This window comes from Microchirus variegatus (genome assembly GCF_963457635.1).
Source record: "Microchirus variegatus genome assembly, chromosome: 6".
Lineage (NCBI taxonomy): Eukaryota > Metazoa > Chordata > Actinopteri > Pleuronectiformes > Soleidae > Microchirus > Microchirus variegatus.
This window is the reverse complement of record NC_139807.1, coordinates 10678688-10967045: the sequence shown is the minus strand read 5'-3', so window position 1 is coordinate 10967045 and position 288358 is coordinate 10678688. Positions and strand designations below refer to the sequence as shown.

Here is a 288358-nt window from a genome sequence, read left to right as displayed (position 1 = left end):
TACATGTAATTAATACCCTACTAATGGCTAGCCATTTGTCTTCCATACTGCGCAGTAAAACCCAGAGGAAGGTAGAGCAACATATTGTGATGAAGGCTCCAATCTGACCGTCCTGCGATGTGAAAGATTGTGTTTCCTTTGCAAGATTTTGTTACCTAATGGCTTGTTTGGAAGCCGTGGGGACAATGTAATGGACTATGTAATGGATAAAGGATTGTACTGATGGGCATGTGTTGACTTACCAACATTGATCTGAGGGAATTCATTTTGATAAAAACAAAAGAAAGAAAGAAAGAAAGAAAGAAAGAAAGAAAGAAAGAAAGAAAGAAAGAAAGAAAGAATTGCAGTGAAACAATAATGCATTTTTCTTTTGTAATTTATCTGTCAGTCTGCTTTAATACATGACATTTGACAGCAATAAAGGCTTTATATTCTGCCCTAAGCAACAACAATTACTGCAATGAAAAATACACACAAAGTCATCCTTTTATCCAGTGGTTACATATGTTGGAGAAAAAAAAAAACATGAGAACAACTAACTTGCTATAATAAGCAGCGATGCCCGCTAAGGTTGAGCCAACAAAGAGAAGAAGACATGCAGACTCGATGCGATTTCATAAAATCAGAATCAAAGCAAAAAGAACACAACGAAAACACACTCGATTGAGCAGATATCTCCATGGAATTTGGTTCAGAAACACCGCAACAATAAGAACTAAAGTGCAAAGAGAAACAACAAAAAAGACTTTTGTCTTTAATTTAAGACTCAACAGGAATGGCATGGCTATGTCACTTAAAGTAGACAGCAGTGACAGACAGACAGGAAAACAGATAGCCGAGCACCTAATCAAACGATGTTAGCATAGTGTCATCACATAGACGGGGAGAGAAAGGGAGAGAAAAAAGAAAGAAAAGGGAGAGATCGTGAAGGATGACACAAGATTCAGCATAGCGTCATATCTCTGTGGATTAAATGTCTGAGAGGCTGGCCCTGGAGTGTGCTTGTGCATAACATTAAGCTCCACGAAGACGAGGTGGAGGGAGCATTGGAGCTACTGCCTGACCAAGTGCACAGATAGGCCACATCTCACAGCTGCCAACTGTTTCTAAGAAGGAATGGGTTCCAGAATGTGTATAATTTTTTTCACAGACTATTTGAGGTGATAAACATTTCATCTGGACAGGGGGAGAGGAATCAAAGTAGCCCTGAAGGAACAGCTGGTGAGAGAAAAGGCTTGTTTGTGAGAATGTAAGGTTTAGTACATGCATGCACAGCCGTGTATATACTATCCAGACTGTTTCCTTTCCAACGTGTGTTTACCTGTTTGTGTGTGTGTGTGTGTGTGTGTTTGTGGGTGTGTCATTCTTCCTGGAGGCAGTTTTTAAAACACACTATGTCAGATATTGGATGGCTACTGTATAATTTGATGGGTCTGTACACAGAGGCCGGCTGTGGTATGAGTCATTGATTACACATCAGCTTAGTATGCTGCAGTGCAGACCCTTACACTGGTGGAGAGGCAACCTGAAGCCCCCAGATCAATACTTGCAGGCCTGTGAATCTTTCCGCAAGGTCTGGAGTGAGGGACTCTCTACCTCTCCTGTGGGTCCACGCCTAACCTTTTCCAAAGAGAGGTGATGAAGAAGCTCATCATTTCTAATGAGGAATTAGTGATTGGGCCAGAGGAAATGACTGTCAGCACCTCGCTGAAGAGTCAAAAAGGACTCAAAGACTGGGAGGGGCCAAAGAGTATTCATTAGGGACCATGAGAAATCCTTGATTTGCTTTGATTGGCAGACAGCAGGGTTTAACGGCTGGGCTGGGAATCCTGATGATTAAATAGCTCTGTATTCCTGCATCACGCAAGTGATTTTTTATATTGTGAATGAATAAATGTATCTTTAACATAAGCCAGTTATCAGCTCATCCAGTATGGAGAACAAGGCAATACAAATAATTATTAAAGATCTTCTTTTCAGAGATTCCTACACTCTCGTGAAGTTTTGAGCCAGACGACGAACTCTTGTTCCAAATACAGAACAAACACAGCCTCCCTGAAACCACAAGATTCATTTTGTATGTTAAAGACGTGTTACAGAGATGAATCACTCCGTTTGACAGAAACATATTCACAGCTAATTAAAAACGTAATTGTGTGCACTTTAACCATTTAGAAGAAGACAAATGTGAAATCATTAGGCATCCTCTGAAAACCAGATGTTCATTAAATTATGTCTATACAAATGCCATTGTTCAATAGATTGCCAGAATATATGATTATAGTAAAATGCTGGGTAATTCATTAATTTTCTTAAAGCACTTTAATTTATTTAGACCTGCAAAACAGCCCATCATTGAAGCAACATTAAACTCCAGAAATCCCAAATGGCAGTTATTTTCTACTTTTTCCTTGTGTTGTTCTGTAGCTCATCTATTATTAAGACGCAGTTTAGAATCTGAAATGATTTCTGAATGAATAAGGAGTCTGATTAATCTTAAGAGCGTAATCTAGTTGCCAGGCAATGGTGCATTTTAATAAATAATACCTGTAACCTAGTCATACTTATGAGTGCAATCTGCTTTTGACACACACACACACACACACACAAGGTAATCACAGCAAAGATAAGGTGACATTCCTCTTTGCCTGGTCTCAGACAAAACCATCTCTAGAGAATCCAACAATCATGTCTCAGTCTCTCTCTCTCTCTCTCTCTCAATTAGCTCCTGCTGTGCAATTCATTGGTTCTGCTGTAACAGTCCCTTAACAATACTTACCCAGACTAGTTATTACTCAGTTCTATGAAATGGGGACCATCTGCATATTTGGGAGACACATTATACTGTGATAGAAAAAGAAATCAAAATTTGATGCCTGATGATGAAGAAGAGACATTTAATGATCTACTAACTGAAAAAGGTTTTCTTTCTTGTTCAAGCCACCTACATGTTATTTCTCTCTGACAGTTCTGTCACGTTAAACTCAAACATAATTGGCCAAAAACCACAAAATCTATGTTTGGACTGTGACAGTGACAGGCTGGAAACAAAATGCTCACTCTTGCTGATATTTCGTTGTTGTTTTTTTTTCTTAATTTCAGTTTTTTTGGTGAACAGAAAAAGTTGTCTCAGAATATTCTTGTTTGTACAAGTTTTCTTTTCTGACAGAAGATCAAATATAAGAAACTCCAGTTCAGAGGAGGGATAATATTTGTTTATAGACAAAGGGTCACTGACCTTTCTGGTATTACTCCTCTGTCCCACTCCACTTCATTTCCATCTTTTATGCATACCCACTGAATCCCTCTTTTTTGTATTATGACAATTATTATGAGTCTCTGTCTGACACACCAAGAAGCCAACTCACCAGTCACTTTATGTACCTAATAAAAAGCTATGCTGAGTAATTTCAATTTCACTGAAGGCTTAACCACAGCCACTGCCTCTGCTTTTTACATTAGACAGCTCTGCCACTGGCTGTGGATTGGACTAATGGAAAGTGTGCTTTTGCCTTTTCCTTGCAAGAATGGAGAGAAGAAAAGAGTGAAAAATGGTCGCGAGAAATGGAAATGGCAGATTGCTTGAATGCAGTTGTGACTGATGAGGATACAGCAGCTGCATATTAATTTTGTTTTGACTCCTTAGCATATATATTTTAATTAAAATCTGTAAAATCTTCCACTGTATGTCAAAATAGTGCTTTCATAAATTTGAAAATGATTGTGATTTACACTACAGTCCATTGTGTGACTGCTAATAAGAGTAACACTGCTATTAAAAGGTTCTATGTAAGACGATGCTCTCACACCTTAGTCAAAGCAGCTCCAATCTCACTCAAGCGCTCCTCATGTAGCCTAAATCAGATGAGGACCGCTTTGGAAAGGTCACTAGATGGCAGTAAAGTAACATAAAACCAGTCAGCTGATGCAAGCCTGCATGCATATATAAAGATAAAAAAAGATGAGCTGATAATATGGATTGACGTGATTTCTTTTATTTTTGCAACTGTATCAGAAATGCAATGACATTTTGGCTTTCAAAGTAAACCTGAAAAAGAAGTTTAATACAAGCTGGGGCCAACTTATTGTAATCACTTTTCTGTTCTTGTGTCAGTCAATAGCTGTGTTTGTCTGTGCGACTGTATCCAGTACAGCCTGGTCTCTGGTGGTTCTTTGAGGTGGTCTTTTTATTTTAAAGATCTGTAATTTGTCCACACTGTGTTCTTCACTCTGATACCTACCCACCTGAAACTGCTGTTCCTACACTCCACTGAAGCAATTATAGAGAGGGACTTTGGCAGATCAATAAAATCTCCTTTAAGTGAGAGAGCTATTTGGGCATTTTGATCAATTCCAGATCAATTCCACTGTTTTGGCCAAACCTGGCCAAATAAAAGTGAAACTTCTGCTTGAGGAGCATAGCACTCACCAATAATGACAACGAATCTGTCGATGTGTTCCGGCTTGTGTCGGGCTACAGTATATTCTCTACACTACTAGGCTTAGCACGCACCTGCTGGTCTCCCTCTCCTTCTCTCTGTGTGTCTCCGCATTTACAGTGAATGCGGAAAAGTGGCAGAATGCAATCTGAACTGGCAACTTGCATCAAAGCTCCCAGTGAATTCCAAAGATGAGCTGAACGTTGTCATAAAAGCAACGCTGCATGGCTAAATCTGACAACAAGACAAAGTACTGAATGTAATTGAGAAGGCAGGAAACTGAGGGAGAGAATAGCTGTAATTTCTTCAGAAATTCGCTGTCACTGTACAGTATGTTCATTGTCAAAAATACTGCCACTATCATTTTTATGGATTGCAGTGATGCGTCCCATTGGTCTTGATTTATGGTCACACATCTCCATTTTAAGAAGACAGTCTATGCTGTGATTCCAGCTGTGGCTCTTTCTTGTAACAAGACACACTTGTTAAAATTATAACTTCATTTACAAAAATGTGAGCCGACACCGCAAACCACAAACAAGATATTTACCACTTCACTAGCTTTATTGAAAAAGACAGAAAATAAAAGAAATAAAATATCCTCTGCTGGTGTGTCTATCTCTCTGTGGACAGAGGAATACTTGCAGAGAAATATTCACAACCAGAGTTTCATTTGGGCAATCATAGGCCAAAACATGTTTTTTTTTACAGTTACAGTTAGTCCAGATGGGACTGTCTTATCTAATGCAACCTGACTTTGTGATGAGACTGGGTAGCTTTTTAAACAACAAAAATGCCTCATGCTTCTTAAAAAAACAAACAAACAAAAAAAAAATCAGTTATGCATAACAGTATTTCTTGCCATTTAAAAACAGATTTTAGATTTTAGCTGTTAGCTGAAATCTGAATCAAAGGACGAGCTTCTTTTGCTGCTCCAGTTAAATGTATGTGGGCCCACTTTTCCTGACTTTTAATCCTCTGTTAATAGTTCTGCACTGTTAAGAGTTATTATACAAAAGGAGAATGATGATTTCATACACTTGAAATATAAACTCTTGCTCTTATCACCATGCAGACACACAAGCTTTGCCTCCTTTCCTGCATACACGGGGAGCTTGGGCAATATTTGTAGAGTCAAGCATACTCATCCTGTACTTTGCACCAGAGCACATCGGGAGCTGTTAATACATTTCTGCAGCTACATCTCCCCACAGCTTCATGATAATATATTTCCATCAGCTGAAGACAAGAAAAACACATCTGAGGCCTTTAATAATGTAGACATGAGAGCCACTTTGCCCCACCCGCACAATGGATCAAAAATTAGTGTCAAATGCATGCATCTTCTGAAATAGCTTAGCCACCAAAGCAGACTGAAAAATAAATATGTCAAATGTATTGGCATTTTGTATGAATAATGGATATTTTAATATATCAGTGGGTTGTATTGTATTGCAGAAAAGCCATATGAAATATACATCATCTAATTAGATGTCGTTCTCGGACGTGGCACAGCCTGTTTTTGATCAATATGTAATAAGATCTAGTATCAATTAGTGATGGCTGGGGGTGGAGATTTGAGCCCAGAAAATGGCAACTTTAAAGTAAGTAAAATCACTGCAGCACGAGAAATAAACATATTAAAGATTCAAAAGCACCATTTTGAATGCAAAATATTTAAAACTGTAGAATTACTGCATCGTTGTGTCGTGGCTCACATATAACCACTGTACTGAATTATTGTCTGCTTCATTTTCTTTGCACATCCCCAGTACATGAAGTCTTCCACCCCTGACTCCTGAAATGGTGACACAGGAGTTGTTGCCAGGATAGCAATAAATCCAGTAATTAAAAATGACTATATTTAATCACAGTCATAGGTGCTTTGTATGCACAATGGTTATTCTGTATTTTACAGTACAAGGGCAGCCGAAACCCTCAATTGAGAGACTTTAGAAAACAACGCAGTAACACTGGATGATACATGGAATGATCAGCTTGTCATGTGGAACTTGCACACTTTTATCATATGGGCTATAAACACAATCTGTATATGGAAGTCAATATTCTGCCTTGTTACTCAAACTGGGAGATTAATCCGGAGTTATATGCATCCATCAATTCACTCATAACTTGAAGTCAGCCGGGCACAAGGATCTCAAACGGAGAAGGACACTAAAGGAAGATTGTACTCTGACCTGTTCCGCCAATGGTGGTGGTAAAGGCTGCACATCTGTAACACAGAGGCAGTGTGTACAGTATGGGTGTGTGGATGTGTGTTGAGGGAAGTCACTGAAGCAAAGACATTGCATGCGCTTGAATGATTGAGGTTACCCAGGTGACCTCATAAACCAAAAACCGTGGCAGTCTCCCAAGGTGAACGCTGAATTATGCCGTCATTACAGGACAGGCCCAGTTGCCAAGGTTAGTATGTAAAGTATAATCATCTTCCTCCCCCCTTCTACCAGTCACTCATTAGTCCCCCTCATGGGCCAACAGAGATTATACCTTGAACTTGCTTGACTATAGCTATCTGCCCGCTGGGAATGGTTCTGCTACGGGCCATTTATATCCCCTCCCACTAGTTTCACAAAGCTAGGCCTACAATTCTGCAGGTGTAGAGACTGTATGTGCCTCTGAGAGTCTGAGTGTACTGTGTGTGTATGTGTGCCTCCTAACTCACACTCAGCACACAGATCATCGAGTTTGTCCCATAAAAAAATGAGGGATGCTTTGATGTACCGCTGCATTATGTCCCAATTTATAAAGAACTATTGGGAAGAAGCCCACTGGCACTGCAACAATTTGTTAGAATTAGGACCATTTGTTTTCTTTCCCTGGGCACTGTGTGCTGATTCTGCTTTCTTTCCACAATGGTCTCACAACCAGCACAAATATGCCACCAAACATCAGACATATGTCAAATAAGTAATTTCAACCTTCGTGGAAATCAAAAGGGTTTCAGGACACTTCATCACATTAGTATGCATGCAGGCCAGCACGGTTTAATCAAGCCCTTTAAGGCAACAAAGGGTTTTATTTTTTGAGCAATTAATGTGTTGCTAAATTCAACCTGACCATTAATCACCATATTTCAGTTTTGTTTACCTGACATTGACCACTAAGAAACAAATGGAATTCAAAGTCACAGTAATGGGGGAAATTAATGCTTTGTTTTAAATTATTAAATGCCATTTATTTAGAGGGGTCTTTGTTGAGTATTCAATGTATAGCCACGAAGGGAGCTGTGAACTTGTTCAAAATTACAACAGTAATGGGAACAGACTGTTTATATTTGCATAAAATGACAGATAATGTTTATCCTCATTCTCATTTGCTTGAGCCAATTGCCTGCCTATGCTGTTATTGGACGTGACGAGAGGGTATTCATTTCAAAATTGGCAGCAACACCAAGCACACTTAGCTACGAGTGCTTCTGGATGAATGTACAGCTGCTAAAAAGTAAGCCATTCCGACTCCATTGATGTGTCTCCATTGAGTTAGTCGTGCACTGCCATTTAGTGAGCCTCATTTCTTCAACATAGGTAAGTGTTATATTGTAGATTGTAGAGAGCACAGCTCCGAAAGACTGAGTGTCAAACTTTTTCTGGCATATCCTAACAGAACAAATGTTTACCTACCACCTACAGACACACACAGACAGACACACACACACACACAAGCATGCACAGGTGGCACCATGATATGGGGAGCACAGGAGGTCAGTGAATGCATCTTGACAGTCCTTGATGCTAGAGGTCTGTCAATCATCTGAAGGCTGTGTGATTGACAGGAAACTAAGGCCATATCCACACTGAAATAGAACTTTCCCTATATAGTCTTTTTTTTAAGTTTCCCATACACACAGCATAAGTTCAAGAAATGCCTTCATACAATTTGAATCCCTCAAAATGACTTCTTATGAAAGGTTTTAATGGAGACTACCCTAGACAGCTCCTCACAACAGAGGATCACAGAGGCAGACACTTTGAGTGAAAATTCAAGAATTTGATTTATAACACTCCAGGAAAGTGTTCAAGTGGAGAAAGAAAAAAAAAACTTCAAATTCATTATGATCTCTACAAACAAAGCCTTTGTAATTTTAACTATGTGTTATTCAAGGCTAGCCAGCAACACTTTCCTGAGATTATTAATAAGAACATCAACAATACTTGCACCCTGTTTGCCATGGTTGATAAGCTTGCAAACCCTCCTAATCAGATCGTTCCAGAATTCCTTTTCCACAAAAAAATGCAATGCAAAATCAAATCCATAAGATCGAATATTTACAAAACTCAGCAAAACAATAACATTATACCTAAAACCAACCAGGGATAACCCATACAGGTTAACCAAAAAACTACAGAGGGAAACAATTCAGCAACTTAAACCAATCAACATGTTGATTCAGACTAATTCGCAGCAAATACCATTTTAGCTCATTTCAACCAGGCACGTTTCCTAAACCCTAATAGTAGTTGCCATTAAGCCAGTGTTAAAGTGACAACACTGGATGCTCCCATCGTTAACCAAACAGACCAATCTCTAATCTTCTTTTCGTAGCCAAGATTGTTGAGAAAGTGACAAAAAAGGACACTGGACATTTTAATTTGTATAGTGCCAAATCTCAACATACAATTGAGCAAGCACTTGGTGTCAACAGAGATAAAAGAAAAAACAACAACAAACTGCTCAGTTTTCAAGACTAATCTCACCAATAGCTTCTACAATTGTACATGAGCTGTGGTGAATGTCATGTAGTTTCAATTTAGGCCAAATCAGAAAATATAGTTTCGCTCATGGGGGATATATATGACATATGAACAACAGTCATATGAAAAAAAAAAAGAGTAACAAATATTCTTTATTGGCAGGAAGCCACTCTTCAATTGCAACAAATAAAATAGTTCAGCTATGACTGAATGTATATTTCACAATATATCAAAAAACAGTTATCAACTTTATCAAATTTACCAATAAACAACCTCAGCTCTAAACAACAAAAAACAAAACAAATGTACAATATGAACAAGAAGTAATGCAGTTCAAAGTGCAAATAAAATAGAATAACCAGCCCAACGTAATAAACAGCAAAGTCCAATAATATCCAAAAATAAAGTCAACTGCGTAGATAAGTCAATGTCCACAGTGTGTGTGCATTAGTCCTTCAATGTATGGTTGTGTAATTGTTCATTGGGTAGTGTGATTTTGTTTCTTATCTGTATGATGTGATAGATTGGCTTTCTCCAGATGTTCGATGAAGCTGCTTCCGACGTCACACTCTCCACGCATGTAAGCCGGTGTTCTGCTCCAGATTCCTCGGATCCAGGCTCTGGCTCGCCATCAGAATCGATTCATCGACACAAAAACCAACCTGCATAGAGGAGAATTGTTTTTGTTTTACTTTTAGATCTATTATTTATCTCTTTTTAAACATTTATCTAAATCAGTTGTACGACATGTATCCTCTCTTTTTTAATCTTAAATCAGTGAACGGGAACCATTCACATTGATATACAGCTATAAAATGTTTGTTTAACAGTCCACACACAAAATGGTGTGTATATGAAATAGCAAAGTGCGGAAAAATTATGAATTAAACCACATATCAATTGTGTTTGAGAATGATTAATTGAATTACTGTCTCTCAATGTGTGCGTTTTAGCTCACAAAACCAACTCCATTTGCTTTGTAGCATTAGTTAGCACATAACAATAGCATATATCAGTCAAGTCATATATCAGTAACATGTTGTATAGTAATAGCCTAATTGCTAACAGCACTAGTTCAATTAGCACAATTATCCACACAAAAATACAAATTTAACCACTTTCTCAATGTTAACACACTCTTATACACCGCTGGTTGGTTTTAAACATTTTCTCAGAAGCATAACGGCACATAATAATAGTATATTCATGAAATGAGTGAGTAATTAGCCGTTATCGGCAGCCGCTAGCATGCTATGCTAAACGCTACTGGTACTACTCACTGGAGTTTTCTCTCGATTAAAACGGCGATGTCTGGCCACCCAAATACATTCTCACAGATAGCGGATACCTCAGAACCAATAACTCAAAACAAAATAAAGTCTAGTCCACTCTTCATCTAATTATGAATATTAACTTGCTCTCGCTCTCGGCCATAGCATATCAGTTCTCCTCGGTGTCGGTGCAGGAAATAAACAGCCAAGCCGGGAAAAAAAACAAAGGAACTATGACCGTGAGTAGCGCTTGTGTGTGACTAATGCGCACCCTGCTGGTGAAAATAAGGAACTACAACAATACAAACTTGTTCAGACTGTATAGCTCAACAATGTAAAAATTGGGTATTACACTGTGTATGTAACTAAATTCAATCCAATCCAATCTGACTTTATTTATAAAGCACTTTAAAAACAACAACAGCTGAAACAAAGTTCTGTACATCACAGATAAATAAATAAAACATACAAATGTGTGACCTAACAAACAATAAAACATACAACAAAACAATAAAATACTGCAGAAAATATAAAAACAACTCAAAAAAACAGGTCATACAATAAAACTATAAAAAAGATAAAAACCAACGTCCCATACTGGGTCGAACGCCAAAGAGTAAAAATGGGTTTTAAGATGCGTTTTAAAAGTAAAGGACTTTATATTATCAACCCCTTCAAATTAATTATGGCCTTTGACCTGCCATGCTGAATAAAGTGACCATAAAGTGGTATCAGAAGTAATTTGTTTGTGAGGATAAGTGTACAGGCAAGTGTACATGGTCATCAGGCATGGTGCACTGACAAAATGATGAACTGCTGGAGAAAGCTAAACTGAAAGCAGAGGCTGTGGTATACCACCCAAGGCAGGATTCAAGGTGTAGGCTGTGCTAAGCTGCCCAAAAGACAGTGCAGCAAATCACAACAGGGTGTAAGATGCTGGCTGGGCTGACATGGAATTCAAAGAGGCTGGAACATTGTACAGAAACACCTGTGCCGTGTGTAGGCTGAAGGTCCCAAGGTCAAGACGGAAGACTCCTACAGTGGTTGAGAATTACATAGCTGAGATCCTATGGGACTTGCAACTCCAGACAGACAATCTGGTGGTGGCTAATCAATCTGGCATAGTAGCCGTTAATAAGCAGCAGAAGAGGACAGTGGTGATAGATGTGGCAATCCCAATTGACAGCAACATCAAGAAGATGGAACACAAAAAGCTTGAAAAATACCAAGGGCTGAAAGAGGAGCTGCTGAAGATGTGGGGAGTAAAGACAACTGTGGTCCCAGTGGTGATATGAGTACTAGGGGCTGTGAAGCCCAAATTGGGAGAGTGGCTTCAATAGATTCCAGAAACAACATCTGAAATCTCTGCCCAGAATAGCGCAGTCCTTGGAACAGCTTACGCATACTGTGCAGAACCATCGGGATCCCTAGAGGACCCGAGCATGGGGTTTAGGGGATTGTATACAAGTATGATACCAACACACCCATACTTCATCTGTGTCTGTGTTTAAAGTGATTAGCCTGCATTTCTGTCCTATTTAGGTTATATAAATACACAATTAACATCTTAATAACTCTCCACATACTGGCTAATACATTACAATTCACTTGGAATATATACTACCGGAATTGTTAAATATAAAAACATATATAATATATAATTGATTTGTGCAACATCAAAAATTAGATGGAAATCAACTAACAGCACACACATTTTTGGCTGTACATATAGCAGCTAACAATGTTTAAACAACTCTAAGAAGTAAAAAAAAAACATTCATTTATTTATTTCAAGTCAAGTTTAATTTAGATTAAATTTGTGCCTCGCTAATAAGAAATAGAGCCCTGCATGTCAGGCCGTTTAGTAGCCCCCAGTTTCCTGCTCAGCAGCTTAACTATAAAGGCAAACAAAACAGGGTTTTTGTGCAAGGACACAACACAGTAGAACAATGGAGAGGGAGCACAGAAGGGCAGTTAAAGCATTGTTTATAATTGGGCACAAAAAATTGAAGATATTTGCAACCTTGGACATGTCTTGTATCCAGGAATTTGACTGTCTTAACATCAGTTGGCACTGGCATTCACTGTTCTGCCATATAGCTCAATTTGTATTATGCTTCTTTTCCTCTATTTTGAGACAGTGAATGCTCCCTTGATAAGGTTTGAATGCAAAGACCTAGCTGTTGCATGTGCCAAGAACAGGAAACATGAATAAAGGGCAACGTCAGTTATGCCCATTAACAGGGAGCAGTCCGTATATGTCCCCCCTGACTCACTTTGCCCTCATGAAAATTTAAGCATGTATAGATGAGTGTGTATCTACCAAAGCCTTCTAAGGAGGTGAAGAAGGAGCATATTTTACATTAATTAGGCACCTCACAAAGTCCCAAATGATTTAAAAAGGTTGGCACACCTTACGATAACACTTACTACAAAGCTAAACATGTGTGAAAATGACACAAAGGGGAATAGGTGAAGAAAAGCAAGCTTTCTAATTTTCCAAACATGATAGCTAGATAGTTTGCATGTTCTCCCAGTGCGTTTTCTCCGGGTTCTCGGGCTTCCTCCCACTGTCCAAAAACATGCGATATGGGGATTATGTGAATTGGTCACTCTAAATTGACCGTAGGTGTGAGGGTGTGAGTGAAGAGAAACAACCACCGCCATGGACTGTCGAACTGTCCAGGGTGTACCCCGCCAATCGCCCAATGTCAGCTGAGAAAGGCACAGCACCCCCTGTGACCCTCCGGTGGAGGATAAATCGGTAGATAATGGATGGATGGATGGATGGATGGATGGATAGCTTTGTTCCCATTAGACTAGATTGCACTCAGTTTCCCGAGAAAAAAATGGTTCCAAATAAAAACATCCTGCTTTGTGATTAAGTTTTATGTAGTGACTTTAATCTTATCTTATTTTTATTGATCATTGGCAAATTGCTGATGGATTAAAACATGGAATTGTATCTGTGCATATATTAGTTGGATGAACACAGAGAAGGACACGAGGACAGTTGGTGTAAGAAGAGGACACAAGCTGTGGTGTAGTATACGTAATACACGATACACAGGAATATGCCATATACCAAATACAAAGAGCAAGGATTTCCATATAACCTTAACCATAATAAAAATGCACCTTGATCAAGTATCAACACCACTCTTTGACAGAACTTTGACTCAATGAATTTGTTGTTGCAAATAAAAGTTGAAGACATTAGTCATTTTCATTACAAAAGTAGTTAAATACTGAAAAGAAATAATCATGTGTGCACAATTGCTTGTGGTCTGGCAACCCATGCTGCTTTAAGTGTCTAGCTTTTTGTGACAAGGTTAGAGCGGGCTGATCTTGACATGTTCGAGCACAGCACGCTAGGCATCACAGAACCAGGGTGGACTGAAGCAGAAGAAAACATCTCCTTTGAGTGCATGCAACAGACTGGCCCTGAATCTACGAGTTTAGAGGACAACGAAGATGTGTCCACAGAAAAACAACAACAAAACAACGCCACTACATCTATAAGATGCTAACATTACTCCCACTGTTAAGTGAAGTGGTGGTGCTGCTTGCCAGTATACACACTACAGTGTGTACTGGACACAAGGGATAAGGCAAGATGGAGGCAGACGATATGCTGTGACAACCCATAAAGGAAGAAGTAGACAGAAGAAGATGGATTAGTTGGGATTTTTTTTGTTGTATTTGATTTGCTCATGAAGCCTTTATTGAAAGTAGATTTGTTTATATTTGTCTGTGGCATTGTGCTGCTGTGCTAGTGTTCTTTATCTGGTTGACATGCAATTGAAAACATACTGCAGGAGATCACAGAAAGATTAGTAGTCTTCTATGCCTCTGTTAGACGTTGACAGAATATCATCTTTGATTGTTGCAGTTTTCATTACTTGAGATGCGAGGCATTTGCTTCTGATTATTTAGCATAGAGGGTTATCATAAATCATTTCTTTTTCTAAATGTGTAAATATTGTTTTTGTGTATCATCACATTAGGTAACAGAGTTGACACTTTCTCTCTCAAAACTGCTGTGTGCCAGAGTTCAAGTCCTGACCAGATAAGGTACTAGAATTTAACATTTTTGCCTAGACTGTTGGGTGACTGACGGTATTATTTTATTAATGATTTAGCATTGAACTTTGCATTGTGCTGACACCGGCAATGGGGTAGCTAAGCTGTGAATTAAGCCCTAAATCCCTCCATTCCCCCTGGCTGGCAGTCTGCTCATCACCATTACTTATGGGACTTCCAGTGTGGTAGTGCCCCTCTACATATACTGTATCCTCCAAGTCCTGCCTACCTTATAATCCTGCACAATGGAAAAGTGGAATGTCACCTTGTGTGTGAGACAGCTGATATCTCTCAGCAAGGAGGAAAAAAGCAATTTAGCACAAGTGCAGATCACATTTAATTAGATGAGAGGATTTAAATTGCCAGGCATCAAACATTGCAGATGACCAAAATGGATAGAACTTGGGCCACGGGCCAGATTCCTTGAGCTCTTCCATAACCCATCAAAATCCCTTGAGCTACGGGGGTCAATAAGTGAGAACACATCTGCCTTAATTAACAATGACCATAACTGGGAGGTGTCCAGAATTTCAATGCCTCCCACCAGCATTCCAATTAAACATGGACAAAATTTTACAAATTAACAATTAGGTTCACCATTAAGTTAACCATTAAATTGCAATTGTTGTTTTATATAGTTTGGGGTTTAATTTGTGATGTCTGTCCTGGAATGTGTGAGTGGGAAAGGCCATCAGTAGGTTATGCAACAGTAACTCATTACATGCCCTGAGCTGTCGCAGATAATAATGAGTTTGATGTTACTTGTTCAGTTACGACTGAAGTCTTGGTATGGTGGGATAATTATTTGTGATACATGACAACATGTAACAATATTTTCAACATTAAGCTGCAACCTACTGCTGAGGAGTGACTTCACTTTCATTATGCTGTGCAGAGACATCAGTAATAGCCACACAGCTGTCAGAGTCCATTAAGACACATCTGCATAGGGATGGGAGAAAATATTCATAGACATATCAGTTTCCTGGGAACTGTTTGGTGAGATGGATGGGAATGACACAAAGATGAATCCACCTTTGAATCTATTGTGAGACGGGAACTGCTACACTGACTCATGGTAATATATATCCAATACATATTTTACCACATACGGGTCCACACATAACATGAATATAGCACACAAACATATATTTAAAAAAAAAAAATCATATGGCACCTGTTCTTTAATAGATGTGTAATTGTCTGAGAACCTTTTCTTGAAGTATGCTATTACAAAAAAGGAGCTGAGTAAACTGGATGTAAAAAGATTGTCTGGATAAATGTCCAACAAGGGACTGGGACTGAGTTGCAAATTAGCAACCGATATAAAGTGCCCTTTGTGCAGCACATCAGCTTCCGCTTTGCCTGAGCAGTATCAACTGATACGGACACGGTGCTCTGAAACTACCGATCTCTATCATCCCCAAAGAGTACAAGTGGACCAAATTGAGACTGGGTATGACACTGACTGAATCCCAGGATGCTACAATACGAACAGCTGCTCCTAAACTAGCAAATAGGAGAGAGTGGACCCCACCTGAAGCTGTACAGCAAACAGACTCTGCTGTCTGGCATAGATACATTATGGGACAGGTTCAGCAGGAAGGTGCGATCTTGGACTTGGGACAAGCCAACCAACATGGCCCAACAGCCACCAGTGGACCAACTGGGAAATCTGGAGCCCCGTAAACTTACATGGAGAGACATTTGGAACATGGAAGGAAGCCAGATCAATTTCATCATCAGAACCACCTATGATGCTATTCCCATCTAAGCCAGTGGGCTGGAGAATATCCGTCTTGTTCTCTCTGTCAAACTCCAGGAACACTAAGACAGGCTTCCTCCTCCTATGACTGTCCTCCCAAACACAGTCCTGTTTGTGAGAAAAGGTCAAGATCTGATCCAAACTACAACGACTACAAGCCACTCTCCTGGACATTGGCCTTGACTGGAAGATGAAAGTTAATTTAGATCAGAGACTTGACTTCCTATCAGAGATCCTGAGAATTAATCTCAGGCCACTAATCATGTGGTCACCAGCAAAGCATGTCCTTTACATCACTGAGTTGATTGTACGGTGGGAGGCAGCAGTTGGGGAACCATATGAGGGCAAATGTCTGAAATACATAGACATAGCCACCCACTGAGGTAGAATAACAAAGCTGGCGTACACAAGTGCTCCCTATAGAAGTTGGTTGCAGAAGATGTATAGCCACCTTAACAATCAGGCTCCTCAAGAGCTAAAAGTTCATGATTGGCTTACCAGAGACAGAGAAACAGTTATGGCGCGTTTTCACTAGCTTGACTCGCCACGGCACGGTTTATTTGTGTTTCCACTACAAAGAAAGTACCTACGCAACGTGGGCGTGGTCATCACAATGCGGCTACAATGCACATGCACTGCTGTGACGTCTCATAAGCGAGACACACACAACAAACACAAACACACAAACAATGGAGGACGTGGACGTGGCTTTTGATCATTCGTGGAAAAGAAGATCGCCAGAAAAGGATACATGAGGCACACAGAAAAGAGAGGCAACCAGAACATTGTGTCGTGAAGAGCGTCATAGCTGCTTTCAATCAGCCTACCCATGTCCTGAACTGTCCTGGCAAATTTGGCTAACTTTTTCAAACTTCATATCACATAATTCCACTGCCAGCTCATTTGCTACAAACTTGTTTTGCTTCTGTCATAAATTACAGCAGTAGCTAAATTTATTAGCGGTGCGTTACATACAACAAAAAAATGATCCAACTATTATTTCAGTGCACCTCAAGCAAAGCTTTTTTGTTAGAAACATAATGCTGTATAAAGGAAACCAAACTGAGTAAGCATACACTGACATTATAGCCTCAATACCTAAGTAGCCCCAGCAGTCCCTGCATAATGAGAACAATGTGTGCTTGATAGTCTCATGATTGCTGCATATTGCTTTGCACACATATGGCCTCATTGGTATGTGCTGCCTTCATTGTCTTAACTCAGCAAAACATAAAAAAAAAAAACTAAGAGAGAGAGAGAGAGACAGCGAAAGAGAGAGATGGGTGCTCATGGATTGCACTGGATCAAATCCCAGATGGAGGGGTATCATTACAATGACTGAATAGCTCAGCTCACATCCAGGTGTCTCTGGAAACACTGCTATTGACCATCACATGGAGAACAAGCTTCCCTGTGGGGCCCAGATGAGTAAGGAGCTGTCATGCTAGGCTCCCCTATGTGTTAATAGACCCCCTGCTTGAGACTATCTCCACGTCTGCATCTAGCCTCCAGCTGAGTTTCCCAAAGCTCTACCTGTAGAACACTGTTTCTACATTCACCTTTATCTCGTTCTTTTTCAAAGTTATATCCGTACAAAAGAAGGCCTGAGTTAGCAACCTGGTCCGAACAAGGGCATTTCTGCACAGAGTCTGCATCCCTGTGTGTGTACCTTCCAATAGCACACTTCTTAAATTCAGTGTGAATTATTTTACTCATAATAGATAAATGTCTGGACAGTTTTCTACTCCACCACTACATTTAAGCTATCTTATCTAGCTATACTCTGGAGCATATTACAGACCCGGCTTTTTGATTAATTAATTTAGTTTGTTTGTGTCACCCACCGAAAGTCACCTTCATCAACAATCAGTATTAATCCATTTCTACTTCCTCTCCCAAAATGGCTGCTCTCTTTCTTCTGAAGGTAATTTATCTCGCTGGTACTGATCAAATCCGAAAGCAGGTTATTTTTCCCCAGATCACATTACAAAATCTATTAGTACTCTGAACACCTCCCATTCGTCACCTGTACACCCAACTGTGGAGTCATGGCGCTAGTGAGAGCTATATGAGGTGTGCAAAGTGAATGGGGATGGAGACACCTGATTTAATTCATTCTACACCAGGGAGACAATCCTTCACTATAAAACCAGGCAAACAAGAAATGCTTGGTGGTGTGATGGCAAGTCCATGGCTTAAAGAACCAGAAAGACCCATAGGAGTGTTATTAAAGGTGACTCAGTGGAGCAGGGATTGTCTGGCTGGCACATGTGCCTCAAACTGCATGGATCTACCTTGACGAGTCACTCTAGTTTTCTCAAAAACTGAGTGGTTGTTGCAGTCAGGCAGGGGAGGGGAGCGGGAGCTCAATAAAAAAAAGGGTTTTGTGCCTAAAGAGTTGGCAGGGGTCAACACATTCAGGGAAGTGGATGGCACATGGAGGCTGTGAATCTAGATTAGAGGCCTCTTCAAGTTGTCCATTTGGTGTTCTGCTTCCCGCTTCTTTCTGTACTAGTCCTTGGACTCTTTCAGCGTCACCCTCAAGAAGTGCTAAACCCTTGCCTCTCTGACTGTTACATGCCTGCTTTTGTGGCACCAAACTAACTATAACTTACTGTGGAGGACAGCAGACCTGCTACACATAATGATCTGCATAATCTTTCACACGACATTATAAAGTCACTTGGTTTTAAATGTATGAAATGAGCAATTTACATCATAAAATTGTTTACTCATAATATAAATCAAGTGAGTAACAGGCTAATTCACCCATAGACGTCTATTCAAGCAGAGTTAGCTTTGAAAACAGTGGTAACAATTCAGTTATTTGTAACATCTTGGTTAGACTCACCCTACAAACTGGATGACGACGTCCAATTTTTATTTATCGTTAGCGGTTATATTTTGCAGAGTATAATAGTGATTGGAAAATTACACTACACATTTTCCTATTGGTCATTATTTGGCCACTGGGAAGGAGTTTTCAGGGACAAATCGATCTAATGAAGAGAAGAGAATATCACTCACCCTGGTATCCGTTGCATTTTTTATGCAGGGTTACTTATTATGATACAAAACAACACCAACAAAGGCCTGGGTCCTTAAATGCATCGAGCTACTGCTGCATCTTTATGAAAGTGACAGCACAGAAACCATTAGTGACTCAAATGTTCAATCTCTGAGCTTCATGAAACTCAAATGTGTTATCCTCAAACATCCTTCATTATTTAACTCTTAATCTTAACTCCAACAACACCTTCAATAAATCAAACGTTATTTTCTACTTTCCCTCACCAAACTCAAGGTACTGATTTTAACAAGAGACGGTGTCTCTAATTGGGAGAACAGTGATTGCAGGGGGGCCTAACCTTACAACTCGTTTGACATCCACAAATGAGAGCCCACCAAAGTGACTGATTGTTGAACTTGATCAAGAGGTGACAACAAAAGTTTTATATGGGTCTATGACGGTGACGAAAAACTTCAGAGCAAATTCACGGGTTGTGTGTCTGAGACTTCAACCTTTCAAGCTGTTGCAGGATTCTCACTGGAATCCTCTCAGGCTATCTGTGTATTCTTCTGGTCACTTGTCTCATCTTTGACTCGCTATATTCTTCTTACATTAAATTAAATATATGTTTGGCTTTACTATGACACAGTATATTTTTGAAAGCTCCCACTTCCACTGGAGGGGCTGGGTCTTCGTAGCAGTTGCAGTTCTTTCATTTTGAGTCATTCATTTGATGCAGTGACTTAATTCAGTCTCAACTTTGGAGTGATAGATGTGATTAGTCCAACCACTTTGCAAAAGAATTGAGAAGCAAGTGTGCAGATATTGATGAGATGTTGCAGATCTTTGCCAACTGTGCATTTCAGGATTATTCTGCTGGTCCTCGTTTAATTCATCTCTTAAATTCTACAAGATTGGTGATCACAGTTTGTTGATTTGACAGTTTTTGTACTTGTTTAATTTATGGTCGACAAAACAAGAACCATCCAACTGCCTCAGCAACATGCAAAAAAAGTGTTTTTTGAGACCATTGCCTTGATGGCCAATTTTCAACAAAATATTATCCTAATAATACATGTTACCTTTCCCTAATGTGAGATTAAACGTAAGGTCTTCACATTGTTATATTTACACATGCGCTCGTTTAATTGCTTGGAAAACGATAGATGTACATTTCTGAACATTATTGTAGTCCCTGACTTTCTCATTAAATTTCCCTTTGAGTCAACGTTTAATTCCCAAGGCAAGGTCCCACGATGGCTTATTTGAAATGTGTCTCAGAGTTCAACAGCTCTTAAAACCCTGTTGTAGGTGTCTTATGAATACCATCGGAACTCTGTGTCATTGAGATAGCACAAAAAACACGGTGAAAATAGGATATGTAGTGGGTGAAAAATTTTCCATGGCAACAAAGAGAAAGGCTTTGATACCTCTGGGTATAGAATGATGAAGAAAGAGAAAGACTGCATGGATTTGTGTCACAGTCCTGCACTGTATGAATAGTGCTGCCATTAGAATATATGTAGTCTATGATAAAACCTTCGCACATATTGAATCAAAACTTAAACATTATTTATTTCTGTTACAGAATGGAATGACACTGAGGTATAATCACATTTCACAAGAGTGGCGTACTTACTGTAAAAAAAATCAATGCTATGCAAAGGCCTTCACCATAGGCTTTATCTGTCAAATCTGAAATTCATTACTGGACCCATTGCGATTTAATACCACAGCAAATAACCATGAATTATTCAAATAGCTTCATATTGTGTGATTTGAGTATGTGGCTCCATTTTCTTACATTCTATACACGATATTCTATATATGTCAACACTAAACACAACACCCAACTTAACTGATACGTTTCTATTAAAAATGTCTCCTGCAACTCATGTTAGTTGAAGTTATGTCAACTGAAAAAAATAAAAACTTTGGTGCATCATGTTGAGACATAAGAGTACCTGCCCTCTTTTATAGCCAGGCTGTCAGAGTATATTATTACAAGCCTTATTGGTTCCCTGATTTTCATTTAATCTACCTCCGAGATGCATTTTTTGCTCACCTTTATGATCTCATATTGTTTTATTGAACACGCATTGTGGTTCTCTAGTAATGCTTGCTTTTATGGCAGTGTAGTAAATGCAGTAAATTCCACTCCTTTAAGACAAAATCATGAATTAGTTTGAGGAGTTGGTGCTGAGCTGCAGCAGGAGGAACAGGCTAAATTTGGAAGATGTGCTTTAATGTTGAGTTCACACAATGTTACAGCCAAATCTGGTGGAGTGGAATATATATTTTACTGATATCAGCTCAGGCAAACCAGCTGAGCTTCTCAACAAGATTCAGAAGCTTTCACCATGGTTACTCAATTATGACGCAGATAAAACTCATTGGTCGTCTTCCTTTAGCTTGGACATATAAAATATGTATATATGTCTTTAATGTGCTCTGGGATTTAAATGTCTGATAAAGGCTGGTGGCATTTCATCTGATGTCATTAACAACCCATTCCAAATGGCAGCAGTTAATTGTTATGGGCTGCACCTCATGCCGATAGCATCCTTAAGATACCTTTACTATAAGATTCCCACTATTCCTCTTTCTCGTTACAAATCCTTGTTGAGCTGTGGCCTCTGTGTGTGGAGTTTGATGGTTGTTTATGTCTGTGTGTTGGCCCTGTCCCTGTACGAGCCAGTGTACACCGCCTCTAACCAAATGACAGCCGAGATTGGCTCCAGTTTCCCCAACAATCCTCAAAGGATAAGCCGTATAGACAACGGATGGATGAAGTCTCAGCTCTGATCAGAGGTCACTGATTGTGTGCGCTGCAAAACTGGGTTGTTGACATTGACCAGGATTGTTGTGGGGTTATCTAACAACAGAAACAGCGATTCTGTGGCGTAACTGAACAATTACCATCATATCATTTAAAGCTTGTCCGATTTTTTAAAATAGTTGTATTCTGGTGATATTGCATAGCAGTTAGCTCTAATTGTCCCTGTAGATGCCAGCCAACTAAGTATTGCACATCTAAAATTCATGTTATTATGCAAGGTCCTACAAACTAACAATTGCCTGTTAGGTCCAGATATCAAATTTAACAAGATAGCAGCTTAATCATATGTAGGCAAATTAATTCCTCAATTGTGCACTGGGTCCCCAAAAACCCATGACAATAATTTATACCATAGCCTGCTGTTGTGCAACCATTACTGCTTTATTATAGACATGGTTTTATTGTTGTTGTTTTTACCTCTCTGAATACGCTGTGTATACATTATCTTGCCTAACATGAATAAATGACAGCAAATGTGCATTCAAATGTCATGGACTAGGACACTTGTAATTAAACATATCATCTGTATTCTAATGTACTGGACCACAATAACACAGCTTGAGTTGAAATTCATAGCATCTTATTGAACCTGCTTTTTATATTCCAGTTTGAGAAGGTGCATCTTTTTCACCAATGAGAAATGAGCCATACTGAACCTAATCCCAAATGCTGCCTAAAGCCGGACCATAATGATACATGTTCAGAAAATATTGCCCTTTTCAAATAACACTCTGGTGTTTTTGTATTTGTATGTTTTTACAGCTTTCTACTTCTTATTTTATTGCATACATCCTATTCCTCATCTAGTTGAGTGCCATTGCAATTGTGTTGTGTTGTGTTGTAGTTGTTGCAACACAGTGACATATAAATAATTTTGAATCTTGAAGTCCTTCTTACTGTGTAGGGTTAGAAAGTCATTGCAGACATTTAAACGCCCTGGTTTCCACAAGAACTGGCGCAGCAACCAATAAAGTATGGTTAGTTTGCTTTATGGGAATTATCGGCACATTTAAAGCACATCCCTGACCAAATTGCTTGGCTGAAACTGCACATTATATAACACTGTATTAACCACACACTTTGAGTCAGCAGAATTTGAGATGCATTAATATCCCCTTTATTATTTCGGTGGGGGAAAGTATTGCTTTATTTAAATGAGTGTGCAGTGAAATGAGTAAAGATGTCTTGGTGCAATGAGGTGAGAAAGATATTCACCAGATTTGGAGGAGTAAAACTAAGATTCATATAATCTAAACATCCTGGAGTGCATCCACGTTACACCTACAAACACTTTGTGGTTTTTGAAATTCATTTACAAGAAGCACGGTCTACAATTATGGGCCTATACTCAAATTCTCCACTGACCTTGAAATAGTATCTTGTCTAAATGCAAATCTAAGTAATATGCATATGTTTCCATTTCAGAGCGGCTAAAATACTATTTTGTTTTTCTCAGGATACAATCAACTGTTTCTTAATCACTTGGTGCTATTTACATCTCTTTTTTTGCAGAGACCTCCTGTTGGTATTTGCTGGATTTCAGTACAGACTTCGTTCGTTGCAACACATTCTCACGCTCAGGAGCTGTAGCCCCAGTGCTGCATGTAAGTGAATTCTTCACAGTGAGAAGAATCATATGGACATATTAATCAAAAAGTGCATTCTCACCTGATAAAGAGAAAGATAAATAGGCCAAATCCAATAGTGCCCCTGGAAGGAGCTGTGGGCCTCAGGCTTTCAAAAGCATGCCAACCCCTTCAATAAGCTATGAGGGGATGAATGGACTGGTCTTCCATTTCAGGCTGATTGGTGCTGACAAACTATAGATCACTTGTGAGGGAGCAGCAGATTTTTTTTCGCCAAGTCTTGTCTCACTCTATTCTTCAACCACTGGAATCGGTCCATCCAAGACGAAACAGTATTATGTCTGAATGTTATGACTTCTCTGGACATGTGGTTCCATTTTTCTTTGAAATATAATAATACCATGATTTTGTGTTCAAATGATGTAATTAGCAAAATGTCACTTACACTCAGGATAAAGCTGGACTGCTTCTACCATTTTGATGTTTCCTTGTTGATAGCTAATTAGACTGAAGACTAGTTACAAGTGAGGAATCCTCCATTGATCACAACGATTATATCATCACCTTTTGGCTGCGTGGCTGATGTAAGCCCTCAGATTAAAACAATCACCACATGCAGAGACTGTAGTCAAATTATGCTCTTGCATCTCTACGAATCTTACATGCACCAAATCAGTCGAGAACGCATGATGTGACTTTACTTTGAAAAACAGCTCATTATAGACAGAGAAAAGTGAATATTCCTACCCAGAATGAAGGACGGTTAGTTGTGTACAGTTATTGAAGCCGTTTTTTATTTGTGAATGATGAAAATAGCCCATCATCTACAGGCAATGCTGAACTTATTAATTGAATAAATTACATGATTTTCATCCTGTTAATACATCCTTCAAGCTCATATTATCGTCTCTGTTTCTTTGATCCTTTCCAAGTCTTTGCATAAAGGATCATACGGAATTGTGCCATTATGATCGGGGGAGCGGCTTCTTTTATCAATTGCATCGACGTTTCAGCTGGTGCACGTTAAATTAAAAAAGATGCTTACGCAGGCACACAAACATGCAATACAGAACTATGCACGTGATTTGTTTCACCAGACATTCAAAAGAGTGCTGGTAAAAATAAGGAGCACATTTTTGTACTCTTCTTGATTCAGTGTCTGCATAGCAATCAGCTTGTAAATTTGGGTTGAATCACAAGTCAATCCTCAAAGCATCATGCTTGTTAGACCCCATAGGCTGTAGGCTAGGAGCTTGATAGAATGCCAGGGGCATTTAAAAACAGTCTTCTGTCCAAAGAAGGGATGAAAGCTTACTTTTAACTTTTGCTATGCTGCCAATTTTGAAAGTGCACTGCTAACACTGTTACTGTGTTCTGTGCAAACATGCTGACATGTACATCAACAGTAGGTGATGCTAATGATAATAAGCAGCGGGGGCTATTTTGTTATCAACAAACAGCATTGACACTCTCTTATTAGCAACACAACATGCAGTTAGCGTTTACTGTAAGAAACGCATGACTTCTTAGCATGACAAGATAGAACATATACATGCTGTTTAAAGTAATTACTGCAAAGAAACCCAGTCAATTAACATGGCAAGAAAAAAAAGCACAACATCTATACCCTGGTGTGATGGTAAAATGTTATGATGGAGCCCTATGTGTTGGGTGTTCATTGAATACAATCCCTCATGACTTGTTATATGGAAACTAAGAGGACATGGATCACCCGCTCAAAGCACATGTTGCCGCCACACACAGGGTCCTCTGACAAAACAATGTGATCCTCAAGGACCAACTAAAGCACCCATACACAGACACAAACAAAACACAGACTAACTCGCACTGATCTTAACATATTACATGGGCATACCCCTTGCTTGTAGGCTGTGCAGACGCAGACACATCGACATGAACATACTCCTTTTATGTACTGTTTCAGTGCACAGACACACAGATACAGCCACATATACACAAAGGGAATTCGCTGGCACACAAAATACAGTACACATCACCCAAGCTTTGTTTGTTTGTGCTTTATTCTCAGACCCACTATAGCAGAAAGGACATCACACAGCAAAGAGCTGTCGATAAAACCCACTGTGCGTGCCCTGTAGTGTTTATTTTAGTATTAAAGTTAAGGTCACATCATGGTTCTGAGCGCAAGCTCCCACAGAGGGAAAATCCCAAACACTCATATATCATATCTTACATGAGATTTCCTGAACTTTGATTTGCACGCCACTTGTGTCTGTGGTGTTGTTTTAAAGGTAGATACACCAAGAACATTTGAATCAATCATTCTCAAAAAAAAAAAATCAATCTCAGCGCTTATGCCTATTAAAGGAGCATCCTTGTTTTGTTTTTCTCATGTTCATTTTCACATTAGAAATTCAGAGGCTTACATGTTTTGTAAAGTCACCATTGTCATGGGAATAGAAGTGGGGCACATGCACAAACACACACACACCGCTAAATGTCACCCTACTTCCCCTGGGTAAATGAGTCATATGATGTTTGGAGAGGTGTGTAACAGACCCCATGTTAAGTTAAGTTGGTGCTAGCTGGCCTATTAAAAAAGTCACACCGATAGTAAATACCAAGTGTTTTTAACAAAATATTTCATACATTGCAAAAATCTTGCCAATCGTGTCTTGGTTATAGTGTAGGCTTTTACAATGAGATATGGTAAATGTATTTATATAGCACTTTTTCCAGTCTTGATGACCACTCACAGCTGCTTAACACTTCAGTTTTTGCCATTCACCCATTCACTCACACTTTCATGTGCAGCACATTTTTCTACCACACAGCTTTCATACTAATTCTCACACTGGCGGCACAGCTGTCAGGAGCAACATGATGTTAAGTGTTTTTGCCCAAGGACACATCTACATGTCGACAAGTGGAGCTGGGAATCAACCCACAACCTTCCTGTTGAAAGACAACTCGCACTAAACCGTCAAGATCAAATGGGAAGTGTCCATTCAGTACAACATGAGCACATGTAATACACTTACAGACGTTAATATCGTGCAATCTTGGGTTAAAGTCCAGCTCTCCTTCACGGGAAGGACAGAGTCACATGAGTGCTAACTTACCCATTTGTCTCTTTTGTGTGATCTGTAAATGAGAGACAATTTGCATTATGTGGCGCTGGTAAAGAGATTAGGCTTGATTTATGCTCAAAAGACATTTATCATTCAAAGCAAATTAGTTTCTTTTCTCAGAGGAACAACAGAGGACTGCTCGACTCCGCCCTAAATCTTTGTGAACAAAAAAGGCTCACTAAACTGGAACTGAGTCCATGTAATTCAGACCCTGATATGGCCACTTCTTCTAATTTTACATTAGCCCGGCTTTCTTTTCTCCCAGTTATGAGCATTAATCACAGTCACACAAGCCAATTAGAGGTCAAAACATGGGCTGCTTTTTCGTGGGTTGTTCTTGAGACAGGGGAGCAAAGGTTTAAATCAAAGGTTTTCCCAACCTTTGAAATAGGTAGAACGTTCTGAGAAGCCAAAGTAAAGAGAAATCGCTTTGTTTCTTTTGTTCTATTGTTTTCCTTTTTGTCCAGACAGCCATTTGTGGATGATGAGCTGACGGTGCCTTTCATTTCTCTGAAATAGGCAGTTGCAAAACAACCTCCACTGTTTACTACTGTCCCCTTTTGAAAATGATTTGTTGGAATTGGTCCCTGACACAGCTCCAGGATATTTTGTCGTTAACATCCCAGATCTGAAAGTGCTTTTGACCCCCTCCTCTTCCTCCTCCTCTTCGTCCATCTGTCCCTTCTCCAGCACAGCACACCTGAACCACAGATCTGCAAACACACACTGAAACTCCCGTTTGAACCTCAGTCCAGAAAAAAAAAACTGTACCCCGACAGAGTTTAATGTTGTTTTTCCATACACTGTAGGTATTGTCCAGGGCCACGATAAGCCCAGGAGGACTTCAGAGTCAAAGGAGTCATTCTGACTGGCATGACTTTCAACCTCGGTGGAGGTTTGATGGTTAAGTGTTGAGGGGGTTGGGGGTTATTGGCTGCTAACACATAGCATATAGTACTCAGCCAGGAAGAATAATGGTCCTGACTGCATCAACCCCAAGCCCTGCATCCACATAAATACTGAAACAGGCTATGTCAGTACATATCATCAACTGTCATGTTAAATAATCTCACTATTAAATATATCTCACCACCCCCAATCAGCCATCCAACATGTATCATAGCTGTGTGTGTGTGCTTGTGTGTGAACGCTGCTTGTTTTCTTGTTCTGTCAATAAATAGCATGTGATTAAGGGTATATAAAAGGCAGATTTAAACAATAATAATTATTATAAATGCCATTTTGAACATTGGCACTTTGAAATTGACTACAATTTAAAGTGGCACAAGTTAAACTATACTAGAGTGTTTTGGGGTTCTGTGTTTGTTTGTGGTTCTTACACATCACATCCTCTTTCTGTCCTCCTGCATGTATGTCGTTTTTTTTTTCCTGTACTGTAAAAATAATGCAGAATGCCCTAAGAGTTGAACTGGAAATCCTGAAGAAAATACATATAGATCTATGCTGTTCTTATGTCGACCCATTGGCGATGATCTGATTTTTAAGTGGGACTACAGAATCTTTATCTCACTGGTAGCCAACTTGAAAGAGCTGGTCTTGCTCCTTTGACATTGTCACACTCCCCTAATTTCCCGCAAAGTCCCCACTCTGATCCCAGCTGTAGCACGAGAGAAATCATGTAAATTTATTGGTGACATTGAGATGGTTCTTTGCTATTCAAATGAGGCCTGCCTCGTCAGACGCTAAATGATAGCGCGTATTGGCTTGTAGCGGTAACCTCCCTGCAAACAGCTGTGACCCCATGCAGGAAGTCAGACATCCCACTTCCTGTGGCAAGCTGTGCTGCTAGCTCTTCTGGCCAAGGATGGCTTTCTAATTGGTGTCCTCTCACCTCTCTATTCTGAGATGCTCCTGCCTGACAGGTCTTGGCAGGGAGAGAAGATGCCCTTGGAGAAGGGGGTAGTCTGATCAAGAAAATGCCAGTGTGCAACACTGCACAAAAAAAAACGTCCCTCAAAGAAAGGTAAGTTTTAAAAGAATTCGAAAAACAACAAAGGAACAGTTCCATGGATCCCTTTCATTCCTGCAACAGTCAATCAAAATTAATTTTTTGTAAGTGACAGGCTGAGCAGCTGTGTATGGGCGACACACTTATTGAATATTTGTTTTTCCCAAACTGCATTGTATATTTATAAGAGCTGATTGCAATGAAGGTGGTGATTTTTTTCCCCCATTTTTCTGATTTTATCCAAAATTTTAGCATTCAGTTGTGTTTAACCATGTTGAGTGCTGGAAAAAATGGTGTAATAACAAAGATCAGTTTTTGTGTTGAACAAGTCAAATGAAAATAAGCCCATTTCATTGCTCAGTTATGGCCAACAAGGTGTGGAATGAGGATACAATGACCTTGACCTTTGACCACCATCCTTTATTTTTAAGTGAATGTTCGTGACGCCATGTTGAAATCTCCTCTGGGAAGTCATGATACATTTTTGTTCAAATCAAATCATGTTTTGTTTTAATACAAAGGTCCATATTCAACTTGAAGAAATGACCACCAATCAGTCTGGACAAATCACATTTGAGAGGCATTACATTACCATTATCTAATCGATTCATCTCTGTTAATCTTAAAGTGGAGGATTTTTTTTTTCAACAGTTGAGCTGCATTGGGCTGCTGAAGGGTGTGTCTCTGAGCAGCGGATAAAAGCAAACAGAGTGATTTATGTTGGTAATTAACCGACACATTTCTGCCTATTTTTCCTGGACTTCTACAGTGAGAATTCAGGGTACTGGATGTAGAGGTGGAGGACTTGGCCTGTTTCTCTGCTGGTGGCCACCAGACTCTGTGGAGATGGCTCCTGGCTTCATCTGATTAAAAATAAATATCTATATTCTCTGTATATATCTTGAGGGGGAGCTAATAATAATACATTATAAATATTGAAACTCTGCCGATGTATATTTCTTTCAAATTTGGCACATTTAAATATTTACCACTATCATACACAGGTGGTGCATCTGTGCCGTGCCTCGCCTGTCATTTATGCCTGACCCTGAAGGAGTCACCCTCGGTGCCACCTCAGGTCCGACCATTTTTTCCTCTACCTTCACCGCTATAGAGAACCGCGATCAAGCAATACGCTTTAATATATGATGACTTGTGCAATAGCACAAATGGATCAATTAAATATTAAAAGCTCAGCTGGACTTCTCTCGTCTACACCATTGCAGTAGACTGCAGCAGTGATTTCTCTCCACACTATGTTGACGTCTGACTTCCTTTGATCTCACGATTCATGCTGACAAACAGAATCACCTTGATCTTTTGAAAGTCCAACGTGATGATGCTTATTTTCAGCTTCTGACGCTTCTCTTCTTGGTCATATGCTGCACCTCAGTGTCCAAAACTCATCGGGTGAGGCCTCGAAAACCATGAATATATGGGGGCGTGGCACTCAAGCACCACATTGTCAAAGCCTGATCAGGTCTATGCCGGGATTGGGTGGCATACGTACCTTTTATGAATCACACGTGACTTGGGTGATATTTACACCTGAATCCACACCCGTTTCTGTGCAAGTTTGATACTACTAAACTATACTATAGCTTCACTGACAGTGTTGCTGTGTAATGTGGAGCTACAAAAAACAAACAAACAAACAAACAAACAAAACAGAACAACTACCCACTTAAATACACAAAGGTTACAGGTGCCTTCATGATTTCCTCATTCCACCTCTTGACTTTCAGTTCACTTCTGGTTCATGCACCCTCTAGCAGTTCTTTGATGATTTTGTTATAGTGGGTGTCTGGTGTAGTACCAAGAACCATCTGCAGCTAAATGTCAGCGAGATCAAGGGGCTGATAGAGGATTTTCGTCAGAGCAAGCAGCTACTGACACCTGTCATCATTCAGGGTGAAGAGGTGGAGATGTGCAGACCTACATGAACCTGAGCATCAACAAATCACACCGATCTGACAAACAAAAAGACAATGTACCCTGAGAGGCCTGCATTCATCTGAGATTTAGTTTTATGCAATAGGCTATTTTCAAGTTTAATTTAGCAGCTGAGCCCACAGCATTGGGAATTGTGTCTGGATTTCCCTGTTTGAATACAGGCTGGTCCAATATGGAGTTCAGCTTTCTCTGTGATGTATATTATCCTGTTCTTATTTCTTTGCTGACTATTAGATTAATCACCCTATTAACGGAACAAAATATTTCCAACTCAAATGTCTGTAAGCACAGTCCAATTGTATGGGTAGAGAGTTAATAGAGTAGAGAAATCCAGAGTGTGGACCATATATCATGGTTTTGATATTGAGTGCACTAGCTGCTTTCAGACTTTATCTGATAATGCACAGAGGGAAGGAGCACAATCTGTATTGTTAAATCCAAAGCCTGTGCGCATCAAACATCGAAATGTCAGTTTTGGGCTAAATTTAAATGATAAATTATTCATATAGCCCCAGTAACGGCAGTGCATGAGGTCACTCGCAGGCCTCACAAGCAAAGGAGAACTTGACAGCGAGCAGCACAAGAGTAGTCTTTCGACCCCTGTTAGGAAGGGGTAAGGGGTGGGGGGCATCTCTGAGGCAGCTATTCAAGCAAGCAGGGGAAGTGACCTGCTCAGTAAACCATAAACTAGTGTGAAGACTATGCAAAAAAGGTCTTCTGCACTGTACACCAAGTTGAAATTGGCGAGACAGCATGCTCACCTTGGGGAGGTGATAAAGTGAGATGAGACATGTCAAGTCAAACACACCGATGTCAAAGCAGATTCAAGAAAGTGCTTGATCCGAGTGATGTACTTAACACCGTGACAGGAATCATAGGAATTGCCTCCACCTATGAGATAAAAGGACAACAATCTTGCGTCAAATACAACACGATGCTGTTGATTGGATTGTACTGTGAGCATTAAAGAGCTAAAGAAAACTTCAAGTGTTATTCATTTCTTTCAACATAATTTAGATAGCAAGAAAGCTTTATAGGATTACAGGCACACTGGGACAAAAGACTTAGACAGCTAACAAACATTTGATCCTACCGTCTACTGGGGGATTACTTATTTGCAGGGACAGTTCAGTCTACATTCGAGAACGTTATTCTTCCTCCTATAGAGAGGAGAGAAAAGCTTCCAATCTGTGAAGTCATGGTATGATAGTTTAGTTATTCGGATTTATAATTTTACAAAGATGGCAGTTAAAAAACAAATGCCTCCTTCATAGCAACAGGCATAAGAAAATGCATTTCTATCGTTTCACATTATTCACCCTTTTGTTTTCATCTTAAAAAACATTGTGTTCAGAGTCACAAAAAAATGGAACAAACATTTTGCTATTGACCTTTTTTCTTGATACAAAACAATTTGGTTTTCTCTAAATATGTGCATTATATTTCCGTGGGCGCACCTAGCTCACACTGAAGACGCCGTTGCTTTAAAGAGAAACTTTTTATTGAGCCAATTAATCCCCGTAGACAAAAGTAAGTGTTTCCCATCTTACAAGACCCTTTCTTTCAAAAACACAGAACACTATATTTCGACTGTGAATCTCTGTGGCAGTGACAAGGAAACCAATGCTGACCTTCATTTAGACTATGGAATGACAATACCGGGGGGGATAAGAAAATGTGAGGGTGGGGAGAAAAAAGGGAAATCAATAGCTCATTTTCTGCTTTTTTGTATAGGGATTCTGATGTTTGCCGAGATAAAGGTCGACAAGCCTGAGAGATATCTTGCACCATCTTAACTTGAATAAGCCTGAAATTGCCATTGTGTTCACAGCAATTTAAAACTTAGAAATCCAATTTTGTCCTTTAGTCTAATGTCTCGCAAAAATAAGGTGTGGATTTGTTTGTATTAATGTACCCGTCTTGAATGAAAAAAAAAATACATCAACATTCCAGCCACTTATCATCAAATCACATAGGAGCAACTCAATGCATTTAGGCATGCAGACATGGTCCAGACAACCTGAATTTCAAGACGATGCCAGACAAGCAGGTCTGAGCACTTTAGAAACTGAAGGTTTTCTGGAATTTTTGACATTGAGCAGTAGTTCTCTGGATTAAAACGTCTAGAAGTCAGAGAAGAATAGGCAGACTGGTTTGAAATGATAGAAACCAACGGCAACACAAATAATCACTCATTACAACCACAAAGCAATCTGAATGCACAACATGTGAAACCAGGAACAGCAGAAGACCAAATTGTAGTACCACTAATGCCACTTTATTAGGTGTCCTCAATTATATACCCGATAAAGTGACAGGGATGTATTCTCTTCACATGAGAACAGAGCATTATTCCAAAATTAATCTCAGATTAAAAGAATACCCAGAAGAACTCCAGAGTATAATTTAAACAATATAGGTTGATTTTCTATATAATAATAATTACAATGGGAGGTGCTACCATGATAAAACTGTAATTTGTTCAAGATCCTGGTCACAGTAAAATATCTGGAATCCCAGAAAAGCATTCGCACAGCTGGTAAGGTGTGTTTAAGCTCTACATTAACATACATGATCCAAACTACATAACGTGAAACATAAAAAAGCTGTAAACAGCTTGGATGAAATGACCAACCAGATGTTTATCTCAAATCCTTTGCTCAAGACTTTGCTCATTGACTGAGATGGCAGTTGGCAATGTAATCACATGCAAATGTGGCGTGTGATCAAGATGAAATGACAAACAAAATTGCACAAGAAGAAGTGCATCAGAGCTCTGATTAAAGATGAATAAGAAGCAAAGGATGTTGAATCTAAACACATTTGTTAATACACTAAACTGTTACCTGAATAGAATATTTCAAAACAAAATAAGACTCATTTAAAACAATTTGACCTGCCAATTTCACCTGCCTAATGTCAAACTGGATTCCAGCCACTCTAGGCAGCAGTGCTGTCCATCCCTTGCTGATACTCCCTGGTGTGCGACCTCACAATAATTTGTAGGTTTGTAGGTTTTGGATGTGATGGATGTGAAAGTCTCCTGTGGACATAATCACACCATCTCCACATCCATCATTTCGCCCATTCAAAGAAGTGTCAAGTTCTGGTAATTATGATGTCTTCTCTCAGCAGGGTGGATGTGCCGAGATGGGTCAGAACCCTCCTACTTGTGTCAGGACTACTTTAGAAAGGGAAGAATGTGGACAGCATCTCTCCCAGGATGACACACGAGCAAATAAACTTTTAACAGACACAAAGCGTGACACAAATTTGAAATCTGATGATGTGCTGGAAAACAAATCCCAATGTACTGATGGGAGAGTGCTTGTGTGACCATATTCCTGTGTAATTTCTTAATAAATATAAAATACTATAAAATTCAAGCTTACGCGTGTATTTCCAATTGTAGATATTATTATTTGTTCCTTAATGGTCATGTTTTTAAGGCCATATTATACAGTATTGCTGTACTTCTTTTAAATTACAATGGTGCATTCACACTAGATACAAAAGCAAAGTCTTTCAATGTGTTATTTGTGCAGGTTTGGCAGAAGTCTGTGTGCATGTGTTACTCGTGTGAATAAGGCAAATAAAAACAAAACACAGACACCCAACTGGAGCCAAATGTGTTCATGATAAAGTGCCACCAATACCCTGAATCAGGAAGCAAATGCATATTTCACAATTCATGAGGTAGAGCTACTTCCTCACTTAGTTATTCTAAATTTGTTGTGGGTTGTTATTACTTGCTCAACACATTATATGTTTTAATCTACAAACTTTAGGTCATATATTTATGCCGACAGGAGACAAGACTTTCTGTAAAAACTACATCTATGTAATTTGTGCCCTGAAGATCTATCAAAACTGCCTGTCAATTACAGTTGTAGTTACAAGGCATGGGCATCATGCAACATTTTTAAATAGAACATAAATTAATCTCCAATGCACATAGAAAAAGACTCATTCTTAGAGATATCAAAAAAAAAAAGATATAGATGACAGTGTGTACTGTTACAGGTAATGGGGAAGGTGAATGCTAAGATACCAGTAGCTGTAAAAGCACCTGTTGTATGTAATTATTTGTGACATTGATGGCATAAGGACTGAAACCAGGAAACAGATGCTTGCATCTAACCAGTCTGCTGGGCTACTAATGAATCATGAAGCCCTTGAATGCTAAGTGGCATTTGAGAAGTCCCAGGGTGTGCTTGTTTTTTCTCCTCATCCCCAATGGCTTTCCCAGTGCACCTACACTATGACAGCTATAGATGCCTCACTTCCAGCGGGCAGCCTGTCAAGACTGTGGTGAGGCATTACACTGTGTTATGCCCTAATGGAAAACATTCAACAGGACAATACTACAGCAATCAGATGTTTGCATGGTTATAGTTCAGCAAAATATCAGCACATTTTCTGAGAGAAAACATCCTTGCAGTTTCGATTTCCAGTTGATTGTGAAGCCACGATGTCAATGGAAGAGACTGCTAGCATGCTGGAGGTCTTTTATCTGAATAAGCAGCACCCTTTGATTGACTTGCAGACAAAAGCTGTTGTCTGCTGTGATCAATTATCTCAGATGAAAGTGACAAGGCTACTGCACCTTTACACTGGTGCGTTTCCCTTTGTGAGCCTCAGCCCAGGGAGTGAGGGGATGTCTCTGTCAGCAGATCTATCTCTTGAAATTTGGGCTTCTCAGCTGTGACACTTGCTCAAACAGCAACAGAGATGTGACTACAATATGGAAGAGGTGTCAGTTATTGAATGACCCCTCTCCCCCATCCCCCCCCCCCCACATATTGGTGGAAGAGAATGAGGTGTCAGAACAAAAGCGGTAATAGACTGAATTGGAACAATTCTATCAGTATTTTAAAGCTTAGTTGCCTGAGAATCAACTGTGGAGACCATGTGTGGCTCTGGGAATTTTAAAAATGTTGATTTGACCTGCAACACAGTAAGATATTGTCATAGAATATGAATATGACAGACTTCAGTGTATTTCAACAATACAGTCAAAAACATTTATGTGACCAGCCATGGAAAAAACAGTAACAAGTAGACCGAGGGACATTTTGAGTTATTTACAGATTCTGAGAGTGTGATTTTTTAAATATTTGAAGATGATGCAGGGTTCCCAGAGAAAAATCTCATAATATATGAATATTAATTTCATGAAAATGAAAAACAAGAAAGGCAATATCCTTAAGAGTTAGAAGGATCAAATATTGTTATATATTTCTTATATAAAATTAAAAATAACGCACATTTAAGTGACTCTGTTGGTGTGGATGGTTCAGTTTGTTACTGAATGAGCTGAATGATGATGATGTGATCAGAGAGTTGCTAAATCATTAGCATCACAGTCAATACTTCATACACAAAGCTGTATCATTCACACATTTTTCAAGCACATCAGGTTGGTTTGTTATTCATATTAATAGCAGATGCTCACATGCTCCCATTACAGCTTATAATACTATGATCGAACACAGTTTCGATGTGCTTACAACAACAAAACTGAGCTAGCTAATAGCAATGTACCCACATAACCCTGTGAAACACAGTTGATTATTAAAATAGTGTCCGGCATGAGAAAAAAAAAAATCTCTGTATGTGACTTTGAATAAACACTAATGTAATATATATGAACAATGTTCATAAAAACTCACCCCATATGAAGATAGAAGGTTAATAAGAGGTTCGGGGTGCTTTGTTTTCATCACATCATGTCGTCATCTCTGAAGTATCCACTGTGTCTCTCCTTCGGCCGCTGAATAATCCATCCGTTTGAGTAGAAACTCTGGGGAAAGTTTGCAACTGAAGTCAAACTCTAAATGCTAACGTTAGCATAAAGTCCGCTAGCTTAAATGCTACTGCTAGCATAGCAGAAGTGAGATCGGAGTCAGCGTGACCAGAAGCCTCTGTCTTTGGTAGTAAGTACAGCCAAGGATTTGCTCTGTAACAGCCACGATTTAGTTGTTCTGCGATGCGTTTTTCCTTGTTCATTTTTATTCAACGGTGAACACACACACAACTTCTTGAAGCAGCAGCCGCAGTGAGGTGACGTCACAGCAGCTGCTGCATATCAAGTAGCCATGTGTTTCCTCTGGAATGTGATATCACCGCACCTTAACTCGGGCCCTTTCTCAATACCCAAGTATGCCAGTACGTACTTGCATACTTGGGAAGTACATACTTGAGAAGTACGACTGGAGTACATACTCGCCAAGTATGGAAGTACACGAGTACGATCTCTTCAATTGGAACAGCAGTGTACTTCCTTGTTCTACTGTTTGAATGGCGGATGGTGTCAAGCACTCAAGCCTCATTACCGCCACCTACAGTGTTGATGAATGAACATATAAAATACTTTTAATAAATGCATATATTGTTGTTATTTTCACATTTTAAATATTTAACTTAATGTATTAATTCATGTTTATTAAAATGTACAGTACCATGTGGAAAATAGATAAATTAGTGTAATATATACTCACCTCCGACAGCGCCGCTGTCATACTATACGTCATATTACTCATTACACAAACCACATGTTTGGATTCTAAATGACTAATTTCTCGCCTCAAATGATTTTAAAACTGCGTTCTGGGACTCAAAAAAATATTTATATGTTTATATTAGTATTTTATCCTGCTATGTTCCGCCGAAATGCATTCTAGAATATATGGCTTTCCCAAGTATGCTCAAGTCACCACCCGATGCATACTTGGTAAAATGGGCGGAGAGAGAACACTTCCGGGTATGAGAACCGTACTCGCTGCTCGCGTTCTTGAGAAATGGAACAGAACTTGGACTGAGGCTGATGACGTTTTCACAAGTACGGGAGTACGCAAATACGGACAAGTACGCGCAAGTATGGATATTGAGAAACGGCCTAGGAATCGATTCAAAGTGATCAAACAACCTAATTCAAATACAAAGTTTAAGGTTTTAAGAACCACAACACTGTGATTTGAAACGTCGAAACTTCAACTTGCATAATTATTTACCTTTTGTTTTTATAATTTACAACTTGGGTTTACATCCCTTTTTCTATGCCTTTAAAAGTAAATAAAATTGCCATAGTTTCATTATCTTACACAAGTACATGTTGGCACAAAACATACGCTTGACATTTAAACAGATTTCAAATACACCTATGCCCCCTCCTCTTCTCTGTCTCTCTCTTACTCGCACGCTTCCATTCCTTCCTTTCTCATCTTGTAAATCTCAGGGCATCAGTTGTGAAAGCTGCTGGGATCTGCTATTTTGTTCTCTTTGGGACGGCTGCCTCTTCCCACTTGATCCAAACAGTCAGCTTAGGGAGCTTATGGCACACATGCGCACATGTTGCCAAGGAGCTGTCACAAAGATGCCCGCACAAAGGATTTCTCCTGCACACTAGTGGAGTTTGATATACAGAACAGCACTTTCCCTTGGTATTTGAATGTACATAGCTGTGTGTATGTGTGTGTGTGTGTGTGGGGGGGGGTGTTCTTGCAGCAACCAAGAAAAGCAGAATTGTACACCACAAGCCCACTTTAGTAACACAATATCAGCTTGAAGAATAAAGAGGTGTCAAAGAGGTTGCGATGCAGCTTGACAACAGTGACACTGGGGTTTATTTGTGCGACAACATTCAATACTTGATGCAATGCACAAGAAGATCAAGCAGAACAGGGAAGAGGCAATCGGGGAAGATAATATGATTATGCAGTACTTTTCAGCACAGCATTCTGGACAGGGTGAGAGAAATAAAAAGCAGACGCAGAAAGAGAGGGTTTTATAATACATAGACACGCAATGTCTGAATCATGAACTCTAAGGTTGTGTAATCGCGACTCAAAAGTTAGCCTTTCGCCTCTTTGATTATAATGAAAACACAGCCCTGACAGTTGAGGTTTATATTTTTTTTTTTTTTCGTCAATATACCCTGATGATTACTGGCACACCAATGTCATTCACCCTGGGCAGGTTTGGTTTAAGTGTTTGGAAAAACTCCAGAGTGAATCTTCAGCCGGTGTCCATCTAATGGCATCAGAGACTCGTGTGAGCCCCCCGACCACAGACAGCACTCAATCAGTCTGGGCCCTCAAACTGACCTTGCTCTGCAATCATCTAGCTACAGGGGATTAGGCAATCACTCAAACCACCTGGAAAGGACTGTTTGTTCACATCCAAAAGCCTCCACCATATCAGAGATATACTGTATGTCAAAGAATTTTTTTTTCTATACCTTAAGCCCGGGGATTCATCAATAACTCTCTGATTTGGGAGTAATCCCAGTGTTCCAAACAAACTCATTTACAGGGTCAATTGTTCATTTATCCCTTTGCTTTTCTTTAGCTGGAGGCACGCTCATGCACTCCTAATTGGACATTGTTCCATGATTGTATCTATTATGCAATCAGGATAATGAGGAACTTCGCGAGATAAATTCAGCCTTGTCTGCTTTTAGCAATAACACATACAGAATATCACATTTTGTGATTATAGTACATGTTTTTTTTTTTTGTCTTTTGCTAACCATAATTGTTTGTGTTTGTAATTGCTACAGTCTTCAAAAGCATGTCGTGGTTATTTTACACACCCACCCACCAGAAGGAGGATGTGATGAAAGTGTCCCTTCCAACAGCATCACTCCGCCCCCTTTTGACAGTTATATTTACAAATGCAAATGAGACAATCAAAGACAAATCAGAACTGAACATCAGCGTTCACACATGCACGTGATGTCATGTCTTTTGTTTTATAGCAGTAAAATAACGATCGAATAATTACAAAATGGTACCAGACAAATTAGACATTTCCCTTTCTGCTCATTTGCATAAAAATATACCTGGCAAAAAAAAAAAAAAAAGAGACATTTTCTGAATAGGATCTGATAACATATGCCTCATCTGTGGTTTGTCCTTGAATTATGTTTTAACTAAATATTTGCAATGTAAAAGAACGTCTTACAAATCACCATGGATTCCTATGGAGAAGTCAGTATTTAATATAAAATAGCTGTCATTTAATTAGGTGAGTATTCAATGGAATACGAGTGAAAAAGAATATACAACAACTTTAAGTCATTTATTAGCCTTGATGGATGCATTTGCACTAATGAAACACATTTTTTTTTTTTTTTCGATTGTGAATAGTTTGATTGCACGCTAAGCCGAAGAAGACAACTGCGTTACAACCAAGTGTCCTTGAGAAGCTAAAGTGAACTTACAGTTCCAGTCAAAACACTCAGTGACAAATGTCAGCGCGTGATATCCGTTATGCATATTCATTACAATCTGCACCTAGAGCACCTACTCAACGTGTGTGGCCTAATAAATTCAGCACTTGTGTCTTAATGTGGGTACAAGCAAAGTTAATGTTACGGACACAGCTCCTTCCTGTGGCACAATGTGAGGTAGAAACTCCATAATTTGTCGTCAAACAGCGGAAGGAAAAACGATCAGTGCAGTGCAGTGAAGAACTGACATTTCAACTCACGACACCAAACAGCGACGCCGCTTATACCTGGACCCGCTGCAATATATGTCAGCGTGCTCGTAACAAATGAGAGGGATTTGCCGCTAGGAGTTTCCAATAACGGTGCTGCAATCTCGCTCATCAGCGCGGTAGTGTTTTCTCTAATAAAGTCTGATTTCAAGAGCAGAAAGCCCCCATCGCATTCTTGCTATCTGTAATACTTCCGGCTCCCAATTACGCTCCGCTCATCAGGGTAATTTTCTGACAGTGCTGCATTTGCATTCTGTCTGCGACAGGCGACGGCGATGTCAGTCATTAATCATGGCCCAATGAGGGCTGTCAGAGCATTGTCATGCTTGTCAAAAGTCTGCTCTCTAAACTCCCTCCAGTTATCAAATCCAGATCTCTGACCCACATGTGAAGCCTGACAGGGCTGGAGGTGACCTCTTTTGAGCAGGTAAAAGTGTGTTGGATAACTGTGTGTGTGTGTGTGTGGGTGTGTTTGCGGGTGGGTGGTCGTGGTGTTAAAGATTTCAGTTTTTATACATATATATTTATACATAAACACATAATAGCAAACATAATTTTAACAGAGAGTGGTGACTGCGTGCAAACAAAAGAAAAAGACCAATGATTATAGATGGTACAAACGTACAAACAAAAATCACTGTTGGTTTTCTAGAGCCCAGTGACACTTAATCCATGCCAAAGGCCCCCGATGAGAGACAATGAAATGTTTGCACTATTTGGATCGGCTTTATGTTAGCTTCTTCTTTTTCGGTCACTCCAAATAACACCTTGATGTCCATTATCTGTACACATAATTGCCATATTGATTTTCCCTGTTGCTTCTTTCTTTCTTTCTTTATTTTCATCCCACATGCTTTCACTCGCCATTGTTTGATAAATGTTCTTGAAAGTAAAGGTTGATTGCTTAGAATAATACTTTAGACAGTAGGGCCCATGGTAATTTGGCATATTTGACACACGTTGTTGTTGTTACTCTTTGTTTTTTTGGTTAGTTTTCTGGTTAGATAGATAGATAGATAGATAGATAGATAGATAGATAGATAGATAGATAGATAGATAGATAGATAGATAGATAGATAGATAGATAGATAGATAGATAGATAGATAGATAGATAGATAGATAGATAGATAGATAGAAAAAACAACAACAACAACAAAAAACAACAGCTCACCATGGAACTTGATTTCATATTCAAACAACAAACCCAACAAACTTGGCATCTGCACTGTTGTTTCATTTGATCATCCAGATTTCAAAGAGGAGGGAGCGCCATCCTACCATTGGAGAGACTCTGACAATAAACTACATGGAGGAAGAGCTTTAGGGACTCGCTGCCGTACTGCAGGGAAGCTGTGTGTGTGTGTGTGTGTGTGTGTGTGTGTGTGTGTGTGTGTGTGTGTGTGTGTGTGTGTGTGGTGAACATGAACAGGCTTGTCAGGCACAGTGGCTGCCCTGTGATACTGTCTTTAGATTTGCACAAAGGACTCGCAGTAAAAAAGCAGTGTCTCTGATCTACTTCCTTACTGCGAAAAGGGGCATGATATGAACTGAGTATCTCTTTATTACCTGTTGGGCAAGCGAAGCCTTCTATATATATATATATATATCATCGTACTTTATTTAGACAGGAAAACCCTGAAAAAGTATAAAGTAGAGCAGTAGATAATATTCTGCCGCTTAGCACCACTTTGGTGTATAGCTCAACAACTGTGAACCTGACTCAATGTTACATTTTATGCCGTCGCTCATGGTCCCCAGAATATGAATCCTGTGTGAGTGATCCTGTGACTTTTTGACATTTAAAACCCTCCCATGATGTCAATGTCATTGGTTTTGTGTGAAATATTGCAACGGTAATTAGAATTTTACAGCTATTCAAGGTCCCTAGAGGTTGAGTTTAATGATCTTTCATCAATGGGTCAAAATATCACAGTGTCACTGTGTCAAAGTAAAAGCTCACATAGCTGCTAGATCTGGTAGGAAAATCCACACACACGCACACACACACACACACACACAAACACACACACACACACACACACACACACACACAAACACACACACACACACACACACACACACACACACAAACACACACACACACACACACACACACACACAGTCCAATGATGTTTTTCCTGCACATTATGTGTGTTTCTGGAATAAAACAAAACAAAAACAAAAACCTTAAATGTGAAAAAATAACAAAATCAAACTTTGGTCAAAAGTCTAGATCAGGGGTGTCAACCTCATTTTCACTGAGGGCCACATCAGTATAATGGTTACCCTCAAAGGGCCAGATGTAACTGTCATACAGAATACATGTAACTAAATGTAACCAAATATGATGTAAAATACAGGTAACTACTTCGTAACATATTGCTAAATAACTTTCTGTATTTATTACTTCTTCAATTTCACTCGTCGCATGATGCACATACAATGATACACTCCGATCTAGTGGCGGTGCCGTCACTTTACGGGTAACGCAATCCCCATGCATTGTGGGAAATGTAGTTTATGGTCAATGCACGCCTTAAAGCAGCATGAACCTATTTTAACACAGACCACATCTGGCCCCCCGGGCCTTGAGTTTGACACATGTGGTCTAGATCAAGTTTCCCCGTGTACGTATTGTGACATTTTTTGTGATTCAAGTGCATTATAATACATGAATGAGATTGAACTTTATGGATATTGATCAATACTGACACACAGCTGTGTATGTTTTATCGCTGTGCATGGTCTGCACGCACAGTAAGACTGGAATGATAGGGGGGGGCATTTGACGTGGGTTTGGCCCTCCAATGTCCAGGTTAATTTATAGCAATTACTCCAAATTTTGACAGATCGTTCGGGTCCAGTGGCTGACTGGGGCTGAATCTTTAAAACCTTTCCATGCTGAGATCACACTTAATGTGATTATCTCGAGGGTCTGGCCATATGGTTAACATCTTTGTAAGGACATATAAGGAGATTTAAGTAAGTGTAAGTATGTATAAGTAAGTATAAGTCGTATAAGTAAGTATGTATAAGTAGTTTTAGGTCAGCATAAGTCACTATAAGAAATTATATAAGTCAGTGTAAGTAATTATAGGTCAGAAGGACAATAAGCCCACTTGTTGACTACTTGTACCTCAGCAAAAGAGAACCTTTCAACCTGCGCGTGTGCTTTTTCATGCTTTTCTCTCTGTTTATTTATGTTGTACAGAGATGTGATGAACAGTTTTCTGGAAGGTCCCATGGGTAATTTCTGGATAATGTCTCTAAAGGATGCACAGAGTAGGAGGAAAGAAACTCTTCAGGACCTCTGCTCTTTTGTCCACAGAAACACTAAATACATGAGGGACCACCGAGTGATGTAGGACACAAGAGGACAGACAGATATTGAATTTGTCTTTAGTCTTACTTTGGCTCGTTCTGTGTAACATTTTCTCTTCTCAACAACTTTTCCCAGGTGAAGGAAAACAGAGTTTAAATTGTAAATGATAGACTTTTCAGTGTTTTAACATCTGAATTCATGCCGTGGGTTTACTTCTTGCTCCTAATTTTGGGAACCTGATTTTCTGGGTTTTTATTTAACATCCAGCACAGTTGAGAGGTTCAGAATGCACAGCATGATAATATTGGATCTTAAGCTTAGCCCAGACAGGGTATCTTCACTCTCCAAAGTCCTTTACAACATGAGTCAGTCTGTTTTCTATGTGGCATTATTCGTTTTTGGAGGATTAAAGTGAAGCTTGTCTTTTGGGGTTTATCACAACCATCTACATTTTTTTTCTGACCTTATTTCCATGGCCAGCCTATAATCTATGAGTGGAACTTTCTTTGTTGTGTGTACATTCAGCCGTCCCTTGGATGTCGTTGGCATGTCTCTGAAGCAATTTCCCAACTATGAATAATTCACCAGATATTATTCCAAAGGTCATCTTATAGTAATTAGTACCCTGCTGTTGACTAAACAGCCTCAAGGTACCTGATGGCCAGTTTAATTACAATTTGAAATTAGTGTACTGTTTGACAATCTCGATATGTTCTCCTGACACTTCAACAGATGACACCTTGAGAACTAAGTATGCTAACAATAAGTTGGCTTGTGAGCAGATGGTGTTTGTGTGTGTGTGTTTTTGTGTGTGTGTGTGTGTGTGTGTGTGTTTGGGGTGGAGGTGGGAGGGCACTAAGTGCGCTGTTAAATCACAAAATCCTTACTGCTCAAATATGCAGCAATTACTGGAAATGGAGATTGGTGTGGCTGAGGTTCCGCATGTGTTTTGACAGTGCGGACATCCTTGCCACAGCCATTGTCTCGTTATTATCCAATTACCATCGAAAAAACTAAGGGGACAGGTCACAGCCAGTTCTCTCGAGGAGGCTTGGGGACTGAACATATGCTGAAGATGCAGCACAGTGACACCGTCCAGTTAGACGTTGAGCGTGTCGGAGGAGGTACAGGACACGGCTCTTTGTGTTGCACAAGTTAGGAGTCAGGGCTGAGAGAGCCTGTCATGTCTTGTTGTTGTGAACATCAACCCTTGCACCACAGTGTATGCCTTAGTTGTCCTCACTGAAGGGATTGTATGTATTCATATGAGAACAGGGGGGGAGAGCATTAAGTCAAAAGGGCCTCAGGTAGGATACATAGCTCAGGGGGATTGTTGAAGCTGTGGCATGTTTGCCTTTGAGACATCTCATCCTCTCATGGACGGATGGATAAAGGTACACATTCCAGATTTACAAGCTATTGCTAAGATAAAACAAAATAAAATAAAATAAAAAAAAAGATTTGCTTTACTCTTCATGAGGCCAACAAGCCAAGGGTGTAGTGGACAGCCTCAGGGTATCAATGGAGAGCTGTTTGTGACTGATGATGCAAAGTGAGTCTAAACTCAACCAAAGGCGTCGTTTTGAACAGCACAAAATACATTGATCTGTATTTCTGGAGCAAATCAAAACTGTGGGAGTCGAGTCTGACGCGCTTTGCAGATCTTCAAGAGTGCCCCGTACTCTGTCAACATGCCACGCTCTAAATTTTAAATGCCCAATCAGTAATTTAACTGACTGCATAAACTTCACAGATACCCACACATAAATAGTTTGAGGGTTTGATTTATGAAAAATCGGCATTTATAGCACAGTGTTTAAATTGCGGTATTAAATTTGAGTTAATGCCATGTTCACTAAAATCCAGTGCTTCATTTTAATATCGGCTATATGCTTTATTCCCATTAAGTGAGATGGAGGGCAGAAATGGGAACATATTGTCAATCATGAATCAAAATGACTAATAGCATATGAGTTGACATAGGTGAGCCCACAGGAAATTATCACCTCTGGACTCTCGATTGAATTAATACAAACTAGCTGAGTAGTTATTAGTTTTAGTCCTTTCATATTCATCAGGGATTTAGACGGCATTGTGTTTGGTTTCAGCAGGTGTTTCCTGTGCTCTACAACACTGTTGACAAATTTGCCATCGCTTATGATCATTTAGCATTTGGCAGCTAAATATTCCATTCTCTGCTATTTCTATTAGAGTTTGTGGGAATGAAAAACACGGCTAGACAGATTGTAAATAGTGAAAAATCCGGGACTTGGCAGGGTGTTGTTCCACATGAGCTATAGGTTTTGAAAGTGACTATCAGTTCAAATTCATATATTGATTGTGCAGTCTCTGTGTTGTTTTTGCAGTTCTGCTGGTCACAACTAGCAAATGCATGGTATTGTAGTGTAAACACAGATATTATGTTGCATCGTGTTTGTATGTGCACTGTTAAACTTTTCAAATTATATTTATTAAGTAATTTATTGGCAGCAGAAAAAAAGTATTGCTATCCTGTTATCTCTAACTATATAACAATTTAAAGCATCTTTAATCAAGTTACTTTTGAAGAGACATAGTCCATGTGTCACCATATGTCATACGCTGAACTACTGATGGTTTGCCCTCCTGCGTCTACTACTGGGTAACTAGACTTGCGATTGAACCAAAACTTAAATGAGAAGAACAATCACACTTTGAGGACTCAATATTTAATGACTCAAGTAAAATTCAGTGACAAGAAAAAATATTTTCACGACATGGACGTTATTTTTTCATAGATCCAAATGGAATATCTTACAAAAGGCAATGACAACACAGACAGTATAGCGTTTACTGACTGGCAAGCACTGAAGCCTTCTCAAAGCAAAACTCGACCTGACACACTGATGACTAATGTACAAGCATATACTTAAGTCTTATATCACATTTTGAAATGTTTTTTTTTTTTGTTTTTTTTTCTGTACAAGATACATCTGTGTAGATAAAAGTTTCTGGCAAGGTGCATGCCAGTATACACATATGTGCACACACACACTCACACACCCACACAGTCTTACATGCAAGGAGACACACACTCCCCCTTACACCCACACACACACACACACCAACACCATTTAAACACATTCAAATCCACTCGCATCAATATTATGCATATGTATCATTTACATTACAACAGAGATTGTCATCTCGTCACTTTTTTTTTTTTTATATACGCTTTCCCGTTTTCCAGTTTTATCAGCATAATGATTTCCAATAATTAACCCGTTGCCCTTCATCTTCACTGTATGACTTTTCACCAGTTTTTAAACCATTATTACTCGTGGGGTACAGATACATACAATTTTGAATCCAGTTTACCTGCCAGTATATATACTGTTTTTGTGTGGATGCAAAAGTGGTATGCACATTTCACAAAGATTGATGTTGTGTTTACATCGTGTAACATTTGATTTGTTCCATAAGACAGACAAACAGGTAGAGTAGTAAACATCAATACCGACACTGAATTGAATGATGGATGCATGGGCTACATAGGCAAGTGTCAAAAAAAATGCCTTGTGCTAGTCCAAACAGTTCATGCAGCCATGACATGGGTTAGCATGACACACATCTGAATAGAAAAGTTCAGCAAATAAAAAAAAAACATTTCTTAGTGTTAAGTGTAGTGTGTTTTCTATTCATCATCGGGGGAGAGGGAATTCAGAGGAAATCAGAATCATATCAAGGGAAAAACCAGTGAGCACTGATATAATTTTATCTTTTAAGTTTTGGGAATGATTCAAAATTCTGACACATCATCTCCTCAAAAAAAAACAAACAAACCAAAACTAAACAAAAGGAGAATAATGAACATTTCAAATGTTCATCGTTTAAAACATGTATTTAATAATTTAAACACCACTGCATTTACAATTAAAAGGGCATGTGATAAAACAAGTGCTACTGCAGTCAACGGAATTATCGAAAGACATACATTCATGCAGTTATTTTTCCCTCAATAATTTTCTTTTTCTAATTGATGTTGTAGCCGAGCTGTAACATTACAGTACATTATGGATTATGTAGGCAGAGTACATTAAAACACAGTGAGTTACAGATATGTAATTTGTGCTTATTGTACACGTGATTGGATAAAGTATTTAAATAACCATAATTTAGAGGAGTGTGAGTGTTTTTATCCCCTTCTTATTTCACAGATATTCTCTCTGTGTGTGTGTGTGGTATGAGGAACGACACAATTTCCTGTGTCATATTTACATACACTTCATCAGTATATGATGCATGTGTCTCTCTTGGCAAATTAGTTTGTATAAGATTTTTTTTACTTTCATTAAAACCAGAAATTAAATTGCCCTACTTATTCACTTGACTGTAAATAGACTGAAGCCACTTCAAGGATGTTGGTTTTAGGATAAAAAAAAAATTACCAGTTTTCTGTGACACCGTGATGCATGTTCCCTTTGATATGTGCTTCTTTTGATTAAATATGCATTATTTGTTCCATTCCACAATACATACTGTGTGTGTCCTATAAAATGACATGACAAGCGGGGCACAGAGGAGAACAAAAAATAAATAAAAACATCAGCATATCCGTAAATGAGCTGAAATTGGATTCCCATAACAGAGATATTTTCTTAAATCCATTTATGGAAAGAGCTGTTTAAGTTATTTGCCCCTTTCCTTTGTCCTTGAGACGCTGCTCCTGTGATCATTTTAGAGTCTCAGACAAATTCTCTTCATCAATGACCGGAGTCCTGACCCTACAGTATCAGAGAGAATAGGTGTGGTAGCTGAGAGCATGCAAACACAATTTACCTCGCGCCTTCCCCTTGAGAACGCCACGTTGCATTATAGATTCAGTCCTGTCCTCAATTTGCAGGATGGTACAAGAAAATAAATCACATGAATCATATACCTGATGATGTAGACACCTGGCTTGGATGTTACGGGAGAGACAAATGTATCAGTCACTTATTGCTGTAGCAATAGATTATACTACACCCAATCTGTTACAGCAGTTATTCTGAAGTAGTTATCATCATCAGCACAACTTACGCACACAGACAGAGATGGAGTGTGTATATAAAAACATTGGGTGGGAGCAGCCTGCAGAAGAAAAGTCCTTTCAAATAGTGCCAGTATTGTTTTTATAGCTGCAAGAATAATTTTAACATCAATATTTCAGTTAGAGTTAGGACCTTGACAAAAAAAAAAGAAATCATGCATTTCTATTACACTGGTGTCAACACAGATATAAAAACTGATAATCGAAGTTTTGAGCTGTGTGAAAACACGAAAAATATTAATTAATAGCAAGAGCATAGGTGTTATTATGATGGGAAGAAGGGGGACTGTAATAAGCTGCTATGGAGCCGTGATGAAGTGCTTGTCACCTTTTCATTACCTCTACACATGTTTCTGGCTAGCCAAGAGAATCGTTCCAACACTGCATAACCACAACGAGGGTCGCTACTGAGATCACACATCAAAGTAATTAGACTGAGAATTTCATAATTGGCTCCGCGGCTGTTATTGTGCACGAGTTTCTGAGCATAAAAAAAATCCGAGAAATAGAAACAAAGGGAAGAAAACAAAGGATACATTTCCAAAGCACATCTGCCTGTGCTTAAGGCTAAGCTACTGGGATAACACTAGGAGTGAACATTTTCTTTAAAAAAAAAAAAAAACCAAACCGGCAGAGATGAAGCAACCACCATATGGAAAACATTCTTGCCATGTATGTGTGTGCGAGTATGTTCCTGGGATCTGTGTTTTTTTTTTACTGCTATATTTTGTGTACTTGTCCATGGTGAAAATGTAGAATACAAAAGTCTACCGGTGCTGTTTAACGTTGGCCTAGTTATGCTTTATAGACCTTTTTTTTTTTTTTTTCATCCTTCTGCAGTCCCCTGACCAAAATAGACTTCTGAAACATGTTGAGCGGAGAAAAAAGAAACATCTCTTACCACCAAAGGAGGATTTGCTGTGTCTTTTTTTACAGAGCAATACTTCACTAGAACTTGAACAGAAGCACCATCCATAGCTCATAATTAACATTTAGCTCAGTTTAGCACACTCATCATAAAGTACTTTTTATTTGTTTCTGCGAGAAAAAATTGTTTTTAGGGCACATTTCCACTAAGCTGGGCCCAAGGAATTTAAAGCATACATCTGTCTTTCTTGTCACTATAAGCAAACACAGGCAAACTGAAAGAAAAAAATGATCTGTTATTTTCCGTGACAGAACTACTTTGGTATAGAACTACCTTTTAATCTATTTTACATAGGTCAGCTAAGACTTACATTTCCTGTCAAGTGCTAAAGCTTTCAGACTGATCCCATACAGCATGACATCACGATCAACGCCATTCCCAGATGCCTTCATTAGTGAAACTGAGCAGGTTCTGTACATACTGATCATAAGTCACTGACAAAATGCCTCCCAGAGGGTGGAGTCGTGTAAGACGGGGGCCCAGTGAAGATCTGCTGCTTACAACTGGTGCTCATGTAAGAAAGAGCTGCTGCCCCCAGTGGTCGTCTGCTGACCGGGGCAGGTAAAGCTCGCAAGGGGGATGACCTTGATGGGATCTTCCTTCTTACTGCTGGAGTGTCTGTCCAGGGTGTTGTAGAACTGTGGTCGGTTGATCCCTTTGTCCATTTCATCTTTCCTGGGCACTGACCTGCCCAGGGTATGGCGGCCATCCATGACCCCCATGCTGCCCATGTAAGCTTTGGCTCCCTGGTCACAACTCTGGTGGAAGCCAAACGAGGGGTGGGTGCCTGTGATGGAGGTGGCAGTAGGGATAGAGGTGGGGCTGTTACTGCCAGGACCCTGGAACTGGGCCAAAGCTGGAGGCATCCAGCAGCTGTCTGAGTGGCCCAGTATCAGACACTCCTGGGTGCAGGTCTCAGAGGCCTCAGCCAAGGCTTTCTGCAGGTTCACCTCAATGGCTATAAATAAAAAGTAGAAAAAAGAAGAAAACAACATAGTCAATCCAGCAGGTTAGAACATATGGACCGCAGCTGAAATGATTTTACTGGCGTGTTGTGAATGCACCAAATGAACTCATGAATCATTATTTAGACAGGAGATAGTTGTCGTCTTATTAGTTTTTGACCCACAAAATGTCAGCCTTTTAGAGGAATGAAAGTCAGTGATAAATGTTTCATTTCATCTTGTAATGAGAAAAACACCAGCAGAGCATTTAATTTCCATTGCTATTCCCGTGACTCTGTCTGTTTACCTACAATATGTGATGAACTCCCCGTAGCTTAATTAGAGCTAGAAAAAAAAAAATGTCGTGCTGTTTGTGTCTCAGATTGACTTAAGTGTATTAAATATTTAATGAACATCTTAAGAAAGCATTGTTTATTTTAATCACGGTCAGTGTGGCACACCTTAAATCCCTTTGATCGTCTGCAATCCAGTAAAAGAAAACTTGAATACTGGGAACAGGATCCTGTGAGCATCTTTAGCGTATTTAGAAAATAATGAATATGCATAATTAATTGTGCCAGCATTGAAATTGCATGCATGGAGCAGATGGAAATACTGAAAACTGAACGAAGAGGCGACTGTGCAAGGCAAGGCTAAACACTCAAACTATCTTATCTCATTATCAAGGCACTGACATCACACGTGGAATGACTCTGGGTTGAGGCCTCCGCATTGAGTTTCAGCAATATGCTTGTCAAGCCAGATAATTAGAATGTAAAACGGTACGCACCAAGGCAACCAGGAGCCTGCGGTGTTATGTTTCCTTGGTCATGCAAAGAAAAGAGGGGTGCCTGACTCAAACATCACTCCTCTAGGCCTCAGCTCCAAGCTGTCATGTAGAAATTATTTAGTATATTTGCATAAGTAAGAATGCTATCAATAATTAAGCTGCCATAGACCCAGTACACTGGGATGACTTTCCTTAACACGTTTATTTTTTATTCCACAGACATCACGTCTTCTTGCCATCGAGTTAATTGTTCTCTGGCGTTCTAAAAAATGAAAATGGATACTCTTTTTTTATTTTTACTCCATGTACCAGCGAAGCCTCTCCAAACTTCCCTAGATTGTCGTGTAACGGCCCAAAGCACTCGTTTATTTTTTGGTATTTCTGTGCAGATTGAATACAACATCAGCTTTAATTAGGGGGGAGCAGTGTCTGTAAAGACATTGCCTGGTATAAATTGTAAGGATATATTTGGAGTGCCCACCTTGAGTCAAATCTGTGCTCTCCATATTGAACTGGAGCCTTGGCGCAGGAGTGTATAAATCCCCTGGGTGGTAAATGTGTCACCTTTCAGAGGGTCACTAACTTCATTATGGGAAAAAATTGATGCTACGCTCTCCTCTGAGCTAGCACAATAGGGCTGAACCTCGTCTCAGCTGTTCCCTGACTCAATCTCTCTGTGAGTGTTTTCTGCTCCTGGTGGTGCTTTTCAGACTATTGACGTTAATGCAATGATGCTATTAACGTGAAGATTTTGTTCACCGAGCACGCACAAACCATTCTGCCAGATTCCTTATCTTCTCAACTTTACAAATCATACATCTTACAAAAATGAAACGTCCACGTACACGACGTGAAGTAACAGCAGCGCTCTGTGTCAACAACCTTCAGTTCCTCTCAATTTTGCATGCAATATTTCACATCCCCGAAAAAAAACGATATTCCAGTGGGGTAGTTTGCAAAGGTGGTGTCAGGTTGAGGAGGGTGGATGCACAGCGTGAGTGATGTCGCAGACAGTTCTGGCTGCTTTCGTCAGCTGGAGATATGCTGCAGCCTGCTTGTGATGCCGCTTTTCTTTTGTTTTCAGGGGGAAATAATAGTATCCTGCAGAGCTTTTTTTGGGAGGAATTGCATATAACTGATCTCCAAACATTCTTTTCTACATTCGCTTCTTGACATGACATGAGGGGATAATGGCAAACAATCGGGTGTCGTCTGAAACGATTCATCTCCGCTGAGCGGTGATGACGCGTTTCAGATGGAGCCGTGATACCTGTTTAGTTACTCTGTATGAATGTCGGGGAAATCTAAAACAAGTTCAGCTGGAGTCATCCCAAATGACGGAGTCATGTGGTCTCCAAATATTTGACTGATCTGTCGTAAGGCAACATGTAAATGCGAGGTCTCGGTTGTGTGTTTCTCGACAGCCTGCTACGTCGCATTTCTAAAAATTCTAGTCGAACCCATGGTCAAACACAAGGTCAGTAACGGTATTAGCCTACAGCAGTCCTGTTCTGCAACATCAACACATCCTTTGGCCAGCCACTGATCGAACGCCACAGCATCCACCTACAGCTGACCTTCCTATTTATGCAGTCAAATATTACAGCTTGCATATGTTACACTGAACACCTGAATATGAGAGTATCAGAGAGCTGGACAGCGCGCTCAGTAATCCTTACCAATTTTCCACTTAGATCAAAAGGAGTGGGTTAAACGGAACTTAAATGCTTGTGATATTTTCCAATAACCCTGGCTTTTGTGAGTTTAGACGTCTGAGAGTGTTCAGTTTGTGTTGCTGCAAGCAGGAGCATAAAAAATGTGAGTTGTGTATAGTTGCCCAACTCCTTTTTAAAATATTCCAATGAGGGAGGGTTGCAGCAGTTCATCAATAACGATGTCCTTTTCAGTGCCAACAGAGAAAACTAATTCATGTTCTATTTTAAAACAATCACCCCCGCGTACAATGCACCTGCATTTCCAGAGGTGAATATCGCTTTAGTGTATATGCGGTTATTATATTTTGCCTCTTATTACACTGCTCCGTGCTTGCAAATCCGTATTATTTTCTTTTTCTGATGGGCATGAAATCAGCTAATGCAAATTCAATGTCTGACAGACACACACACACACACACACACACACACACACACACACACACACACACACACACACACACACACACACACACACACACACACACACACACACACACACACACACACACACACACACGGCTATGATCCATGTTAGATGGCCGATCGGGGGTGGGGTTCAGTGCGATCGTGAGATATTTAACATGACAGTTGATGATATTTACTGACAGAGCTAGTTTCATCTTGATGAGCTTCACATTCATTTCAGCACACATATCACGATTCAGCTCATTATTTCGGCATGCACAACTCATTATCGCTAATTAAAAGGATAATTGCATGCATCCAGGACAATAAATTCCTCAAACAGCCACCAGGAAGGTGGACGAGGCTCCGGATTCATTATACAGTGCTAATCGTTACAATATTCAACATTCTTTTTTTTCTTTTTTTGACAGAAACCTACATATGCATCACCTTCACATATGGACGCTGTGGTGAAAGCTTGACATTAATGTTGTCCACAGCTGCCTCCTTACTTAAATGAAATGGTGCGGTTGTACTGAATCTAGCAATTTCCAGCTGAAGGCTATGACAGCAACCTGGCTACCGCTGTTGAAATCCGTTTTTAAACATTTATTTTTACATCGACTCGTATTCACCTGTACGAGAAGCTCAAAATAAAGACTGTCTTTCAACAACCGTCACAAATGAGTAAAATTACTACATCGATGATGCGTTCAAACATATTATTATAATAATACATGATGTTTTTGCATGATAGTAGATAAGAGCAGGCTGAGAGAGGGATAAAAAAAGAGTCATGCATTAACATGTGCCTCTGGGTCTATATATATATATATATAAATATATTTTAAACCAATCAAATCTCATTTGAAATAAATGGGTTGATAATTACCAAGATTTTATGACTTCACTCATACTTTACGTGCACCATGTGTACAATCGGAGTAAGCAAAACAATGGCCATTAATAATAATAGCGCTATTATAGCTGTTGTATCTATAACTGACTTCTCCTTGGTTGTTGCACTGGAAGGAGAAATGCTGTGCTCTCATCCATGATGCATTTCACCGTTCTGCTATCATATCCATGTGACGTGTACTTGGACGGCTTAATGTTCCGTTTGAGACATCGCAACGATGAAGGAAGAGAGAGAAGGTGAAGAGATGGCAATTATACGCCACCATAAGAAGTCCTGCATATACATTCACTTAACAATACAACAAGTAAACGCCGCCTGGAGACGACATCTGTGACCTCTCTCTGAAAAGCAACTTTTCCCTGCCCATCAGACTCAAATGCTGTTTGGTTTTCTTTACTTTTACGAGAGGGAGATACACTCTCCTATAATCCTCGGTGAAGGCAATAAGAGCTGTCACTGTCACTGCGCTGACAGTGGTGCAGAGGATGAAGCAAATATTCAATTTTAGCATTAAAAGTCTTAGCGTGCTTTTCAGAGGTATAAGACACACCGACTATGCCATAGAGGTCAGCTGTGCCATGAAGGAGGTCGACATGTCTTTTGACTTCCCAAGGAGTGCGGAAGTCAAAATTGCGTGTTTTATCTCCTCTTCACGCTTAGAAATAAAAGTGCTAAGTAGAACCATATAAGGTTCCTTGGCTTGTCTTCATAGGAGAACCGTTTTTGGCTCCAGGTGGAACCGTTTTGGAGGGTTCCACCAAGAACAATTTTAAAACCCTTTATTCAGGAAAGTGGTTTTAAAGGGTTCTCTGGATTAAAATGGTTCTTACTGGAACCGTTAACGTTACCAAGAACCCTTGAAAAACCTTTTCTTCGGGGAAGGGTTTTTCAGAAGCAAATGGTTCCAGGTAGAACCTCAGCCCTTGTAGAAGGACCCTTTTGGAACCCTTATTTCTAAGAGCGTACTTAGACTGAGGAGGACCAAAAAAATACGAGTGAGTCATCTTTTTTCACACTTTGGCGACTGGTAGGGACTCCAGAGTCCCAAATATAAGGATTTAAATGATTAAAAAGTTGATTTTGCATAATATGGGACCTTTAAAACCTACAATGAGTTATTAAATTTTTTGATCAGACTTTTAGAACCATATCTATGCAGCTTGAGTTGATCGTGTGAACATTCACGTGAGCGGTCACATCGTCTGAGAACAGTTAGCGAATGGTAATTAATTGCACTAATGACATGTTTGAGTTGAGGTCACCAAACATAAATTTCAAAGCAGTTCTATGCGGCGGCAAATAAAAAGTGAGACGTACGAAACGGCAGCGCCTTTTCTCCTCTTTCTTACTTTTTTAAACAAACAGTGCCAGACGTAATAAATGGCCCTTCTTAAAAGAGACAATGTGATGCAGATAAGAGGGGAGTGAGGTTGTCCATATATACTCTAGACTAATTACTTTTGATGCATTTACAGAGACACTGCTGACAACTGTGAGTCTCCGAGCCACATACGTATTTATCAGCACTTGTGGGACCTATACAGTTCATCGCCTGTAATCCATCTAGCCTTGACTGCTCTCGCCCCCCTTTTGCTTTCCTACTGTTTGACCCATTGTAACTGAAAGTAATTGCAGGCAGAAAACAACATCTAATGATTACTTTATCTGGGAGTCTGAGAGCGAGTGAAAAGTCACAGACAGGTACTTTCAACAAAAGGAGGAGACCTTTTTGTTCTCAACACACAATTTCAGACAACAAAGAATATTATTGACTTGGCTGAGATTAGAACACCAAAACAAATAACAAAGCACAGAGAGAGGACAAAGTGTACAAAGAGAGAAAGGGGTCTCTTGAACAGCCCGGTGCCAAGCGCTTGGCCTCTGTCTTATTGTTGCCATTGATTAAAAGTATGTTGTGGTTTGAAGTACCAATTTCTCCACAGAGAAAGTACAACACCAACATAATGTACCAAGTTAATTTAATGCAAATTCCTTTATTTCCAAGTCACCATTCCTGCCAGGAAAGGAAAGCACCTCAAATTGTATCCTCTGCATAAAACGTTCAAGCCACAACAACGTCAACAACCACAAATATGGGATTTTCTATCCACAGAAGGCAGGTGGGATGAACAGAACACAGAAACAGCTTTCTTTCTCAACACTTGACTTTTTTTTGTGTGTGTGTGTGTGTGTGTGTGTGTGTGTGTGTGAGCGCGCGGCATTGGTTGATTACATCTCCTTCATTATATCTGGACTACTATTGAGCCTCCCCGCCCGAGGACAAGTTGCGGGTGTCACCATCAACACAATCAGGCCCTGGCCAAATACCCAGCATGGGCCACAGAGACGAGTGGTGAAAACACATAACAATCTGCAATCAGTGCTCATCACCATGATGACATACAGAGGAGGAGGCACAGGGTTTCTATGGGGGGTAGAAACACAAGGCACGTTACAGTAGAGGTGCAATCACAACACACACACACACACACACACACACACACACACACAACTACACATTCCCTGCCCCGTGAGAGTGTGCTTGCACCGTATGATACTATAGATGTACTGTAGGTGTGCTGGGACTGACAAAGAAGCACACATCGTGAATGCATATTTATGACTTTTAAAACTCATTGCACATGGACAGATTAAAATGTCCATTTGTGTATAGTGTAAGGGCTTGGAAAGCAAAATACAGAACGTGGAATGAAGTAAAAGTGGAAATACTTTAAAAAAGTGTTTAAAAAGTGGAGAAGACGAGGTTGTACCAGAAAACATTTCATGTCTCATCCAAGAGGCTTCTTCAGTGTGAACTAACGATGCCCTGGATTAATGAGAATCTGCACACGACATGTTCCAGCAATACCATTTGAACATTTTGGGGGAAGTAACTTTGATTTAGCAATGCTAATGACACTCTTAACACTCATAGAGTTACTTTTATAGTGACTTTAAACGCTCGTGTGAAGCATAAGGAAGTCATCGACTCTTTTTAAAAATGCTGCCGTCTGGAGCGGTTGTTGAAAATAGCGAATAAGAAATGAGGCCACATGATGGAGAGAAAAAAAAAAAAACACAGAGACAAACTGTACACCGGGCACCATGTTGTTGCATCATGTGTCATGTAACAAGCAAAATTCATCACATTGACCCATTGCACCCAGTTATAATGGAAAACAAGGATGAATTGCATTAACATTGAAGAAGATCTCAGATCTGGCAGCCTGTCTGTACTGCCGATGGATTGAGCAAGGAGGAGAGGAGGGGGGTAATAAACAAGGTGCCACTGCATATGCTATATATCTTGCAGGCATTGATGATTAGCTCTGTTTTCCCTTAGCCATACATTATGGTTATTGCCTCCACGGCCCGGCAGATAGGAAGTGGATACAAAAGCATCACGGAGCCCATCTTTTAGATAACTGGCAGTCTGAAAACCACTCAGCACCAGCAGCGGTAGAAGCAGCAGCAGCGTAGTTTTAGAGTATGAGTGACCCGGGCATGGTGGAAATGGTACGATCTAATGTGAAGGAGCTGAGAAGAGGACACACTCTACACAGTTTGTTGCGGTACGGCGAGAAGTCACTTTTGACATATCGACAGCTCAAGTCCCACTTGATAGTCCTGAAAAAAAAAAGTTGTTGTCAATGTCAGGACCAAAACATGCATCTTTTTCCTCTTTTCTTTCTTCACTGTCCAAGATTTTGAGGACATGAGCAGATATCATACGGCCATTATTGCCAAGAAATATTATCAAACATCAGCGTGTAGAATAGCACGGTGAGGCTTTTAATATGAGGGACAGCCTCCCCCTGATCCCCCTGTGCATGTGCACTTTAAAGGTTTTCCTTTTCCGAAGCAACACAGACACTCCTCCAGGGACAACTATTAATTTTTTTTCCCTGAAACCTCCCCTGAATAATGAATTCTGTCTCTATTTATATGCCGTGATAAGTCGACTGAATGTCTAAAAAGGGGTTATGATGAAAAGGGTAAGGCTTTCAGAGAAAGAACCTGTTCCTGCTTAACACATTTAATTCATTTCGCGTCGCCGTGTTCTTTAAAGCAAAGGAATAATGGCCGACATAAAGGCGGACACAAATGGCACATTCAATAAATCACGGTTGTACTTTTACTATTCGACGGCTGTCACACTCCTCCACGCAAACACCTGTATCAGTGAAAGTTCAGATGTATCCCTTTTACTCCTCCAGGCCCCTGGTTGACGGATATGTTCTCACTAAAAAAATCACCATGGTACTCAGTGGTTTGTGTTCATGTTTCTGTCACAATGCACTTTATTTGGGGTGTATGTTGAGCGCCAGCATTGTCAGCTAACATTCGCCAGAGAGAGAGAGAGAGCGACAGATAGCTGTACACGGACGGAGTGGCAGAATATGTCTGAAAATAAATAAACTGTGTAAAAATATGTGAAGAAAAACATGGTGTAATATTCCCAACACATGGTTAAATGTGAAGCTGTATTGATTTCAGTTTAGGCCTCATTTCTATACAGTTTTTCTTCTTTTTTTTTTTCAGCACTCCCACTGAATGAAATCAGTCATTACAGTTTCACTATCAAACTAAATATTTTTAAAGCAGACCTAGACCGGAAGTTCCAATAAACGCTGTTTTTTTTTTAGTGTGTATCTGCGTCATTATCTTGTTTAAGAATCCCTGAAGGTTCTAAACAAACAATTCAGCCACAGCTGAGAACGCTGTGTTGTATTGTAATCTCGGGCTCAGCGAGATCTCTGAAAAAACCCAGTCTGGTTATGTAAACAGCGGTTCTCCGGAACGGCAGATCATCCTGCTCCGGGCACTAGTCCGGGCATATCCCGGAAGAAGAATAACGTCCGTCGTGGAGGTGTTTCACGAGCGACAGGGTCTTCTGACTCTGGGTCAAAGTCATAAAAGGGACTTGGCGGGTATTGGCCAATCACAAGACAGTTGGGAAGGCTCTACGCTGGCTGGCCAATTACAACACACTCTGTCTTTCGGCAGTGAGATTTATGTCTGAAATATCGTGGCTCAGGAGAGCGTCAGAAAAGACAGATTACTATCGGCTCGTTTACAGCAACTAGGAGGTTTTTGACCATAAAAACAAGTTAATGTATGTAAGTAGACCTCCATAACTAACATATATGTGCAACAGGACCACTCTATGTGAGCTTTAAGGCTGTTAACTTAGAAAAAGCCGCACTCCAACGTAAACACAATTAATTGATGATATATAGCGTTAAAAGTATGACACGGTGCCACTGACAGAGTTAATTCATACCTTGATGTAATTAACATATTTCATTATCTCTAAAATGATTACATCTCATGCTGTGAATTGTATACTTGTTTAGCTGTTTTTTTTTTTCATCCAAATGCACAAATCACTCCATGATCTGTTTCAGTGTCTGGACCACTGCTTTCATTTCTTGGATGTCAAGTCTAACAGCTCCTCTTTGGCGTCCAAACAGTCTCAATGGGGGGGGAGACAAAAAAAATGAATTATAATAAAATAGAAAGGGTGAAAACAAAACCGTAGGTTCACTGATTGAGCTCCGCCTGTGATGATGAAGAGAATGCTCCAGTGGCTACAACAGTCCACAGAGGACAAGGCAGGGTGAAAATAGCCATGCAACTTTTTTTTTTTTTTTTTGCTCCGGAGACTGCTGGCAACCCATTGACCTCAATGTCTTTTATACTGTTCAGCCCTGGAGCGCCTAACTATCAGATATTAACACCCCGTGTCTTTGATTTTGCTGTGCTTGCCAGGCCCCGCAGACACTTGTGCATGTTTCTTTGTCCTGAGGTACCATCCTCTTAGTGTCAGATGTTTTTGTTCTCCTCTAACATGACTAACACCCTCAAAGAGGCAAGGGTATGTCAGTATGTCCTGGCATGTAGTATTAGCTCTAAAGTTGACGTGTCTCGGTCGAGCCTCAGGGGCGGCGTGGTGAGTCAGGGACGTACCCCGAACATCGCTAACACAATACTCGGGTGTGGGTAGAATTGTGGGAGGCTCATCGTGCATACTGTGATGACATCACTGTTGCAATTTAATTGCTGCAGTTTATTGTGGACAGAGAAACAGACCTGCTCTATGTAGTTCAGTGCCTTCAGATAACGTCCTATTTACCATGAATAGAATATAGAATATTGTTGTTTTTTTTTTTAATTTGTTGATTTTATTAACACTGCATGGTGCTTATTTCAATTTGCCTGGACGTGTTGAGATCAGACAGGGAGTTAATTCAACGTGAGGTGAATAACTTGATGTCGCTAATTTATTTTTTACAATCCATTTATATCGCTTTATTCCCCGACATTGTTCTTTGTAGAAGTCGACTGGCTGCTAACTCCGCGGTAGCTCTTTCGCGTTCCATTTGATTTTCCGTTGGCTTTCAAAGTTGTGATCACTATGACACTACACGGTGTCGTTTTTTGTTCCACGCACAGCAGTTTTGTACCTCAATGTCATTCACTACAGCGCTGCAGCACTAACACGGGAGATTGACAACCCCATACTCCACCACTCACAGCAGTTCTGGCTCATATTATGGACCATTTAAGCTACTTTTTTTGTTTGTTTGTCATGTCTCCAAATAAGGTTGTGCTATGGACTGTAATAACACAATACTTACAGTAGACAATGTGCACACTGCATGCCTCAAATTCCTATCTGTTTTGGCTTAGTCAGTATATAGTATTTTATTTTGTTACACGATACGACTGCTGTTTTTTTTGTAGTTTATTTGTATACATTACTAAGCGGATAGTTTTACTTGCGAATTTACTGACTAATATGTATATTTGTCCATGCATGACCACAAGTAAAGACAGCAGCTTCTTTATTAACTGGTGCAGATATGTTGAGCCTGGCAGAAGTGACTTCTTAAGGCTTTTCAGAGCTGATTAATGGCAGCTTGTTTTATGGGTGGGAGGAGAATGCTAGAGAGTATAGATTGTTTATTTTTTTTTGAAAGTCATGCATTCATAATGGTTCATCTGCCAGCTTACAACATTCTCTGGCCTTATGAGAGTCTTATTTTTTTTGCACTCGTAACAAACAGTACATTCGTTGTTTGAGTTTCATGTGTAACATCCAGTCTCGCCCAGTCAATCACAGTGACGTTGAATTCACAAGAAAAGATGACTTGTCATCAGTCTGCCATTTTTTTTTATTATTTTTTTTTTATCTCAGCACGATGTCCATTTTTTATTCTGCTTCCCCCTGACACTTCCTCGCTCCCTCTTAACTCTGACATATTGCTAATTATTTCAAACTATCAGGAGGATGACAGTTTAAATCTCAATTCAATCTTGTCGTCTGCAGTGACCTTTGGTGAGAACACCGAGCCATCAGCCCTGAAGAGATTCTTTGGCACATACCAGGTGCCATTTAAGAGGAAATTTAAACAAAATTTTAGCCTGATATCAGTGAATACATGCTGAGTTCACTCTTGCTGAAACAAAAGTGGATTTCACACATACAGTATATATATATATATATATATATATATTTTTTTTCTTTTTTTCCCCCCAGTAAAACACTTACTGTGATGATTGAAAACAGCCCAGTTAAAGCTTCAAGGCACAATGGCTTCTCTGGTAGCTGTAGAGGACAGATTTACAGCCATATGCAGCTAATCTAGCTTGTCTAGTATGGGTTGTGAATCTTAATACCCACGGTTTTATGAAGACATATTAGGGATAGTAGTTTATACCGTTATGTCGATGCCAGAATGCATGTTTTAAGCATGATTACTATATAGCCCAGTCCAACAGACCTCAGGTGATGGCACCCATTGGCCGCCGGAGAATTGATAATTTTATACCGTTCAGTGTGACATAGTGCAAGTGTGTCAAGCAATGACAGTAACCAATGGGTGAAACAAAAGAGCTGTACCTCGAGTTCTCTTTGAGTGATTGACAATCTAACCTGTCCTTTTCCTGGAACCCAACATATCATATGCACAATTATTTATTATATATGATAAACCTAGAGCCGTCTCTAGGCCTAGGTCGTAGATATATAATATATATTTGCTTTTATTCTCACATATTATATGAGAATAAAAATCCACCAATGGGTGTCTTACTTCACTGAACAAATAAACATAACTAATAATATGATAATAGCTGAGACAGAAAAAAGAAAAAAAAATACAGTATTTTATGTATTGTACAATTTTCTATAATTATTTTTTATATTTGTCAGCAAATTTTGGTTGCGGTGTCCATACCTCTATTCTAAATTTCACTGTTGAATACCGTGCTATATGATGTTTAATTCCTCATTTATTATTGGCGCCAGAAGGACTGTGTGACAATTTTTTTTATGTTAAAGCTCACATAGAGTGGTCCTGTTGCACATATATGTTAGTTATGGAGGTCTACTTACATACATTAACTTGTTTTTATGGTCAAAAACCTCCTAGCTGCTGTAAACGAGCCGATAGTAATCTGTCTTTTCTGACGCTCTCCTGAGCCACGATATTTCAGACATAAATCTCACTGCCAGAAGACAGTGTGTTGTGATTGGCCAGCCAGCGTAGAGACTTCCCAACTGTCTTGTGATTGGCCAATACCCGCAGTCCCTTTTATGACTTTGACCTGGAGTCAGACCCAGAGTCAGAAGACCCTGTCGCTCGTGAAACACCTCCACGACGGACGTTATTCTTCTTCCGGGATGTGCCCGGACTAGTGCCCGGAGCAGGACGATCTGCTGTTCCGGAGAACCGCTGTTTACATAACCAGACTGGGTTTTTTCAGAGATCTCGCTGAGCCCGAGATTACAATACAACACAGCGTTCTCAGCTGTGGATAAACTGTCTGTTTTGAACCTTCAGGGATTCTTAAACAAGATAATGACGCAGATACACACAAAAAAAAAACAGCGTTTATTGGAACTTCCGGTCTAGGTCCGCTTTAAAATTTTTCATGGAACGCGAGCTTTGTTCGTCTGAGGAGTTACTGAAAAGAAAAATGTGTGTGTGTGTGTGTGTGTGTGTGCTGGGTGGCAGTGGACACAAGAGGGAGGGGGTGTCATTTTGTAGTATGACCCTGGCGTTAGTTTGCTCACACTTGTACAGAAAGGGTTAATGTCACTGTGTTCAGTGGGTACAAAAAAAAACCAGTCCAGTCTTAACAATAGTAGTTGGAAACAAGAATGAGTTGATTGCGATAATAGGTTTTTGCTAAAGAAAGATACAATCATCTGCTACAAAATAGCTAAAAATGTCACACAGGCAAATGAAATGGCAGACCCTGCTGCAACAACAACAGAGTTTCACCATGTATGTAAGAAAAACAATTATGTGATATTGACAGCTAGTGTAATCAAAGGCTCCCCTGCCAGACTCAATGAGGTGCCAATCAACTGAGTGTCTCTGCCTCATGTTGCTGCCGCCTTTCATTTTAGAGTCAGAGGAGATTCTGCCGCGGTGAATCTTCAGTCAATAGCTCAGAGCTGATGGTTAATGCTGATTGATGACATTCAACCTGCTCCCCCACCAAAAAAAATAAATAAATACTCATCATCTGCAACAATCAGTAAAGCTATTTTAGTATTCTACATTACTATCACTGTTTTTGTACTACATATAACATATCTTACTTACTAGCTTTAAAGCTTTGTTTTTCTTTTCCGTCCTTCGTCATTCATGATTGATTCCAGCCATAATTAAAATGATTAGTAAAATAAATGATAAGGGTCCAGATGTTTTCTCTCCATTGTGTCGCTTGTTGAAGAAACAATTTCAATACAAGCTTGTAAACAAAGTGATTCAATCAAATGTGACATTTCTTCCACCAAAAAAATACACTGCTGTGCTCCTCCCACACTTTACCTGCAGTGGCCTGCTCGGGACCAGAAATAAAAAACAGACGAGATAGTTTCGTCGAGAGTCAGAAGGATAATTTCTGCAGAGACATCTTAATGTGAAATGTATTTGAAACATGGCAACCGTCTAACCCAGAAATGTCTAACCTAGAAATGTCAAGCACGAGGAGGAGCACTTCAACAAAACATATGATACTGAACTGCCTAGAAGTGTCACTCCTGGAAATAAAGTGAAAATATTTTCTTTCCCTCTAGTCTTTACGTGAGCTCTATCCTGTTGCTGTTTGCTCTCTTATTAGTGCTGTTGTTTATCTGTTTAGTTTTTCTAGATTTTAGTGTCATCTTAAGGGGGAAAATGACTCATTATAATTCAGAGATTATGTTTCTGTCTTTGTTTTTGAGCAGCATAATTCAAATAATAAGGGAATCGATTTTAATGGAACCTTCCCGGGGATGTAGATTATGGCCAAAGAATGAAATGATTAGATTTTGGTGTTGATAGCTCGGGATTCAGGAATATTATGAAAAACAGGCTCCAACCTTATGAGACAGGGACATGTATTGACACTGTGAAACTGAGCAGTCTCGCATGTGTGCAGCAGTATAAACAGTCCAAATAAAAATTATATTGGATGTCACAACAAAGACTTGAAAACTCTACTGGCAGAAGAAGAAAGGATATTAATTTTTCAACCTGGAAACAGTAAACCGAAAATACCTGTGAAGTGGATAATTCTGTCTATGGGAGACATGTATTTTCCCCTTCCTTGTGTCAACACAACTTTTCTTGAGGTGCTCTGCAATGTCTGTATGGACCTGATAAGTCTCTTATTCTCAGCAAAGAATAATTCGGAGAATGCAGACGGCTGTACACAGACTCTCCGCATTGTTAATTAAATCATACTGCCTTTGATGTTTTCTCAGGTTTTAATGGGAAAAAATAACAAAATTAAATAGGATGCCGTCTCCCATTGTTGTGGGAAGACTGATCCGCGGATGGTGCATCAATTAAAGCGAGCTGAAGAACTGCAAATAAAGTCAATTAAGCCTAAATAAAACCACATGATTTTCCTGCCATAGTAAAGTTAGTCATTTGTTCTGAACTACCAAAACCACTGGCATTTGAAAACTGAAAGGCAACATCTGTTATTCAGAGAAAAGTCCACCTTGTAGTGGTTGCCAAATCATCTTGGTGTGTGACATGAATGAATTTTTTTTTTTTTTTGTCAAATCTAAAAGCTAGTGAACAAAACTGCAATATTTGGACAATCTTTCCGTTATATGCATCTCATCCGAGACACTTTATTCATTTATTTATTTAAAGAGAGGTCACTCTAGTAATTATAGTCTGCAGGAGGCGTCTTTGAGCCTTTTTCCTCATCATTCAATCTGAAGGTTGCGGGTTCAATGCCCAGCTCAGTGAGTCTACAAGCCGATATGTCCTTGAGCAAGACACTTAACCCCGTGCTGCTCCTGACCACTGTGCTGGCAATGTAGGAATGGGTATGAAAGGCGCGTTGGAAAAGATGCACTGTATGAATAGATGAACGGCAACAAATGGTGGTTTAAAGCAATGTTTGATCCTGCACGTGTTATGTTTCCCTGCTGAGTCAATGGGTCATTATCACGTTTTTTTGTAGAACTTGGACGACAAGCAGAACATTGGAGCGGGGGAAACATTTAAAACATGCAGGGGACAGTGGATCCCCAGGACCAGGATTGAGAAACACATCTGCAAGACTGGAAAAGCACCACACACAGACCGTTTATCATTCTCATCATCTACATGATGACATTCACACACAATAACAAAGATTGTCAGTGGTCTAAATAATGGTTACTTACAACACTACAATGCCATCTATTAGTCAAACGTCTCGGACCACAACTACACCCACGATGCGTATAACACGATGACTTTTGCACTAATGAATTCATCTTGACCCTGCTTCTAAAGAGTTAAGTATCCAAATAAGGTCTGCTTTCCGAGTAGGGTCAAGCTGATAACGGAATACAGCCCCAAAGGTGTTAATGGCAAGCTGATTATCTGACTGGTTAGTGTTTTTTACTCCAACCGCTAATTACTTCCAAGGCTAGTCTTTGGAAAAAAGCAATTATGATGAGGCCAAACTGTACATCTCTCACTTGAACGGTTCAGCGCTTTTATAATGCACTTGGTCTAATTTGCAAAATATCAGCAATGAGTAGGAAATAAATACATTCAAAAGTTTAAGTTTCTCTTTCAGGGTGCTTTCACACTTACAGCATTTGGTGCGCACCAAACGTGTTGGTGGTGCACACCAAATGCAGTGGTTCGGTCCGTTTGCGTAGGTGTGAATGCAATCTCTGTACTTTTCCGAGACTTGCCTGAAGGGGTGGTCTCGGACCACTTTATCTGCTCTACTTTGGTACGGTCCATCTGGTGTGAACGCAACCAAACCAAATGGGACGAAACGGTCTAGTTTAATGCATTATGGATACGAGATGAGATACGGGCTTACCGGGCGCGTAAGCGGCGGGGAACGCCGCGGTTTTGCGCCCCCTCCTCTGCCCAGCGTCAATCCCCACCGGGCACATTGCGGCAGCGCAGCGCTGCCATGAGCACTGCCTCGCGAGCCAGCCGTATGCACATAAGAAGCCGCAATTTGATTGGTTAGAGTGGCAGCGATCAGCTCCGGTGACCGTGAGTCCAGTTCCGGTGCCGATGGTCTTCGCGGTCTATTTTGGTTCGTTTATAACTCTGCATATGTGAAAGTGAACCATACCCACGTCCGTTTGCTACATTGTAACATTTTTCTTGACTTGTGTGGACCAAAACAATCGAACTAAAAGGTGTGAAAGTGCCCTTAAATGGACACTATGCCTCTAAATCTGTATTCTCTATATTGTAAACGGCTATTATTCGTTGTAAAATTACCCTTGTACATATTATGAAGCAACTGGATGACCTATGCTCACATTCCAACAAATGAGTGATATTAAGTAATATTATGTCAAGGGAAAACATGAGACAATCTCAACCTTGATGTGTTTTATCCAGCAGCGGACAATACTTTTTTATCTTGTTTTTATCCATCAACACCAATGTCTGTTTGGAAAAATAACCAAATATTAGTAATGCAGCTGCAGCTATGCCCCTTAAAGTCTGAACACCTGACGTGATGCATGCATATATAGGCTTAACGTATTTTGGTACACATTAAGTTGTTTTTTTTTGCATACTGTGTAGTATAGGATAGACATTCAGTGAGCATTCCCCAGTGCAAGAACTAAAAGTTCCGTCTAGTCACAGATGTCCAAAAACAACTTGACAGCATGGCCCCACAGACAGGCCAGAGATTAATGATTTGTGACAGCTTCAACGAGCCAGGATATGAACAGTCATCCTGCGGCCATTACATAAGTAGAAACAGCTGTTGTTTCGGCACAGGCTTCCGTTTCTTATTGTACCCTCTCCTCACAGAAATGTGGCAGGAGATAGGACCTCCCGTCACATTAGATGAAGAAGAATATTGCGGAGGCATCAGGTTTTTGCAGAGAGTGAGCGGGTGGCTACAGCACTGGTTGCAATTTCACTGACATCAGTGGAAATAACAAAAACCCCTATCTGCATGTAGATGATGATTTTGGAAGCTTCTATCAAACCTATTGTGTAATTATGTTTCATAGTGCGAGTTGTGTTTGGTGCTTATTGTTCTGCGAATACGTTTGTCGTTACCATGGGCATGAATGGATCTAGATTAAACCCAGTAGCAAAATACAGTGAAGGAACTGCAATTAGATCCAACATTATTCCCTGTCTGTTTGATTCTGAGAACATTGCACTGTTCCATCACAATAGGATTTAGATAGCCCCGTTGCCTCTTTAGAAAAACTGGTGGATATAGAGAATATGACAAACCACTTTGTTTTAACAAGACAAAAGACAGGCCTGGCATGTGTTTTCTGACAATTGCCTTGGCTTGCTATTTCTAGGTCTTTTCTCTCTAGATCACACCAAAGACCCATTCAGACCGCTGAATAGAAGTTCTGAAAAGGAAAGAAAAGAAAAAAGAGCAGAGATTGTATTGAAAGTACAAATGTCTGAAAGGTTTTGAATCACACTCTTGTACAGTCTTGTTTTTTTCATCACAGCTACCTTCATTCAGTTATTGTCTTCAAAAAATTAAATACATTTATCTTTATTTTTTTTCAATTTAGCAACAAATGAATTAAGAGCTTACACTTATTTACTCATGACAAAAGAATGACAATACACGTGTGTCTAATTTGTGTGATTCCGATGGTAAAATTGCATTTTGCAAATTACAACTCACATTTCTTATCAATTCCCCCTTTGTATAAATCTTGATTTGGCTTCCAATAATTATGTTAAAGTCTGGGTTTGCATGTTTGCATGCACTGTCCTTGTTTAGGATTCAGCAGATGGAACCATGGGATGGTTATCATCCCAACCCATTTCCCCGTGGACTGTAATTCATTGTCGACAATGTGCTTTGGACCCTAAAGGTCTACCATCTGCTTACTTTCGCCCCTTCCAAAGGTGAGACATTTTTGACCACCTGCTCGATGTGTAGCCATGTGTGCCACCCGAAACAACTTCAGCTGTACATATTGTGCAAAACTGGAGTGCTTATGTAGCATGAAAGTACTCTGCAGCCCACACTATTTAATTAGCTGTTTGATTTCCAACAAATTTACATTGGGCCTTAGAAGCAACAGGGTAACTTTTAAGATGCTGATTGTGGAATAAAATTAAACATTTGCAGAAAATATTAAGTCCTGCAAAGATTTCATAAATTGTCAACTATTAAAGGTGCATTATGTAATAAATCTTAAGCCATAAAATCCTCCTAATATGTCACAGAGACTCAGGAATAATGTTCATATAACAAACTGAACTCACCAACAACAACAGTACAGCCAAAATATTCGCACTAAAAAAAACATTTTACGGAATGCAAATCATGTTTATGTTTTGAAATCATGTTTTGGCATGTGGCGCCACCTACCGCCATCTAGCAATCATTGCAGTCAGTAGAGTCTAAGCTACAGAGCAACCACGGCTTGCTAGTTACGTCTGAGTTACAATGGCGGAGAAAACCGAACCTAAAAGACCTAGGTATTTTGAATTTGAGTGTAGTAACCGTTTTTGGCCACAATCTTACATACACATTACAGTGATTCAACAGCTGCATGTGCAGAGTGTAAATTTCTTTTCTAAATTTGACATAATAATATGTCTTCAACTAACCCTGACCCTAACCTGAGCAAAAATTGAGTGACATGACAAACCTCAGATTACAAGCCAAGTTACCTTTCCACTTGGCCACGGGCTGCCCAAATCTCAGCAATGCATTTTGCTCACTCATAATATTGTCTGCTCATTCATAATGTGTCCAGTCATTCACATGGTTGCAGACTTTCTCACAGGAGGGAGGGGGTCATTTTCAGGCCAATTCAAGTTTCTGAATTATTAAAATGTTTTTTATTGTACTCAATTTAATGAAGATTATTACCCAGATAGATTTTCAAAATTAAGCAGCTGGAAACTTTTATTGTGTCATGTTGCCACAGACAAACAACATTTAAAGGCCTTCGAATTACATGCACATCACAGTCACGTATTCAGCCGGTAGACTAAATGACCACATAAAAAAAAAACAGAAGGAGCATTGCTGTGATACCACAGGGATATTGCTGCAGTCTCAGCAGAATGAACTGGATGCAGATATTCCCCGCATTTGCTGCCCAGAATTTTAAGTTAACCAATCTTTTAAAGCACGTGTGAGCATCTCTTTTGAGTTAGGTTATGAAGCAAGGCCCCTGATTCAAGCAGCTAATTCTTTTTTTTTTTTTTTTTTTTTTTTCTTAATGGTTCACGAAAGGAAATGATATATGAGGATGCACGGATTATAAATTTACAGCAGAGTTGGGCCATTTCCCAGTCAAATTACACATTTGTTTTTGCTGGATTAAGCAGATTTAAAGTGTGTACAAAATAGAGGGTTGACTTAACAAATGGACTGTGTCCCATGTGTCTCTTTACACTTAAATATTGAGCTCTTATCTCAGGCTTCCAGTCTAACCCTCTATGCATCATCAAATTGATCCTGTGAGGAGATTTAAGCCTAAGCTTGGAGACAGAAATCTTGCTCCAAGGTCAGGTCAAAGGAGGCAAAGATCATGGGTCACCCGTCTCCTCACACCTGCCCTTGATATATCCCCAGGCCAAGTCTCTGTGGACCCAAATGATTCCTATCCTGCTGATGAGTTAAACCTGCTTGGCCTTGCCTGCTACAGTGTAAGTCAGCAATCGCACTACTAAGCTACATCAATCAATATCTGCGCAACATGGACACAGCATGTAGGGAGGCGATGTGGCCACTGTGTGACGTCCAAAGTTTGTCCAACAAACCAAAAGTTCATCTTAGCAAAGCTTGCGGTAATTAATCATGAGATGGATTATTCCTAGAAACTTTGCTTGGACACATGGATTCCTTAGGAGGCATATTCTCATTACATTAAAACCACTTAGTGCATTTAGGCATAGATTGAGACAGTGGTGAGGTGTGTTGCCACACGGCAAGATTCAGGGTTGCTAAGTATAGTGCATGTAGGCAATACAAACTGTGGACAGCAGGTATCCTCTGGGTGCTCGGGGGAAATGTTACATATTAAATGGAGCGGCAAACCTTCTCTTTTTTGAAATGAAGCATTATGTATGCATGTGGGGTTGTTTGTTAAAAAACCCTTGTCTGCTGTCAGGCTTCACCCTCCTTTTCCCCTAAGCTCGGCGAACGAAACATAAGCTGTTTACAAATACTGTATGACAGGTTGGATTCTGCCAACTTAAGTTTTTCATGTCAAAATCTGTCAGTGACATTTAACAAGAAGAAAGAGCATGTCAGATCTCAAATGCTCCCAGAAAAAAAAAAGAAAAAAAAAGAAGAAGAAGACAAAGAAGAACTGGCTGACATGTGGATGAAAATAGCACTTAACCTAGGAAACACCAAAGCAGCACTGTTCCCAACACACACATTTACATATAATTATGTGTTGCGATCTCATGTATATTTTTATTTCTGTGGTACTTTAATCTTATAATTACCTCCAGGAACAGAGAGATCACCTCATTGCCTGATTTATTTCATGAACAGTACTATTTTCTTTGTGCATAGGTGGCTTGAGAATACTATAGGTGTTCTAGATAATAAATAGAACACTATCCGTTCATGTTTGATGTCCACCTACAGCAGAATGTATAGAAGATAATATTGAGTTCGAAAGGCTGTTTTTAGATCACCTGGGAACAGATTTTTTTTTTTTTTTTTGTTCAAGGGCAGTGGGCAATCATGGAACTGTGTTATTCCCTATAATTGCCAGAACTTTGTCAAAGTGCATAGATGTACACACACACACATACTCTGCATGGAAATGTGACTTCACAACGTCAACAAAATATTCAGAGGGTAACTGTGAAAAGACATCAGACAGCCAAGTCAATACTACTAGTACCCTAGTATCCTCATGTCCAGGCAACATGAAGGACATACTTAAAGGTCCTATATTCAACCCTATTTCTCCAAGTTAACCTAGCAGTAAAACGAAACTTAAGAGACAGGAAATGACATCAGCTACAGAGGCTACTAGGAGCTAACAGCAGTTAGCATTTGGAAAAGTGATAATTTGCAGGCTCTAGCAGGCACATTGCCGTCATATATAACATGTATCCACTGGACAGATAAATCCTCTGAGGCTGGAAGTTTGTGTAGAACTCTGTGCTGCACTGTGGAGCCAAGAATAGAACTTTTTTTCGGACTTGGTGGACTTCCGGTTTTCGGATACTGTTGCCCTCCCCAGCACTCTGGTGCGTTTTACGGACAAAGCAGAGCTCCGCGAGACAACAATTCCAGGAATTTAGCGCATAGTGACGTCCCAATGAGTACGGAAGTCAACATCGCGTGATTTATCTCCTGTACTTAGACTGAGGAGGAACAAAAAGTTGATTTTGCATAATATGGGACCTTTAAAAGAAAAAAAAGAAATAGCTTTTACAGGTTTACGAATGGCATATGGCATACAGTGAGTTTGATTGTTGGGGTTACCGATTGGTTTATATTCATCACGAAATGATTAATAGTAGGAACGATGTTGACAAAATATCCACAATTTGCAGTGTCCATTTTTTTCCATTTGTGTCGTCTTTTTCGACCGACTAACGCATTACTCTCCATTGTGCTCATCAGATTAATGCCTTTCATTAAGTTATCATTTTTCTTATTTTTTAATTTTCCCAGCTTTGTGATATGTGTGCGCGCATACTGTATTCTGATTGTCTCCAGTGCCTTGAAAGCTTCGGTAATGAAAAAGGAAACAACTTCAAAGAGATTAAATCACCAGCTTTGGATAAGGAAACAATGAGATAGCGTGTGTCTTCCTGCCTCAGCCAGTGTACCAGAAATCAGGAACGAATATGTTTAGTACTTTGTTCATATTTTTGCTCTATTTCGCTGTCTTTTTTTATTCATTTATTTATTTTTTCATTAAAAAACGTAACAGGGAAAACCCACACTAACTGAGCCTGAGAGCAGAGGCCATTGCTCTTTCATCACATTTTGCACTGAGAATCAGTGAGCAAGTCAAGGCAGATCATGAACTCAATTGCAGAGAGAAACATTTGTTTTCTCCAGCCATGTTTGTTACCCAGGAACTACCAGAGCAATGCATATTAAGAAAAAAATACAAAATATGCAGCCGGGGTTGTTGGTGTAGTGTGTGTTTGAGCTTGTTAAAAGGGCCCGGTCAAGTTATGTCAGATTTTAACAGCCATTCACACAGATTGGCCTCTTCAGCAGTCTAAAGGCCCATAAAGCCTGATTCATCACCCCTTTCACTAGCAGAGGGCACACAGAAGGCAGGCAAAGAGCAGCACTCAGGTATGCTATGATGGAATCTGTCAACTCTGCAAATGGCTCCCTTTCGCCCTGTTGCCTTGTGCGTTTTATCAGCTGAAGGAGTTGATGACAGAAAGTCTATTGAACTTTGACCGTCTCTCCATACAAATGATTTCATTTCATTGAGCAACATTCCTGTTGTGTCAGGACAAAGCTCAATTATAAGTCAAAAATTTGCTCTGGTTTGACATTAAAAGCAGAGATGATACTTCTCAAGGATCAGCCCCCGATGTTTGTTACATGAGAGCATCTCTGTATACCTCGTCTCAGCTTTTTTTTTTCCACCTTCCTTTTCATAATCAGAATCACATTGTGATTGTATTTGTTGCAAGGCTATAGTCAGCCACTGAGAATAGAAATTAATAATTTTTTGCTGCTGCAGTCACATCTTCAAGAGCAGCATGATTTCGGGGCAGGAAGCCACGGGTGGGCTTTTGCAACATTTTGAATGCTATTGGATCATTTTCTGAGTGACAGATAACAAGCTCAGAGGCCCAATGGAGTTTCCCCCAGACAGATATTAAATTTGTATGCTGCTTTACAGATCTGTTTACTCTTGTCATCAGAAAACAACTCCCGATTGTAAAAATTGGCGACACAACTGATGACTGAACTGAATTGATGAAACTGATTCAGTCACTGGTTTTGGTCAATCTGTGCCTGAGCTCTGTGTACATTATTTCATTATGTATGATTATCTCTTAAAAGATATCCTGTTTCTGTTTCCCTGCAGATGCTCTGCGATATATTGCAAGCATTTACGCTGTTGATATTAAGGAAAAGCCCTCAGAAGGTAGAGAAGTCAGATGATTGCTTTTTTTTCTTCCCCTGTGATTCTATCGTGCAAAACAGAACATTGAATTTGGGCATACAGAGTGCTAAGGCTGCCTCCTTTAATTTCATTGCCCTCTACTAGTCCAAATTCATATTGATGAGTTTCTGCAGCAATTTCAAATTGCATGTCATCTTTAAACATTTAACTAGCAAAGAGAGCAATCACACTCTTTGCTAAAACCCTGCCTCTGCTGAAATATGCAAATACTGTGAAAGGAAAATCTGGAGACGGCGGCGGCCTACATGAAGAAGTCCAGGTTTCCAAGCTAAGAGCAGCAGGCTTGGCATAGAAGAAGCACTGACCTCCATGCAAAAGACTGCAACCACTATACATGATGGATCCTTTGTAGTTAAGCTTTCACAAAGGATCAATGGTGATACTGAATCATAATTTCACCATCTGTTTCAATGTAAACTACAACTTGCACTCAATGATTTATTAACAGCTGCCAACTCCATCAAAAAAAAACAGGTTTCCCTCGTGTAATATTGTCCAAGTACATATTGTTTACTTTCTCGAAAAATGCACAACACAAAACTCATTATCACATCAGTTCTGGATGTATTTTTCCAAGTAGGAGTGAATGATTTCTTTATGTAAACTAATTCCTTTACTCATCATCATTAATAACAACACTAATAATAATAATCTTGGCATTATCCTGACAACACCTCTTCATCTACCCTCATGAAATAGATTTAAAAGAGCAACATTCCCAGGCTGAATGTAGGTAAGAAAAACCGAACTGAACTCATTTCAACCTACAACTTGTACAGGGAACAAAGGGCCAAAAGCTCATCGTGCTTCTGGGACGAATTAAGCAGAACTGTACTCGGATGAGGGTGAGCAGTAAATTTTTGCAAATCATATGAAAGGAAGTAAATTGGTGAAATAACTAAATTGGTAAAAGTCTATTTTCTTCCACACTAGCTTTTTACAGTGCTCGTTGTACAGGCTCCCAAGGTAGCTGCTTAAAAATGATAATCCGGCAGAGGAGGGGAGAATCTCCACAGACCTGCCTCAAGCTTGCTTTCAACCCTATTAAGAAATATTATGCAGCGGTCCAAAGAAACCAGACTCCAGCCTTAAATTCCTCTGTCTGCATCTTGGTCTGATCCTCTTTAAATGAGCAAGTATCAAATGAAAATCGCAGACTAATTGATTATTGGTAGTTTTTTTTTTTTTTTTTTTTTAATCCTGCAACTAAGAAAACTAACATTACTATTTTCAGCTTTTTTGTCTATAACATAATTTGAGATCTTATTTTTCACCATACATCCAACTATTCCTCATCTGAATCCCCAAAGAGTGCCACATAGAAGAGTGCTCTGCTTGTCTGCAAGCTATGAGGCAATTTTTGGGAACCTTTATTACATACAGCAAACACGTCATAGAGAGTGAGAGTGGACTGCAGATCTGGGCTTCCATTTGGTGTGTATGAGTTTTTTTTAAATTTCTTTTTAAAACATGCAGCTGTTCCCTTATTAATTCAGAAGTTATCCACACTCTTATAAACAAGAATGATGAAAGCTAAATTAGATTTCCTCGCTGAACTGAAACACAGGGCATCCGCTATTAAGGCACTAACGGAGTGTGTTTACTGCTCCGACGTAGCACCTAATGTTCATGTAGAGTTCAGTCAGCGATTAATAGATATTATGATATGTACACATACACTGGCCTTGTTTTCTTGGCATGCATCTGAGGGTAAATGCCGGCAGGGAGACGATAAGAATAAAAATCTTCTTCTGCAAAATGAGGACTCGTTAAAACTCTAAAAACGTGAATTAATGCATTAAAAGTTTAATGGATTAATAGCCGATTTCTTGCGAGAACTCCCCAAACAGTAAGAAAGGTTAAAGCACCATCTGGATCCATATGGTCTGTGATATTTTGTGGAATTGCTGGATCAGCGCAGGCTCTTACTTTTTAAAAATCAGTGCTTTGTCAATATCCATCATGGGTAAAATCCTTACGGTGCTCAATGACTCCTTTAAAGATGGTCTCTCTCTTGTGGTGCACACGTCAATTTGTCTGGTGATTTATTTGACGGCTAACTGAGCTGGTATCACCTACCTCGCTCATGTAGACAGAGCGTATACATTTAGGTGAGTTGCAGAGGGGCAGAGTAAGAGAGGCAGACTATGCGATGCAATCATACTTGGCCCGCATCCATTCACACTGTAATGGGAAAAGCAGTGTGCAGGCATAACTCTCGTGAGAAAACAGGGAAAGATGAGAAAATAAGTGGGTCAAGCACGAGGCATGAGGGGCCGGACTGGCGAAGAGGACGCCACTGAAATCAATGTGCTCCTCATGGCTTGCTTTGGGTTTTGATATTGAACACCAGAGAAGTGCAGTGTGGTATATGACAGGCTAAAAGCTGCTTGGTGCCTGATTTGAGTTTGATTATATCTTTATCTGGACATTCTCTGTCATCAGATCTTCTGGGCTAAGTATCATTATAGATGTTTATTTTTGCTTGTACAGTAAATGTTACCAGAACCGTAAAGCCATTATAATACTCGTCCCCAAAGACTGAGGCAATGATACATCACTGGTGGAGCGAACTCTTCCGTCAGTCCCCGACCAAATCCGACCTAGCCTTCAGTGCAATTGTCAAAGAAAATTAATGGTAAAGTACAATGCTTGCAAAAATTCATTTTAATGGTCCCACATTATATCCGATTTCTCCAAGTTAAAGTAAAACTAAACTTAAGGGACAGGCAATGACATCATGACACAGAGGCTACTGGGAGCTAACAGCAGTCAGCATTTGGAAAAGTGCATCATTTGCAGGCTCTAGCAGGCACATAGCTGTTATATATAACATGTTGCCACTGGACAGATAAATCCTCTGAGGCTGGAAGTTTGTGTAGAACTCTGTGCTGCACCGTGGAGCCAAGAATAGAGCTTTTCAAGGACTTCTGGTTTTCGGATGCAGTTGCCCTCGCCAGCACTCTCGCGTGTTTTACGGACAAAGCGGATCGTCGCGAGACAACAATTCCAGGAATTTAGCGCATCGTGACGTCCCAATGAGCGCGGAAGTCAACATCGCGTGTTTCATCTCCTGTTCTTGAGACTGTGGAGGACCACAAAAACCTGAGCAAGTCATCTTTTTTCACACTTTGGCGATTGGTTGGGCCTCACGAGTCCCAAAAATAAAGATTTAAATGATTAAAAAGTTGATTTTGCATAATATGGGACCTTGAACCTAATAAATAAACTGATCACCATTAATGATAATTCTGCTTTAGAGACGTGAAAACACTTTGGCAGAGAAAACCAGGTCTTTATTGGTTATAACTGGATGAGTTTGGAATTACATTACCTGTGATATGCCCATTGCAAACCACCCAACCAGGAAAAGGTAGCACCGAGTCCAAATAATAGTTTTTTTTTTTTTTAAATCAACAACATTGCCAAATTCAATCAATCAAAATGCTGCCAGTTCAGGAAATGAAACCACCCATCTGTTAACATCAAATGAATTGGATAAAGTATCTTAAAAAAACACATAAATTTACTTATCGGGCATACGGAAGGACCTGTTTAACCTACGTGCTGTTTTATCTGACAAATAACACAATACTTTTATCTGATTTAATTCCTACTACCACATATTCCCTCTTAAAGTGGACATTAAAATTGCCAACAAAGCTTTAAATCTGTAGCCCTTCTAACTTTCAAAACAAATGCTCACAACATTAAAACCATTACCAAATGAGTTCATACAATGCTGATTAAGCCTATAAGCTCCACGTCTCTCTGTCACTATTCTCTGGCGACTATTTCTTTTCTCAGGCCCAAATCCACACGGAAACGGAACAAAACATAACATAAACATTACATATTGTTTGTCATTTTGAAGATTTTGCATATTCTAAACATTGTAGTATAATATACTACATATATGCCAGGCCTGTGCGTGGTGCTGTAGCAATTTTTTTTTTTTTTTTTTTTAAATAAAGCCTTATTTGTACGGAGCCCCCGAAGTGACATGAGAAAAAAAATAATTCAAAGTCGAGATCTCGAGTTTCAAAGTCGAGATCTCGACTTTTCATTTTTCATTTTTTTTTCTTTTTTTTTGGAAACTTTCAAAGTCGAGATCTCGAGTTTCCAAAAAATGAAGAAATTTTTTTTTTTAATTATTTTTTCATTTTATTTTTATTTTTTTCACAATTTTTTGGAAACTCGAAATCTCGACTTTGAAAGTTTCTTTTGACTGGCAGCCGTTATCACAAAATTACAATATTGAAAGTTGAAAGCGCGTTTTGTTTGTAGTAGGCAGTGGCTATTACGTTTCTTGAAAATTTATTCTCGGTAATATAGACCACACTGTTTCAGGAATTACTCAGAAATCCACAGGGGGCGATAGAGGTTCTATCACTGGAGCTGAACTGAAGTTGTTCAGGCCCAATTGACAATTTACAGTAAAACATTATTGTCTTTATCACTTTCATCCTCATCCAAATGAACAGTATATAAATGTATGTCAAAGAGGACAACCATCTTTCAATTTACAAATCTCTTAGTCAAAAACTCTATTGTTACTAACCATCATCAATGGGCAAATTAAGGAATAAATGCCCCCAAACATTCACCAAATTGAATAAATCAATGAACGAATCAATGGACATGAATGAATTATACATGACTCAGAGTTCAAAGCCTATGTCTAATGTTAAAATTTTACCCGTGGGAGCTGAATTAAACCTGATTGTTGTAAAATTAAATCAATGCAAAGTTAGATCAATAACTGTTTTGCGATCTAATGCAGGATTCTTCATCGTCGCCTTTATTATCCACAATTGCAGCAAAAGGTTTAAAACTACACTCATCTAAATGTTGAGCTGCTGAGATTCCTTCCTGACATGTTGAAACCTTTTAGGCCTTTCTCCTCAATTACCAGGGGGTGCTGCTGTGGGAAATTGCAAAAATGCTCTTGTCACAAAAAAAAAAAAAAGTCTTTAGATAGAGAGCTTGTTTTTATGGAATCTCTTACAGTCACAACACACCACTGACCATAATTGTAACCACTTTAAATAGAAAACGGAGCTCTGTCTGAATGGCAATCAGCCGTGATGGAATCACAGTTGACCCCCCGACTCTGTCTCTACGGCTCTTTGTCTTTCATTTCTTTCGTTAAACAGTTGCTAACAACGCGATGATATATTTATTAATAATATTCAGTTTGTGTTAAAAAATGCAGTATATGAATGGAGGCATGTGTTGAATCAGACTGTGACTTTCATCAATGTGAGCCATATTCAACAAAAATCTAAAATGTTCTACCACGAGGTACAGAATTAAGGCATCAATAATTAAACAACACGTGTGACATTTTCAGTGAAACATATATTTTCTTACATGGTCATCATTTTATAAAAATCCCTACTGGGTCTAAACTGTTGGAGAAAATATCCCAAATACAAAATTGTGTCCTCGTTTGTTAGTGGCACGGCACCTCAATTACCCAATGAGCAGGTTTTTTATATATTCATGCAGACAAAGTCACGTATTCATGAGGATTAACCCAAAAGTCACTCAAAGACTGGCAGGCACAGATTGCATATTTTACCATAAGAGGGAATAGCTGACGCGTTTTTTACCTTCAGGAGATTGAGAGAAAACAAGACGAGAGGGCGCGAATGGCTGAGTGAGCTTTTGGGTCACTGCGTGGTCAGTTTCACTAACTTTATTCTGATTTGTGTTCTCAAGAATACATATGGTATTATGAATGCAATGTGTGTCGTGAAAAGGCTTCTGAACAACTGAAAGACCATATGGTGCTAGAAGAGAAGATTTGTAGCCTTATTTTGTTTTTTTTTCCCCATGGACGGTGGGGTTTTATAAATAAAACTGCAAGTGCTATTTGAAAGGAAATATGGTCGGGTCAAATCTGGACGCAACATCCACATTCACGCGCAAGCGAAAAAGACAAAACAGACAGTGTATGTTCCCGTAACTACAAAGTCACACGCGGTTACACCGAATGCCAACAAATGCATTGCCTTCCAATTAAATGTGCCCTACCCGGAAAAAATATCAAATCATCCTAATAGCCGAGCTTCTCTTCAGAAATTGTTAGGGAAATCCTCTGTCCCCTGTCATATTACCCGCATTTGTCAGGATGCAGCATAGCCATTACGTCTGGGGGTTTATCAAATTATCTGCTCGCAGAATGGCCGAAAAGGGACACATTACAACCGGCCGACTTTGTCTGAGCTGCTGCGAAGCAATATTCCGGGATGCTGCAGCGACCAAAAAGCAAATTATGGTGAACATAACATAGAGTTCAGCAGAGCGTTAACAGAATGGATGGCCCTACCCTGATTTTCTATCTGCTGGGACAGATGTCCCCAAGTCCCTGTGACTCGTGAGGTGGACGGCCCTGTAAGCGATGGCAGATGGTACAAAGGTAAGACAGATGGATTTTGGGTTCTGTGAAAGCGTGCACATTTTTCACTTTGGGAAAATGAATATTAATCATTTTATATTATAATAATAATGATAATAACAATAATGCAAAGCTAGTAGAAAAAAAGTAATAATAAACAATAATAAATTAAACAACGTTTGACATAGGCTAGCTTACAGTTAAGGTAACATTACAGTAGTTGTAACCTCCCAAAAAAGCAGTTTATGCTTATTCATGAAGAAAATTGTGATTTAATCTTGTTCACTTGCCTTCACTGAACAACGTGCAATAAAGCAGAAAAGAATTGTTTCCGAATGTAATCCTGCTCTGTATATGTTTTAATTTTGAAGAGATGGTCCAGTGAAGGTATATATGCAATGTGAATTTTATTTAGTTAGCCTTCATGAACCAAATGATGCAGCAGTTAAAGAGACGAACGAGGCTGCTTCAGTACAATCGCTTTACTGGAAGAAATGTCTTCTTGCTTGCTTTATATTGTCTACTGTCAAAGAGCCTTTTGGTGTGTCACCATCATTATGTTTTTCGATTCATTTCTCACAAGCAGATAATGCAAAATGTGCTGTTCTCCGAAAACACACGAGCATTATTGCGTATAACGTTATAACTATAAGTCTACACTTCATTTACTGGTGAGAAAAGACACAACACTTCACAAATAGCAGTAAGTGTGCTGTTTGGTTATTGAATCAAGTGATATGACGTAATCACTCATTCACATCTTCTGGTTTGTTTGTTTGCAGTGTAAATGATGCTGTTCTTAAAAGTCCCATATTATATCCTATTTCTCGAAGTTAAACTAGTTCCCTGGTGTCCTAATGAACATGTCTGTGACATACTTTGGTCAAAATACCATAAGACTGAAGCACCACAGCAGTTCAATCACCCTGCCAAAACAGCCCTGTTCAGGACGCTCTATGTAGTAGTATCTCTTTAAAAAAAAATAATGTGTAAAAAGTAAAAGAAGGTAAAACGAAACTTAAGAGACAGGAAATGACATCAGCCACAGAGGCTACTGGGAGCTACCAGCAGTTAGCATTTGGAAAAATGATCATTTGCAGGCTCTAGCAGGCACATTGCCGTCATATATAACATGTATCCACTGGACAGATAAATCCTCTGAGGCTGGAAGTTTGTGTAGAACTCTGTGCTGCACTGTGGAGCCAAGAATAGAACTTTTTCGCGGACTTCTGGTTTTCGGATACCGTTGCCCTCACCAGCACTCTCGCATGTTTTACGGACAAAGCGGAGCTCCGCGAGACAACAATTCCAGGAACTGAGCGTCTTGTGACGTCCCAAGGAGCGCGGAAGACAACATTGCATGTTTTATCTCCTGCACTTAGACTGAGGAGGACCACAAAAACATGAGTGAGTCATCTTTTTTCACAGTTTGCCGACTGGTAAGTTGATTTTGCATACTATGGGACCTTTAAACGTACTAGTATATTGAAATAAACGACATTGCATGATCAGTTTTATATGTTTTACTAATGCATAATGTGACTAATGATCAGTGGACACTCTGCTAATTACCCCCACAGCTGCAGATTGGTTGAGTTCGGGCAAACTGGCACTATTTACAGTGGTGAGACAGGTGTATATCGGTGAGTGCACCACAAGGAAGATGATGCAGAATGAGGCACCGGAGCAGACCTTGGAGAAATGATTCACGGACAATTTCATCATTGCAACCGCTCAGTAGGCCTATCCCTTCTAGAAGTAAAGCTTGAAAACTGCATGACTACTCACTTTTTTTAAAGAACAATTTTTTTTTTGTTTTTAATTTTTTCTCGGCTTTTACTGGAACTTGACATTTTACACTATAAAGATTTTATTGGTCATATTAAACAGATGATTAATTGATAGGTGGCAGCTGCCCTTTAACAGTGGTAAGACATTTTTGTGCTGGTTCAAAGTGCCTTATACACTGTCGTGTGACACATGTCTGTTATTGTCCTGCTGTACTCATAATACTGGCAGCTGCAGCCGAGAAGTCCAAATCCAGTATTTCACAAACATGGCTTCTAATACGCTGCGATATTGAGCTCTCTTTGTTGGTAATTGCCACTGATGGAGGGGAAAAGAACAATGTTCCATTCAACACAATCTGTGATAAACTGAAATCAATGAGGCTGAATAGTGTGATTAAAATTTGATCGGATCACTGACGACCAACAATGACAACAAACGTGGAACAAAGTCCCCTTTTTTGGGCAGACAAAGCTGCTCAGTGGTTTAAATGTTTTTTTCAGTGAGGCCAGCAAAATGGAAGCCTATTGATCCTTTATGGAAATTATTCTGAAAAGTTGTTTTTTTTCACTTTAATTTTGAAAAGAGCCAGTGACACATGACCTGTGGGAGACATTTGATTTGGACTTTTCCACAGTTTGGTCGCGTTATTCATGTTTTCTTGCAGAACCGCACTCGTGAAGGCTTTCAAAGACCCTCAGGGTGTCATTTGTGGTGTTTTGTGCTCGAAATATCTGTTTACTGTAGCTGAACATTCAACATTGGAGTTTTATGTCAGATCAAGGCATTTGCTTATGTATACATGTTTCATTCATACCAAGTATGTGAAGTTTCTCTTCATCACACATTTACCAAACAGCAAATGGGATTAATATACTCTTTTTTTTTTTTTGAACAAGATAAAATGCTTTTCCAAGCACAACTTTGTTGCATCCCCCTTTTGTGAACCTCACCAGATTAATTAAAATGGGTAAATAGGAAACAATTATTTGTGCATTTCCCTTTCCATGTTCAATCACGCACCATGGGACACAACTTCAAGGAAATGTCAAGCAAGAACTGTTTTCTCAAGAAGAACAAATGTACCGAGGTTTCTTCGGGGCTGGTTTTTTAACCACACATTCAACATGTGAAGTTCAGGTGTGAGGGGTGGTTTTCTTTGGTGTGTTATATGCACCTCTACTCTCCCAATCAGCCACATGAAATGGAAACCAAAGTCAGGCCCCTGTGGCACCTCAGTCCTCACCACCATGCGATGCATTAAGGGTGCATTATAGCACAGGCCAGTGGTTCCCAGATGTGACAGCAGGGCTGATCATCAATTATTATACCTCAGTGGATCAAAATGAGCATATCTGCTCATTCCACCGTTCCCAGTGCTGGCCTGTGGCAGCAGAGTGATGGCTTTGTGCACCTCAAATACACCCTCCTTTCCACCCAACATGCCCTCTGCACCGGGTAAGCTCAGTGACACCAGCCGGAGCCCTTGTGGAGGCAGTGGGACATGCCTCGAGACAACATCTGACTGCCCTCGGTGACCTGCCGAGTTAAGCCAACTGCAGAATCAAGGGCATGCTCACAGAGGTCCCGGATTTTATCTTCACAAAGGACTTTGCTGCCGCTGCTGCTGCTGCTGCCTGTAACTGGCTTCAGGAGACATTCCAGTCTATTTTCTGCACTATGTATAACTCTGTATTATGCATTCTGTCTTCCTTCCTTCCGTCACAATTCCACTCTGCGGATGAACACCCAGGGATACTCGAAGTATCCACATCTTTAGCTGAGTAGATATTCTGAGGTACCACCTACGTACAATGTTGTTTTACAGGTTATGTTAACATAATAATATGAAATAAATCCATTATTTAATCCAAAAGGGGGGTGGGGGGTAACCACAAAGATTAATTTGGGAAATATACTTTTCTATTTTGCTCATCCAATGCCTTTTTTTAAAGATTTGGCTCTTATAAGTGTGCTGAATTAGTCAGCATGAAGGAGCCTTTGTGTGACAGATGTTTGACATGTGAAATCCACCGGGACCCTTGGTTGAATGGAATCAGGACAAATCAATGCAATCATGCAGGTGTCTGGGGGAAATGGGGACAAAGGAACAGAGTCTGTCTGCCTGCTTGGCAGAGCTTCTGGCGATGGCTTGAGCTCCAGGTCTGCTTCTGCATGCATGGAATAGCAGACAGCTGACTTGACCTCACGAGTGCTCCCGTCTCCTTGAGGTCCCAACACATGCCTCTCAAAGAGCCCAGGCAACAGTGCCTTGCCAACTTTACCGTGGTGAATATGATGAATGCCTCGGCTCACTTGCTGAGGTGGTACACAACAACCACGTTTATGCGTTTAGTTTCAAGCACCCCTAAAAAAAGCCCCATGTCATTTTCAGTTTGGCCAAACATGTCCTGTAGGTTCTCTCTGAAAATCTACTTCCTCAGCAGGTCCCATCCAAAAACCTCATCCTGTTTATTCTCCTTTTTTTGTCCTGCGCTCATTCAGCACAATTCTGTCCTGCTTTCCTCGCCACACTTTTACTCCATTTATCAGCCTTTGTAGCCCCGTGAGTGGCTTCTCAAGTGATCCATTTATCCGCAAATACCAATTTATCAACCAGTGCATACATTGATCGGGTGGGGATAGGGTCCCGAACAATGCAGTGGGGAGTAATCCTGTTCATGTGTATGCATTCAACACCTGGATTAGACTGCAACAGTCATTCCAAATGCAGATTAAAAGCATCCTGTAAACTGCATGCTGTATTAAAATTTAAACCAATCAAATCGATGGCCTGTAACTTCATCAACATTCAAGAGTGTGTGTGTGTTTGGATGTGTGTGTGTGTATGAACTGTTATGCATGAGATTTATTGCAATTTTATGCCCGTGGTTGAGAAATTAATGATTTCTTGGGAAAATATTGCATTTTCTTGTGAATGACAGATTTTAGCTGAAATGTGCTAATACTTGAAACACAGACAGATGGCATCATAGTGTAGTCATAGCTCTCTGTCATTATAGATGTCACTGCTGCAATGCCACAGCCATCACTGTAAATTGAATCTCATCAAAACTGCAGTTTATCCAACAGTGATTTCTTACAGAAACGTAAGCCAGACAAAAGTCGCAAAATCATTTTTTTTTTGCATTGGTCACAGCACGTTGTTCTCCGAGCAGATTGTATCATCGTCTTTGTTCCTTTCCTTGCCTGTCAGCACACTTTGCTGCATTAATTCTACTGATACATCAATAACTGTGCTCTTCTTCCGACAATGAAGACGGCTTTGCTATACTACATCATAAGGCCACAGCACTGTTTTTTTTTTTTTTTGACTTAGGACTTGAAGTAACATAGATTTTAAATCAGAATCAGCTGATGCTTCAAAGTAAACTATTTCAACACAGGCCAACATAACAGTAAAAACCAGTAACCTGTTTCAGTGTTATGGCTGATTGGTTTATGTTTTCAGCCTGCTACGCCATTCTGCAGCATATCAGGACAAGCCAGGTCAATAACATTAAAGACTGAGTTTGGTGAAAATACAACCCCTGTGGAACTGCGGCCTGCACAGCCTTCAGGAGACATATTGATGCACAGTTATTTTGGTCAATAAGTCCTTCTGAGCAGAGGCCATCCTTATCCTTGAGACCGACTTCATGTGAAAAATGAGAAAGGGATGAGAGCATGCATTTTAATCTGTCTAGGGTGCTATATGTTAACGGGGGGGAAAAGGGAGTGGGAGAAGGAGCTGGTGCGGTAGAGAGAGAGAAAGAAAGAATAAAAAGGGAGAAAGAGAGAGGCACTTCCTCCAACCACGTCTCAGCCTCACTAATGCAGTTGTTCACAATAAACTATGCCATTGGTTATGCTGAAATACAACACCTCCAAGCTTGAGCATAATGGCTTTATGGAAATGTGAAGCAGACCTACCTCTGACCTCATGACAGAGCATATAAAGAGACTGTAAACAAGGAAACATAACTATCCAGATGAGGACTATATTATATTATATTTTATTATATATGGATGTCCCAATTTTCCATTTTTTAAAGGATAAAGATTGTCATGTCATGTCATGTCATGTTTGTTGCCGTAAACAGAGGAAATGAGATACAAAATAATCCATAAATGCCTTGGGTTTCCGGATTGAACTGCAGCAGGTTGCGTGAGTGAGGTGGGGTGAGTGGGTGGGCGGGTGGTACCAGGGGCAAATAAATTCCCCCGGAAACATGTTAATGCCTAAAATAAGCGCTCACACTAAAAAATGAAAAAAGTGTGGGATTTTTGTAAAAACTATCTATAACAAATGGCTTTGAATAAAACATCAGCACATCTATATTTGATAGCTTCCCAGGTTTTTTTTCGTCCTGCTTCTGGAGGGAAAGTCTCTGCTCTTTCAGGCAGGTGTAACCTCAGCTCATCACACTGCAAGGGCAGTGTGGTTCTTGAGAAAAAGTTGGGGAGGTGTGTGGTGCCCTTGCCATATTCCCCGCGGAGGAATATCTTCAAAGTTTAAAGGCTGCTGTTTTTATTTATTTATTTAGTTATTTATTGTAACCCAAAAACTCAAACCTTAGAAAAAACTGAGTTGAAAATATACAGCTTAGAAGTCCATCAGACCACCTGAAGAAATCATCGACTGGTCCAGCAAAGGGCACAGTGAGAGCAACGTGGCCTTAAAGCTATAAATAGAGTGGTCCTGTTGCACATATATGTTAGTTATGGAGGTCTACTTACATACATTAACTTGTTTTTATGGTCAAAAAGTTCAAAGTTGCTGTAAACGAGCCGATAGAAATCCTCTTTTCTGACGGTGTTTCCCAGCCGCGAGATTTGAGACTCAACTCTCTCACCCAGAAGACAGAGTCTTGTGATTGGCCAGTACCCGGAAGTACAACCGCTCTCAGAAGCGCAGCTCCCCCCTCTGGAACGGTGGATGCACTGCTACTCATTATCAAAATATTGTTTTAACAATGTTTAAAAATAGCTTTGTCACGACTCCCCGCCGCAGTCCCTTTTATGACTTTGACCCGGAGTCAGACCCAGAGTCAGAAGACACTGTCGCTCGTGAAAAACTTCCACAACGGACGTTATTCTTCTTCTTTGGTTCAATGTACGCAACCGGATGTGCCCGGACTAGTGCCCGGAGCAGGACGATCTGCTGTTCAGGAGAACCGTTGTTTACGTAACCGGACAGGGTTTTTTCAGAGATCTCGCTGAGCCCGAGATTACGATAAAACACAGCGTTCTCAGCAATGGCTGAACTGAACATCCAAAATCAGTGTGTGGAAGCACTTCTGGTCCAACACAGTAGATGAGGAAGCAATGAACAAATATGCTGACCCAGTAGTTCACTTAGCTAGCAGCTGAAGAAGCATCACAGTCAGGTAGCAAAGCAACCTTGCGTGACTAATAAGTATAATAATAAACAGTCTCCTCACGTTTGTGTGGGGGCGAGTGGGGAATAATATAGCATGTTACGTAATATTTGTTCAAACTACATGGAATTTAAAACTACAAGACATGAGGCTATCATGTGGCTATATTGATTTACAAAAACAGAGTCAGTGCATTGAAACAAAGTTGAATTGCTGGCTTGGGCCTTTGAGCATCCATGTTTGAAGTCTCTAAACCCCCCCAACCCAGTTCAGAATACATAGTCTATAGACATAATCAAACTTAGCAGTTATTGATCCCTTCCCATACCAGACACAGAACTTAGTGAACATGTTAGCAGCTGCAGAATGAGAATTTTAATTGTGCAGGTCTTTGAAAACCCCCACTCACTGCTGCTCAGTGAATTTGAAGTAGCATCTTTTAAGCAACCAAACACGGCGTCTTCAGCCGACAGTCTTGTTTTTTTCTAGCTACACCCTCTGAGCATTCGCATCACATCTCTTGGGCCATAATATGTGAGCTTCAAGAAATGTTGGAATAGAGGCATTTAAGGTGACATAATGTAGGATTTCAACCTTTAAATAATGGCAAGAACATTATTTTGACGGTACATCAATTTACAACAAGGCGAATGGCACCTCTGTCAAGGACTTGATGCCACAAACAACTGTAACATTCTACTTTACGACATACATCACAGTCCACAGTGACGGTCATCTCGTCCTCCTGTCTTTTCTGTTGCTAAATCAAGTGATTTAAAGGTACAATATGTAGTATTTATGGGTTTATATAACCCAAAATTCACTTTTGTATACATATTATGTGCTCCTGCATTGTCTAGTCGCTGTATAATAGTTTTTGTTTCATTTTCGTAGGGTTTCAAAAAGTCATGTTAAATAACATGACCGCGGACCGCGGTTGCATAGCCACTGTTAGCAGCGAGACGCCATGTTTCTACCGGAGCCTGTAAGGACAAATGCGAGAGAACAAAACAAGCGTCTCTTTACTTGTAGCGGAAGTCCCGCCTCCTCTCTCTCCGCTTCGTCTGCTACGGCCGCGGTAGCTCCGCCCTCTCCCTCACCTCACGAACCTCATCTGCTGACACGGAGAAAGACGACGAGGACGACATTTGACCAGCTGAGGATACCGTAGCGCTCAGGGAAGGGAGGGGGTGAGCAGAGCAGCAGGTCTTTGTTGTAAATTTCAGCCTCTCCTCTAGATGGTACTATAAACTACTTATTTCCCCTTTAAACAATGCGTATATGTAAGCTACGCAAACTAAAGGGGTTAGTTTTTGTTTATTGAAAAATAAAATAATGATATGTGTACAAAATGCTATAGCATAGACTACTGTACCTGCTTCAGTTTGCCAGTATTGTTGGATTGTCACGTTACCTCAATATATATTTTTTATTTTTTTTATTTTTAAACAATACCATTTTACCAACTGTGTTTTTTTTGGTTTCAAAATGTCACTAAATCCCTTGAAATACAGAGAAAGATGTGTGGCCGTACGCTCTGGTTCCTAAGATGACACCGCTCACTTGTTTGAAGGAGGGTGGAGAGAGATTTCGGCGAGTTGAGTCGGCTCCTTCAGATCAATAGCTCGTCTTGCTCTCTGAGACAACTGGCGTGGCATTTGAACTAGATAAAACGAGGGGTTTTTCCCTCCACCACACCTCCGAGTGCTGAGCAGCACCACCAAATCCCAATTGGTTGAAAAGGATACAGATGAGTCCATCTAAACCCCCTCTCCTGACTCAGCTGTAGACTCTGGCGGTCAAAAAAAATCTTAAATCATCTTAAAAGGAAAGGACCAATCTATGTAGGTTAATACTCACTGTTGCTTCGTTTAGCTCTCTCGCTGGCCCACTGGGACGGCTGTAAAAAGTTGCGGGACCCAGAAGGCACAAAGCCCTTTATTTATTTATATGATGGGGGGAATATGGAGCAGGAAGCAAACTAGTGCAAACGATGTGAAATAAGGAGTCTGAAAAAAGTTATCTTGTAGATTGTGAGATAAATGCAAAAGAAGAAGAAATACACTGCATTACAATTTTATGCAGAGAAGGAAGACACACTCCATAGCCAGAATATCTCACATTACATGGCAGTAAAGCTCATGTTGTGAGATGAATGAGACGAGCTCCTTCGTGTCTTTCAATAACTACCAGAGATGTACCCTTAAGCAAGGCATTTCATTCTTAATTACCTCGATGAACCTGCTCATTTGTCAGCAGTCAGTGGCAGAACATGCTGGCAGAAGTAAAAGGTTGCACTGGCAGCTCTTAAGTATGTAAATGTGGAGGAGGCCATCGCTATCAAAGAGCCTGCTCAGCCAACTTAATATGAATACAATTTTGGGGGGGAAAAAAAAAGAACGCAACATGTCTTCCAGCAGTCCTTCATCTTTCTGACCTGTGGTCAGCCAATTATCTGGATCTCGCTACTGTGCTGGACTTTTACCACTGCGAACAAGTGTTTTTTTTTTCTCTTTGTGGCATGTCAGCTTTGTCTTTCCTCCTGGTCGCCGATGACATTGTAACACTAATTACGGCTAATTGTCCTATGCTGAATGGATTTAGTCACATTGCAAATGATATGCCATTGGTCAGTGTCACAATGTTTCCACAGAAAATTTCGACGGGGAATGGACATTCGCACAAATTAATGTAATTAAGAAGCACATTCATTACTTCTAATTGCATACGAGAATGCTCAAAAATGAAACCGAGATTGGACTTGTATGAATAATGAATGTGGCTAACTGTACTGAAGACTTTGGCGTCATCACAAAAGAATGTGTCAAACTCAAACAAAATGTCGTGTTACAGATTTGTAGTGAAGCTGGCCTGACTTAGTGCTACGAGTTGTCTCAATCATACAATTTTTTTTTTTTTCTAACTGCTTCCTTGTGAAAGCCCTTTATTAAGACTGTGTACTATAGACAGTTGAATCCCTATTTTAGCACAATCTTGCCATTGGCAGCCAGACATATGGAGTTTGACGATGTGTTTGACACACTAGATCAATTCAAGAGGCCTCTTGAAAAAACGGCAGTTGTTAATCATTCAGCTGGAAAGTTTCTGTCTTACGTCCGAGTGCTATTATCAAAAAAAATTTGGTGTTGAGGATGTAACGCCCCACAAAAAAAAGAACCCACCAAGCCTTTAATCTGATTATTTGTCACAGATTAATATACGGCACCATAATGTGACAGTTTTCATGTTCCCAGACCATCCCACTACTGTAAACCGCCTTTAGTGAGCCGCTGGAGAGTGGGCAAAAGCACAAGCTCTTAAATTCCCCAACTCCGACAACAGGACAAAGAAATAAGTACATTTTCCAGGGGGGAAAAAAAAGTGTATTGTTGGAAAAACAACATTTGCCATTACTTTGGTGCTCTTTGTCTGAGGGCTTACCGCTGTTTGCTATTTGTGACATGATGTCCGCCGTCATTCAGCAGAAACCTTTTAGGGCATCATTAGGTTAACATCATGTTACAGTATTAATGAATGCATTCAAAAACACTCTTGGTATCAACAAACCTGAATTGGTCAGAGGGGCACAAGCTCATCAACTCAGAGCAAGGACTATTGTCAGGATCACAAGAAAAAAACAAGAATAATACATAAAGTATCTGCCCAAATGGGTCATGGCTAACATTTGCACCGGATGCTTTTAGTCTTCTGTGTAACACAAACAGTTTCAGTCAGTAACTTCTGACCTGAAAACTGCAGTAGTTTATTTGAAACATGCATTATGTATACATATATATATACATATATATATCTGTATATGTATATATGTGCATCTATATGTGTATATGTATATATACAGTCATACATACACACATATATATATATATATATACATATATACACACATATATATACATATACATATATACACACATATATATACATACACATATATACATATACACATATAGATACATATATATGTATTTATATATATACACATATATACATACATACATATATACATACATACACATATATTTACATATATACATGCACACATACACATATATACATATATACATGCACACATACACATATATATACATATATACATACACACATACACATATATATGTACATATATACATACATACACATATATATATGCATATATACACACATATGTACACATATACACATATAGATACATATATACATATACACATATATATGTGTATATATATATACACACATATATACATACATACATACACATATATATACATATATACATACATACACATATATATACATATATACATACATACACATATATATATGCATATATACACACATATCTATACATATACACATATAGATACATATATACATATACACAAATAGATACATATACATATATATAATGAAATAAGCAGCAACAAAGAAACATAATGAAAAAGTGAATCATCAATGTCAACCTGAGATAGCACAATGATTTCATTTTCATAGCTGAAAACTGCAGATGACACAGTGCAGTGTCACAATGGGGAAGAATGCCACTTGAAATAGCAGTGAATACCCTACTTATCCAAGGAAAGAGACGCGTTGCATATCATTATGCTTTTCTGCTTTTGATGTTTTGATGAAGTGTTGTAATTTTGTCCAAAAGGGACAGGTAAAATTCATCATGCCTAATTGCTCCGGATGTACAGTTGTGTAAAAAGCCTGCAGTCAGACGCATGGGGGTTGGACCTAAAATCACGCATGCTGATGATATTAATGTGCAGCGTTTATCTATTTGTTGAGACTGAGAAAAGGGAAATATCCAAAACCTTTGCAACGATGTGTGACAAAAGAGGTGACAGAATAAGACTGATGGCGGAGCGGTGAAATAAGCCTGGAGGGGGAGGCAAGAGCCCATAAAATGAACAGCCACCTAACTCATAAATAATAGAAACATAAAATGTCATATGAACTTTATTTCAAGAGTGGGTCGTCTAATAAAGATGCAGGTTTAAAGAGGAGTTAGAGGAGTTGAGAAAGTCAGTGTCATAAGAAGGCCACATGGCATGCCTTTGGCACAGACCATTTTTTTCAGATGAGAGCTGACATTCAGGTCCAAGCTACACCTTTACAAAACAATACTGCTTTTGACTTCCTGAATTGACGTATTTTTTTTTTGAACCATTGTTTGAGACTTTCACTCTGTCAGCTCCATTTCTCCCTTTCTCCTTGGAGCTGTGCCATCACTTCTCCCTCTTTTCCACTTTTTCTCGCTCTCTCTTTTTTTTTTTGCTTTACATATCGAGACAGCACAATAAGAGATTACCACAGCTGTGCCAGCCTGGTGCTCAATGATAAAATCATATTGAATTCATCTTTAGCCCCCATCTGCTACCACCACACTAATCTCCGAGACAGCCAACATACAGGATCCATCTCTCTTTCTGAGCAGAGCACTGCAGAGTCTAAGTTTATCTGACGTTACTTCTAGATGGAGGAAATGCAGTCAGTTTTTTTTGTGTGTTTGCACTTGTATTTATTACTATTATTCAGATAAATTGGTTAAGTTTAGGGATAAGATTTTAATTTTGGTTAGATTAAAGATTCAGGTTAGACATTAAACTGGTTCAGGTCTTTGAAACAAATGACTCTCATTACGTGTGGTAATGCCACAGAACATCTTATGACTCTTATGATATTACATTTTAATTCAATTTTTATTTTTAGCATGCATTCTGCCCACTTGCTACATATAAGACAGCCCTTTATGTATTAACTATGATACGCACATGTCACTGGCTATTAATGAGATGGTGAGATATTGCCTCCCCACACGTGAATCACGTTTGAATCACGTTTCACTCGCGTGAAAACATTAAAGAGAACAGCTGGGAATGGTGAGGCTCGATCATTAGATGTATGTGTTTGTGACTGTGTTACACAAGTGCCTGTGTGTGTGTATACAGGTGCGTATCTGTGAAGGAAAAGGAAGGTCAGTTGGTTGCGTATATATAAAAAAAATAATAATAATAATTTGGCAGCATATCCTCTAGTCAAAAATAGAAGAAAAAAAAAAGAAATGACAAATGGCATGGACTTTTGCATGTAAATGAACAGGACACAGCGTTGCCTGCATGTCAGCTATCTTGTCTACAGTCTAACAAATGTATTCATAATCACACTCACAGTGACACCCCAGCCCTGGACCTGTCAGCACAGCTGCTGGGGAGGCACATGCATCTAAGGGCTGGTGTCTCACTTACAGGTATGACACAATGGTTGGATGGATAATAGGTGAAAACAGTGTTTGAAAACTGCATTAATTAAAATGGTAAAATAGTTGAAGCATTACTTTTTTTTTTTCTTCTCCTTCTCCTTCAAAGGATTGTTAAGTATCGCTCATGAAGTATTTCTGCTTGAAAGGGCTGTTTTTGTGTGAAGGATCTATAATGTTTTTAGGGGAAAATACAAATACATTCATTCCACTGTCACTGTAAATCAATGGTAAATACAATGACTGATGTAGAGTTTTGTTGTTTTTTTTCCTCCCTTCTTTACTGCACACTGGACGTTTTGAGTGCTAGTTCAAAGCGATCATCCTCATACGTCTTCGGCCAGGAAAAAATTATAGAGCTGGTTTCTCTATCTGTAAAAGTCAACATGCGCCACAGCTCTATAAAGAGCCTAAAGCGTTACTGGCAATTATACACAGAGGCAGTGAAGGTCTGCTCCGATCTGAGCCTTGATTCAGTGTGTAATATAAATATGATGCAGGTTCACCCCAAGATGCTGGGTACAGAATAGCCTTGTTCGTGTAAGGTGGCGCAAAATCATTTTCTCTACATCATCTACATCATCTACATCATTGGTTCTCAAAGTGCGGCCCGGGGGCCAATGGCGGCCCGCAGAAACATTTCTGGCGGCCCGCAATGAATTACAGTTGATGGTTTTAATCCAGGAGCTACCAAGCTTGATAAATGTTTATTGGACATTACTGGATACAGACCAATAAGTGTAAACAAAAATACTGGGTATTTACCTGGTTTCTATATGGTGAATTTTAGTGTATTATTGGGTTATAAGCTGGTAATAAGCAGGTAGCTACAGCCCCCAATTACTAGCTATTTACCCAGTAAATATATGGTAACCGAAATGTGTTACTTGGTATTAACCTGTAATTAGAAGGTAAGAACAATGACCAAAATACTGGGTAATTACCCAGTAAATTATAAAGCGTTATTATATTAATGCTTAAATTACATTATATTAACGCTTATATTACTTAACGCTAAACTGTAGAACTGCAATCTGGTCATTAAAATTATTACAAATGGGATTTCTTTCTGTTTGTTTTCCTTTGGCGGCCCTCGGTCCAATGTTGGGTTCCTAAATTGGCCCTCAGGTATCAAAACTTTGAGAACCCCTGATCTACATGATGGTTCATGATGGCAAAAAATAAAAAATAAAAAGCTAAGGGTCCTCAGTTGTTTGTCCTAAGCACTCGCCTATTTCTTCTCAGCCAGATATTTGTGCAATTACTTTTTTAAATAAAAAAAAATCTGTTGTATGTATTTTGGGACGGATTTGTGCTCACTTGCATTTTAACGGGCTTTTATGGCCAGCGTCATTGGGCAGTAAGCCATGCAGCGACAGCTGTCTTGTGATTCGTTTGAATAAATTCACCGACGCCGTTTCAACTTCAGATGTATAATTCTCCCCTTCTACTGCACGGCTTAGCACTGGACCACACGTACAACATTCATGCTGACAAAATTAATTGTCAATAATAAATGCGCCAATGTGCGAGCTACACCCTTAATGTGCTTCTGTTTCATTTAAAACCAATTTATTTGCATGTGTAATGTGACTCAGATGGTTTTCTGCTTTCATCGAAACGGCTCTTTATTTTCTTTCTTAGCAATGCAACCTTCAGTGCATTGCTAAACTCTCCACTTGTATAAAGAATTACCTCGCACAACACCTCAATGGGTAACAGGCTATTTACTTGTTAAATGACAGTAAGTGGTTACTTTTTTAAGTGAATAAAACGCTGTCCTTTACCCATTGAAAAACACAGGTGAGGACAGGTGGCCACTGTTCGATGTTGCTATTGATATTATTTGCCCGAAAATATGAAATAAATAACGACAAATAATGAACATGCAAGACATACTGGATTCAGGGTCTGAGTTCCCATCTCCCTCAGTGCGGCTGTTCGGTGATGTTTGCTCGTAGTATTCCTCCTGGGGGAAGCTGAGGGGAAGAGGCTGGGTGGTGCTGGCCGTGCTGCTCGGCTCTGGATCTCCCAGCCCGCTGTCACTGCAGCTCTCCTGGGAACCATCGGGAAGATGGAACGTCACGCGACGCTGGGTCTGGAGCACAACAACAACAAACAATAAATCTTCTGTTTTTTTTTGAAAAAAGTCCAGCTGAAAAAAACATGTCGAAGTGAAAATGCCTTGAATCTTTTGAACACAACTGATCACGCACACAAAAAAAACAAAAAAACTGATGAATTCAGTTAATATCCAATTTTTTTTTTGTTGTTTTGTCCTCACAGCATTGAAAAACACAACAACAGTTTTCCTAAGGACTATGAAAACCACTCACAGTCAAGTATGTCTGGAGGAACAAGGACATTCGTGCTGTCCCAGTGTTGTTGAATTTTTTTGAAACGCAACGCTTCACTGCTTTCAGCACCACAATTTAAATTCTTTTCACCGCTGAATTTAGGTGAGGGCACAAATGCTGATGGTTACCTTGCATCCTGCAAACTAAAAACAACGAGTTTGACTAACAGAGGAAATCAGTGATTAAATAGGATGTTTATGTGATAATCATTATCTGTTCCCTGACCACTGTTACTCATATTGCATGCTTTTATGTAACCCAGGGAGAAACATCCTCTAACTCAGGGGTTCTCAAAGTTTTGATACCTGAGGGCCAATTTAGGAACCCAACATTGGACTGAGGGCCGCCAAAGGAAAAGAAAAGGGAAAAAAACAGAAAGAAATCCCATTTGTACTAATTTTATTGACCAGATTGCAGTTCTACATTTTAGCATTAAGTAAAATAAGCGTTAATATAATAACGCTTTATAATTTACTAATTTACTTTACAAAATACTGGGTAATTACCCAGTATTTTGGCCATTGTTCTTACCTTCTTATTACAGGTTAATACCAAGTAACACATTTCTGTTACCATATATTTACTGGGTAAATAGCTAATAATTGGGGGCTGTAGCAACCTGCTTATTACCAGCTTATAACCCATTAATACACTAAAATTCACCATATAGAAACCAGGTAAATACCCAGTATTTTTCTTTACACTTGTTGGTCTGTATCCAGTAATGTCCAATAAACATTTAACAAGCTTAGTAGCTCCTGGATTAAAACTATCAACTGTAATTCATTGCGGGCCGCCAGAAATGTTTCTGCGGGCCGCCATTGGCCCCCGGACCACACTTTGAGAACCAATGCTCTAACTCCCTATCATTCCAAGCATGCGTGCAGTTTGGTATTAAAGTATGCGTCCTTCTTCTTCTTCTTCTTCTTCTTGCTGCACCACCGACAAACAAAGATTAATAATGTCATCAGTGAGCGGTGACAACAAGTGCTTGTTCGTGGGTGAGTGAGTACTGAGAGGAAGCATTTATGAGGGAAATCCTTGCCTAATCATATCAAGTGATGTTATTACCTGTTCAGTACCGCATCAATCACCTTTACCTGATTTTATTTGGAAAATATGCCAACATCGAATCCCGTCACCGGTGGGACTAATTGAATTAGTGACCTCATAACCCTGAGTCTAGTGGATTACTTTTCCAGATATTAAACCAACGATGGGAGATTTACAACTCGATAATAGACGGAACGCGTATTAGCAGCTCATGTCCTAGTTTTCCTTCTCACCCTTTTTGAGACACAAAAGAAGTGGGAGTGCAGTGCATGTGGACACTTTGATTTCTTAAGTCTGCGGGATCGCTGGCGTGTGCGCGCATCGCTTTCGAAAAAGGTTCAAGTCTCTTTGATTTCTCCCCGGGAACACGGAAGTTCATGTTGTGACCTTTCCGTTTTGTATACGTTGATGTCGGCCAATATGGTAGCAATTCCTCTCAATAAAGCTCAGCGTTGCAGTCATTCACACTGTGATGGACGGCGGGTATTTTGTAGACACTGCTGATTTCAATCTTTATTTTTTTTTTTGGCCTTTTATATCTTTCAACAAAAAGGGAAAAATGAAAAAATGAAGGGGTCTAATGTTGAGGTGAACATATAGTAAAACAGCTCTGTCGCAGAAATATACACTGTGGCTGGAATTTATGTCTTTATGATTCTTTTTTTTGTACGATCACACTGCATCATAGTGTATAGGAGCGTAAAAGACATAACAATAATTACGCCCTCAGCTTTGGTTATTGCATTGCATTTTATTCCCCTCATTATTCAAATTGATAAGATTTTCTTTCTTTCTCTCTTTTTTTTCCTCCAAGAGCAACTAAAACTGGTGCCAAAATTACTATCTTGATTTTGCTCTTCACAGCAACAAAACCAATATGCACGTCCTGAATTAAAAACATCATTAACACATGCTCTTCAAGCTCAGGAGGAGGTAATGTGTATCTGCAAACATATTTTTCTTTATCCACTATATTGCACAGATAAAGGACTTATTGTTGCTTGATAAGATTAGATAAGGGCAGGAAAATAGAGCAGGGAGAGAGAGAGGGAGAGTGAAATAAAGTCTGGCACTAATGAAGGAGAAACTGCCAAAAACCAAGTGCACAAAAGCTTCATTTAAAAACTATCAGAGAGGGTAGACTAACCTAAATCCACACAATTAGCACCCCAAAAGCACAACTGAGTGGTTTTTCAATGCGGTGATTGTGAAATAAGCTCGCAACATATTCTATTTACTTGATTCATCAAGATCCTGAGGGCACAAATCACTCTGTTTGTGTGTATGAACACACACACGCACGCACACCAGCAAGAAAAGGAGAAGACAAAGTAGTAAGAAAAAGACATGCGAAATGAGGCAAGGAGCCAAAGAAACCTTCAGCTGCTGGGAAAAATAACTCGGAGATGGAAGCTTTTCTTTGCCCTTGTTTCTATTAGCAAAAGCAAATAGTGCGGCGCATGTTCACACGCTGAACCACATACATAAATACTGCAGATTAAAATTAATTTGGCCTTTACTGCATGCTGTTCTGCTCCCAGACAATGAGGTGTATTTCTTAAGTTCTGCGAACATTCATTTTTTAAATATTTTTCCCACTTTGCACATGATTTTATTCATTTGCTAAGCCATCGGAGAGACGGAACCTCATTGGCACAATCATATTGTTCTATCTGCCACGTTTGCCCACGCTTGTATAGAGTAAATATCTACTTGTTCTCAAACAGCGTTGGCAGCTGTTTCTTAAATTACAGCAGGATGCACGCAAAAAAGCGAGGTCCAGGTTCCAGCAAAAGAGAAAGCCCACTTACAGAGGGGTTGGCAGCTCTACAACAAAGCATGCTTCCTCTCCACATGATTCTAATTATTGGAAACTTGCTCCAACAATGGCATCCAGAATCTATTAGAACAAACAGCTGTCCGTGACAATTAGAACACAATCATTTTGCATAAGGGAGTGTCTTAATTTTAGGCTTTCCGTTTATTCAAGCCCATTCAAGTCGGTGCCAGATGTTAAGAAAGCCATAATTTGATTTCACGATACACTCAACGCTAAGTTGTTTAGCTACAATACTAATTACTATTAAATGCCAATAATGTGCATTTGGACAAATACAGGTGGAAATGACACGTGAATAAAACATTAATGCTGGAAAAACAAACATGACAAACATAAAAAACAAACACAGAGGAGTCAAGGTGAGTGCTTTGCTAAGCTTTATCGCATATTTAAAGAAGCTGCCAGAAATCCATAAAGCAAAGACAAGCTGCAGTAAGAGATATCAAGACCAAACAAAGCCCGTTCAGCCAGATAAAACACTGCCTTGAGAAGTATTTACACAGAGATAAAATGAGCAGGAGAGATGCATGCCAAGTTCTACCGTACAACAGGCCAACCAGTCCAACCCCCCCAACCCAGTTTGGTAACCACCCAGAAAATAGGCAGATGGGGTTGGATTCAGTGGTTACCAGATTAGAGGTCTCTTATATTTAGAAAATATGAGGAAAAGATGAGCAACCCGTCCCCATCCCGACTCATAACGCCGCTCTGTCACGTCCCTCGGCGTCGGCAAAAGGTACGCTTCCGTATCTGAATGAGATGCACCGGGCTTTCAATTGAGTCCACTGCAGACCCACGGGCGGCACATTTAGATGCTCAGAGCAGAGCAGCAGTGAATAAAAGTAAGAGTTTTGGGAGGTTTGGGTTAAGGCCACGGAAAGGACTGGATAAATTAAGATAACTATCCAGGTTAGGCTTAGTGGAATTATAAATAAAAGTATATGGGTCAATGACATGAAGTGCATATTTTTGTGTCCAAGTCCATTATATATATAAAAAAAAAAAACATAATTTAATCTTTTCATGACATCTATCACTTTATTCTATAAAACCTATTCATTGTCATACATTTTTTAGTAATTTCAATTTGGCTTCTCAAACCCCTAAGATATCAGGTGATGCAGCTGTCCGAGCAAGTGAGCAGACTAAGAAAACTTAATGTCAAAATAAAATACTTGGGCATAATTTTATGTTTGAAGTCTTTTGAATGATGTTTTTTTCCCTAATATCAATAGTTTTAAAGCTGCTAAAATAACTGCAAAACTTTTGTCCAGCAATTTACATTTCCTAAATGTCAGGGTGGTGCAACCATAAACATTGGACTTTATTTTGAAGTCCAGAGACAATAGCTGTAAACTGAATGTTGCATCAGCCAGAGGAACCCCAGAGAACCTTGGGACTAAGCAAAAAGGTTTGTAGATCTCTGTCAAATACTGATAAAAAATAACTACTTTCAACTATATGTAGGTTGGTACACTTTCCATGTCAGTGTGGTCCAACCAATGTAAAGCTAGAAAAAAAACATTTTATAATAAAACTCTTTATTTTAAAAAAAAAACTGTTCTGTGTGAACTTCATTACAAGGGTAGAAAATAATGCTGGCATCCGAACAGAAGCTGTTTAATTTGAGTTTAGTTGCAATTGTCAGGTGGCACAACTGTTAATCAGGTGGCACAACTGCACGGAATGTCACTTTTTTATGCTAATCAAAGCTCTAAGGTTATCCATGACACTTTTCTAGAATGTTTATTAGTTTTGAATGTAACTTGTTCTTATCAGTGACTGCTTAGGACCAGTGTGGATGGACACTTTAGGGCAGCTGCTCTGAGCATCTAAATGTGGGGCCCAGTGCTTCTCATTCAGACTCGGAAGGATACCCTGTGCGTCTGTAAGGCGATGCCGAGGGACATGGCGGCGCGGCAGTATGTGACACTCTTGGAATGATAACAGGCTGAAATGAGGGGAGGCTTAAGTAGCTTCCCTCTTTGTCCTTTGGAATACCTTGGCAATTTTTTTTTATTTTATTTTATAATTGTATACGTTTTATCCAACAACCACTCTCGAGGAATAGCTAAAAAAAAAAAAAACAGAAGTAAGGCCAAGTGAGAAGGACTGAGCTGACAACTGCCTCACTTTGAGTTATAAACAGAGACCACTTAGGAGTGAATCAGGGGAGAGTCTGCCATTTCAGATGAACCCGTGAGCAAATCTAGACCTGCACGAATCTCTTCAGAGGTGATGCTGATTTGTGCAAAAAAAATGAGCAAAAAATAAAATAAAAAAAAAAGCTAAGACAGACGTTGTGCAACAGTCACACAAATCATTGTTACATTGTGCGTGGTTCCTGTCTTTGTGGACTTTCTGTTCTGGAGCAGCCTTTTTATGTGCGAGGTGAATTATGCCACTGTGTGTGAGCTGGAGCGTTAGCAGGAACATGCTAGAGAGGGAGGTGATAATGGCAAGTGGGTTGAGAGATTAGTGGGTGATCTAATGAAACTTTATCAAATTCATATGTTATTGAGTCATTAGGTGACGCGCTGCAACAACAGCTATGATAGTGTGAGCCTACGCACGGTAAATGTTACTAGTGCAACAGCTTAAATACTTAAATACGTAACATACATACAATTTCATACAACTGTTTTAGGACAAAACAAACAGCTGATTTCCTGGATTTCATAGCAGATTGCATTATTTGAGATATGAGTCAAGATACAACGTGAACAATCTCAAGCATCTTAAAACCACTCTCACAATTTGTCAGTGATATTTGTAAAAGTGCAACATTATTTATGTATTGTAGCTCCACATTCTGCTAGCAGGCTACAGGCAGTAGCATATTGTTATTGGAGTAAGCCTGCATGGTATAGAATGTTCATATTCTATGAGTATAGCCCTTTAAGTGTGAGCAATAGCCTGACAGGATAAGTTCTGTATATTGAATAGAAAACAGTAAATTCTATCAGTCATGGAGTTTTGCTGAGCCACGCTGGACATGGGGCTCTTATTTCATTTAATTTTCACTTTAATGTTCTTTTTTTTTTTTTTCAAAGTGTATGTGTGCGACTGATGACATGGCATAAAATGAAAAATATCCAACACAGTAAAACAGTGAATGAAGGGAACAGCCATGCTATAGTATTTACATTCTGAATCAAGGTTTTTCTTTTCTTATTCTTTGTCTTACACACAATGAGCCTTTATAAAGCAAGCACTCAATCTCATTGCAACTCACAGTAATGCGAATAGTAAGGATGCTGAAAAGATTTGCCTCACTTGTGTGCCATTTGTTTGGGTTAATGTTTGAATGTCTTATCTGGTTGGATCTCGCTAGGTTTTCCATATCCTTATGGTTGCATAATTCCAACAACTTAAACGCAATTTGTTCCACAGAATGGAACACGTTCAAGTGACATGAGGTTTCACAGTGTGGCGGCGTGCAGGTATGGTGTATGTGTCTGATGTAACACTGTTGCAAAAATCCTAAACACCTGAAATGATGATGAGTATGATTGTTCACATGCATGCAAGAGCAAGCAAAGAGCTGAGTAAGACTTACATTGATGGAAGTTATCTTGCCATGTGGACAGGCCTCCTGCAAGGACAGAACAACAGTCATTTCACATCCCCAAGTCAAAGCCAGAGTTCACTATTGACAGGTTTGTGGATTTTTGGAGTTTAAAGATGCCATATTATACCCTATTTCTCCAAGTTAACCTAGTTCCCATGGTGTCCTAATGAACATGTCTGTGACATGCTTTGGTCAAAATACCATAAGGATGAAGCACCACAGCAGTTCAATCACCCTGCCAAAACAGCCCTGTTCAGAACACTCGGTTTAGTAGTATCTCTTTATGTCCACCTTAAAAAAAAGTAAAACAGAACTTAAGGGACAGGAAATTAGATCAGCCACAGAGGCTACTGGGAGCTAACAGCAGTTAGCATTTGGAAAAGTGATAATTTGCAGGCTCTAGCAGGCACATTGTCGTCATATATAACATGTATCCACTGGAAGTTTGTGTAGAACTCTGTGCTGCACTGTGGAGCCAAGAATAGAACTTTTCGCGGACTTTGCAGACTTCCGGTTTTCAGATACCGTTGCTCTCGCCAGCACTCTCGCGTGTTTTACGGACAAACAGAGCTCTGCGAGACAACAATTCCAGGGATTTAGCGCATCCCCCTTACTTGGACTAAGGAGGACCACAAAAACATGAGTGAGTCATCTTTTTTCACACTTTGCCGACCATTAGGGCCTCCAGAGTCCCAAATATAAGGATTTAAATGATTAAAAAGTTGATTTTGCATAATATGTCCCCTTTTTCAGTTGCATTTAAGATTTAAGAGCATGTATTTTTTTTTGTTTTTTTTTACTCAGTTTGTACAGCACAGTTCCGCGGCTCAGCTGGCACACCATCAACCCAGGCTGCAGAGTATACACACCCTCTCCACAGAAATGTAAATAATAGGGCAAACTTGACACCCTGACAACACAAGCCATACAACTGACACTTTGATAAAGAGGTTTTTCTCTGCATGTCAGAGAAGAAACTGAACAGAATATCAAATGATGCATCAAAAATTAACAATAAACAGTGACAAGCTTCTAAATTGGGAACAAAAGACACCCGTAAGCCTGCAAAACAGCATCCTCTCTCTGGGGACTGAGATAACTCTCAGAGAGATAAGAGTATTTAATTTTTAATCACCGATTTTGTTTTCTTTGTTCTGTGTATAATAATCTTAGTACATGACTTGATTTGCAAAGAAAATGGAAGAATTCTGGCAGTGAGGAGCCACTTAGAGGAGCAGCAGAGAGGACTACCAGGGTGGAACAGTAAAACAATGAACGGGAAACAAGTTCAAGTCAACAGATTATCCCGCCATAATTGCTCACCCGGGGACACTGAATTAGCAAGAGCAAAGTATTCATCTAAAACAGAGGAAGTCTTTACGGCGGACAACTACGTGAATCAAATAGAAAGAAGTTTCCCAATATGACAAATTCTAAGATCGATCGATCGATCGATCGATCTATCGATCTATCTATCGATCTATCGATCGATCTATCGATCTATCGATCTATCGATCTATCTATCTATCTATCTATCGATCTATCTATCTATCTATCTATCTATCTATCGATCTATCTATCTATCTATCTATCTATCTATCTATCGATCGATCGATCTATCTATCTATCTATCTATCTATCTATCTATCTATCTATCTATCTATCTATCTATCTATCTATCTATCTATCTATCTATCTGAGTCAGCAAGTTAGATATAATATAATGTATATGTTACTTTAACTTATACTGTTCTACAACTGTATACTTCACCATGTCAGACTGATACAGCTGCTGTAGCACTAACCTATTTCTTTTTCTCCCTTTTTGCATTTTTTGAGCACACCGACATAAGTCAGGCGTAGTTTGAGCGGCAACTAATTTGCATCCACTGACTGGTCATTTAAAGCGGGATTTAACTTGTGGCTGCCATAAGGCAGTTGTTTCTTCTCCATGTAATGTTTTATTCAACGTCTCGTGACACAAACCTCAAATTAGGATACCTTGACAACCAATTAAATATATGATAATGCATATGAGGGATGTGAGCAAGGTGACCTATGTTGTCTCACACTTAAGATGATATCCGACAGAGCAGTTGTACGTCTGATTGCAGTAGACGACGAACGAGTGGGTTTTTTTTTTTTTTTTTTCTGTGCTCAGTATGGATTGGTCAGTGACCTTCTTTCTGCGCGCATGCCTCTCAAACTAGCTGTTTCAAAGCGCCCACATTCAAACACAGGAGAGAGAGAGTTATGCTTAAGATAAGTGCATTTGTTGGTGAACCACATCAAAGTACAGAAGGATGTCTTAGCGAGCAAAGGCAGCAGAGCTCGAACCACCAAAGCCTTTGATCACCCCAGGCACTCTAATCATTAAAATATCGGATTAATAATTGATTAAAAATGCCAGCCATTATTATGCTCCGTTTCTGTATCCAAATGTATCCCGATGATTCGACATGGTGGCTGCAATAAACCATACATGTAGTTAGGTGAAACGGGAAGAACTAGTGTATTACATTATTGTAGCACAGCGTATGAAGCGACGCGTGCAAATAATTACACGTGACGCTCTCGTGAAAACCACAGAACAATATTTTCGATTTCAAATAGGGCTTTCATATAGCTCCTGTCTGAACTGGAGGCAGGTTGAAGCGCTGCAGTAACCTCTCCCTCCAAGCAGTGTCGTGGCAGGTTGGCACAGAGATAGAAGGGGCTGGGTTGTAATCCAAAGGCATATTCAGAGGGTAAGAGTTCTTTCTCACTGTGCGTAGGTGACTGGAGGGTAGCTAAAATTACATCCTCCGTTAAAAACGAACGCCTGTAGTGTGCAGGAGGAAGGAAGAAAGAAATCTCACTGTGGACATAATCGTGGATATTAATAAGCTAGTTTTCCATCATCTTTTGTACACAGGCTAGTTAATCTAACTCCCTTTGTACATATACATTTACATTTAGAGTATAAAGGTGAATCTTAACTACTATTCCAGCTGCATCTACGAGAGAACTAGATATTTAATCACTACTGTAACTGCCTTGCTCTTAGGGGATTATTAACCTCGCATCTATAACAAAGTTCCCCTTACTATCTTTTTTTTTTTTCTTGAACAAGCAAAGACTTTTCAGAAGTATGTATCATAGAAAATGTATTATTACTCCTTATTGATTATTTACAACCAAGATACAACTTCTGAATAAATGAAAACTACCATTGTATCTGGACAACCCATTTATAATAATAACTAATAATAATACATTACAATTGATTTGACACTTTTCTGTGAACTTGATGACACTGAAGTCAGCTTGCAAGGAACAGAATAGACATTTAATTACTGGGAGCTACAATATTCCACTATGTTTATATTTAGAACATCCGAACACTGAGCGTTGAACTCGACATCTCCTGGGACCTTGTGTTCCTAATAGTTTAACTCTGATAAGATCTGCTGCTCCTGTCTCTGCAGCCTCTTATATAGTTATATATTTTGCAATGTAAATACCTTTTTGAATGTGGCGAGGGACAGCCAATGGGGCAAAGATACAGGAAGCATGATGCCAGCTATAGCCACAGTCTCTCGAGCTGCCAAAGCTCACGCTTGCGTATTTCACATTTTGTTATGACTCGGACTCTGGGTTCATTGGTGAGGCTCACCAAAGTGCTCCTTTTCAATTTAACTAGTCTCTGTGGAAGAAGTTGGTGAAAATAATGGTCGAGATGGACTTTGTCTTGTGTTGCTCTGTATTCCGTAAGTGTCAGCGCAGCATCGCGGTCTGCGGATTAACTTGTTTTTGAGAGGCTAGGAAAGTAAGAAAAGCATGTGGCCTGCTACCAAGTGGCCATCCACATGAGATAAATGCACCCTCATTCATCAACAGCAAAGCAATGAATGCACTGTCGGGAGGTTGTGTCACAATTGCACAAATGCAGGCATTTTGTGCATGTGTAATACAAACATCCACAGTAGAAAACTTGGAAGTGAAACAAGTCCGCTCGTGTGTGCGGGTGCAAGAGACGCAAGTGTCTCAACCCAGAATCAGTGGGCAGAGCTCACGTACTATGTGTGTAGTAGTATACATGCCTTATACTTCTGGCAAACCAGTTCTGTCTTAGACAGTGTGATAAAACTGTTGCAAACAAAACACCTCCTCATCAAAAGGGGCTAATAAAGTCTTCAATATACTTAAGTGAAGCTATAGATAAATAGAATTCCCATTTCCCCGTGCACCGGTGTTCAGTTGTCCAAAGCGCATTGATGAATTTATTGACATTCAATAAAGGGGAAACCCTCTTTGCAAACCACACATTGGTGTAAATCCTGCACACTTCTCGAGTGTGCACGAGGAGCAACTTTCCACTAACACAATTACTAGACAGCAATAATGTCACCGTTTGTTCGAACCCAGTTTGATTTACAAGCGGACAACATGTTGCCTTTTCATCAGCTTATTATTATTAAGTGGTCTGTGTATATAAATGTGTTCTCCCTGGACAAACCCCCCCCCTCCCCTCCACACCTTGCTTCACTCTTAGTGAGGTATTGATTATACCAGTGTAGTGGCCCCACCTGATTTCATTAGGCTAGCTGCTGTTAATTACTCCACACTATAACCTTTTGCTGTTTCATTTGGCCTGATACATTGGGTGGATTGGGGGGGAAAAGAAGGAAAAAAAAAAAAGAGAAAAAGGGAAGGCAGCTGTAGCGTGGACCCCCCCCTCCCTCTCTGTGTCAATTCTGTCAGAATCCCCAAGTGGCATAATAATTAAAAAACTTCACCACTGTTCTCTTTGCTCATCAAATTATACAGTAGGAGGCCACTCCAGTAATTGTAGCAGAAGATTTACTTATGAAAACCATAGAGTAGATCTCCTATCATCTGAGAAGTCGGGAGAAATTTGCCATTTCTCATTTACTTATGCGTTTGTCAAATGTTTTCCCATTTTCAAGCAGTCTGATGATTAAAAGTAGTTGAATTAATTTCTACATATCTGGTCACAAGGATCATGTGGCAGTCATAACTACCCTCTGAATTTTTCATGGAACTTGGAATTAAAATGCAGTGCCCGTCTTGACTGACACACCAATTTGTATTCCTGGTAAAGGTATTAAATGAGTACGACATGACACATAGCTGCAAAAGTTATAATTAGACTTAATTTAACACCTTATTTCTTGAGATTACATGCACAGTGTCAGCTAAAGCATACTTAAATCTCAGGGGTGTAATTGATTAAGCGTACGAGACTTGGAACCACATGATGAGGATGGTGCTCTGAATCCATGTTAAATCAATATAGCCACATCCTACACATCGAGGGATTATTGACAGAAATGACTACCATCTGTAATTGGTGACTTATATCACAACAGACACTTTCTGGCTTGGTGTGCTTATGCATGCAAGGGAGTCACTGCTATGAAATGCTCCAAGTAATCACCTCAGTTAAAGTGGGACAATGTTTCAACCTGGATGCATTTCCAACTGAGCAAGTGACATTTATCGGATCTTGTGGATCCTTAATATGAGAGATGTCCTTTCCTCAAGGTTGAGCAAATTCCAGTCAAACACATTCGAGATGATGCAGAAGGAGCTTCATAGTGCTATTCCCTTTGGCTGGGATAATAACTTCATCATAATTAGCTGGTGGTGCTCAGGAGTGTTGAATTGTCAGTTGCAGTGGGATCTGGGCTGATTTATTGCTTGATTTAATTACGTATCAAAATTCAATTAGACATGCTTTCAACCAAATTCAAAGTGAGTTTTGTCAAGCTGTCCCTTGAAAGCAGACGCGAGTTGAAGGACATCCTTCACAATGCTGTGACATATAACTCAATAATTATCACTTACAGCTGATCATTCATATGCTAAAAGATGAGGATAGATATAAGGGAGGTGAGGTGGGGGGGGTGGTTGGGTGCAACGCCAGTTTAAGAGAAGACATGGTTTCTCGCCCCTCCATTACTTGTTTCACGTCTTAGCCGACATCAAACGGCATCAAACGGCTCGAAACAGATCTCGATTCAGAAGAGATGTTAAGGAGGGTTACATATACTTTACTAAGTGAAGATACATGACAAACTCGGGAAGAGTGGGGCTCTCTTTACCCACATCGCTCATCGCCTGCTCACCCCCTCTTGCGCCAGACTGCACCAAGGGAAGCTGTTTTGAAAGTGTCACACCAGCCTCTAAGAGCTACATTAATCTTTACTGCTATGCAAAATCAGGATGTCATGGTATCTATACTAAGACGCCAGGAAGGATATTTGAACCGGAGGTATCAGACTAAAGTGCAGTTCTTTAGCCGTGCTGTAAATATACTCTTTGACAATGTATTATGGAGCACGCCGTTATACTGTGCAGGCCCATATTCGACCCTCAGAAACAACCTTTGTGTGAGGCATCGATTCAACAAGGTGGCAGAAATATTACATTACATTTTGATCTACACTCACTTGACAGCATAGTTTTTGCAGTTTTGCAGTGGTGTGCGAATGCTGTGAACATCCCACTGTCCCCAATGTCCCTCATCGCAGAAGTGTTGTATTAGGCTGTGGTCTGGGGGGAGTGTGCAGCTCATTGGTGTAATTTCCAGGAACAATCTTGAGGTAATGATACATTATTGTGCTAAAAATAAAAAAGTATAGGGAAAGTAGTTGAAAATCAGTCCTCTGTCAAAATAAAGGGCGCCAATGGTCAGCAACAATGCTGGTTTTATTTATAGAGGCAAACATATCATGAAGACTCAAAGGTCTGGCAGTCATTGGGCTGTTTCCTGCAAAACAATCTGTATCATCCACATGAGGGTCACAGGGGAGATGGAGCCAATCCCAACTCACATAGGGTGAAAAGGCAGGGTACACAAGAGTACCCAGGAAGAAAAAAAAAACAGCAACATACTTACAAGAATGCAAAATCCATACAGAAACGGACAATATTACCCTTCTTGCTGGGAGGTAACAGTGCTAGCCACTACTCCGCCGTGTAGCCAGGCTTTAGCACACAATTGTCTTTATTTTCTTTGTGAACAGTCATGGCTTGGGCAACTTTAAATGATGGTTAATTTCTTTGAAAAGTTCATACTGGGTTCATTATCTAAAGGTTAGAGGGCTTTCTGTTTCATGGTTACAATGATAAATGTGCAAAACGGTCATAAAGACACGAACTAAGAATGACAATTGGTTTCAAATGGGGGGGGGGGGAAGTATCCTCTGTCAACCCCCCTTGTGTTTTGTCGACCAATCTTTCAAAACCAACTAAAGACCTTGTTGCTCTTTATAATAAATCTCTTCACTTCCTCCTTTTCCCCATAACTATGACCACTAGAGGTCGACTGATAATAAAACATGAGTCATCGTGAGGAAAAAGTCTTGTTGGGTAATAGAACATCTGGTGCAGCTGTCACACGTGATGACGATGATAACATTATTAATGCATAACAATATCCAGACCTATAAAGAGAACACATTACAAACACACAATGTGTTGTCCTGTTTGGCCCCAGCCAGACAAAGCAGAGATATTATTCGACGGGACAGAAAAAAAGTCCCAGCTGCAGCAGCCAATATCAGCCGCCTTTGTATATCATGTTATAGTCCATATGTTTTTGGTGCGATTTGGTTCTGTTAAAGTGCAGCTACAAGCAATGGAGATTGGCTGCACTGATTAGATGTTGCTGCTGGCTCAAGGATAAACCTCAAGGATACATGAAGAGAGTACGTGATTCAGAAACAGTACGTTTGCTACACAACATTAAAAAAAACATTTGAATTTGTCTAATGTGTACTGTTATAGTTAAGCTGCAGAAGAGAAAAGACCAAAAAAACATTGGCTTTACCCATCATGGGGAAGAAGGGTGCAATAATGTAGTTTCAATGCCACTGTGTATTATGATTAAACTTGGTTTACATCCATGTATCGATCATTTCAACTAGGGTTGGAAAAAAAAGCACTGGAGGAATCTTTAAAGTAGGCTTTAGCTTTTAGAATACAACCCCCTTTGCTGCTGATGTTCACGTACAATTTTGATCATCTGCATCATTTATGAGAGTTGATATGTTGTTGTTGCTCGGAGTTCTAGTTTTTTAATGGTGGATTAAATGTCTACCAAATCTTCTGCAATATTTTAAATCAACATTTTGTCTCCATCTGTCATAGCATGCTGGTTTTACTGATTAGGACACCTTGGATCAAAATCAGTCAAGTAAAAAAAAAGGGGGAAGTGATTGATAGGACGACGACAGATGCCAGAAGCTGCCAGGTTTAACTGGACAGCTCTTTGGTTGTCTTCTTCTCTGCTGGTGAAAAGACTCACAATGGATTTAGTCATTGTCTTGAAGGCAGAGGCTGCTGCGTTACCAAGAAGGTGCGAATAATGAAGTGACCATTAAGTGTACTGTCAAAGAGAAAAACATGGCGGAGAAAAGAATGGGCAGCCCCTTGATGTGTCAAAACTTCAATTTATCACGATTTCCTAATAGTGTGCATGGATCTTCTCCCACTGGAAAAGCCTGACAGTTCTTTCATTGAGACTGGCAGAGGCATTGTCCATAGATCGTGATGTGCAATGACATACTGCACCACAGGCTCGTGTTTGAAAGCAACGAGCCCAGATCATTGTCATTCACCGACGAACACAAAAGCACTGTGATGATGCAGATTAATGATTCTCACATCATTCATGGAAATGAGCGCCTTGGAAAGGAATTGCTTCTGACTTAAATTTAAAACACGCAGCCGAGAGCCAAGTGGTTCGCTGTTATGTCATTCAGCCGATTTCACCTCAGTCTTAAAGTGCATTCACAAGCATGAGGATTTCTCAAAGGTGATTGTGAAACTTTATTTTTAAAAAAAACCAACAACAACAACAACAAAAAACTGTGCCGTGCCGCGACGACATTTTTATATTGTTTACGTGATATTAATATTTAGGTATTAAAACATTATACTGCAATGTTGATAGCTCCAACACCTCGATAACACTGCATGTGTAGGGCTATATGTAATCTGACCGCAACGCATAAATCAATGTATGCATTAAGAGATCATATTTATGAGAGATAACTGGAATGTGTGTACAACATTTAATGTTGGTTGTAAATCAAACAGTCGTGTCATCGCTTCTGCCTGTCTCACAAATATGACTGTATCTCATAATAATAATAATAATAATAATAATACATAAACCATCCTCCTTTAGAAAAATCAATATACAGTTTTTTGTATTTGATTTTCCTTAAAGAGTATAGTTTAAAGCTGTAGTGTGCAGCATTTGTGAACTGTTGAACTGAATGGCCGGGCTACATAGCGTTAATGTGAGATTATCAGTAGAACTACGAATTAAAATGAACTGAAATAGTTTAAGTTGACAAGTTGTTTAGTATTCACTAATTTTATCATTAACAACATGACATTAATCTATAGAACATTCAACAAGTAAATCCTAATAAATAACATTTATCTTTATTTTTCTTTGTCATGTGTTGACTTTTCTAAGTCGTAGAAGCTGAAGAAAACAATGTGATATAGGACAGCAGATATGTATTTACATATATATATATATATATGTATGTATATATTTATATAAATATATTTATATTTATATAAAGTTGGCCACTGCGTATGCAGAGACAGGAATGGTTAATGCCAGTAGCATCCAATGCACACAGGGCAAAATAAGTACTTTGAACACTGCTGGGACCAATGAAATATTAACAGTAAACACAGTCAATATTCAGGAAGAGACATTACTTTTACCACTTTCTCCAGTGAGACCAATGTCAACGCCATGAATATTTTCTCAGGTAATACATATGGATGTGAAAGCTGAGCAAGAAGGTTATTCACCCTCTTGGTTCGCAGAAAATAATATTATATAATATTGTATATATATATACTGTATATACACAAGATGCAGGTCCAATCTTAAAAAAATCTTTACTATGTATGAACAATTTTAACTAACGTGTATAACATACACAGCCCAGAGTATTCCAAACGTTAAACTATTGAGGACTTGTTTCTCTTACTGCCAGCTCTCAAGTAAGAACAAGGCAATATCGCTTGCAAAGACAGTCAAAGAAAAAGTCTCGGTAAAACATTGATAAAGCGCAGAGACGCGAGGCTCACAGTCACATCCCCCGTTTGCTTCGTGCATGTCCTCCTCAAATATGTTGATGTCAGTTTTTCTGGCAGCACAGTCTGTTAAAAGTGTGTCAGTGATGTGATTCAAATGCCACACCGAGCACAGAGCTGTCTCTCTTTCACAGTCTGCCTCAACCAACTGGGGTCCATCACCATCACCAAACCCAACCTTCTCCTCACTGCCAGGGTAATTTCTCCTCCTGTTCCACCGCTGAGCAGCAGTCATAATAATATCTTTGTAGAGGACAAATATGTGCTGCAGGAGGCCAGTCCCCATTTGCCTTTTCCCCCCCAAACCTCTTGCTGTTTCTCTGGCCACAGTCAAGAGCAATAACATATGTTCTCACTACACATAGTGCTACTCTGCATTGGTAAATGGCTTATTACAACAGGACCTGCTCAGTGCTCTTCCACTGAATATCCATAAGTAGTCAAATACAGACATATTCACCCACTCAGAGGGGTAGAGATGTTTCTCACATGATGGGGGGGGTCTATAACATTTTGTCAGAGGTCCTCCTTGTGGAATTGATATTCCTCCCCCTCTCACAGTAATGGCGGGTGGCAATAATGACAAACAAAGGCAATATTGCTACTGGATGGTACAAACTGAGTATAATAAGGTCATCTGCTGGTTATGTTTCCCCCCCCCACACACACACACATATTTATGCCCTTTTATCACTATGAGTCAAATTCGCTCAGTATGACTTGCGTCTCCAAAGACTACACTGGTGTGAAATATGCAAAGGAAGAGGGTGAGAAAGAAAACATATCCTGAGTAATGCAGCATGCTCTTGCCTGAAGAGTTTGCATGCTTGTAATCATTTCTAAACTGCGTCTTTCTTCTGTTATTATTAAATATGTGTGTTTGTGCCTAAAGTGATATAAGGCATTTCACAGATATTCAAATCGGTGTCATGGAATCGTGTCTTTTCTTAGTGTCAATCCTGAGTAAAATTACAAGATGGCATTGACTTTAGTGTGAACAGTGTTTTGGCAATGATGCACAACATACAGAGTATTTTATAAAGCAGAGCGACAGTGCATTGAGACGCCTCTCACAAGACATTCTCATTCCAGAGTTTACCTTGCACACGGCAAATGCAGTGGGAGTGTCTCGGGGGTCAGACGCATTCACAGGAGAACTTTTGAAACATGCAGGTGAGGGGAGGTGAGGGGAGGTGCCGGGCTGCAGTATGCAGGAGGCAGGACATGATGTATACATTCTACTGCAGGGAAGCACTGTGTTTGTGTTTGCTGCACATTAAATATGGAAGGAGAAGCTGCCGCCTGATCCATAATGTTAATATTTATTCTAAAGTTTCCATCCTCGTTACTGGCTTTTTTAAGATTTGAATTTTCCCAGTTCTGCATCCATCACATTAGAAACACTAGAAAAGCACTGGGAGAGCACGGACCTCCGCCAAGAGCAGCTCAGTGCCTACAAAATACATCCTATGGATCACGCCCAAAATTGAACCACTTGTTCTTGGTTCCATTGCGGCCATTTTCGTGAATTTCATCCAAGTCCGTCTCTGACATTTTGAGACAGTCAGACACAAAAAAACAAACAAACTTTAGCGAAAACATGTACCTCCTTGGAGGAGGTCAATAATTGACATGCTCACTCTGTTGCAATGAATTATCCAGAATACAGTACATACAGCAACTCTGGACAATTTATCAGGAGTAAAATACTCAATAAAACAGTAAGGAAAACCAATAAACCAATACAATACGAATGAATACAATTAGAAACTGTACAATTAAGAACAGAGGGAAAGTGTCACCATGCTACTGGATTTTAAAAGATATTCTATGCAAATATGTTTTGAATGTTCTCCTAAAATCACCCCACCACTTGGCCTGGGGACAGCCAGTATAGCCGCTGACCTGATGAGCTGATGAAAACTCATTATCACGTATCGTTAAAATCTCTGCTAAATAATGTGGAGGGAGGCCCGTTAATGGCTTTAACATCAAAGAGTACAATCTTAACATCGACTCTAAAAGGAGCAAACGACTAAATTGGAGCTCACCTTTCACAGTATATGAACCGAGCGGCAACACGATTATATATATATTAAAAAAAACTACTAAAATTTGTGTAAGGTATCATGCAAAAATAATAAACACTGCACAGTGAGAATAAAATATTGCATGTTAGTTATAGAAACTTTGCACATTAATTAACTGCCTTTGTGCCTCGGTAATTGCACAGGAAGACGTGGGTGGCAGCACCACTGTTCTTTTGACCTTTTATTTTTCTCCTTGAAGTCCGAGTTGAAAGCAGCTCGAAAAATCACAATATATTCTTGACAAGACACGTTTGCGGTAAACACAACCGACGTGTGCATGCATGGGGTTAAAATAACACATTCTCTTCCTAAAACAATGGTGTGGTGACATTCAAGAAAACCTGTATCGTGAATTAAAACAACGCAGTTCGAGAAGCGTTCAGCTTATACGATATGGCTATAAATATGGAGAACAAGGAGAACAGATGAGTGCAGCTTTCTGATGAATATGTTGATTGCTTCAAAACGGGGCTTTAGGTGTGTTTGCAGATATCTACTGTCCCCTCAGGTTGTTTGAGTTACTTTGCTTGCAGTCACTGATTCCTTGGGAGGTTGTTTTTTTTTGTCTCATTTCTAATTCGGGCACCTTTTTATTTTTTTGAGTTTTGCCACACTGATCTGAAAACAGATTCTAAAATAATGTATATCAAACACCACAGACAACTTACGCAGAGAACTGAGAGGGCTGGTATTCAGTCGTCCCACAGCACTGCATTGATTTATAATATTTTGGAAGGGGGGGGGGGAATAAAATAAGAGCCCAGGACGCAGCATTGAAATATGAAGGCACTGTATAATATTTTACTCATGAATAAAATCATTAAAAGAAGCTCTTTCATAACTAAGGCGTAACCATGAATCCCACACGTTTTATGATTAATGCTCTATAAATTGAAGCTTTGGTGTTTTGGAACCCAAACCATATATATATATATATATGCATATTTTTTGTATTGTATTCTGGTTTTGACAGGCCAGATCACCTGAGGACACAAGTTCTGTTCGCCCTTAACTTTGGAGATCTTTTTTTCCAAAGACAATCTCTTTCGGGCTGCATCATTGTGCAAACTAATGATGCCTCAGAGGCTTTGTTTAAGTCATTAAACATGGAAATCTAACGGCACAGTTTTCTTCTAATGGCAAACAATTACATGTCAACAGCATGGCCAGGAAAATCAATGGCAGTGAAAATAATTTACTTATTGTCCAAGTGTTAGAAATGCTTGACTGGTGAAATCACGGCGGGAAAAGGAAAAAGGAAAAAAAAAAAACTCTGATGCCACCAGTCCCTGCACCTTCACCTGTGAATTTCGCGTCAAATACCTGTTGACTACATCAATTATTTTTTGCCACCTATGCTGAAAGATGTTAAATGGCTGTGTCTCATTCTGCATTAGAATAAGCAAAATGAACATATGTTAAGTTTCAAATAGGGTCACATGAATTGAAAGCAAAGTTTTCTCGAAAATGTGTGGTTTAAAGTTTGTAAACCTCATTCTCAATGAATAGTTTAACATAAAGAAAATCAAATTAAGATAATACACACTACTGGTTACCTACTGTATTGAATGCACTTGAGTGCACACTGTATGTGAGCTAACTCTAGCTAAAGCTTAAAGCTTTACTGCTGACTGCCCTTCATTTAGACAAAACCAAAACAAATAAGCCAAGTACTCTTTTGTAATGTCAGTATCGCAGCAGCAGTCTCTGTCTCTGCTTTTGGCATCTTTCAGCGAATCAATAATGATCAGCAAACGAATCCCGCACCGCTATTGTGCACCTTTTAGCCAGAGCAGCAGAGGCCGAGCAAATTAAATAAATGAATTCAATAAATAAAATAAAGAAATAATATAAATATAACAGACCTTGACCTGAAAAAGTAAGGTTGGATTTGGTAATTGCTGTGAAATGGAACCGACTCTCGAGTATATTGGCTGCATCAAATAAGAAATAAATAAAAAAATCCACACGAGAAAGCCTAATGAATTGCAGTGCGAGGACTATATTTCATAAATTCACAGTACTGACATGCAAGCAATACACTTTTCTCTCTTTAATTTGGATCAAATAGTTTGGTTGTTTGCCAGACTTAAGGTATAACATATCCAACACCAGCTCAGCAGCAGGAAACAGTTTTTCCTCCTAAGCCTGGAAAATGAATCTAAGACAAATATTGTCACTATATTCACAGTGTTATCATGCACGCGGAACAGGGAAGAATTGTTATTGGTGACATTTCGACAACGCACTGTACATTGTGATACAGTAGATGTCAACATGTAGAACATACTGCTCCAAATATAGCTGCAACATTTAACTATTGCGTGCAGTTCATTTACACCATTGGTTCTCAAAGTGCGGCCCCTGGGGCCAATGGTGGCCCGCAGAAACATTTCTGGCGGCCCCACAATGAATTACAGTTGATAGTTTTAATCCAGGAGCTACTAAGCTTGTTAAATGTTTATTGGACATTACTGGATACAGACCAATAAGTGTAAACAAAAATACTGGGTATTATAACACTAATACTAGTGTATTATTAGGTTATAAGCTGGTAATAAGCAGGTAGCTACAGCCCCCAATTACTAGCTATTTACCCAGTAAATATATGGTAACAGAAATGTGTTACTTGGTATTAACCTGTAATTAGAAGATAAGAACAATGGCAAAAAATACTGGATAATTACCCAGTAAATTATAAAGCGTTATTATATTAATGCTTATATCACTTAACGCTAAAATGTAGAACTGCAATCTGGTCAATAAAATGATCACAAATCGGATTTCTTTCTGTTTTTTTTTCCGTTTTTTTCCTTTGGCGGCCCTCAGTCCAATGTTGGGTTCCTAAATTGGCCCTCAGGTATCAAAACTTTGAGAACCCCTGATTTACACGGAACAGCGCCCAAGGTAAACATTTTTAGAAATGTACTCTGAAGAAATAATAATTACTTTTATGTTGTTTCTTTCATCTCAGAATACTTTTCTTTACACGGTACTTGTTGACAGCATCATTTACATTATATCTGTCACTCTGTCATCTTCATTTGCACTTTAATTTGCATGTAATATACAATATATAATATTAGAATGTAGGAAAAAAAACTATTCACACACAATTAGCACCCGCGTATGTACCTCAGGTCCTATTATCAGACTTGCAACTGTGATACCCACTCCTTATATTGTTCCTACTGTATTTTTTCTTTCACACGAGTCTGTTTTTGATGGCACAATCTGCATTCCTAATGGGTACGTCTGGGTTTTCTGCTTCAGAGGACGAACAACAGGATATGTTTTTGTTGCTGTTGCAGCAGGTAATTCGCTATGCACTGGTATTGCATTTTGAAAGTGCACGTTTTGTGCAAACAGCTCAAGTAAGAACAACTAAAGTCTGTAAGAAAGAAAAAAAAAAGTTTGGATCATTATTTTTACATGATAATATTCACTGGTCAGGTTAAGATGCTTATACATTAGCGATCTATGGGCCCAGGCAGCTGGACTGCAGTCCTGGAGCGCAAAATGACTTTCCATTAATAGGTTAGGGGAACAGGCGGGGAGCCGACCTCAAGCAGAGATTTCCACGTGGATGTGGCCCATGGCACAGGGGTACCTGCCCCCAGCCATCTGCACTGATTTGACAAATGATTCTATATCAAAGGCCTCTGCTCTGATTTGGGTGGTAATTGATTGAAAGTGAGGCCCTCAAATCCCTGATTGGTTTAGCTGGGTGTAGTGGAATGATAGGCTGTGGCAAGTGAGAGGAAAGGACAGCAAGTGTGAAAGAGAGAGAGAGAGAGAGGGAGGGAGGGAGGGAGAAAATGTGGTGTAGGAGACATGGGAAATACTACAGATTTCCACTTTGAGAGAATTCTGAATTAAAGTTTATTCAGATATGCAATTTTCTGCAATCTATTTTTCTTTTTTTTTACGGAAACACCCCATGTCATATCTCATCATAACACGTTTGTTTGTTTTTTTTTGGTTTTGCTAATGCAGCTGTCAGGATATCCAATTTGTTAGGGTGTCCATGAAGATTAGATTTCACCATTCAGAAAAGGAGAAGTTGGTTAGAAATGGAATATTATCGATTTGTTCCACGTGGAGGTGTGCGCTCTGATGCAGACATATGAGCACGGGGGAGCCGGCTGAAAAAAATCCTTCATCAATTTTCCCTGAATTTCTCAGGCCATTAACCCTTGTTGTGGGAGTTGTGTGACAAGGGGTGTGTTGTATCAAATATTGGGGCCATTTATTGTAGAGATTCCTGTGAGGATTATAAAATATTATAGGAAGAGCATTGCACAGTGAAATCACTGAATGACATGCTTAAAATATAATCTCTCATCCCTATGTTTTGGATAAATCTGATTGTTCCCATATGTTATCTGAAAGGATAAGACATACTCTTGTTTGCATTGGATAAAGATTCCAATTCCCTGTCAAATGACATTCACACGTGGCCTTAAAAAGTACTGGAATCGTATTAAAAATATACTGTGACCAGCTCTTGAAGTTATTAAACCATATATAAACCTCATACACAACACGGCATGTGGGTTATTCTGTATATAAACCAGGAGACTGTGTTTGTGCAAATGTGACAGTGATGCTACCTATGTGGATGTCAGCCTGTTGCCTTTATATCGCTGTGCATACCTTTTGCTATTTGACACAGACATGTGGTGCTTGGTAGTGACAGATGCTGCACACCACTGGTCCCAGAGGTCACAAATGACCTTTTGGGTTGTCTTTTTTTTTTTTTTTTTTTTTTTTCAGTCACAAAGGATTACTTGTTTGATGATGGCCATCACTTCAACCCGGGGCAACCTGATGGAGCCGTCGGTTGTTGCTGCTTGTCTTCTTTGATCACATTTACCTCAAACACAACGCGTGTATACGTATGTGAGAAGGGCCGAGTGAGTGAACGTGTGTGTGTGTGTGTGTGTCTGTGCTCTTGCATATGCAACCATGTGCATGTGAAAGCACATTTTTCCAGGAAGATGCCTGGCCAAACAGCCATTCTCTGCTCAACGCCTTTAACTAAACTTAATTGCTGCATGACCAGCCTCTTGTTTGGATGCCGGAGGGGGTTTTTTCTTTTGTTATACAGAATGAATCATCATTAAGATTTGCTTATTCCGTAGCGTTCCTTAGTTTATTAAATGAACAAAATAAATAATTCTGCTTGATCTCGTTGGGATTGTACCTGTGGCAATTTGTTTACAATTGTGTTCTCGTTGAACTTTAGAAAGTAAAAATGTGCTACAAGAAGCATTGTGCCTGACTAGCAATTCTATTGTATATATTATATAGTTATGTGACATGGACTATAAGACTGTGAAATGGCAACCTGGAGTTGAATAGTTTAGGGTTTATCTGAGCAATTTCAGAGCTGGCAGAAAAGAAAAAAAAAACCTACAGTGCAGGCCTCATATGATCAGAGGTCCTTGATCCCCACCCCCACCCATTGCCTTCTCCATCTGTCACCTAACTAGGTTGCATTGTACACATACATGCACTTAGGCACGCATGCACATGTACACATGGAGAGCACACAATATTAAAGAGCCCATAACCAAATGTTGAATAATGTAAAATAAAATAAAATAATATGTGTTTTACACAAATATATTAAAAGTTTTGATTTGCCACCTGTGGTACACATTTCTACATAATGTTCTGAGCATAAATATGCATGTGTACACACACTACTCACATCTTTGTTCACATTAATTCCTGTCTTGTAGCGCAATAATGAACTGCTCTTATTCATGAGGTACAGTCTGAAAAAAAAAAAAAAAAACCTTGTGAAAAACACACAAATTTTCTACCACCTAAAGCTAAGTGTCAGAAATATGATCCTGCCCTCACCTCTTACCCTGACTGCTGTACTGTAATCACGCTCTGAGGTGAGCCCACTCATCAATTATTCACAGAACACACGATTTTCACCCTTTGTCTCCTTGCCAGCGAAAAAAGGGGACAATTTAAGAGAAATAGAGGAAAAATAAAGGGAAAAGGAGAGAAAAGCTGCTTGGTGGGTGAGTAAGAGAGTTTGCGGTGGACAGACAATGCTCTCACCATGTGAGTAATAATTGTGGTTTAACAATGTGTGGACCTTTGGGATTTCCAGTATGCAATATATGGCCTTAAGAGCAGGATTACTATGGAAACCAAAGGCCCTAAACAACCTGCAGTGCCCACCCACTCGGACAGCCGTTAATCATCTTCGCTCAGATCCTGGCACTGCAGAATTTGGCCAATGTGTCAAGAAGCAATTATATATACTTAGTGCCTGGGCACCCAATCTCCTCCCTCCCCTCTCTTTCCTCGCTCTCACACTCTTAATATAATCACAGAGCAGTCAGTTTAAAAGCCCTCTGTTCATTGCACTATCTGTCTGGGGGATGTGCACAATGCAGATGAAGAGAAGTGTAAAAAGACAGAGGATATTCTATTCTAAGAGCCATTATAATCAGAATATTCTTTTCATATAAATCACATTCAGCCATTTACTCATTTTACCAGCCTCCTGAGCTGACTGACATACTAAATTACCCCAGCTGGCCCAATGCATTCGCTGCACATATTGGGGTGGTGCGGATCATGAAAACTAATGTGAGCTGACTAGAGGGAGATTATGTTCCGCTGCTAACAGCTAAAACGTGAATAACATGATCTGCAAACCCATGGTGTTCCCCATTACATCAGCACTGATCAGCTGTGTGAAAGTGTAGTGAATCAGAGACTCGGAGAATAAGACGGAAAATGTGGCAGTCGTAAATTACATGATTTAAAGGTCCCATATTATACCCTATTTCTCCAAGTTAAACACCGATGGTGTCCTGATGAACATGTCTGAGACATGATTTGGTCAAAATACCATAAGGATAAAGCACCACAGCAGTTCAATCACACTGCCAAAACAGCCCTGTTCACAACGCTCGGTTTAGTAGTATCTCTTTAGGTCCACCTTAAAAAAGAATACGATAAAATAAAACAAAACTTAAGGGACAGGAAATGACATTAGCCACAGAGGCTACTGGGAGCTAACAGCAGTTAGCATTTGGAAAAGTGATCATTTGCAGGCTCTAGCAGGCACATTGCCGTCATATATAACATGTATCCACTGGACAGATAAATCCTCTGAGGCTGGAAGTTTGTGTAGAACTCTGTGCTGCACTGTGGAGCCAAGAATAGAACTTTTTTTGCGGACTTCCGGTTTCCGGATGTCGTTGCCGTCGCAAGCACTCTCGCTTGTTTTACGGACAAAGCGGAGCTCCATGAGAAAACAATTCCAGGAATTTAGTGCATTGTGGCGTCCCAGTGAGCGCGGAAGTCAACATCGCATGTTTTATCTCCTGTACTCAGACTGAAGAGGACCACAAAAAATATGAGTGAGTCATCTTTTTTCACACTTTGGCGACTGGTAGGGCCAAAGAGTCCCAACTATAAGGATTTAAATGATTAAAAAGTTGATATTGAATAATATGGGACGCAGATACTGTGCGTTCCACAACATCCTATTGGTAACTAATCTATGACTAAGGGTATCTAAGGGTTCAGGTCAAAGTCACTCAGTGCACTTTTACATCGACAGTCTAACGAACAAAGGCTGATTGGCTTTGACGTGAGAGTTGGGGGTGGAGCGTGATATTTTATTATTAATTACTGTCCCGGCGACCGTCGACAGCTTTCAGTGCCACCAAAGTCATTGTAGATAACTTGCGTTGCATTAGACATGTAGAGTGGTGTTGGGCTTGGAACAGTTTATGACAGGCTGTCTGACAGCTTCCTTCCACTGCACTCCTTTCACCAAGGTTCACTTTTTGCAATAAGGCACTCTCCATCACACCATCAGCCATTCATCCAGAAAAGGACACGGGCATTTTTGACACGTTTGGTGCTAAGTGAACTGAAATTGTGTGAATTTCACTCCCTAACACATTATCACATTTGCAGAAGGCATGCAGGGGTTAGAGGGGAGAGTTACTTCAGAATATGGAGATGACTTGAGAGCATCAGAGAAACGGATGGATCTTTTTACTGTGCATGTACAGGACTAATTAGCATTGAATAAATCTGCCCTTCTCACCTCATGTCAAATGAATATTGAATCATAACAGAACAGTGTGAGGCAGAGAGAGCAGGGACACAAAGAAAACAATTAAAAGAAACTTATTTCAGAGATTTAGATATTTCCATTTTGGATTCCTTGATGCATTGATTTGCATATTCTCTGACTCTTTAAAAAAAAAAAAAAAAAACATGGTGAATTGAAAAGTGGATTGTAAGAAAAACGAGACAGGGCTTGACATTATACAGAGCTAATTTACAAATATGCATTTTCTAAGCAAAACAAAAACAACCTTGAGAAGACCATGAAAGGCTTAAATTATATCAATTATTCCACATAATGTTGTTTGTCCACATGATGAAAATAAACTTATGAGCTTACCTTATGGGGACAAATGGGGGGCGCTGGGTTAAAAGACGTCTCCGCTGTCTGGCTCAGATTCTACAAGAAAAACACATTATCAGCGACATGTTTTTTTTCAGGAAAGGACGTCTTCCAGCAAAATGTTCTGTGGCAGAAGTTGCAGCTTATTTTCCTGGTCTATGCCATTAGCAATTTTGTAATAAGGGGGTTAAGTGCCGCACTCAGCCTACCACCATCTTTGCTGACCACTAATCCGAAAACCACAGCTTCGGTGTTTAGTCGTATTTTTAAATCTTCCTCGTGACAATATCTAACAACATGGGAGAGGGAATGCACTCATGTGTTTTTTTATTTTATTTTTTACGACTGCGTCTACAAAGATTATAAATCCCTCTTTGTCAGAAGATTTCACTGACCATATGTTGGGACTTTTGTGTGCATGTCTGAGCGTGTAGGTTTTCTTTTGTAGTTAAATGATTATCCCATTGTTAATACACCAATACATCACTCAGGAAACAAGAAAACACCATTAAAAAGGACACACAAGGTATGTCAACAAGCCAACAACAGATGGTTGCACCGCTTGTGATTATGCAAAGATCCAAAGCATTTGCATACTCGCAATTCTTTCATTAAAAAAAAAAACAGGAATCGAGACACCATCTTGAGTTGACCTTAGTGACAAATCAGAACAGCCATGGGTGAGGCAAACACAGCAGGGAGGTAGATAGGCTCTGAAAACTTCTTGGACAACTATGATGGGGCTCCCTCCTGGGAAGGCCATGTTCATTTTCCAAGCAGGTGCCTTCAGTTATGTCCTCACATCCAATTATGCGCCTGTGGTAAGTCTGATGCTCCCTGACACAATTAATGGCTGCCGTATGGTATCACCAGGACAGATGAGACACTGAACTCTCCCGACTCCTAACATCTATATTTCATGGCAGAAGGAGAACACCTCGCCAAGAAAAAAAAAAAAAAAGAAAGAGGCCCAGCATTCACTGTAGCATAAACGCTATGACATGAAATATAGATGAATAAATGGGTCTTGATGAGATGATGGAATTTGTAGATACAATTTTCCCTACAGGTTGAGTATATAATCATCATATCTTAATTGATGTGACCAATATGTATGAAATACTTTCTTTGGGGACAGGGATATAATGTGCTGCTGTCATGTGTGTTTTGCGCGCGAGGACGCAAAACCGTGCGTTCATGTTGATGGCATCATTTCCATAGGGGAGAAAAAAAACACACGGCCATGGTTCTAGACGGTGCCGTCGCAACTCTGTGACTTATGATTTATGATGCAATTATAATCATAATATTTACTTTTATTCCCGCCGTATACAAAACACAACAAAGGACAAGTCTCGGTCTGGTTAATTATAACATGAGCTACGCTACGAAGACGATTTTTGCTCAAGCCAAGAACTGAGACTTGTGAAGAGAAAACTGACACTAATTTTATAACTTATCAATCCCTCTAAACAGCTTGAAATACAAATGTAGATACATGTCTATATCCACAGATTTACCAAGGAAATTTGATGTTTTCTTATGATAATAAAGACATAAATGTTTACATATATAATATGTATAATGTTCAAGCTTGATACCCACCATAGATAATTTAAATCCTGCTCCGTCTGTGGGACACACAACCACAATACAAAGATATCCCCCGGCTATAATTACTGGTGCTTTATTTTATTTATTACAGCTGTTTTTTTTATGTATTTATTTATTATTATTATTGTTGCTGCTATGCTGTGTCTTTGAGTGGAACAAATCATTGAATTCATTTACATGCATGTTGTGTCCCTTTGTCACACGATACAGAGTAATTCACAAATGTAAACGGTGATGCCGATCATTTATGTTTAATGAGCACGAGAAATAAAAAAGTGCCTTCATGAGCATTCATAACTCTTATATTTGTGATTATGCAGAACACAAATGTGATGATGATGATGATAGGAAAGGAACGATTGATGGAAAAACAAATAAAAGAGGGGAGAAAAGAAAGGGAACCTGTCATTTTTCAATTCACCTTTGGTCTGGGACATTTTACATCCGATAGGGAAACAATATTGACAAGGCTTGTGACAGAGGTCCTTGGATTACACCGCATATTGACGTTTTTGTCTTTTGGGGAGGTTACCGAAACTTGATGAGGCCCAGAGAACGCTGCGGTATGCTATGTAACAAAATGTGTTTTCTGATAACTGAAACATGATGTTTCTTCGTCTGATTTTGTTGGAGACATACCGATTTGGCAACGATTGTGTCTGCTGTGGCTTTACCCCTTCAGTCCGAGGCTTGCCTCTACCCAGACATTGATATGGTCTGTGAAGTGTAGAGTTCTAATTGCAAGGTGTAATTAATATTTAGGGTAAGAAATATCAGTCAACTCGGAGTCTGTTTCATGTATCAGATGCGTAAGGGTATTTTTACACTGGTGTTTGTTTTACTATTAACATCATATAATATGTAAATAAATTATACCGAAGATCCCCCTCTGAGGCTCAATAAAGACACAGTCAGACACAAGTCTATGAAGGGCTGGAGCTGTACCCCTATGTAGTGAGTATAAAAAAAACCCTGGGCATTAGGTATATTAAGTCCAAACGTTTTAGAAGAAAACAAGTGAAATACATATAATGAGGCCCCGGAGAGGATGAATCAAGTTGAACAGTAACAACTTAAAAGACGTCAAAGTAAATGGACTCATGAGGCAGTGATTTCATTGGTCATTTTCATACCTGGGGGAAAATATTTGTGCTTACACAGGGGCTATTTGAGAGAGAGAGAGAGAGAGAGAGAGAGAGAGTACAGGGGAAGCATTGCAAAAAAAACTTGACCCGGGAAATGAAAAAAAATAATTTCAAAGTGAAAGGCAACGCTCTTTAATAATGATAGGACAGAAACCCCATGGATGTACTATATAGCAGTCTGGTCACATTCAACAAGCCAACTTCCCCAACAAGCGCCATGAAAAGAACAAGAGAGCGATTCAGTGCTGAGTGGACAGGGACTTGTGGCACATTCTAGCCCCCCATCAGCTCAGCCTCCATTCTACACACACACATAAGGAGGCTTTATGCTGTCGTCTTTTTAGGATCCCTCAAAATTGCCACGCTATACTCTAAGTGAACTGCATTCCATGCAGCTATATACTGCTTTTCTAGCCCTGTTTGCCACTCTGACACTGGTGCACCCAATAAAATATATTTCTCTCACTAGAGGATTAAAAGAGAAATGTAGTTCAAGGATTATCAAATGCCTTTGATCATGTGACTGCCATGTTTTTGATCTGCAGCACATAGCACCGAATATATTCTCTTTTTACTTCCTTCTGTCTCTATTCCTCTCCATGGATTTCCCCCTCGCTTGATGGTTCTCTGCAGCGCGAGAAGATCTCTTGACGGGGAATGAAAAAGGAGAACGTAACGAGCATAAAACACATATATTTGTAATGCGGCGATGACGGAGATCGCGATCGCGCTGCCTTTCAGAGGCGACACACATAAGTGCCGCTGATCAACACGTTTAATGACATGAATAATACGAGTATTTATCAGATGTGGAAATTACACTCATGTGCATTTTTCTCATAGTTTTGAACTCATGCAAATGTTTTGAGTATATAACAACAATGACTACATGGGCTATATGTGCACTCTGCTGTTGTTCATTATCATATTTTGAGCCTTGGGCTATTTTTTTCCAATCACTGCATAATTGCCGTTTAGTGGCCTGGACTTGGACATGCAATCAAAGGGACACACAATGCGTGCCTTACTTGAATCACAGAGCTATGCATTTTTCATAATGTCCAGACTAAGAATTGCGTCAGTTCGTGCCAGGATATCTGCGGCTCAAATCCTTTCGAACAAACCTTGGAAAAACCGTCATCCTCATTGTGCCATCGCCCCCTATTAATGTCACTGCAAAGACGAAAAATCCAGGCAAATCAAGACAATTATTTTGATGCGACTTCAACCAAGAAAACATTTCAGTGTGAATGACACTCAAACCTTGCATCATAAAAGGCGTGGTTTCGGGCAAAGAAAGCCCATCACGAAATGATTGAATATCATTCTAATAGATGAAAACCTACAAGGCGTTCCGACTGTCTACCTGTCATGTTGTTTGATCGAGCGTGTCAGTCAAGCTGAGGACCACAGCAACAACATAGCGAGGCAGACAAAACATAAGCACGCCGCCTTCCATCCTTTGCCTTGTTTGGTATGTTTATCTCGTCTTCCATGAGAGCTTAGTGCACGACTGTGCATATGCATACAGAGTGATGAAGGTTCAGAAACTAATGCCTGGAGGAAGCTGCACATATAGCACAAACTCTTTGAAATTGTGCCAGGATGGGCCTCATTTGCAAAGCAATTTGACAACAAAAGTAAAAAATACTCAACAACTTCAAAACAAATTCTGGAGATGCCAAGTGGTGGTGCTGCTCTGCAGCGTGCTGAGGGAGTAAAATTCAACAGAGGTTACATCCGGTGTCTTTTGTGTGTGGTTCTGACACGGCTTATTTGCAGACCTAGCATTGAACCAGTGCAATGTCATGATTGCTTTGGCAAGGGAAGGGGGCCTAATTTACATGAGAGGGAGTGCTGGAGGCACACAGGAGCTTGCCTTTGACCAAGGTGCCAACATGCCTGCAGAAAAACATTGTAATTACAACTTACAAAGCTTTTGTGTTGCGAACAAACTCGGTCTTAATACAGCAGGGCCGCGTAGGTCTAGTTCCTAATGAGAATGGCAAAAAAAAAAAAAAAAACATTTATATTTTGTCTTCTAATATTCTCTCTTTACTTGAATCAAACATATATATGTCTGTCTCTTTTGGATTCATCGTATCCATGATTTTATAGATATATTTTCTGCAAAATGTCACAGGGCCAGTGGGGGGCACACAATCTATAGGTGGTTCAATACATCATTTCTTGCTCTGGCTGACTGCATTTCAGACAGTATGGTTTTCATTTTATGTGCTTTCATTTTCAACTGCACTGATGGTACAGATCGTTTTAACCAGTGCAATATCACTGTTGATTTACCAGAAGAGTTTACTGCCACACATGTGGCTTATGGTAATCGGAAATTTATCAAGGAAGCTTTATATTGTTTTTCATTGCCCGCAACTGCAATGAATTTGCATTCAAAGCTTTATGTTTTCAGAAAACTGATACCTACAGAGAAGGGAGACAAGAACATTTCACAGACTGATGCTATTTCGAATTGAGAGCTGCTGTGTACCGCAGTTCATGCGTCGCATATTTAGTGGTTGCATCAGTGATGCTCATCGTGTCTTCAAACAGTGCAAGTCACACACAGGACAACCCATGACCTTCTGGACTTGATGTGTTTTTGTTGTTGTTAGTTGTTTTTTTCTGTTCATATGTGGCCTCTGAGAAACACGATGTCATGTCTACAAACTGAAGTTCAAGATCCGTAAAGAAACACAATGTAGTTTATTTATTAATCCGATACATTACATATGGTGATTTGGATATTTTCAGTTTATATACCTTATTAGTGAACAAGACTGTTGTTGGCCGTTTCTCACTTTTCTGTGTCACGGAACACAGTTTTAAGATAATTTGACATGTGGTTTGTGTATTAAGATATGACGTATTTATAGTTTGGCAGCGACGTTGTCGGCGATGATCAGCTCCGCCTCTGTGGACGCTCGGTGCGCACTGTGAGCCGGCACAGAGCAGCTTAGCTTGGCTTGTCCTGAGGACCAATCGCAGCTCTTGCCATCTCCGTTGTCCCTTGACGGAGTGACGGACACTTAAAAAATATTTTGTGCAGTCGGAGACGACGCAGAGGATCTTCGACGTAGGGCACTTTACGCAGGAGTATAAATTGGGCTTAAGTACTGTTTATCAAGTTGTGCACAGTTTCTAAAACATGCACTTGAAAGAAGCTGTGTTGCTGACACAGTCCGGAGAGGACGGGCAGTTTGATACAAATTGAGGTCTTGAGATAAGACAGTGTGTGCTGAGTTCGGGCGCCTTTATAAGATTAATATTTTGGCATCGTCTTGTGGAGCGCTCCTTACTTCGTTTAAGTGTCTTTGGGATCTGCATCAATCTGCATGGCGGGAGTCCGACTTGTACTCTTGACCATATAATGTGGCACGCTTGTCACAACCCCGGAAAACATTTCTTTCTTCAAATTATATTTCTTGGCCTGCTCTCATCACTCACTCCCTCTAACCAATTTGTCATTCTAAGCCTCGCTGTGCCGCTGCCAGCGCCGTGATGATAGCAGAGGGCCTCTCTGATCCAGGCAGTGGCAAGGGAGCAGGCCAAGTGTTACGCGAGCCTCCCTGGGACACCAAACATGGGCTTCTGCCGGCTGATGCACGCCTCCACGGCTGAGAGGAACTGGCTTTGCAGATGCTTTCAATTGGACACAGAAGGGAGCTCATCTACTTTGTAGGGATATTTTGTTTTGTGTTTGTGCATTGCATTTGTGCCCGTTTGTGTATTCTGTGTGTAAACTTATCATGCATGAGCATGCCCATGTGTGTGTTAGAAAGATTTCAGAGAGGTCTCTCTCTGTCTGTGTGTATACACATGAGTGTTTGTGCATGGTTGAATACATCAGTGTGTGCATGAATGAGAGAGAGTGTGCAAAGCTGCTTTCTATACAAAGACACAATTAGACTGAAATGAGGCTAAGCATTTTTCTTTCTTTTTTTAAGTCTACAGAACTTGTTCTCAGTTGATATCCTTTAAAAGTCAATTCAGCCACCATTAATGCCCTCAGTTCCATCATTGGATGCCACTTAGCAGACAAGTTCATCAAAAACACTCACTCATCTTCTACCGTTTTATCCTCAACAAGAGTCTTGGTGCCAATCCCAGCTGACATAAGGCGAAATGCAGGGTACAGCCTGGACAATGTTGCCAGTCCATCACAGAGCCACATAGAGACAAACAACCATTTAGACTCACACACGGTCCAATTTTCCTAATCCCCAAATCTGCATGTTTTTGGACTGTGGGAGGAAACCCTAGGCCCTTTTTCCGGCTGGGTCATGAACCTTCAAGCTGCAAAGGCAAGAGTGCTAACCACTACACCAATGGTGTGGCCCCGAATCAGAAACTGTCAACTAATTTACTTTTATTTTTTAGCGAGCAAAGGCTTTAATATACTCAATACTAGATATAACTGATTTGCTTATGGGGCAGGCAATTTTTTTCTATTTTTGATCAAATCAAATAGATCATGGTGATTTCATTTGGTTTTTGACACATTTATAATGCCTGACATTAGGGTAGTGTTGCTTTTGTTGCCGCTATGGCATTTGAGGAAAAAGATAGAGGGTAACGTAATCTGGTCGATGTGTAATCAAGTTCTGTTTGTCAAATTACAGCTGCTCTGCTTTGATTAGGAGTCTCATCTCCTTTTAGCAGAGGTACTCAATGATGTCTTTGGTTTAAGATCAAGGTATAGTTAATGCATTACGACAAGACAAGATGTATACAATTTGCCTCCGCCGCATTGTATGCAAAAATAAGCTCTTTGAAAATAAAACATTAATTTGTCATTTTAATGGACAGTTGACGTATCGCGTTGCGCGTCTAGCTTAAGATTTTCTTGTTAGATGTTGATAACAATCTCACGAAAACAACACCAGCCTTTCATCTGTCTGAGCGGGGTTCAGTGTTTGATTGGGAATGAATATGGAAGGCTCCAATCAGTTTCCCTTGTATGAGCACAGTCAACATGTGTGCGACTGCTCCTTGAGCGCTGATGGCAGAGACACGGGCGATTAAAGCCAGAGCCCAATCAAACCAGCTGTGTGCCATTCTCCCCATGGTATTAGCGGTGCCAGGCATGTGTTCCAAACTACTAGCAGGCATAGAGGCCGCAACCAGATCCCCAGTCTGGGGACTTACGGCCACACATGAACTAGGATGTGTCGGCAGGTTGGGGTTTTAGCAATACAAACTGCTTTCAAAGACTGCTATGCTATGCAAGCAGAATTAATCGCATTGGTTGCGTTGAACCTCAGTGGAGAGTTTTTCTGGCCAAGCAGTGTTGGCTGCTGAAGCCTGGTGTAAAATGCAGGAGCAAGGCAGGAGGTAAGGAACATCATGATACTTATTTGATGACGGAATAACATTATTGGATACACGGGTATTCAATTAAACATAAACACCGTCACAGCAAATGGAACGTAAATGAAATATGACGAACAGAAAATGATCCAGAAATGTAGAATTAATCATAAACTGACATTATACCATTCATGGTGATCTGTGGATTCATTGGTTGGTGATGCAAAAAAAAACAAAAACACAATGATATTCCTATATGCTAAATTTAAACTTGCGTATTAAATTTCCGTCACTGTCATTCACATGTATACAGCTTTCAGCACACCAAACACCCATTATATACGTATTCATAATTCATGGCAAGGATCTCATAACGATGCTATATGTACGTTTACATCTTCCATTGAACATGGTTCCTTGCTGAGAGCGGGTGGTGGAGATGGTCGCTTGCCAAGAGCTTCAGTCATAGTTGTGTTTACAACTCGAGAGGTTATAATACACCCTCTGAGCAGTGCTACTTAACTTTGCTGGTGCTTTTCACTGCTGGAGTCAGCTCTTGGCAAGAAAAGGAATGAGGTTTGATGCTGAACTTGCAAGCGTTTGTGCTAGATTGATAAGTAAACAACTCTTACGGCAACTGCAAAAAATATGCATATATAGCTCTTTTAAAAAAAGAAAATCACACTTATGCTGTAATGCAGTGCAAAAATAATTAAGTAACCCACCATATATTACGCTACAGTTTATATTTCAGCATCTGTAGCATAAACTGAACTTACCTTTAGGAGGACATTTAAGTTTTTTAAACTATTTTTTTAATGAACAAAAATTGCTACTCATAAGCCACATGAATAACAAACAACCCCCCCCACTCCCCTACATAGCATCTCATAGATATTTTAGAATTATGGAAATATAGTGCTAAATGGTTTAGCATCAACTAGCTTTAGCCATATTCCCTAAACAGAGAGAAGACATAGAGGAACTTCAAATCACCTATTAGAGCTAATGATAGCAGAGGCAGAAGTTATGACCATTGAATGGATGGAGGATATTTGTGTCCCACACTCCACATTACCCGCATCTTTGGAAAAAGCTTTATAGATTTGGACGGCGGCAAGAAAAAAAAGGTTTTTATCAGCACCAACACAGAGAAACACATTAAGAGATCAGAACGCCGAAGGTCAACCGTGGCTGTGGGCAGTGCTTTGTTGGTGTCCTCTCTGTTTGTGCTGCACTAAAGCCAAGTGGCACATGTGAAAACAAGGATGGACGCCACCAAGTGTCATTGTTAGTCTACAGTGTTTTAATATAGTATATTCCTTTGAAATTAGAATAGGTCATGGGATAATATATATATATAATGCCAAAAAGCTTTTTTGTAGCTATGCTTGCATCTGTGGATTTATGTATTTTTGATATAAGATTGATTTATGTGACCTATATATACATATACATATATATATATATATACATATATATATATATATATATATGTATATATATATGTATATGTATACATATACATATATATATATATAAAAACTACTTCTAATGAAATGTTATGACTCTTATGATACTTTATTTTGAAATCTGTGACAGCAATTGCAATCTAATTATAAGCATTTAATCCATATTCCAGGTTTTTGGCCCCATGAAGGCTCTATTCAAGAAGAGCAATGGAAAGCCATTTAAATTACACAATTAAAGTAAGACACATGCTGCTCAATCCACCTCGCTAATCCTGTCAGCGATTGTAGTGCAAAACACCTTCCCCATTTGTGTGCATCTATTGTGTGTCTGTGCGTGATGCTGCACACCACACCGTACATTATCCCTCATGTATTTCTTCATAGAATGAAAAATTTATTATTTTCTGTATATAGGTGCAACTGCTGATCCAAGCAGCTAAACATTTAAGTTTACAAGATTCAAGAGAGAGAGAGAAAAAGACAAAAAGGGATATGTCTGCAACAGCTGCTGCAGTGCTGCAATAGAATAAAGCATTAAAGACCAAAGAATCGACCGATTTTTACATAATAATTAAGCAACGTTCACACGTGCATAAAAGACAGATATGTAAAATACATAAAAACAGGCATGTTCCCTCATGTTTTCCCTTTCCAATGCAAAAGAGAAACAGATGGACTCATCCCTAACCATGGCATTTGTTCAGTTAATGACGGTGAATAATCCTAATGAATGCTACACCATGCTTCTGATCTCTATCTTTCTATCTGTATAAGAGCTCATGGAAAATATTAATTGTTATGCTAATCTTTTAAAGAGTGAAAAATGTAAATGAGGAAACGATCATGTATGAATGTATGAGACATTTCCAGCTTACACTATGGATGCTTCCTTTCTTTCTTTCTTTCTTTCTTCATTTTTGTTCTGCATTTTTATTTATTTTTTTTGTCTTTCATTCTATTGCTTTCTCCGACCCTTTTTTCTTTTTTTGAAAGGCAGTCTTTCTAAATCCAATACAGTTTCTCGCAGCATGAGGCAGCTTCAAAGCCCTGCTCTGTGGTCAGGCCTGTCGATCCTCTCAGCCACCTCCTGGTTGTTTAAGAGAGCAAAAGCACAGCAGTGCAGTTTCTTAAACACACAGATCCACACTAGCACCAATGGAGAGATCGCTGTTTGGCAAAAGAGCCTCTCTCTCTCTCTCTCCTTACCTTGGACTCTGGTCCCTTGGACCCTCCCCTCATTACCCACCTTCCTGCACAGACCTTGTTATACCCCCTCTCTCTCTCTCTCTCTCTCTCTACACACTCTCTATCTATCCCTCTCAACCTCTCTCTCTCTTTCACCAACCCCCCAAACTCTGCAGCTCTCTCATTTATCTTTTACTCCTTCTCCCACACTCACTCTGTCTGTCAGTTACCTCACCCTCTCCATCCTTCAACCATCATTTACTTTTTTTTTTTTTTTTTCCTACCTCCATCTACTTCATCTGCCCTCGCTCTTCACCGAGCACACACACCATCCTGTTGTCCTGTGCCTCCTCTCTATCTCCAACCCTATTGCCACCTCTGCCTTTGGCCTTACTTTCAATGCAAAGTGATTGATACCAAGCTGTGTGCTGTGGGCCACCCCTCCCACCACCACACACGAATGTGGGGGGGACGTCACGGTGAGCCCAAAGCGGATATTATTTCCTCAAAAGGGGGAGTTCAAGTGGCGGAGTGCCTATGGAAAGGACTGGCCAATAAGTTGTGCCCACCCATGTCTGAGGAGAAGCCGAACTTGAGGGACCACTTGGTGTGGAGCATGAGTTGGTACACTGGAATGCTCATTATATCTCTGTAGGGACTGTCCTGCAGGGCATTCCCTATATGGCTGTGGAGCTCATTACGCCAGGCAGCCGTGGAGCTCAAGGCACCCAGAGGCAGCGGGACTCGTTGGAGAGAAAATAAAGGGGAGGACTGCTCAGATTACCCTTAATCAGAGGCACCTGTAGATAGCCGGCACCTCCTTCCTCGTTTCCTTCTGTTAAGCCCCCCAACCCTTCCGACAGTCTTTCTTGCTGCTGAAATAATTGCAATTGCTTCACTTGACTTTTCGTTTCTGACGCACAGAGTTTCCCCAGCTTGCATTTTAATGAGGAGCCCGAGCTGTGATCCGGGGGAGTTATTTATTTATTTAATCATGTATTCAACGCAGCACGTATCATGTCAATTATTTAAATTAGTGTGATTTTAGCATGGCGTGCGCGCGCGCCAGCAGAGCTCTACCTGCAGCGCGGATTCGACGCATGTCACACCTCTCATCGCGGCGGATTGAGCGTTAATTAAGTTTTAATGTGACATACAATAAACATGATGAATATTACTCACGTGAACACGCTTACGAGACGGGGTGACATATGGTTTGAATTGCGTACAAAATCCCCTGCACGATATCTGATATGATAAAAAGATAATAGTCTCAGACAGGTCCCTTCACTTCATATATACACAATGTGGTGCAAAAGTATAGAAAACTTCTATACAGAAAGGTCTGATTTAGTGATCATTTCTGATGGCGGTAATGCAGTCAGATTCAATGTGAAACCACCAAGACCCGTCGCTGGGATCAATGCAAACCAACGTTTGATGGTTCTGCGTAATTAGAAGTGTATTTATTTATATAGACAGTTTGTCTATTTCTTATTTTGTGGAAACAGTCAAGTGCTGACTTTGATGTGAATTAAAGGGTGCTAGCTGGAGTCTGTTTCAAGTGGTGCAGAGATGTACAGTAGGGATTAACAAATACGGAAAGAACAAATGTGATGTGCATGACTGAACCACTTTTGTGATTCTCTCCTTCCTTGCACACCTCCCTTCAGGTGCTGAGATGTTCTTTGAAACCAACTGTCAAGCTGTTGCCTGTGCAGTCAGCATACAAAGAGTTCATCCAAAAATCGGCACTTCGTGTTTTGAAGTGCTTGAATGGCTATGTGGCTCAGTTTATTTTTAAATGACACTGTATGATATATATTTCAGATAACACTTATTAAAATTGTGTCCAGGCAACTTGTCCCCAATATGATACATGATTATTTTTTAGGCTGTGAATTAGGATGCTCTATTAGTTGTTGGGTTTTTTTGCACTAAAAAGGTCAGTGCATCTGTCAGAATGCAGTAATTAAGGAGGTGGAGTACGTCTTCTTTAGCTGGTAGTCCAGCGTAATTTACTTTCTGCTCAGGAGTGACAACTGTCTAACAACACAACATCGCCATTACGCTTAGAATGTATCAGGCAAAATATCCCTTCTCAGACATCAATACCCTCAAATATCAACAGATACTACAGCAATATAGCAATATAACATCAGCATCAGTGATTTAGAACATCATTTCCACTTTATCCTCCATTTGAGGGTCACAGGGGCTGCTGGTGCCAATCCCCGTTGACATAGACCCTGGACACATTGTCAATCTATTGCAGGGCCAACATACACAGATACATATCCATTCATTCTCTCTCTCTCTCACACCTACGATAAATTTAGAGTTTCTAATTAATCGTGGGAGGAAACCGGAGAGTGCCCGGAGAAAACCCATGCACACACGAGGAGAGAACATAGAAAGGCCCTTGTTTAGACCAGTCTCTTTGCTGCCGAGCATAATAAATGCAATATGTCCAATCATTATACAATGCAATGGCAGTGTCACACATGCATTTCAAAAATTATGCCCAATGTGAACCACATAATACTTGTGATTTCACGGTCCAAACAGCACAACATCATCACCAAGCATCAATCAGGGCAAGGATGGACACTTACACTCTCGTCAAATACGCTCACACTGTGCATTGAAACTGGACACCAGAAAGGAATAAATACATCTTCTAACAAACTGTATAACTAAATGAAACATCAAAGTCAAACTTAAAGGGGCATTAGGGACACTTAGCATATATATATATATATATATATTAGTTGCCACAGGCTCCATACTAAATGTTTCTTAACCTTTTCCACAATTATTGTGGTATTGTGATGAATATCCACCCTGTTCACTGCAGGGGGAAAACAGGATATTCAATACTTAAATTGTTATTCTTCTGTCAAATTACATTTCATGTCACTTAATGGGAATTAGGGATTCTACAGCCCAAAAAAGCTTAAACATCATTAGCAGCTAAACCTCCCTGCCCACATCCCTCTGTCATGTAAGCCAGCAGATTCAGCCCCAATTAAATTCACACGCCCACTTATAAACTGGTTTTCGGAAATTCACGGCTTCAACCTGTGCGGCATGCATAAACCATTCCTGTGACTGCATTTGGTTTTTTGTTGTTGTTTTTGAAAGGTTCCCCCGTGAAATAGTAACATAACACATCTTTTTTTTTTTTTTTTTTTTGACATAATTAACAATTATCATCACATAAATATCTGACGCGTTGTGTCACTAATCACGGAACACGGCCTCATTTCATGTTGACGAGCTGCCACACCTGACAAAAATGTATGGCATGCAAAAGGAAAAACAACAACAACAAAAAAAAAAAAGATTTGTGTTGAAAAGCTGATCAGCTCATTCCCTCGGTGCGCTGTGAGCAAACTTGTTTCTTGGGCAACACAGTCGCTACACCATGGGGGGGTTAGGCGTGGTGGTGAGGAGGCTCAAGTTCAAAGAAGTCGTCTCACAAACTGGAATAAAGTGGTTTTATATGCGTTTCATCTCTGGGCTTAGTCGATGAAATGGAACTACCGCACATTTTGTTTTGCCTGAAGTGGAAAGGCAAAAGGTGAAACAAAGAAACAAAAACCAGGGAATAGGAGGGGGAAAAAGGCATTTTCTGCATAGAGGGACAATGTTTTTTTTCAACATCTGTCATGGTCACAAATCAAAATCCCCCAAGTTTCATGAGACATGTTCCCCCCCGCGAGCCTTCATCCCTATTTCTTTATTCCCTTTGTTGTTATGGAACTCTGAAAAATAAAAGCTAAAGGCTTATGACAGTCGCTAAATCTAAATTGTCATAAATTTCCACTGCTTACAAGATGATGGATTACGTTCATCAGCATGAGGCCTCTAATCTAATCTGGAGCCGTGTTCATCAAACTCCTCTCAGAGGAGGTGTGCTGATTTGGGGATCACTAAATATGTCCTTGTTTGTCTTCAAATTTTTTGGCACAATCCAAAGCTAAAAGTGGTGTCGGATCAGCGTGAGCACTTTGAAAATAATTGTCCTGATCTCATTTGAGTGAAAAGGTATAAAAATGAACACCGAAAGCAGATTTTGAGAAACGTTAATGCTTTCTCAGACAAACAGACAAACCGGCGAAGAGATAGATGGATAAATAGATTGTTTTTTTTTATTTATTCTTTACTGTATGTGGCTATGAAATCACTACTGGAAATGTTGGCTTGCCCTTTTCCCTGCCCGTACATAATGACACACTTAAACTGTTAAGCCTGCCTCTCTGCATAAACCAGCCACACTCACACAATCATACCAAATGACATGGGAGCGTGAACTGCAGTGTAGTGTATTTCTTTTCTTCAGCCTGTCAGTACATTTGTTTTCATTAGATGGGATTGGTCAGCAGTCTGGGCCCTTTGCGTCCCGTAATGGAGCATACATTGCAAGGCCATGGACGGCAGTGAAATAAATGATACACACAGAAACCGTGCCGCGCGCCTTCTTTTGGGAATATTCTATACTGCATGCATCTCATTCATTTGTCGCAAGTGAACTCTGCTTGTGCACGAGATGTACTTTACGTTACATACATTTCCGAGGATATTAAACAATAAGGCAGTGGACTCGGCTGTGGACTCATCTCTGGTTTGCGCAATGAAACGGGACAGGAACGCAAGTGATACATGCAAGTCACAATCATAATGCTATTTCATTAAGGAGCGGCAGCCATTGGCAGGCATTCTCTGATATTCTTTTGTGGAGGCTGATGCAGCAGTCGAGAGGTGGGTGGGGGGGGGGGGGTGTAAGGGTAAGTCTGAAGACTAAAGTGGTGTGGGGTGGGCGGTGAGGAAACATGCTTTAATTTGAGTCATCTCCCCAGTCTGCCCGGGGTTGGCTGACAGCGCCTTCCTCTGCGTGTGATCTAAAAACACATACATTGTACTGGGTATCCACCTGAACTAATTGCCCTAATTATTCCTGATACAGAAAGGAGGGGGAGGTGGAGAAAGGAAAAAAAAAAAAAAAAAAAACATACATGAATAAGTATGGCATTTTAGTCATAATACAAATACTGCTTGTAGTGACACGAGCACATTTTGGGGGAGAAGAAGGCTACCTGTCAAGATGACTGGGCAGCCCTCGGTTGGCTTTAAAAGGCGGGTACATGGAGGTGCTTTATGCTGAAGTGTGGAGAGTGTGGTTGTTGGGGGTCAGCGGGGTCATCTTTGTTAACACAGACATGCACCCACCCCCACTCCTACCCACACACACACACACACACACGCACTTGAAGCAGAGCGCTGCTATGAATGGAGGAGTTGCCTTGTAGTCCACACTGCACTGTGTTAAACAGTTAAAATGTGTCTCGCATAGCAATTTTCTCCTGCTAATGGTTTAAACAACAATTTCTACTGATACAGAACAAAATAAAAAAAGGATGGGAGTGAGTTTGGTATGACTGGAAAACATGGTCATTATAAGATATGTATTTAATGGATTGAGGGTGTAGTATATATTTTAAAGAAAAATGTTTATTGTGGTAAAAAAAAAAAAAAAAAAATGTTTAAAATGCCTGTAGAAATACAACAAAAGCTAGGCGATGTTTAATTGAACAAATAGCTGGAATTATAGTTCATTACCATTTATTTCTAAATTACCTTCAGTTAGCCTGACCACTTCAACCATCACATAACCGTGGCTGATGGTGGCTAATTTCTGCAGGTGTTATACTGCACTTATTCATCTCACTTTATGTGTAACTGGTTATGTTAATAGGATTTCAACCCAATTTATTCAAGTGCTGATCAATGACATGCAATCTCGGCACTTCATGCATTATGTATTTTAATGGAACTCACTTGCTTTATAGCTGAATGGCTAAAGGTTAACAGTCCCAATAGGTGGGACTCCCTGAAGACTAATGTGAACATCAAACACACAGTTTTTTTTTTTCTTCTCACCTTTTTTTTCACACTTCACGAGACAAAAGTGCACAACAACGGAAAAGTTGTTTTTATCACCGCTTCTTATGGCTCATTGGGAGAACGAAAGAAAGCGATTTATTACCTCACATCCTTTGCTCATATTAATGTGACTATAAATGCCCACAGACACTCACTTTCACTCTCCACAGGAAGTGAGGCAGAAAGAAAGGAGTTAGAGGTTGGGGAATTAGTAAGAAGGATATTGGTACAAGGGAGGGGTAAAGGGAAATGAGGAATGTGTGGGTGGCGTAGCAGTGCAACGAAGAGGAAGGGGGTGGACAAGATATAAAAAAAATAAAGAATAAAAACAACAGGGATACATGTCTATTTTCCATGATTATACTGTACAATACTAATGTTACAAAATGAGTATCACCAGTATCTTTCTCTCTGCAGTTTACTATGGAAAACACTGAGGTGTCTTGGAGGAGCTCTGCCACTTCTTGCTCAATAAAACTGCCATGCAATTCCCAAGCTGGGAGTCTCACTTGAGTATGTGGGGACTGTGAGGTGAAAATCCCTCCAGTGTCTACTAAATCAAGAAGTGGGAGACAGGAAATCATAGACACATATCCTATAAGGTAGTTTTCACCTTATTGTCTTCTCAGTCGCTGAGATTTGCCCGTGGCTTTAGGAAAAATGATGTTGAACTGCCCATGAGGTTTAATTTTTATGGACTCTGTAAATTTTAAAATGTAATTTTTTTTTTTTTCGTAACCCTGAGCATAAAGACAACCTTTGTATTGGATTGGTGAAAGACCATGAAAAACCGACCATGAAAAACCGACCTATTCTATTTGGATATGTTAAAATAAAAAGACGACAAAAAAAAAGAGAAATAATGAATGAATAAAGTGCTGGCTAGCCTGGTTTCACGAGGCGGGAACATTTTACACTATAAACAAACGCGAACTGCATGAATCAATTCAGAGCGAGTTAAATGGGATCAAATTTGACCCGTGCAATCAAAATGCGCTGCATTAGCTGCCACTATCATCCTGTCATTGTTTTTAGTTTCATATGGACGAAAGTGGATTAATGAAAATATGTACGACGGCTTGGGGAATAGGGGGTATTTGTTGAGGGCGAGGGAAGCTTAAAGCTGTCAGAAAATCACTTAGTCGACAAAAGATTCCAGTCAGAAACATGACGTATGACCCGTAAAGAAGCACTTGCCTTCAACACGGTCTGAACTGGGGCCAGCCGTTTTTAACTGGCGCCATCAGTCTCCTCCAGGTAATGCAATTAGATGCCACTAATATCTTGGGATGCTTTTCGAACTGCAAATGCACTTTTGCTAAATAGCACACGCTGTAATAACTAGTGACAGCACTCAAGGAGACACACTGGAAAACCATTTGCATGCGATTGGTCCAAGTAATTGCGCATGCAGAATGCTCCCACTGATAGAATTCATAAAACAAAACCAGATGCTGTCCAAGTAGGCTGGAGTGTTTGCTTTGTTGCCAGGCAACACACCTCACCTTGAGTTGAAATGACGTATTGTAAAAATGCAAGAAGGGCTTCTGTATTTTTATTTATTAGAGTTCTGCGTATACATCAAGTCACCAGGTTCATGACCCGAACCACAGTAAAATAAATCCACTCACGGTTTGCTGGATGTTGTTTGGCCTGAATCTGCAATTAGTGCCAATCATCTAAATGTGTTGGCATTCATTGTTTCTCATTGATGCACGGTTTGTTTTTGCAGTTTAAAACAGCATTAAGAAAAAAAAAAATTATGCTCTTTGAGACGGTGCCATTCATACTTAGGAAACAAACCGCCTTCAGTCACTCCTGAGCATAGCTCGAGGGAAGCTGTGGGGCTGTCAGACCATCGGTGGCAACGCTCACTGTGTTGTAACAGTCAAAGTCGCCCACACACAAGATGAAGACAACCACCTTCCTCTACACACAAACACACACACACGTACAGTACAAGTGTGTATACTGTAAAGTGCATCAAGAAAAATGCCTCAGGGCTACCGACATGTTTAGTGTATCATAACAAAAAAGTTCACTGAATCACAGCAATCTCGAGCTAAATCTCTTCAATTGACGGATTAACGGGAATTTCAAAGTACACACGAGAATGTAGCTAAACAGGACTGATCAGGATCTATGATAGTAACTTACATCCTGAAAAAAGATAGAGAGACAGAGAGGGAGGGAATGAGATGAGCGTCTTGCTCCCACGATTCCCCTCAAGGCAACGTCAGGATAAATCTTCTACGGGATTATCCCAGCTACACAATGCTCTCTGTTCTGCCTATTGTACATCTCGTTTAGCGCAATTGATAAACGACTTATTTTGTTATTGTGAACGGATATAAGTCAGTCACAGGATTTTCCTGCGATTCATTTGGTATGAGGAGCATTACAAACAATTGGCTGTGTGTGTGTGTGTGTTCTTCATGAGACAAAGCCTTGGTGAATCTGTACCAGAGTGACCACCTGTCCCGCTTTACGTTGTACTGTGCAGTAATTTTAGCCTTTGTCCCGCGTCACGCAAATTGAGCGTCTGTCCCGCTTTTTCATTCGACCCTGCCTAATTGAAAATAAAAACACGGATAGTAGGGCTGGACGATTATTAAAATTTTAATCATTATTTCAATTTTGGCTTCTCACGATCATAAAAACATTATAATTGAAGAAAAACGATTAATGTGCCGTATGTAAATTCCTATGCTAGAAAAACACCTTGAATGCACCCGTGTTACTTGCAGCTGCAGCAAGCGTATGACGTGTGTGGATCAATAATATGAGGAGTGAGCGACTGAAGGACATGTAAGCATCAGTACAGTAAGCTACCCAGGATTCAAGACACTTGTTAAGACTTTGGACAAGCGTTACGTGTTGCCGTCACGTAAACATTTCCAGCCCTGGATGATAAATGTTGTTCAAAAGTTGCAAAAGATGGGTTGAGGCAGTATAGCACTGTTTTGTTTTAGTTTTTTTGAAAAAGAAGAGTATTTTGTTTTGATTTTGCCTGTGTTAGTGATTTTTTGCATGTTTTTGCAAGTTGTGCAGCAGTACAAGTAGATTTTTATTGCTATCATTATTTTACTATTATTACTTTTACTTACTTATTACTGTTCTTAATGTATTTCTGACTGTTCTGTATTCAAAGTTGAGTTTTGGTGATTCAATAAATTTGTTTATACATTTTGAAATCAATTAATACATCGTGTTTATTAATCATGATTTCATTATCAATCAAAAATAATTGTGATTATTATGTTTGCCCTAATCGTCCAGCCCTACAATATTATCTTAAGTTTAAAGTTATTACGTCCGTCCCACATTGTCCCACTTTACCAAGCTACTTGTCCCACAATTTGTCTGTCTGGAGATGGTCACCCTAATCTGTACAAGATTACAAATTGAAGTTAAGAATTGTTCAACCTGCAAAAGTTAGTGTAATTGTACATTGTGGAAATGTTTTTTTTCCCCAAGTACAGAAACCTTTAGTAGCCTCTTCTTCCAGGATGCCCCCTGTACCGCTGCCAGCATCGCAAGCAGCGACAAACACATAATAATAATAATGTCTACTTATGTTTAATAACCACAGACATGCTGTGCACCCACAGAAAGCCCAGAGACTCGACTAAAAGTTCATAAAAACCCTTCTTATGTTCACCAAACACAGTTAAAACATCAATCTATCAAACCAACAGGAGCAGAAAACACCATAACAGCGTAATGAATGAAAAGCGGCACCGGAGAATCAGCGTGATTATGTAAACAAACAAAAAACAGCGCAGGCTCCAGCACAGATTCCAACGGTACCATGTGTGTCACTCTACGACCAAAATTCACTGATCCAAGCGCAAAACAAGAGCAAAACAACAACTCAACTTTCAAATACAACCAGAAATGTTGTCTTACCTTTGCTGTTTATCAAAATAACTTTTTTGTTTCCACCGGAACACAACCGCTTCGAATGAAGAAATACACTTCCCAGCATGCTTTGGGGACTGTTCCCGGTCTGATTGGTCATTCCAGCGCGACATTAGATCGTTGTGATTGGCGAATCTCCGTCAAATTGCGTCATCCGCATTTGCGTCTCTTTGACACGCTAATGGGGCGATTCACACGCATTTGGAGAGCGGAGCCTGATTCTATTGGTTTAGAGGATTAAAACGAGCTGTCAATCACTCAAATTGACCAATGTAAGCCAGAGCTATGGCGCTGCGTAACTGAACAAGCTGCAGAGACGGAGAGTTGTCACTACACTCCACACAGGGAGCATCGATTTACAGCAAGCCTTCTTACTTAAAGAAAAATAATAATAATAAAAAAAAATGTTTCAATTATTTTATTAGCTCAATAGTGAGCTGTAAATAAAATTAAATGGGTTTTAATAGTTTGGTACCTAAGAAATCTCAAATGGCACAGATGGTGCCAAACTGTTCCAAACTGTGCCAAACTAGAGAACGCTTAGACATCTCTTTACTAAAACCTATGTAATTTTACTCAGTGTCACTTCAGCAGCATCAGACTTTGCACAGCTGATATCCACATGACCTCCATTATTTAAGCTCATTTTGCATATTTTTAAAGGTGATATTTACTTTTTTTTAGGCGAGGTGAAAAAAAAAAATCCTGGGCGCTGGGTTCCATCTGCATTTACTCTGACACAGTGGTATCTACATCTTCTGGTGGAATCTCACAATTGTTATCTTTATTTTGATACCAAGATAATTCATATAGCGCTTGTAAATACAGAGATATACACTAGTTTGGGCATGTCATTTTCAAGCAGGGACCCCAAAAAGAAGGTCAAGGAAGAAGAGGCTCGTCTAAGTGTAGTTTGCCTGACAGCTCAACGATTAACATCATTAAATTAGTTACAACTGTTTTCAACTTAAGGTAAACTAATATCTTGTAATTTAAAATATATAAAACTACACTTTCCACTGGTAGCGAACTCCTCTCAATATAACAAAATTTTAATTTTATTTTGGTGGCGAGCCCAATCCAACCAGTTGTATACGGCGGCAAAGTTAGACTAATTGAATTATATGTTCTCTGTGTTTCACTGGTTTTGCCCCCAAACGTACCAGTTTCACTCCACCTTCCCCATCTCTTGTTGACCTTGCTAAGATCCAGTCTCCCTGTATCTGCAAATTAACATTTTCAAGGTCAAGTGATGTATCAAATATATTAGATATAATGTTTTTACAATAAATGATGGGAATATACATCAGCAACAGAGCCTCATGTGCTGTGGTACAGACAGCAGCGATTTCGAGTGCCTCATGAACAAAGGAATAAGATTTGCTGTTAAAGGTACAGGGATAATAATATTTACATTAAGACTCTTGGATTATACCTTAAGAGGTATAGATTTGTCATGTGATACCCTTTAAAAAAAATCTGTTCTTAACTTCTGGTGTGGAGCACTGTGTCCTTCTCTGACCTGGTTAATCAGCAGTAAACCTATTAGTAAGAGAACACCAGATGACAAATACCCCAGGATCATGCTGAGTATTCATCTGCCACGTTGGTCTGACTGACAACGCACCTCCCGCTGGCAGGAGGAGGGTCATTTTACAGGGTAACCGTGCATGTGGGCCATCAGGTAACACACACTGTACCCATAATTCAAAATCATCTCTCTTGGTCCTATTTGTGATGTCCTTCTATCTATCATGAACATCCATGAACACATGAGCATCCACAGAATCCCACAGAGGCTTAAGTGACATTGTCTTGAGGGACAAAAAAAAAAAAAAAAACTGGCCTCCATTTCATCCCAGCATGTGTCTAAACCATGAGACAAACACTTGTACCTTGACAAGTGGATACAACTCCATAACTTAACCGGGGAGACTGGACACCCCTGGCACTTTCTTTGTTGTGTCTAAAAATAGTGGGTCCCAACGGCCTCTCTCGGAAAAAAAAAAAAAAAAGCAGAAGCACACCTCGTTATTTCATTATATATCCCTTCACTCTGATTTACATGCACACCAGAGGAGGAGTAATTTTTATCTGAGCATCATGGCTGTGGCAAGGAGACGTGTGCTGATCCCCAGCAGAATACCAAGACGAAAACAAGCCAGATATCCGCTCATTGCATCCCACCCTCGAGAGGCAGACATGATCTCATGTAATCCTTGTTTTCCTTCAAGCATTAAGGCATGTAGAGTATGCCTCATGTCAGTGAAACCTGCACTAGGAAACAGCCAACTCAGTCACTATGTTAAATAATGTATCAAGCCAGGACCCGAACGGAGTTTAATCTGAGACAGATCCTGTATTCACTGTTACGTCATCCATCTTGATGTACTCACTCACTCTATCCTTTATTTTCTTTATACACGATGCATACTTAAGCGACGCATTTGCATATTCCCAAAGAACCAGTGTATGCATAATTCTTTATTCATCTTATTGCACTGAGCTGCTGCCTTTGCAGTGCATTACTGTGCACTTTCATTGATAGTTGTTGAACTGAACTGTGACCACAGAGACTCTCCTTTTGTGCGTTCAGCACCGTCGGCAAGTGCACAGCAATATGGACCACATGCATTGCAAGTGCGCCATTTATTGATTGTCTTGCCTACTTGGCCATTGTAATAAGGAAGTGAAAAGTGACTGAAGTGTAAAAATACAATCTCGGAGCATATATTAGCGAAAGCTGGTTGCAACCAGTAATTGGTTGCCGTGGAACTTTCATTGGCGAAAAAGGAATCTTACAGAGAGAATGTATGTCCGATAAAGAAGGGAACGTGTTCTTGCACCTCCCGGGACAATAGGGTACCAACGAAATCACAGCCTGTGCACATAGGTGCATTTAATCATCCCGACACTCTTCTCAAACAGTTATCAATGGCTAATGTTTGCACTGAGGAGGAATCCCACAAAAGACTCCCAAAGGATTTGGACATATTCGATGTGAGTCGCTGGGAGGGGGGCAGTGGGCCGGAGGGGCCCGGGTGGTGGGGGGGGTGGTGACCTTAATCACTTCCAGGTTCATCCAGGCTCGTGCGCCTTATTTCAGGTCACTGCCTCAAAGTCAAAGTAGGGCACAGTCATTATCTAGGGGAGCATAACACAATCATCCACACAATAGCATAAGGTCGGCACAATTCACTGAAGTATTGTCCATTACCTCTGGGCCTCGAGCACGTGTGCTCCATCACAAGCAGTATACGTGCGGCGCACAGGTTGTGCCGCTAAAAAATGTAGAGCAAAAATCTTTGTAATACATGAACAATTCACCTACTTGCTTGGCCATTTCTCTTTCCGCTGTAAACAGAGACCCCCAATCACCACAAACCAGAGGCAGAGGGAAAAACTGATTCGGAAAGAAAATTGTGGAAATTTCATCATATCGTCCGTTTGCATGGGTCTCTCATACATCGAATGAAAAAGTAATTGTGAAAGCAGTTCAATACTTGTCTTGGTGATTTTATTTGGAAAAAAAATGCTAGAGAAAGTAATATTCTTCAGGGGAAATTGCAAATGAAGACAGTACTTTTTTCTTTTTTTTAAGTCACTAATATAACCGAGTCACAGCGGCAAAAGGTTATAAAAGAGGCATCAGGGGTATGAGAAGCACGGGTTTCTCGCTAAATTCATGGCATGAAGCTGTATCTCTTCATAATGACGGTCTGAGCAGTCAAGCAACACAGAAAAAATGACATATAACAATCTGCTTGACTGATCGTGGGAGGAGTTACTGTTCTTTTTGAACACTGTAAGCACATACATTCTTAATGGCCATCGGCAAATATCACACATTATTTACGAAGACTCCTCCCAGTTACCCCTCACACCATTATACTTCCGTGTTTCAAGCTCAACCTAACCTTCCAATGTGTTACTGACAATACAGCAAAAGCTTAAAGGGGAAATAAGTAGTTTATAGTGCCATCTAGAGGAGAGGCTGAAATTTACAACAAAGACCTGCTGCTCTGCTCACCCCCTCCCTTCCCTGAGCGCTACGGTATCCGCAGCTGGTCAAATGTCATCCTCGTCGTCTTTCTCCGTGTCAGCAGATGAGGTTCGTGAGGCGAGGGAGAGGGCGGAGCTACCGCGGCCGTAGCAGACGAAGCGGAGAGAATGGAGGCGGGACTTCCGCTACAAGTAAAGAGACGCTTGTTTTGTTCTCTCGCGTTTGTCCTTACAGGCTCCGGTAGAAACATGCCGTCTCGCTGATAACAGTGGCTATGCAACCGCGGTCCGCGGTCATGTTATTTAACATGATTTTTTGAAACACTACGAAAATGAAACAACAACTATTATACAGCGACTAGACAATGCAGGAGCACATAATATGTATGAAATAGTGGATTTTGGGTTATATAACCTTTAATTCACATCAATACCTGCTGTATATTAAAGAAGAGGTTGATTAGGTCAAAACCTTAGAGGTCTGCGTTTGTTATCGTGGAAGTTAATGTGGTTTTGACTCAAAGAGATAACAGAACCCTAATACGGGTTAAGATCTGAGCCACTCTCGAGCATCAGCTTTTTGTGGTTGGCCATTTGTTATTCCCTGCTAATGGCTTGATGCATACCTCTCACTGATGTGGATCCAGAGTTGATGCACATTTCAAGCACATCGTGCGGTGCTTTAATACTAAATAGGAGCACTTGAAAAGCTCAGCACAAACGCCGAGCAATGTACTGTAAATACTGCGTTAATGACACGAATATATCACGCCGCTAATGCGGTGGAAGTTTTTAATGTATTGTATATGGTGTCTGGGTTTCCGTACAATAAATGCTTTGACTGTAATCCGATATTTGCATTTTTTTTTTTTCCCTCAAATGTGTGTTTTCAAAGTTTTTTGTTTTCCAAACATTCACTTTCATCTCCTTTTTTTTTCTTGTCACTGGAGTGAGTTCGCAGAAAGGAAATCAATATGTTGTTGTGTATGTGTGGATTAACTTTTCACTGTGTGCATGTTTGAGCGAGATGCATTTGGGGCCTCGGTCTGCTTGTCTTTTGTGTTTCTGCCCCAGATTGAGCCTGACAGCTATGCACAATATCTTGTTACAGAACACAAAGCTGCACAGAGAAAGATGAAGAAGCACCACACACGCTTTGGTTTAAAAGTGCTCCGATACATGCTAGACTTTTTCACAGTAATCCCACTTAGGCCAAGCAAAACTGTCTTTAGCCAATGGTCTAATCTCATTATTAAAATGCTTTGGTTGCAGGTGTCCAGTCCAAGCTGAGAAGATTGCCAGCGGCCTATAATGTTAGAAGGGTGGGCTTAGGTAACGAATATAAACGACTTAATGGCTTATATATGCTGTTCAGCTTACACCTTGCACACACACACAGTGATGTTGCATTGCTATGGTCAGTAAAAAGACAAAATACAGCATTTTTCTCCTCTTCTACGTACTTAATCAATATTTCTTTTTTCTTTGTTGTCTCACTTCACATGAGGAGGCGGGGCTTGCCTCTCTATCTGCATAGTCAGAAGAGGTTAGCTAACTGAAACAAGAGCTGAAACAAGCGCTGAAGTGCTGCAGTTACCCTGGAGTAGATTTTTGGGTTCAAAGAGTGTGTGTGTGTGTGTGTGTGTGTATCATCACATTAAGTAACAGGGAGCTTCAAACACAAGTACTTACAAGCACGGAGTTATCACTCATGGGATGTCCTCTCAGAGCTGGATGTGGTTTGTCCACTGTGGCCAGAACACGGGGCGTTTGAAATGCAGTGATTAGTGCAGTGTCCAGTTCATTTTAACAGGATATTCAATGGGACTAATCGGGAATTAAGGGTCGGCATCTACTTTAAATTGCTTTCTTTTACACGTTGGTAAGGGAATACTGTCAGGGTGGAAAAAGGCAATTGTCTGCGCTCGCCCGATTACCCGCTGCAAAAGACTGTAATCTGGCTGAAAGTACTTAAAGAGTCAAGCAGCAAAATATACAACATTGATTATCATCCCACTGTTCTTTTTTGGACCCTGCAGTGAGGGAGGGGGGATGCCATGTAGCCATCTGCTTAGGCAAATGTTAAGGCTGGCTAAATACCGCCTGAGTCCTCTGTTCAAACCAGATTATCAGCTATTCTAAGGAGGCGAGCATGTATCTTATCAGCTCCCAATCTCTTTTACAAAAGCAAATCAAGGATTCTGCGCGAGGATTACCGGGATTACGGGGGACACAGACATGACTGTCCTTGGACAATGTCTTAAGTTGTTGCCTTTCAGTCTGGCCACCTTCTGCTTGCAGACATGCAACAACTGTGCTCTTTAATGAGACTCTCATTATCACTTTGTTTTTCGTTTTTATAAAACATCACTTCCAGAAACAGTCTAGGAACATTTAATACAGCTCAATAGTTCAAATACATTAAACCGTGACCAGTGGAAACTGAACTTGTTGAGGTCTACAACTGTGTTTGACCTCAAGAAAAACAACAACATCAGCTTCACACAACATTGACAACATCCCATAGTGTTGAACACTGACCCACAGTGGGACATGGCTAGGTTGGAAAACTGCATTTATTAGCCAGAGCAGCATGGTAGACGGATATCTGGTTAGGTTTCCCACTGTAGGCTTGAAAGAGGGTAAAATAAGAGGCACATTTGAACTGCTACATGACTGCACCTCGATGTCCACAGAATGTATATGCCACCACTGACCTACTAGCTCTCTCTCTCACACACACACACACACACACACAAAACTTTCACACAAAAAATATATATTTTGCCTTATCCAATGGATTAGTGATAAATCGACATGGGCAAAACTAAGGTCACAACCATGTGATTATTTAAAAGAGGAGGGGGGGGGGGGGGTGGCAGTGTTTCCTAAAGAATACTTGTAAAGCTGAATTATCCTCTTGTAACACTGAGCAGAACAATCAAGCAGCGCTCACAAAACCATGCCAAAGTATTAGCAACCTCATATCAAAAGCTTTCCGTGTGACTGAGGGTATTATTAATCCACCACTGTGAACTTCTCTACCTGAGTTATTTTAAGGAAGACAGAGGAACAGTGACTGTCTTGCGCGCACACCGGCAAACCATGTGCTCCTTGCGCACTGCTTTAGATCACACTTTTAACAAGGAACAAACAATTGTACAAGCAATCGATGTTCCTCAGATCCCCGCTCCACAGTCACACCTCGTTTAATCAACAGAATTGTTTTCAATGAAAACAATCTCCGGGCTGTAGAGCTACTCAGTGTCTCAGAAAGAACCACTCGGCAGGCTTGCACACTGATTTGATTGTTGCACACACAAAGGTAGCTAGACCACCGCAGCTATGGGGGGGGGGGATGATTGAATTATTCAGTTTGGCAGAGATTTGGCAGCAATTGTGTGGAGTGTTGCCTTGAGTGGAGTGCAACAGAAAGACAGCATCTTCTTGTTTCCTGCACCACTGCACAGCACAAGCTTAAATAGCCGCTGCAAAAACAGCGTACAGAGTACTGCTTCGGGACAACTTTCGCACCGTACTGTGAACATGCCTAGAGGTCGGCTAATTGACCTGCACCTCACACACACACACGCCCCCGTGGACTCACTTAATATTAATGGTCTTAAATTCATGCATTTGTAATATTAATGTTTTAAAAGCAGAGGGAAGTTTGTTTGACGTATCAAAAAAAACATCGAATAGGCACCGTGTTTAAGACACCTTTATATATCACCATTAAAATAATACAGCTGTGGCGAAAAAAAACAAAATGGTATGAGCTGCTGCCAAAATAATCCTTCCCAAATTTGCAACTCATAAAAACCAGGGAGAAACAAATCCAAATGGACTTTCAAGTGACATTATAGAAATGAAATAGTGCTCTGATTACTTAATGCGTGGAGCTTTGTAAAAGTGCAACTACAGCAATTATTTAGTACAAACGGTCTCTCTTCATGCGTTGTCATTCCATACTATCTGCCAGCAGATTGTCTAAAATCACGTCAATCAAAATAAATCAGGCTTTTTCTATCTCACACGATAATTTGCTCTGCTATTCTGATAAATAAAGACGACACTCTGGTCTTATGTTACACATATCAGAGGGAACCAACTGATGACATGGGAGAGGCAGGACTGATTGCTTTCTCAAGGTTATGGAAAATCACTGGACCAGCCGTGCCCACTTTTTTTTTATTTCAGAACGGAAAACTTTATATGGCGGTTTCTAATTGATCTCGGGGTTTTGAAACTGATAACCAAGTGTACTCGATAATAATTGCAGTGCATCCAAAGGTTTCATGTTACAGGAAACTGCAAGCGTTTCTGAAAAAAAAAAAAAAAAAAAAAAAGAAGAAGAAGAAAAGCCTCAGGCAAACCAAGAGAGATAGGATGAAAAAAGAATTGGAAAAAAAAGAAGAAGAAAATATAATTAATGAATGCCATATGGATAGCCTCACGCCACAGCAATCCATTTTGCTGTACAGTAAATAAGCTGTTGTGTGAGGCTCTGTATGTTCTTCCATCTGCAGACATATCATTGCATGATCTGACTTACTTCGTGTTACTAGCTTTCTGGAACTGTTCAATTAAACCGATGCTGCATCCGCATAAATCACGAATCAACATGTTGGCAAAGAAAGTGTGTTGTCCTTGGTGATGGACATACTGTAATACAACATTTAAAAGTCATTTTATGAATGATACAAAATCTGAGGGAAGGCATTCCATGTGCGCTGACCAAAATCACCCATAACAAGTGCACAGTTCTATGAGAAGAAAAAAAAGAACTCTTGCTTCCCCTACATCCATTTTCCTTCCTCTTGTCCAGTTTTTATTCACATCTTTATCTTTGCAATGCAAAGCTGTGAAAAAAAATTAAATAAATATATCAATTTATTGCCTACTCTATCTTCATGCGCAGATGTTAAGACTCATTAAAGGTATGTTTTTTTATTTATATATGGCTCATTTAAAACCGTTCAATTTCCTAATTATGCATAACATGAAAAATGTAACCATAATGTATCTAGCTCAAAGACATACACGAGCCTTATGATCTACCCTGAGCTCTGTTTTCAAGTGGGAAGGAGGCATTTAGTTGGTTTACATTTATCTATTAATAGAAAACTGACATTTATGCACTCACTGTATGTGTATGCTCTCCTTGACTTTGTGCACCACTTCCCCTCAAATCATCAAGGACACTTTCCCCAAGGGAACGGATTAGCTCTCTCGCTCAGTTTTTAAGAAATCTAAAGTAACTTTGATAAGCAATTAAACATTTCCTGTGTTCCTCTCATTTGGCTTTTGTTTTCGATTGCTTTCAAGTTTATATTTTTGGATCAAATCCACATAAACGCGGGATAACATGTTAGAGCAGCAGTTATTGTGCCTTCTAGATCAATCTCCCTCTCAGATGTGTGTTTTTTTGCACTACTGTTCATCATAATAGCAGGGTTATTGTTATCAAATGATCATTATCAGCTCAGCAGAGTACAAAAAAGAAGAAAATTGTGTTGCTTGAGAGAAAAAAAAAATGCTGTTTTATGTCTGCACACTTCAAAGGATGTTCTCGCACCAAATTTCCATAACTTTTTTATCGGTAATCTGTTCCTAATGAGCAATGTATATATAAACCATTATCTCAATTCTTTCTCCTATTCACGTGTTACACCGTTGTCAAATGGTAGATGCAACACAGGAACAAGCTGTTTTGTGTGGCTGAAATGAGCCAATTAATGGTGTCCAACCCTACACAGCCACACATTATGTCTGTGGGCCACAGCTTGTTTGACCTATCGCATACACTGCTAGTTAGTTATATGTGTCTAAGAATCGTGCAACATGTGTTGAAACAATGTTTTAGCTTCGTTTCCGTCTCACTTGCCTGGCAGATATATGTGTGCGGTACCGCTGCACCCCCCGAAAATAATATTGTACCGGAAAACAGAAGTGGCCCTGAGTGATGCAGACTAACTTGGGTGGTAGATAATGAATAAGAGTCATCGACATATTCAATACAATGCAAAAGACTTTAATAAATTTCAGAAGCGCACACATACATAAACAAAACATTTACAGTTTTCTCCACACTGGCAAATCAAAGTCAATTACAAAGATCATGTAAGGTGCATATTGTAATTCACATTTAATAAAAGTGAGGTTGTTCGTATCTTGTACAAGGACAAAAGCCCTCCCAAAAGTATTTTTTTGTTTTTTTCCCTTTTCCCAAAGATCAGGCAAATCTAATCATTACACAGTGCTAGGATGCTATGTATATTTAATACTGTGGCTCCTACTCAGTATTGAATACATTTGATACCATAATTACATTGATATACCTCCTTTAATAATCACAACCTGTCTCACAAGGAGGCAACACACATGGAATTAAAAGCTTTAAAATGGACATAGCCCGTTGATCTGCGACCATGGACATTTAAAAATGTTGTCTGTTTCCTGGTCTGTGCAGAAAATGTGATTAAATGCAGTCTTGGTCCAGTCCTTCTGTACATTTCAAATTGACAACACAGGATATGTCCATTTCAATGACTCTGATTCCATGTTATATGTACTGCAGATGTCTTTTATGCTTTACCTATCAAAGCAGTCTTTAGCTCACCAATTAACAGTACAGTCGGACAACAACGCTGCTAACCCATCAAGCCAATTTACTGGTGTATACTGTAGAAATGACTCTATTGTAACTGAAAAAACCATGATGATTCTATCATTATAGAAAAAGTAGAGAAAAATGATGCTCTGAACAAAAGACATAAGAAGTAGTCATTTCTGTCAAACTTATTGCTGTTTTTTTTTAAACTGGAGCCTGGATTACCTTTTTCAATTTGGCGTTCAATGTTCTTCTGCTCAAAAAAAAAAAAAAAAAAAAGCATAAATAAGTGCACAAAATCAAGTCATTTTTTTCTGTAGCCAACCAGCCCATATTAAAGACTGCCTGAGGATTATTGGTGCTCTTTTTTTTTACCATCTGGAGTCATTTTAATATGGATCTTAGAGGTTAAATCACTTCCGACTTAGGAATTGAAGGCGATGGCACAAAAGGTTAGGCTTAGTGCTCTTCAAATCTGCCCTACATAATCAGCTTTTGATTATAACCCCAGGAGTTAGTCCCTTGTGATTGTGGCTAAGCTCAAAGTATTAAACTTGTCCTATCGTTCCTCCCAGTAATAACGGCACGGCAATCAGTAGCACTACGAACGTGGTCACATTGTGGGGCCATGCATGTTTCTTTACAGAAGCCACACTGTTCACTAACAATGCTATAGGTGACTTCAAAAGTGTGACAGAGAAAGAGGTGAAAGTTGACATAAAAGATACACTGTACTAATGTGAGCCCACACGCTTGTAGACCTTGCAGCATAAATACATTAGAAGTCATTAGTTCCGTGAGCAAAGCCCAGAAGGAGCGACGTCGAATGATACAAAAGTCAAACTAAGAAAATAAAATGGCCACCAGGCAGTTTTTGAAAACAAAGGCAAAGAAAGAGAATCAATAAATATAAACACCATCAACTCTGTGATAGATATACATACATACATATAAACATACTTTACAGATCTACTGACTGTATTTGACACCTATTTTACAGAGAGGGGGCGCTGGAGTGTTCAGGGCAAATAGCATCATCCTCATTACCAACACAGGTAAGTAGCATAACACTCAAAGGATTTCAAACTTCCAAAAAAAGATTCACAGGAGGAACTTTGTCAAATTTCACGCAGGCAACATGAAGTGTCTGTCTTTTTTCTGAGATCCCCTCTTCCCCCCCCCACAAGTTCATCTTTGTTCTCGATTGTATGAAGAGGTCGGGTTTGAGGCTGTAGAGACAGTAAAGTACTTGTTTCGCCTCTTCAGTAATCGCCTTTCTCCTTTTTCCTCCCTCTGCCCTTTCTCTCCCCTTTCTCTTTTTCTCTCTTAAGGTAGTGGGAGCTAGAGATTGATTTTAATCCTGTGGGAGCGAGTTGTACCTGTGCCACAGAGTGTGCCATAGTGTGGTGTTTTCAGTGCCATCTCCTGAAATATAGAGAGACAGACAGATATAGGGAGATTGTCGTTACAATATCATTGAGCCCTGAGCAGTCTAAGCTGTAGCCTTATCCTTGGGAGGCTACCTGGAACACTAAATAAAAAATAAAAAAATATCTAAAGAGAATGTAGAAGATTACAAAAGCATTCTTCAAGGCACGGCTGGCAATCAAGTCATTATCTTGTCAGGTTTCCTTGAAGAATGCTACAGGTGTCACAAGTTTGTGCATTTTTTTTTTGTCCTGTACTTATCAGAGCATGCAATCTTACCCAAATATAATTTCAAATTTTTTTGGTTTTTTTTTTTTTCCGTGTCTCCCACCACACTAGTGCAGCACTCTTGGTTTTCCCCCTCAAAAAGCCATTTTGTTCCAATTTTAGGCCCACTCTTTATTTCGGACCCTTGCCAGTGGGTCCTCTGATATGTACAGAATATCACATTTTGGAAAGGTTTATCAGGGTCTGCCAGCATCGGAATCAAGGATCTGACCATACAGAGCTTACATTAGCAAGGCACATGATGATTACAGATGCAGTGATTTAAAAAAAAAAAAAACATAGAAAGAGAAAAAAAAAAAACATAACAAAAGAAAGATGAAACAATGATATTTAAGTTGCTAGGATTTCATTCTGCCATTGTGTTTGCTTAACAAATCTCGGTAGCCTTTTAAAATCATGGCTTTTATCCCATGTCTGTGCAGCCATTATGAGTCAGCACAGACAATTTGTCATCAGACCATGGGTGGCTAGTAAACAAGCCCCATGTCATCACCCATCCAGTGCTTTTATATTATATATATATATATATATATTTTTCAAAATGACAGCGCCGTAAATGCATCATAAATCAGGAAAAGAAACACCAGCGTTTAATCATATATAACCGTTTGGGTATGTGATACGACACCGAGAATGTACTAGCCTTTTTTTTTTTTTTTTTTAAATCCCTGCATATTCATAGCCTTGTCTGAGATCAGTCGCGCAGGTTGATACTCATTTGATCGTCCTCAGCCAAAACACATTCTCACAAGAGTGCCTCATCACTGGGGACGGATTGACCTCTAATGTCATGGGCTATGGGTTTAAAGAAAATGATGTGATGCCTACACACTGAGAAGGGAGGGATTGGGAGGAGGTTTTCATTTGCAAATATGGCTCTTGTTGTATAATGAAGCCATATGGTGGCACAAATCTATAGTGTCTGATGTATTTTTCTTTTACAAGCTTTACTCTTTAACAGCTACATCTGTAAGGTCCCTGAGAATATATTTCCTGTGACCTTCAGCCAGGATCATCTTCTCTTGTGCACACCTCCACATTAATATTCCATGGGCGGGCTTTTTGTTTGTTTATTATTTTTTGTTTCAGTTACTTTACTCATGTGGGAGGGTGTGGGGCAATGAGAATTCACGGTGGAGGCACTAAAGCGCAGTGGCTGTCACTGTGAAGAACAAAAAGGAAAAAAAAAAACCACAGCAACCTGCCTATGATCTTTGCTTTTGGACGTCTCGTATTAGGTTGGGCTCAAGAAAGAGAGACTCAAACAGCCCGGGATTGACGGGCTAAATGCGGCTTTTATTTTAACAGCCACACTTGAAATGATCTGCACAAATTCAAGAGTTCTCAAAATGTTCTCTTCTCTACCTCCTCAGGAAAGAACGCAACTACAAAGTGCTCTTCTTTTGACTTTGTAAAATCGTGTTTTCTTTTAAAGAGACATAAAGATGAATCGAGCACGTGAGATTATAAATGGGCCTCAAAAAAAAAACTATTGTCACATCGCCCCCGATCCTGAGAATGTGATTCACCCAACGATTGTACCTGACATCACTGATCATCTTAAAGGACGGCTGCCTTTTTTTCTTCTCTCTTATTGCCCTCATTCCAAACCTAATTACAGTGATTTTACTCATACGGTATTATGAGTGATTAACCCTTTAGTGCATTTAATTAACCTTTGCAGCCACCAACTCTCATCAGGCAAAGCTTCATGCTATTTTTTTTTTTCAAAGACACATGCTTTAAATAAGCACATATAAAACTAGAGGGAAATCTAATGTCTAAAGTGGGAGGCATCACTTGTCAGTTGCTCAAGGGGAAATCATTTTTTTTTTTTTGATGTACTATCAGCTTTCCATCAGTGAAGAGATGGTTGATGAGTAGATCCAATTATTAATTATATATGGCACTAAAATATGAAAATGTAACCCCTAACCCCTTGAACAGCGATGGATAAATATACAGCGCAAAACTGTCAGATCCAGAAATTGCCTGATTTTGTAAAACTTACGAGTGGAAATGATGTTTACTAATCTATATTCATTGATTTTGAATTCCTCGTTCAAAAACACTCCACTCTAATTGGCAATATAAGTGAAAATCAATTGAAATACTCAATGCATAAAATATATGACATATATTATTTCGGAATTTGTAGCTCCCAGACTGAGCAGACTTTGTATTTCTGCATATTCTCGGGCAATTACTAACAGTGAGAGGGGAAATCATTGTGACAACTCGTCAGTGTGTCGTACAAACACATTATGAATTAAATCTTCTGTAGCAAAGACATCTACTAGGCTTATGCATAACATACCATGGCGGAGCACAGCTTTAAACCAGGGTTTTAAATAAAAGGTGGATTAAGGGAATGAATGTCATCTCTGTGTGGGTGTCTTCATAAATTATCCACGAGCACAATACTTTAGATCAAGAGTCATTTACCAAAATTGCTCTGAGGAAATTGGACATTTGCTAGCTGTCGCGCAGACAGGTACTGAGGCAAGGAGGCAGAAATGAAGCAAAGATCTGAAAACTGTGTGCAATATGAGGCTATAGACGCAAACAAAAGGAAGGACCTGATCAAACAAAATCAATTATTGACGCAATATCATGAAATTGACCCAGAACCAGATGAATGACAGTTGTGATAAGTATGATCAAAAGAGTAACACAAATGAAAGCCACTGCAACCAAGCCCCACAAACAGAATGACTAAGTGAAAGAATTTGTTGCAAAAAGCCAGCGAAATCAACTGGATGTTTGACACTGAGTGAAAAGAACACATTTCTGTGTAAATAAATTACTATTGTGTGCGCTGACTAGTCAGCCATGATTTAATCAGTTGTGCTGGTGAAAGCGGATCAAACAACAACATGTACTGTATGCGCTCTGTCATTTGCACTTTAGGATGCAATTATTACATTATTCTATGTCTTTTCTCGTACGAACTGCAACACGTAACAGATGCAAACCTTTTGTTGTGATGTCGCCGCGTCCTCTCATGTGCGCTAATTCAAAGAATGTTAAGAATGTGTATCTGTGTACGTCGTTTATAAAAAATAATTGGGGTCATTAAAGTGGAGCGTTTACGGGCTAAATGCAACGTCACCCTAGCCAGCTTTTTTTATGGACTGCTGCTCCCTTGGTGTTTAAGTATATTGGTCTCAAGGCTTTGCATCACCTTGATCCCTGTGACCCCCTCCCCCGCCCAAAGCAGCACTCTGTCTTCCCCATAGCGCTCTGCTCTAGCTGTCAGCAATGAGCAAGGCCACCTCTCCTTACCTCTGATTTACATTTATTTCCCTCACCAGCTTTTATTTATTGGGGCACTTCGCATTTGGCACATATCTCGTAGGGAATCATGAGCCCTTTGCTGTACCTTGGCATTCACACAAGCTTCTCTCCCACAAAGCCTCACTGGCACACGGCAGCCAGTTAATATTGTGAGGACAGAAGCAACAGAAATTGAGATGGTTTATTAACATGTTTTAACACTTCTGCTTTTTGTTGTTTTTTTTTTCTTCCCCCTGAACACCTTTACTGCCGAAATATATACCTGATAAGTTGAGTAGCCCTTGTCACCCTGGCTGTCATATTTACTTTGTATTTTTTCCAAGGCTAGTTTTAAATGTGTCAGTGAAATATATTAGCACACGGCGTAATTCACCTTTGACCTCAAATGTATCAGGATGGAGTACAAACATTGCTGCCTACCCCAGGCTTTTTAGGTCACCAACCACTCATACTGAAGGTTAAAATATCTAGCCATCAAAATTCCACTGATAGCGTTACCAAGTATTTGAATGTGAAAATACATTTGTAAATTATGCTGCAATCAAGGTTGTTTGTAAAAAATGAATGTATGACTATAAATAACGGTAGAGTGGTTTTGCCTTTACTAATTGTGAGAAATCACTTCATCTCATTCCTTCATTTTGCATGTGTTGCTAGTCTTCAATACACTTTCAATTACAAATGGCATTCATGTAGACATGGTTGTGGTCAGTGAGGGAAAATCCCCTGGGCTTGAGGCTGCCACCCTCCCCCTTCACATCATATACTATGGGACAGCAAGGGAAGTGTGAGTGGGGACTAGTGTGGGTGGGTTTAAAAAGGAAGTCATGAATTACCTGTCGGGTGGTGATTTGCCCCGCAGTCTTGAATCCCCCCTGACAGCTGCACTCTGAGACACTGTATGGGTCGGAGCTAGTCGATGAGCACTTGGAGAGTGAGTCACACCCCACCACAAATGTGTTGTCCAAGGGGAGCTCCTGGATCACATGGTGTTTCTTTGGGGCCACTGGCGTCTCTGGCTTGATTTGAAATGTGGGTTGAGGGGACGCTGACTTGTAATGCTTGGCTAAATCTGGGCTGTCAGGTTTGAAGGTGGTGGGCGTGGTGGCCCAGTTGTACTTCCCCATGGTTTGCTCCTCGAGTTCCACAGGGAGATCCAGTGTGCCATTAACATGGTCATGGGTAGGGTTATCAGGCTTGGATTCGTCAATGGTCACAAAGTTCAGGAGGAGGTTCTTGGGGGATCGCTTCTTTCTCCTCTTCTTCTTCTTGATCTGACGGTTCTCTTGGTTGGGTGACACCCACTCACCACTCTGCTTGCCCTTCTGCACCACCTTGTGTCTGGGTGTCTGCCGGCAGCGCACCAGGGCAGTCACAAATACCACTAAGATGACAGTCATGGTCCCTGCTATGATAGCTATGACAACAATCACATATCCATTGGCTTGAGGCGTCACCTCGCTGTCCCCTATGTTACGGTCCAAGGGGGTCTCCATGCTTTTTCGCAGCTGCTCTTGAATAAAGGTAGCATTTGACACAGTGTCATTGACAAACAAGTGAATAAGTGCTATTGCATGTAACGACTCAGGCTGGCCTAGGTCTTTCACCTTGACGACAAGCCTATGAAGCCCGTGATCAGCTGCCACTATTTTCTCCTGCAGTGTTATGTTACCGCTTGATCTGTCGATGGCAAAGAGACCTCGAGGGGAGACCCTAGATGTGATGATGATGCTGCTAATAATACTGTACTGCAGCTCAGCATTCATACCAGTGTCATTGTCAATGGCAAACACTCTGGTGACCACAGCACCAGGGACGGTGGTGGTTCGCACTAGGTCATATGAGTAATTGGAGGATGGGATGACAAACACTGGACGATTGTCATTTACATCGACTACGTTGATCGTGACCTTGGCATATGAGGAGCTTGGAGGGTGTCCTCCGTCAATTGCCTTGACCATAAATGTGTAGGAGCTCTGCTGCTCCCTATCGAAGGTAATATTGGGTTTGATCACACCAGTTTGAGGGTCAATGATGAAATTATCTTTCCCATTCAAAATGGACAAGGTTATAACAGCATTATCTCCTGCATCTGAATCCGTAACTGTGATTAACCCCACAGTTCCAAAGAGAGGCAGGTTCTCGGGCACATAGAAGTTGTACTCGGGGTGTGTGAAAGCTGGGCTGTTGTCATTAAGGTCCTGGACGATTAGCCTGACTGTGACATTGCTCTGTAGGGATGTGGAGCCGTTGTCCCTAGCTATGACAGTGAACGAGTACCTCTCCTGCTTCTCTCTGTCCAGTCGCTTGCCAACAGAGAGTATTCCTGACCGTCTGTCTATGTTAAACCCATCAGGTGCGTCAGGGCCAAGACTATAAATAATCTCAGCATTATGTCCACTGTCTGCATCTGTGGCACTTATTTTTATTAACTGTGTAGAAGGGTCATTGTTCTCCGGTATGGAAAGTTGGATTTCTGGCTGGGGGAAAATGGGTGCATTGTCATTCTCATCCTTGATTTTAATTAAAACCATAGCTGAAGTGTTCAAAGGAGGCGTCCCCCTATCCGAGGCCACTATCTTAATTGCATATTCTCGAGTCGTCTCGTAATCTAGAGGGGCAGCTGTCTCTAATAAGAACTGATCATTAAAGACAGGCTTCAACCGAAATGGAACATCATGGTCGGTGTAGCAAGCTACTTTGCCATAGAGATCTGCATCCTTGTCAGTAACGGTAATTAGGGCTATTTTGGTGTTAAGAGGTGCATTCTCAGACAGCAGAACAGTCCCATTAACCAGGTTGATAATGTAGCGAGTGTCTATAGAGGGAACATTGTCATTAACATCTGTTACATTAACAGTCACTGTGGCTCTGGAAGGGGTGGAGCTTCCATCGCTGGCCAGGACGATGAGTTTATGAACAGGAGTCACCTCCCTGTCCAGGGGCTGCTTCACAGTGATCAGTCCTGTGGAACTGTCAATGGCAAAGTGGCGCTTGATGGCGGCAGAGATCTGGTTGCTGAACGCGAAGTGAATCTGTGCATTGGAACCCAGGTCTGCATCCGTGGCATGAAGCTGAGCAACCGATGTCCCAGTGGGTGCATTCTCTGGCACCGTAACCTCCAGCTCGCTGTCCTTAAAGATGGGGCGATTGTCGTTGACGTCCGAAATGGTGACTTGGAGAATGGCAGTGCTGGACTTGGGAGGGTTGCCACCGTCTTCCACCTTTATTTTCATCACAAAAGTGTCCTTCTGCTCACGATCCAGGTTCTGCTGAACAATGAGCTGTGGCCACTTGTCTCCTTCAGGAGTCTCAATGATGTCTAAGCCAAACTCACTGACACTCTGCAAAGACAAAACACATTTTTGTTTAGTCTGGATCTGTTTATATTTCACAAAGACACTCATATACTCTCATATAAACACCTTGTTACATTTTCCCTTTTGTTGTTTTTGCTTTCCCAGTAACCTGTTTTTCCCCCCACACTCTAAAAAGCCCTTCTCAATATAAACACAATCCAAATCAGTTGAATATGTAAAGTAGCGGGTAACAAAAAAAAAGATGTTTTAATAAATTCTGTGTCCTTTATATTTTGTTCTTGGCTGTAGCCTTTTAGTAGTTTTAGAGAGCAAAACTGTGTGTCTAGATTTTTCCCTAAGGGTACCCAGGTTCATTTGCAGTCGTTCTTTGGACCAGGCCTTTAGTCAGTGATGAATGTCAAGAGCAAATTAAACAGCTCAGGACATTCTTAAACAGGGCAGGTGGTTCTTGGCTTTGCTCTGCTCATCTCAGCTCGGTCATAAATCAAAAGCAGATGTGCTGAACAACACCTTATTACAGAGTTTTAATTTCTTAGATGCAATTCACAATAGCTCTACATGAACAGAAAAATGCAATGCAATTTAAATTAGTCCTTTTAAAATGTGCACATATTCTGCATATGCTGTATACCGCATTCATACTGGAATTAAGATTAATTTGCTTCAAGTTTTCCCTACAACAAAACAAAACAGCACTCTTTTTTAATGCTTGATTTCCAAACAAGGCAGGCAACATTGCAGCAATTCAATTTCATTATCGGGGAAAGAGACAGTTGTAGGCAGAGACACCCCAAAATGCTCCCATCTATATACACTGGAAGACTAGATCACCACAGATTAAGAGGAGAGTGAAAAGTCCTGCATATTAAAAAGGCTTTTTTCCTCAAAACAGGCTAAATCTAGCCAAAAGTAAAGCTGAAGGAAAATGAAAACAAATGCTTAAGTAATCCTCAATATAAACAAGAGGAACTGGCAGTGGCTGTTATGAACAATTGCCTCCCATGCAACAAAAAACTACCACTAATATTTACAATTTCAGAAAGAATATGGCATGGATGTGTGCACGTTTTTACATCAGAAGAGAAGGGAAGTAAATGAAGGAAGAGAAAGGGAGACATGCAGCACAAACATAGAGACAGAGAGAGTAGGGGGAGGAAATAAGAAGATCAAGCCCATGAATGAGCTGCATGCACATTATGAAACAAAGACACCCTTTGAAGCTCTTTCAGTCAGAAGCAGTTTCATGGTAAAACAAGAAAAAGCATCCTATTTAAGGCGATAAGCTTCATGCTGCACATGATGTTGAAAAAGATTACTCTGTCTAGGCACAGCTATCAAATGAGATTAAGATATATACATTTACCTCGTTCAAGGGGAGGAACATTTTAACAAAAAAATGTGAGCGCGAGAGTCTTCAATGGGCTTCAGAATCTAGAACTCTCCTTGTGCCAACATAGTGTTGTAAACGACAGAGGGAAACGTGCAACTGCAGCATGTAAATTATTGTGTACTCTGAAAAATTGCTTGCAGAGGGAATGTTGTCAACATGTCAGTGATTGACAGAACTACTTAAAACAGCCAACACCACAGCAGTGGTGTCTGAGACCTTATTTTGTGATCCCTGTTGCAAGCAAAAATCATATAGGGATAAAAAGACATGTCATTTAAAACGACGCGAGGACATGTTGAGAAAATGCCTTTTGGATGCACTGTGCACAATCTCTGAGCACAAACTTTGACGATGTCTGCCATAAGCGAAAGGTCCAATAAAGCATTCTGGGGGATCTTCTATTAAGCACTACTCCATCAGCGCAGAGCTCGTCAATCCTCAGTTGTTTGCAGATTCCGCACAGTTTTCTGAGCATATGCACAGTGATATTTGGCAAAGCCTGATGTTAATGGCGGGATGTGGAGTAAGGATGCGTCAAAGAGAATGCTGCACGATGATTTATGAGCCAGCATTCTCTATATGCCTTTTTCTGGGTTTCACACAATTTTTACAACCGACAAGACAGTGCTCAGTGCATTTCAATAAGTTTAAGAGAGCTATCTCTCAGGGCCGTGCATCCTCCTGAATACAGAATTAGCGGATTGTGATCAAATCTAGGACAGGCTAAGAAAAGGCCAACTACTAGCATGAATCACTCACTGGAGACCCTAAGGCTGAGAGAGGATGACTAAGTTCTCTAAGCAGCGCATGCACTCTTTAACCACAAATATAGTACAGGTATGTGTCTTTCTGAACTTTGATGACACCGCCATCCATTTCACATTACACAGTCAAAGGTTTCCTCAGTGTTTATTGTGCGTGGGGTGTGTGTGGTATACGATCTAATCAAAGTCGGATAATTGAAATCGAAATGACTGAGGGACACTGTCAGAAGCAGAGGTGGCTGTTGATGACAGAATGATGACTCTGAACCCCATTTTGAAGACACTGCCTCAGATTATCAGTGGATGCATCTTTCAGTCAAGTTGATGACCTTATTAAAACTCAGAGGAGACTGAGATTGGGCTGTGAATATATCGGGAAGAAAGTAGTCACGGCGATGCCCATAGAAGAGGCTAACCGGGGACAGCTATTCATCACAAGCTATAGCAGCTCTTTATAATGCTGATAGAAACTCTCTCTCTCTCTCTCTCTATTCGTTTTTTCCTCCATAATTTTTTTCCCTCCATCTCTCTCATTCACACTTTTGCCCCCGGCCATGATCTCATGCATATAATTAAGACAAAAGAAGCTGGCAATTGTTTGTGTTTTTTTTTTTGTCACACCTAGAAGTGGATAATATGTCAAAGTAGAATGCTAATGAAAACTGGAAATTCTTGACAGTGAGCGTTCTGCCCCAAAATCCTATTCTCTGCCTATAGGCATCATGCAATGCATTAATCATATTTTTCTAGCTTGTTGAGAAAAGAACTGGAATAAATTTTGCATACATAGATAAAAAAAAAAAAAGAGGTTAGATCCAGTTTATAAATAAAACTATTCCGGCTCAAACTTTGAGTTCCGACAGAACACCCCATCCAATCATAAACTGGAGTTACGTTGATTGCTAAATATTGGGAGTGAAAACCTGGGTATAGTGACAAAAATGGTCAGTCCAAAATACAGAAGGTGAACAAGATGTTGAAGACGAGATGTTGACTTAATTTGGATTATTGTAACGTGTCACTAATGTGAACAGACACAGTCTGAAACAAAAAAACCAGCCACACACTCTCCTCACTCTTCCAGCCATGTTTCCATGTTGGACTTTGAGATATCCTGTGAATATGTAAAGTGATCAGATCTGCTTTCAGGGGAGATCCTCCTCCATCCATGCATGTGATTGCTTTCTCTGACCTTGGCCATTTCTTTGACTGCTTCTCTGCAGTTCAGATGACGTAACACATCACTGCACAGCATTGATGGCAGAGTTTCTCTCAAAGTGTAATTACCAACCATTACATGTGGTGGTGGAGCACTGTGTGAAACGGTGGGGAAATTACCTGTTCTCCCTCTTTAGTGTTAGAAAAGGGACAGAATTGTCCAAAGTAAGGCCACCAGGTTTCTTTTATTTGTCCTGTATGTTGACAACTCAGCCAATCTCAGGTAGCCCATTGAATATGGTTCACCATGCTACGCAATTTCAGCACAATGTTCTCTGCAAAACACGAGACAACTGGGCAAAACTATCATGATCAGAGAGCTGCGAGAAATCTCTCAGGACCGTACAAAGTCTAAAGGTGGCTTAACAGCCAAAAGTTATTCTAGGAAATGCTCGCAAATTCCCTCCCCACTAAACCCTTGGCTTAATTTCCACTGTGCTTCCGAAATAAGAAATATACCAAAGGTTGAACATTTGACTGGTTCCTTTAATGCCTCTCCTTGTGTTTTGCTCATGTTTTAACCTGGAACACAAGGAAAATTAATCTTGGGTACAATGAGAATATAATGCGGAAAAGTGAGTCAGAGACACTGTGCCAAGGACGGCCTAAGCAAGCATTTTTAGGAAGCTGCATATTGTGAAAAGGGCAAGAAAAATGATTGCAGATGATCATCATAATGAGCAGAACATTTGGTTGGTGATTTTCCAGGCATGAACAATTCACAACATTGCGCTGGTGAGGCCTTGACGGGGGGACTCGTCAAGGCAATGCAAATCATTATTCAAGGCAGACACACAGACAAGCAGTGGTTCTGTTCATTACAAGCCCATGTTAAAGTGCGTGTAAATATCTCTTCTGACTTTGTCACCCCACAGGAAAATGCATTACTAACCACCTTTCGCCGAATTTGAATGATTAACTGTTTAAAAATGTGTTTTCAAATCATGTAAAATTCAGCAACCTTCTCTGCTCTGAAAGCTGGGGGGGTGTATCCACTGGGGGAGTCAAACACATACATGTGTATACGCTTTAGTGGGAACCAAAGCAGCTCAACATTTGCTGTTTGTCAGTGTTTGGGCAGAATATGAATGCAACCGCACCAGTACCAAACATAATGTGGTTATAGCGTATTAGCTATATGTAGCCTTGCTGTAGGTTTTTTTTATTTTTTTTATATAACAATAAGACAAGCCAGTCCTTATGTTTGCACCATGGTTGCTGATGTTGTTTTTCTCGAACTTTTTAACACTTACAGCCAGTTAGTAACAGAGAGAAACTGTGCTGCAAGTGGACCTACAAGTGATTCATTTTAATACTGTACTATATGTGATAGTACAGGACATGTTTGGAATTCATAAGAATCATCGATGCAGTGTTACTGACAGACTTTTGATCTCTGACATGTGGAGAGGTGAGGTTCGCCTGCTTTGATCCCCACTAAATCATATGGGTTAGGGTTTATAAGTGTGTATACCCTGGAGAAGCCGTGCCACACACACACACACACACACTGTAGTGGGGACCAAAGCAGCTGAATGTCACTGTTCGCCAGTAGTTGAACAGAATATAAAAGTAAACGCTTTGGTATCAAACCACTTGTTTAACTAAAATGTATACCAATTTGGTCACATTTTTCATACACTGGCCAGCCACTATTTTCTAACATACGTGTGAAGAAGAGCAAGTGTGATTTTATTTCTCTACAACGCCACGGTAGACTTGTCTTTTGCGCCACACTTTCAAATCTAATATCTTCTCTTTAAATATTTACTATTTGCATTTCTCACTTTAATTACGCACCGTTTGAAAGGCCTCTATTAATCTGTCCACAAAGCTCGGGGTTTTGTCTCGACTATTAATGACCAACGCATGACATTATCCTACGTTTCCGAGTTTATGGACGAATTCATTAGGCATCACAATATAGTGCACATCGGTTTAATGGTGCATCAGCCCAAGTTCTACAATTAGCGTGATATGGAGAAGCGTATTCATTCACATTACTGTGTTCAGCACATATAACCTGTTGCTGCAAATGGACATTCAACACGATGCTGCGTCTGCACTTTTCACTGGTATTTCCTGTAGCTAGTGTGAAAACTTTCCCTTTTCACACCCTTTTTTTTTTTCGTAATGAAATGGAAGACAGGGAAATATTAATAGCCGGCCTATAACAATGTAACTTTAAGTAATATTCCACTTTAACAAAAAAAAAAGTAGGCCATATTTCCAGTGCAGAGTCAAAATTAACAGCACCATCGCAAGACAGCATGAAGTAATTATCCAGAAAACCTAAAAACCACGAAGATCCTAAAAAAAAATGACTATTCATACCTGATGAAACAGGTTACACGCTGCACCCACAGCAATGTGCTTGAAATACAAATATACTGATTAAATATAGGCGTGTAATAGTTAGCTGTGCTCAAGATGCTACCAATAGGAGGCTTGTTCCATTATTACAAGACTTCAGGTCCATAGCTTTTAAATCAATATCATCTACTCACTCACTCACTCACTCACTCACTCACCATTGGGCTAAATTAATTTGCACAAGATGGGTTTTTATTTAGATGTGATATTGTAGACATACAGTAATAGCCTCTTATTAACTTCACTTTTAGTGGAGTGAGTGTTTAAGAGGCGTTGCATGGGAAGCTTTGGATACATGGGTGCTTTTAACTATTTATTATACAATGACAGCTACCACTTTAGCAGATCAAATAAAAAAAATTGGGGTTGTTTTAAACGATGAATTTTGCTCTTGAGAGAAAGAAAACCTCTGTCTTGAAAGAAGAAGACATTGTAGTATACGTATATTATATTTAAACTGCAGTTGCTGTATTTGGGTTGTGTAGTGTGTTTTAAATAGAGATAAACAAATAAATACATAAAAAAAGCTCCACTTGAATAATCAGACAACTGACTCCAATTTGAACAATACGTCCAGTCCTGTAGCCTAAACCAGATCCCCTCACAATCGTGATAGTAAATGTTCTTAATCTGTTGAAAAATAACAAAAAGTACATTCCCTTGTCATTTTCATACACAAAGTAGATGCAAGCGATGTCTCACCTTCACCAGTTCATAATGTTGGATCCCATTGATCCCCACATCAGGGTCAAACGCCGAGGGCACCGGGTATCGAGTGTTGATCGCCGTGTTCTCCGGGATTGAGATGTTTATTACGGTGGACTGGAAAAGGGGTGCATTGTCATTCACATCCTCGATCAGGAAGCGGATCTTGACCAGCCGGAATATCTCGTCGGGCAGCACGGCCACCTCGATCTCATAATAGCAGCGCTTCTCGCCGAAGACCCCCGAGCACAGCTTCTCCCGGTCGATCCTGTGATTGGTGGTAAAGATCTCGCCCGTGTTGGCCTCGACTCTCACCAAAGGCACATCGCCCGTCTTGTACACAGGCTTGAACTGCAGTGGTGAGGACAGCCTAATGTTGGGGTCCAGATTGAGGTCCAGGTCCTTCCGCAGGTTGCCGATGCGGACGTTCTCCGGCTGCTCCTCCTTAACCGTGTAGTCCCTCTCCTGGGCCCGGCATAGCAAGACCACACAGGTGAGTAAGACCACCAGCGCGTGAGCCTGACTTGCTAAATCCATACTCAAGAGTCGGATGGGAGCTTCACTTTTACTGCAGCAATTCTGTCACAGGGGCGAGATGCAAGGCAGAAAAAGAGAGAAAAAGAGAACACACAGTGTCAGTGCACAAAATTACATGGCATTCCAGGTCTGCTGTAATTAGTACTACCTTTCCTCGTGGAGAATTTTTCAACTTGACCTATTCCTCCTAACTAGCGATGAGCCAAGATTCCCCCCAATGTCTTCGAGAGCAAATTAACATTGGGTTTACACAATTAACCTTGTACGACATCCACTGAACAAGCAGACACATAAAGGTTAGCGGTTAACGTATTCCATCAATCCATTTCCACGGCAGTAACGAACCGTTTCGTATATTTTTATCGAGAAATATGAAAGCAGTTGATTCCAGTGTTAATAATAGCCATATAATAGTCAGCTATGCAAGCTTGTTCAAAAACTACTGTGGATGAGGCTGAAAAACATGGGACAGAGAATTTTTTTTAATTTATTTTATCGTCAATACTTTGTGACGGTGTCCTCATAAACTGCACCTCACATCCAGACTTCAGCTGACTTGGAAGCAGCACGACTGAGCCTTAAGCACCAGTGCCTTCACGCGCGAACACACTCATGCAGTTGGAACGCTTGACAGCCACTGTTAATGGAGAGCCTCATTTGCTCTGAACGTAAACAATTGAGATCGCAAAACATCGTACGAACGCCCGCGTGTATAAACATACACAGAATGTAGTGAATGTAATGAAGGGCGCTGTTGAAAGTAACTGTGGCGGGAAGCGCAGAACAATCGCGCGACTATTTATCACGAGAGCTGCCATCAATCAAATTAGTGAAATTTAATCATAACTTCATTACGTCCTGATTAATGTGCTTTTCTCCCACAACAAATTTGAACAGCGTCCACCTTAGTTCGTACTGAACGATGCCCGCGATAAACACTTATAAAATATCACTAAAGATGAATGAGCCATCACTGGACATAATTAATTTACAAGTTTGCGTGTGTTAACCGTCAGTCTATTAAACGCTGCCGTTCCGCAAAATCGTTCAAATTTGCTGAAGGGTAAGAACGCCGATTGCCAAAACCAGAGTAGGCCATTTAAAGACAATGAGAGAGTTCTACTCTGCAATGCCTTCATTTCCAGTATATGTTGTCATGAAATATTGACTGTCTTCCACTAATCGATTGGTACTTACTAATTTATTACAAGAGTTACTTGCTGTTTCGCTCTAATTTTTGAATTATTTGTTTATTTAATCCATTCGTGGAACTCTTTAATAAATGGATTTCCATTATTTCAAGTACAATCACGCTGCTCTCTATCAAGGCCAGACCACACTGGTTTTAATTTACTTTCCCCCACCCTTTACATCACAGTGCTAAAGCAGTGTAATTATAAAAGTATATATTTGTTGGGTAGATTTATCGCTGTAAAACATTGCCGGTCTTATCATTTATTTTAGCGTGCAATGGCGTAATCTGGACGAAAACCACCATACAGCTATGCTTGCTTCTCATAATATTACCGGCTCCCAAAGTGTATTCGCGAGCAATATATTTAACAACTAATATAATTTCATAGCTCATACCCCACTGTGTGTTTAGGTCTACCAGCCCCACGAGTGTTTATTAACCTCATATGATTTTCCTCAAGATATTGGTTCGTATTCATAAGGCAGCTGCCTTCATATCAAACGTCCATTTCCTTTCAAGTATGACAAAATTGTGCGACAGTGATCGTACAAGCCGGTGCTGGAAATGCATCCATACCTGCAGTCACAAGGGTCCATGAATATCTCTTTGGGAATTATGATATTTTCCTACTTTATGACACAGTATGTCCATCCATATATATATCTTCAATATTTTCCTGCGGAAAAGTGTATGTGTCGACCTAAACAGCACTACAGGGGTCTTCTAAATTGGCAATGGCAACCCCATTCATAGCCACTAGAGCTTCTGGGCCTCCTGACAAAGGGGGAATTGATTAAAAATAAGGATTTAATTAGGCCAGTTTTGAATAAGCAACAATTGCAAGGCATTCATGCAGCATATAAAGAAAGATTACATTTCACACATTTCGTAAAGTAGTCGCATGAGACTCATTAAAGACAGCTGGGCGGAGGAGAAAATGTAGCTGACATTGATCATTTTGCAGGTTATTAAATCTGTACATAGCACAAGGCAGCATTGTCCCGTCATGTCAAAATAATGATGCGCGATATCCTATTGGTGACTGTGTGACATACTTTACACTTTGAAGTGAGCGTCTTTCTGAGGGTAGAGAGAGTGAGAGAGCAGCGACCGCCTTACTGTGATGATTGCCGGGCCACTCCACAGCTGAGCTCACACGACGCATAATGAAGTTTAAATTACATCCTTAAATGGGGATGCGATTCGCCGAAGTGAAAAAAAAAAATAGAAAACAGATCAAAGCGTATATTCTAGATTTTCTTTCCGCTGTAAGTGACAATAATGCTACACCGGATCAAGGGGGTATATAGCATGATTTTTCGAATTGGAAGCACATCCAGGAGTAAGCTACAAGTGACGCAGAATGGGAACTTCTGTCAACACTGCTATGAAATCGTGTATAGGACACACACACGCAGTGTGTGGGTATAAAGTGAATACATATTAACACATTTTTCATTCTACGTAAAATTAGAACGCTAATAAAATGGATGTTACACATTTTTTATAAGGAACAAAAACGTACTGATATACAACACAAACTTGTTTACTTTTTTTTAGTGTGGCTCCTCTCTTTTTAATGATGAATTTGGCATATATTTGATCGAGTCAAAGCTCCTTATAAATCTGTCTATGGGAGACAGACAAGGTGATAGAGGGAGTTGTGCTGGAGATGGTGGGGGAAAAAAAAAATAGTAAGAGGGAGGGAGACTGAAATCCAAGGTGTCAGTCAGAGTGTCTCCTTTGCTTACATTTCACTAGTCTCCTGAAATGCTATTTTGAGCCCCAGACAGCAGGTTGAATCCAGTAGGCAAACTCAAGCCTCCCCTCTTGAGAGACGTAGAGTGAAGAGGAACAGCAGCGGCCCTGGATCACTTTACACGACAACGTGATGGACATGCTTTCCTTGCATCTGCTGAAGGGGAGTCGTGAGAGGAGCGTCACACACCATTCGTCACCACTAAACCTTACTCCAGAAATCTCTAGAGAAACTCTGGACTCAAGATATTAGGAGTCCTTTTTTTTTGGGGATATTAAGAGTTCAAAAATCTACCACATTTTTAAAGAGGGCATCGTCGGATTGAATACAGTCGATTGTCTTGGGCTTTCTCTCTTTTAACAGCTTTAAGGATCACTGACAGCCTGACAGACCAGGATTCTGTCAAGATCAATCAGTTCCTTTTCAGTCAACACAGCCAGAACAATTTTTCCTCACACAGTGGGAAAAATAAAACTTGTTTTCTCAAGGGAATCTTCAACAGCAACAACAACAACTACACAACCTCAATGAGAACGTGTGAAAGAATGATGCTCGACATGAACGTCTGCAATGACAATGTTAATAATAGATTTAATAAAGAGGTATATTCAAGATCAAATCCTGCAGGGACTTGAACATCACTCTGTGGTCTTTGGTTATAATAAGTGTGTACATTATTTCCATTACCATCGTTTTCTTAAATGATTTGAGAGACTTGAGTGGGGAAATGGTAGCTGGGTGACTGGATGTCTTACTCCCTGTATAAAGAAATGTATGTACAATGTTGTAACCATCGACCTCAAGAGGGCAGTCCATATATAAAAATGCATTCCTACTATTAAATAGACTTATTATGATTCCCGTGCCTCATGCCATGTTGAATTTGAATTCTGAATTTACCATGACATGATTCAAACAGGTGAATATATTTTCAGGGAAACTGCAATTAATAAAAAATAAATAATAATGAATAACAATGAACTGTAGCCTGAATGTATAAATATTAAGAAAAAATGAACAAGAAGTCTATATATATATATATATATATATTACAGGGGGAAATAATTATATATCTACTAAAGTAGCCACGGTTCAAGTGACAATTGTGCTGTGTATTTTTGAAATTTCACAGTGGTTTGTCATAATTCTCCTACTACAGCACAGCACTGGAGCGAAGCAGATGTTTATGCCATGGAGGCAGATGTTTATGTCACCTTAAGATAATAGGCAAAGCAAAGAGCCAACACTGCTGACACTTGGGCTACAGGTTACACCTCTAACTATTCCACACGCGCACAAAACTGTGGAAAAAGTCTAAAGGCCACCATTAGATTTGTTGTTTTAACAACGCTGTACAAACACAGCCACACATGTTCAGCAAATACGTGAAAAAAAAATGGCATGCTTTTTTAAAAATATGTGCATTTGAGGGGAGGAAAAAGCTGCTTCTACATGTTTATGTGACCTACGCTGAACAATAACACAACCCTAAGTCGTTCATTTATTATCGGCAAAACCTGTGTTTGTCTAACTATTTCATGGCGAGAAATATCGGCTGTGAAAAAAGGTCTGTCAGGTTGTTCATGACATGCTTGATGACGATGATGATGATGATGTTGTACGAGTTAAACTCTTTGACAACTTGTTAATATACAACACCACATTTTGAGTCACATAATATCATCTAAATGGCAATGATCCCAGCTTTTGACAGACAAGACTTTTGAACAAATGGTGTATCTGAAAAACCCCATCACTCTGCAAATAGTATTCTGAAATCTACAGAGAGGCAAAGGGACATTTTAAGATATTGGTGCAGCGTGAATAAATATTTCAGAATTGTTCATCATGTAAACTGGTGAGTTCAGAATGTGTGCGATGAGATGATTGTATTGCTGTTGTCAAATTAAACAAATACTCAGGCTGCACCTTTTTAATCACTGCTTCATCATGTGTCTCAGTCCTCAGCCAAAATACAGCTCGCCTTGGGGAGCCTCACGTTACCATTTGATTGAATTCTCTATCAAATATTGAGATGATTAGCTTGGCCTTGAGGGACTCCTTAAAAATGGGTCCAACAGTTATTGCATATTGAGCAAGTGCTACAACAGGAGCCAAAAGCAACGGATCCTCTGATCAACTACGTCTTTGAATCGTGACTTTTTTGAAGCGTTTTTTTTCCCTCCCCCCAATAGCAAAGAAATCAGTTGTTGATAAGGGTGATCACGCTCATGGCCCCTGAGGTTACGCGGTGTGGAGCAGCAGCAGTAGCAGACCCTTGGAGCCAGGAGCGCACTGATGCCGCGCACACTGGCACCGAGCTCAGCGACCAGGCTGCTGAGAAAAAGAACCATGCGCTTTAAAGTCCCCGCGGGTAGATTCTCTTTGAAAGGGGGCCCCATCCATCTAAAGATCAGTGTTTAGTTAGAGCGATTAATGCCCGGAGTCGGGAACCAACCGCGCGGTGCATTCAGCGTCAATTCATAATGCGACAACCGCGGCTTCTCCACGACGCACCGTGTCCGCGGATAATTTGTATTTAAATCAGGTTCGCGGCGCCGCCGCCACTTACATCTTTACGGAACACAAATATAAATCCACGATCGAAACGCACACATTAAGACAAGTACCACGTAGGCCATCTCTCTACATTTGTCGCCCCCCAGCTTAGCGTTGTCCTCACTCCTCAGTGATGGGAGAAATAGCTCAGCTCCTCGCCGGTTTCTGGGTTTGATTTTACGCGACGCACATAAATAAGGATTGTTCGGCTGTGTTTTCCGTGTGCACTCGGGAGAAGTCATGTGCACACACGCTCCGAGAAACCTCTAAAGTAAACAACCATTTTGATATAAACAGTGAAGTGATGGATAAGACCAAAGCTTACCTTTTTTCCGCTCGAACAGGAGGATAAATCAGCCGCATGTACCGTCGCGTAGAAGCATCACTGATTTTCAAAAAAGAAGTGCCATGAATTAAACTGAAGTAGGGGAGAAAAGGAGAGATGATCCTCGTTAGGAGCAGCAACAACGGTATCCACTATAAAAACTTATCCATGCGCTAAAAAATCGGCATCCTCGTGAGAAAAAGAGAAAAAAAATCATATACAGCGATCAACTTTGAAAGGGAGACGCTGTAATTCCTCCTCGGATGTCTTGGGCTCGCAATCCCACGGGGCAAGAAACGCATCGATCCAAGCTTGTTTTTTTTTTTTTGATAAACTTTGTATCCCTAACCCCTTCAGTCTAACCTCAAATGTGCTACTTTATTTCGCCAGGAGAGAAAAAGAAAAATCGCTGGCACCCACGCGACACATGTGGTTTGAACGCGCCTTCAAACCCGTGCGTAAAACTTCCATCCAAGAAGAACGCAAAAAATTGTGATCTGCTGGAGCAAAAAAAAGAAGCTGAAACCTACATTATTTTTCAAATAACTTGTTTAGAGTGATTCGAGGTTGGTGCACGCTCCCCCCAAAAAACACTAATGGAGGGATGCAGAGCGCATCGCCCCCCCCCCCCAGTGGAGTTAGATCAAAGTGTGCCTCAGTGCAGCATCACTTACAGGAGCTGGGAAAGGCGGATCACCGTATCTGTCTGCTAAGCTGTAGATGTCTCAGTAGTATTGTATGAACTCCGTTCCTGAATACTGCCCACCTCTCTCCCTCTCGCTCTTCCCTCCGACTGACATCATGGTGGAAGGAGGAGCCAAGCCACAGATTTAAGAGCCCCGGTCCTCTTAAAGCCGCACTGCGTTGAAGAGATGCTTTTTCTCTGAGACGTAGGTGAATGGCTGGGTATGTGTGGACCACTGCTGTTTACATTAGCCAGACAGCTCCAGAAATCCGCCTGAAAACAACAGGGGGGGCACTGTTCACTTTTATGCCGAGCCTTGTTTCAGTGTTGAGGTTTTACTGCATCAGCAGTAACTCATACAATTGATGATGATGCTCAAATTTCTTCTTTTTTTTTTTTTTTCCCAGAGATTCCAGAGAGTGTCAACAGGCCAGGGCAAAGCTAATCTCAGGCGTGATGAAATAAATTAACCCGATAATGGGTTTGTTCACAGTTTCCATAGCACCCATGTATAAAAATGGTATTAATATTTCTTGTGGCAAAGCGTCGTTCCACGTATTATTATGAACACTTGGAACAGAAATGGTAACACGTGATTCCTAGGAAACGTATTAAACATCGGAATAACTAAAATCGCTCATACAAAGATGTATGATATATGAATAAGATGTTCAGTAAAGCAGCATCAGTGTGACATATTGATTTCCCGATCGCAAATCACCCAAGTTGTCACTTTTCTGCTCCGGCGTCTCCCTCCAAATGCCATAAAGTAGATTCTAACAGGTTCTTTTTATTGGGGTCATAAAGGGTTATGGTCGCACGCAAAGGTCAAACCATCAACTCGATCATGTTACAGTTAATTACCCCTATCCACTCGCCACCACCTCATACAACAAATAGCTGCGACTTTGCATTTTAACAAGCTTAGCCTCTGGCAAGGTTTCATAAACAACAGTCTTCACCTGTACACCATGTCCCTCCACATTATTTCATGTCAGACTGCTCATCCCCGAAGAAAAAGGGAAAGTAGCAGGGGTGAGAACCTTTAGCCTTCAAGCCATATGCAGCCCAAGGGACAATTCATAAACACAAAAAGGAAACTCGGAAAGAAATACAAAAAAAAGGACTCATGACAGATTTGGTTTCTTATAACAAAAAAAGAGAAAATAACATAAAACAGAATACTTACATGTTCTCTGGGGTGGTCTCTTCTGGGTGTTTGTGTCAGGTCACAGCCAGGGTGAACAAAAACACAGAGCAGGTTACTTGTCAGCACTGTCAAGCATTGTGACGACTGTCAGGAAAAGAAAAAGTAAAAAGTTACGCTTTTAAGGAGTGCGTGCCTAGGTTGCGTTTAGAGTGATGAAAAGGGGGCCGGTGTCAAGTGCCTTTACAGCGGAAAACATGCAGCATAACTGGATACAATACACTGGAATATAAAGTGAAATATCTTCCACAGGGTGAGGGTGTCCAAACGAGCCTCTTTCAGAAGACGACAATGTACAGAGACAAAGTAGGCATGTTTTGTGGTGAGTCGGTGAGAATCTGCATTATTGTTCAGAAGGAGATTTGTTTGAAGGAGCTGCAAAGCTGGCTGAACCAAAACAGGTTAAAGTGTCAATTTATCTCAAACAAATTTCGTGGAACAGATTAATATTGCAAGAGACATAAAGAAAGAAATATAACACCACAGGACACCCCGTGGAATTTCTAATTTTTGTCATTATCACCTTCATCTGACATCAAACCCCTTGCCAGAGAGCAGCAGCTGCAGTCATTGCATTAAAGAGGTTTGTGTGACATGTGTTCAGTAATTTAATATGGCCCCCGAAGGATGGTATAAAAAATTGAATATGGCTTCTCGCGCGATGAGATTGCATACGATATCAACGCCGAAATCGTGAATTTCCGTTTCGTTTCTTCTCGTTGAAATATTTGAGTTGGAGCAGGACCATTTGCGTGACATGAAAGCCAGTCAGCGGTGACAATCTTCCAACATCCTGAAGTTATGTCATAAAAGGAGCAAAACTGTTGTATGTGTGCAACCAGAGTGAGTGAGAGAGCGTTGACGTGCAGACAAAGAGGACGAAGGATTGGCTTAAAGGGGACATATTTTACAAAATCAACTTTTTAGTCATTTAAATCCTTATATTTGGGACTCTGGATGTCCTATCAGTCGGCAAAGTGTGAAAAAAGATTACTCTTTTTTTTCTCGTTTTTGTGGTCCTCCTCAGCCTAAATACAGGAGATAAAACACACAATGTTGACTTCCGCACTAAATTCCTGGAATTGTTGTCTCGCAGAGCTCCGCTTTGTCCGTAAAACACGCGAGAGTGCTGGCGATGGCAACAGTATCCGAAAACCGGAAGTCCGCAAAAAGTTCTATTCTTGGCTCCACAGTGCAGCACAGAGTTCTACACAAACTTCCATCCTCAGAGGATTTACCTGTCCATTGGATACATGTTATATATGACAGCAATGTGCCTGCTAGAGCCTGCAAATGATCACTTTTCCAAATGCTAACTGCTGTTAGCTCCCAGTAGCCTCTGTGGCTGATGTCATTTCCTGTCCCTTAAGTTTTGTTTTACTTTTTTTAAGGTGGACCTAAAGAGATACTACTAATCAGAGCGTTCTGAACAGGGCTGCTTTGGCAGGGTGATTGAACTGCTGTGGTGCTTCATCCTTATGGTATTTTGACCAAAGCATGTCACAGACATGTTCATTAGGACACCAGGGAACTAGTTTGATTTGGAAAAATAGGGGATAATATGACTCCTTTAAGCTAGGAAAGGAGGTTTCACTGCTTAAATGTATCTTTTACTTCATTCTCGCTGTTGGTCACACTTTCAGGGCCGGCCCAAAGTAACATTTGATTTTGGGGCCCTTTATCCGCACCAATAATAGAGAAGTTAATTACCTGATGCTTCTGTGGAAATTCTGCACATTTGTAGCTGTGTTGCTTGCATCATCCTAATGTCAGCCTGACATGTTCCTACCCTTAAATTGGCTTTAATCATAGCAATCTCAGCAGAATGTGAGTCTTCACTTAGTATTCAAAATGGCTCAGTACTAAGAGGTAAATATGGTCTCAATAAAAATAGGATAGAAACAGGATCGTCTTAATTCACATATTAGTATGAACACATATGCTAGTTACATGCATGTTACATAGTGTGAAAACTATGTAACATGTGAAAAAGACTCACTGTCATCACCGTACACAAACAATAAACAAATAATAAAATAATAATAATAATATAATTAAATGCTCTAGGGGGCACCCTTGTGGTCATGGGGCCCTAGGCAGGCTCAGTTGGCTGATGCCTTGGATCCAGAGAAGGAGTCACTGAATTTGTTTGTTCACATTGCTTGCATGAGTAACATGTATCCAAGTATACATCACTTATGGCCTGAAACATTGTTTAGAATATGAAACATTAGCATTACAAGCTAACCTTTACACCATTGGTTCTCAAAGTGCGGCCCGGGGGGCCAATGGCGGCCCGCAGAAACATTTCTGGCGGCCCAGAAATTTTCATTTCAATATCTTAAGATATGACAAAATAGATGTTTGATCCTTGTTGCCTTCTTTAATCAACCTTGATGTTTCTCTGTGAATCCACAACTTATTCTTCACACATGTAAGAGAAATAATTGGTAGCAAGAGAACATTCACATGATCTACCTTATCAGCCAGGGACAGCCCTGCGAGCGCATGGAAAGGAAAGGGACGCAGAGCTAAACTCCTCCAAGGTCCCTGTGTATTAACATTCAGATTATTTTACGGATCATTTCAGTTTCAATGCCACACTGAGGTTTCTGTATGATGTTTTCAGCTTAAACAACATAACTTGTCCAAAGAGACCACAACAGTAGCTGCTCTCCCATCGTATTTGTACACCTGTATTAAGCGTTGAGGCTGAATTGTTGTGTGAAAGAAAAAAAAATATCAGAGTTGAACACATCTTGACAATTTTTTCTTTCTTTTCCATCCAGTTATACAGGTTGAGCTTGTATCCATGGAAACTTTCCAAAACCGCTGAGATTTACCACAGCGAGTTCTGTTTTGCCTCCATCTTCTCTTTCTGTTTCACGCTCTCACACTTTGTCAAGGATCTCTGGAGAAAGGGAAGGAAAAAAACTTGAGAAAAGATGGTGTGGACAGAGCGAAGACAATTCAATATTTGCCTTTACCTTATTGGCAACAGAGGTGGAATTTCACAGAAAGGGTGTAGAGACCCAAGAGAAACAAGTGCAAGTACACCCTCAGTGGAAAAATACTTTAAATTTTCCTCACATTATGAATATTCAGCATCCATGGCTACAATTTCTTGGAGCACAATGGGTAGTAAGAAGAAAAAAGCCTTTGCATAAGCTAATTACAGTCTGTCATGTGTGGCGCAAAAATAAAGGCACCAGAGGGTCATTGGTAGCAAACTATTGCTTTGAATAGTATCACTTATGAGCAATATTTTTTTATATGCTTTACATTTGTGCTCAGAAGAACCAACAGTATTTTAGCTTCACCCTTAAAAAAAAATACTTTATCTTTCTACTTTGTATTCATGCATTCTTTGGGCTTTTCAAAAAGCAAAAGGGCTTATTTGAACTGACATTAAAGGGGGAAAGCATTGGAGGTTTGTTACCAATTAAGTATTAAGACCTACAAGAACTCATAATGTCAGTAAGTTGTTGCCGGACACGGACTTTCTAAAATATTTATATAAATTTAACTTTCTTCATCATTTGTTGAGGAAACGACCGTCAAATAATTTTCTGCATGGCTTTAGCAGGATGAGACAAGATTCATCACAAAACACAGAGCTCTTGAGACTAATGAATGTTCTAACATTGAGTGACATGCATCTGCAACACACGTTTAGACTACAGCCAATACTGCCTTGTTTTTGTAAGTTGACATGTTCCCATCAAATGTTCCATGGGAAATGTGTGTGTGTGTGTGTTCTTGTATGGGTGTCTTTTTGAGGACCAACAACTTATCAATTAGGAGTAAGGACATTTTGCCTCACATTCTGTCACCCCCTCAGACCCTTTTTGAGGGTTAAGATTTGGTTTTAGGGTTAGGGTTAAAGTAAAGTTTAGGTTAGACATTAAGTTGTGATATTTAACGTATGTCTTTTTGTAAACTTATGATTTGACTACTTCTCTGTTTTTTATTGTATTTTGAGAGCTAAAAAAATACAAAGTCTACTCTAAAGTGTACTAATAGATAGATAGATAGATAGATAGATAGATAGATAGATAGATAGATAGATAGATAGATAGATAGATAGATAGATAGACTGACCCATTTACAGCACTGAAATAATCGGTTGTACTTGCTGACTTGTCTGTGGCTTTGTTATAAACTATGTTTTTTTGTTTTTTTTAAAGGTGAATATTGTGAAACAGCAGGCGTGTGTTGCAGTTTTGCTCTGCATCGTGCACATCACACACCTGCTTTCTGTAACCCAGTGGGGGAAGATGGATTTGTAGTGCAAAAGAAGAAGAGACGTGTCACTTTGCTCACTTTTATCTGTCACTTTTTTTGCTCAAAATAAACCCAAATAATACAAATGCGCACAACACAAGCGGAAACAATCGCCAGATATCAATATGACAGTTTGTACTCTTCAAGATGTATATTTGAGCCAATTCGATTCTCCTTTCTTAGATGGTTCTCTTTCTTTCTCAAGAAGCAACTGCTTAATAACTCCTTTGTGTGTTGTTTGATGAAGGCAATTGTACACACTGTGGTGACGTTCCCCTCCATCTGTCTACTGTGAAATGGAGCCTGGGGCAACTCTGTGAGACAAGAACAGTTTGCCTGGCTGTTACACTGTACATTCTGTTGAATAAAGTCCTACCCTGCATTCTTGTGCAGTTGTGCATTCACCCATTCTCACAATATTAAAAAAAAACCCTTTAATCAGAATCCCCCCTTGCATAGGGTAGTATGTGTCTTTAAAAGTGAAATAAAAGAACACGATGAAGCTTTAACATCTTTAATATGACGTGCAGAGGCCTGATGAATAAAGATATGCAACACTTGTTTAACACAGTGCCTCCAATTGCAAGGGGCTTGAAAATGTGTTTGCCTTTACACAGTGAAGGTCACTGAATTGATTTCAAATAAAAATTTATGTGGTGAAGATTTCAATCTTAATGACGACCCCTTTGTGAGGTCAAGAACTAGACCGGCCCTGGTGGCAACAAAAGCAAGTGGAAAATAAATTGCATCGAAGTGAGTTAAGAGTGGGAGGAGATTTTTTTTTAAATCAATCAACATCTTTGGACTGGCAGCTCCCCCCCCCTACAGGTTACAATTTGTATGTCACCGTTTCTGTTTCGCTCACAGGAAAAGAGGATCTGACCAAAGCTGCAGAAGCACATGGTAAGATCAACGCTCACACCTATTTTCCATTATTTTTGGTGGTGTGACAGGAGAGAAAAAAAAAGAATAGTGCTTCCATAATCACTGAGGAGTCGTTATTTGGCATTCTTCCTTCCCAGATGGCCGAATGCTTGATGTTCTTGTCACGTTGTGTTGTATTTTTTCCTGCCTTGAATGGGCTGTGCACACAACCATTGTTTGATGAGTAAAATTGAAGGCAAGGCTTGTAAACTATGGATGCCCCTTGTCAAAGACATGGCATAGCAAAGGCGGCGTGCAGGCATCTCTTTTGCACTCTTGAGATTCTCCATGCTCCTACCTTGAGGTTTGAGAAAGGACAGCCTGGTGTGATCAAATAGCATATTAATGACCGAACTGTAAGTAATTCCATGTGCCTTCACGATTAATTTTCACATCTTATTTTATGGCATATAATTACTTAATTTTACCCTAACCCATATTTAAATTGTGACATTACACAAGGGACTAAACTGTGTGAAATGTACTTTTTTTTTAAAAAACCAAACAAACAAATAAACAACGGATTTATATTGAACTACTGTAATAAGTATTGGATTAGGTGGCATTGTAGTTAATCCATAAAAACTGACAGTGAACAGTACACAAGGTAATCCTACCTTGGACATTTCCACATAGATAGAAAATATTTTACCCGTTTGGATATTTTTCTACAATTTTGTCTTTGTGCCTGCTTGTACATGGTGTGTCTTGAGTAAGGACATTCCACTTCCACTAATCTGTGGTTGTTTTCATTCAATCATAATTGTGAGGACTTCAGACATGACATTGGTGGACTCGAATGCACGACTCAAATAACAATGACAAGTTTTAACAAAAAAGGCGCTCACAGGGAGGATCAAACAAAATCTCAAAATCAATAAACCAAAACCTGGAAACATGAAGATCTGGCTAGTCGACATTAACACATGGACCGGACAAGACAAACTGGCAACAAGACACAGGGAGACAAGGACTATTTATTAAGGCTGTCAAACGATTAAAATATTTAATCGCAATTAATCGCACATTTTTATCTATTCTAAATGTCCCTTTGTTTTCTTTTTGTACCATTATTTTTCCTCATTTTAACCCTCTTATCAAAATAGAAAAGTGGACAAAGTTCCGTGGTTTAATGTGTTGCTGTCGTAACGAGCTAATCCGAGCTGAAGGAGCTAGCGGAGAAAAAAAAAAACTACAAAGTTTACTCGGCCAAAAAGAGCGTTAATCGTTCGATAAAAAAAAAATCACGCCGTTAAAATGGGTTGACGTTAACGCGTTTAACGGACAGCACTACTATTTATATATGGGGTAACTGAAAACAAGTGAAACCGATCAGGGGCAGGTTAGACAATCTCAATGGCGGGAAATCACAAAGGGAGGAAGTCAGGGTCTGAAACGAGAGGGAAAATGAATACAAAATAAAACAGGAAGTGCACAATAAGACTAGACATGAGTGACTAAACTTAACAAACTTGACGTGACATAACAATAATAGGTTTTGCTTTAGGTTAGGTTTAGGTTTAGGTTTTAGCTTTGTGTGTGGAAAACTTGCATAAAAACAGACATTATTGACCTTAAACTATTAAAGTAAAACTAGGCTAATTTTAAATAAAGTACTTTAAGTCTTTAAAAAGCTGTAAAAACACATGCACGCGTGTGCGATATGTAATTCTAGCAATGCTATAAAGACCATATATAATCATATTATTTCTCAATGTCTTTATTACAATACCTCGAAAATACAGCTAATATGTATGCAGTAATTAAACTGTTTATTTAGTGCCAAGTATTTATTGTGACCTCCCCTTACATTTGCACAATAGCAGGCATCTGCCTCACATAAAAGTAACTGGAATGGGAGCCTAATGTCATAGGCAATGATTTCATGTAAAAAAAAAATAAAAAAAAATAAACAGATCTTATACTCTCACCTTCACATGTTGTAACACGTTTAACTCATTTGAAGCTTACTTTTTTTTTTTTTTGATATTGCATCAGCAAGGTCACCCACAAAGTAAAATCAAACAAACAAACTTGATCATCAAGATGTGATATTCAAAAACAGTTTAACATAGTTTTCTGCGATTCCTGGAAAGCATCTTATTGGGTATGTTCTATTTTTCAGCATATCAACATTCCCCAGAAGGTAAATCGTATTCGACAAAAAAAAAGAAAAAAAAAAAAAAAAACTGCTAAAAAAACTGACAGTGGCCTGGTCCACAGAGACCAACTCTTGAATATTATGCAGGGCGTATGGGATCACTTGGACAGAGGAAAAATATAAGACTGTCTAAATCTCAAGAGGAACTCTGTGAAGTCATGTATAATATATCAAAAGATAACTAAAGACAACACCAAGACTGTTGCCTGAAATTAGTTCAGTAAGTACCAAGGAAAGTCCGCCTAAATACTAATATTTGCTCGTAATAGCCATTTTGAAGCCTCTACCTGCAGCAACCTGTTATTCTAGCTCTTTCTCTTGAAAACTGTCTAAAGCTTTCAAATTGTTCACCTATTCTTTTGGTCCAGTCATGACAGTGATACCACAGCTGTATCTTAGGCCATAACAATCCCTCTCCTATTGAGAATTGTAACAGTTTGCATATACTTCACACATCACATCCACACGGCCAGTGGTGGAGCAGAAAAGTCAAAGTAACGGCAAAGCGGTGCCGAGAAAGCGGTTAAGAGAAAATCACCATGATTAATCATCAGTCTCAGCCATTTTTACAATGTTTGTTTAGGTGGAGTATAAAAGGACTCATTTTACCTTAATACGTTAACATTGTATCACTCAATGGAGCAAAATCACTCACGCAAGGAAGAAGAAAAGCCGAAGTGAGCAGAATGATGATCCATCGTTAACGTTAAATTTGAGGTGGAGTGAAATGATGGGGGGAAATATAACCTAAGTGCTTGCATTTTGATGTAATACATGAGTAATCTGTGTTTTACGGGAACGGAGATTGTTAAATGATTCAAACTGTGCATAACATTTTCAAGAATAAAGCAACCTTTTAATAGGCATCATTAAATTTACTTAGGCATCCATTAAGCTCAGGAGTGCATTTATTTACCCCCTGTTTATGAAAGTCATAGACACTTGGCTTAGTAAATAAAAACTGCAAGGTGAAATGTAAAAGTAAAGCTTTGCGGTGGTCTTGTTTATTTCCTCCTGCAATTACACACAGTTACACAGTGTTCTAGGAGTGCAGATGCCACATTTAAACCATACCACAAGCCTTGTTTCCACCAACTGGTACACTGCGGTTCAACTTGCCATGGTGCAGTTTGGAACGGTACACCCCGATCTGGCTTAGGTTTCTACCGCCGGGGTGTGAGGGCTGTATTTGTAAATGACGTACCTATTTACGCAGCTGCATCCCCATGTAACTATAGCCGCCCATCGTGCCAGCGCGGCACAGTGTTGCTCGCCAATAAATTCCACAAAGACAAAAAACCACCACACAAAGGGCAATCATGGAGGACATCCAGCATTACGTGGTCTTTTTCCTTGGCGTGTTTTTTTTTTTTTTTGTATCACAAGAAGAAGAGAAGCTTTGTTTGAGAGATGGCTGTAAGCTGCAAGGAAAAAAAAACATTGCCATGTTTCTCTACCATCGCACGTAAATGATGAGTCTGTCGACCAGTCAGTGAACTGTTGTGTGTTGTAATCCACCCTTTAGGACCAGGACCACTGTGCATGGTACTCCAAGGATGCTGGTATAGTATGATTGGGTTATTTTGCTACCCTTCTCAATATTTGACTGTGGAAATGAAAGTAATTGTGACATGCATTGAACTGAATGAAACTGCACAGCTATAGGTATAATCAGGACTTTAGAATTTGCCCTCTATTCTCTCATGACCCCAGTGTTCTGTGCTCCCCTTGGTTTTTGTTTACAGTAAAATCCAATGGGCAAGATTGACATTTGGCACTTTGAGCCGTGATATCAACATGACATACAAGTTGGATAATAGCTTGTATGACATGTGGGTGTAGAAGCCACTTGGTCTCAATGCTGCGAACAGAAGAAAACACAATTCTGCAACGATCAACCTTGACCAGTCCAACTCGTAAAGAAGAAAATGGTCTTGCCCATGTTTATCGACCTGTGTGCACCCTTTGAAGCACTGACAATCATGTTGTTAATGTTCATGGACAGTTCCCATGAGTTTTAGAGAACACATAAGCACCCGTTTGCTGTTGCAGATGCATCTCTGTCACCTCACGAGATTTTAATGTGTACATTCAGTGTAGATTATCAACTCTCCATAAGAAAATAAAGAAAATACACAGCAGAAGTAGTCAGTTTGATGTTCATCTCTTCAACGACAATAAGGTCAGTTTCCATCGCTATTTCATGACGTGTCATTACATTACATTTTCGGGGAATGGACAGGGAGCAAGAGGCTCTACACAATGTTACAATTCTATAGAGTGCGCAAGACACAGGTTTATTGGCAAAATCAAATTTATTAAAGACACAACTGAGGAACTTGGCTGACGCACAGGACGTACAAGAGAGGGTTGCTCGACAGACAGCCCAGTATTTACTGCAGGGAAATGAAGGTACTCACCACCATTACTCCAACTCTATCTTCCCAAGGATGAGAGTGACAAAACCAGCAAAAGCAGTCAAAATAAGTTGAAGCCTATTAAAGAGGGGGGGGGGGGGGGGGGGTCACATGCGTTGGCATGCTATTCGTCTTAAAGGTGAAGTAAGTAGTTTATAGTGTCATCTAGAGGAGAGGCTGAAATTTACAACAAAGACCTGCTGCTCTGCTCACCCCCTCCCTTCCCTGAGCGCTACGGTATCCGCAACCGGTCAAATGTCGTCCTCGTCGTCTTTCTCCGTGTCAGCAGATGAGGTTCGTGAGGTGAGGGAGAGGGCGAGCTACCGCGGCCGTAGCAGACGAAGTGGAGAGAGTGGATGCGGGACTTCCGCTACAAGTAAAGAGACGCTTGATTTGTTCTCTCACGTTTGTCCTTACAGGCTCCGGTAGAAACATGGCGTCTCGCTGCTAACAGTGGCTATGCAACCGCGGCCCGCGACCGTGTTATATTACATGACTTTTTGAAACACTACGAAAATGAAACAAAAACTATTATACATCGACTAGACAATGCAGGAGCACATAATATGTATGAAAAAGTGGATTTTGGGTTATATAAACCCATAAATACTACATAGTGTCCCTTTAATACTAATGGCTGCAAATGGGTTTGGATGTCTTTGCTTCAAATAATCACTGAAACCCAGTCGACTACCAGTGAGGGACAGCCAGTAGGGTGTCACTTTGCACCTTAGAGATTCTCCTGGTAGGTGCATTCTCCTACTTTGACTGATAATATCACAGAGTGGAGACAACTGTGACTTGACTGCAACAATTGGATCATAGTACAAATTAAAAAACAAAAGAAAAAAAACATATTACTGTTTTCCCTGCCCTAATGTGTTTCACCTGCGCCCAATATCTCTGCCTCCCTTTGTGCAATTAGTCTGTGCTCCTCACTCTGTGTCTGCTCACCCGTAGTTTCCTGTCCATGCCTGAGTTTCGCCTCTTTCTACTGCCTGAGGTTTGAGTTTTAGATCTCCCAAGATTCTCCGTACCTTCTGTGAACCATATATAAAGATGGATGACATGACAGGTTCCCAAAAGTCCAAAAGCCAGATGGTCAGCCCCCTGGTGGCAGGCTGCTGTACAGGTCATAAACTTTGCCTTCTCCTTTTCTGGTACATGTGCCAAACAAAAAAGTAAAATCCCTTTTTCCTTTGCCCATTCACAGCTTATGTCATTTTCAATGATCTTTGCTCATATTTAAATTTTCCACTAAAGTTTTAGATTAGTTTTTCATGTCATTGACAGCTGAGACTAGCTCAAACCTAGCACAATCAAGACCATAACACTCCACAATCACTATTCACTTATTACAACATAATATGACATTATTAAAGATATTTGTGTGCATCTGTGTGGTCTAAAAATGGTAGATTACACACCTTTGCTGTGCACTTTTAGAGCAGCAGCAGCAGCTGAGGCAGATGTCAGAGATAAGCTGAAAATTGCCTGTCAATATCATACCTGGACAAGAGGGGCAGCTTCAAACAACACAAGGGCGAGACAAGGTTATCCTTGACCGGAGGTAAGTTAGGAAAGTTTGAGTGTGCACATAGATGACTGATAGATGACAATTGTTGTTCTCACTGTTCTCATCGCAGTGTTAATCTTCACTTTGACACCTTTGTGTCTTTATTATACATTTTCTGTGTGTTTCATAGCAGATAAACGAACGAGTGAAAGACAAACATGGCAACAATGCAAAGGCAACAAATAAAACGGTCGTATAAAAGTTAGCAAATGGATTGTTTTTCCCCGAAGTCTGAAACAAATGTGACATCAAATTGTTGTACCAGTGAAAATTGTACAAAGTGTACAAAGATGCAAAATTAGTGTCCCACAATATTGTATTTTTTCCCCAACAAATTATCGTGACTCCAGCAAATACTCACAAAGTCTTTTCAAAGACATTTGAAAGTGGTGTGGAAACAACTTTAAGACATGCTTATCGCAATCGTGGCCTCATCCCACACTGCCAGATGCTTTGGTTAATATCTCAAACTAATTGTTTGTGAATACAATCTTTGTTATTGTTTTTCTAATGAATACCAGTGCTGTTAAAAAACTTATTGTGTCCACTTATTCATTGTCGAGCTCAAGTTACCAAAGGTACAACGTTAAAATGATGTGCACCTCTGAAAAGAACGGCAGCACAAAAGCATAAGGGCGCTTAACAGTGGAAGACAATGGCACACTTTTGTTCAAATGCACCTCCTTGCTGTCAGGGAAAAGATTGTCACAGAGATCACACACTAACTTCCTGCAGAGCTGTCTGTGTCAGTCCATCAGTCACATTAGCAATCTAAGTGGGCCTCAATCAAGTGCAGTCTTGGTAAAGGGGAATCTGTCTGTCCCCAGTATGTGTCCATCAGGAGGAAAATGGCGAGTATTGATTTCACGTCTGGAGAGCCTGCAGTTGGAAGTGACAGTCAGTGAGTCAGCTGTGTTCTGGTGACAGACAAAAGCAGAAAGAGAAACAGCCTCGCGTGTGCACTGAGAAAATTATCAAGCAGATGGTTATCGTAAAGACGGGGCGGATAATTCCTTGTTGACAGTGTCATGCAAACATCGAGTGCCAACGACAGAGTCGGCTTAACTCCCGACTATCTCGGAGCTGACTTTTTTTGGTAAAAAAAAAGAACGATAATATTATTATTATGCCAGGTTTGTGGCAGTCTGCCAACTGTGGACACCAAAAGAACAGCTCTGTGTTAATTCTGCATGCATTTCCTCACCAAGAGAAACGAGGAAACTAAAAAAAAGAATAATAATAATAAAAAAAACAAACAATGGTGTCACTTAAGTCGCCGATCATGTGTGGCATGCTGCCATCCCTGTTGTGCATTAATGTTTACTGTTTATATTGTATGTGATGGAAAGGCAGACCGTCAGAGGCAAAAAGAGAAGCCTGAATATTTAAAAAAACACAGCCACATTTGAGTCGCAGCAGCCTTATAGTCTAAATATCAAGGCTGCCAAAAAGAAAAGATTAATTACGTTTATTGCGATACGTTGAATTCATTTGAACCAGTGTGCTGGGATTTGTCTCTATTGCATGAACAATTGACATCGTAACACACATAAAACAGCTTCTATTAAAAAAAACACAAATATGTGCGTAAAACAAAATGTAGCACATTAGTTTTTTTTAAACATCGGCAGAAGTGCTGCATTGTTGACTAAGTTCATCAGTTTCCCTGAAGAGCTGCGTGGACGAGATAAACACATTTCTCTCTTGTTGGCTCGTTTCCTTTATCATCGTGAAGCAGTTTCCTCGACAACTATCAATTTCTCACTCACCCACTGTGAGAGATTTTTGTTTTCGGGGATATCAAAGTGTCTGAAACAAAAGTAAAGAATACTATAAGAGCACATGAAAAAAAAACAAAAAAAAACACGCGCTTCATTCTCATGACTCTTCAAACATAGCTTAAACATGTTTATAAAATATATTTGTACTCGGGCAGAAAAGGGTTCTGTTCAATGTTTATTAACAAGCTCTTGAGGTCCCTCGTTCATTTTGTCAAAGCAACAACAAAAAAAAAAACCCTTCAATTCCGTCGTTGTGAGACTTAAACAATTTTGTTTGAAGTGTCTCTCTCTCTCTCTCCCTCTTTTTCTGTTTTTTTTTCTGTTTTTTTTTTTTTTTTAAGATGTGGATTTGACTTGCAACCATGACTTCACGTTTATGTGCCACGAGATTTACATAAAAAGCCTGCAGTCTGGAAAGTTTCAAACACATTCTGGTAAAAAAAAAAAAAAAGTAGACTGAGGATGAGGGACAAAATGAAAGCCTCAAGGACTGGTGGGTTAGGGATATAAGCATGGGGTGTATTGTGCGGTATATGGGGGTGTTTGTGTCAAGGGCGGGGGGGGGAGAGAGAGGGGGCTGCTGGGTAGCTCAGCTTCACCCTGGCTGCGTTTGAGTGCAGCAAATCCGACTTGCTTAGTAAACAGAGGCTCCAGGGACACTTCTTTTGCATGCAGGCTGCTGCGGACTAGATGGAAACCCTCTGTGATTCTAATAGAGTAAGCTCTTGGAAATCACCATAGAAAATGCCAACGAGGCTGTCAGCCACCGCTATGTTCCAACACAGACTCTCGCTCAAACACGCCATTGTTGAAAATTATACAACACGCAGTCATGCACGAGCAGATAAATGTGCATTTTCTCTGTGTACATATGAATCCCTTTTATTAAAGAATAAACTCACTCTGAGCTTGTCGTATCATTTGAGTATCACCTGTTTTTTAGTTTAACCCTTGTTGGCCTGGAATGGATCGGTTTAAAGGTTTTAAAAAACAATCTTCTCAACAGTGTGCACAACAGCTAACAAACTAATTTTATGCTTGTGATTTTCAAAGTGGAATTCCACAAACTGTGTTATTATGTTGCCCTTGGACAGTAAAGTTAAAAGTCTTCTTTTGAATGCGATGCTGACTTTGTACATGCGGTTTTGCTCCCATATGAGGTTTACATTCTTCTCCACAGTGTACACATTTTAATCTACAGCCTTGCAGACCAGAAAAAAAAAAAAAAAAACCTCTCTTAAATATGTCCATTATCATTTGCAGCAGTCATTTATTAGATAGTCCAAACCATGCCTACATCAACCTCGAGTCCTAAATTGCTTCAACTTACATTTGCCCTTTAGGGCTGCATCTGGATATACTCGCAAATCAGCAGCCCTTGCTTTTGCATGGCAGTGACATCACAAATTCAAGGTTTCTGCCTCTGATGTCTAGCTTTAGGAAAGACTGATGCAAGTTCAGACATTGCCCGAACTGTCTCGGGACCATGAAATAATCTATGAATACTTAAAATATCTGGTATTACCTTTTAACAACCTTTCTTTTTTTTTTACACTATTCAGTGTTAATGCACTAATTCTCTGTGGGCAATATGGAGAGTGTTCTCTGAATGTATGAGGATGAGCGAGACCTCTCCAGAGAACTGTTTTCTCTTTCCCTTTCTTTTTCCTTTAGAGGGAAGCATCAGTAATTTGTCTTCATCAACTATTATAGACGTCCTCAGGAACAAAACCTGCACCCGCAAAGTATCAAATCAACAGCACATTTTTCAGAAAATGGCAGATCCAATTTTATACATGTCCCTGAGGCTTCCCTCAAACTGTCGGTGCGCTGACCCTTCACTCATTTGATGCTGCTTCTTGCAGCCTAAGAGGAGCTTTTTAAGATTGTTTTCTGTCTCTTGCATCCAGTGAGGTGGGCCTCAATTGGACAAATCCTAACAAGATGCCCCAATGATGTTCAGTTTAGCATCTTGAAGACGCGCAAAAAAACCTGCCTGTCAGATTGTAAACAATTTTGCATGAGAGCTGAACAACAGAGATGGAGTTTCATCTGAAGTTGACACCTGGTGGTGAAAGTGTTGACTTGTTTGTCACTTCGTGTGTTGTGTGGTGGAAGACGAACACAATAGATAGTAAATTTGAATCTCAAAAAGAATGCATTCTATTTGCAAGCTCATGATAACAACTGCCCTGACTGCTAGAGCTCTGTCATGTTATGTGCAGATAATTCGAATGGATTATAACCCCATGACATACCTGACTCACTGACCTTATTACATTTTAAGAGTGATTTCCTGTGTGTTTCAGCCTGGCTCATATGTTTATGTGGGTAGATGACATGTGATGTCAGTCAGCAGTGGCTAAAATGTAATCTTAATGGGCAACTGTGATCTATAAAAAGGCTCAAATTCCTCTGTGTCCATATATAGAGCCAGAGCACCCACTGGGACACCACTGGTTTCTAGGGCTCCACAACAACCATGCATCACTTCTCCCTCCTCTGATTTTCCCTGCACTCTCTCTTCATTTGCTCTCCAAGTTTCTATGAGCGTTTCTTCACTTCTTGTTTAACAAGGCATTTGCATTTGTGTCATTATGAGTCTTTTATTGCGAAAGAAAAAAACAAACAAACAAGTAGCAGGTTTAATAGATACTTTGTGAGCTGTGACTGACCCAAGCCACAAGTTCCAAATCACATTTGTGAAAACCATTCATTTACGCCATCCCATTCATAAACACAGAACCCAGGTTGAGGGGGAAAATAAGAAGTTTGTTTTATGTAAAACTACATTGTTTTTTACGCTCAACCACTGCAGCAGCTTTTATTTGCTGCTGATCTTCTTATTGTATCCCTCAAAATTAATTCAAATGCCCATTGCAGCATTAGCAGTATGAAACTGGGATTGTTTTCATTCTGAAACTTACTCTACAATGTTTTTACAGTAAACGTGACATTTTCAGTTCTTTAACGCAAAAATTTGACAAACAAAACTGTGAACAATTTGGTTATGTGGTAGCTGAATGCTCTGCAAACCCTAACCAATTGAGTATAATGGATGCATAGAAGGGAATAATGATCGTGGGCTTTTACATAATCTAGTACAAACATTAATCTTACCTGCAAAAATTAAATGATTTACCAGAGTATTTATAGTTTGGTGTCATTTTCTTCAACACTAGTTATTGTGACACAAGAGAAGCTTAGTAATAAGGCACGAAGAAAAGCACAAAAGGGAATTAGAGAAGTGCTACATCCACGTGTGAAAAGTAAAATCAAACAGATTAGATGCTTGAAAAAGCTCTAGCACGGATATAGTCACTATAAAAAAAAATAATAAATCACGCTCATTTTTCATGCTCATGTCTTCTTTGCAACGATCCGTCTTTATTTAATCAAATAATAAACATTAAGGATGTAATCATATTTCCTGTCATTATTTTTGAGCGCCGTAACATTTTTTATGTTGGTAGAAATTGATTAGTACTTGGTCAATTGCATCCCACATTGATATTTTATGTAGAAGTCTTACAAGCGCATAAACAAACGATGGTTTCCTGTGACATTATAATCACATTCCAGCAATTTTGATCGGAATACTTTATGGGCGTGGGCCAAGTGTGGTATCAAACAGTATGGATTGGGTCCAGCCAAGATACCACAAAGTGTCAGGTTCAAATGATAAAACCAGACTGAAATTGGCCTGCGTGCGAAGAATTGCTGAGGGCAAGGATTATAAAGGTTTTTTCACCCACCATCTTGCCCCTTGTATTGATTTAAGCATAACTGGGAGATTTATCAACACACAATGTCTGACAAGGAGTTCAGTAACACTTAGAATTAAGTTGCAGCTACCAGAGTGGAATAAATATGCCACCACAGCAGAGATTTAGGTAAAGGACAGGTGGATCTTGTGGCCTTTGCCCATGTGTATACAAAGTGTCTAAGCACAGCCTGTTTGTGTCTGTTTGTTGCAGCAGAGATTAACTTTCTAAAGCTGTGGATTACAGTACAGGAATAAGGAAGTTTATGGATGTTGAAATGCAAAACAAAACTTCTTATGATACAAAAAATGTTATGTACACATTATCCCATTTTTGCTCAACTTATTCCAATGAATGCAATTAATTAAATAAAATTTAGTCTACTCTGATTGACAGTATATACATATATATATATATATATACACATATATATATATATATATACACATATATATATATATATACATACATAAATATGTATATATATATACATACATAAATATGTATATATATGTGGCCTTATATATATGTATATATATGTAGCCACCCAACCTTTATTAGGTTGGGTGGCTTTTGCCACAGGGGTAAGTGAAGTGAAGTGTAGTGTAGTGAACTATAGTGTTGTGGCTTAGTTGTAGTTGGCTTTTTCCAGCATAAACCAACTCTGCCACAACCACTCTGTCACAACCTTGCCACTGAAAACCTCTCCTTACCCAAGACTCCTACATGGCCTCCTCGTGGCCAACCTGGTAACTTGGGATTGATGACCCAAGGCAAACTATGTAGGGGATCTCGGAGCAACGAGCGGCCCCAGAGGTGTGGTAAGCACGACCCACCGGCGTGTGGACATGCTCTGCTACCCGCCAACGCTCGTCCCAGCTATGGGTTAATAGTCGAGGTGGATCACCCCCTCGGGCGCACAGGAGTGCAACTCTGGTTTGCGGCAAAAGGGGCGCCTGATGAGTGACACAGAAGCGGCCAGTGATCAGAAGCAGGGAGTCCATGGGACCTGTGTGACTTGTCATCTCTGGTCGAAGACAGGGATGACGAAGGCGAAGGGCGGAGGTAGGGCACCTGTACTATGGTAACCCTACAACGGCCACTGGACTACGAGAAGGAAAACTCTTATGACAAACCATACTGCAGGAGTTGCGCCCGCAGATATTATATAGCAATAGAAAAACCACAATGACAGCCAAAAGAAGCAACACTAGGGTTGGAGTCCCTAACACAACTCCCACTACAGACCACGATCCAGGAGGATCCCATGACGGCTTGGCCCCAAACCCGCAAGGAAGGAACAAGCCTGATGGAGGTACCTGTAAAGGGAGAAGACTTGTCAACTGCAGGACAGTTACAATGATATCAACACTTAATGTCAGGACCATAAGGGAAGCAAGAAGTAGAGAGGAGTTGGCAGCCAACCTGAGCTTGTACGGGGTTGATGTTTTGGGGATCCAAGAACACCGAATAGTGCACGAGGAGGAAGTGAGGTATGAGGACATAAATGGCAGCATGCTCATTACAACAACTGCAAGTAGAAACCAAGCTGGAGCCGCTGTAGGTGGGGTTGGTATTCTGCTCAGCTCCAAGGCAAGAGGTTCACTAGCGAAAGTTACACCAAACACGGCAAGGATACTTACAGCAAGCTTCCAAGGGAACCCAGCAACAACAGTAATAGTCACATACTGTCCAACCAACACAGCAGAGGAGGACATAGTAACATCACACTACGAGGATCTGGCAAGGACCATTGATTCCATCCCAGCTCACCACTTACTACTTGTTGTGGGGGACTTCAATGCAAGAATTGGGTCGGAGGACGCAAAATTTCCATTCCACGAGGAAATAAATAGAAACGGTAGACAGCTGCTGGACCTGGTAAGCAAGAAGGATCTAGTCATATCCAGCACCTACTTTCGCAAGAAGGCAGGAAAGCTCTGGACCTTCATCAGCCCGGGAGGTACCAAGTACCAGCTGGACCATGTGCTGATTAGAAGGAAGTGGCATAACAGCATGCTGAATGTAGAGGCATACAACTCCTTTGCAAGTGTCGGCTCGGACCACAGGATTGTATCTGCCAGAGTGAGACTCAGCTTGCGGAAAAAGAAAGCAGAGCCAAGAAAGAAGCAGTACGACTGGAAACTATTCAGGAGCAGAAGGGACATTCAGGAGCAGTATACGGTAGAGGTACTAAACAGGTTCCAGCCATCACAAGAACAAGAACCAGATGAATCTGCAACAGACCGGTATGGAAGGTTCATCAAAGCCACTGAGGAGGCAGCAGAGAGTGTGGTCCCTATTAAGAAGAGGAGAAGAAAGACAAGGCACTCTGAGGACTCCAGGGTGACTGAGGCAAGAGACGAGCTGAACAGGGCGTATGGGATATACAGAAAAGACACAACAGAAGAGAACAGGCAAGTCCACAGTCTGGCAAAGAAGAAACTGAAAGAAACCTACATAGCAGTGGAAGAAGAGGATCTCAACAGCAAGATCAGAGAGGTTGAGAAGGCACATGTGAACTGTAAGCATGGACAGAGCTGGAAACTCATAAATGACATTACTGACAGAAAGACAACAAGGAAGGGTCAACTAGAAGGAAACACGCAGGAAGAAAGAATTGAGAACTGGTACAACCACTTCAAAACTCTTCTTGGAGACCCCCCTAGCATCACAGAGGAGGACGAGGAAATTACCACTGTGTTTGAGGACCTCGGTATAAGGGACGGACCTTTCGACCAGGAGGAGTATGAAAAGGCAAGGAAGTCCCTGGTTGAAGGAAAGGCTTGTGGGGAAGATGGGATACCACCAGAGGTATTGAAGAGATGCAAGGGGTTAGACACAATCATCCTTGACTTCTGCAACAGGGCTTTGATAGAGGGTGAGAAACCTGAGCAGTGGTCCCTGCTTAACATCATTCCTATACCCAAATCTGGAGATCTTAGACTGGGGAGCAACTACAGAGGTATCAGTCTCAGTTCACTTGTCGCAAAGACCTTCAATAGGATGCTGCTTAACAGAATAAGGCCAGCTCTGGATGAGCACCTGAGATACAACCAGAATGGATTCAGGGAGGGAAGATCGACCGTTGGACACATACTCGCTCTGCGTAGATTGATTGAGGGTATTAGGAGTCACAGCTTACCTGCAATCATCACCTTCATCGATTTTAAGAAGGCGTTTGATACGATCCATCGAGGCAAGATGTTGAAGATCCTGCTGGCCTACGGTATCCCGGAGCGGATTGTTAGTGCCATAGGCAGGCTCTACGAGAACACCAGGGCGAAGGTGACAACACCAGATGGCGATACCAAACCCTTCAGGATACAGGCAGGGGTGTTACAAGGCGACACCTTGGCACCATACCTATTCGTCATCGTCCTGGATTATGCCCTCAGAGTTGCCATACAGGGAAAGGAAGAAGAGCTGGGCTTCCAGTTGATGCGCAGGAGGAGTAGAAGAGTCGGACCAAGAGTGGTCGTTGACCTGGACTTTGCTGATGATATAGCACTTCTCTCCGAGGAAATCCAGCAGGGCCAGGAGCTACTCCAGGATGTTGAGACCTCAACTGCAAAGGTGGGCCTGACGATGAACGCCGGTAAAACAAAGTATATGGCATTCAACCAGAAGATTCCTGTCTGCTTGAAGACCAAAGATGGAACAGATCTAGGAGAAGTACGGGACTTCAAGTACTTGGGATCACACATGGAGAGCACTGCCAAGGATATCACTGCCCGGAAGGCGGCAGCGTGGAGGGCCTGCCACAAGCTTGACAACATCTGGAAATCAGACCTCACAGCTAGGCTTAAAGTGCGCCTCTTCACCTCAACCGTGGAGTCAGTGTTGCTATATGGATGTGAGACATGGACCGTCACTCCCAAGTTGGAGAAACAACTAGACGGATGTTACACAAGAATGCTACGGCGGGTCCAAAACATCAAATGGGATAGGCATTGTACGAACAAAGAGCTTTATGCCGGACTCCCGAGGATATCCCAAAAAGTGAGAAACAGGCGACTCAGGTTTGCTGGGCACTGCTTCAGGAACAGCAAGGAAGTGGTGTCCAGTCTGGTGCTCTGGGTACCCCTGCACGGGAAGAGAAAGCCAGGAAGGCAGCCTCTCACCTACATGGATGTACTACAGAAGGACACAGGCATACCCTCTGAGTCTCTGGAGAGGGCAATGGAAGACAGGCGTTTCTGGGCTGGCAGTGTGGTTCGAGTGGCGGAGGATGACTGGCACTAGACCAAATAGAAATAGATAGATATATATACATACATATATACGTATATATACATACATACATATATACACATATACATACATATACATATATACACATATACATACATATATATATATACACATATACATACATATATATATATACACATATACATACATATATATATACATATATGTATGTACAATTGTTTTCTGAATACCAAAATCCCATCAGCGAAACATCCATCCATTCATTATCTTCCGCTGCTGTGCCAATTTAAGCTGACATAGGGCAATTCTGCATTTTTGTTCTCTCAGCCTGCACATCAGACATATTCTTTACTTCAATCTGTATTCACTTTAAGAAAGTCCACTCAATCTGATACGGAAATTTCATGCAGCTTTACAAATGCACTTAAATCACAACAGTGACACATACATGCATTTCAAAAGAACATGTTGTATTCTTATTTGGACAATACTGTACATGCTTTGTGCACATGTCCAATACTGAAGATTCTGGTTTTTTTTTTTTGTGAAACTAAAATTACGTGACAAATTTCTTTCCAATCTTTTAGTGTATCCTGGTAAATATGAGCCGACGAGAGAACATATATTCTTCATCTGTTTAAACGCGCAGTGTTATCTTTATGGAAAGCAGGCTGTGAGCCTTTGTGGTGCCTGAAAGCACATGTGGTATGAGATAGGAGATGGATACAAGAAGATGGGAGACAACACAGTGCATAGCGCATTGAAGCAAAAACGCAACAAGGGAATATGTCAAGAAATCAAAGCCCAGACAAGTTGAAGGGAAGAGGATTCAGATGCACAAACACTGTTTTTTCTCAGACAAAGAGGTGGAAGAGTGCAGCTCAAATCAAAATCCACTTAGCTATTTTCAAACTTGGGTATGTTTTCAGTTTTTGTACAGTCTTTTTTTTTTATTTCTTTACAACTCAGACACAGAGAACAGACCCACACCAAGAGTAAACCCAAGTTATCTGTTTGGTGGTCCTTAGATATACTGTAGATGTGATTTTAAAACCAAAATGTGTCACAGACTGAGTGAAAAGAAAAGTTTTCATCAAGGGACTTATTTTCTTTTCAAAGACATCCATTTTTTTTTTCTTATTTTATTATTTCTTAGATAAGATATGATAAGATGAGATACGATAAGATAGTATTTTTTTTAAAGTCCCACAATGGAGGATTTTAGAGCATTACAGCAACAAAAACAGTATAGGTAATACATGATTAACATGCATTTTAACGCTATGAATGCACAATAAAGAAAAATACTAATACTAATATATTCAGCATAGGCAGCGAGAAACCAGAGTATATGTACAGCATGAGCTTTGTATTTAGGTTTGCATATGTGAGATATTGCAGTTAGATGAATAACAGCAGTGGTATTGTGCAACATTGGATCAACATAGAATGAGTTTCAGGTGACGGAGAGAGCAGTGCTTGTTGTACGGTCTAACTGCAGCAGGGAGAAACCACCTGTGATACAGATTCCCGTCTGCTGTCAAGATGCCACTGCCTCAGTAGACCACTCCGAAAAAAAGATGGCTGTTACCACCAAAAGAGTCGTAGAAAGACTTGAAGAGTGCCCTCTGCTTTCCAAATGACCTCAGTCTTCTTAACAGAGAGAGAGAGAGTCTGCTCTGACCCTTCCTGTAGACGGCATCGACATGGTTAGTCCAGTCCAATTTATTGTTCAGGAGAACGTATAAGATGTCACCATGTCGATGTCACTGATGTTGGGGGGAGTGTCAACTCCTGCACAGCCACTAAGAGTTCCTTAGTTTTCTCGAGCATTGATGTGGAGGCAACACATGTCCTGTCCACAGAGTCCTGTATTAGTAATCTGTACTCCCAGTACTCATCTTCGTCTCTGTGATGAGTCCAACAATTGCAGAGCTGCCAGGGAACTTCTGCTGGCGAAAGGAGACAGGGAGCTGAGAGAGAAGTCTGCAGTGTACGGGGTGAAGAGGAACGGAGCCCGGAACTGTTCCACGTGGGGCCTCCGTACTGCAGACAGCCATGTCTGACCATCCTCAATGCAACAATCGGTCGGTCAGATAATCCACAATCCAGGATGTGAGGTTGGAGATCCACCCTGACATACTTCAAGATTGTCCTTCAGCATTGGCGTCTGTATGGTGTTGAAAAAAGCGATCCTCATAGTGCTCCCAGGCTTCTGCAGAAGAAGGAGTTCTTGGCTGCAGTTAGATGACAGCATCATCCATCCCATTGCCAGGCTGTGTAGGTGAACAGCAGCGGGTCCATTGCTGGACTCACCAAGAGGTGAAGATGAACCAAGACCAGCTGCTCCAGGGTCTTCATTAGGTGAGATGTTAGTGCCACTGGCCTGTAGTCCTGTAACTGCTAAGGTCCTTACGGTGCAGTGTCTCTGGCATTGGTACAAAACAGGAGGTCTTCCGGAGTAGTTTAAATAGATAGATAGATAGATAGATAGATAGATAGATAGATAGATAGATAGATAGATAGATAGATAAGATACTGCTTTGAAAACATTAAACACAAAGACAGTTACTGTAGAACCACACTGATAAAATATCTAATAACCATAAAATTCTCCGAATAATCAGTCATCGAGCTTATTAACACAGTTGGAGAAAAAAGGTGGATTGTTCGCCGCAGCAGTGAAGTCTGTGTTTCCTCTCGCAGAAAGTAATTAGTGCGCGTGACTCCCAAGTCAATCATTTGTCGCTGCGTCTTGCAGATATTGTCAAACAATCATTTCGATTGGTTTTGCTGATACACGATATGGAACACGAAGGTCACGGCATCCTGCAGAGAGCATCCACAATTAAGCGCTACAGGACTGGAGCTTCCCTAAAGGAAAAGTTAGCTTTTTGCAATCACGCTAGCGCTTGCTTATCTCTGAAGATATTGGCACACGGTATAGCACTGAATAACGATGAGACGAGAGGACTTTTAGCTCTCCTTGTTGTGTCCTTCCCCCCCGTTCAATAAAAATGTAAACAAAGTTTACACTTTGTCCTTAAAGGTGCAAAACTCATGACACAACAGGATCATAATATGCATAGACGGATGGGTGGGCGACAGCATGCCACATTTGATTATCTAATTGTGTCACTGACATCACAGTCCCATTCACATTATTATTGCCAAAATGTGCTCCTCCTTTTATACATTCTCCACCCATAGCAATACATGAGGTGTATTCTAAAAACTGAATGCAAAGAGTCACAGTGTTGCACAAGGAACACCAGTCCAAAGGCTTAGAAGCAAACAATCATCTATCATGGGACTGCAGAGCACCTGCTGGGATCCAGATGTGTGCTGGCACTTTTCTACAGGGTGGCTAGTGGAGCAGTCCCTCAGGGACTCCGCCCACAGCTGTGACAGTGACTACAGTGCGTCTGCCTGATATACACATCCGAGCCCTTCCCTGCTGATTTGCATACAGATGTGCAAAAAGGCAGCCTGGAGCGCTCGTGCATGTGTGCGTCAGCTTTATGAACATAATATGCATGTAGGAGGATGGAAATCCGAGGAGCACAGCAGATAGAGAGGGCACACGTCATCCACACTGCAAAGGCTGGAGTGTGTGAGACACTGTGAACCTGATAGAATTGGACTCAACAGGATATACGGCTATGATGGTGTAGACATTAATGCATCGATTAATCTCACTAATCACTCCTGTCTGGCACTCATCAACCAATATGTTGCTATAGAGATGAGGCTGTTTTCAAAACTTGCCTACACTTTTAATATGTCTCATGTTAAACCCCAGGAGGCTGGTAAATGTCGAATTATAAAATATCCATAAAAAAAAAATAAAAATCAAGAATGGAGATATACAATACACAGTTTGTTTGTTTTCACAATACACAAGCTCGTGAATATGCCAGAGCCTTTAATCATCGTATATGTGCAATTCTTTTTTTTTTATGATTACAGCCAATTAGTACAAATCATATACACTACTATGCCGTTGCAAATACTACCATGCTACAAGATGTTGTTTATCGCGTTTATTGCGGACAGCATGGGTCTAAGTAAGTCACTGGAGAGCGGGTATTTGCAGAACCCTTGCCAGGTCATAAAATCTAGTGTTTGTCCACAGAAACACAGAAGCAGAGGAGCAGAGAAGCACAGAGAGAGAATGTCTCTGAGGAAAAATACCTCACTGATTCCATTTTTTTTGTGTGTGGCGGATAGTCACTGTTGCTGCCTCCACATTCCATATAAGAGCTTCTGTTGTTTTTATTTTTCTTACACTTGGCTTGGTTTTTGCACGCCGTCTGATGCATCATTTGTGATTCTTCATGACACCATATGTGTTGTCTTTTTATGCTGGATTTTGTGGTGTTTAAGAAACCAACTAAAACATGATGGTGATGGCCTCGCATGGGCATCTGTTCCTCGGTTGGTGATGAAAATATGCCTCAGGGGTGCGTTTGTCAAAAGCAAATGAATTGTTCCCGTTGGAGTGTTAGATTTATAATTCAGCATTTTTTCAGTTACAAACCTTTAGCAGATGGGGAGGTTGAGTGTCGCGTCTCTTTATTAGCACAGCAATTTGATCCTTGTAAAGTGAATGCATTAAGTATTACCTGTGGTGTTAAAACGTTGAAAATCTCTCAGCAAACTTTAAACGGAATATGAAGCAAATGGATTTTATAGTTAAACTATTTTTGAGAACATGTAGAGGGATACGCGCCTGTCAGATGAAGGCAAACTGCCTCAAAGTCTTAAAACAACCAACCAAGTACTGTCATTTATCGAGAATCTTGCCAGCAGCGACTCAGAGGCTCAGTCTGTGTAAAACACACATTTGCCCAGAGGGTTTTTTCTTTCTTTTTTTCTTTCTTTTTTTTGTGACATTTTTTTTTTGTGTATGTGATGCTCTACCACAATCCACCACTGCCTCCACACCTGCTATCTTTCTGCAGATTCGAAAAGGCTTATTTTTTTTTCCAGTAGAAACCAGGCCACGAGATGAGTTAAATGAAGGATGACCTCAAGCTCTATGATGCATATGGGTACGATATTTCTGACATATGTACAACGTTCTGCAACGGTTTCACTGCTACAGCCACTGCACACCATCCCATTACATTACATGAAATGAAAAAGTGTTCTTTTTTTAGATTTGTAAGAAGTTTGAGAACTGTATGTTACATATATAAAAGAGAAACGTATGGCATAATTACCCAATTGGGAATTGGGAAAAGGAAAATATTAAACATGAATAATACTAAATAATAATGGATATGGTATGAGAAACGGCTGTGTCCACTGCTCAAGAGCCCAAACACTTATTTATACAGTTCTTAATTCAAGCACTAATAGACACCATCATGTCCCATATGTCCTAACACATTCATTCTAATTCAGGGTCTGGCTGGTGGAAGGGTAGAGAAGCATTAACTCAGCAGAGGGAGAGTGTATACATCTAATATATGAACAGACGTATGGGCAATTAGGAGTGAATCTGATTATTATTATTATGGAGAAACTCAAATTACAACAAAAGAACTGTATCTCAGTCCTGTTTCTATTGTCTTGAAATAAAACGATTAAAATACGGAATTTATTTTATTATTGCATCTCTACCATAAATAATAATGTTCTCATGTTCCCGAGTGTCGTTACAATAAGCTCATGAATAATTGTGCTTTCCATGTAGATGCAAATTTTAAGTACCATTTCCTGTCATATGCTGTATATATGTCCCACAGTTTTGGTTAAACACACACAGATTGTAAGTTTGTCATTGCGAGCTTCACCGCTCACGGCTTGTTCAGGAAGGAAGAAAGAGTCGGCATGTGGGGAAATTCTCTGTTTATTCAGGGCACAGGTAAAAAAACGTGGCTCAAACAAAACAAAGTTCCAAAAAAAAAGCACTGACAGCAGCAGAGGGTCTGATCGTCTGTGTCGCTGCTACCCTGTCTCCGCTCCTGTCCTCTCTCTGGACCCAGCCTACCGCGAGAGACCAGAACCAGGTTCCAAGCGTGCTTATATAGCTGACTGATTACCTGATTCTGTCCAGCTGTCTGATCACAGGCTGAGCCTCTCCTCCCTCTCCTCCAGCAGCTGCCACTCTAACCACACCCCGCTGCCACAGTCATCTATTTGAAGCAACCAAAATACCAACAAACAAAAAATATTTCAATTTAGCACATGTGTAGGTCTCAAAACACACAAGCCATTATAGAAGGAAAATGGCATCAAATTATCTTTTCAAGCTCATATCCACTACTGACTTTTGGCTCAACCTGCCAAGGCCTGCAAAAATAACAGTTATACAAGGAGTACTCCAGATTCTGCGTGAATTACCTCTGCCAAGGAGATGATGTTTTTTGCAGGATATTTTTTTTTCTGACAAAGCAGTAATACACTGATACACAACAGAGCCGGTGGAGGGATGTGTTTCATTAGCCCAACCAGGAATCTTTTATTCACTTGCTTTACCATTTCAACTGCAGCCACTTTCTCAGGAAACACCACCTGGATCATAATATAAAAACTCTAACAGGATGTTTACGTCAAAAAAAAAAAGAGTATCTACTGTTCATTCATTTATTTTCATTTATATTACCATTTTGTGTTTCAAAGAAATTGCCTCTCCTTTGCATACTTTAATCCAGCAGTGGCTCTCGTGAATGTCACTGCATGGCATAACTGCTGTTTAAAAGCCACAGGTGGCCACGTTTGCTGCATAGATAACGATTTATATATATATTTTTTTGGTTTGGAAAATGAAAAATAAAAACTAAGCTCTGCTATTTGCTCTTATTGGTCAATATGTTATGATACTACTTTCATGGCGGCACTGTGACATTATTTTTCTTTTCAAACTTTAATTAGATGCTAAAGAAAGAAGTGTTAATCGGGAGAAGATTTAACCACATTTTTAGTTGGCTGTTATAAAAGTACTGACATCACTCTTTGTTTAAATGTCATTGATCAATTGTGTAGCAGAGGCAATTTGCAGGGATGCCCATATCAACTAATATGTGCAAATATATATAAAAGAAATGCAATTTAAAGAATTTTGTGTGTTGGGAGTAACGTGCAATAAACAAACATCATCTCCCATTCCCTTTAAAAGCCAGGGGCTCTTGGCAAATTGGTATAATAAGAGTGTATTTAACCACTGGTTCTACAAAAGTCTTCTCCGTGAAGAAAATGCATTTGTGTAAAGTGTTGTATAGAATGCAGAATATTACTTTATTGATAATATTCCCCCTAAAATAACAGTATAATATTGTGCCACTGATATTCAACAAGGATTTAAGAAAAAAAAAACTCAAAATCACAATCGATTTCCAGTGCCTCAAGATAGCACTGTGCTTCACCTCATTTTAAAACCCCAACGCCCAAGGGCACTCAGCTGGACCAAAGTGTGTGTTTGCTATTTACAACATTGTGGCTTCTACTCAGGAAAATGACAATTGCATCTGTCTGAAACTGGCAAAGGTGCTTGATGCTGCTTTGCACCAGATGTAAAACAGAGCACAGTGAGTCATTAGAGTGTAAGGCTTTTAGTTTAGTTTGGATGTGCCTCAAAAACAGCATGGAAACAGTACACCTAGACACATTATTACAGGTCATGGTATGCCATCATATCAGCATGTCATATACCAAGAGATCAACGATACATTTAAAGCAGACCTAGACCGGAAGTTCCAATTAACGCTGTTTTCTCGGGCTCAGCAAGATCTCTGAAAAAACCCGATCCGGTTACGTAATCACCGGTTCTCCGGAACAGCAGATCGTCCTGCTCCGGGCACTAGTCCGGGCACATCCGGTTGCGTACATTGAACCGCAGAAGAAGAATGACGTCCGTTGTGGGAGGTGTTTCACGAGCGACAGTGTCTTCTGACTCTGGGTCTGACTCTGGGTCAAAGTCATAAAATGGACTACGGTGGGGAGTCGTGACAAAGCTATTTTTAAACATTGTTAAAACAATGTTTTGATAATGAGTAGCAGTGCATCCACCGTTCCAGAGGGGGGAGCTGTGCTTCTGGGAGCGGGTGTGCTTCCGGGTACTGGCCAATCACAAGACTCTGTCTTCTGTGTGAGAGAGTTGAGTCTCAAATCTCGCAGCTGGGCAACACCGTCAGAAAAGAGGATTTCTATCGGCTCGTTTACAGCAACTAGGAGGTTTTTGACCATAAAAACAAGTTAATGTATGTATGTAGACCTCCATAACTAACATATATGTGCAACAGGACCACTCTATGTGAGCTTTAACATGTTTAGCATTTACGTCATCATGACATTATGTAGTTCGATCACCACAAATGTTGCCTTGGATGATTAAATTGTGTAAAAATGGTTGGATAATAAAATCAGGAGGAGACTTTTAAATTTATGAATAAACAACATTCTGAAAAAAAAACAAAAAACGGTATCATTTATCTTTGAGAGACAGGACTGCACTTAAAAGGGCTACAATTCCGGCCATTAGACACTAACTGGATTTCTTTTCCGAAGGATTCAGAGACTAAACAACTTCAGTTCATGCCATTTTAATGGCAATTTTACTTTCAATATTACCAACAACAAAAATGAAAGATTTAATAAAGGACATAAAAGTAAAGACCACTTTTTTTTCAGGCTGCTGCTTTTGTGGTTTTTCTGAGAAGGTTTCTGCTTTTCTGTTTGTTGGAAAATTCTATGTGGGCTTCCATAATTAGAGCTTACATGTGGATATATATATGTATATACACATATACTTATGTGTGTGTGTGTGTGTGTCAATATGCATATGTGGTTACCAGGTGAACAGAGAATACGTAATAAAAACACACTTCAAATCATTTTTATAATTTTAATAATATTTCCTGGACAATAACCCCAGCACATTTTGTTATCAATATTTCAAGGCGGTAAGAGAACTATGACACGACTGGTGAAAGGATATTGTTAGAAATTATTAATCCCTTTTCCCTTCCACATACACCATAAATCCATTGTCGCTTGCCTCAGAATAAACATTGGTGCCACACCTGACCTTAAGACTAACTTTTCACTTTTCAAATTGAATTGAAATCTATCAGACAGTGGCATCAGAGGCCACAAGAAATATGATCACTGGATTTAGTTATTCTTATAATGCTCGGGATAAAATGTCAGTGGGCATTAGCTAATTTCATCAGTGATTTTATTAAATTCTTTTAAAAGCCATTCTGGTTTCCTTGCCAAAGATGTCATATTAATTTTAGGCTGGGGACCTTGAAAGAAGGATAACCCAATTTGTACATTAATATGGTAAGGCTACAGTACATTTTGAAGGAATTAAAAGCACACACAGCATAACATAGCCTCTGATACCAATATAGTCATTCGTATGTATGTATTGTAATCTCTTTGTTCGGTAATGAAACAATGAGTTCCCTACAGGAAGCTGACTATTGACAAACTATAGGATATAATGGGCTACAGAACACGACAGGAGCACCTATGTGTTCTTTTGAGCACGAATCTCGTATCGAGTGCACTCTGCTGACGTGGCTCATCCACATTATGGTTTAGCTTCTGACAAATGCCCTGTAACCTCGAGAAGCAGCTGATGCTGTATTGAATATGCACATCCTTTTTACATTGCCATAAATTGAATTGAAATGAAATGAAAGACTTTTCTTTCCTGGCACATCCTCTGCGCCTCTCTATTTGTGCGGTTTCCACAGCAACAAGTGCCCATCCTGACTCCGCTGCCTGAACTGATGGAAACTATTGATGGAACTACTTTATCTGAGAATTTATCGGATAATTCTAATGTAATGACCCATGCCGCAACATTGCATCGGTGCTGGGCTTAAGCGAGCGGGGAATATATTGTGAGAACACAGTGCCAAAATAAAGTATTGCATATTTTAAACAGCTAAAAAAAAGCTAAATGTTATACTTCATGTTCGAATGTGGCTGGGTTTCTTGGCTGAGTCTCCTTTTACGTTACTAAAGACATGTTTTTATTTCATTTTATTTTATTTTAATTCCAACTCAGGGCCCTAGACAATTGCCTAGTTTCCCCCACCCATGGCAACAGCTCAGTGTTTGTTTTCCGTATCATCATTTAAGTTCTCACTACCATCCAATGACAAAAGATCCCAAAGAAATAAAGTGAAACCTTTACCTAGCAAATAACTGTATTTGGAGACACCCAAAACTGCGTTACCATGAAATTTGACCAATCATTGGAGACCTGCGAAATTTCAATTCTAGTTCCAGAAGGCAAAAAGTATACAGTCATACGGGCTCGGTTTTCTCCTGCATCTACAGTAATATCTCAAAAATGACAGAATGTGGGTCAGTCAGGTGCGTTACAGAAGGAAAATGTCCCCGAGGACCAGGATTGGGTATCACTGTCCTAGAAATTTCTAAAATAACGTTCTTTTGACTTCATTTGTGTTTTTCTTGTACATTCTTGTACATATATGCATGGGCAAGGAACCATACATGGTATACTTTCATTGACGGGGAAAAAAAGGTCTCATTTTTAATTTCCAAGGATTTCAATGAGTGCCCTGTAAAGGGTTAACCCTAACTGTCAAGTATAGAAACAGCGCCACGGCATCACTTTGCATCCCTTTCTGGGCTTTCAGTTGTCACCACTGTTCAAACGCAGCACAGATGTTCACTCTGGTCTTGATCACTGTGCATGAGCCTTTTTCCTGGCAGTAGCTTTCCCCAAAAAACTTTTTTTCTTTTGTTTTGCTGCAACTGTCTCATGTCTAGTTGTATTTTTAGCAAACTAGCATAAGCTCTGGTGTTGTTTTCTGAGCATGCACGATTAGTGCACGAACATTTTTTTTTTTTTTTTTTTTTTGGACTGTGGGAGGAAGTCAGAGAACCCCGGAGGACCCGGAGAGAATCTACGTGAGCATGGAGAGGAACATGGAAACTCCACACCAGTCGAACCAGGATTTGAACCAGTGACCTTCTTGCTGTGAGGCAACAATGCTGGGGCCACTATCGCCATTGAGCCCACGCACAGTGCGTTTTCTATTAAAATACAGTGATGCTATGACTCCTCTGTGGACCTGTTTTCCTGCTGTGAGACACCAGCCTTGTGTGGACAGATAAAGGCTTAAAGGGCACAGACAGCTCACTGACCGAGCCTGTGATCTGAAACCCTACTTGCAGTCCAACACGCTTGTGTTAGACAGTGCAGTAGTGACACTTGAGAGCTGCGGGAAACAAACATGTTTGTGTCTGAGAATGTCCGAGGATTTATGTATGTTTCAAATTCGCCAAATTGTCTAATTAATGCAAAGTGATATTGGCAGGCAAATTGCCATTTAAATGCATAAAGTGCCCAAGAGGAAAGAGCTGGTATCTTCACTTAAAATAGTTCAGGTCTTTAATGCCACGAGGCAGAAACAATTGCTTAATAGCAGGATTGTAACTTTTAATTTAAAATAACTGCCAGTAAACATAGAAGGCTGTGTTAGACACAATTGAAATAACGGACCTTGCCGGAGCTGCAGGGTACGAAGACGGCGACAGAATAGAAACAGATTAAAGATGAATAAAAGAAAATGTCACTTCTTTGCATTGAGAAAATAACTCAAGGAAGGCAATAAGGAAAATGGTTCCAACAGAAAATGCCCAAAGATTTTATTTCTTTAAGTTTTAATTTCTCCCAACAATGAATGATAGTGACTGTATGAATGATATTTTATTTTATTATCTTGTTATAACTAATTATAGAGCATAATATATACTTTGCGGTAGAATGGACAACAATTTTGGATTTAACTGCGAACAAACTTCCTAAATATCTTCGAAAAAAAGCATTTGTTTATGAATCTGTATGAATAACTAATATTTCATTAAACTGTGTTGATATCTCAATTTTCCACGTTGCAGCACTGAATCAAAGATGTCCTGCGTGATGGCATTGGTTTCACACACTGGATATTGTCTAAAAGTCATACCTTGCATGCTTAATTAACATTGATCAGTCCGAAAACATTCACATTCTTATTGAATGTGGATTAACAAATTGAGCATCAAAACTATTATGTTATACATTCCAATATAAATAGTCCGTCTTGATTCTGATGCAATTATCCACGACACCTAGTTGAGGAGTGTTGTTCCTGTCAATCACGACAACGTGATTGAAGCTCTGCCTCACAAAGGCTTCACACTACAGGCAGGTTCGTCTGTAAAGCTTGTGTCTAGACTGCAGGGTGGGTTAGTTGCAAATTCATCAGCTGCAGCGGTGGAAATAAAAAGGACAACGACTATCTTATATGGCACAAAGATGAGGACTTAGAGTTCGGTACATCTCCATAAGCCATGCTAATACACCTGGCTCTCCACATTCTCCCACCTTCCCCCGGGTAAACATGTTCACAGAGGCAGACGACGTTCACCCTCACAACGCCCAGCACAGAGATCTTTACCCATGTTTGTGGGTTCATGTAAAATGTGTCTGTTTCATGCTCAATTCTACAGTTTCCATTTCTTTCTTTTAGTTCTCCTAGTGGGTACATTACTAGGTTTTAGTCCCAACTGACTCTTGGAAGCAGATAGCACTCTTGTTTAATTGACATTGTCGTCCCTACATGTCAAACTGAGAATGTCACCTGTGGATTTTGTTATCTCGAAATGGGCATTCGCGACCACTTCCAGTCTTTGTTGGAAGGGCCATCCTGACTAACCAGACGCATTATGCGCATGGAAAGAAAAGGAAGTGATTTGGTCCACAGGAGTCACAAGGTGATCTTGCTAGAGGGCTTTGACTTTGCTAGGGTAACAAACTTCCCAATCCTGAAGTCTCATTTATTCAAACGGCAGTTCACAGTGAGAAATATCTGATGTTTGAGAGGCCACAAAAAGCATGTATTATGTTTCAGCTTGTTTTCTCTCCCCTGCTGTGCTTTCATTATCTGTCAATCTGAACTAACTCCATTGAAGTGGAAGTAGTCGATATCACCCCGCTCTGTGCCACGTGAAGGGTGAACTTTAATTGTAGACAACACTGGGTGCATTGGTCCTCCAAGGGATAGCTCGTTTTCCAAGCACAACGTGTTGAAGCAGAAAGAGCAGGAGCCACTGATTGCTTTAAAACAATCGGGGAGCTCTTCTATCTCCATGTTTATGCTCTGAGGCACGAGGCAATTGATTGTGATTTCAGTTTTATTTGTGATTTTGGCAAATAATGTTTTCATCAGACCCATCATATTTCTTTTTTTTTCTTTTTACATTGCTGTATAACAGTATCTCCTGTTGACTACCAGGTTGTAATTGATGGTAACACACACTAGCAATAGGCTACATTAGTATTTATGCCATTTCCTTAATATAATATTTAATGTATGATTACGTTTAGTGTTCAACGCAGAGGAACAGCGTTGTCCCGAGTTGCATACCACAGTAAAGCAACATGCTGTAGTACAGCTACAATGGCAAACCCATTAGGCTATATTGAATGTAATAACCAAATGATGGTTGCTGCTGGTGGTAATAGTGCCTTAAGGTTATGGCTGTCAGTGATCATCTCCAGCAATGAGCATTACAGGCAAAGCCCTCCCCATACCCCTCCTCCAGGACCCATAAAGGCCACCCTGCGCTTTTGTTCAGGCAATCAGTATCAGCACGGACATTAGTTTCGAAAGCCAAATGGTGCAATTCAACCCTGACCTGCCTTCAGCACGGAATGAATTGAGACCAAATTATTCTCCCCCAGTTACTTTTCTATGCAGCACTATCATAAAGAGCAGTGGCTCTAATTTCCTTTGACAAATCGTTAAAGAGGCCTGGCACTAATGTGTCAATTCATCTCTACTCAGGCTACTTTAGGAGAGTACACTATCCCCACGTGCACACACACACACACACACACACACACACACACACACACACACATGCCCTCACCACATTTAATCAACACATAACCTGCGACAGAAGTGTCAAGTGTACAAGACAATTTCAATATATTCTATTTTCTTTTTTTTTCATGCAGCCTTCCCAAAGACTCTTGTTCCAAGTCCTTTATCCTTTATGTTTTATTATTATGTGCAGTATAATCTCCCAATATGCTGCTTAATTCACAATATGTAACTTGATGCGCTCCAAGCGATTTATCATCTTCCAAGTACAATGTGTTGGAGCAGAAAGTATACGATTGCTTCAAAACTGGAAAAACAATAATAATTGGAAAACAGTCAATAAAATATTGATTTGAAATTATGTATTTATTTGGCCCACAAAACATAGATTTTGCTCTGGAGCTGATGCCATGACAAAGAGTTTTGTTCAATATAGACTATACTATAAAAAAACAAAAAAAACAACAAATGTAATTAAATTAAATGTGAACAGTTCTCACCTCTTAATATTTTCTTTTATTTTCTGCACATTTGTATTGATCAAATGGTGAGTCAGAGGAGGCGGCAGCCCGTTGAAAGCCGCAAAAGAAAACATGAAATGTTTGCAGGCTGCACAGGTTGGTTCACTGAAAGGTCTGGTGCTGTATGGAGCAGAGTGGAATGATTGATGCGGCCCCTTGCTGATTCTGTGTTTGATAAAACAATGTGCATAAGCACCTTTTGAGAAAAGATATCAGATTAAATAATTAGCAAATGAGAGCATTATTCACCGGCACCCTGCCTCGACATCCACATGAATCCTTCAAGCTCAGATTCATTTACATGCTTGAATATGAAGGAGGGGAAAAAAAAAAAAAGAGAAAAAGTTACCCTCTCAATATTTCAGTTTCACTTATGGTCTTCGTCACTTCTCTTACATCTTCTGATTTTAGGGTGTTAAATTCAATTTTTAAAGCGCTCCTTATCAAACGTTTCAATATGGGCGCTCAAATGCATACATTTGGTCTGCGTTTTTAGACTCACTGTGCTCTTCAGTCACCTCTTATTTTGAGTGATATGCAGACTTCATTGAGAATTTTATTTCATAGAATCACATCCTTTTCTCATGATCCATTGTTTTAGAGAGAGAAAAAAGACCTTTTGACCGCTACATGGTGAACAAGTGTCATTAAATACATGACATGCAAATTCTATAGAACATAAAACGTCTTTTTTTTTCCAGAGGAATTCAATATTGACTTTGTATAAAGTTCCCCCATTCAGTAAAGCAGACACACTCAGCATGCCTCACCTGCTGTGCATGCAGTGGATTTGTGGCATGCCCTTAATCTTTTTTTAATTGTGGGGGTGGGAGGAATGATCTTCCTTTTGTTGCGCATCTAAGTCTGCTAAGACTATTAGAATTGAAGCATGGTAAGAGCTTTGGGGAATTCTTTTGTTGAATAGATGTTGGTGTGCATAAGTGATAACAAGATTGAGTTGCTTTCATGTTTAACAACAAAGTTTTGGGGTAATCCACTGATGAAGTAAGCGTAACACGGTTGTGGCACCGACACTACGGCTGCAGGCTGCTTTAACCGGTTGGTTCAGCTGATTTTTCGAATGAAAATCTTACCCCAATCCTAACTTAACTGGAGAGAATTAAATATAGGCAGGCACAAATGACGCAATTACATCTAATCTCCTCATAAAAGTGCTATTTATTTCCAAGAATTCTCGAAAATACTGCAAATACAGACAAATACAGCCACCCAGAAAGGGGTTCACTCTGAGGTGACCGGATTCGACTATAGCAATTAAGGCATATTGATGTTATGTTACGAATTGTGCTCGCATGCAGATAGAAAATAATTATGCTGCTTCTTTGGTGCGTTTAAAATTTCTGTTTGGCTATGTTTACTCTCTCAGTGTGTGGTACTGTCACATTTTTTTCCTGACAGCAATAGCGAGATTCACTTCACGCAGCCCCTTCTCCCAGATGACCCACGGTACATTCTATCTTCAGCACCAAGCATCCAAGACAGCGCACAAAAATAAATAGATAAATGTTGGCATATGTAACATAGGGGCTGAGAAATCCAAACATTTGCCTACTGATGGCAGCATTTTGGACAAAATACTGACAACGTCTAAAATAAAGTAGCTTTGAGGCTCAACCATGAGCAGATAATAGAAATAGGTCAATAATTAGCATGTCCCATTATGCAAAATCAACTTTTTAATCATTCAAATCCTTATATTTGGGACTCAGGAGGCCCTAACAGTCGCCAAAGTGTGAAAAAAGATGACTCACTCATGTTTTTGTGGTCCTCCTCAGTCTAAGTACAGGAGATAAAACTAAGCGAAGTTGACTTCCGCGCTCACTGGGACGTCACAAGACGCTAAATTCCTGGAATTGTTGTCTCGCGGAGCTCCGCTTTCTCTGTAAAACATGCAAGAGTGCTGGCGAGGGCAAAGGCATCCTAAATACGCGAAAAGTTCTATTCTTAGCTCCACAGTGCAGCACAGAGTCCTACACAAACTTTCAGCCTCAGAGGATACATGTTATGATGGCAATGTGCCTGCTAGAGCCTGCAATTGATCACTTTTCCAAATGCTAACTGCTGTTAGCTCCCAGTAGCCTCTGTGGCTGATGTCATTTCCTGTCCCTTAAGTTTTTATTTTTTTATTTTTATTTATTTATTTATTTTAAGAGATACTACTAAACCGAGCGTTCTGAACAGGGCTGTTTTGGCAGAGTGATTGAACTGCTGTGGTGCTTCATCCTTATGGTATTTTGACCAAAGCATGTCACAGACATGTTCATTAGGACACCAGGGAACTAGTTTGACTTGGAGAAATAGGATATAATGTGGGACCTTTAATGCAAATCTCTACTCACCACGACATTATGCAGCCTTGCTACTTCAGGCAACAAAACTACCATTGTTACTTCCACCCCTCTCCTCTCAGTGCACAGATGTCATTCATCACCATAGCAGCGGTGATACATGTCTGTAGGAAAGCCGCAGCAGGCTCAGAGGACTGATGGTAAAAAAAACAACATCTATCATTTTAAAATAAATGCTGTGGTTCTGGCTTTGTCTGTGTCTGCAATACATTTAGCATGGCGTGGTGATTTAGTGCTTTTGACCACTGCTGCCTTTTGTGTCACCCCGCTGCGGTCTTTGTTTGTTCTTCTTGTGACATTAAATAAGCGAACAACAGATAAGTGGACGTTAGTGCACACACACACACACACACTGACAAAAAAGATTTGTTTAAATGTCCCATGTTCACAGTCAGCAACCAAGCAGGTAGGAGTCAAATCAGTAAATTAGCAGGAAGATATGGGGCAGCAGTGACGTGTGTTCAGACGAGGAAAGCATGGTAAGTGGTGAGAAACAGGAAAAACAAGAATAGCTCGAACACTAAAGCAGCACGCTGACGAGCAATCTGGCAAAGGACCCATAAGCTGCCGCTACGTATACACAGGGACATTTATAAGCAATTAGGAGCCACTAAGAAGACAGGCAAAGATCAGCGCTGATGAGAACGAGCAACAACAGGTGTGAGGGAAAGAGGAAAACACAAAGGACGCCTGGCAGACAGGTGAGAAATGCCCAGTCATAAAAGCGCTGAACAGAACGAAGGACATCAAATAGAGGAGTAAGGACAGGCTATAGCTTTAAGGTTTGATATAAAATTGTCCCCCGTTATGATATAACCGATGTATTACACCGGAAAGTCACATTGTTCTTTTTTCAAGTGTATATCCACACGTCTTTTTTTTGCGCTTTCAGAACAGTAATTTGAAAAACCACAAGGGTGGGATCTTAAAAATAGTACTAAGATGTATCTGTGGAGCTTTATAACAGGAGTCAAATTTGCCTTTTTTTTTTACTCTACTATATTTTATATATCAGATGCAACTTCACTGACCTCTGCATCTGCATCAGCCTCACATTACTGCCATGACATTCACGAAATACTCCACAGTCTATCCTCAGACTGTATTTCTTCAGTTGCAGAGGACAATTTTAAATAGTAACTTGTTTTTTATTTAAATTTGAGGACAATTTACCCTTTTCTTGTCCACTTTAAGACAATTAGCAGAGTCATGTGTTCAGTCATGGAATACATCAGTTGACAATTAATTAAAATCTGTGCTATTACACACATTGAGCAATAATTACTGACTCTTACTCTACAACTAGATGTGCTCCCCCATAAATACATTATTTGGCCCCCTTGTGGTTACTATGAGGTGCACTGTAACTTTGTGCACTTTGTGACACTGACTCCTAACATGCGGCAACAACTGCTGGAATAAGAATCATCCAGTCTAGGTCAGTTTGGTAATCCTGTGCTGGGTCAGAAATGGACTGTCCCACACATAGGCTTTCATAAACCAAGGTTAATATGACCATTATTTGTGATTGTGTATCTTAATGTAGAATCAAATGTAAAGTAAATGCAAATGTACTGAAGTGTAATAAGCCTGTATGTAGAATGTAGACACTGTCTTCCGTCAGGCTTATTAAAATTTAATGTTAATGCAACGACATTTGCACTTTGTGCGACTTCCTGTTTACTTGCCCTTGTTGTGTTGATTATGTGTTCACGCTTAACACATGCAAACAGTCTAAAAGGATACCCCGAAGTTATTGATTGGCAGTATTTTGCCTGAAGTCTCAATATGTTCCTTTTTTTTGTTATATAGGCTACACAGCAAACATCAGGCAATTAACACACACACAGAGAAAACATTAAGGTTGGTCCATAATTAACCAAGATTACCCACAATTAAAGCATTAATGCTGAAAGCCCTACAAATAATGTAAGTTGATGGCCCTCCTAAACTCCCATGTTGTGAGATCAAATCTGGTACGTTTTCGAGCACACTCATGAGGAGTGCTTTAAAACAGCTAAAATAAGAACAGAGCAAATCTCACTGGCAGCCCTTGGAAAGTTGTCAAAACACTAAATTAAGTAATGTTGCATTCAGCCCATGCACACTGGACCAAGGGAAATCTGATTCGGTCCACCGGTGAGATTGATCCAGAGCCTGAGTTTGCTCTCTAGCAGAACACCAAAATTCTCCTTCAGCTTACAGACTGAGGCCAAGGCTAGAATCACTTCCCCAAGCCCTGGAATCTCTGTATCCCTTAAGCAATGCCTCGGTCCTAATTGGCTTTTGTGATTGGCTTGTTAGATAACCAGGGTCCTATCCAGAAATTCCCACTCAAGTGCGGGGGGGCCATTCATTTTAACTGTGAGCCACTGAGCCTTAACAAGATGTCCAGTACTGCAGGCAGGCCTCTATGATCCTCCCGAGGGCAATCAGTAGACTCTCTCACCTCCTGCGTCTCAGAAAGAGACTCCCACAGGTGATGACCGGGGCCAAGGGATCAAGGAGAGTGTCACTGCAACACTCTTATTCTTAAACACAAGTTCATTCCTCAACTCTAGCCCGTCCAACTAATTAAACTCGATGCTCTGGAAAAAGCCTGACTTCAGCAGTAATGTGAACTTTAGTGCCAGCCATGGCCGATGTCAAACTGCCACACAAATTGCAGAAAACCAAGTTTGTTTGACTTGTTGTTGTTTTTCTTTGGCAAGGCTACTATTCAGTTTTCCCTGTTGGATATTTCACTCTATGTAACAACGTATCAACGGGGACGGAGTTAAAATATATTATTTATGAACTTGACATAGGGACTTCTTCTCTTCATTGGATGTGTAATTGATCATTAAAGTGCAATAAGTAGCCATCTGGATCTTTACAAACAATGCTATAACTCGAGAAATGAATCAAGGTAATAGATTCACCACACTGTTGTTGTACAAAGCTGAGAATTCTGAAAATGTTGTTACAAATATCTCTGTTGGTGTGAACGTTAAACGTGAACTACTCTGAAGGTTGCACAGCTTACCACGGGGGAATTCCTTACAGAATAATTCTTTCTAAGTGAAGTCATGTCAATGGCAATGAATTCCTTCAACACACAGTAGTTATTTTCCTTACATTTCAGACCGTTGTACAGTGAGCATTCTTTTATGTGTTGTTTAGCAACAACACATGGGCTATGTGTTTATGCAGTAAATGTTTTGTGAAATTGTGGCCTGTTCATAACTATGCCATCCTACTTTTGTTTTTTGTACGTCATAGATTTGAACAAATCCAATGTTTTATCTGTTCCGTCATATTTTCCTGCCCCAGCTGTGTGTTTTAGCTCCAGCCATTAGCACGGTCCCACTTTCAATGAATAATCCAGTGACATGAAGAAGACAGTCTGTGGCCCAAGACAAGACACAGACTTGTATGCGCCAAATGTTTGGGAAAATTGCACCCTGATCGTAACGACACCAATTCACTTATCTTAAAATACTTCCAATAGCAGGTTGCTCCAGATGCACAGACAGACAGACAGACAGACAGTCTTCATTTTACAGTTCCCTCATCTCTTTCTGCTTCAGCTGTGTGCTTTAGCATAAGTCATCATAACTTCGTCCAGTTTCTGGCCTCACTCCTTGCTCTGTCATTGGCACACTTTTCCACTTTCCCATCTTGTATTTTAAACTGCAGAAGGAAAAAGAAATAAGAAAGAAAGAAAGGAAAAAAAGCTGTGTGGGGCTTGTTTGTTCACGGCACAACACCCTCATGAGTCTGTGCTGGCAGCATGCCACCTAGAAGAACTGGAAGTCAACCCATTCTCATTTTTAAACATGCATTTATTTAGTCATTTACCCAGCAGTCATTAGGGCTATGTATTCAGCTTGTTTTTCCTGTGATCTAAGCAATTATATCAAACTTGCTCTTTGTGTCTAGATTTGTTGACACAGATGATTGAAGTGCTGAATTGAAATTCAGCCGTTCAGTTTGTGACATAACCAGTGCACCCCGCAACAAAACTATGGCTACATTCAGATTGTTTCTGTTGCTGTGTCAAATCAGATTGTATTGAGGGCTGTGAGGACTATTCCAGCGGTGAAATCAGATTGTGTCACCATAGAATGTGGTTGTAGATCAGATATTCATCTGATATGTGAACCTGAGACCCATCAGAACCAGTGTAGCTTTTTGTTAATAAGCACAAATTTGCTGCAATAGCCCACATTTCTGAATTTGTCCGAGGAGGCGATCAATAAAGGTAGATATTACCTTAACTTTCATATCCCCCATGTTGGAGATGCATGTGTGTTGTTACAGAGGACATGTCATGTTCAGATGAAAGACACTAAGAATGGGACCATCAAATCTGATCTCTTTAATCTGATTTAAACAATGTGGCATGTAATATAAAATATGCCTTAGCCTTATTGTCCTTTAATTGTGCTGCAGCTTCTGAATTTTTTTTTTTTTTGCAAAACTGATGATGATGATGGCAGGCACCTTGTTTTTTTTTCAAAAGTGAGAGAAAACATTTCGAAGATCATTTTTGAACTCCATTCCCTCAAAGATTTTACTGTTGCTTATTTATTTATTTATTTTGACTTTTTAAAAAAAAAAAAAAATCAATATGCAGTCTCTTTCTCAGTTTTCACAGTGCTTAGATATGAAACATGCACAGATTTCAGCTTATATATGTCCATTATAAACTTCACATGCAATGGTCATCATATGGACACCATACAACTGGGAAGTGATAAAACCGGCTTTATATTGCTCCCTGACACTGCTTAAATAATCCATGGAAGCTCTTAAGGTGGCCATAGATAACTCTAACAGACTTATAAAGTTTTAATAACACGCGCAATGATAGTGTATTACTCTGATGGAAAGATGGAATTATACATTAATAATTAGGTCTTGTTTTGCAGCCGTTTCCAGCTAGCTGAGTGCGAGGCTTTCACAGAAACAGCGTGTGCCTACAGAACATCCAAGCTAAGAATGGGTCTTGTCATGCATATTTTGTAGGACTCCGAACGTCATGTGTCTTGGTTTCTTTGAACCTCCATCATGGCCTTGAGGCCCATGAATACTCTACGAAAAAGACAGAGACAGGCGGAGCCTTTTCGTCTGTATTTGCATTAACTTTGTCCGTCATTGTGCGCCAAGCAGGGGGGGCTGACGGTGAAGAGCAATACCACTGGAAATGGTGGTGGCAGTATAGAGTTAATAGTCCAATCAGTCAGGAAAACAAGTGTAAAACATGCTGCCAGAGCTCACTGCTGGTTTTGTTCCCTGCAGCCAGAAAACACAGAGTGACTGCCAGGCGCTTGGCTTCACTCACTGCCGTGCTGTGGTTTGATTAGAGGGGCTATCCGGTGAAGCAAGTAGTCAAAAGTCCTGGTGGACATACGAAAAAAATATGGAACATGCTACTCATCTGCGATCTCTCTCATCGGCAACACCTCTGAGTAATATTCCCCATTAATGGGACAACTTCCATTGAGTGGTCTTACGTGTATTTCGGATCAAGCACAACAAATGCAACCCCTTTTAAAGATAGCTATATGTTTATGCCTGCAACTTTGTACTCCCCTCTAGAGGAAGTATTGTCCATACCAGTGCAAAAGACCCACACAGGTACGTAGGATAGTGACGGAGATAACATTTGGGACAGACCGACAGAGTATAAACGGGCAAACATGAATGGGACCAGTGCTGGATTCAAACTGTCAGAGTTCACTGTGCACTTTAACAAACAGAGATCGACTGATATATTGTAAAACTTGACAGGCCTAATATATCTGTTTCTTATAATGCCCCTGGTGTGCTTTTTATTAGTTTGGAAACAACCAGAGAGGACATTGCTCCATATCTGCAGTATCCTGACATCTTCCACTTCCTGATCAACTTCCATTCATCTTTCTCCAGAAAGTCGCTTCAAGTTTGCGATAGTCTGCAGAGAAACAAATGGACTAAATCTAGTTTTGGGACAAACAATTCAGCTCTGGAGTTTGTAGCATTGTTGTCACTGGAATGGTACTGTAAGTGTCATGTTAGCATTAGCAACAGTAATGTAAGTAATTGCTGCTGTGTTGTTGTGCTGACATGTACGAGTCCAATAGTTTGCTGTTGCTTGTGGGCTTCCATAGCTCCGATCCTTTCTGGTCACTGTGAGCAGCAATTTTCCTCCGTCTCTCTGGATTTGTGGGGATCTGGTCAAATGCTCTCCCGTTAGCTTTGTTTTGGCATCCTGGGGCACAACAGCTATCCACCATCTTCAATTTTTATGATGAAAACAGCTAAGAGATGAGTTGTCTGACATATTGCCTGACATGTGTGTTGTCTAGTATCTATAGAGGAGAACAGACTTCTTTCCTGCCAGAGGGCCTTACCTTGGTTGTGTGACGTCAGCCACCTGCAGCTCTACACTCCACAAATCCATTATTCAATACCGCGGACAAGAGAAAAACAAATACCTTGATTCGTCTGTTTATTAGAACAGTCAGTGTACAGTACAAAGTGAGTGTCTTTTCACTCTCATGAAGATGGATCAAGCCAAAGACAAAATGCGGCAAATGATCTCAATATTGCCAAGGATATTCGTGTTTGCACAAGGTTTAGCAGTGGGGGTGGAAAACAGTTGTAGGTTGTCAGAAACCTTTGAGGATGAATAAAGATGATGAAGGGTCTTAATTATATGATTGCTGGCTTGGAAACCGTATCACTGAAAATAGACAAGAGCTCGGCAGGGAGGGGGAAAACTCCCACACTCTACAAGAATGACAGGTACCTTTCCATGTTGGAACGGTGCAGTTCTCTGCTCTGCATCTATGTGCCCTTGAACAATTATTTTGAAGATTTACAAACACAAATGAGAGGAGTCTGAAGCAAAGGCTTGTCTTATTAATCTGAGGCAGCGTGTACTGACCATCTTGACAACAGCTTACATCCCAAAATATGAGCTGGCGGTTGCTTCTGCTGTTACACATGCACGTGAAGAGAGTTCTTAACTCAGATATTATAATACACTTATTTATGAGTCATAATTACAAATGTGATCATCACGTTCACAACCCTCGTAAAGCACTGTTCAATTCATCTTCTGCATTAGAAATAAAGTTTAATGTCATCAAAAACATTTCAGGAAACAGATACAATAGCAAATCATTGGTTGAAATAAATGCAACTTTCAAACTCTTTAAGTTATATATTTACTAAATGAGCTAAGCGTCTGCTTAAAGAGACCTGAGATAATTAGTATAATCATAATAGTGTATTTGAAGACAATAATCATTCAGTTGGCAGGTTAAAATATAGTCACATCCTCCACAACAACAATATTCTTACATTGCACCGACAAACATCAAACTGACATGTTTATCTTCATGCAGATGAGGCTCTAAGATGATGATATTGCTTTGGATCAATGATTTCTGCGGCAGATAACATTTTCCTACTGACAATGCCAGGATAGTTAAGTACCTGGTGAGATAATGGCTAGAAAACACTAGTGGGTCCAATTTTTCGCAAGAAACAAATAATTCCATTTCTGAAGTATGTTCACGCAGCGTTGACTTAACATGGAGCTCCCCATTGATTATTTCTCCCTACAGCTCTTTCACACTCTAATCACACTAACAAAACAACGGGACAGGTGCTCCTTGAAGATACTGGCAGCATCATTAAGTATTTAACAACAATGGTGCACCGCAGAGGATGTACTGTATTCTTATTCCAGGGTAACCCACTTATCACCACAGTCTGAATGCAAATGCTGATGTTTAGTACAATGTGCTCACGCACTGAAAACAGTTGAATTTCACACTGTCTGCTCTCAGCACACATGTCTCTCTTAGGGAGCAGTCTGATTAAAAAAAAAAAAAAAAAAAACATGACAAAAGGAAAAAACAATATATTCTGTAACAATTGGTTGTGTATGATTACTAATATCTGGGGCATTTAATGTTTTTTTTTAGAGTATTAACCATGTGCAGTACTATCACAGGAGCATATATTTGTACATGTTTAATCCACAAACAAAACAGCATCAGATCTGCAGATCATTCCATTCCTATTTCACCACGATCTGTCGAAACGTTAAGAGGTAGCGATGCAAAGTGAGGGACGGGCATGTGCAGATGTTGCATTGTTCGGATGTGTAACCTTGGTCCCTGTGGTCCCACAGCAGCAGCATGAGCCTCTCTTACATGGAACGGGCTTGATTAACCTTTTTTGTCGGACCACAATACCTCAGGGTAAGAGTTCGGTCTGGCCCGTTTTTGTTAATTTATTTATTTTATTTTTTTTGTCTCTCCCAAGCCTGAGGAGGAAGTATAATTGAGAAATCAGCGGGGTCCTCTCCTCCTCCTCAAAGTCATTTGCTTACATACTCTGTTCCCACACCAATCATCAGCTTAGAGGCTTAGCCGTATTTGTACTTGAAGATTGTATGGCTGTTGCCATCAGGCGTCTTGTCCTGCCAGTTACTGTGAAGGGGAGAAGAAACTTTTTTCTTTGGCATGCACAAAACATTGATCCATTTCCAGAAGTGAGTCTTCTCTCAGTAAAAGCCAATGATTAAAATCACTTGCAAAAGAAAAAAAAAGAAAAAAAATGTTTGTGGATGAATGACCTCAAAAATACATTCACAAAGACAAAAATAATCTTGTAGCAGATACCCTGCACGGCAATGCTTTCTCTTGAAGAGATGTTTTCACCAGAGCAGATTCTGCTAATGACTGTGAAAGAATACTCGCAAAAAAAGCAGAACGCTGACTCTTTTTTAAACCCACCCAACTCTCAGTTCACCCTGAACAGAAAGACATAGATTTGTTTGAGATAAAGCTCCGAAAATCTCTTTCTTTTTTTTTTTTTACCTGTCCCAAGGTCTGATAAAGGACATGATATTATTTGATGATAAATATGGTGCATTGCAAAACTAGACATGCAATTAGAGGACATGCTTTTCATTTATCTCGTCTTTCAATTTCTTAAAGGATCTCTCCCGGTTGTATTGTCAGAGTTTAAAAAAAGGCATCATCAAATCCAAGTTGCACTGAGAATAATGCTGAGGTGTGAGATTTTCCATAGATTACACTGTCATCACTTTTGGGGTTACAGTGAGAAGTCAAGCCCTTGGAGATGTGATCAATCTGCTCTTTTTAAGGCGAGCAAATTGTCTGGCAAGGCCTTGCCTGGCTGCATCTGGATGTGAATAAAAATCCCAAACTGTTGAACATTATTACACCCGTAATCTTTGAACACAAGGATAATCCAGTGCACCACCAAACCCATACAATATACATTGGATACATTTTTTTTTCATTTAATTCCACGTACATTAGTCAACTCATAATTATAGAGCTGCAAGTTGAATTAAAAATAGATGCCTTCAATTAGTATATACCCAATGCTGAATTAACATTACTTACCACTTGACAGTATGAATGATTCCTTTTTAATAACCGTCTGATTCATTCCCAACTGAGACATGACTTCCCTGTCAAGATTTTTATGTGCTGACATTAAAGGAACCCTATGTGAATTAATAAACGAGCTATACAGTAATGGCTTCGTGGTTCACACTAAAAGAGACGACTAATTAAAACGAGCAAACTGCACTGACTGCATGTTTCATGACAAATGGGCATCAGACTCTCCGTCCAATTTGTGAGAAAGGATCTCACCTGCAAACAGTCACAAGTGCATCACTTGTGACTGTTTGTATGTATGTTTGTATGTATGTATGGAGCAAAGCCCAAACCAACTGACCTTCTGTGTTTAATGCTTATAGAGTTTACCTTGTGAGACAACATCACATTACTGCCATCTTTGAAAGTGCAATCCTTAGTCACTCAAATGTAGTTGATGACATAATATATCTGCAGACTGTATACATATGACACACATGTCTATATACAGTACGTGCCATCCGTTAGCAGAACGGTAGCCTTGCAAGATCAGGGACGCCGACCTCGGTCCTCAGAATCAAGTCTTGTGAAGTTTGAAGCAAGAGGTCACGCGAGATTAAACATCGGACCAGCACAGTCAGTTTTTATGACTGTGAGGATAAAGTGGTCAGTGATGGACGGATGGATGGATGTACGGTGGTGTCAAAAATATATTTAAAAAAAAATACCTACCCAAAACTGTAGGGGGCGCTCTGCAGAAAAAAGGTGAAAAGTGAAAAGTATGGAAGTCTCAAAACATATTTGAATTTTTACAGTAAACCACGGAAATGACACGACAAAGAACAAACTTCATTGTTATTTAGTTCAATTTGATTGCACTGGAGTTTTATCTATCATCATTTAATGAGTTATTGAGATATGCACAATATCTTATCCTTGAAACTGTTCCATTCATAAAAGTGAACTTTTAAGCTCTAGTGGGTCATTAATAAAAATAACATGACAAACGTATAGATGAGATGCACAAAGCTTTATTTAAATGATGAATCAACGACAACATGTTTTTGTGTAAGAAATTGCATTACAGCTTTTACCTATTTACAGTAAAATTATTATTATTATTATTATATTTTTATTATTGCTTATAAAGAAAGGCATGGCCTAGTAAGGACAATATATAATGCTGGCATACAGTGGAAACATAATACAGTGTATCTTTTCTTCTGAGAGAATTTAACTCTTTATAAGAAATGTCTTATAAATGTTGATTATATAAAAGTGGAATATACATGTTCCACAATAAAATGTTCCGTTTTACACTGTTTTTTTTCTATAAAGTAATAGCACCTCTTCAATGCTCCTTTGCAAATCTCTAAATCTCTTGTTCAGGTTAATGTGGAACAGTTGTAGCATGCACGTATAGGGGTAGAGACAGAGAATTGCTGATGGAGCATTTACTGTAATCCTCTGTTAACACACTAATCTTCCCATCTGATAGGTGGCAGCAGCGTATCCTGAAGTTGAATCACGGTAGCTTAAGGCACCGCATTGAGGCAGCCAAAAACAAGGCAACGGCGAAGCTGCTTCGCTTTACGCATTTATTGGGCAGGTGACGGACGCAGGGGCTCGATTTCATCCACCTGTCACCGCTGTGCTGTCTTGTGCAAGACAAACAGATTTCGCCGTTTCACCAAATTGATGCACTTATTCAAGTATAAACTTGTCTGCAAGTACAATTGGTGAGGAAAGGTAAAGCTCCTTTCATTGAGTTTGTTCCTGTGATCCTGTCATCGGCTCTTCAGAATTTTCTGTGGTCACATAGGTCGTGTGTACAAGCAGTGTATTATGACCCGCGACCTCGAGCAGTGCAGTAAATATCCACACTAATAGGTGCTCCTGAGGTGGATGCACATCTGTAGCTCCCCCATTAAGGAATACATTTTTTTTTTTTTCGCACAAGGAGACCTCCAAGATTCCAAACGACCCGCCATGTCCATCCAAATGATCGTATCTGCGTTTATTTATTTATTTATTACATTTGTTCCCTCTACCCTGCGTGATGGAAATGCACATGACAACAAATCTATCCAGAAGAACCACTGGCATTTGATATTTGAATGCTGAAAACAAGTATACCAAAAAACAGTGGTAGTAGGACAAAATAAACAATCATAATATCATATTACCGATGACTTGTGTCTCGTGTTCTTGAACTGCTGCAGTTACATTTGCAACATACAATTTGGTTGAACTGAAATAAGCCCAAGAACTGCCTCTTTTTTTTGTGTGTGGAAAATAAATAAATAAATAAATAAACATTCTTTGGAGAGCATCTGTATTCAGCTTTGTACCCTTCTGTTAGCTGTGGACCAAGCATGAACCTTTGCAGAGTAACTCCCAAGAATGTTAAACAGCCCTCAAATTGCACCGCAAACGATTAGAAACATAACCACGGCGACCACATGCTCCCAGAGTTTCTCAAGCCATTCACCAATTTACTGATGATTCAGCAAAATAAAATAAATAAATGATTGATTGATTGAATGAATGAATGAATTGATTAATTAATTAATAGTCCAACAACAACAAAAAAATAGAAGGAGCAAACCTTTTGCCGTGTATTATTTACTCCGGGTTCACCTTGGCAGCACACTGTATGAGATTAAAACAATAATTTCAAAGCTGTAAATAATCTGCACAGGCACACATCACATCCTCTGAAGGGCAGTGAATTATTTATTGTAATCTGGCAATGCAAGGTTGTTTATCACATATTAATGTGATACATCAGGGGAGTAATTCTCCTCTGGCACACCACAAGCAGTTTCACTTAGATGGCGTCAGGGTACATACTATATCTATGAGGATTCATGAGGCCGTAATCTGAGTTGGAGCTAATCTACACCTGCAGCGGCCTGTCAGGAGCCGATGTTGATTATTCAAAAAGACTTGCGCGACAACGGCGAGATAAATTGCCCAGGTAGTGATATTCCCAATACAGACTTCGTAGCTGAGTCGTACAGATGAGAAATGTCCCCTCTGTGTATTGTTCCTGTTTTTCGCGAGCATAAATGACTTACTATCACATTTACCAAAGCAATGACAAGCAGAGCAATGCACCATTAAGATATTTGATTTGTGAATTTCAGTGTTTCATTTCATTGTTGGGTTGGGAATTATTCAGTGACTTTTACTCAATGCATAAAAACCTTTAAAATGTTATTGGCTCGAAGGGTTTGATCGCATATATTCGCGACACCAATCGATACATAATTTACTTTTCTCTGTACAAGTTAGTGCTTTTTTTTATTCAATATTTGACTGCAGAAGTGTTTCCAAACTACAACTACAAATATAAGGCAAATTTAAACAAATCAACATCACTGTTTCCAAATGCTTAAAGCCATGTTTAAAACTCCCCAGATGGCTGAGTAGAATGCATTTAATTAACCTGCTGCTTTTTGACTTGAACTTAGTTTTGTGTACTCCACCCAACCGTTTAACATTGCTTCACCAAAAAACATTTTTTTTTAACTGGTGGTTGAAAACAAACTTATTTTTTCCCAGTTTTGGTGGCTAGTTCTCTGTCAGTGGACAGACTATGTGTCAAGATTTGCACAAGTGACATGGCTATCAGTTGGAGAATGAGAAATTGCCTTTAGGCTCATTAGGAACAACAGCTGGTTGGGTAATGAAGAGGAAACAGTATGTCAAGAGGTTCCCAAAACTTCCCAAGAGATGCATTTCTGGAGTATGCGATTGAAAAGACAGATGAATGTTGATGCATCATCACTTTTCCATGCTTAAATGACTCTGAGTGCAGACTAGTGTCTCTTATTGGGTGTTCTATGTTATATATTATCATCAAAACTATAACACAACATGATGCTGTAGTGTATTCACTAATAATTACAGTGTTAGTATGTTAAGCAAGCGTTACATGTTCATACAAGTCTAATCAGGAAATAATCCTTCGGGGCCAGTTTTTCAAAGGTAATCGGATCGGATTTTGGTTATCGGATTGGATCAAATCTGGAAAATGGGTTGTTTAAAAGGAAAAGAAGGATTCTGAAATTGGATCAGATCATGTAGTCCAATCCTAGTTTGGAAATGGATCAAATCTTCAGTTTGTGTTGTTCAAAACTTTTCAGTAAGATTTGGATAACTTTGATCCATAAAACCAGATTACCCTGATCCCAACAAGGGGTTTCAAGGTGGATATCAGGAAGTAAATCTAGTAAAACTTTATAATTGGTCAAATTGTATCATTTAGTGTATATACTTTTATTTATATTTTGCACTTAACATGTTTAACCGTTACAGTGATAACGTTTACATAGGCTAAATGATCTTGTCCCCATGAAATAAACCCCCAAACAGATTTCAATAACAAACAAAAATAATATATTTAAATGGTAATATATGTCACTGTCATTCATCACTGTATATTAATGTCAAAGAAACAATCATCAGATATGAACCTGTCAAAAAATTATTTCGAACAATTGCATCCCTTACTACACATCCAGTCAGTCCCTCATTCTGACAGAACACCAGTGGTTGGTCTGGTTCTTCAACAGGCTCAGGTTATTATAAAAGGGTCATAAAATAAATTATAAATGGAAGAGGATGACCCGATATTGGCTTTTCTACCTGTTCTTTACATAGCTGATAATCCCGTAGGTGGTAGGTAGGTGAACATACCATTCACGCACGTTGGGGGGAAACACACAACAGCTACCATGTAATCAGGTTATTTCTGTAAATGCAATCGACATCTCACTGTCTGTCTCTTAATCGCATAACTGTCCAAAGGTTTCAGCCTTGTCTTGCAGGTGACTGACTAAGTGCACCAGTGTGTGCAGTGCCAAGTTTGACATTGTTTGGAAAGGAAATGCAAGGTAGAAATACATCATCATACTGTATATTGCTGAAATATATATATTTCCTGTGTCTGAAAACTATCAATTGATGCTTTGATGCAAAAATAAATCAATTTAAATTAAAATGTTAAACTTTTCCTTTTATCTAGTTTCAATTTAATTGAACCTCAGAACATCTACTTATGGTTGTATGTTTTTTTTCTTTTTCACTGACACAAAATTGATGGTGCAAACATTTTGAGAATGACATTCAATTTTCATTTGCACACTCCATCTTGTTCTCTTGACTGTGTCAGCTTATTAGGTAATAACCTTCACATCTTGTCACAGGGTTTGTCAGAATACTGGCCAATGTTGACTTCATTGCTTCCCCGCAGTAGCATGATGTTGACTGAAAGGAGAATTTATGTTACCAGTGTTCAATCTCGTCCTGCAGGGTGCTTCATTGGATTGAAATCTTGAATTTCACTTTCATGAACATGGAGGTGTTTCCTGGTCAATTCTGTTCATGCCTCGTGAGGTATAATATTCTGCTGCAGTACTTTTATGCTGTCAGGGATGCACCTGATTGACAATAGCACTCTGTTATCGTGTGGCATTGAACCATCTCTTTCATCTGCGGTCCTGATGTGGCACAGCAAAAAAAAGACCACGTATCCACATGCCACGGCCGGATGCGTGGCGTGAGTGATGCAAGTGTTCTTGTCCTTTCATCTGTATGGAACAGCATGAACCAGGACTCAATGTATATTCGCAAACCTCTCCTAAAGTGTTTTTCAATAGAAAAGGTGAGTAAGGTGAATGGTGACTTTGTCTACGAATATATTATTACATAATATTATATATACCGTAAAGATATTAACAGCAATGTCTTGTATAACACAAGGTAAGATTTGCCTCGACAAGGCACAGCTGTCAATCCATGTTAATGAATGAAATCAAAATGAATCACATTAATCCTCTTTGAATCATGTGCAAATTGAAATGTGCTGCCAGATATGGAAACTATTGGTTGAATGATGAACCATTTCGCAGTGGAACAAAAATGAAAGCACTGTTCACACTTTAATCGCTGCAGGTTGACTTGGTTATCAATCAACTGTGGTTGATAAAGCAAAAATCAAATCATAAAGAATCGAAAAGAAAAAAAGAACAAGAAGAGACAAGAAAAATGTGGCAGAAAAAAAATCCTAAACCGACTTACATCCCATGATGCATTTGAGAAACAAAACGAGAGCGAGCGTGAGTCACTCCAACTAATGAAGATTGGCAGAAAAGGTCAATGTCGTCTTTGAAAGGTTTAGAGTGTAGGATTTAGTGGCATTGAGCATCAAGCTTGGGAATTACAACCAATCCAACCATGTGTTGTCCTTAAGTGCTTTGAAGAAACTACAGCAGCCTTCAAAAACCTTATGCTCTCAAAAACCCAGTATTTGTTTTGACTATAAAAACAGCAGCAGCAGAGAGTGTGACAAAGGCGGTGGAAAAGAACCACGTCGATCATGAGAAAAAGTGGCTGTGGATTAAATTGTTACACACTTGTAGACTTAATCATGAATTATGTTAAATGTCCACTGAACCTCTCAGTCACAAGGCTTCTTCACTTCAGAACTAAGGAGCTGGAGAAGCCTCTTGATTGATCGATTGCAAATATTGCTAAATTATTAATTTCTGGATGTTGTTGACGCTTGAATTCATCAGCACCATCTTTGAGAGTTTGGTCGTTTAACACATACGCAGGCCGTCATCTCCATCTCCTTGTTCCATGAGATTCCAACAAGTGAAAGGATTCTGAAGGCTGACATGCCTCATAGGATGTGGTTTTTCAAACAGGAGTCTATATGAGTCAGGAAGTATCAGAAAAATCACACTTGCATTCAAAGAAAGTGTTCACCGCTGTTCTGTGTTGACTTCATGGAGAGGCTCAGGGCAAACGAAGGGCAAGATCCATATGCTTTTCACATTTTCCCTGATGTTGATGGACATTCTGCCGTTTTGAACAGTCCCATAATGTGGGAGTAAATTACTCAAAGATTGCCTCTCACTTTCACTATAGACAATTTAAGCTCTATTGTATACACTGTGCTGGCAAGCCCTCTAAGTTGTTCAACAGGGTCACAGTATATGGTACTTCATGCTGCATAAATTACTTAAACATGTCTATTTTCACATCATATGCTGCAGGAATTATGTTCAGCATATGGTTCAGAATTTTTAAATGTTGACACCGTCAAGCATTAAATGGGATAAGAGTAGATGTCTTAATGGGTTCCCTGTCAGGAATAACTTATGTGTTCATGTACGGGTGGTCTGGCAGATACAAATGTCTATGCTAACCTTTTTTAGTGGTTGTGGCCAATGGGTCCTCTATTGAATTTATAATTAACTTGTGAGGAAATGTGGGCATTTTTCTATTAAAAGAGACATTTTGTCAATTACAATCCTTGCAGAGATATTCACTGAACTTCCTGTTGGAAGAAAGGTCAATAGCTGTGTGTAATGAGTAATTGACTCAAGGCAGAAAGAGCAGCTCAGACTCAGACTGTGGTTCTGATCAAGTTGCAAAATGTGATTTATTTCCATATCATTTTCTCTCTCGTTTTCAACTGTGATATAAAAGATTAGCCCTGATTGAAGTGCCACTGCTACGACCAATTCATCACCAAAAATTATGAAAGAAAATGGAGCTTAAATGGACTGAATGATGAAAAGAACATGGGTTTTGGAATAGGAACAATGGCACAGACGGGGAGTAATGACCTGCGAGGCCGAATATCAGATTTTAACAACGGGCTGAACATTTGTCGTTCACTAATGATGGAGCACAAAGGTAACAACTAGCTAAGAGTGAACATATTCAACGGCTTGACAGTCATTCAATCTTCCACAATATTACTATGGAAGATATATATGAGCCACGCTAAATGACTCATGAACCTTTCATTTCTTTCTACGTTTTTGACCTACACGTTGCTAAAATGCAATAATGGGAAACCATGCATGAAAATAGTAAGCTTTCCTTTTGAGCTTTATATTCACATCCCTAGTGTAATTTACCAAATGCAATAAGATATTCATATATCAAGTATCATTGTCCTAGAATTAACGTGTATTCTTTAGTGAGTGTTGTTTCCCCATCTCCCAGTAATTCAAACAGCCCCTAGTGCACATGGAAACGTTGAAACTTCAAGAGCAGACATTCCACAGCACATAACATTAGAATGTATAGTATGACTGACTCTATAAGCTAAGGCATGCAATAGATTTGTCTCAGTAGTAGTACACAGTAGTCAAACAATAGAAATTGTAAAGCAGGGTTGTATTGTTTTTTTGGTTTTTTTTTTTTCAAATACGCATTTAGTGGATGTTTAGAGAAATGTATATAATGACACTAATGTATGTAATACAGTGCACTCACTGTCTGATGATGGCTTTTGAACATAGGGTAATTGTAGGGCCACATGACCACGCATACATGTAACAGCATGGACATTTAATACACACACAACCTGCTAAAGTTAGATTTTATTTAATGATTACAAGGGTAATTGCACCTATCCACATTGTGAACCAGTGAAAGGTTTGAAACGTCCATAAAAGCAAGATGTTGCCTAAAGGCGGTATCATTAACTTTGGCCACAAGTCCCCTCACATAACATGAAATGAGTGAGAGGAAAATTCTGACAAATTTTGAATGAAAAATGTAAGATTTGGCTTTTTTATGGCGTTTCTATGATGCTGAGCAATATCATAGACACATTACAAAGTCACACACTGAAGCCTTAGCGTAGGTATTCCTATTCCTTCCCTCCCTCCATCAAAAGCAGGATATATAAACATATTGCGCAGTGTTAATCTTGACAGCAGTTTAACAAGGATGTATTAGGTCTGTATGATGTTGAGCCTGCACTGTTGAAAACCCCATGTATAATTCTCTGTGATCTACAAAAGCTAAAACCCTTAAATGCTTCTGACAGATCCGAGCAAGTAAAAGTTTGGAGAGCTCTGAGGTGTGGATTTTAGCTGCTTTATTGAAGGTGGTGGCACATGTCTTCACTGTACCAGCATGCAAATATCCCCCCACCTCCATGAAAACCTTCCTCATACAAAACCAGCACATCCTCTGACATTTGGAAATGATCAGTGAATAAAAATACACAATTGCAATTGATAGAGAACCGTCATCTTCATTATTGGGAGAGCTTGTTCAAGTTCTGTGAGTTCTGGTTATGAATATGACTTCCATGTAATCTATGAAATACTTACAAAGTAAGCACCGAACCTGGAGTAGCTTGAGTTTGAGTCACAAGTTCCACAGGAGACGTTGGTTTCATCAAAATGGATTTGATGGAAATCAAGTCAATGGAAAAATAAAATTTCAAAGTCCATCAGAGAACTGTGAGATGTGATGGGAGATTACTTTACTTCTGTAGCGGACTGCCCTAACTTTTTCATCAAGAGGTGTTTTCTACGTGTCTCTATTCATTTGTGATGTCAGCCAGTGGCCTCGCCTCCCCCCTCCCCCCTTTACAGATTTAACACTTGTCACAGCGGGGTTCCGCCATCTTGAATGGTCAAGCACTGCCTTCCCCAATGTCCTTAAAACTCCATCACGTGACTAATCGGACTAAACCTAATGTGGAAAAATGAAAGCATTATCATAAATGATACATGCAATAGTTTTCATATGTTTTCAGTCATGTGAACCACTGTGATATGAAGCTGGTATGACATCAACAATGAAAGTCACGAACCGGCAGTTTCATGATAATCACTTCAGTGGGATTTTTTCTCTCCACTTCCTCTGCTAGTTTTTTCACAGTATGTAATACTGCTCTGGAAGTGCCTATGATCTCTGAGATGACTTTAAAATCAATACTTTCATGTGCACTTAGACCTCAAAAGGGATATGCAGCCTGCACTCTCCCTCTGAAACATGCAAATACACTTTAGTCCCTTACACATTCAAAGCGCAAGGTGATTTTTCACGGACCTTTTGCTCCTTGCTCTCTCCGGTTTTCTGCCGTGATTCACTGGAAATGCTAAATGACCCTCGTGTCGGTACACAAGAATGTGGAGGTAGATGTTTGACATTGCTCCAGAAGCGCCCGGCGTCTCCTCTGCAGAGCCATCAGCGCTGTATCAGTAAAGCCTCATTAGAGCTGGAATCCGACTGTAGAAAGGGAATTTTTGCAACATTAACTTTAACATTGCCAATCCGATAAATAATATTCTAGTTATGGCCCTAATCACCTGCTGGAAAGGGTGTGGAAAAGAGAATGAGAGAGAGGGTGAGTCACTGTAAAGGGAACTTTCATGTGTTTCCTCAAAGCTTGTTTCTTGCATATCAAAGTGCAAAGATACTAAAGTGATACTAAAATAGCCTTATAGAACCATATTGTTTACAGCACATTCTCTTTATATCTGTTACTAAACAGATATATGTATGATTGCTCACTGCCAAAACTTTATTGCTGTGTTTATTTCAATTGGCAATGTAACACGATGAGGAAACTTAATAACTAAGTCAATATCAGGAAAAGATATGAGCGACGAGTACATGACTCATATCAGACAAGGAGTCAAAGGCAAACATACACCAATATCAATGTTTTACTAATTCAAAAATACTCTAGGTAAATGTATGTAGTTGTAACTGCATGTGAGTATAATTATAAGTAGATAATGTTGCAGCCAAGGACAAGAAAACATCTCCCGTATAGGATGTTGTGAATATTGACAGAGGCTGGACATATTGATGTCATGTCTCTTGATATCAATAGGTCATTCAGGGTAATTTGTGGTGTGATTAGTCATCTGTGGTTGTGCAATAACCCCTAAAATATAAATGTACTATATACTATAGTGGTACTAGTAGTTGTTGCTGCTGTAAAATAATAATATTAATAGATGAGGACATCCGGTTGCATATTTCTTCTGGAAAGGTGACATCACCGTAAAGTTATCATAGTGACAAGGTCGATGGGATTTCTAATGAGCTTTTAATTTCAGCAGTCAACAAATTACCAGTGTACATGCTGCACTCTCATTATATCCTTGTCTGAATCAATATTGCAAGGAGGCAATTATAGAAATTATTTCAAGACATCCCGCAACCAGACAGAAAATCCATGGGTCAAGTCATCAAAATACAGTTTAGGCTAAGGGACAAATAAAGGCAAGTAACTCATTTCTCACTACAGTGAGAAAGTCTGCACCTTGAAAGCTTAAACCAGACCCAAATGTTATTCATGTTATCTTCCAAAAGGTGCCCTTATCTCTCTTCTTCTTCTTCTTCTTCTCTGTTTGTCTCTACCTTTTTTTTCCTTTCTATCTATCCTTCGATCTGTGTGCTGAGTTGGCTAAAGTGGAGTTAACGAGGATAAGTGGACCACACCTGGGTGAAATAGTTCAATAAAGAAAAGCTTGAGAAGCTGTTAATGATTATGGATTTACAAGGATGGGGTTGCATGCAGAATCACTCCTCACCTGGATCTACAGCTTCACTATGTACCTGAACTTTCACTGTGAATGTTTAAAAAAAGAAAAAGGGATTGAAAACAAAATAAAACATGTATTCAGTTTAATTTTGAGAGGGTGGGAAAAAAAGACACTGAATGTCGTCACACACAGTTTAAAACATTTAGAGTTACATTCATTCTCTGTTGTTCCTCAAAAAAATAATCCAAACAATCCACAAACTTTCATCACTTTATATATGGTGGCTTTTTTTTGTCCAATCTCTGTGCCAACACATTATAGAATGCTATCAGTTCCACTACCTTGCCTCATATTAATTTTTCCCCTGGTTGGTTTTATATCCTTTCTCTCACCCCCAACTCTTAACTCTCCCACATTAAGGCTGCATACCAATCATTCCAGTTTTAATACCCCACTGAGATTAGCCAGTACAATATTATGGAAGACACCTGGAGGACCGCAATACAACGGCTAGCAAAGTATCCAAACTTGCATATATCAGATTGTAATGGGGCAAAAAAAACAACAACAACAACAACAAACTGCATCACCTATAACCTTACAATATAATGTGTTGTGAATCACCAAGGGTAAGTACACAGGTAATTGACAACACTACAAATAATTGATCTTTATTTCTGATGCCACTCAACAAATTCATACTTTAATGTGTGGGCCACGGAAATGTTAGAGGTCCAACCTTTTCACAGTTGAGCTACTCATTAAGTAACAAAACAGGTCATTGATTTTACAGCTTTGTCCAGGGATTTTATGAGACATAAGTGACTCTCATAAGATTTCAGTATGCATCATTAAATCAGAGATGTAGATGGTCCCCCAAACATTTTCCCCTCTGTAATGACAATGAGCCAAAGTCCTTAACATTGCCCTCAAAGAGATGCAGAGTTGTTTGCAGGACTAGTCAAGGTCAGCTTTGTGTTCTTGTTTCCTCAGCTCACCCACTGTGAGAGTGTCAAGCATACTAGTGTACCATTCCAGCAACTAAGCTAAACTTGAATTCAGAGTACTATAATTGTAATTATAGTATAGCGCACTGACAATATGGGTTAGGGTTATTTCAGAACAAACAGTAAAATTGTTAATGCAGCTGAAACTAGTGCAGCGAAGATCAAGATCCGCGTGCTATGCCCCCCTTTTCAAAATTAATTTTTTTTTAAATTGCAAATGAATTATAAAACATAACATTTTTTTTTTTACTTTTTAACATTAACATCACAGCAGTTATAAGGATTTTTGTGGACAATTCTGGGTCATTTTACTCGTCAAACATCAAAGAAGGCTCACACTTGATGAGTGCTTAAAAGGGCTGGATTCAAGTGTCTTGGTTTATTTTTATTCTTCTCCATTCTCTCATTGATTTTAGACCATCAAATGATGGTAGCTCCTGAAACCGAGGCTACTGTGCTGCTCGACTCCATCGCGAGTGAAATATATCACTGTGTAGTGGTGCAGGCAGTGAAAAAGATATGAGCTGATTGCCAGAGTTGTTAGAGGACATTTACAGTAATGAGGTGAAGCATTGCATGGAAGGCACACTAAAGGCAGGGAAACTAGTGAGACACCTCTACCACTGTGAGCTCTGTAGTTGTTGGCAGTAGACATGTTGATATATTTCTTTATTTTTTTTGTCACCTTTCCTCTCAGGTGCAGCCTTCAGAGTGTCATCCTATTTTGCATGTTCTCTAAAATGAAAAAAGAAACCACACATTGTTATTTTTCAGTTTCATATGTTCATGGAGTCTGAAAATGTATTGAAAGTAGTGAAGTAAAAATGTGCTTTCAATTGCCAAAGACGTCTCTGTGATGACATGCTCTGTTTGCCCTCGTTAAAATTTTTGATTCAGTCTTGCTGAAACACTAGGGGGGTGACTCAAGGAAATGGATATGAAAGCAAGATAAAACAAATAAAGAGTCATCTTTGCAGCAGCCGCGATAAAATTACATTTGTACATAGGCTGTGAAGTCCTTCTTCAGATACCGAGTGTGACCCAGAGGGTACATGAAAAAGATGAGGCAATATTGTTTCGCTGACCAAAATGTATAACTGCTTGGTACAGGAAGTGAAACAAGCAAAACTACATTTAAAACAATACAGGATGAAAGGAGACTTGTGCTTTTACCACTGTGAGGAAAATATCAAATTTTTATGTTAACACACATAACATGTTCAGATTCATTGAGTCTGGCAAATGAGAATGAACAAATGTCACCCCTTTCACCACCCAAATCACTACCTTCATTGAGGAGTTGGACAGAGTAGGACACGCAACCAGCCTTTATTCTGATAAAAATGCTTGGCAAACCCACACGTGGACTATTCATTACTCCCCCCGCTTTTGTCAATTACTTTGATTTAGGCCTGATCTTGACGAGGTGGTCTCTTGTCCAAAGCGATCACACGTCTGACTAGCGTTGCCAGTGGCTACACTGGTGCAGTAGGAGTGGCAGCGCAGTTATTCACTGTAACTGGGAGATAGCATCTAAATGTTTGTCAGATCCATTGCCCACTGTTTAGAGCTGCCATTTCTTTTATTCTGTCAGGAGTGTCACTTCAGTTCACTGTTGTCGCCTGAAGCAGAATGGGGGGGTTGTGTTCTCCTCAGAGATACAGCTTTCCCCTTCTCAAAGTCAGGCCTTGAGCTGGGGACTCTGGGTAATGTTTCAGAGCTGGATTTCAAGATTTATGGCTCCTATGTGTGGAAGTGAAAGAATTATGAGCTGTGAATGTTTAGCATGAGATCATGGCTTTTCCACTGTAGGACAGCATGCAAGGAAGTAATACAGTAGAATAAAATTAACCACTTCAGAAAAATTGACATCATATTTCCCCCAAATTAGATTTAAAAAGTTATACAAACTATATAAAAAAAAAAAAACACGTTTCAGCTACACACAAAGTAAAAACTCAACAAAAAGTCAAGACAGTTCAGAAAATGTTCAGTTGAACATTTCAGTTTTCAGTTCCACTCTAAATTGCTTTCGTGGCTGTCAGCCTTATTCATTTGAACCTAATTATAATGTATTATTGTATAATATGCCATGTAGGTTTTGGCAGTTTAAAAATTCCCATTCAAAAAAATAGTTGAAAATAACAATGTTTTCCCAAAAGGTCCCAAAACGAATGCAATATTTACAGAATTATCTGCTCTGGTTTTTGTAACTGTACTCACTTACAAAACTGAATATGAAAACATAGTGTATGTTGCATCTTGGAAAAAAAAAATAGAATAAACACCTTCATGAAAATGGTTGGAAATGGTACAGGGTGGCAACACCAGGAAGGAAACATGATTTGGAAAAGACTAAGGGTTTTGAATTCATTAAATTCTGATCTCTTATTCTTTTTCTTCTTCCTCTCTCTCTCTCTCTCTCTCTCTCTCTGTGATTTGTCTTTAGAACCAACATAAAAAATCCATGGTAGTAAACTAATAATAGTGAAAGCAGTTTGAAAGAAAGAGAAAGGATGTGGGGAGAGGCAGAGAGAGATAAAACTTTAACAATCCATGTGGGGGAAATATAATTTATAAAACTCATTTTGGTGGTAAAAGACCTCGGGGTATAACAGAATATGAACACTGAAATATCAAGCTGAAATTTTAGCATTTCACAAGGTATGTGTAAGGTCCTGCCGCCTGATCTGACCACAAATCAACAAATGTAAGTACATCGGATCAGACCTGGAATTCAGTATCATGTGTCATACGTGCTTTGGGCTTTATTGTATCTCATCTCTGCACTCTAACGCGTAGATCATTTCCATTTGATTAGAGCAAAAGTGTTGTTTTCAACCAGCAGATCCCCCAGGCTGGTCTGCTAGAGAATCACAACAAACCAGATTGTTCCCATTCTTTGGTGTGTTCCAGACAAATCAAATTGAGCAAAATGTTGACATAAATTTCCCACTGTCATAAACAAAGCAATCTTTTTCCAATTTGAAAACCAACTGAAAGAGTAAGAATGAGTACTTGCAGTGAGTGGACACCATTTAAAATAAAAATAAATAAATAAATAAAGAAAATCAGATGATTGCACCCCAGAACAACTCATGTAGAACGTTAACATTATATCATACCATAATCTAAATGTGATTAGAGCAATTGGACGACTTTGGCCCTCTTTACACCTGGCATTACAATGCATTTTCTGTGATCAGATTGCAATCGGATGACGCTTGACAACTTGTAAGTACAGGTGTAAATACACCCGAGAACAGAATTGTTATCTGATCTGCGAAACCACTTCGGGAGGTGGTCGGAGACGCAATGTGTCCAGATTGAACAGAAGTGTAAATGCGATGCTAGCATGCAGCTACGTGAGCGGAGGTACTTGGTGGCTCCGAGCATGACTAACGTGACAGAGGCGACAAAACTTCAGTCTCCTCTGCTTTTGTCGGTTGTCTGCTTGTCAAAGATGACTTTTCAAAGACAAGGGGGGAGGTGATGCAAGGTGGTTGGGGTGACTGTGGTTGGCTATGTGGACACCGGAGACGCATGTCAATACCAGGTGTAAATGCATGTGGTGAAGAGCTATTTCTGATCACAGATAATACTTTCTTAAGACAAGTGGAAAGGTGTCACAGAACCAGTTTGAACAAGGCAAATAAAGATAAGAGCAAACACTATGCCAACAAAGGATTATAGCATTGAACAGAAAAGGAAACATAGACAATCTGGTAAGGAGGTATGGGAAAACTGGAAAATATAGGGTATGGTCAGCTTGTCAGTGAGCTCTGCTGAAGTCTAATAACGACCCATTTATTTGAATCAGGTGTATTGGAGCAGGGAAACACCTAAAACATGCAGGGCAGTGGCTCCCCAGGACCAGGAGTGAGAAACCCTGATATCGAGGGTGACTTCAAGGGACTCCTGGGTCAGATCAGTAATTATGTGCAGGTGTGTCTGATCAAGATTTCATTTTAAACACAGCGTGGCAGGAGAAATGATTTGGGAGTGAGGTACACAGACATGGCAGACGGTCTTAAGCTGGTCCACTTTGGTGTATCGGGACCAAGGCAAGGACAAAGTAATAACTACTTTGGAGTGCTGTCTTGCCAAAGACGGGGAACTCTCCCTTGGGTGGTGAAGTAGGCAGGGACAAGGACAGGACCATTGTGGTGGGCTCTCGAGAGGCAGACCAGGAGGACAAGTGTAAAGGTGGAGCGTTTTAGGAGATACCAATAGTTCAAATACAGACAGGAGGCTAGAATGCTGACTAACAAGCCAAGGGGGTGATCAGACGTAGCTAGTAGGTTAAAGGCTAGTCTAAGATAGATTTGATGTAAAACTGTATAATTGTATCACATTCTCAAATCTTGACTATATGGCAAACTGTCTGAGTCATTTTTTTTTTTAACAAAACCTAAATAATGAAGTGGCCTTATAGGAGCAGACATTTTTGTAAACCATTGATCTGTACCAAATTTCTTAAGACATGCGCTGTAAGGCCACTCAGTTCCCCACTGTGGCAATGCACCCTGCTATACAAGGTTAAAAAGAAAATGTCAGAATCATGTCGGTATCCAGGTCATGTAATCATTTCTGTCTTGGGCAATATCCTATATCCATCAGAAAATTTGATCTAAATCCGTTGAGTTCTGGTGCTTAGAGTCAGACAAACAAACAAACAGACAGCCTTCTTGGCAGACATGTAAGGATTTACTTTAGTGCGTACAGAGTCCACATGGTTTCACGTTATTTCTCCACAATATTATTATGACTGTAATGAAACACGTTTTACGCGGGCTCAACCTCCACCACAGTGCATCATAAAACAAGACTACAACTTCAGCTGTAACAGACCTTTTTTTCTTTTAGAGCGCAGACATTGAAAGCAGCAAAAGGTTTCTAAACGGTTCAACCTTCACTTTGAGGAGTGTGACATCATACCACCACCACTCTAATCTACTGGCGCCATATAGTGATACATGTGGGCTTGTAGACAGAAACATAATGCCTTATAGCTGCCCTCTGTAACCCAAAGCTCTTTTTCCGGGAAATTAAGAAAAGTTAGCTGAAACCAAACATGCACAGATCATACACGTTATTTGAACCTGATATGAAGTCATCCTTAGCTGGAGGTATGTGTGAATGTTGTTGCGCTATTTAGTAAAAGACTGGTTGTAATTGAGTACAGCGGTGGCTCGGCCTGTGGAATGAATAGACTGAATGAAACACATTAAATACATGATCTGATTTACTGCATACGTCTGTTGAGTCAAAGCCTTGAGCACAGGCACTGCCTCTCAACATCTGCACCACGCTTTTATTATACCGAAATAAAGATTTATTTCTCTGAGGGTTGCCAACAGCAAAAGAGAGTCCAAATTACAATAAAGTGACACAGAAATGTGTTGTGATAATTTGTTACATTAAAACAAAAAACATCTATCTATCTATCTATCTATCTATCTATCTATCTATCTATCTATCTATCTATCTATCTATCTATCTATCTATCTATCTATCTATCTATCTATCTCCATTAAACGAGGCATTTCAGAACTACCCAATTAGATGTCTTGTCATATACCTCTCGTCTTGGTGAACGCAGCATGCGCACAACAAGACACTAGAATGGTTCTCACTGTGTCCTCCTTGCTCCACTGATCCGAGTCAGATTCACCCTTCTTTGAATATTTGCTGGTGTTCTCAGCCCACACCTGTGATTGGCAGCAGCGATGCCTCAACTGGCGCTGAAATCGCTATCCTCTGAATACAACCTGCTGGCACACACTTTCCCGATTGCCCAGTGGTAATTGACACATCCCTTTGTTAATTATCAAGGTGATGTGGCACATGTACTAATAAAGATCAGGGAATCTGCATTGCAGACACATTCCCCTCTCAGCATGTCAGCAAGGTGTCCTTTGGAAGCAAGCATCTGTCTCGGGTGATTAAAGATCCTGTCATGTTACATCTTCCATGGCCAATAATTAAAAGAGAAACATAAAGCAGGGTCTAATGAACTGCAACTTGATGATTATTCTATCAATAACTACATCACATTTAGTATTATTTCTATCCCTGAGTTAATATCTAGCTTGCATATATAGGAGTAATATACGTCAATTCTTACGTTAGGGCAAATAAACGATTGGAAATGGGCATTTTAAGTCAACAGCGTATATCCGAATTCAGCTATATTTCCACAATAATCAACAACATGTTGTCTGGGCAAATGAGAACCTCACTTGAGCAAAATTAGCAGACATTTGAATGCTGAAATGTCTGTCATTGAGGGTTTTATAATTTCAAATAAGTGAAGTGAAAGCTTTAATTGACTCTGACCCAGGTGGCTGTTATGTTCAGGGTTGAATTTGTTCATTCAAAAACCCTAATTAAAATATAACAAAAGCATAATTGTGAAAAGGACGCAACTGGAAATCTTTCCATATTGACTCTTTGTTATCTTACCTTGAAAACAGTGCAATTTTAAGGTTTAGTGCCCATAAACCTACAATATAATTTTGGGGTTTGCATTTATTAGCTTGTCAAACATCGATGAACTGAATTATATTCATTCCAGGACCACGCTTGTGTGGCAGCCAATAAAGATTTTCACATTTTGGTAAGTGAGAGATGCTAATAATGTGGTGATGGAATATTAAATGCAATGCTATGCTCGACATTCTGTAAGTGACTGAATTATACACAAAACTGCTTATAACTAACAATTTTTCTGTCCCACTTTCAGCACGAATGCAGTACCAACCACTCTAGAGTTGTCCCTCATACTGTATTTAAAGTTAAACTGACATGTTTAATTCAGTAGAAGTCATTACATGATAATAAGATGCTGGTAGACTGGTGACTCAGCTCGTGTCAGACTGAATGAGCTCCTGTTCTAATTAAAATATTTTTTTCACCATCTTATATCATATTGTTGTAAAGCATCAACGCTTCTATATAAGAAGGTCAACGCAAGTTCTCCACACACTATGGCTCATATATTAGGACATCATCAAGCCTCAGGCACAAAGCCAAACACCAACCTGGATGAGTTTGTCTGGTCCACTAATGATGACAAGTCGAATACATTTTCATAGAAAGCCTCTTATCGCAGTGTATTTCACTCGTGAAGGGGTCTGCAACGCACAGAAAAAATTATAAATTCAGACATTAGCATTGTTTACCAACACATGTCCATCCTATTCCTTTACCTGAGGTAAAGTATTTTATGATAGAAATATAAGTGTCAAGCCTAATTTTCAAGTTAAAGCTCCCAATGAAAAAAATGGCTTGGACACAGTCAAAAAATGATATTCCTTCATGAATCAGTGGTTACAGTATTAAAAAGATTTTATTGTACATTTACACTGGATTAATGGAAACAGAGAGGGGGCACATTTTAAACTATATATCTTTCCTGTACTCACAGTGATCTGCACACTGGTTTAGGACTCTTCTGTTTGCACAACTCCAAATACTCAAAATCGAGCCACATGGAACAGGGAAATGCCGTTTTTGGAAACAAAGATTATAGGTGATCTGTGAAAGTGGGAGTCCACATATTTGGTTCTGACGAGTGTGCTTGGAAAGGAGGGGGAGATGAGGGCTGCGGCCTTACAGCTGAAGGCTGCGAGAAGGCTCAGGAGTGATATGTGGTGACAGCACATGTGCTACGCTGTTGACACAGCATGCATCTCCTGGGTACTGAGGGCGGGACCGCCTCAGGCTTGATTATTTACAGGCCTGCGTGCCTTCAAAAATGTAACGGTGAGGACACCCTGAGAAACCTTCCTTTTACGAGGCTTTTTAATTGGATCAGACCTATCATTTATTGATAGAATTGCAAGTCTATTTTTTTTTTTTTTTCCTTTTTTCCCCGCATGATTATTAATGGCTGCTGGATCAAAAGACTTATATGACCTGTGTGATCCATGTCAGCCCCGAAAGAGGAATACATTTCCATTACAAAATTTGCACGAGTTGGAAAAGGAGCGTCAACCATTCACATATAGGGAGGACGCTTGGGACCTTTATGGTGAATATGGTGAACATGTATTACAGTGTCAATCCTGTAAAATATTGACTTACATGGACTTGCATCATACTGCGATCGTGAATATAGGGAAATAAAGATTAAAGGTTCAATACAACTTAAAAAAGAGAGCATGTTGGGATCGTTCCAGTGTCAAAGACAAGAGTCTGCATCTATGTCACCTCTACCGTGCTTTTAATTGCATGTCAGCATGTATGTGTCATCAAGCCACATAAGACAAGTGTGCTTTACTTGAGGTGAGATTGACTGAGATTCACTAACTCATTTGTGTGACAGTACAGCGGAATAGCTGAGAAGACCGTTATGAATCGTATCCTGTACGCCAAATGTTTCAGGCTCATCATTTTCACTTAGCACATTGAAATGAGACTTGACATTCACTTGACTGCTTACTTCAAATTAATTATTTATAACCTGTGTGGAAAAGTATGTCAGCACGGAATTTAATTGTCACAGTCTCATTATGCTAAAGGCCACTTTCTTGTCACTCACTGGACTAAATCATCTGAGCCTCGTCTTTAAAACCATGGTTGACAATGGCACTATTTTATTTTTGCTAAAAAAAAAATACAAGGACATTTTTGTGTAATTACAGGATATCTATTATAATTGTGTGCATACCATAGAGTATACAGCAATCACAAAGGTTGGCTATTGACCAAGAATATTCAAAGGGGATGGAACTACATTAGTGTCAAGCGGGGACCGAGGAAGTCGACAGCTCCCAGCCATTTTCTGTCCCTATTAGTTAAAAATAAAGAGTGCATTGAGGCTGCCAGTAGCCCTCTTTAGAATGCCACAGAGGATGATAACACCATATGTCAATCACTTTCATGAAAGTTGAATTAGGGAGACAGTCACAAGAAAGGAAAAGGCAGGCACTCATCTTTAAAAAGCAAAGTCTTTTTTGTAACCTGTGCTGTATAAAGGTATTACCATGTCCAAACTGAAGTGAGAATGTGCGTCAGTGTATTTTTTTGCACTTCTGTCCCGGAGCTAGCATTTGTCACCAAATCCAGGCCTGGCACAAACACGTGTTTATATGTCCCTTACAGTCAGTATCCTTCTTTTGTGGCACAGCTTGAAAGATGTCTTTGAACCCTAAAGTTCAGCGTGATTGCTTGATGTGAAAATGGGAGAGGGCAGACTAAGACTCACGTTGAGCTCCTGATGCTGTGCTACGACTGAGACTGGAATTACAGCTGTTGTGAAGAGAGAATCTGTTCTGACCTCTGACTCATGTGTTGTGAGTGCACATACGTGCATCAGTGTTTATGGGGGCACGCAATGTATGCATGTATGTAAATATAGGTCGGTGTGTTTACTCCTCTTGTAAACATCATCTTAAAAATGTGTTGTCATTCAAGGTCTTTATTACCATAAGGGCACTGTCATGAGTGACATGTTGGAAGAATCAACAGTACATAATTATTAGAAAATGACTGGGGGGGTCGTCCATGTAGCAAAGTGTTAATGTGCTAATGAGTTCAAACATGCTGTTTGACACAAGGCTGCCAATCAAGCGTTTGACATTTGACAGTTGGGTCATGAGTTCCTTTGAGGGACATGAGCCGTTTACCCACACTTGGCGTCCTCACTGATTGCTATGTCGAGCCCCAGAACAAGGGTTTGCAGTTAACCGCTGAAATTGGCGTGCTTGTTGATTTCCATTGATTTTTATCAATTTGGTTTTAGTGGGTTTTCGCGTAATCTGTTCAACACCACGCTGTACCATTGATAACTCTATCTAGCCCAATTGTGTTCAACCATTATCACCACTCTGTGATAATGTAATTGCTTTGACCCACAGCAACTAAGCTGTTGTCTGCAGTCTACATAATTATTTGGTGCCCATAGAGATGAAATAAGATTCATTTACTTTCCATGATATATTTAACGAGTAGCATTTAGCATCAAGGCTTCAGATTAAATTTAGATAGATATTTAAAGAGATACAAAGTAAAGCAAGGCACAAGATGACATAACATAAAAATTGTGAAATGTATTACATGCATTTAAACATGAACTAAGAGAAATAGCACATCTTATAAAGTTAATATCATAATAATAGGCAGGTTTCACTGAACAACGCACAATTTTCCACACTGACCTTGAGAATAACTAACTTTTAAAAAAGTTTTTTTTACCAATATAGGGGTTTTGTGTAATAACCTCCAAATGTTTTCAACATACAGTGGGAAAGTACATCCATCTGTAATTTCTAATCTTTGACTGACTGTTCAAACAAGAAGAAGGCTTGCCCAAATAAAAACCTTTGGAAACAAACACTTGTGAAAGCACTGTAGCACCTCAAGCACCTTTCTTTTCCTCTTTTATACTGCTCTGACAATAAGATTTGATTCTACAGAGTTGATTTTCAACATTTGGCATTTCTTCATCTCTGTCATTTTCCTCAGCTGAGGGGAGAAAATGAGAGGACTTCACAGGAAAATTGGTTGGAAGGCTAGTTATCTTGAGCTCATGGAAACAAAGAGAAGAAGCACAGCGGCACATCAATACTCTGCCTTGTCACAGGGGGTCTCAAAAAAAGTGACTGAAATTTTATTTTTGGAGTCGCTAACTTTTGACTTGTCAGATTCCTGCAACCTGTCATAATTTCAAATGTGTCTGTGGGCCACGACTGCTACCTTAAAACTCTGACTCGAGTCCTGTATAATTTCCCCATCTTCCTAGCTCCCTCTGTGCTAAATTGCATTGGAAGATGGATTTTTGGCATCTGAGGCTGTCAGGTCTCAGCCATGGAAGACTTTATGCACTAGTACACCCGCTATGAAAGTGAATTCTGGAGGGATGGAGGGGTATACGAGTGGTGAGTCAAGTACTCCTGCTCCAGCAGCTCCATGGACATTTTTCTGACTGTGATTGTAGGCTATTTAACAATAATGCCAATGCTTTACACACACACACTCACACTCACACACACACTCTCTCACACACAAAGTCTCATCTTCCTCTGTTTTCTGAATCCATTTCTCCTTCATTCTCACTCAGTATCACTCTCAAAGGTTTTTATAATGATGATAGACTCTGGTCAGGCAGCAATCTAAAGACCATCTTCATCTCAAAGTGAACAATTTTCTTCATTTTCATTACAGCTATTGTGTTTTGAATATGCACAGATTGTAGAACATATTTTGCATAGCTTGAAAGAATGTGCTATTCTGACTGGCTGAAGGGTGGTCATTCATTTTTGATAAAGGGACCCCTCCAACAAAATAGCTATCACTAGAAATATAATATTTTCTGGCCTGTTTGGAAAAAAATACATTGAGCGAAATTGAATTTCAGGTCGTCTGTGCAATGAATTAAAGATTTGCATTGTCCTCTCCCTGTCTGTTTCTTAAATGTTGCGAAATTGCTTATGCACATTTAGGGAACAAAAAAAATCATATCAATCAAGTTGCCAAGCTTTGCTAATAGAGGGGTCAGAGAGCTGTTATACAGTATTACTGGGGCATATGCATCAATTTAGTGCCAATCTCTAGCTAGGTGAGCTGAGACATAGCTCATCATTAAATGTTTAAAGTATAATATAGTTACAGCACTCAAGAGTATGAAGGAAAAAAAAAATAATATTATGACTTAAATTATAATAAGGTTATAGCAAGTCCCCGTGGACAGCTGCTGCTGGTTAAATGCCCAGGGTATGCTTTGATGGATTTCTTCTACACATTGATAAGTTGAGCTTAATCCATTACTGACTGCATCCGATGGAATCGCCTGGCCTATTCTACTTGTAGCTACATCTTATATTTTGAAGAGTTTTCTGATAAAAGACCACATCTTTTGTGGATCATTTGTGTCATGTAAGTGAAGTAAATGACACAAAATGTTGCATGTATTGTGGGATATGCATTCCTGGCCAAGCTGTGTGACATTGGCTAGTTGTCTGATGGAGCACTGAGTATATTTCAGTATTAGAATGGTGCAAGTTTCTTCTTCCTATTTCAGCTTCTCCCTTTATGAATTACCACAGTGGATCATCAGAAAAGGTGCTTGTTTGAAGGATACAAAGTACATCTCTGTTATTTGCTCAAATTCAACATGATACATTTTCAACATCACATCATCTACCACGTTATCCTCCACATGTGGGGCTGTTGACTTAGGGTGAAAGGCTCACACCTACGGGCAATGTAGAACACTCAATTAACCTCTGCATTTGTATGGACATGTGAGAGGAAAAGGCTCAAATCAGGATGTGCCCCAGCAACCTTTTCGCTGTGAAGCAACAGTGTGAGCCATGTGCTCCCCTGTGTGGCCTACATCACATAAAAAATAGAATAAAAAGAATTAAGGAAAAGGGTGGAAATCCAACCAATCTTGCTCTATTGTCCTCTCCCAACACTTTCAGAGCGCTCACTTCTTTTCCTGCATGGACTCCTTTTCTCTTGGGAGAGCACATTAACTATGTCTGATGGGTAACAGAGCTTGGAAGAAAATGTCACTTTCTGTTCTATTAATGGGTGCAAAACTATGGCTGTGTTCAGATTACCAGGCTGAAGTGATTCATGTCCAATTTGGTTTCTCTTTTTTTTTCAGCTGATATGAGTCAGATCAGATTTTTTCAAGACTGTGTGGACATTTCACATTAGATTTGTAGAACTTCAGCATGAGGTCCTAGATCAGATACTGTGTATGGCCATATTCGATGAGTGAGTTGTATGTTTGCACTGAGAGTTACACCGCAAAAAAGATACAAACGAAACAACAGTGGAGTAAAGTGCCATCCTCTAGGCTAAAACTTACAAACTCACAAATCGACTGCAATAGCTTACATTTCTGAATTTGCCTTATGGTGGACCAATAAAGGCACCTCTAATGGCTTGTTTCCATTATGGTACAGTTCAGTTTGGCACAGTACGCTATGGTTTGGAACGGTAAAGCCCTCAATCAGTCTTGCTTTTCAATTGAAAACAGTACCTCTACTTGGCAGGGTGTGGGCTGTGTCTGATGGCCGTGCTAGCAAGATGCTGATGCACCAATAATGAACAACAACATTGAACGCAACATAACAGACAACAACACAACGTACGCCAATGGAGGAAATCCAGCCACTCGTTTTTTCTGCTCGATTTGTGACTGTTTTTTCTCAACAAGATTCCAAACACTGGTCGCAAGTGAGTGACGCTTTTCTTTCACCCAGTCACTTGACGTGAGCACTTGTCGTGCTCCACCCATACCAATGCGTACCATGACTGTGGTATCCCAAGGGAAGGGTACCAACAAATGAGATGGTCGGGGCCCGTTATTTTGGCACAATTTCTAATGGAAACGCAAAAGAAATACGCACAGTACTGTACCGAAGTGAACTGTTCCACTCGGTGGAAACATGCCATTACATTGCATCTCCCACTTCAACACAGTGTGGTCTCACACATATAACGTTTTCTACTGTTGTTGTTGACGTATTGCAAGGTATGCATTGGTGGTCACAACATCATTTACCTTTTGCACAGGTGTAAGCATAGTACAAAAGAACATGTGGCTTTCTCACATAGTATACTATACAGTATCATAGGTAGTTGTCTCCTGTCATGGCTTGGCATTAAGCTAAAGCAGGCATTTGGCCACAATAGGACATCCAGAGGCGATGGACGAAGCTTAACTGGGTACAGTTAAGTAAAGAGGGATCAGTGGGATCCAGTGTGAGCAACATCAGGCCATTTATTGCATGCTTATCTCAAACTGTCCCACAAAGTGTTCTTGCAAGGTATTAATTGGGTTGCTGGTCAATACTCGTGATTCAGTGATTACTGCATGTGTTTGTGGCATTAATTACTCTGTTTGCATTCTCTATTCCAATAATTAATTCTATTCAACCACTTGCAGGACCAAAACATGTGTAATCATATGAATGATATCAATGCTAATTGTGCTTTAAATCTATGACCTTATCATATAATTTTTATTGACTTTTATCAAGTGCCATTGAGTACCTTTTGAAGCACTATATGTATACAATTGGTATTATTATTGTGATAATTGTGGTGTCTCTGACCAAAAGTAATAATGATTGAAAACATATATATATATATATATATATCTTTTATCTGCTTTGATGATAAAATCAAATCCCTTTAATTTTACTTGTAATGATCTCTACGTTTCAGTATGAAGTATATTCTTTAGCTCAGGCTAATGAGATACCTTTACTTCAAAAATGAATCAGTGTGATTTTACACTTCACTGAATTTACAAAAGTTTGGAAATGAGTCTAAGGCTAATTAGGAGCATTCATGTCAGGGACATTTCACCAATATGGCCCATTTTTCTCATTTCAATTAGTTACTTGTTTTTCTTAATGAATGATTTGTGCACGTGACACTGATTTTATTTTTTTTTAACATTCAACTTCACATAACCTACTCCTTTATTTTACAGTTGTAAAGGTTGCACAGGTATGCATGTGAGTTACATCAAGTTGCAGCAGCGAACTTACAGTTAATAAAGCACCTGGCCATGTACAGTCTCGCTGAACCATGTGAGCCACCCAGAAACTTTGACTTTGGGTTTCACCACAACAATCTGATAAGTGATTTTTCTTGTTTCAATTCTAATATCACAATGTGTAAAATATTTTGCTTGAAGGCTGAGTGGGTGTTAGCAGAAAAGGTTAAAGTTAAATACCTTCCCATCCCAATGGGCGTGCTTTTCCAGTTAATTTAGAAGTCAATTAGCCTACCATCTAGTAGGTTAGTACAATGTTTGCTTGTTGCTCTTTTTTTTTAAATCTAATCTTTATTTAATCGGATAAAAGACTTTAGCTACTATAATCTTGCACTTGCACTATGCCATTCAGTACAGGTGTGCAAATATAAAAGTGCACTACATTTGAACTGCATTATAACATGACACAGGCAGGTCTGACTCTTACATAACTATAATTTACCTTCATTCCTTCACATTAAAGAGACTGATAGATTCCCTCAGTCTGTCCTTGTCTTGCTGTCACAACCCTTACTTACTTTCATTCTCACCTTAAGCTCTGGAGCAGCAACATACTGGGAGTTTGTCATTAACCTCTAGCAGGTGGATTTTCCTGTGCAGAGGCTCTTTTAGTGCTGCCTCTGTTCATATCTTAAGATCGTGGAGGCCGTGTGTCTTTGCTAAATGGCAAACAATCAATGAAAAAAGGGATTAACTGAGGTTATTACACAATAAAGTCCATTTAAAGTGATAAAATACTAATTCAAAAGGATTCAGCGACATAGCTCAGCTAGACAAAGATATATTCAAGGATTATCAGTCAAAGCTGCTGTGATTATGATGATATAAAATGTCTTAATATGAATATACGCACATAGGATGGACACAGATTACAAAAATACAATGTGCTTTCAGGTCAGAGTTTTTCATTAAAAAGGGACTTGAGGCACATTGAAGGCTGGCGTCATTTGAACAAATATCAACAAAACAACTTCAAAATGTATTAAACTTCCACTCCAAACATTTTGCATGTTAATGTTTCACACTTACTGTAAATACAAAGGTATGTTTTATGGCTTTTCTCATTTCAACATAAAAATAGAACAATTATTTTTTTTAACCTTGAAATTCCATAATTGTTTTTAGGTTTTTTTTGCAAACAAGATTGCACCTTATTCATTTAAAACATATTCACAGCTTGATAGGAATCCATAAATAAATTGGTCTCAAAATTATACGAACAAATAGGTAGCCTGTCGCCCTTGCAATGGTGCAACAAACCAACCAATCACTTTCTTCCGACTGAAGAAAAGCATTTGCCAAATTGGCCAATTGACTGGCATACCTGTCAATCTTAAAAAGCCTAACTACCCGTCAGTGCACAGTGCAGTTATCACCTCTCAGTGCTACAGTGCAGACATCACCTGCCACAGGATGCAGAACTTGACATTACCCCAGATATATGCGGGTCGTGGGAAAGCAGTGAATCTACACCAGGATGTACAGTCCCTTTGACCCCTGGTGCTTAACCAAGCAAGGAAAAAGACAACTGAAAGGAGTGAACATTGGTGATGCTTTTCACCTATGGTGCCAAGCCAAGGGACTTGAAACAACTGAACATATTCAATCCCTTTAGGTGAAGGAGCCACCTTTCCAGTCTATCACCTCGCTTGGAGCTATGTGGTTAGGTACATGTGTGTTTGTAGGGATGTCGCTTTCATAAGAGGACAGAGGGGAGTGGAGCGGTGGTAATGTTGTAGATTTCCAAAATACATCACTGCCCTTGCTAGATTTTCCCAAATCGTGGATGGCAAATATACTCCCCAACTTGTTCATGTGTAAGGTAAAATAACAATCTGATGCTGATAAGTATCAAAGGACTAGAGTTGCATTTACTGTATCTAGGCCGTGTGCAAGACCCCAGACTTTCCCAGAAAGAAGTACCTACTTGTGACTATAGACAGATTATCAGGAACTCTAGAGGGGTGGGCCAAGACTGTGTGCTGAAGAACACTTATTGGTTGAACACAGTTTGCAGCTGTTTCAGTGTTGCCAACTTAACAACTGTGTCATTACATACTGCCATGCCAAAAAAAAGGGCCACACAATCTAATATTTTGTGGACCTCCTTTAGCATTGATTACGCCACTTATTCACTGTGGCATTGTTTCGATAAGCTTCTACAATGTCACAAGATTTATTTCCGTCCAGTGTTGCATTAATTTTTCACCAAGATCTTGTATAGATGATGGGAGGGTGGGACCACTGTGCAAAGCCTTCTCAAGCACATCCCAAATATTCTCAATGGGGTTAAGGTCTGGACTCTGTGATGGCCAATCCATGTGTGAAAATGATGTGAATGTCTCATGTTCCCTGAACCACTCTTTCACAATTTGAGCCCAATGAATCCTGGCATTGTCATCCTGGAATAGGCCCGTGCCATCAGGGAAGAAAAAAAAATCCATTGATGGAATAATCTGGTCATTCAGTATATTCAGGTAGGGGACAGGTTGCTGAACCTACACCTGAACAACTGCAGCATCGCTAGATCACAGCACCACCACCCACAGGCTTGCACAGTAGGCACTAGGCATGACTCATGTGTATTTACCGAGTATTCAGAACCCTTTAGCGACTCTTTTTCAAAAAGTGACGTGCGACAAATCTAGCGACTTTGTCTGCTGTTATAAGAGACTTTTGGAGACTCTGACGCGAAAGTAGTATCATTCTAAAGGTCATTGCACACCGGATGGGGTGAAAGTGGGAATTATCCGGATGCAAATTATGACGCACCCTGCCATGCACACCGAGCATGATGCGAAGAAACTAATACATTATGAGGACAAGGGGGAAAATTGCTTCATGGTCTATTTGCGACCGGAGCAGTCGTCACTCATGCACAGAGGTCGGTAAAGCTCTATTACCGACGCTCTATTGCAACCTCCCTCCACAACACGTCTTGAACACAAATCACAATCACTCCACTGCCGTGTTAAATGTTTTGATTGTACGTCATCAACAACACTCTGACTGTGTGACATTAAAAGATAAATAAAAAAACAACTGTTGGTGGAAGGGTGCTATTGAGGTGATCTTGTGCACACCCTGTTGCTCAGTGCATCGTGGGTGCATTCATACCTGATGATTCATAGAGGGCTCAGTGTACTGCAGTTTCACTGCATGGACAAAACAGGACATGGACAAAACATGGACAGGCAAATTAGGAATATAGAAAACCAACACACAATGATTAATGACTGATCAAATGGGTACAATTATTACAAAAGGAATCATCTTATGTCTTCAGCCAAATGAGATTGATTACTTTTTTAAATGTCCAGCTTTTCCATGTCGCAAATGTTAATCGACAATAAACATAGCAAAGCTATTTGTGTCTGAAGAAGCTTTGACGTTTAATAAATCACATTTTTTGCTGATGCAAACCAAACACGAAAGTGTGTCCTTGCATTTACGTAGGGAACAGGGAAATTAATAAGGCAAACTTAAATAAGGCAACACAAAATAACAGATCAACTGGGTTGGTAAGGGTTATATTATGTTTTGTAGTAGATGAAAGGGCAATGTTATGCTCTGTACATCTGTATTAAGCGATTGAAGGTTTTAGAAATGTGTGATAAGAGAAAAAAAATATATCCAGCAATAGATAGGAAAACATCTCCCCAGCTGACCTGCATGGCGCACACCGCAAAATGTTATAAAATCATTTATTAAGGACTGTGTCCCTTTTTAACACCTACTTGCCCTGTGTGGTTTTAATCCAGCAGCTGCATTCAGTCAGTTTGAGGGCTGCAGAAACATAAATAAAAAAATAATGAAAGAAAGTACTGCATACCACCAGATCTGTGGGGCCAAGCTTCACTCTGGAGTAATCCTCAGTGTGCAGCAAACTACCGAAGGGTGAAATGTGAAACGGGCTCTTGGGGATGTCAAACTTTTGTCAGACGTATTTTATTTTTTGTTTAAGTGTGGGCCTCGAAACTAACCTGTGAGTGAGTGAGTGAGTGAGTGAGTGAGTGAGTATGGTTTTCCATTTCTATAGTACCACTTCAACGTGGGCGGAGTCATCATAGCACAGCGGCATGAAACTGTCATGACTTCGTTTTATACGTGACACACACAAACTAGGGACTAGTGACTTGTAAAGCAGTTGTTTTCAGTGTAACTGAATCATTAGACTCAGTTAATTAAAAAAAAAAAAAAGATCTGTTCACAGAATCGCTCAGTACTTCCTGCATGGCCAGAGCACAGACTGTCTGACACTGATCTGAAATACGGCAGAAGGGGTTGTGATGCAGCTGGCCACTTTGTGATTATTGCCTTTGGCAGCGCTGTAGCTAAATACACCAGACTCCTCTGTTAAATCTACAGTTGGGTATTGTTCAGTTTGATTCTTATGTCAGACACATAATATCAGCTCAGCTCCCTTGGAACCTCGTCCGAGCAGGTACTAAAAAAATACTAGGTACAAGGTACTATCGCAATTGGAAACGCAAAAGAAAACGTGCCGAGTTGAGCTGTGCTGCAATCGGGTAGTGGAAAAGCGGCAAAAGTGATTCTGTGTCACCTCCAAGAGACTCCCCACTGTTAGTCTTACAGGGCCACCAGGGTGATTTCAAAATCGCCGGTCTCCACAATGGTTATCTTGAACCAGTGAAGCAGAGAAAGGTTTCATAAATTTCTCTCATGGAAATCCAAAGAATTAAGCTATTTTTTTTTGTTCCCTATGGAAATAAGCTGATGATGAACTATCTTTGCTTCATTCTACATGCATTGGTCTCTAAGACTGATTTATTTCCTCCAATAAAAGCCTTTTGTGTATTTATGTCACTAATGTATTACTGTGACAAAATTTTCTGAGGTATTTTTTTCAATAACAAAGTGCACATGGCAGAAGGAAACTCCACTGCTCCCCGAGGGAGCGTGGGTTCCAAAGCAAAGTTAATTATTTAAATTCTTGGACCATTACTTGTCTTGAATGATGCCCCTCCGCACACTGTACAACTCCATGGAAGAACTACCACCAAACTTATATATCAGACTGCTCAGCTGTGCTCATACAGAATTGAGTCTATAATTCATGTGAATGGGTTAGATGGGTGGACAGTATTTGCTTGCCCTCTGGCTTTGCCTGCTGCAACACTCTTAGCTCAATGGAGAATGTGCTAGGAGCCAAGATTATTTGCCTAGTAGCATGCCCATGGCGCATAGCTGCCAAACCAAAACAATATGCATGCATCCTTCCCTGAAACAAGTAACTTCGCATTTTGTAAGCAGACTATTTGGGCAATATACTCCCAATAACCTTGTGTTTGAGTCATGCAAATACTTCACTTCAACAATTGCCATTAGATTATGAATTATTTAGCTTTAGGGCTTATTGAAAGAGATTATTAAGGAGTCAATTGTTGTACATTTTTGTAAATAGTACATAGTTGCGGAATGTTCTGTAATGATTCATTGTGCCATATTGACACGGTATTCCTATAACAGAATGAGCAGATTATCATGAGTGTTCTCGTTGTTGTCGATTCAATTAGCGGTGACTTTCATAAGTCTGTAACCCATGGAGAAAACTCCACTGTTGACTGTTGTTTGTTTGTTAATTGCCTGGGCTTCCATTTTGGATGATAATGACTTGAGCAGTGACTGTTTCTATGGTAAGCTGCGTAAAGTAAAAGGTTGGCCACATTGGTAAAACACATCAGGATGATACTCAATTATGCAGGGGCCTTTTTATACACAACTGAAAAAAAAACTGACTCATTTATCTGATCTGTCATCATATTGGTCATCAATTATTCCCATTACAATGTAAGTAATTGAGATACACTGACCCATTCTCCTACCAAATGACCTCAAATATACCGTGATTTTAATGAATAGTCTGATTGTTCAACACAATACATAGTTAAAGAGATGCCAGACAGGAGGAAAGAGTGAGGAATAGTAAATTACTTTGGTGACAGCAGTGCATCTTCTTTTCTTCTTTTTTTTTTTGCTATTTTTCTTTTATCTCTTGATCTCAAACATGCAAATTACTATTTCACACTATTAAAGTTAAGTGGGGGAGATGAGCAAAAACGAGGGATTTGGTCTGTCATGGTTGAGCGAGTGAGCAAGTAAGGCAGACACTGAGACCGAGGGAGAGAATACAAACGAGATGCTTATGTTTTGGACATGACGGCCAACAAGAAACGGGTGTTAGTACGCATGTCGATCAGGGCCACACTGCCTCAACCCTAATGAAAATTGGCTGAGCATAGAGAAACAGTGACAAATTAAATGGGCCATCAAAAGCCCCACTTGTGTTAGAAAGAAAGGAGCAAGCATTTCCTGATGGAATTAGAATCATTGCACTTAATCTTTAACTGCCACCTAAACCACAATTCTTGTCAGACACCACTCTAATATGTTACAAGGATGGAATGAGTAGATGCGAGGAAATTACCTCATATATGCATGTACTGTGGGGTGAACCTAAATTATAAAGACAAGTACTTTCTGCTGATTGTCAATAATATGTGTGTCGGTTGCTGTTTTGAAATCCATATGCATGTAATTTAATATGGAGTGTTTGGTTTTTTTTTTTAGTGGTAATAAGACAAAGCGAGATGCTTTCCTTGTTTGCTTGTTTGGTTGGTTAGTTTGAGGACTTGTGTCTTAAAGGTAGTTAAATTAAGCAGGAGCTTGCTTGTCTATTTTGTTCCACACTATAAATGTTCCATTTTAACAGAGTATAACAGATGGCGGACATGTTATTGTCAGACACTTCTCTTTCTCACACATGACACATTATTGTATGGCTGAATGGATGGTTGGATGAGATGGATTTTGTTGGGTGGACCGGTGGGTGTGCAGTTAGGTTTAAGGAACACACTGCACTGGTGACAGTTTGCCATCCCCGCAGAGTGACGTGGTGAGACATAAGTAGGGGAATGTAAAAAAGAAAGTGACAGCATCAAATGACCAATCCCTCCTATTCCAATATATGTGTTTCAGAGTGATGAGTGAAACCAGAGTGGAGTGCTGCTGACAGCTAAGAAACGATCCCTCAAATAGATTTTTAAGAGTGATGGTTGATACAGTGAGGTGTATGTGCATGGACTGGTCAAGGCAAAGACTATCCTGAAGTACAGATACGTTGGTTATCTATTGTTGATTGCTACATAAACACTGGAAGAGCAGTGAATAGAATTGCTTTATTTGTGTGTTTTTTTTTTAATATAATATGACAAAGGGCAATGCATGGAGTTGCCATGGGGTCTCGGTGCAAAGATATACGATGAGAGGCTTCAGCTCACGATGTTATGGCTGTTGTCCACTGACAGCGGCTTTTAGCTTAATCAGACAGCATAAGCGCCATAAAAATAGATTGTGAATAATTTTCCAGGTGATAAAGTATTGATGTTTGTCAGGACTTGATGTGTAAACAGTGCAATAATTCTGAGGCTCGGCAAAGTGCTGACAGTAGTCCGTAAGTCATGGCTATGTGTCATTCACACAGCATGTTCCAATCTTGTAGTTCAAAGCCTACTTATTGCGATTATTTTTTCATCTTTAGAGGAGCTTAATTTATCACTTTGGACCCTTCTCATATTTGTACACAACAAATTAAATCTTAAAAAGGATGAAGAATTTAAAACTGAAAACCACTATTCATCTCATTCATGAATATGGTGTTTTTTGCTTCATGTTTTTTGAATAATTCTTAAAATATTGATTTAGTTTTGCGAATTGCAATCAAGTGCTGCTAACTCCACTTCAGTGCTAATTGTTGACATTAAAACATCATTAAAACATGACGATCAAGCAGGGATGGCGCTTGCTTTGCTCATTTAAACGTTAAACAATAATGCAGTCCCTGATGTTTGTATTTGTGCATATCAATGTTGTACAGCAGAGTTTTTAATGAGCCGAGTAGTACTTCACTTGTGCTGCTTCACACTAACGTATGGATATATGATAGAACACCAATTAAGAGCTAAATAAAGGTGGTGAGGAAGCAGATCATTTCTGACTGTCGGCGTGACAACACGAGACAAAAAAAAGTCAAAGGGTTCTGTTTGTACACTCCCACATTATAGGGGACAATGTTACCATTTGTTCCTCTTGAAGAAAGATGTCTTCTGCACATTAGCATGTCAGGTGGTCCCAGTTGCATATCATCTTGACTCTTTCAATACATATTCATCAGCATGAGAGAGCCATTCATTTGCCAGATTGGAAAATGGGCAGTGAAGAGAGCTTGACATTCACTTTGTGCTGAATTGTTCTCACTTGACACCTAACTTGCTGATTGATGAGAAATATTATGGCTTGGAGGAAAAGCAAAGTGGAAGATGAATGAGTGTAATGCTGGGGCTCTCCTCACATCTCAGAACCACAACTCTTTATTAATACTTTGTTTGGGCCTGTACCTATCTATCCCAGTTTATGCTACACAAGTAGGATTGGATCTGTCATGTCAGGTATTTACTTGCATTCATCTCATGGCTCTCCAGTGTGTGTGTGCATCTGTGTGTGTGTGTGCGCGTGTGTCTGTATGTGTATTCATTGCCTAAACCAGTGTATTTAAATTGATCTTGTGCTGCCCATATTAACTCCTTGATAGTTATGATGTTAGGACAACTATTTTGCAAGCGCAAGATAATCGGTATATTTATTAACAGGTTTCTGAAGCTATTTTGCACTGAGGAAGAGAAGAAATAAAGAGTATTATAATCTTATCAATGTCCCATTCCTTTGTCCTTTTGTCCTTTCAAGGAGCTCACCTTTCAGCGCTTTTGTTTAGCATTCAAGTGCAACGTCATCATGTTGTTAAACTGCATTGAGAATTTATATGTCAGTGGATGCACCAAATAAACCATATGCACCATGGCTGACTGCATTTTGAACAATGGAATTAGCTATCAAATCTAGTATAATCAAACACAGTGATGTAAATCTAACTGCAGTGAAAAAAAACAGAAAACTGTGTGTGTAGGTAAAAATAAAAGTGATGTCCATGACGGCCCAGTCGGCCAGACCCGTGCCAATAAATCTTTGCCTTTTAAGGCTTCGTGTCAGTTTAGTAGCACTGGGTGGGTATTGTCCCCCTCCCATGTGTATATGATCAGACTATTTCCCAGCATCCTGATCATGTTCAGAGGCAACTAAAAACAACTATAAAATGATACAGTGCCTGAATTATTGTGACACAGGAGCTGTTCTGTTGCACCTGCACAAAACCCTGCCATTTGCTGCAACTCTAACTTGTCTGCTTCTCTAATTTACACTTTCTCCTTTACGAAAAAAAAAAAAATACAAATTAGTAATGTGCTATTACCTTGGTTCAATTCACCAGTGTAGTTTGTGAACCAGAAAAGCTTAATTTATACTTTGGTTAATTAAACTGATTTCCCATATCTCAGATCACAACATACCATTACATTAAGTGCAAAAAAGCAAAAGACTGCTGAAGACTCTGCGTGTGCTCACAAACAAACAGAAAACTCGAGATGCACCGGAGAGAACCATGGTGTTATAGGATGCTACAAAAGACCACACATGATGCAATTGGCATGTTGGTTATCTGACAGCTCATGAAAAGGTGAAATTCAAAAGCGAGTATCCTTAACTCTCCAGGGGCATGTTCCTCCTCTTCATTTTTTTAATTTTATGGACATTTTCTGAATTGTCAAGGGTATTTTTTTCCGCACAGCCCCCGGTTAGTTCTGGACCTGCCAATACAATCCAAATAATGATTCATCCCATCTTTCTCCGTGCTATGACGCACTCCACTGTCAGACCCTCCTAAGCTCCCATGCCAAGTTTTAAGCCATGGAAAAGGTCAGGTGTCTGGATCATTGTCAGTTCAGCTTATTGACAGACTTCTTAACCTAAGATTGACTGATGGACGGACTATTGATCAGTTCACGGTAAGGTGTTTGGAATATTCATTTTTTCAGCATAGGTTTACAGGCATGTTGCTATTGTTCACACGTTAAATGTTTTATTTGATGCTGGGTTTTGTGAACGTGCAGTCTAGTAGTGGTGTTACAGGGGTATGACTATCCAAAGGGTCATTGTAAGCTTTATGATCAGTGTATGGTATTGAGGGACTGCCATATAATTAGCCCAACAACCTGCCCCTCTCAAGTAAAATATTACATTTTCCATTTTTCCATTTGGCAGATGCTTTTAATCAAAGCAAGTTACGAGTGACATGCGCTGCCTGCAGGGGCAACACGAGGTTAACCCTGTCTAACACTGCACCTCTGCCCCCCCCAAGACACCGAATTCCTCCCAACTGCACGGACATGGCGTCATGGTTGACCCTAACCCTTCAACATTTGACCTCCCTATGGAAAGGGCAGAACAAATTTCACAAGAGAGGAACATTGAAAAAAAAAAAAAAAAGGGCAGAAGGGGGATTGGTTAAATTCAAGAGCGACTGCAAGCACTGTTTTTGTTTCCCTCACACTTAAATCAGGTCAAACCAAAGTTTCACACAAATATTTCCTCAGGGCACAAGTAAAGTGAGCTTTCTGAGGTGGAACCCTGCATGTCGGCCTCTTCTAGCCGTATGCCATTATTTGAACTGCAGCTTTGCTGCCAGAAGAAAAAAAAAAAAGTGTTTAGCTCAAGCCAAACAAGGACTGAAAATATTATTTCATTGCAAAAGCGGACAAAGCATTCAGAGAGCACAAACCTCCACCAAGGCCACTTGGTTTCCCACATTGTCAACACACAACTCTGCATCGCCACCATAATAGGTTCTTCACTTGGCCATAATCTATAACACCAGAAAATATCATTAAAATTAGTGTTTAAATGGTGAGTCATTCTGCTGACAGACACATTCAAAAACAGGAGGTAATACGTTTGTGCAGCATTAGATGAATGCAATTTGAAAACATTCTTGGTGAGTTGTTTTTGGTTTCAAGTCTGACTTTGTGAAGCTGTTTTTTGTACTGTGACTTTTTAATGAGAAGGTTGATGGAAGAACCGAGATCAGACTGACATCGCTCGGTATAATTTTTCTGTACAGACGACCGGAACACGAAACTCCACTGTTTTCATGAAAAGAGTTGCCCGCCAATTACTGATGTACTCTTTTAGTTTGGTCTGAACAGGATCGACCAAATGATGCCGCAAACTAGACTAATTTTACTTTCTTCAAAGTGGAACATGCTGTTGTAAGCTGCAGTATGGATTTTGCACCAACCGACACAAGAGCTATATAGTTGGCAAATTATGAACACATTGCCCTTCATCCTTTATCCTTTATCAGCTGGTTATTAAAGCATCGGCAGCCACTCTTTTACCTCTGATAACGCAAGTCAATGGCAATGAAAGCTTTATTTTATTTTCTGTTATTTTCAGTTTTATTTTAATGTCCCTGAAGTCAGACTTGCAGAATGAAGCATTTTAAGGCATCACAAGTGGCTCAAAAGGTAAATGAGTAAATCTCACTTGTGCTGCAATTGACTGGCAATCTGTTCAGGGTGTATCACATCTGTCACCCTATGTCAACTGGGGTTGGCTCCACGTCCCAACAAACCTCATGTAGAGGATAAAGCGGTAGACAAATTTTAATTGATTTTAAACAATCTTTTTTATTTTTTTTCAACAGCAATCTGTTTAAGTCCTGCAATGAATACATGGTCATATGCTCCAATTAGTTTGTTTGATGTGTATAAGATAAGTTGATAGTTGCAATTCTGAGCGTGCATAGTCCTCTGATTGTGCATACAACATGTGAGATGGATCAGAAGTATTTTAAGTAAAACAATGGCGATTCAAATGATATCAGACTCATATCTCCAAGGCTCTGGAACGTATGTCTGCAGAGTAACGCCGGCACACTGCGGCATCTCATTTTACAGGTCAAAAAAAGCTTTGATTTTCCTCTATGTTATTAATTGTAAACAAGCTATGAAATACTTCTAAAAATTCAGAGAATATTGCACCCATAAGTATCCTTGGAAAAAAAAGGATATTTAAGTAAAAAGGAAAACAATTAACTAAAAAGATGGCCATGTAAGTATAATACATTTTTTTGAACAAACGCGTATGCCTCCTCTTTCTGAACCTTCCTTTATCCCAATCACTTCACATCTTGAGGTTAGTCAATGACGGGTATTTGATGGGTCAGGGATTTTTTTTTAACTGAATAATTCCACCAACTTTTTGGAAACAAAGAAAAGAAAGCCCTTAGCGTTTAATTTCTCCAACCCCAAAGCGTGGTGAAAACTCTTCTTGAGGTCTGCCAGAGGAGACCTGGAAAATCACTGGAAAGCAACATTGTCTATTTCAGGTGTGTGCAAATGAATAGTGCAATAACAAACTGTGAACATTAGGATTCAACGATATTATTTTTTGGGGTCTTGTAAGCAGCATACACAACTATGTACACGACTAGGCTGCACATTTCCAGAAATCAAATGTGATTTTGGATGCCAGGATGACGCTTCATGCTCATATCTTTCAATATAAATGCAAACGGGTAGAAAAACACAACGACTGTTAAGGCACTGTTAAATCAACTGGTGCATCGCCTCTTGAAATAGTAGTGTAAAGTGAGATATGTTTCCAAAACCAAGTAAAATGTGATACCTTGATGGACACCCGTATACATACCTGTATCTACACCACATGTCTAAATGACAGTGATAACACTAACCAGATGTTTATCTCTTAAATATGCTCCATACCATTTAAGAAGAGCCACAAGCAGACGCAACATTTGAACCTGATGCTATATTAAATTGACTCTCTTTAGAAGCACAAGTCATTTACATCACAGATCCCATTTTACTGTGGCATTTCTCTCTCTCTTTTTTTTTTTTTTTCGTTCAAGGGGTAAATGAAGTTCAAAAGCATGCAGTCTCTGAATTGCCAATTTGTCCTGAATAAAAAGGATAGTGGAAAAATCCACAATGGCTCCCTGCACTGCAATCACGAATTGGCCTCAATGCGCAGGAAGCCATGCCACTGTGGGTCTGGTCCAAGCAACTCCATTCAAATGACTACATCCACGTCTCCCTGCAGAAATGGCTCAAATTAGCCTGTTAGCCTTTAAACGAGTCGGTGAGAAAAACAGGACATGTCAACCGGGGAGAGATCAACAGGGAAACAAGAGGAGCGTTTCCTTTCTGCCTCAGGGACTTGTACTAGCACAGTATCCTCTCTCCCCTGGAACTGATTTGACAGTCAGCGCTCATCCTCCCCCAAACACTGTTGCATTTAATGAATGAAAGGCTACTTCACATAGTTTTGTGTCAAAATTGCCTCTATAGGAGAAAAAAAACTTTCCCACTGCTTTGTTTCCCCGTCTATCTCTTTGCTGAATTTGTTTCAGGCTTAATGTTGACCTCTTGTCACTGAGGCATACAAGCAAATGATTGTTACATAACAATAACTTATTATTAGAAGATAATTCACAGCAAAGGAGGTGTCACCGAAACAAACCGTCTAAGTATCAACAGTTCACCATTACCATCTGTGTTTTTCCTTTTTTTTTTTCCTTTCTTTGTGAAAATGAACCACATATAACACGCTGCAAAATTAAAAAAGATTCATAGCATGAATGTGATTCTGGTCCACGGCCAGTTCCTTGGCAAACATGCTGAAGAGAAGAGTTTGCTGGATCCCATTCTACTCCTCTCCTGGCAGCAATGTTATGTTTAACTATCAGCTTGACTGCTTTAAACACATTTGAGTCAAGGTCTCTACGTTTTGTTGTCACCTTGTCGACAACCAAATCTTATACCCTGCACAACTCATTACATTGAGTGCTTTTTTTCCCCCCACAAATAGCAAGGTTTGAATGAATGAATGAACGAATAAATAAATACATACATACCGACATTATCTAATTGTGTACATCTCTGTTCAACACTTGAGATTAGAATCAAATACGCTGCTACTCTGAGCAGTGGAGGTTAGTGTGATGGTGTGAAGAAAAAGACGCCTCTTCCTCCCCAAGGGATCAACAACATTCACAGTTACTGTGGTGACCGATGAGAGACTGCTCTCCCCTTGCCACATAAACCTTATTTACTATCGCAGCTGTTCAATTTTGCAACACCTACCCCACCTTTTTTTTTTTTCTCCCCCTGTTATTTGGTGTTCATGCCTGAAGAAGTGCAGCTAGTGACTTGTCTCTGTAGCACTAAGATGTATGAATCTGAAAATAATGCCAGAGCAAGTCCCCGACCTCCGGTTTGCAGGAAATTCTAAGTCATTTTAAAGCAATAATTAAAATGCAATAGTTCCGTTCTCTTCATTAAGCTTTATATTACTGCTTACAGGTATATTTATGAGGGCTTTGCAACACCATTGGTTTATTCCTATATGATATTATACCATGTCTATCAGAGAATGGCCATGGAGCATCACAGGTCTTGACACAAACACAATTCCTGCTCACACAACAACATTGAACCACGTTATGTTGTACAGCAAGTGCAAATTATTTTGATACAGACACAAACAGGCAGACAGACACATCCCCCCCTCACACACACACACACACACACACACACACATGCACAGGCAAACAAAGCATTACTGGCCCTCCATCCTGCAGCAGACACACTCTCTATGGAGAAGGAAGCTTGTAACGCTAAACTAATAAAGTTAGTGTTGTGGCTGTAGTGCAGGGGCTGCAGCACTGTTGTTAGTAGCCCCCGGAGCCCAAGCCACACTTGCTTTTCTTTCATGCCTGGATTATATCACATGCTTGCCCCATGTGTAGCAGCTTTAAGATGGTCGCTCCATGAAACACTAAGCACGAGGAAGAGGGGACAATTAAACCCTAAAGCCCAATTTATACTCCTGCGCAAAGTGCTATACGTAGGTTACGCAGAGCCCTCTGCGTCGACGGAGAGCCTGTCGCAGAGTCTCTGTGTCGTCTCCGGCTGCACGAAATAAGTGTCCGTCACTCCGTCAAGGGACAACAGAGACAGCAAGGGCTGCGATTGGTCCTCAGGACAGGCCGGAGGCGGAGCTGATCACCGCCGACAACATCGCTGCCAAACTATAAATACGTCATATCTTAATACAAACAGCACATGTTTAGACTCTAAATGGCCAATTTCAAAAGTGAGAAACAGCCACTGTTTCAATGTTATTCAGCTGCAACAACAACAACAACAGTCTTTCTCTCTCTCTCGGACGCCGTTGCTCACTGTAGCCAGAAGCACAACAACCTTGCGTGGCGACCCCTACTGATCGGGTGGGAAATTGCAGTGCGTAGCCGTCACCACGACGGAGAAGTATAAAGGCTCGAGTGGTCTCCATGGTTACGCAGTCGGATAACGCATTACGCAGTCCAAGAAGTATGATGTGGCCTTAACCCTAACCCACAGCAAAGGCTTTCTAAGTTATGTCCGTGAATGTAGACCTAACCCTAACCCCATTTATGTGTCGCACATGCTTCATTAATTTAACCGCCCATGCTACAGGTGAAACGGAACTTTCAAAATATTATATATGACATGTTTGTAACAACACATGGATGACGGATTCTTAATACAAAACAATATAAATGGGTTTTGAGAATGTTCATAATAGTAAAAAATAAAAATGACAATCAAATTTTCGTCAACTCAGCTAAACAAACATCATCCTATATCCTCACAGTTTCTTCACTATCGATGCCATCAATTGTCCCATAGACCGACTAAACTGGCTAATAGTTGTGTTAATGAATTAAAAGCAGAAATTAAGGGGAAAAAAAAAACAAGAATGCTGTGTTAAGTCATGCCATATTTCTTCTCTTCAAATGAAGACACAGCGTGCAGTAGCTTAGGGGAAACTTTAAAGAAAGTAGTAGTGAAATGCCAAGGCACTAATGCAATTAAATTTTGCTACTTGGCTCTGTTTCTGAGCTAAGTCCCTGTTATATATGTGAGACATGGAGCAACATTTCATTGAATAAATGGTGTGATCTGTGATGGCAGAGCAAGCCACAATGACAAACACGACTGCAGTCGTCAAATATTTTCACTGCTGCGAATAAATCTGGTTGTTAATGTGGAATTTAGCCTTTGGCCAAAAGAGAAGTCCACCTTGCAGGCGCTGACATTTGTGTCATTCCACAGACAGGAGGCACGCTGCAGGCACAGAACACTCATAAGTTATTGGACAGAATGGGAATTAAAGTCTACATCTTCCCTTTTAATAAGAAGAGTTAAAGCTCAAATGCAAACCTACATTATTAAAAGTGAACAAAGTTTGGGGGAGTAATACAACATGTCAATCAACATGAACACCAGTTGTTTTGCGGCATGTTTTGTGGCCTCTGCACTGCTTGCTATTTCTTAATGACCTCCCTCCCCATCAAGTTCAGTGACAAAAGAAAAATACATTCAAAGGAGTTACATGATTCCCACAGAAATTATGTTGAAAAGGAAAAAACATTTTTTGTCCTTTTAACCAATTTAACTGTGGGAAATATGTCTAACCAATGGCAAGTGCTGACAATTGTAGCTCTGGTGAGATCCTAATGATTTTGTAGATGAGTAAAACTAGCATTTCAACAACTGCTGAGTGGAAGAAGAGGCGGCTAGAAATAGATATGTATTTATATGTCGTATCACAAACTGCTTTATCAAAATAATAAGCAGTATCTGCATGAAACAAAACAACAAAAAACAGTTATAGAGAAGAACTTTTACCCTGTGATTGAGACGGAGTCTTGGAAGTGTCTTCATTTCTGTTTTAACAATAATTTCAGTCTCCATAATACTTCCTTCCCCTGGTGGATTCTAAGATGAATTCTTTTCGGAATGAACGTACACAAGAAATATTCAATAAAAAGCATTATATTTCCGTTGACTCCTCCAAAATCATCCAGAATCAGCCGTATAACTTTCAAACCCAGCACTTACCTTGTACATGGTAGATTATAGAGTTCCACTGGCGTTTGGTGTTCAGTCTATGTTTGTCTGAGAAACTGTATCTGTAGTATTCCTCAGATGAGGAATCAATATTTATGGAAGCGTGCTTTCCATTGTTGTAGCACTGATTCAATCTGAAGTTGTACTCCTTTGACAGGAAATGGCTTTAATAGAATAATATGAAAGCATCACTGCCGGCCCGAAATGTCTTTTAAAACACAAATGCGCACCGCGAGTCAGGCAGATTGTTCCACCTGTGACTTTAATTCTGGGTAATGCTGCATGTTAAAGTGTAATACACAGAAATGCAGTTTGTCCTCTCAAATTCATGATCAGGTTCAGGTTTAATACTTGATTCTTATCTGTCTTAGAACACCTGAACAAATCTAGTTTAATAATGTAATTATATCTCTCAGTGTCCTATAATCACATTCATTCTAACAATGTAGTTATATTATGAGAATAACCAGTTTAATTTCAATTGAGAAATCTTACATTGTTGATTTAGCATGTATGTGATCTACATTCATTAACCACAAACATTGTGAATAAAGAAAAAAATATTAATTAATTAGCATTTGGTTTGGTGGAATCTAAATACAACACTTGGTGCCACATTTCTAGAATTTCCAGTAATAATAATAATAATAATACAACCGAACTGCATTGCAATTTTGCAGGTTTTAAGCAGTGACGCTGCATTGTAACAGACATCTTGGGGGAAACTAAGAAAATAAGGATACCGTTCCATTTTGTTCCCAGTGAGGCTTGACGTTGCCAAGCAATCATTCAATTCAGACCTATGATGAGTATTAGCACTTGCTCAATCACAGGAATAAAGGTATGGGGGTCACCTTTAATGTTCTGCAACAAAAGACTATACTCAAAGGTTCGGTGAGCTACTGAAGTCAGCTCAGCACTATAGCCCGGCGACTGCGATGCAAGATCCTTTTTTATGTCGGGAAGATTGGCCTGATTGAATTCCTTTGTGTATCAGTGAATGGATCAAGTAAGAAAAGGGGAGCAGATTTGCACTTGTGATAAACTATAACCTCTGCTGAGCCAAGGATTTACAGCAGACCCTTTTGATGAAATCCACTGCCGCAGTGTGTGGCAGTATCTCTGCTAAGGTATTTTAACAGCCAAAAGCTCATAACACCAAAGTACCAGATCAGGTGTTACGAATAACGAATGATCCCCATTGTGACTCAATTGTCACGTCAGGTGCTTAAAATCTTGAGCTGCCATTGTAATTGCATAAAGAGTCAGGTGGATAGAAGTTGGCAGCGATACTATCATATTTTTACCACGTTGTGTGTCTGATAGCCATATTGTACATGTGCAGAAGTTTCTCCATTTGCCTGAATTGGCTTTTTAATAGTGCCGGGGGGGATTCTGGGCATGTTTTGGGCCATTTGCTGTGTGAGTATGTCATAGGGACTCGGCCTGCAGTGAGCTGTGGCTATCAAGATGAAGCTGCAGAAAAGTAATAGCAGCCACAATAGCTGAAAACAATAAGAATAGAACGTATAAAGAAGTCCGATGTAGAGCAGGAAGAGCTTAAAAAATAAAAGAAAAAGGTTGAATAGAGGCAATAAACGAGAAATAAACCTGCAGACTACAGGCAAATTATCTTTGACAGGTCAACAGCATGCATGTTTTATATGATGTACCATTTTTTTATTTTTTTTTTATTAATAAATATAAAATGTAGCACTGATTTCTCTCCTGTATGACAACCTGTATACAGCTAAGCTACAAGGGTTTTCAGGGGCTAGGCTTGCAAAGTCATTGCACGTAGGTAAGTGCAAGTTATTAACAACCTAACTTACTTACTGTGTATATATATATATTTATACATACATATATATATATAAACCTGACCAATTATGGCCAAATCACACAATGATGGTAAGGTGAAGTGTCCTATACATCATAGTATTTTACAAAGTGTTTTTTGATGTCATTGGTTGTCAACATTACTTAAGGTTCAAGTGGTACAAAAAAATAGGAGGCACACCTATAAAAGTGTATTTTTTTTTTTTTTGAAGATGTGGTTCAGTGAATCCAATCAATGTCTTAATGTCTTCTCGCGTTAAATCACGTTACACTCCTCATCGTGTGCTGATGTTTCACAGCAATAAAAAAAAACAAGTGTACTGTACAGAGTGTCTGTAGAAGTAATTTCCTAATTGTTAAAAATAAAATCTAAACCACAGACTAATGAAACAGATTCTACTAAACACCAGTTGCGATGATATCTCTCACTATACTGTTGTGAATGAGATTGTCTAAGCAGCAGGAAATTCAATGGGAGATGATCTCTAGGTTTGGAAAACACTTGATCCATACATCAAACCTTTCTCAATATGCATGTTAGAATATTGTTAGGGCTCACTAAGAGAGCCATTTTGAGAGATATTTCCATACTGCATCATTCACCACTTAGTGTTCCTCTTAGTGTAAACCCCAAACCTCCAAATCTCACATAAACCCCTGCAAATATTAGGTTTTTGCAGCTAAATCGGTAGCTAAGATCACCAGATTATTTCACAGAATTCACGAGTGCCGACATGTCGGGATTTGAAATATAGGAAAAGCACAACATAAAAATGCTATTAATTTAAAGAAACTGGTAGAAACTGTATCTAGTTTATGTATAGTATAAATGATGAGAGACATTTTGTTCTGAAAACCAACTGGTCGCCATAAACTCAACCGTAAAAAACCTTTAACCTTTATTGGGACCATTTATACCTCCATTTCCCCTGCTGATGGTATCGAGCAGTAACTGTCCTGGATTTACAATTGGTGCCTTTGCTTTCTCATCCTTTCTTTCACTTCCTCCCTCCAGGGAAAATCAAGGAAAGAAAAGATTTACAAGACTTTTATTTGATCAGCATGGTTTGTTTCCTGAACACCGTGAGCCAGTGATTTATTTTTTATTTTTAACATGTTACTGAAGCAAGGTAGTGATGTGAAATAGGTTGATGGAGGTGGCGTCGTTTTAATTCTTTTTTTTTTTTTTTTACCTCTTTCCAAAAGTGTACTTTTGAGATCCGGCTATGTCAGAAAAGTTCAACAGCCTCGACTGAAATTTGCTGAATATTATTACATTGGCAAACACGAAAAAGGCAGAAATAAACATCCCATGCACAACCCACTCATCAGCTCAGAATTCATTAAAATGCAAACAATCTCGACAATTAAACACGTCTCGATACAGACGTACATGACAGTGGTCTTCATTGAACCCTTTTGTTCATTTGCATCGCCGGAAATGTCAGCCAGTGTGTCCTGCAAAGCGTCATTATATTTAATCACTGTTGGGGTAATTGTGGAACACACGGAACAAAAACAGACGACCTGCACTTTGTTCTTCCTGGTATTTAGAAGCATCTCACACAAAATACAGACGGAATTGCTTTGAACTTTTATTGGCATGCCATTTCACTGTGTTCCTTTTAGTCTACCGCATTAATCATCTTTATGATGTCTGAGACTTATTGTCACACAGACAGCCACAAATAACTCTTTTTTACCCCCGGCCAGCTGAATTCTGTTCGAGCATTGGTTGTTTATTTATGAGCCTTGTCACGTTTGGGCAATGTCTAATGATATTTTTATGATTTAACTTCTGAACATTCTCAGGAATATATTTGAATATGAAATTTGCTTCTGCCGTATGGTTACGCAAAAATAAAAAAAGTGGCGAAAAAAGCACGGAGAGCAGCGTTTAGAGAGAAAAGATCAGTAAATTAAATTATTTCTGATGTCTAGACAATGCATAATGCACTTGTGCATGCTTTGTTGAATGCACAGTACAGTTTCAGTCATATTCATGCTGCTGATGTTATCAATTTAATATCATTCAAGTCAAAGCAATTAGTATCGATCAAATACCAAGTAAATCGCTAATACCAAATACTGATACCAATACTTTTGACTTAGGGCGCTTTCACACCAACAGCAGTTGGTGCGCACCAAACGATCCATTAGAACCAAAAACTCTAGTTCGTTTCGTTTTCGTTGGTGTGAAAGCATCAATCGCACTCGGGTCCGCACCAAATCAAGCAGACCCGAGACCGCCAAAAAGAGGTGGTCTCGGTCCGCTTGACTCCGCACCAAATGTCAGACTCCGGTGCGGTCCCTCTGGTGAGAACGCGAACTCGGGTCCAAACCATATTCTGCAGTAAATGCCATGGACATAGCCTACCTTGTAGGTCTTTGGAGCAATCTTCATCACATTCATGAAAATAGCGCGTCTCCTCTACCTGAAATGACGCCCGATACGTCTTCGCCGACTCCAGCGCATCAGCAGATTGTTCTCCAGACGCAGCCGCGACTCATTCTCAAATTGGATATTTTGCCAAAAATGGCCAATACAGAGAATGTAATAAACGAAGATCAGAGCAAGTAGCAATGTGCGAACGTGTTGCTCCATAGTGAGTCAAAAGTGGCGCATTTCTACCGGAAGATATATACACATTGATCTAAACGTCAATCGTGCCAATTTTGGTTCGTTTGCTGGTGTGAAAGCGGACCACACTGGAGTCATATGTTACATAATAACAACTGTATTGCCTGGAGCGGATCAAATAATCGAACTAGTGGTGTGAAAGCGCCCTTATAAAGCCGTTGTTCACCCATCGTTCATTCATCGATCCTCAGTATCTGATGACTTTCCTTCAACCACTAAATGATAATTACATGCATATTAAGCAAGAAAATATATATATATATATATATATATTTTTTTTAAACATAATTTTTAAATTAACTGTTGAAATCTACTGAGTTGCCACACGTCAGTTAGCGATCTTTTTTCCGTAACGCCACTCTCTCTCTCTCTCTCTCGCTCTCGCTGCCATCGTGCTCTCATTCACTGCAGCTGTCTGCAGTCACATGACTTATCAACAGCACACAAGCAGAGGAGAAGAGAAGGAGCAAAGTGTGCATGCGAAAATGTGTAAGGAGCGACGTTTGAACAGGCTCCTACTTTGAATGGAACAGGAGCGACATGGTGAAAGCGGAGGAGAAATACTGAAACTAAAGTATTGATCCATTTCCACTACTAACATTGGCATCAATACTTTTTTTTCTTTGGCTGATGTTGATGCCTTTTTACATTATCAGAGTTGCCGTCACTTCAGCAGGATACAGGTCAGTCGACGGGGAGAGAGCAGAATCACTGGTCTCATGCTGATAATGGCTGTCAGTGTGTGACATGACATCTTTCAGAAGTGCATTAGTGAATTGCACTGTTTATTTGATGAAGACACAGTCAAAAATATCCCAATAATACACACAGTCTTTCAATATCTAATACTGTTGTCAAGGATTGAGGAGAAAAATGACAGCTCATACCAGTATAGTATTCATTATTTCCGGAGGAATCAGTAGTTGAGTAGCTTCTGGCACACAAATTGTCCAGAAATTATACTCAAACACACAAATGTGACAGTAAAACGCAAACAGAGATCTTCTAATATTATTAATGTCAAGAAAAGTGGGGCTGCCAAACAGCTGTTTCCCTCTGGGTAGTGTATATGCTTAACAATAAATATAATTTATTATGTTCTCCTTCTCATTCATTTGATGATAGTTTTTTGTTTTTTTTCCACCAAGTTCAAGTTAAGTTCCCGGGTCTTTTATCTGAATGCGCCGTCTGAAAAACAGTTCGTCTTTCCTCTGTGGTGAACATGCAACGCACTGATTGAGAAAGTAAAGTTGAGAAAACATGCAGCATCCCTGGTGGCGGCCCAGTCCGCTTACATGCCAGCACTGCAGGCTTCATGGGGACTGGAACATCTGCATAGCCAGAAATCTCCTCAAAAGAACAGCAGATTGTCTCAGGGCAATACCAGAAAGCATAATCAGAAGCCGATGCTTTGTTCGTACCCAGAGTTTTGTGCACTGCGGGGCCCCTTGCCTCTGAGCTTATATGAAGCCATGTCACACCACAGTAGGGTTTGGAATCATCCATGTTTTAATTGGGACACGGGGAACATAATTCTTTCCAGACCTGTCTACAATCACAGCCGGGGCAAAATGACAACACTTCTCATTACATGTAAAGAAAAAAGATGCACGGAGAAGCTTCCCCTGAATGAACCGATGTCCTTTCAAATCTCAACAATCTATTATTTAATTGCTATCAATTATTCTGAAAGAATAACTACGCAGAAAATGCAATATCTTCCCCTCCTCGCTTCACTTTTGATGATTCGCCACTATGAATTCTTTCTTATCGTAGAAATATGAGACGAATATGACCAATCGTAAACTCGAACCAAATGTTATCTGTTTCCACTTTCCTGTACTTTATGAAAGAGGAGCTGGATGTCTATAAAAAAAACAAAAAAAAACAAGAGAATTCAGCATTCTCACTGTATAAACACTACATTCTTCTTATCTTATACAATGCCATTGGCAGAAAATGAGTCATTACATTGTAATTTCATGCTGCTAAGATTCTGTGCACCCTTGTGGAGAGCTCGTGTTTTGTTTTCAGGACATGATATTATGATACTATCCACATAATAGCACATAGATTTATATGTGCTTCATTCACCGGGGTAACGGTATGAAAACAAGACAGAGATGCATTAATTTTGTATAATCTTTCCGCGGTCTGGTGGGATTTTCGTCACTCTTTTACATCTGTCTTGCGTAGAGGTTTAACTAAGCGATATTCTTTATGAAATACAACCGCGCACCCTTTTCCCGCAGCTGCGCCAAACTCCTTGTCATCAAATTAACAGGAGCACGAGACAGTGAACTAAAAAAAATGCTTGCTGCCAGGGACTATCATAGTCACTGGCTGCAAATGCACCAGACTCTGTCATGCAGATAATCATCCCTCTGCTGCAGGGAATCACAGGCCGACATCGTGGTGGGTGTCAGGGGACCAATGGGCTATTGAACTCCCCTATATGTCCTCCCCCCCGCCAAACCTGTCAGAGGCCCATGTGCACTGCTGGTACGCCAGTGTGACAAGACTGACCCGGAGCTTGTGATTCTTCCCCCGACCTCCCACTTGCATCGGTGACACTCGCAGGCTTAATCTGAAAGCAACATCGCGATGGCAGGGATCGGCGCCACTGGAGGCCACACAGTGAGATCAGGTCATTACTAGCCGCGCCCTTCAAAGTGAGTTTCTCGCAGCGCTGCTGCCTTTCCCCCCACTCGATCACACTTGGCGCAGGGTGCTTCTCATGCCTGCTGAGCATCTTTACTGACACTTTACACCCCTGCGGGGGGGCCAAAGGTCTAGGTAGGGCCAGACTTCAGCTCCCCAGAAATCAAGCCCTCCCACGTTTAATAAAATGTGTATTCACAGCAACGGACACACTAATTACTGTTTTTAAGAACAATCCGTTATGCAGTGGGAGGTGTGCAGTGCTGTCATTTAGACGGAAAGGGAAAAATAAACATCATACAATGTTTTTTTGTTTTTTTTCAATGTCTCAATGATGCCATCCTTGGATTGCTCTGCTCAATAATCCCAATTTGTTCATAACGTAGTGATATAAACAGCCAGCAAGGGGCATAAGGATTATTAAAAAAATACCAAAAAATATAAAAGGTTTTGATGTTAGGGTTGGTGCAGGTGTCCATCGGCTCAAAATGTGCAGCTTGCAAAATTACTTAGTTGCAGTTGCTTAAACATAATTTGACTCAAATAATCACTATTTGTACACCAATAACACTTTATATTAAGGAACACATATTCACCATTAACTAGGTGCTTACTAACATGCATTATACATAGCATACTAGCCCTTTATTAATACATTAAGCAACCTTACTTAGGAAAAATCGTAATGCTATTGTCGTAATAGAGGTAGAATAAGGTTATGTAGAGTAAAGTGTTAATATGTCCTTAATAATTACTAATAAAGGGTTAACACTAGTTAATGGTGAATATGTGTTCCTTAATATAAAGTGTTACCAATAAAATATATCATTATTAACTATTGTATATTGCCTTTTAGTATTGCCAATCCAGCAATAATCATTTAAAACAAAAGGTTCCTCTAACCCAAAATCATGTGTGGAAAAGCACATGAAAGTCACATTCCGCACCAAGCCAACAATACAAAAACGAATAAATACGAGTTTTCGGGTCCAATCATGTCAGGAATATATTCCGCTTAATAAACATGAGAGAACCAACTCTAAGTCCACCTGAACCTGCCGACCCGCAGGGGCCGACCTGCGCATCACTCGTGGCTGCACTTCCTCTATCCACGATGGGTAATGAGTGAGGGAGAGAGGAGCTGTGTCTCAATCCAGGGGCTGGATCCTCACGAGTGTGCAGGCAGCATTTTCAGGAGGAGACGGGAAGTCAGGCGCTGTGAGAGACGAGACGATCTAGCCCACGCAACTCACAATTAACTTCCAACTTCCAACTTCTAATAAAATCCAGCAGGCTATAAACTGAGAGGTTAAACAAGTCTTGAATAACAATTCTTCTTGCCACTGGAAGCCTGATTGCCGGTTTAAAAAAATCCGATATAGTTATTTTATATCAGTAATGTTTAAATATATCTAAAATATGTTTTAGTTTTTTCAACTTAGTTGTAAAACTAATAGCAGCATGTTTTCCGTGTTGTACCGGGAAATGGAGATGCATCAACCCGGATGTGTGATGCATCTCAGGCTAAGAGACAACCACGCAGTCAAGTCAAGTTATTTCCCTTCAATCGCTTAATTCCCAAAGCAAATGTTACTAACCTGGAATATGATTTACAAATATAACTTGTGACAACCCAGAGTAGGCGGAGTTGTGTAGGTGTCTCTTTCTCGCTCTGTGCACACAAGCATGCTCATCAATCTCATGGCTCTCAGGTGTGTGCGGTCTCCGAGGAGGCGGGGCTATGCCCTTTAAAGCCCTGCAATCTCACGCCATTTCTGGCCTGGCACCCTGCAGCACCTTAGTTTTGCATCCGACACACACACACACAAATCCATTCAACTGTATTTACAACTGATTCACCTGGGTTTACATAGGTTATATAGTTCATATTGTTACTTCTGTTTAAAATAAATACTAATAGCCCGGGATCTCTCTTGTTAAAGGTGCATTATGCAATAAATCTTACAACAACTGTCCTTAAAATCCTCCTAATATGTCACAGAGACTCAGGAATAATGTTCATATAACAAACTGAACTCACCAACAACAACAACAGTACAGCCAAAATATTTGCATTAAAAAAATATTTTGCAGACTGCAAATCATGTTTATGTTTTGAAATCATGTTTTGGCATGTGGCGCCACCTACCGCCGTCTAACAATCATTGCAGTCAGTAGAGTCTCAGCTGCCGAGGAACCACGGGTTGCCAGCTACGTCAGAAAACTAAACCTAAAAACCTTGGTATTTTGAATTTGAATGTAGTAACCGTTTTTGGCTACATTCTTACATATGGCACCGTTAATGATCGTTTTTTTTTGTCAAGTCACCTGAGCCAGTCTTGACAAACACATCTCCCCATAGATTTGTGATTAGAAACAACAGATTATTTTCATGATTTTCATATTTTTAATGGAGGACAAGCTCAGTTTCAAAAGTTATGGATTATTTACACCAATTGCAAGGGAGTGATATTTCTGCCGCCCTATCAGCTGACCACACTGTACCATTTTATTCTGGTTACCCCAAGGGAAAGGTGCCACACAATGTAACTGGGGGGGGTTTTGGTTATTTTATAGAATTCCTAATGGAAACTCGAAAAATCTCTCCCGAGTCCTAAAGACATCCACATTACACTGACGATTATATTTCAAACAGTATGACAGCAAATGCAGAGTATCATTTTTTCATATATCCCCAACCCGCTTCCCCTCCACCTCCTCCCACTCTCCGATTCTTTGCGTTTTAAGAGGCATGAAGTCAGCTTGGTTTGTCATTAATAGTTCATTGGTCCTCTTTCCTTTTCAGAAGCCAGTGGTTTTTCATCTCATTTCCTACGGTCAGAGTTTCACTTTTAATCTTTTACTTAGTTGGTCTGTCTGGATGCTCAATCGCATGCCGGATGTTTCATAAATTCTTCTTACAATAAAACCGTCTCATGAACTCATTGCATCTCCTCTCTTTATCATCCCCCAGTGGAAGATTGAAAGTGCTTCAAAAAGTTTCACATCTGTGTATTTTTGTTTTCATTCGTTTCTAATTTGTAAGTAATCCTCAACAATTTCATCGTAAGAAAGGCAAGTCCTTGTTTTTAAGCAGAGCAAAGTGGTGCATACATTTTTTTTCATATCAGCAAACAATACCAGCCGTGACTGGAGGCTAACTGATTGGAGAGTCACCCCGGGCCAGTGTTTTTGAGACTGTAGGCAGTATCTATCATAATCAAAGGCTTTTTTATGCAAATGTGTGCTGACAGACTCTTTTAAAAGTAAAAACCCTTTTGTATTTCCTGTTGAGAATCAGTCTCATTAGGAAATGGAAATTCCTCCTTTAAATTAACTGCAAAAGGAACTTACATGGTGGCTGTATAATTATGATTATTTTCACTCTGTTGCATTTGCAAATTCCAAGCTTCACAATAAAAGAGGAGGCTCGATCGGATCATGTTGCTATTGTGCAAACAGGTAGCGTATGTTTTGCAGCTTCAGAGCGCATCGATGTAGATGTGAGCCGATCCGGGGCAGGTGATGCCACTTTGATGTGTGACGCTTTGCCAGTTGATACCGTGACAGTCACAAAGGATTAAAACAAAGGGTGGAAAAGAAACCGGAGCAGCAGGATCGAGACATGTGCAAACATCTCTCTGCTTTTACTGAAGGCTCTGTTAGAAGTAGTGCTCAGAATCAATGCTTCTGGTTATGTCACATCAATGTCCAAGTTGAAAGCATTGGACATTTAATGTCATGTATTAACAGAAGTTTCTTGGCACAATAAAAAAAAAAAAAAAAGAGCACAGTCTTCAAGGCTATGTTTTTGTTCTGTTGCTGCAATCTTTTGTCAAAAGTGTTACACAAGAGTGACTCTGAAGAAGAGAAAAATGTCAATGTTGCAGTATAAAGAAGACACATTATTAGACTTTTTAGATGTATAGATTTATACATCTGTGGAAGGGTGTGAAATGTATTATGCAATAAACTATTGCCCTCTGTTGGGCAATGGCATGCTCTGCATTGGTCTTGGCATGCAGAGCAGTGGTTATCAGGGGAGACAGGCTGTGAGAGCAGCATCTTCTCTCCACCACTGCATTATTTAATTAGAGAAAATAAATAAAAGTGCAATCTTCACAGGGTGATTTTTTTTTTTTTTTTTTACCCCTCCACCATTTATCTAATGACATGTTTGACTTTGATATGCGAGCACAAGCCTTCACTATCTGTAAATATATTGGTGGTGTATTTTCATTCGAGGGCAACAGTGTTCCCGGCACTCCACACCTTCCACTTTTTTAATGTAGTTTGGGTGGATAATTGGATAACACAGGTTTATCCCCAGCAAGCATTTTGTATGAGCAATCCAATTTCACATCCTCCTGAAGGGAAACCATTATTCTTAACCAGGGCTTGATACTCCAGTCACCCTTGCACAGAAATGCAGCACAAGGTTCTCCCCAAATCCTATCAGCGTCTAACCTTGTTACCAGTCAATCTGTATTATTGTGCTATAATTCCATATTTTGCCCTGTCCTCACCGTGGCACCAGCATTTGAAAAGATGAAGCTTTAGCTCCCTTTTTTTGTTGATGTGGTGGACTCTCTTCAATCTGATAGATAGATAGATAGATAGATAGATAGATAGATAGATAGATAGATAGATAGATAGATAGATAGATAGATAGATAGATAGATAGAACCATGTAAGGTTCTTCGGCTTGTCCTCATCGGTGAACCCTTTTTGGTTCCAGGTAGAACCTTTTATAAAGCTTCTACCTGGAACCCTTAAGCTGTGATTGGTCCTCAGGACAGGCCGAGCGAAGCTGATCTGTGCCGGCTCACAGTGCGCACCGAGCGTCCACAGAGGCGGAGCTGATCACGGAGCTGATCACCGCCGACAACGTCGCTCCCAAACTATAAATACGTCATATCTTAATACACAAACCACATGTTTAGACTCTAAATGGTTAATTTCTCGCCTCAAATTATCTTAAAACTGCGTTCTGTGTCACGGAACAAAACAGCAGTCTTTCTCTCTATTTCTCTCTCAGACGCCATTGCTCACTGTAGCCAAAAGCACAACAAACTTGCGTGGCGACCCCTACTGATCGGGCGGGAAATTGCAGCGCGTATCCGTCCACGACGCAGAAGGCTCGAGGGGTCTCCGTGGTCGGAGAAGTATAATGTGGCCTTTAGTGTTACAGAGAACCCTTTTAAAACCTTATATTCAGGAAAGGGGTTTTAAAGGGTTCTCTGGTTCAAAATGGTTCTTACTGGAACCATTAGTGTTACCAAGAACCCTTGAAAAACAAAATGGTTCCAGGTAGAACCTCAGCCCTTGTAGAAGAACACTTTTGGAACCCTTATTTCTAAGAGTGTATACACGCAACATTATTTACTTAAAACAGAGAGAAAGATGAGGAGCTCAATGTCAATGCTCATGACTTTGTTAAGCTCACAACAGGAGCTAGTGTGTGGTCAGCTTTACCTCCATAAACACCGCTCACTATCAGGGGAGTGTAGTTCACAGGGCATGATGTTGTTTTTGCACGTAAAAAAACAAACAAACATGTTTTTAGTTGAGGTGTTCATAGCAACAGAGCAGGACTTTTTTTTTCCAACTTACCATGGGGAAATACAAACACACTGCCATAGCAATTGGTGCATAAACTCTAAGAGGGGTAAGAGGTTACGCAAGGTATTGCTGGTAATGAGAAGCAAGCCAGTGAACTCCAAGTATGAAGCCTCCTATCGTACCTGCTGTCCTGAATGTCCCCCCTCGCCTGCTTTCTTGAACATTTATGACAACCTCTGTGGGTATGTATCGTATCACTGATTGTATGGAACTGCATGTGCAAACAAGCCAGTGTTTCTGTGCTAGGTTCACAAGGTCCCAGAGGCCCCATCTCCACCATGTTTTTGTTTTTTTTAAGGGACGTCAGGAATCACAGCTCAGACGCACCGTACAATATTGTAAGCAACGCACAATAAATGCACAAAATAACAACTTACACATCTTCAGAGGAAGATGTAACGAGACCTGGTGAGGTTCAAAAAAAAAAAAAAAAAAAAACTACTGGAGACATCTGCGTCCCTCTGAGATTTAAATGTGTGTTGTTAGTCCTTTTATTTTTAGACCCATAGCTCCCAGTGGGGGTTGTAACTGTGTAATCCTGTGTTTGTGTGTCCCTGCAAATAAATAAGTCACTGTCAAGTGCGACCACTCCGGCTTTCACTTCTGCCTGAATAATCCACACACCTAATTCTACTTTTTTTTTTTTTTTTTTTTTTTAATAAACATTTCTACCACTCCAATTGAGCAAAGGAGCGTCCCCTGTGGACTTATTACACTGTTGGCTTGTAAGCAACTGTTCAGAAAATGAAGGCATATCAAAGAACACGGAGCCTTTATTTGTTTACACGTTTTATTTGTCCTATATGTGCTACATAAACAAACATTCCTTTGGATGGGTCTTCAGGTGCAATGAGGAGTAGGAAGCAATGCCAGTTAAATCCCTTGTTAGCATTTAGGCAGTGAGACGACAGGCAAAACAACAAGAAACCTGTTTGAAATGGAACGATTCACTTATGCCATACTCCTCAGAACCAATTTGTCAATTATTGTATATATTTCCATCAGTATTTTAATAGCTGTATTATTACCAGCACCAGTACTGATGCTACTATGATGATATTATCAACATTCAGAGTTTCTGCACGATACAGTGTTCTGTTAACAGCTGACAGCTTTTTTTTTTTTTTGTTTCTGCCAATTGCAGTTTGCACATGGAATTGAGACACTTCACTTCCACTACTGTAGTAGATTTGTAGCTTTTAGCCCAATTAGCATGTCTGTGGATCGCTGACTCAGACTTACCAAAAATACTGAGTAAATATTAACATAATTGAGTCAAGTGAATGGGAGAGTTGAGGTGCACACATACCTCAAGCCTGGAAATTGCTCTAATGGAGCAAGCAATTTCAACAATCTCTAAATTTATCCGTCATTTTTTTTAAAAAGGGTTCATTTCTGGTGAAGTGTCATTATAGCTTTATAAATTTCAGAGGAAACATGATGCCACTAGTTCCACAGAGGTGTCAGCACTTTTTTTGGCCAAAGGTTGGGGACAGTGTGACACGCAGTTCATTCATTTATTTAATTATTTATTGTCATTTTTTTTCAATCTCTTATTTTTATTTTTTTGTGACAGTGATTACAGAAGCATCCGTATTATTGCAGCCTCCACACATGGGAATGTTTTTAGCCTCGATGTGTGATCAGCTCACAAAATAACGAGCTGATGTGTAGAATTACAATATGTAGCACGGTGTTATTTAATCAAAGTTTAATCAAATTTTGTTTTGTCGTGAGTGCAGATGAGTTTTTGTGTTTTTTTTTTTTTCCCTCACTGATATCAATATGATAGAACTTCTTGCGCTGTTTTACCTCACACATCCCAGTCCATAGAGACTGTTAGCATAAACACTATATTTGCCTGACTAGAATTTGAAATGCAGCAATGTAGTGCTGTAGTTTTTAAGGTACTGGGGTGCATTCAGGAAAAAAAAAAAAAGAAGCTTTTATGCCTTTTATGCTTTTCCCTTACAAAGTAATAATAGATTAAAACAAGATGTTAGTATGTAAGCCTTTCATTCGCAGAGAATTACTTCACAACAGTACCACAGGGCATGCTGCTGCTCTGAGCCTCTAACAATGCCATATCTCATGGCTGACTGAGGCATTTTCAGCCTTATAAATACTGCTTTTAATGTCCCACCCGAGACTCCTGCTCTGACTTCCTCGGGCTACGTTTCTACACGTGTTGCCGGATAAAATGATAAATTGATACACGGTGTTTATTAGGCCTGAGTTGCCTCGTTAATACTATATATGTGCTCTTTCACGTCATGTGCATCTGTGTCTTCCTCAAATGTGATTATACAAGGTAAAAAAAAAAACCTCCTGAATACACGGCACTGCACCGTGCTGTCAAAATTACACACACCGTGCTTCTTTCTCACGAGCCGTGTTATTGATTTACCTGCCAATCTGCTAACAACTCCGGTTCTCTGCTATGGGAAGTGTCGAACAGGACACATCACACATTAGGATTTAGTGTGACATCCCTATCATTAAATTAAAGTTCACATATTTGGTCCTGTTGCACATATATGTTAGTTATGGAGGTCTACTTATATACATTAACTTGTTTTTATGGTCAAAAACCTCCTAGTTGCTGTAAACGAGCCAATAGAAATCCTGATTTCTGACTCTGTTTCCCAGCCGCGATATTTCAGACTCAACTCTCACCCCGGCTTCCCAACTCTCTTGTGATTGGCCAGTACCCGGAAGTGACATATTCAGCACACCCGTTCTCAGAAGCGCAGCTCCCCCCTCTGGAACGGTGGATGCACTGCTACTCATTATCAAAACATTGTTTTAACAATGTTTAAAAATAGTTTTGTCACGACTCCCAGCCGCAGTCGCTTTTATGACATTGACCCAGAGTCAGAAGACACTGTCGCTTGTGAAACACCTCCACAACGGACGTTATTCTTCTTCTGCGGTTCAATGTACGCAAGCGAATGTGCCCGGAGCAGGAGGATCTACTGTTCCGGAGAACTGTTGTTTACGTAACCGGATCAGGTTTTTTCAGAGATCTCGCTGAGCCCGAGATTACAATACAACACAGCGTTCTCAGCAGTGGCTGAACTGTTTGTTTTGAACCTTCAGGGCTTCTTAAACAAGGTAATGAGGCAGATACACACTAAAAAACAGCGTTAATTGGAACTTCCGGTCTAGGTCTGCTTTAACAGTAACATCCTACATAAGAAAAATATATATAATTGTATTTTTCACATAATCTCTGACTGTTTTTTGATGGGATTAGACGCGTGATCGGACACCACAGACTAAGACAATGGCACTGTGCATGTTGCGCAATGTCAAAGGCTACAGTACACAAACTCCCATTTACTTTCACTTTAAATTGCTGGATTTAGTTAAAGATGACCTTTCTTTGTCATTTTTAAATAATGCATCACTTTGTCGTGTGTCAAATATAATCTACAAGTGAAAAAAGTCTCAACCACCACATTCCATGGACATTCTCCTCCAATTAACATCCAGCAAAGCTACAGTCTTTTTTTCATATCCGATGAAAAACTCAGGGTGGTTACCAATTAGTCTGCTGTTAATTATCTCCTTCTCCTTTGATCGTGTCTATGAGTTCTCAGTCAAACACGCTCATTTATTCATCTCCTCTGCTTCTCGAGATAGACTTTTAGGAGTTTGCACAGATCGACGCGCACAGTGAAGATGGCGTCACAAGCAAGCTGGTGTCTTTGTGAGTGTGCAAGCATGGCGGTTGCATTTTCCTTTGTGCGTCCGTACGACTTACTGCAGCACGTGGCTCCCTGCTGCGTAAAGCTCAGACTATGTGAGACCTATGTAAACTGTTGCTTTTAAAACTCTGGAATTCTTTTTTTATCTGTTAAAAAAATGCCTTCACTGTCTGTTAAAAAAAAAAAGTGCCTTCACAATGTTCACAATGAAAGTGGTCTATTATCAGGCTTTACCTACAGAAAATGTTTCCTCTGATACTCGTGACATGAAATCTCTCCCAAAAAAAAAAAAAAAACATCAAAGGAGGCTCCCTGTGAGCAGGAAAGGAGCTGAATATTTAAGCAGGGCTCACACTGAAAGAACACTGTGGCACCTCTGTTTTTGTCAAGAGATAATATTCTTAGTTCTTCCTCTGTGCAGCGGACATTAAGTTGAATCCGTTTGACATCCGGGATTAGCATTAGTGTCAACACAAGAGACAACCTTGTCAACTGCCACCACGCAAAAAAGAACTAATTTGAAAAAAGAAGATACATGCTTTGTAGCACAGTGTGACTTTCCTGAAACACTGGCGTGCTTTTGAACTAACCATGTGTTTGAGGGAGCTTATTTCCAATTGCTACAGCACATCTTGCCGTTCATATTGATATATTTCCTTTCGCTCGCACCTTTACCAACACATTCCTACTCGCTGTGAACTGGCAAGAAGCCTGGATTTCTCAATGGCATTGACCCAAACGAGTATGTAAATGAGAAAACAGCTCATGCAGTCAGTGCTCTGTGATTTAAGATGAATACTGTATACACAGCACAATCCCGCATGTGTGCTGGTTTTTCAATGAGCTGTTAATGTGTAATTATTAAAGATGCACTATTTAAACCATATTCGCATACAGTGTGGGCTGTTTCACAGTCGAAAGAGTGAGACCACATTGAGAGAAAATAGGAGATGGAAAGGACACAGGAGAGTGAAAAACAAGATGAAAATCTGTTCTTCAAGGCCCATCTTTGAGTCCCACCAGTATAAAAAAAAGAATCCCACTCAAGGGTTAAGGATAATCTCAAACTGAGAGATGCTTCAACAGCTTGGCCAAAGCCTCAGCTGTAAGAAAAAAAAGGTGTGATCACAGCACAACAGGTTAAACACATTATAAAAACAGCTGAACGGACAGACAGGCAAAAATGTAAGAACACCAGAGACATCACAGTGAAAAAAACACACACGACAATAGGCAATCACAAAATGGTGTTTATTAAAATGCTAATTCAATCCATGTCAATTTAATTAAGCAGAGTTTTAGGAGAGAAAATTAATAAAAACACAATCACTGCCGCCCATGTTCATCTGCATTCCTTTCTTTGTTTGGTGTTCATGGAGTGGAACAATCAACGTTTGATTGCCCTTACAATTAGCCATATCTCTGAGGTAAGCTCGCTGTCTAACCCATGGCAATGATTTAATTTCACTCAGTTAATTTCAATCTGTTGTGCACCCTATTTTATTTTGTTTTTGTGTGTGCGGCATCATCTTGAAGGAAAAGAAAAAAAAAATCAATTCAAACCTATTCATATCAACTTTGCTCAGTGTTATAACTCTGAAAAGTCATTTCCTGCTATTGTGTGGTCTTTTTTATTATTATTAATGTTACCCTTATTATTACACTGTTATCCCTAACCTTAGCCATAACCAGTTCTGCAGAGCCCTAACCTGAAACACACTTCAGCACTAGAAAATCTCCTAAAGAGATAACAAATACAAGAATACACACAAACACCTGCCTACACACCGTGAAAAGGGAATGCTCATTTTTAGTCCTGTCTTGGAAAAGGATTTCATTGCTAATGTATGGTCTGGAACATGCAGACTCAACGCAGATCCTCCTGGGACAGGGTTAATTATGTGTTCAGAGTCTACAGCATGGTTTTCTGGGCTTTAATGCCTCTTGTCACTTCTCGTCCACTCGGTTGGTTTGAGTATATCCTAGGAACAACCTACAGCCCTTCTCTCCTCCACAAAAACAGGTCAGAGTGAGTTCGCAGTGTGTGGAGTGAGTCTAATTATTACGGCGCAGATGGGTACAGAATATATAAAAGAGTAACCGACTTTGACCCCCCCCCCCCCACCCCATTCCCAAAACCCAACACAGGTTTCAGCACTCTCTCTTCCATGAGGCACCCTCAGCTCTGTCGCAGCCCCAGATGTAAGCTAGACTAGTGTTAAGCAGGTCGGGGGGGTGTTAGACACATTCTTGGTCTTTGGGATTAGGATTTCTGGATCAGCACGGATCAGCGCATAATGTAATCTTATTATTGACACGAGGAATCACTATGACAGCCTCAACCAGGAATACAACGATCTGCATTAGAGAGAAGGAAGAACTGCACTTTCACTCCGTGAGATCCAGGCATCAGTATTTCCCCCCAATACGAGACAGCGATTATTGCTTCATGTTCTCAGTGAAGCGGCAACACGTCGGGGTTTAGATTGCTATTAAAACAGTTCAAAGTAAAAAAAATGTCATTGTCAGTTTAGGAAGAAGAGGAAAATGAATCACTGCACATGGAAGCGCAACTCAAAAAAGGCAACTTTATTTTTCAGTGTGCATCACTGTGTTTTCCTCTCTAATCTTAAAAAAGGTAAACTACAGTGTTGAAGGCTGGAGAACAAGTGCACTGACAACCTCCAAGCCCAAGGGATACAGTTGAACGCATCCTTGGTTTGTTGTATTCGCGTGTAGACCCTCCCAATTCCCTTGTCTGCGTGTGTCTGTGTCTTCTGTCTGAGGGGCAGTGGATTAGAACCCCCTATACATGCAGCACGCAGTTAGCAGGTCATTGTTCTGGAGCCCTGCATAGTAGCTGTCAGTGAGCCGGGCCTGCCAGATTTATCATAGTCTGTGAATTTTGTATTTCAGGGCTTGTGAGGGCAAAAGTTGTTGCTGACGTTCTGAGTGACAAGCTGCTTTACCGGACGGATATTCCAGCTGGACGGTTCCATATTCATGAACTGATTTAAATTCTGACTCTGTACATGGGTTCCGACAGATATCGGGGGAAGAGAGTCGGTGTATCTGATTCAAATCTCATACAGCTTCCTTTGTGGAACACTGCAAGCTGTGCACGCAAGGGTGAGGTTCTCAGAGCAGCGGGGATGTGAGTTTGCTTAAGTTTCAAAGGTTATTTCTACATCAATAGCAAATAGGTTTCAGATATTGTTTAGAGGCAAATATGTGTGTTGCAGATGAAGGTTTGCTGGGTAGACATTTTCAACACTGTGCTACAA

At 39.9% G+C, this 288358-nt stretch overlaps 1 protein-coding gene across 1 annotated transcript; it reads right to left on the bottom strand.

Moving 5' to 3' along the window:
- Positions 1-50057: 50057 nt before the first annotated feature.
- pcdh11 (protocadherin 11) lies at positions 50058-169861 on the bottom strand (the record flags this gene model as incomplete). The annotated part of the gene is made up of 6 exons (XM_083891153.1): positions 50058-50518; positions 95715-95913; positions 102625-102660; positions 123319-123378; positions 160391-162898; positions 169322-169861. The coding sequence occupies 6 exons, from the start codon at positions 169859-169861 to the stop codon at positions 50058-50060; spliced, it is 3804 nt and encodes a 1267-aa protein (XP_083747279.1).
- Positions 169862-288358: the final 118497 nt, after the last annotated feature.